The sequence below is a fragment of the Acromyrmex echinatior genome, unplaced genomic scaffold, assembly GCF_024713525.1.
Source record: "Acromyrmex echinatior isolate Ae372 unplaced genomic scaffold, ASM2471352v2 Scaffold25, whole genome shotgun sequence".
NCBI classification, from domain to species: domain Eukaryota; kingdom Metazoa; phylum Arthropoda; class Insecta; order Hymenoptera; family Formicidae; genus Acromyrmex; species Acromyrmex echinatior.
The window spans coordinates 1-250012 of NW_028259059.1; the positions used below are offsets into that span (position 1 = coordinate 1).

General features: G+C 33.6%; 4 protein-coding genes and 3 pseudogenes across 6 annotated transcripts; 3 read left to right on the forward strand and 4 right to left on the reverse strand.

Moving 5' to 3' along the window:
* The first annotated feature begins 21126 nt into the window (after window positions 1-21126).
* kek5 (leucine-rich repeat, immunoglobulin-like domain-containing kekkon 5 protein) lies at window positions 21127-137703 on the forward strand. 2 transcript variants are annotated; one of them, XM_011065069.2, is made up of 6 exons: window positions 21744-22168; window positions 76827-76899; window positions 115009-115081; window positions 126069-126970; window positions 127207-127726; window positions 128949-137703. In XM_011065069.2, the coding sequence occupies exons 4-6, from the start codon at window positions 126080-126082 to the stop codon at window positions 129887-129889; spliced, it is 2352 nt and encodes a 783-aa protein (XP_011063371.2). In that variant the 5' UTR covers window positions 21744-22168; window positions 76827-76899; window positions 115009-115081; window positions 126069-126079; the 3' UTR covers window positions 129890-137703. The 2 variants fall into 2 exon arrangements, with proteins under 2 accessions (XP_087272617.1, XP_011063371.2); XM_087416491.1 differs by lacking the exon at window positions 115009-115081 and having other exon boundaries at window positions 21127-22168.
* Window positions 137704-137780: 77 nt separating this feature from the next.
* LOC105151389 (xylosyl- and glucuronyltransferase LARGE2s) lies at window positions 137781-146107 on the reverse strand. 2 transcript variants are annotated; one of them, XM_011065065.2, is made up of 12 exons: window positions 145752-146106; window positions 142961-143113; window positions 142763-142893; window positions 142504-142687; window positions 141563-142107; window positions 141325-141474; window positions 140556-140858; window positions 139841-140037; window positions 139636-139777; window positions 138354-138484; window positions 138164-138256; window positions 137781-138028 (listed from the first exon to the last, which is right to left on the reverse strand). In XM_011065065.2, the coding sequence occupies exons 2-12, from the start codon at window positions 143037-143039 to the stop codon at window positions 137923-137925; spliced, it is 2061 nt and encodes a 686-aa protein (XP_011063367.1). In that variant the 5' UTR covers window positions 143040-143113; window positions 145752-146106; the 3' UTR covers window positions 137781-137922. The 2 variants fall into 2 exon arrangements, 1 of the variants encoding a protein (XP_011063367.1); XR_015548392.1 differs by lacking the exon at window positions 137781-138028 and having other exon boundaries at window positions 139592-139777; window positions 145752-146107.
* Window positions 146108-162099: 15992 nt separating this feature from the next.
* On the forward strand, window positions 162100-170479 carry LOC147906490 (uncharacterized). The gene is made up of 6 exons (XM_087416489.1): window positions 162100-162163; window positions 162446-162638; window positions 163256-163780; window positions 164377-164529; window positions 165441-165655; window positions 166433-170479. The coding sequence occupies exons 1-5, from the start codon at window positions 162100-162102 to the stop codon at window positions 165604-165606; spliced, it is 1101 nt and encodes a 366-aa protein (XP_087272615.1). The 3' UTR covers window positions 165607-165655; window positions 166433-170479.
* A 6650-nt stretch (window positions 170480-177129) lies between these two features.
* Window positions 177130-181722, forward strand: LOC105151422 (uncharacterized). The gene is made up of 3 exons (XM_087416490.1): window positions 177130-177551; window positions 178058-179344; window positions 180238-181722. Exons 2-3 carry the CDS (start codon window positions 179220-179222, stop codon window positions 180533-180535), a joined length of 423 nt encoding a protein of 140 aa, XP_087272616.1. The 5' UTR covers window positions 177130-177551; window positions 178058-179219; the 3' UTR covers window positions 180536-181722.
* Window positions 181723-184163: 2441 nt separating this feature from the next.
* On the reverse strand, window positions 184164-184995 carry LOC147906491 (uncharacterized; annotated as a pseudogene).
* Window positions 184996-221764: 36769 nt separating this feature from the next.
* Window positions 221765-231311, reverse strand: LOC147906492 (uncharacterized; annotated as a pseudogene).
* A 6233-nt stretch (window positions 231312-237544) lies between these two features.
* Window positions 237545-240885, reverse strand: LOC147906493 (uncharacterized; annotated as a pseudogene).
* Window positions 240886-250012: the final 9127 nt, after the last annotated feature.

Here is a 250012-nt window from a genome sequence, read left to right on the forward strand (position 1 = left end):
AGTAGATCTTGAAATTCTTACGATGGAAGCTCACAGAACCTTACGAAGGAAGCTTATAGGACCTTTGCCTTTATATCCAATTTTACGATATAATAACGTAACTAAGAATAAAATAAAATCACACATTTTTTTAAGCTTATCATCAACTCCATGTATTTTTCGAAAATGTAAATGTGAATTGATAAAACAATTTCCTAATCATGCATATGAATTAGAAAACATATAACATTTTTCCTTCAGTTTTCAAGTTAAGAATGATTCAAAAGTACGGATTCACAAGTCGATTTTGAAGTCGATTGATTTGGTTTTGATACCTACTAAATTTTCTATTGATCTTCGAAAGAAGCTCGATATTTTATCGATGAGCATTGATAAAACGTCGATTTTTTCGAAGATCAATAGAAAATGTAGTCAATATTAAATAAAACGATCCGAAATATCAATCGATATCGATTTGATTTCGATTTATGAACCAGCAATGTATTTCCTATTTTATTATTTCTTTCTAAATCTAAAAAAAATATTAGTTGTCTCTCGTTGTAAATTATAGATTTGTATTTGACAGAAATGTGTAATTTCGTTAGATTTTATCTTAAAGATTTTAGTTAAGATTTTAATTAAGCTGTCAATTAAAGTCTTAACTAAAATTTTTAATTAAGCTGTAAAAAGAAATATATTTAAGAAATATACAATTTATATATTTTTTATATATACATACAATATTTTTCTATTTTGTTTACGCCCTTTTTCTTTATTTGTGAAATTTTTAGAATTTTACACGAATTTGAATTTATCAACTCTATGAAACTATCTAACAATCCTCTTGTTAGGCAGACGAAGGCGCGAAATTTCTCACAGATTTCTGAAACACGTATGAACTTAAATTACCGAACGGGCTAATCCACTTACCGATTACAAACTTCGTCTACGTGTGACGCCTAGATAAGACCGCGGGTATTCAAAGCGTAACACCGGGGATTCGTGCGTGACACAGCTCTACCCCTCGCAAAAACGTTAGCTTCGAAGCGTGATACCATTAGCAAGGAAATGATCCTGTTACTTGCCGGACTTGGCTGGCAGAAACAGCCTCGGCTTACAATTGCGAAGCGGACATAACGTTAATGCGGTCTTAACACAAATCCTGTCGCCTTAAATTTCATTTTCTTTATCAATCTAGCATATAATATTCTTGCATTACACGGTGCATCTTTCAATAAATTCGATATATAGCGAACCTCTTTGATTATATAGTGAAGTTCCTCAAAAACAGAGGAAGAGGAAAGGATTGTTCTTCGATTCGTCGAGTAACTTGGCTGACGTCGTGTCGCTATACACAGCTCGAATCTGATTAAACGCGAGACAAGTGTGTTGCGCTTCTCGGCTCCCTCTTGAGAGAGAGATTGAACTACTGTCGAATCTAATTCCCAGTATCATTAATTACAATTAAGGCTCCTTGCTCGTGGGAATGCTCGACTGAAAAGAATCCGGTGATGGACGCGCTCACGCTCACGAAAGCTGTTAACTTGCGTTGTTATCATTACAATAAGAGGCTCTTAATCGAGAATTTAGCCGGTGCTTTCTTCAGAGTAGTGACAGTTAATCAGATACGAGACTTATCAACGGGGCGCACGTAATCTTGTTAACTGATTATCTCGCACGGAGTTTATCTTTACGGAATAATTTAAAATAAAAATAAAAATTAATTAATCCATTACATTTTGCTTACTCTGCAAACTATTTAATATTTATCGTCAAATATTGCAAATTTAATAATTTAATATTATACTTTTTCGGTTGATGCATAATTGAAAAATTGAAGATTAGAGCACATTGTATGCATGAAAGAACCTGTGTAGTGCCAAAAAAAAAAAACGTTTCTTGCATGCGACCGTGATAAGAATTCCAATAGAACATAATCAAAGTAGCCTCGGGAGGAATTGCTCACGAAATGAATTCACGAAATTCATTATGCGAACTATGAATACTAATTCGCTTTTTGCAATTATATTATATGTATTATATATAAAAGAAGAAAAATTTAATATATGTTATTTATGTTTTTAAATAAAAAACAGATGTATAATGTTTGTGAAAAATATTTATTAAATAATTAATTTTTATTTTTGTTATGTATTTTTTATCATTACTGCGTGTGGATAATAAATAATTAATTAATTTAAATATATTAAATTAATGAGATAAAGATTATATTATTTGAGAGATAGTAATAAGTACCAAAGAATTTTTAAATCTACCATATAATGCTTGTGTTGAACGGAGTGTATAATGATTAAAATATCTTGATAGACTTTCTTTTTAATTACATAGGTTTAGTTGTATTTATATCACAGCGTACAGTTTGTAGAAGCTTTATACATTTCACAAATATACCATTAACGTATTCTGCTAATCTTTTATGTTATATACGCTTCTTTAAAATGTTACAAATATTGTTACATGCTGTTTGCGATTTTCTTACAAAGTTTGAAAGACGGTAACAACATTGAAAACAAATGTAACTGACTTTCCGTAAATGACATAACATCATACATGCAACACGTTTGTGAGATACAAAGTGTAGAAAATTCACTAAACTGCTTTTGTTGCAGATACTGTCACTTCTTTCCTTTTTCTCTTTCTCTCTTTTTTTTTTTGATACAGTTGCTTCTGTACTTTACGATTAGCGATCACCATATTTGCATGAAAATTTCAAGACTAAATTTATTTCAAATCAATTAACGACGGAAATAAGTACGTAAGATTTAGATTACTTCGTATACACGCGAAATTTTCTATTCTTTCTTACAATAATATAAACAATTATATATTAAACACTAAGTACTTGAAACAAATTCAATTCCCTGCTCTACTTTGTACAATTTTGCCTAGAACACCATCCTCCTTCTGTGTAACTTCCGTATTTCCTAGACCGTCTTAAATTATGTAAGAAATAAACAGCACAGACGCGCGTTGCGTTGGTCGCTACCATGTATATGCGTTTGCTACGAAACTTATACGTACCTCTGCCGCGTGATTAAACTGTGCTCCAGGTGTTCCGAAAGATTTTCACCATTTTGCACTGTATATATACTCTGTATGCATGCTGTAGTCACGGAAAGAACAGTTTTGCTGAAATACATGTGTAGCTAAAAATTTAGCTAGCTACATATCTGAACATAATTTTCTTGGATCATCAAAATAATTACGTAGGACGTTCGAACTGTTATTAGAATGTCAAAATGTTTTTGTAGTACTGCAAAAAAATCTGATTAAAAATGGACGAACTAAAAGATTCTGATTATATCGATCATAATTACGATTATTTTAATTAGAATAATTTTATCAAAAAATTTTAATTTGTTTATTTTCAACTAGAATTCTAATTAATCTATAACCAGACATTTTTCTCAGTGTTATTAATTTGGATCGTTCAACAAAATTTATCTTTAGATTTATATCTAAATTTTTCGATTCTTCAGTAAAATTTTTTCTTGCGTGTATAGGTATTTAAAAAAAAAACAAGGTACAAAGTCACGGACTTACATCATACATTTAACTTTCAATCGATGACTGATACGACAAAGTTCTTTGTTGTGTTCGTATGATTCACGCGTGATAATTATATTGCTCGAAATTAATCATTGCTGTCATATATACATAAATAACGTATAGTCATAAATCACAAAACACGATTAATATTCTACTTATAATGTGCGCTTTTCATTTCTTCGCCGTCTCCTTTCTTCATAGTTGATCGAAAGAGAGAAGACGAAAGAAAGAAGAAATTTTCTTTCCCCTACCAACAAAAATCTTTATAATATTAATAATATATGCAACGATAAAAAGAGAGAGAGAAGACTTGATTTTATTCTTTTCTTGAAATAGTTTTCTATCTGCAGCTTTGATAGTATTCACTTGCGACTAGCGACTTTGTACACGATTACATGTGCGAAATCCATCCTGATTTACATTTGAAGAGATGCTTTTTCGACCGAGAAGTCTCATTGTCGTGGAAGGCTACTTTGCATTCGAATTGTGTGTCATTTTCAGTCTGTTCCGAGCTGGTCTTCCTTCTCGAGTTTTTTCGTTATGGTACAAAGTAAGACCGATGTTCTTATTTATTCTCTTTGTAATTATTCTGTCTTTGTTCGTGAAAACATTCCATGTGTCTTCCAGACGATAATATTTCCTCCAGAATAATCCGATATTATCGAGATAACATTTTACCACGGTCGTTACTCGTTACAATTACCCGTTTCGCTTGGCGGCAATTCATTATTGGAAATATCGAAGTGCTGGAACGATTTATGAATGATGGGTTTATGCACTTTACTGGCATACCTTTGCATATTCTAGCATGCGTAATCGACAAAATTGCGATTAATGTACGTTCCACAGCTGTTGAATAAATTTCCGAGCACGCATAACAATTAAATTTACTGAGCGATAATATTAAAATTAAGCCCTTTGACGTATTTATACACGTTGGCGCTTACAGGCTTTTATCGGGAATGACTTTCCAGAGCCTTTCATTTTACGCCTACGCAGCGACGTAATCCCCTTGGCGCTCTCGTTTGGAGAACAAAGAATTTAAAATGAAACAGTTTTTACTTGGCTTGATGACCGTTTTACCAGTATCCTTTAGCTCCTGAGAAAGCGTGTTACGCTTTACCTTAATGTCTAGGAATCAAGCGAAAACGTGCCCCCGTAATGCGTAACTCGGACAACGCTCGGCGTGCATAAGCTAGCTGGGAACTATTTTTCCGGGAATGGCACAACCGGCCGCGAGCGTGCGCGTCATTCCACAGCAGAAATTTCATTAGTACCGTGTTGTAGTATTCTCGGGTGATTTCCCGTTGCCGTTGGAGAAATATGAAAACACCGTGGACTCCTATTGTCAGTCTCCGGCGGCGAAAGGAAGACGGAAACGGCGATGGTGAAGGAAAATGCTTGGAGGTCGAGAGGATCCGCGTGGCTGTAAAGTAATATAAACGAGAGGATTATCGGCTAAGCTCTCTCCCTCCCGTGAGCATTAAATGCACTCTTTTTCCTTTACCTCTCCGTCCCTCGGCTATTCTCTGTCTTACGTTACCTGCCAGTTCTGTACCAAAGTTTCCGAGACTTTTCTCAGTTCACCCTTCCATCTCGTTCTCCCACCCTTAACGTCTGTCTTTCGTTCTTACGGCGCATCTGAGCCGGGCAATTTCGTAGGTTGGAGTTTTTGTCGGTAGTCTTTCAGCTGGACTTGAGTTATATTCCATGGATATATCATAATTGATACGCGCATTTTCTCACGAATACAATTTTAGTGCAATTTTTACTATTACTTCTACAATTTATCGGAAAAATAGGAGTGGACTTAATGTTAGCTTAAATTTCATTCAGTTTTTAATCAATTTAGATGCTTAACAAAAGTATTAATTTCAAAAAAAGAAAAATGATACTTTAAGTGTAAACTACTTAAGCATACTTTTTTCGCATTTTACATTTCGCAAGCTGCACAGAAAAGACGATTTTGTTGAAGTATCTAGAAAAGCTAAATACAGATTTTAAAATAATTTTTTCGGATCATCAAAATATGTAGGACGCTCAAGTTAGAATGTCAAAACTTTTTTCAGCATTGCTCATGTGATGCTCGAGATTTCTACGTAATTATTTGGATGGTCCAACAAAATTATTTTCAGATTTCTTTCTAGTTAAATCTTTAGATAAAATCGTTCTTTTCGTGTACTTCTCCTTTGAAAATGTTAGAGCGATTTTCTAATGTTAGAACTTTAATTAATATTGATAAAACGTCCGCATGGAATTCGGGAGATTTAAGTTCGAATCTCGGTTGAGAGGTAATATTTTTTACAATAAATTATTTACAGTGCTTTTAAAGGATGTTTATTAACATCAATAACATCAAATTACTTCTCTATTTAATTTGTGATATTACGTACTTCAATTTCGGTTTAAAACTGTTTTACGATCGAACAAATAATTGGCATGCAGTTTGAACTACAAGTTATAAAAATGTACACAATGTACTATTATATATAAGCACTAAGATCTTCTTTGACCGAATATGGCTCTTTTCATTCATTTAATTTGAATTTGCGATTTTCTCTCCATTTTCACTTAATATTAATATTAATCTGACTTTTCAATTTTTTTCACACAACGTACATCCTCTTTAATAGCCCGGCTGATTATTTCAATACGAGTAACGAGCTTTTAAAATAGCTGTAAGGGCGCTGAAAAGTTTTTAGCGTAAAGTTCACGGTAAAAGGGCACGCAGTAGATAAATCTCGCGGCCTTTAACGGCATCTGGCGTGGGATTAATTTTCATAGGCACTCGCCGCCCTTTAGCTGGCGTTCCTTAAATTCCGAGTGCGCGACCATAAATCTCTGCGGACGGTACGCGAGGCGGGGGTTGAAGTGAATTTTTCCCGGATGCTCATCGGTTGAGAGCCCTGTTTCCGTTTCACCATGTTATCGAGAATTGATTGGACGTAAAAGTTATGGCGGCTGCAGGTGTATAAGATTAGGAATCCGCCGGCTACGTACACGTCGAACTAAAACTTTCGTCAAGTATGTAACGTAACGACGTCGTATACGATCCGCTCTGATACTCCTCACGGAAAGTAAGATAAGAAAGTAGTTGAATACACAAGGCGATTTGTTACGACTTTTATTCTTCTGTGTGCACGTGTGCACATGCGAGTTTGCGTAACAGATAAATGCGTCTGCTGCAACATCCGCTGTATTTTAAACCTGTGTATTATAGAGGGTGTTAGAGCGATGTCACAGCGATATTAAATTAGAATCTCATATGGATTTAACGAGAGTTTATTGAATTCGAAAAGCTATTGGTACCGGTATCCTAAAGTTTGCATGAAATAAAAGTAATGTGATTTTCCGTTACTGCGCTGCTCTCGTAATCGAAAATTGAGCCAATATTAATTACGCTCTTCATAATGCTTGCAAATGAAAATTGACACGGCTAATAAATCTTCATAAAGGCAGGCCATGATTAATGTTTGCCAGGAGCATACGTCGCATTGTTTTTCGTGGTCACGACAAGTCGCAATGTGCGGCATTGCTTAAAACAACAATGGGAAAAGCACACGGTGCGCTCAGTTACCAGTATTTTTCTATGTTTTTTTTTCCCCGCAGAATACTGGAAACAGCCACAATTCTTTCCGCAAGCTTTAATTTATCTCGTGATAGCCTTAGTGGTCGTTGGTGCGTGTGGTGGCCAGAGTTCCGTAATTTTAGGCACCAACCGCCATGTGCGAATACGAGCCTGAGAAAAAGAAGGGCGTGATAACGCGGCTGCATGAGGTGTGCACTCTCGAGAAGCTTTCCACCCTAATTTTTCTTTTTTTCTTTTTTTTCTTTTTTTTTTTGGAAAGTCCATAGTTGCATGCTTGGCGCAACCACTATTTCCACGAACTTTCTGCGGAATTACTTGCTCGTGTGCTCCCGTTACCTCTGGTCGTTGCCTTGATTTGGAAATAATTATTGTAAAGTTTCGGTGAACAATTTTGCAACAGCATGTCAAGCTTGCTTCTTGTATAACCATCAAAGTACGCGATAGTCACGGGGTACTGCAGTAAAAAACGCAACCGATAAAAAGTTTGATAGCGATCTCAGCTTATAAACGGTATATGCAGCGGTATATGTCTGATTTTATACTAAATTATCCGATTCAACAAAACGCAGCTACGGACACGAGCCGCGGGATATAGCATTTTAGCCATGTGTCGTATCCGACAGGAAAGAAAAACAGAAAAAATTCAGTAATACTGCCGACTCTAAAAATGCGACTAAAAATTGTGTGTCCGCAACTATACGCATTTTTCCCTTCTTTTTTTTTTGTTATTTTCGTCTTTTTGTACCTCGGTGAATATCGAAATTTATCAGAGTCGCGATAACACGTCAATGCTTCAAGAATAACAATTTTAATGTTGCGCCTATTCGAACTGCATATTTTACAATTCGTGCGTGAAAGTATTGAAATATAGCCAATTTCACGTGTCGTTTCTTTGACTATTGATTCGATTTCACACACGTTATATATTGATCGCATCAATAGCACTTGAGCCGATTAAGAAATATAGAAATCAGTAATACGATAAATATGTATGTGTATCTTTTTGCAATTTAAATTCGTCGTGTTTGCAGGAAATCCTTAAAAATCAATATAAGCAGATAAGTATAATAATATAAATTTTGGATGAATGACATACTTTTTTTTGAAACTTAATTTTTTTAAAAACGATATGGGAGAAAGTGTAATTATTAATGAAATATTTAAATACTAAATAATACTTCTCTAGAAAAATATATATAGAAATCCCTATGTAAAAAATGGAAGAGCTGAATCAGGTCTTTAATTAGCATTTGGAATTAAATTTCATTAATTAAATTTTATTTAAAATTTGGAACTAAAATTTCCTGAAAAGCACACATACACACAATCTCTTTCTCTCTCTCTCTCTCTCCTTTGCAAAGTATTCTTTAACTAGGAACGTCTAATTTGAGCAAGATCTTGATTAAGATCTTAGTTTAAACTTCTGTCATTTAGAAGTAAGGCGGCGCTTTCCACCCACAATCTATTTTTCTCGTTTAAACTGTGATTTTTGTCTGAAATATCGTTGATTCTGCTCGTGATCGACCAAGTGAAGCCTAACAAGACATTATACGATTCGAGATAAGGCGGTCGGTTTGCTTATGCAAGAGGGGCCTAACCCAACAGCTTCATCACGAGAGGTGGTGATAAACGAGCCGGTCCGGGCCGGCTATACGTAACCCGACCGCGCTTCTATGCGTTCTATTCGAGCCGAGACGTGGCTCGTATCAGACCGACAGACGACGACGGTTAGTACGGCGGCAACGAGGGCCAAGCAACATCAGCAAAACCAACTAGCGACGAGCTAGAGAGGCCTCCTCGGGCTTCCACTCAATTCAGCTTCCCTGCCGCATTCGGCCGTGTGCACACCATTGCGCCCGAGGATTGCATGTTGCGACGCGCGCTTGAACGCGCCGAATGATGGATCATCGGACTGACTGAATATTCCAGAACAGGCATTTTATCGTTATCGGGAACAACATAGAACAGCGCGTGATAAAGCACGATCGCCCACTCACCTATTTTCTCCCGCGTTTTCTTCCAACTTTTTTTTCTGCTCTCTGGTCGTCTCTTGGATCGCACGGGTAAATGTTGAATCGCATTATTCTGGTTGCAAACTGTATTTTCGTCTTGAATAGAAATTCATATGTGAAATTTAATCGCATTTTGTGAACTTTTATGTTTAACCAGCTTTATTGCATAAGTTATTTAGGTAATCGAGAATTTTTTTATATTCGCAGAGGGCTGATTATTCAATTATTCAATTATTCAATTATTAAATTTGTAAGGATTTGTTGAAAATCCGAAAATTATTAAGTTCGGGAAAATTAAATTAGAAGGAAATTATATGAAGGAAATCACGAGAAATTTCGAAAATTTCGAAAATTTCGAAAATATTACGAGAAACGGTAGATATAATGTATATAAAGTTAGTATGGATCTTTCTATTATCTATATCTGTATGCTCTAAAAAATATCGATGTGGATTTAAAATTAACACTATGATAAATTTACATTTAAATATACGTAATTTATATTAATATCAATATCAATCGTATATTTTTCATGTAACGCTTAATATTACAATATAATTTAATATTACATGTAACGTAAATGATCGAGTATATTAACTAAATAACGTATAATATTAATTAGATAATATGCAATTTATGTCAAAGGATTCATGCAGAATAATTAGCGTTTTCGTGAAAATGTATAGACAGACGGCACTACGCGTCTTGTGGCTCAAAGTATGAAGCACGTATATATATATATATATATATATATATATATATATATATATATATATATATATATATATATATATATACGGGCATGTAGCACATCGCACGTGTCAGTTTAAATTCGTGAAACGTGTATGCTACTCATATTTAGAGGCGGAGAACATATATTCACAGTCTGTCCCGGAAAATTCTGCGGAATAAAATCGCTCTAAAATCGTATCATCTCACAAAAACAGACGTGATGTATGTAAATATGGCAGCAAATGAACATTTAAATCACAGATAGTCCTAACATTGAACATTTGTCATATAATCATTGTGTGTGCTTATGGATTTTATTTTTCTGATATTGGTCCAATAGTTTCTTCAATTTTTTCACACGATTTATTTTTTCATACGTAAAAGTATATCTTTTCTCTAATAAAATAAATTCAAATATTAATTATTTCCATGTTGATTTTCGTTCGTATTACAGCTATATAGTGATATTCTTTAGGCTAGTACATAAAGCCTTTTCTGTATCATCACGTCTCAATTAGAAAAGGCTTAGTGCATGATAATGAGAATCTGTTTCAACGTTATCCATGATAAAGCGTTCTTTTACAGACGATACGCTACTGAATGCTTTAGTTAATTCGTGCCTCGCAAAGCCTTACAACTTACTGTTGATGTATTTCATTGCGTACCGTGCGTAAATATCGACTTGTATATTAAAGAAAGTCGAGTTGCCCGTTGCTGACGCCCATGCGCGTCATTAGTAACTTAATATTAGTAGTTTCGGAGGACCTCTCCTTTTAAGCCTTCCTGTGTATACGTTCTGCCAACGCATGCATATTCCTGTCAACGCTGTGCATTACACTTACGTGAACGTAGAACAGGCGCTATCATGCCAGCACCTATAACACTCAAAGGAGCACTTGCACAACCATTCTCTTTGAAGCCGCCGCGAAACTTTTCGTATTACGACGTTACATAGTAAAACAGTAGATCGTATTGCGATTGATAATGGCCGACACTAATTACTGTAATTCATGAACTTTCGATTCCGCAACGAAAGAGAGAGAATGAAATAAGATACTTGCGTAAGATGATAACTCGTTCGTGTAATAAAATCGAGCGTTGATACCGCTACTAAATTACTACAATTAGTGGTTTACGCTTGTAGTTTAAAATCAAATTTAAAAAATCAAAGAGGCATACGGAAAAAAATGTTTAATTGAATTAACTGGAATTCTGATGGAAAGTGAACGATCCAGAATTTTTGTTAAATCTATTAAATTTCTGATTAAATCTACTAAATGTTAGTTATTTGAACTAGAATTTTAATAGATTTAATCAGAAATCTTGTAAATTAACTAGAATGCTGGATTGTTCATTTTCCACCAGAATTCTAGTTAATTCAACCAAACATTTTTTTCTGCGCATGTAAGAATAAATTGTATCAGCATTGCCTAGTAGTTAATATAAGTTTTAATACGGTCCTGCGGATTGTATTTGTACTTCAATACACGGAGAAAGAACGGTTTTTGCTGAAGTATTTAAAGTTAAAATAATTTTGTTGGACTACTTATCAAAAGAGTTATGTAAAACATTCAAGCTAGTTGATAGAATGTCAAAACCTTTTATAGCGTTGCTTATCATTTGAGAATTCTTATAACACATAATTCTTATAATGCAAAAGTGGTGGAAAAATTATTATATATATTATTATATATTATTATATATTATTCTAGATCGCATTTAAAAATAATACAAACAGTTTTTTACCACTTCAATCAAAAGTAAATATTATATAATGAAACTAAAATTATTTACTCACATTTGAATATATAAGAATATTATAAGACTTTGAATTTATGATTTTGAAGCTTATAGAAGAAATCAATAGAAAAATACGATCAGTGTGTATCAAACTTCATGTATGTATATATATATATATATATATATATATATATTCAGATCATATTTTTCTGTTTATTTCTCTTGCTTCGAAATCATAAAAGATCATAAATGATCTTTTAAAATATTCATATACATTATTCAAATGTGGATAGATACTTTTAGTCTTATTATACAAGGTGTTTGTCCAGTAAGTTTTAACTAAGAAAGTTTTCATATGCAGATGGAGCGAACTATACTGAATCGAAAAGTCGTGCATTATTTTACAATTTTTGCATTAGTAAATGAGATATTAATTTTTAAAGAAATTGTCGAATAAGCGGGTAAAATTGACGCATAATACAATCTTAAAATTTCTTTCAGAGTTCTTTATAAAATGTCTTAAAGATATTTCTTAAAGAATTTTTAAGAATATTTTGAAGCTGTTTTATATGTCAATTTTAGACATTTCGCTCATTGGATGACTAAAAAAAGTTACGAAAATTACAAAATGGTAAAGGACTTTTTCGACTCAGTTTAGTCTGTTCTATCTAGACACGAGCGCTTTGTTAAAACTTATCCTATATTTTTAAAATAGTTAAATCGTATGTGTTTAATCGGTAAAATAGACGATTTTGTTGGAATTCGGTAATTTGTTGAAATTCATCACTCCAGCATTTCTGTCTAAAATTATTTTTTAACAAAATTATTTTTAGATCTGTATTTAACTAAATTTTTACATATTTCAATAAAATTGTTTTTTTTTATGCAAGATAATATAATACATTTGAAAAATTCTGTAGAAGACGTAAAAAAGTCTCCGTGATTTAACGTTCGATGGCCATTGACGGGGCTATTGGTGCAGAAGTGAATATCGTCGTTTATCGCGTGCATTTCGACGCCAAATTCCAATCAAGTTAACTGCTTGCTCGAGTATCAAGTTTGCATGGAATATGGATTCGAGTCCTCAATCGTAAGCGAGCCTCGAACTTCAGGTGGTTTAGTGCTACCCCTTTGAGGGATACTTATGCCGCAACTTCCTTCTATCGCTCAAAGCGAGGCTGCTGCGATTTCAAGTATTCATCGAGAGTTCACCGACCTTCGAAATATCCCGCAGCAGCGGGTAATCAGCTTCTTTTATTTAGACTGTTCTGTAATCTACCTCTCCTTTCGTGCCACAAAAAGACATTACGGTCGTATTTCCTCCTCGGCTTCCGTTTTCATTCGTTTGTGTGCGCCGTCTATCCGCCCTCATTTCAGCTACTCTTATCCACCTAGAACTGGCACCCTACAGAAATCGTTGAAGCGAAGAGCGTAAAATTTGAATATCCTCTAATGATGTCTCGTAGGAAAATGTGAAAATACACCGAGACAATTTTTCCCAATTTTTGTTTTTTCTTAATTTTGTACACGTGTTTGAATTCATATATTGCTTTTTTAAGTAAATGATTTACGCGTGACTCGTGAAGCTTTAAATGCTCCATTTATCTTTTTCAATTATCTCATAAATCGTTAGTTACTTCAATTAATAAATGTAATATTTACGTACCGAATGAATTGTGAGATACAACGCGTCGACTACTATCTTGTAACAATCTAATATCACTGAGAGTGATAATATCAATAATTCTGTCTTTTCTCATTGCTGCCATTTTTCTTTTCTGATTCGCGTTTCCTTATTCCTTCTTTTCTCGCGCGAACAATAAAAATTACACATCAACCACCTATCATAAAAGAAAAACGGCTTGGCTTAACGCCAAATGCATCTTCGTTATTCTGGGGCAAATCAAATATTTTTCTTCCATTGCATCCTCTGGCTGTAATTTTATAAATACGCATCTAATAAGAAGATTGTACAGTAAGATCTTATAATATTTTCATTAGTACAAGAAAACTTGTAAAAAAAAGAATTAGCCTTTTGCGTTAATATTGTTCGAACAGAAAGTAATTATTGCATTTGAATAATAAAAAGTAGTTATAGAACTTTAGAGCACTGTCTGATCCGATTTCGATTTTCTGTTTCTCTACTTTATGTACATAGTGTGAAATCAAATGTTACTTTGCAAGTACATAAACTTCGAACAACTAAGTTAAATTTTGCAGAAAGTGCTTTATTGCCGGAGAATTAATTTCATTTAACACGTTGATGTAAATGATCTAAAGTATCCTAGAGATCATAATATATCTTCCTCCATGTTATAAAAGACGAAGATAAATCAACAATGAATGTCTCGCAAAACTTCGTAGAAATACTCGCAATGATTGGTGTAATCAAATAAATGCAGACGTTAGAAGTCGCTGGTCAGACTACTGCAGTTTGCGAATTGATGTTCTCTCCAAGGTTGGCGATCTCAGATAAATGCATAAATATTGATGCTCCACAACCGGGCCGAAGTTGGACGAAAGTTTTATATACACACGCCAAAGAAGCGGACAGAAAAGGTACATGGTCCCCGTCGAGGAAGAACTTTGGGTGAAATATCCTTCCATGCAAAGTGCAGAGACATAAATTGCATCGAGGCTCCTGCACTGCCGAAGATACGGCGAGCAAAGTCGGTTCCGACATTGGCGTACATACAGTGCCATCAGAGTGATTGCATTATGAGAAACTATTCGAAAGGGAATTTCTAAGGTGCTTGTTAGATTAGTACTGAGATAGAGAAAAGGTAACACGATTGCTTTGTGGAAAATTTCCGAATTAAATTTCATAGGAAATAAATCGAATTGTTTATTTATCTTTCTGTTGGATTGGCCTTTTATTATTTACATAATTTAATATTTATATAGCAGCGTTTATTCTCTCCAAGATTGATTTATTGCACCGGAAAATGTTATAATAGATGCGCGAAGATATATATATATATATATATATATATCTTCGTCGTAATTATATTTAAAACAAATTAGTTTGCATAATTAATGTTAATTCGTACATTTAAAAGCTATTTAATTTGCTGTTAACTTAGTGAATAAATTTCTTGGTATTAAGCAAAGCAGTTTTTCTTGATACCGTACTCTCTTACATATACATTATAGGTGAAAAGAAAAATTTCATCGTACAGGTTCCAATAATATAGTTTCGCGTAAAATGACAAATATCGTACTGTAGGTTGGTATTTCTGCGGAACAACCCCCTTGTGCAATATTACTGAAACAAACCTCACGAAATTGCTTCAAAAAATAGTACACAATGTATTTTGTACAAAATCACTACACATCCTTGCTATTTTTATTTTCAGAACATTGAAGTATTCAACATTTTTTTAACTGTGTTATTTTTATATACAATGGTCTACATTGTTAAAGAAGTTTACATAGTATCAGTCGCACAACGGAAATATTTAATTAACAGAATCTTATTGCGAAAATTGATTAACCATCTAATTAAGTTATCTTTTAATTAATGACGTTCTCTGTTATCCTGTATGTACGCCCCAATTATTTCAATCGGGGCAAAGTATTCTCGCGCTCGACTTATTTAATTTTCCACGCCGCCGTACAAAAAAAAAACGAGATACTTTTTGTATTAGCAATCTTGTTTGCTTTGCCTTTGAAAACATAACATAAAAAATTACGCGAAATATCTTTGCTGGTTTGTCGTGCACTTGTATCCAATGCGAAGCTACCGACATTTTTAATTCACGAGTTTAAAAGGTTACCACGTAGGCAATACGTAGTTTCGTGTCCGCAGTCTCGTGTACTCTGAAATAGAATTGTCGGCAAATCCGCTATTCGAGAAATTTCACGCTCGTTTCACACTTTTACACTTTCCACAGTACCGTATCGGCCGATCATTAACCAGAAGTGGTCGCGAGTGGCTACAGAAAATTACGTGTAGTTTTCTGTGAACTTTCACGTTTCGAAAAGATTAGATTTAATCCTGCTTCTTGACTTTAAAGGAAAGAAAAACGGAATTATTCGAAGATTTCATATCTTCGAATTTATTGTGTCTGAACATCTCCACTGTCAATTTTATTAATGAAATTTTTTTAATGAAAAATTATTCTTCTTGGTGAACTTTTATTCTATTTTAGAGCATCGTTAGAATTTATAAAACTCAAAAGCTTATGTAGGTAATTTGTGTATTTGAAGGCATTTGAATTTATTTTGGTGTTCAAACAGTGAATGAAGAAGAGACAGTGGAACAGCAAAGGGTGATAGAACGCGCGCGCAAAGAGCGCGAGAGAAACACACACAGAGAGAGAGAGAGAGAGAGAAACATACGGGTGAGAACCTGTACACACACAAGTTGGTCTGTGCAAAGGTCCAAACACGTACTCTACAGGGTAAATGTTTAATACAAGCCTGCAGAGCACGATGTAAAGTAGTACCTGGGGAATGCACCTGGACTTTAGAAGAGAATCCAGTGCGTTTCACACACGTGTAACCATCTCTCCATTATTTAGATTTGATAGTTACCTTTTCTTAGCAATGCAGTGATATCACAAAGAATTTTGGTGTCCACTTGTCATTGTAAACACTGGGAAAAACTCAGTAATAGAAGCAATAGAAACCGGAAGAGGGATATAATTATTTTTTTAAAAGGAAATAAAATTAATTAGTTGATTCATACGCTTGACGAATTAACCATTAAACGTAAGGGTAAAGTTGGCAGAGGTGTTAGAGCGTTTCTTTCTTTTGCTTGTGAAACTATTCACGTTTCTAACGTTCGCTTTTACACGTCACGAACGCGTCTCGTAGCCGTAACTCTTCAAGCGTTCCATCGGCGGAAACGACTAACTCATGAAAGTCCCGCGACGTACCATTAATTGGCGTTCAACCATCAGCGTAACATTCCCTTCGTAACGATCCCTCTTCTTCTGTCACAAAAGGCTCACGTTCTCCCTTAACGACGGAGTAAGTCCTGACCTCGTCACGCGGGAAGATGTTCACATCAGAGCATACAAAGTAGCGGCCCCGCATCACGCCCGTATTTATCTCGAAGGAGCATTACCGAGTTGCGGATCTAATGCGGTTTCAGCATTTTATTAAGGGATGGATGGAAGCCTGTAAGTATCTCTGCCACATTAAAGGAACGCGCTATTACGCAGGTCCCGCTCGAAGAACTGTGCGGTTCAGACATACATTCTGCAACAATTTTGTTCTATTAATAGCGGCAACGGGCGTGTGCTTCGTTTCATTATCCACCAATTGCTGCCTGGTGATATTCACGTTCTGTTTGCCTTCAAGTTCGACCTCTGTTCTCCTTTGATTAAGTATTTTGGTGCGAGATGTAGCGGAGTGAAGAATTGTCTGCGCGGCAAATTTTGGTAATGCGAATTCAGGAAAGAACCAAGAGTAATCCTGCGAGCACGCCTTGCTCGTTTTAGTCAGTTTCTTGTGTTGCGCGTGGCATATACGAAAAGATTGGATATTTCGCTGTTTTCTTGGACCCTAGGAATTGAAGGCTGAGCTGCTTGATTTCGCTAGCGACACGTATTTGCTCTTTAAAGCAACTATATATATTCCACCATCAGCATGTATATCCATTGCGCGAGATAATGGTAAATTGATAGTACGAATAAAACCGTGGTGTAAAAGTTCTTTCGCGAGGTTGCTTTTGTGCGATAGCGATTTATTCTTGGAGAAGAAGATAAATATCACGATAACAAATTGTATAATATTACGCCCCCCCCCCCCATTTCTCTCATTTCTTTTTTATTTCTTTCTATTTCCGTTTAATATGCAGGTCAGTGAGAGGCGAAGCTGATATGATGAAAAATAAACGGTATAAAATAAGTCGAATGCGAGGCACATGCAAATTGTTCTGTCAGTATTGCGCAGAGACAAACGATAATACTGCATTTGTTTGCGAGTTTTTCTTTGAAGTTCGCGTCACAATCGTGATTCCCGTTATTCCGATATTCAATGGGATCGAAATCAAATCGTACGTACGTTGAGATGTGATTAGAGTCTGTGTGTAACATAATTCAATTTAAGTGACTTCCGTTATACATATCCGGTTACTGATCTGGCTTCTCACCTCTTTACGCGCGTGCACGCATTTGCGCTGGTTACAGCTCAATTATTTCACCGCAACCTCTGACTGTTCGAGCGTTAAGCGAATTCACGCGTACCGACAGACAGAGGCGTAATGATGAAGTGGTACTGTGTGATCTCGAGAGCGTTATATATGACTTTATGAGCTATTCATACATAGCTCGATCGATTATCTAATACAGTCAGAATTATCGATGTCTTCTGTGCAATGCGTTAGATTTAACAATAAGTGCGCTGTACAAGCATAAATAGATTTTATCAAAGGAAATGAAGATGAGCATATCATGATAAACCGATAAACGTGTATCGTCACGGTAGAATTTTTAACGATATTAATGCTTCTACCTCGTGTCTTAGCAATAAAACCAAAGAAACCTCAACACACAGCCCGTTATATTCGCAACATGTTCATGAAAATTCAATGGGCTGTAACAACGTGGGCGTACAGTAATAAAGCTGGACTGTGTAACGACACTGCTATTAAATGGCATTGCGGTCGTGAATACTGTGCCGCGATATGAGACCAGGCCATTATTCGAATTAAATTAATGCAACCGGGCTTTCTCGATGTAAGAAAACGTATGATTATTTTCCCATAATTACGTCGTAAAAGATGACACCGCGCTGTGTCACGATAGATTCATACATGATCGCGAAACCGTAGCGGGGTTTTGCAAGTTAATGACATTCCGTGTAATCGATTACTCAGCATATCGTGGGACGTTTAATCAGGTGAGGTGACTCAACGATCCACGATGAAAATTATTAATCTCTTTATATAAAGGCTTCACCCGTCGTAGATCTCAGTTTTAAATACCACCGATCGTTATTAAAATTAATATAACAATCGTAATAGTTATCTAAATATTATATGTAAAACTCAACTCCAAATTGATGAGTTGATATTTGAGATTAATATTGGCATTTTGTGATTTCTAATTTAATTTCTAATGATTTTGCATTTAAAAATAAATCTCCGAATTAATATTTGTATTATATTTACTACTTTATAACTTTACGTAATAATATTTAATACTTTTTTCAATACATTACTTATTATTTCATATCTTTCACAATCATTGTTAAAAAAAATTGTTGAGAAATCACATTTCTCATGTCACATGAGTTAAGACGAGAGAATTCTGATTTTGTAGCGGAAATTTGTCGACTTAGTTCGACTAATAGAGAGGCGCACGAGATTTCCGTGTAACCGTTAATTAAGATATCAATCTGCGCGCTGCAAAATATAGGCCGGCAATAGGAGGGCGCCCGACAGATACGATCTGGAAACTCGGCCACCATCTTTTCAAAGACGTCGTGCTGTGGAGCAAAACGAAAGACATCGATTCGCCGTGGCAGCGCATACATGCACCACTGCAATTCCGGTAGCACGCCAGAGAGGCAGAGAGAGAGACGAGGATAATAAATATCGCTTTGCAATCCGTAGTTTCAGAGACTGCATTGTGCAAACTATTCGCGCAGGCGTGTCGGGCGAGCACCAACGTGATCGACATTCCAAGCCCGAAACGAAATTGGGCCCCCCGGCCCCATGCCGTTAGGCAGGTAGACAGTTCTCGGGTATTTCTGCAAATGCGTTTGCGATTACTGCATCTCGGTACTGCGAATCGCAGGATTCCTGCATCGTGACTCCTTATTACATTCGGCATTCTCGACATTACGGCAGCTGCCAACGTCGTGTCGCTGCAAGCGAGTTTGCGCATCGCCGTGCAGAGGTGACCGCGAGACTGGCACTTTTCCCGAAATAGCATACTTCCGGCAGAGAGTCCGGGAGTTCGCTCACAGAAGAAGCTTATCGCGCTGTAGAAGGTAGAAGTTACTTTTGCATATTCTTGCGCCGCGACAAGAGAGCTGCAGTAATGCACAGGAATAGAGAATGAGCATCATAAATCTTATGCCGGGTGACTTTTTCGGCTTTTATTTCTTAATCTAAAAGGAGAACATGTATGTATCTCGTATACATCACGTAATCTTCTTTTGTTTGATTTTATGATATCATATCGGTAAAATATTGACATACATTCTTTTTAAAGCACGTCTGTCAAACTATATTTTGCTTTTCTAGCTTGTTCTGATGTAACTTACTTTATTGCGATTATATCCGGAGTATTATTGGCGGGATCTAGATTGATTTATTCCAGACAACTTTGACAGAGTTTAGCATACAATCAGTTATGTAACGTGGAACATTTTTAATTATACGGATTATAGACATTTTTATTGTTGATCTGATTTTACATGTTTTTTTTTTCATGACACTTTCTCGTATCGGAAAAAAGATAATTTAAACCAATAATTTTGTGTAAGGAAAATCGAAATTCTGTCTCTGAATATGCATGCTCATCTTTGTTATAAAGATAATTAACTATTCTACTTGCGACGTCAGAGTATTTCGATCCCCTTCTTGACTATAAACTTCATTCCTTGTAATATATATATAATGACATTTGAGTTCTGAATATAATTATGTAACTTCCACGAGCTATCTGTAAGCCACCACGATTGACGATCAGAATGTGCTTTCGCAAACTCAGTCTGATTACGTAGACAATAGTTACTCGGTTCTGTCAAATGTGCTTATCGAATCGTAACTTTTCTATACGTCTAAGAGTATAATGGCGTAATCTTATATATGGTCAACGAAGGAAACGTACGTGCTAGATTATATGGTATCGAGCTTATGTTCTTTCTAGTTGGCGGAGACAGAGTGCCTTATACGAGAACACTAATCCTAAAATACACGTGTCATCGTTGTCTGTCATTTACGGAAAACGCACACGCAAGCGGACGGATTTGAAAATGCGAGGGAAGCACGCGATAGAGCACGTTTTCCGTATCGCGGCGTTGCTCTAAGCAACATTTCTCTCTCGAAACTGCCTAGAATCTCCACAAAATTCGCCGACACGGTTGTGAACTTCTGCCATAATGGATGGCGTCGCAATTTCTCACGACTATTGCCACGAAGGCGGATTAATTTACGTTTCTCGCGACCATTCGTTCCATTTGAGCGAATTATCAAGCGGAGCTACGAAAATTCTCATTACAAGCGCAATTATCCTCTTTTACCCACTTTGTTGTTTTTTTCTTCCCTCTCTCGTTTTTACGAAGTTGATGAAAACTAGTGCGTGCGGCACTCGGTCACTCGTTCACCGAATTAACGCTCCATTATGTAAAGCGGTTTCCACACGCCGTTGCTACACGGCTCTCGCAATTACGCAAAGTACACCGCGTATCAACTAGATATTCCTCGCTGTTATAAAACGCCATTTCGGGTGTTGGCACGTTCATTCTGAAATACAGATTTTAAAATTTGCATGGGCGTGCATGCAAAGCCACCGGGTAGGAAGCGAGAAACTTGCTATTTAAGTCCAACCTATTTTCCCGCACGCATACGATGAACGAATAATGTATACGAACAGCAGGTACTCCGAGATCCTTCTAGAACTCGATTATAACAGTGAAGAGAACTGCTTTTCTCACTTGCAATAGTATATCAGGCGCCAACAATAAGAATAAGTCAAAGAAGTAAAGAAGAGCAAATGCGATTGAGATTTTATCTTGGTGTCTAATAATGTTTTATGAAATAATAATTTAAAGTGTCAATTTAATAATTGAACTCGTTTTGCTGAAGTATTTAAAAATTTAGCTAGATCTAAAAATAATTTCCTTGATATTCTTTATTATGGAAACATTAGACCATTGAGGCAACGGATGAAGTAATTAAGGGAACCGTTAACTGCAAAATCCGATTTATCTACGACGATTGGCTTCGAAGTTTGGCAACGAGGTAAATGTTCCCGGAGTTTCAATCAGCCCTTCTTAGAATTGGTATTTTGCAGCCCTAAGACGTTCAGAATGCGATTATGATAAATTCTTGACTAAAAGTCACTGAAGTACCCAAATCCTCTTTCGATAATAATCGAAAGAAAGTGGGAAGACGGATAGTTTTTTACACTATGACAGTACACTATAGATTACTATGTCATGGTAGCTTGTATTTCAGAGGCATTGAAATTGCGATTTGCATGTAAAACGAAATGCGTTTTTTCTCATATTTACGAGAGGATGATACTTCAATATTCCTTGCTGAAATATCCGATATTCTGCTAATATTCACTTTTTTTCTATTCGACAATTATGAAAGCTTTATATATAAGTTTGATGAGAACGAGTCGGCAAAAGTATCATAATTAGAGTTTATTTATGAAGCATTTATATATGTAAATGCAAAAAGATGTACCATTTTTATATTATATGTAAATGCAAAATTGTTGTACCATTATATAATTTTTTGCGGATAATATTTAAATAATATATTTTAAGTATTTTTTAAATTTTCCTTTACTAATGTTACTTTTTTTCTGTATTGCAGGTAATTATTTGGACCATGTTTGGACGGAGCTGCGAACAGGTAACGTTGAAGTTTTATTCGAACTTATTAGAACGTTTCAAAAACGTATTCTCGTATGAAATTTATAACGATATGAAGCTTTGGTTGTAATGCAGTATTGGTGCACTACTGTATTACCATACAATAATACCGGAAGTATTGCCAACATATGCCGCAATATACACACGTCGCTTACTTTTCGATTTCCGTTGAAAAAAAAATTGAAATGCAATTCTCCTTTATGACGTTATATGCGCGTATTGTCGTCAATGTAGTAAACCGTTCAACGTGACGGGCCCTATTTGTCCCGGGAATATTTTCGTTGTTTGGCAAAATGTAATTTCCTTGCGGCAAGGGCCACGGCGCTTTGGAAAAGAAAAAAAAGCGAAATATCGAATGCGAATAATTCAAATGTCATTTCTCAGTCGTATTTGTCGGTCCAGTGCCCGCATACTGCCAGACAATATATTCGATAAAGTGCCGAAAGCAATCGCCGTCACCCATTTGGCGTAAAAAAAAAGCTTATTTATGGAGTACTCGTCGATATCCAGCCTAACTTTGATTGTCACCCCAGCACTCTTATATTGTCACAGTTCCCTATCGTGATGGACATAGACGATGATCCATATCGTTCAGATTGTTAACTAGTATTCCTCACGGATTTGGCACGTTCGCTTTCGTGAAAATATTTCCGCTTCGTGTAGAAGAATGCATCTGTCCATCCGAAATTATATCTTGCGATACATCGCGATGGTATCTCGCATCAGCAAAATAACTACGGTGCTGCTGGTGATTTAATTAAATTGTCTGTTTTCCGGTAACATGTAATTGAAATGCAACTTTTAGAACGTCAATATACAACAAATGTACATGTACATTTGTGCACATGTAGAAATATATTCTCCACAGCCGCGAGAGAGAAAATATCGTTGAAACACGCAGCTTCGTTTGAACAGAATAACTATTAGCTCCCGCTTTGGCTTTTCGCGTTTTATTTTATGATTTTTGTTTGTATTTAAAAATTTGCAATTCTGAAACTTGTGCACATATCTGCGCGGTTTAACATTAAATAATAAACAGGGCTTGCCGCACGATAGCATTCATTTAATTTTTTAACCGTAAGTTTATTTATGTAAGGATAAGGATTTGTATATGTAGTAAGTTTGAGTTCTGCATTAGGTATGTTTTATCTATTTAAATCTTTTATTTGACGATATTTGCCAATCGATAAAGCAGGCTAAATTTAGCTGAAAATTTCGGTTTGGATTCGTTAATCAATAAATGGTCAAATATCTCATTATTGCTGCGAATGGGGAATTAAATTACCTATATGATCGTTTATTGATTAACGAATCGAAAGCGGGTTACAACCCCGCATTTACGAGTGCTCTTATCTAGAGAAAGCTCATTTTATTTCAATGCAATTGCAATACAGTTGTGATAATTACTCAGCAATCTTAATTCCTTCGTAATAATATCCTTTTAAAAATACAATAATTTTAATTTATAATGTTACTTTGCGAAATGTTAAATATAAAAAAAGTATTATATATAATATTAAATATTACTATAATTTAATATTACTTTACATTTCGGTAATATAAAATTACATATGAAATTATATCACATCTCCAAAGTTCTCAGTAACTGTTAATGCATTTTTTATTGATACTTTTTTCATGTTTTTCTGATTATTCGTAAGTGCATATCCTTCGCAAGTGCATATAAATAATTAAAAAACTTGACGTATAAAAGACGTATTTACGCGGAAATATTTTTCATTATTTTCTAAAAACAAAAAAACCACAGTAATCCGCTGGTGGTCAAAAGGAACGAGTTTGCATGCTAATGGCGGCAATTATCGTGAAAGCGATGGCTTAACTGTTACGTTTCTTGCTTGAAAGAGTTGTTAATACTTTGCCCGATCTCACGGTGATAACCCAATTCACTGTTCGCTATACGACAGGTTGGGCTCGCAGAACTGTACAGTAAACAATGCCAAAACTGTTTTCGTGGGTCAAGAAGGTGCGAGTCAACTCGCCAGGCACGCACTCGAGAAAGTCACGTTTTTACAAATGGTAGAAGACACATACACATGAAGTTACTATAAATGGCTCGTTATGACGCCACTTGTTGTCACAGTCTTCCCTTGAACCCTATTATAACCTGAACCTTATTATAAGAAGAGTTCATCTCGTGGGCACTTCTTTCCGCTTGTGAAGCTGGGAAGAATATTACCTACAGGGTTGGTGGCGGCTTTTATCCTCGGTTAGAGAAAAACCTAAAATTGCATCCCTCTGACCGATATATATTCGCCGAGATATGGAATCAATGAAACCAGCCTTTATGTTTTGAGCTACAAAGATAAGCCCGAAACATTGCAAACACCAATAAGTCAATACAACATAAAATGCGTTTCCTTCTTTATATTTGATCTTTTCTTTCGCCTATATTATGTTAGCTCTCTTTTCAAAAATACTCGATTTATACGTTTGCTATATTATTTAGTGAAAACAGTGGGTATTTTGTGGTTTACAATTTGGCAAATGCAATGTAATATTAATAATTAAAATTAATAAATTATCATATATTATTACAGTACGAAATTGGAGATGTGTATATCGCGCTTTATACTCTTTCATTGGAATAAATTTGGTAACTGATCTGAAAACAGAATTACATTGTGCTCGTCTATTCGTTTCTATTGCATCAGGTATAAATTGGTATATATTTGAATCAATTCTGAACTTGGAATAATATGTGAACAAAAATGTTGTAAAATTAATAAATACTTCATTTAATTAAATTAAGTATTTGCAATCGTCCAACAGAAGCGATTTGTTAATAATTTTATTAGAAGCATTCTCCATTATTAGATGAAATAATAATGATATCTTATCCTTTAGAATATATCATAGCGATAGAATAAATATATATTCAATCTGGATTTCAAATATACCATTAATATTTGCGCACTTTCGTAAGATATACGAGCGAGAGAAGTTCCTCATTTATATTATTCTTATATTTACTTAGTAATGCAATCAGATTCCATATTTCTATAAACATACATTTTGTAAATGGAAAATAAAAATTACAGATTGAAAAAGAGGAAGAAGGAGAGAGAGAGAGAGAGAGAGAGAGAGAATTCACTGATATTAATTATCTAATTTATTCCAAATTAAATTAAAAAATTTATTTGAATTAATTCCACTTGTCAACTAATATATCGACCAGCGATATTTATTTCACTGTTTCTATATTTGTTTGCAAAATATAGCGTGTAAGCAATTGTGAAATTTTACAACACAAATCTGTAACATCGATATTGATCTAAAGTGTACTATATTCTGAATTTTCTCTTATTTTAATGCATGTACATGGAAATGATTTTGTTGAAGTATCTAAAAATTTGGCTAGATACAGATCTGAAAAAATTTTGTTGGGAATTTGTATATGAATATTATTTATCCGCTTTGACTGAAAAAAGAATTTTTTTTCTATTATCTGATTTATTTTTATTAGTCAATTTCCACTTGTAATTTTTTATTAGACCACCAAAATAATTATCTAGGACGCTCAAATTGATTATTATAGAATATCAAAACTTTTTAAAACATTACTCACCATGCTTAAGTTTCTTAAATAATTATTTTAATAATCCAATAAAATTATTTTTAAATTTGTATTCTTTAGATACTTTAGTTGTTCTTTTCGTATAAAAATTAAATGTGCAGAATGTTTGTTATTTCTATTATTTTCTGGACGCTTTTATTTGCGAATGATAGAAATAATTGACCATCCAATCAACATGAAGCACAACAAAAAATGGTACATACTTGTGAACATGATAAAATAATTATTAATATAATATATATTAATTAAGTGGATTAAATGACGAAGAGACAATTCGTGAATGTAAATTTTGAAGTGTGCATTATCTTGACAAGGTGAGATCTACTCAAATTACTGACATTGCGGTTCGCGTGACCACTAATTTCCTCACAATGCGTTAAGATTAACCATTACGATCGATTCGTATTAGCTGATATATACATAGATGATATTATCAACAGATGAATGTAGTTGCGAGATGATTGCCGGAAAAAAAGATAGCCCTCAGGATAGTGTATAGCTCTGTATGACGTCGATCCAATTATGGGCAGATTGCTATCACGTTTTTGAAATCGACACTTTGCGCAACGCTCATGGGAATCTCAAACGTCCCCATGCTCACGCGTTTTTTTTTTTATCATCGACTTTGACGGCCCGCCAACGTAGATAGTCAGCCTCCAATATTAAATTCTAGAGATGCGAAATGCCGCTGAAACGATTGCACCCGTCGCGGTACGTTCTATTTCGCGTGAATATCGAGTAGCAGCCGGCGAGAACAGTCGACTTCCCGAGTCGCGAGTTATTGTCTGTTACCGCCTTCGAGTTTCGTCGAAATTTCTTTGCGATCCTCTATCTAAGCATAATATGAGTTGTGCGCTCGGGACTCATCGACGATGTTCCACCAGCGTGCATGTCATTCGGGATATCAAGAAGAAAAGGGAGAAACGCACTTCTTCGCGACATCTTACAATCTCTCTCATGTGAACGTTACAATGCGTTCGTACAGATGAGTCTGTGTTAGTCAGCTCCCTTAAATCACCGACTGTGCTGTCCCTTTCAAGCTGTAGATTATATGTTAGGAGAATCAGGATTCAAGATAGTAGACAGCTTTGAAAGCTTTCCATAGCATTACTCTCCTTCTCATTTATCTGGGTTTCTACCAGTAGGATTTATATTAAAAGACTATCTAGTTTTGGCCATCTAATTGAAATACTCGAGCGTGACATATCTAGAATAAGAACTATATGTAGCCTACTATATGTAACAATAAATGTATACAGGAAAAATGATGTTATATTAATAGCATTATTTTAATCGAATGATGTTATATTAATAGCATTATTTTAATTGAAAATAATCTTGTTGATTTGCAATAACAGTATTAACGAAATAAAAAGTTTTATAAAAATAAGAGCATGACGTATTTATTTCATTAATACTGTTTGAATTAACAAAATTATTTCCAATTAAAGTAATGCTGTTGATATAACCATTTTTTTCAGTATCCGTACTATATAGGGATAACTAGATTCTTGTATTTTTTCTTTTTAATAATAAAAAAAAATTAATTAAAATATTTACGAGAAATAGATAGTATGAACAAAATTTGCTAATAATTATCGGTATTAACAAGTCATACATTTAGCAAAATACAAGCATTGTCCAATAAAATTGCAAATCCGGAATTCATGTTTTGGAAATCGATACAAATCGAATGCTATTATCAACCATGCTTAAATCCATTTATTTAACGATAATTGTAATTATGTTTTATCAACAAAATTAATGATAAAAGACGTCAATGTATTTTAAATTATCTATGTATACAATTTTTTTATGAGATTTTTCTTGTTACGTTGTTCCAGCAATATTTGAAAAGAAAAGATAAAATATTGCGCTAGAAAATTGACATTTTAGTGTTCCACTTGTTTCGATATTTCACTCGGACAAATTTTATTATTGTCAATTCCGCGACATGCTCGTACGTATGCGGCGGCATGCAAAACAACATTTCGCGTTCCGCGTGTAATAATTCTCTCATAAAAAGCGATTTCGGTGTCGTAGGCGTATAAACTTGGCTCGCGTGCCCTGCATTATTAATACGCTTGAATGTAACATCAACTGACAAAATCACGCGCAAAATGCAAAGTAGATATTACTCATTCCTGCGTGGCATGTAAATCCGTAAGCAGTGCTACGGGATGGCGTGCCGCGGAATCGAGGCGAATGAGCCGCAAAACGAGGGAAAGAAAGAGAGATGGATGGAGGATGCGATCTGCAAAAAATGCATGAAATTTATTAACATTCATCCTAAATAGATATTCAAGTGTTATCGAATTTGTCATACATGTATGACTTGTTATTCGTGACTGGTAATCTCATCAAGCGAATTAAAAAAAGAGGAAAGGAGGGTGAGAATGAGCGGGGGAGAGAGAGAGAGAGAGAGAGAGAGAGAGAGAGAGAGAGAGAGAGAGACAGAGATTAAAAGTCCAGATTGGATTATTCATTTCCTTTTCGGTGCACAAACGCGATGGAATATATTCTCAATGTAGAATATCTTTTGACCAGAGATTACATAACTATGATCGATCGACTGCGTCCTTACCGCCATTTCGCAAAGTGGAAAAGAAGCATCGCGTGCCTTTACGAGCCGATATTTCAAGAACAGTCTGTAATTCAGAGGTTGATAAAGGCAACGAGCATTAAAAAGCATTTAAGAGTCTCCGGATATTTCTCAATCTATTCATACGACTTTTTTCTGAAGCTTCTCTTCGATTCAACACCAAGGTACTATTCCACATCTTTTAATACGCATGGAAAAATATTTCGGAAAAAGAAGAATAGGAGTAGCGCGCATTCCGTCAAAATGGAAGTACTCTTGTTATAAAACATTAACGAATCCTGTAACATTCACAAAACGTTTCCACTTCGTCTGTTTATATTTTACATTTATTTTCCATATTTACATTTCTTTTTTACGTACAGTCTGTTTCGAAACGTGGTGGACACGTATCGTTAAATCTTTCTGGTTTACTGCGACACAAGGCAGTCTGCGCGGGTGGTAAACAAAAATTGTACCATCTCGGAGGGGTGGAGATACAGAGAGAGTACTTCTACACCGCGAGAACCAAGATGAGACACCGGTTACGTTTATCAGAGTTGTGGTGTTCCACTCCAACAGACTCCACCTTGGAAGATATTGCGCTTTTGCACTGCGGGGGCTGCTCTCTGAAAACATATGCGATGTGAGCGCGAAAATACGTCGTGCGTAAAGTAAAGACAGAAATTTATATCCGCCCACGTTTTATACAATGCCCCGGCGATAAAGCGCAGCATTAGTCATTGACCGAATAACCGTAGGTAATCTAGAGACGATAAGCCACGCTAACAATAGCTTGAACATTCACGTCTTAGACGCACTTGTACGATAATCTCGTAAAACTACAATACGATATTTCGTTACGATAGTGTCCGTATATGCGCGTAACGGATATCCTAACGGAAACCAGCATGTGCACGAAACGCAACACTTTTGGTCTAGCCGTCGGCGTATGAACGGCAATAATCGTATCCAGAGTTACGATAAGAGTGCACATTCGTATCCGCCGTGGCCTTCCACGCTTTTTGCTACCGTGTTCGTTCCATATTTCGTCGATATTTGCGCTCGGTTTTTTTCCGAATATCGTGTTCGTCAAAGGAACATTTCGCGGATTTCGCATGTGGATGTAACATCCCGCATAACGGACGATACAACCGAATATTGTTGGAACCGTGGACTCAAAATAGTTTTAGCCATTTTTTGTTATTAATCTACAATGCATATCGTAATATTTTTTTATATATTAAATTTTATGATGCAGCATTTATCTAATGTGGTAGATTTATTTAAAATATTGAGAATAGAATGTCCCCTTTACATACAAAAAAAATTATTTTTTTTTTCTAGAAACGCATTTCGCAAATATTCCAATATTTCCCCAGATAGCGATGTAGACGCATAACACTCTTTCATGATATATTACGTATCGACTTCGACATATCTCAACTTCCATCTTGTACCACCGTACGTATCTACCTCGCAATGCGTTTTCGATCTTTGATCGTGCACCAACAAAATATATTTGTCGGTTCGCCACACGTCTTCCGTTCGATCGAAAGCTGTAAAAGAATATTGCTGGAGCTCGCGATCGTACTGTAAATCTCTTTTCCAAGCAGCGCGCGGGCGAAAGGATATTTACAATCACGGTATGTAGTCCTTTTGCGAACATAACATGTCGCGATTGATTCTATACTAAATACGGCACAGTTTGCACGGTTGAAGACTTTTCGCGAACGTCCATCTAGTTTTCGTTATCCGGTTGCCGGAACGTGAGCAAGCCCAACGCAATGCCGACATTAATCCACGTCTGACCTATCGGGAACGTGAAATCCAACAAGGATACAACAGACCGTCGGTCTTACCAAGTCTTCACCGTATGCAAACATCGGTATATCATACCTGGCAGCTCAGTATGTCATACAGAACTGAAATGTCTCGAAAATTTGAGATTCCAAGTCCTACACGTTGTATTAACCGATACTAGCCGTCAGTTTTTTTTAGCCAATTATTCGGGTATTTATAATTTACGCGATTTGTTTCTATACATATATTAGTGTATACATATTAAAGGAGTCATACATATTAAAGGATGCAAAGGTCGGTTTAAAATGTTCAACTAAATAGATTTTCATGAACTTTTATCAAACATTTTAATGCATTGAAAGAACAATTTTGCTGGACTATCAAAACAATTAGATAAGACGATAAAATTGCTAGAATATCAAAACATTTTGCAACATTGCTTATACTTAAGATTTCTGCAAAATTATTTTGATGGTCCAATAAAATTATTTTTAGATCTGCATCTAGCCAAATTTTTATATTCTTCAGCAAACTTGCTTTTTCAATGTGGATCATAATCATGGAAAAAATGATTTTGTTGAAATATCTAAAAATTAGATATAGATTAGATAACTAGATACAGATCTGAAAATAATTTTATTGAAATATTAAAATAATTATGTGAGGGAACTCAAACATAATGGACAACGTTGTAAACAGCAATCAACTTGAACATCCTGCATAATTATAATAATTATTTTGATAATTATTTTGATAATCAGCAAAATTTTGTGATCTGTATTTAGCTAAATTTTTCGCTATATTAAATTTCATTATATTGACTTTTCTGGTGATTTCTACATAAAATCCTTTCACAATATGATTCTATGACTCAGTAGAACGTTTGGTAAAAATTTCATGAAAATTTATTTTATTGAACATTTTGGACCAATTTTTGTATCCTTTGATAAATTGCAATGTAGTAATAATAAAATATATACAACAAAATGGTGCACAAAATTTGCCGCGTGAAATAACTTTATGTATGTTGGTCGTTTATATTATGCGAAAATAATATTGCAGTTATATTGCGCTCGTTATGTTAATCCCAAATGTTGACTTTGCTGTTAGTAATGTACGAAGATCGAGTAACACGAAAATATCGGGTATGTATTGAATATTTTACAATAGTTGGGTTACCGAAAGGTTATCGATATTCATATCTAGAGTTCTCCGTGGTATAAAAATACACAGCCCACTGCATATTTACAAATACGCCAAATAATTAAAAATTATAACACCATATCATTATCCGAAAATTATAATAAATATTTACAAAATATAAAAAATCAATTCATGTTGGTACATATGTATGAATATATAGGGTGCTCCATCGAAAACGAAACAGACTGAATAATTCCTACAAAATAAATATATAATATATAATAATTTTCCGAAAAAAACGCAAAAACAGATCGATTTGTGTTGAAAGGGGAACATATAAAATTTTGACGTATAATTCTTATCCTTAACTTCAATTCCCTAAGCGAGGGTGTTAATCTCTAAAAAAACTTCGAAGGGTCAATAATACATCGTTAGAAAGATCTCTCAATTCCCTACATTCCTACATTTGAATTTTTAGATTCGATCAATTTGTTTAGAATATACAAAATGTTAAATTTAAAACAAAGATTTTCATATTTTCGAACTGTTTTTTTTATTATCGAATCAGTTCATTATTAGATTGCAAGGGATACATACAATAATACATACATTCTACTTGAAACGTTGTCGTATATTTTGGAGTGTTTGTGGGATGATTTGATGGCGATGATACGTAAATCTTCTAAAGAAGCTGATTGTGTTGGCATAAATTTTATTTTTTAAGTGACCCCACCGAAAGAAATTCAACGACGACAAATCTGGAGACTGAGGAGGTCATTCGATAGCGTTTCTTCTTTCAATTCAACGACGGAAAAGTTTTATCAAATATTCACGAACAAGCCGTGCATAATGCGAAGGAGCTCTGTCCTGTTGGAATATCAATTGATCTTGAGATAGTGCTTATCATTCTCGATAATATAAATTAACGTTGGATCAATGATAAAAATATCCAAATATATATCCCCATTCAAATTATGAGGTAGAAAAAAAGATCTAATGAGACAATTGCCAAAAATGCCAGCCCAAACATTTAATTTTGGTGGGTGTTGGACTTTATGAAATATTCTCGGATTAGAATCTGTTATAAATATACAATATATAATATATATATAATAATGACAATTATGGCGATTTATTGTATCATTTAAGAAAAAAAAAACATTTGTCGGAAAAACAGATATTAAAAAAAGGAAATTTGGATTATCCGGTCACTTATACTTCACAAAATTGCAAACGACGTCAAAGTCGTCTTAAGTTTCTGTAGTAACTTAATTTTATATGGCTGGAACGTGTGATGTTTCAAAATTCATTGAATACTACTTCGACTAACAGATACAGCAGCCAATTGCCTGGTACTCAATGTAGGATCGACAGCAACATGGTCCAAAACCGCCACTTCCACTTGATTTCGTACAGGTCTTTCGACATTTCGTTTTTTATTGACCACAGATCCAGTCTCTTTAAATTTTGCCACTAACTGCAAAACATATTTGCGATCGACATACAGTGAATGCAAAAAGTATTCGTACAGAGAAAATATTTTATAAAAAAACTTTATTTTTAAGAAGTAAATATTATACAGCGAGAAATGAGTCATCGAATTGATGTCAAAACGTCGAATTGTTAAAATCATCGTGTCAATATCGATACGATGATTTTAATATCAATTCGACGTCGATTCGACGTTTAATTGACGATCATTTCTTGGTAATTAACAATTTATTTATAAAGAATAAAATAGAATGTATGTTTCTTAAAATTATATGTACCAAAAAGATGTTAATTATAGAAAATATATCATCTAAAAAATAAGCGAAAATTAAAAATTTTATTGTTTGGATGCTCAAAAAATATTCGTACAGTCGAGAAATTTACTTTCTAAAATCAGGAATACATGCGAAGCTCGTTTATTTATGTTAGAACAGAATATATTTATTGTATAAAATTGTTCATTAATGTTTATTTTTTACAAATAAAACTTTTTTATAGAGAATTTCCTTGTACGAATATTTTTTGCTCTCACTGTACTTATTTGCATGTGCTTGATTAAATGGCTCATCTGTTCTGTTACCACATTCATTATTTCCAAAGAAAAGTACAATCATTTCAACCCTTTTTGCAATCGAGTAAACCATAATGAAATTTACTTGTCGTTCATACTAGGTAGATATTATATAGGTCTTGCTTAAAGAATACACTGAAGAAAGTCTTGTAGGTTGCTAATACTCGTAAGTACTTACTATTAAAAATATTAAAAATATAAAAAAATATAAAAAAATTGAAATATTTTGGAGCGCAGTAGAAGTAACGATCGAAATTCGCAACATTTTGTATGTCTTTAGACATATCTTGCTACTAAAAGTCGGAATCTCTATTATTGTATGAAAATCAATGATCAACATTTCGAACAATTACTACGCTAAATTATACGATGGTACGTATTTAGACATCCCTTGCAACTTACTAATGGACTGATTCGATAAATACAATAATAAAGAAAAAAGTTTGACGATACGAAGATTTATTTGTTTTAGATTTAACACTGTATCTTCTAAACAAATCGATCAAGTTTTAAAAATCAAACATAGGAATGTAGGGAATTGAAAAACTTTTTTAATGATGTATCATTTGACTCCCCCCCTCCTTCCCATTTGAAGATTTTGAAGGATTGGTACTCCGCTTAAAAGGTTGATGTTGAAGGTAAGAATTATACATCAAAGATGTCCTCTTCCTATAATACAAATCGACTTGTTTTCGCGTTTCTTCGAAAAATTATTTTTGTAGGAATTATTCAGTCTGTTTCATTTTCGATCTACCACCCTGTATGTATTTATGCAATGTTGGACGAAGGTATTGGCAATCGCACTGTGCCAATACTTTCGTTCAGAGCTTTATAGAGATGCGCGAGCGGAGCAGAGAAAGAATGAATAACAAAAGATTTTTCTTTTTCTTGTCTTCTTCTATTTGTAAAATTTTTCTATTTTTAATTCCTATCCTTACTTTTTATACTTTTATTATTATTTTTATACTTTATTTGTGTATAAAATATAAAAGAAGCACAATTGATCATAGATTTAGCACTTATTCGACGATGTAGGTACTTTCCTCGCTAATAAATTTATCGTGCATCGCAAGTACTTGTATTGAAAGGATGAAAGAAGTAATGACAGACATAAGGATCACTAACGCATTCAAGCGATTTACGATGAGCGCTAAAGGGGATTAAAACGGATTAAATAAGACGGTTAGATCCAACGAAATCGCCTTAAAACTCGTAAGTGACTGTAATGCTTAACGGTGTAAAGGGGTAATGCACGAGAGTAGCCGTGGCGATAATCAATAGATCACGAGACGAATCGTTTCAGGATATATATATATATAAAAGTGGGAACATCTGCCGCGGGCATTACAGCAACGAGCTGGACTTGTCAACGCTATTCTCATCGTCGTTTTGTCGCGTGCACTGAAGAATAATCGAGTTCGGTATCGCGCGTGCGAAACGTCCTCTATTGGTATATTTTATTTTTATTCAACGAATATGTGTATGTGCGTGTGTATGTATATGTGTGTCAGAACCATCAGTCTCCCTTGGTCGTCGCTCTCTACTAAACGAGAGTCGAATATTTATTTTTATAATGTAATAAAAGAGCGTGCTCAGAGTTATACACTGAACTACTATACTATCTCGTAAATCGATGATCGCGCATGAAGAAGAGAAGAGATCGGGAGGAAAGAGGGCAGTCGTACCCTAGAAGGAAGAGAGAACGTCGTATTTGGCGAATTTCCCGTATCATGCAGGTGTATTATGCAGGCGTCGTAAAAATACTACGGCGAAATAAGCGCGACTAGGCGTACACATCCTTAAAAGTCAAGACGTGCGGACTGACGTGAACGCGTGCAAAGAGCAGAGAAGAAGTAGAGACTCTCCTGCGGAAGTGCAGTGCCTTTAAGGCTGGACGAGGGGTCGACCGGATTATCGATTAAACGACAGGATGTCGTCCCCATATGTATACCTCGTATGTGTACGACGACGTACCAATGGCGTTCAGCCGGAGAATAAATATTGAGCAGCCACATCGAGAGTCGTATAGTGGCGACTGTCTCGCCTTTCGTCTTTTTTCGTCCTGTCCTTTCGATTCATTTCTTTTTAGTGCGTTAACCCTTTCCTGTTCATCGTGATGGAGACGGTTCCTCTTTGCTTATACGAAACGTACAGAATAAACATTTTAAGATACGACATAAATTATTTAGCGTGATCTGTGAAATGAAGACACAAGCAGGTAAACGAATTGTCCGAGTCGAAAAGTCGATGTAGAATTTCAGATTTTTTTCTTTTTTTTAAGTTAAGAAGTTGGGCTTCTTCAAATAGGAAAGTACAATAGGAGTCAAGGATTGTAACACCGAGTTCTATCGAAAGTATACTTGACGGTATCGCTAACAATTAAATTATTATACTTTCGTTAATATCGTTAGTGAAAGGCGCAAGTATTGCACGCGCATGAGATAATAGATTTCCTTTCTAGATTTTCTTTCGTATTTTGTTCATTACATTGTGGACTATTGCGAGACTTTGTGTCACATCTTTGTTGTGCGTTCGTACGATGCATCTTCCTCAATAGGAAAAAAAGTGGTCGTTATTGAAGAAAGCGCAGTGCTCGCCCGATTCATTGACCTCAGGATCTTCAGGAGAGAAGTAAGTAGAAGAACATTTACCGCGGTTCTCAACTACGCAGAATCCTTCTGACTTTTATACCTATTGTCTTAGCTATAAGTGGTTTGGTTCATGAGAAAAACGAGTTTTTAATCTTATTTTTCTGTTACTCGTACATCGCAAATTTTTTTTACATTTCCAGTATCAGAGTTGTTTTTGTAAATGCTTTTGAGAAAATTATATTTCATTTGTAAAAGTTTACACAGTTATTTTTATACCAGTCGGTGTATCTATCATACAAATATTATCCCGTCCGTATTATCCGGATACAACTCATGTTTTATACGACCGTTTGATTTTACCATTTATTATTGCTGCAACGTTTAAATATTATTATAAATTCCATTACATCAGCGTTATATAAAAGCCGAATTTCATCGAATACCTTTTTTTTAATAAAACATTCGCGTGAAATTCTCCCGAAAACGCGTGTTCGACAAATTAAAAAAAAATGAGAGAAAACTACGATTAACCGTTTCTCTAACGACAATTACAAGTCCAATTCTTAAAAAAAATTACAAAAACGAAAGATGCATTAGCTTCCTTACTTTGTTCCCCTCTTTACAGCGTTAATCCTGACTTTTCCAATTATATGTGACGCATTGTCCTTTCGGTATGACTCAACCCCACGGTGAGAACCTGGGCAAACGGACAAGATAAACGACTCGATGTACCATAAAAGAATCGACAGCGGTGTGGTCGATGCCGAAAGCCCGAGAGAGAGACTCGCGGAAGGGAATGGGTAAAGAAGTGGAAAGAAAGAAAGTAGCAGAGTAGAGAAAGAGAGAGAGAGAGAGAGAAAACGTGATTCCGGACTGTGCATCGTGAGATGCATCGAAGCGCGTCCGGAACCGATACTTACTCGCATCGATTTCACGCGGGCTTATCTCGTCGATAACGGAATCCAGACGTACCGGACTTTTCGTACTCGTCTGCACTGTGTACGCAGGGAGGAACGAAAAAAATACTGTGACCCAGTGTACCATATGTATACGCAGTTGTTGGTGAAACGTTTCGCCGTTCTATATGCGATGAAAATCACGGGATTGAGCGACAGCGGATCCTCTCGGTCGTTGACGAGTGACAGTGGTTTTGATCGATCACTATGCCGCACAATCGGCGCAACAGGCAATTAATAATTCATTGCTTTTCCTACAAATACGAATATCGCTCGTTATCCTGTCCGGCAGTCTTTGACAAAGTTACCGCGATTGTGTAGTTAAATGTGGCGCATTTCAAAAGCATTTGAAACGTGTAAATTCATTCTTTTTGGTATCGTGCTAATATCAATAGCACTGCCGAGTTTTTCTTTATACTGTTTAATGAATGTTTTTATTTATGAATGTGTTAGTATGAATATGTCGAGTATGCGAAAAAAATTAAACATTACCTATTCTCATTTTCTCTCTTACGAACAAATTGAAGATTAAATTAAAAAGATTGTAAAAAATATTTATTTTAGGATCAGAAAAAAAATATTTTTCTCTCATACAAGAAGATAATTTTATTTTCTATTATGATTGCAAAACAAATATAGATTGATATTATTTATTAAGGGGATCTAAAGCAACAGGAATTAGCAACCGGCAATTGCAGATTGTCAATTTTTCCGAATTGGCTTTATAGATCACCAAATCCTTTTATACAATAAAAGTACAAAAAAAAATACCAGTCACACTAAATTTGACGAGAAAGTCGAGGAAAAAATTAAAAGTTCATTTTATTTCAGCTCTCACAGCTGTCACCTCAGGTTATAATTCTCTTAGTGCAGAAATTCTGTAGGTCGTACGTACCGGAAGCGTATGACATAATTCTGACAAATAATCCTGAGTTTGCGAAATTTTTATTGAAGGCCTAACAAAAAAGATTTTCCAAAATTAAAATCGTATTTTTTGTATAACAATTACTTTTTTCCTTTTTTACAGATTCAAAACTCCTTTTCCACGATTAAAGTATACATAATTAATACGTGTCTGTGAAATGGAATTTATTCCGAGAACGACAAAAAATTTCGAAATTGAAATCTTAAGAAAAATTTTTTGTCGTTCTCGGCATAAACTCCATCTCACAGACACGTATTAATGCGTATTTAATCCTGGAAAAGGATTTTCGAATCTGTGAAAGAGGAAAAAAATAATTGTTAAGCAAAAATTATGATTAGTCGGTAATACAAACGGCTTTAAGATCCCTTTAAGCGTTCTATAAAATCAAATCTTCTCAAGTGCTGAAAATAATATATAAAATAAGAAAAATTAAGAATAAAGTATTATACATAAAATAAAAATAATAAGAAATTAAAATGAAAATAAATACACTGAGTATTTAACGGTATTTTTTACTAATTAAATTTATTATGAAATAAGTACTCTCTCTCTTGAATACAGGAAGAGTTTTCCAGGAAGAGTTTTATCTAACAGCGCTATAATAGCGAAATAGATGTGATTCGGACGAAGCAGAAATGGTTACGGGGCATGTAAGATGATTTTATTTGAGAGTCTCTGATCCGTATAAAAGAGCTCGCCTCTTCTAGCGGCCACTGACCTGCATAGACGGGACGTAGTCCGGTCTTCTTATCAATTGTGTCATTATAAAGTTAACGATCTTGCTTGTAACAACGGCCGATCCGTTTTGAGAGACTCTATAATCTTGCAGTGTCTTTGTCCGAGCGTACTCGCTTGTGACGTTCGATTTCCCGCGAGAGCCGGAAGTCGCTATTGCCATTCAAAGACCTTGCCCTCCGGGTGCGGTACTCCAAGGTGTAATCAATTTTAAATCGTCCGTAATCAGTGGCGCCCTTCACGAAGTTAAAGTTTGCCTCTATTCGTGAAACGGACCGAGTTTCTCGAAGAAAGCCATTCGCGACTTTTCAAATAATGGTGTTGCGAGTAAATGTGCCTTTATTCGTTACTATTACTGCTGTCGTTACTATTATAGGAAAATTCGCAAAATACTTAAAAGTCTTTTAGCATTTCCTTCGTGCGATAAAACTGTTATCTTTCAGCAAACTGTTAGTTAAGCAAAATATAATATCATTTATTTAACGAGATCAAATTGACTTAGCCATAACACTTATCGAAATGCATCCGTATAGTGTAAGTCGGGAATGAAATCGTGAACAGCGAGGTCGATTCTCGCCCACTCGACTGAATTCAAAGTCGTTCCCAGGATTTGCAAAATCTTTCCCACAGATTGTTACCGTAGTCACGTCGCTTTACAATAACAAGCTTTGCAAAAACGAAAACTGGCTTCTGCGGCTACGAGGGTGAGACGCGATCTTGCTCCAGTTCAGAGACAAACCCAACTGTTTTCGGAACTAAACGATCCGAGTCCAGACCTATCCTGATCAATCTGTTTCGCACTTTGCAAGTTCTCACAGTTAATTTGAACACTTCGCTCTCTTCGAATTAACGCCCACACAACGATAATTCATCGACAATTGTATTAACAATGGTCATCGAAGTTTTCGCATCAAATGTCGATTTTATCATTCCACTAGATAAGAATCAGTTTCAATTGTCTCTTGAAAATGGGAGCTGCGGAGAAAATTTCCACAAAGATAGATATTGAATTATTGACGGAAATATCTACTTGTAATAATCAGTTATGACGATCGATCTTAAGCGAAGAATCCAGGAATAGTTTTTAATCGTATAGATAATCTCGTTCATTGTGATATAATAATTGCTGTCGACAATTTTTAACTTGATTAAGTTAGAATTCTATAAAGTTTTCTTCAAGTTTTACAAAGAAATTATTTAATGTGTGTATTTTACAGAATAAAATGCATAAGATGGATGGCCACATCTTTTTAAAAAGATTTCCATCTATTTTATAAAAATGATAAAAGGATCAACACATCCTTCAATAGTGTATAAAGAGCAGAAGTTAAAAGCTAGAGGATAAAATATCAAAAGAAGAGGACACTATTAATATTGTATGAAGAGAGATTATTCATCTAGCCTCTTAATATTAATAAATATCCCTCCTATCTTTTCTCTTTAATCCTTTGTCCTTTAGATTATACCTTCTTTTTTTTACTCTTTAAACTTTATCCTTCATTCCTTAACGAACTTTCGACACGCGTTGCGTTGCGTTGCGTTGCGTTGCGTTGATCTGCCTAGAAAATCCAAGAATAAAGAACAAGCAGCGAATTTCATTTTCCCGAGAGTTCTCGTTTCTCGTTTCTCTGCCTCCAGCATGCGAGAGTCTTGCACTTGGGAATTTCAACAATCTGCTAGTGCATCTTCCGGAACACCGCCACACTGTGATGGTGTCTATTTGACGGCCGCGTTTTCACCATGTATCCGTAAATTACATTTTGCGATGGTACTGCGCGCGATTATGCGCACGTAGTCCGACGTTACAAAGGCATATTCGGCCAGTGCTATGTTGCTCTCGCAGGAATCGAGTACACGCGACGACAAAGCGTCGCATCGCGTCCTTGCTTACGTTTGCCTGTGTGCCTCCTGTTCGCTCAGGACACATGTCGGAACGATAACATTCCGTAGATTCACGCGACGGATGAATACACATGTCATCTCTTCGTGAGAAACGTCGAAACTATTCTACTCTCTGCGAGATTTGCATCTACTCGAATCTTGTAAGAAAATAGGTATAACGTCGCACATAATGGCGATAGTATACTGGACAAACAACCAATCAAAGAGTCCAAATATACTTTCTTATAAGTGTAATAACATTGCGCATACACATCTAAAAAGATGTGGGTTTAACTGCTCTATGCGATGTCTATATAATTATTTTAATCGTGTTGGTATTAATATTATCATAATATGGATTTATAACACCCCTGATGTTTATATCAGCAGCATCATAGTGTTGATATAATTATGGATTTAACATCATGGGTTAATATTAATACCAACACAGTGAGAATTATTATATAGACATCGCATAGTGTTAAATTCGCATACCTATACTTTTTTAGAGTGTATATTAGCGATAGCATACTGTAACAGCTAATCAAATTTGAACCCAAATTTACTCTCCTACTGCGCATCCTACGGGAATGTTGCACCTGTCTTATTACATCATGCTCGAATCTGCGAACTCGAGATTCGCTTTTCACGCTTTTGCACACACTATCGTGCGCCGTGCTGGGAAGAGAACGCATCGATCTTCAAAACTCATAATACGAGAGATGAATTTACGCTGTGAGAGAAGTCTCTTTAATCGATTTGACGAGCGAGATACGAATCTTTAATCTGAATTTACGATTCGCGCAGCGACTAATGAAAGTCTGACGGTAGTGTTCATGTTAAGTCAAGAGTTTTTCAACGAAAACGCGGTTCGTGATGCCAGGGATATGGTAAAAAGAAGTGCTCTGGTGCTAAGAGGACCAAAGTACCGAGATACTTATTTTGCATGCTAGAACTTGCGATGTAAAAAAAGAAGTTGGTTCGACTTGTTGATAGCGCATCAGGGTATTTGGTAAAACACGTTATGTCAGACCGGGAAACGCGCAAAGTGTCAATCAGCCAGACTTTAATAAACATTTTTTTGTTTCGAATTTTTATTTAAAATATTTAAATTAGTATTTATTTAAGAGCTCTTTATTTAGTAATTAACACTGAAACCGCCTATGATATCCGTTAGAATTGCTGAAGATGTCAATTTGTAATTTTCTTTTCTTATTTTTGTTCCCGTAAAAAATTGTTTTATTTGCAAATTGAAATGATTAGCGTAGCTAAAATGACAGCGATTTAGAACTAAACATTCTCAGTTTTCAAATGATTTTTGAGATAGGATATTTTGAAAATTGCACGTTTATTCATTCTTTAGATGTATATTTTCATCGCGTTATTCGAAATTCCTACATCGTCCCTCTTTAGAATATAGTAATGGTACTAAGTTATATATTTTGCAAGAGCACGTATCCACCGATATACTCTGTCGAATTAAATATTTAAGCGACCGGAGTGCTGAATGTCTGAGCGCTGCATCTTTTTGCTGAATAAAAATATAGAGACTGTAAACGCGTAGAGTGAATATCTCACTACCTTAGGACTTTAACTTGGTTCTATTGTAAGCATACGTCATGATCAACGAGAAATAAGGAGATATACAGTTTCCTATTTTTCAAATGCTATGTTTGTGTGTTAAACAAATCTGATCAATTCTTACTTGCTACGTAATGTTAAACGAATAAATTTTATATAGTTGAAGAAATGAAACGGTAATAGAAGATCGAAACGTGGTTTGAGAGTGTGTATCATATGTTTTATAATAGTGTACAGACGTGTTTGAGCTCATATTATGAGTTCTTTTATTTCTATTTTGGTTACTAGACTTTATGTAGCAGCAATTTGCTGGTACGTTTCATCATTTGCATATACTATTCTGTCACTCACAGTTCTTATTTTCAATCTTTACAGTATTATATATTTTGCATTAAAATATTATTATTGTTTGTCATTTGAAATCATACAAACTTATACCTACACAGTTTAGTTAGATTTTATTTATTTTGATAGCTATTATAAAGATTATGAAGATGAATAAATCATACGTAATAAAACTGTATTTAAATAATTGATTGCATGGAGACGAGTCTAGAGAAACGATCGCTCGTAAATAATATCAGAATTATCACTTGCCATAAAATATTAACGTAGACTATAAATATTATCGCGTAAAGCCTTAAAAGCACTCAAGGTGCTCGTTATGCAAATTTACGGGGTTAACGTTCGCCGATCTTCTTGCCGTACCATTTTCCACTTTGATCTCGAATTATTTGCGTCTACGATGCGCGCACGTGTGAACGCTAATGTAGCTAATTGCACGTGTGTGTGCCTGCGTGTATACATATTTGAAAGTCCGGAAGATTACAGGATTCTCGGAATTAGACGCCACTGGCACAGGATACGCACCGTTGTACCGCAGTCTCTCGCTGGCTTTGCGCACCGCATACTCAATCGAGCGACGAGGAGAGTTACAGGGCCCTCAGGAAAGTCCTCTTTCCGGAGAAAGAAATGACGATGGGAGATCCCACGGGGATAAGAGGGTTTCTCCACATGCGCCCCGAATATTATCCTCGAATCTTATCCGCTTCTGTGAGTGTGTGGTGTGACCACGATAAAGTACCGCCCCGTGCACTCTCTCAACATTATGAATTTATTCATAGCCGCGTGTGCGCGAATGCAAGCGTACACGTACATATCGTACGTATCGTACGGCTGACGCGACAGTCGCCGGGAAATGCGACCGACTGATCCACTTGCGGTATCAATCACGAGACGCATTTGCAATTGAAATTATTCCCTCGGCGCGATTGTCATCCGCACCCTCGGCAAAAACTCAAATTTTCATCGGTCATCGTGTGCCGATAAAAATTAAATAGTTCGGTATCGACATAGCGTGAAGCGCATTCCGACGAGAAATGTGAAATGCGCGGTGCAAAGTGCGAATTTTATCTGTTTCAATGAAGCCTACTGATTTAGTTGAATGAACATTGAATCCAATTCGCAAGGAACTATTCGCCAAAGACCTACCATCACGAACCGTGTACGGAGCAACTGGCGGAACTCGCGCGAGCTGCAAATTCGGCAAACGCTTCGTCTTTTTACGAAAATTCTTCCTCGTCGTGCTTTACCCGCAGATTTATAAAGCAAACGGTGCACTCCTTGCGCGCATCTGGCAAACCCGAGGTTTCGCGAGATTTCGTTTCGCGAGCGTGCGCGGCGACACATGGTTTCTGTAATTTTCGTACAACTTGTCTTATTTCAGACAATTTTTGCTGCTCCTCTCTGCTTGACCGGTAATACATTCCCAAAATTGAATTTTTGCACTGTTAAAAAATATATTAAAGAATTTATTAAATTTACATATCTTAAGTTAAATAATATTTTATTATTTTTAACTTCCATCTATGTCAAAATGTACTTAACTAAGTTAGAGAAGCGCCAATTACAGTTCAACTTAGATATTGTAATAATAATTTTACATATAATTTATTTTAAATAAATTTACTTTATGTATACATATATATATATGAGACTGCGCACCGATATTTAGTTGATTTATTCATATATTATATGTCTGTCTGTTTCTATATAACTTATTATTGTATTATTTTAGTACAAGAATAATTAAAAAAGCAACTATATCTAATCAATCCATTTCTGTGATCGAATTATTTAATGTCTAAATAAACAACATTCACATTAACGTATGCATTTAATAATTAATGCATTAATTTTTTAAATTAATTTAATACAGTTCTTGAGTTAAATTAAACTTTCTTATTTTAGTTAAATTGACGACATGTTGAATATACAGAAAGAATAGTTTTACTGAAATATCTAAAAATTCAACTATACTGAAAAAAATTTTTCATTGAAAATGAGCGAACAGTAAATTCTGATTATATCGATCAAAATTCCGATCATAATTGGACATCTAGTTATCTCGACTAGAATTCTGATTCATATGAGCTCTGCTGGCTCGTTCATTTTTAATTAGAATTTTTTTTCAGTGTAGGTGTGATTTGAAAAACCCTTTTTGCGTTTTTTTTTTAACCTGGCTAACTAGTATTCGATCATTTTTTATTCATGATAGTTTCTCGAAATTTCAAAGGTAATTACATTGTACCATACATTTTAGTTTTTTCCAAAACAAAAAAGTACAGAGATTTGTTCTAGAAACTTAAAAGTACGTTCATGAATTTTTAGAGATTTTTTTGAATCACTTTAAATGCATGAAAAAGCGATTGGACGTGAATTACCCAAGTTTATACAGATAAAATGTCAATTTTTATTATATTTTATTGTATTATAAAGAATAATTTTGTTGAATTATTTTGATAGTCTAAAATAATTATTTAGGATGCTCAAGCTGATTGATTGATGGAACTATGTCAAAACTTTTTGCTGCATCGCCTATTATCGGAGTCTGGCCTACATAATTATTTTGATAAGTTTAATAAAATCTATCTACCTGGATGTTTACGTACTTCAACAAAATTCCGTGTAAGAGGAGTGGCGAATCTATAGAAATAATTAAAAATTACTCAAATTAGACATAATCTGACATTACGAATTTAACAGTGCTTTCTCTTCATTGTGTTTTCATACGATAGGGAATATTATGAGTAATATTTATTACGGATTTGGAACAGGATAGTCTCGGGAAACCAAATATTTATCCGGCACGCAAATAGCATTTCGGTGACTTATACATGTTTCATTAATTTCTGAAAATACCTAACGTGGTGAGCTCTAATTAAATCAGTAAACCGCAACATTCCATTTATAAATAATGGACGAACTAACAGTGAAAATGTTTAGGAAACCGTGAATAATGTATTTTGCAAACTTATAAAAATGTTATCTGGCAGAACTGTATAAAAATTTAAAATATCAAACGATGAGAAAATTTTCGTTCGATTATTCGGTGATGATTACAGCCCACCGACTCTTCGGATCCGACAGTTTCCACTTCGGTGAAAACACTGTCGAGAGTCCTGTTGAAATGAAAAACGCGTTCGAAAGGAATATCTACTTATCGCTTAACTGGAACGAGAAAATCTGCGGCCGACAGTGACGAATTTCGTCGTCGAATATTAATCCCCTTCGACTTATCGGCGCGGCTATTTTCCGCACCGGGAGGCCGGGCAGTTTCGTTACCTCTGAAATATCGATACCAGACGCACGCCACCCATTGTAAACGAGGTTTTCCCTCAAGGAAACGAGCAAAAAAAAGGGAAGAAAATTTAAAATACCGGACAAGACGCGTAGAAGCGAGCACATTAATGGATGCTTTGAAGCATCACGACGTTCACGCTTGCAACGAGCACGTCGCGGATGAATAATAACTCGACTACCTAATCGACACTCGCCAGTCATTTTTCGTTTATTCACACGTACGTCACTTCGCGTAAACAGCTTCAGGTTTATATCCTTCAAGGCAGTCCAAATAGGTCTGTAGCTTCTATCGGCTATGCTTTACAATGCATGCTTTGCAATGCATGCTCGACAAATAACGTTTACCATATTTCGTAGTGTGTCGCGTTCTGCATCCCGTGATGTTTTTTCATGAATCTTTGGCGTCGTAAAATGATAGAAGCTGTATAAAAATAAATAACGAATTTAATCCCCAACTTTATTAAACTAATTCTATAATAGTGTAGGATAGACCGAAGCGAATCGAGTTAATATAAATTTTTAGATAATTAGTCGACATCTATCATTAATTTTGTTTTTCTTTTTGTTTCAAACGAGCCGTTTTATCATGCTAGCTACTTTTGCGCGTTTTCTCTGTACCAAAAAACAATAAACAACAGTTTTGTAATGCAACATGTGATGCAATATCAGTCGATACACGGAGAGTATCTTTTAAAATTTACTCTGAAAATATGGTAATTGTGATACAATATAATATTTTAAAGATTTTTACCATGCACTTTTAGTAAAATTAATCAAACTTATTTTATACTTTATTGTAGTTTTATTAATGAATGAAAGAGATTTTCATTAAAATTCTTCGAAGTACAATGTTGTTCCACGACTATCATATTTTTAGAGTAAATTCTAAGAAAAAATTCTCTCTGTGTTTAAATGCAGAGATTATGCGATTGAAACAAACAGAATATTTTTCTCTCACATAAAATTATAATTTCAAAAAAATCACGAACTTTGTAACTTTGTGACAAAAAAAGTATGTTGAAACTCATGTAAATGATTTTTATAGTGTATAGTTTACTGAATCAGTCTAGTAAACTAGTAATTTATATTTTACCTCTCAATTTTGGAGTAAATCGGATAATTTCCTCTTCTTGATTGTTTTGTTGTGCTAAGAAATACCATATTTTTTATTTTATTATACCTAAGCCAATATTGTAAAAATTGAGAATTTATAATAAAATTTAATATAAAAATTTGTTTTCGGCCCAATGAATACAAATTGATTTCGATTTGACTCGATCTACCTCAAGCTATTATAAGTGGTTGTAGTTGTAAAAATTGATCGATCATAGTCGAATATGAGGAGGAATATTTGATTGTGATCGATCAATTCTCACAACTACAACCATTTTCAGCTATTAGAGAATGAATTTTAAATACTTTGCAAAGTTTAAAAAACATTTCGTAAAATGTTAAAAGAAAACTAATTAAATCAGTGCCATGATACAGAGTACCTATTTTGCTTGGCCGTTGAAAGCTTAATTGATCATTTGCGAAGAGCAAGAACGCCGATTCTCTGTGTTAGGAAATTGCCTGTCTGCATGCTTGCTGCTTCTCTCGTCTATCCGATTGGCTGGTGGCGACTTCGTCACGCTTTAACACGTTCGGAATTATTCATGTCACGTAGCTCGTGCTATATATGGTATTGACTGCATGGTCCTCCGTCACATTGAATAAAAAAGAGAAACGGTAGGATCGAAAAAAAAAAAAAACAATACAAGCGCAAAGTCGTCTTTAAGCTCGCTGGAGCTCTGTAAGCCCACCGAGCCCAAAGCGTCATACTACATCACATCGATTATATATAAAACTTAGAGAGAAAAAGGACCATTTACACAATATAATTAGATATATTTAATTATGATATCGATATAATTATTACACTGAAATAGATTAAGAGAAACGCTGCAACAGACTCGATCCAATTGACAAAGACAGCCGTCAAATGACTAACAATTCGCGAAGCGCAAATATCGATACGAGCTCGTTACACGATATGTATTCGCCCCGAAATCCGTTGTTTAATCGTCGCGTTATTTATTGCGAACAGCAGATCCGATGATCATGTTGTCATAGCGACAAATCGTTCGCCTGATAGCCTTGAAATCGCCAGTTTATGCCGGATATTTCGTACCGAATCGCTTCGAACAATCGCGTCGTTTTAGAACGATTGTTTCAACGTCGATTTTTATCCGCCCGTTTCGTCGACGGGCTTTACTCGTCACTTGTATTACTGGGATGCCAACATTAGCCGACGTCCGCAATGAGTTATTTAATGTTAGGCATTGTAACGTTAATGCTGAACGCTACACAGCACGTAACAAGAAGCACAATAGCTTCCCTCGGGAACGAGATTGTTCCCGCTGACTATGAAAAGGGATTATACATTATATTTCGAAACTCTGGAATTCGCGTAGCACATCTTTCGCTTGCGTCGGCTAATTGCGACGTGCAAGATGTGCCAGAATCATCGCATTCTCTTTCGTAATTCTCTGTATAATTTAAATGTAATGTTAGCCGTTTTAGGATGAAGATAGTAACCGTCTCTTATTTGTGAGTGACTACGCTGAGATAATTTCTGATTGAGAATAAATCAGAAGATTCTAATTATATTAGTCAGAATTTTAGTTATTTCTCTCTCTCTCTCTCTCTCTGAACTAGAATTAATATATACTCAGATTCAATCAGAAAATTCTAATTTGTCCATTTTCAACCGGAATTCCAATTAATGCAACAAAACTTTTTCCAATGTACAATAAAAATTAAACAAAAAATTTTCATAGAATTGAGCGTCGACTGTTGCATTGGATAGCAAAACTTTCTCGCGCGATTAACGCCGAAGTGAACTTCGACTTAATAGAAAGTTATTACTTTCGCTTAACAGAGAAGTTTAATTATTATTTAATTACCGAGAACGTACTCCGACGTACGTAGAAAATTTTTATTTGCGAACGCTCGACAAATTCTATGTATTTGTCAAAGAATTCGTAACTGGAAGGAAGTGTGGTGCTCTTGGGGCAGTTTCTGTAGGTACAGAGTGAACAAGCGGTTCTAACAAAGTTTCCAAGGATGAACTCAGGAGTGTGAGAGATTCCAGAACGAAATACTGCCGTACGCGCTGTCGCGTTGACTCCTCCAGGCTCTTCAGTCCGCTTGATGCGACATTCACGGGACCGACATACCAATTGGGGAATACAAACTTTATTAGAAAAAAATGTGTATGAAAGAAACTATTTATATTCTCAATATGTATTCTTACAGAAAAAACACTATTTGTATTTTTAACATAGAATTACAATAATGTAAATATTTTAATATCTTCGATGTGCAATATCTTTAGTATATTTTTACTATAATTACAATATCTTCGGTAATAATAAATGTTCGCCATTAATAAATGTATCGTGAACATACTAATAATTGTGTTACGCAAACTCCATTTTAAAGGTAATATTTTGCTGACGAATTGGCGAATACAATCGAGAAAGAAGAGAGAAAGAAAGAGAGAAAAACAGAGAGAAACGTGATCCGAAATGAACGAGTTGATAAAACTTAATGACCATTTCAATAATGAATGATTTTCGCAATGCATGACTAGCTGTCATTATTTTCGTAAAAATACAAATTGTTCATTGAAAATTATCATATTGAATCGAAATCAGCAAGCGTAAGTACGATGCAAATGCGCGAAAAAGTGATTTTCGAATGTTTTTGTTCATCTGTAATACAGTAATTACTCTTGCTATGGTTATTGATACGTTTATTTGCTCGTTTTTTTTTACGCAATAATTAATTATCGATTTGGATTGTCGAGAGAAAAGATCACAAGCGCAACATCAAATTTCGCGCATGGGATATCTAAGGAAGCAGAAAAAAAAAATATTCTTTTCTATTCATTAGAATGTTGTCCCTCAGATTGAAGTTTTGTTTTTTCGCGCGGATCTCTTCTATTACTCAAATTATTGTTGACTTCGTGTTCTCTCGTGTTCTTTTCAGCTCAAGCATTTTTCTATCATAATAATGTCCCCCGTATCCGCGACTCTCTAACACCCCGTGAGAAACGTTACGCAATTCTTGCCGGCATTTAATTCCACCGCGACCTTCCGCTTTCCGTGTCTCTTAAAACTTTGGTTTTAATTAAAGTTTGTTCTATCTGGTACTCGCTTGTTTGAATCATTGCGGACTTACTTTCATTTCCGCTTCGTCGTCGGCTGCTAAAGTTTTTTTTACTGACACGCACATCTCTTTTTTGTCGCGTATAAACTAATCCTAACGTTTTTCGATGTTTTGTATTTTCCAAAATTATTTAGCACAAAAGCTAGCGTTTTATACAGTACATTCGTATATTTGTTGACCGGATTATAATTTCTGTCAGACATATTTTGGTATTGGCCATCACTTGATCGACAATAATCTCATTCGATATACGATCGTTAATCGATAGTCCGCCAAACGCGTATCTCTCAATATTTACCAAAAATATTTTTAATCATGTTTTGGAACAAGCTATTATTCGCGATTGTATTTGCCCATACGATTCTAACATTGGTTAAACATTGATTCAAATTCAATGATGATTCTTTTTAAAGAATTACATTACAGTACTACAGAAAAACAAAGTATTAGTTTGGAAAATCGTAGAACGAACTCGTAACGAATTCGACAGGTACAGAAATAAATTCGAAAGTGTATCTTTAAAGCAAAAGCGGAACATTAAGAGAAGACACGTAATTGTAATTTCATCATACAACATACTGCACAATAAAACTTGCACGCAACGCGGTGTATTTCTTCGTCGAATTAAGTAGCAGAACATTTCATTAATTTTTTCTTTTATGAAATGATACAATCTCGTATTTGAAAGGCGCTTTTAAAAGTATGCCAGTCGCTACAAATCTCGTAATTAGTATCAGCTCCACACGAATGTGGAGTTATAAATTGGAGTTATAAATAAATAAAAAAACACCACCTTTGCTTAATGTAACATATGCCGCGTGTAAAGATTTTCTCCATTTTTACAGGTGTATACCGGTACAAAATGACATTTATCGAAGCGATAGGGAGACAAAAAAAAAGAAAATATATGAGCGTGATAATCGTCGACAATTACCGTCAATGTGGCAGCTAGTACATACAGCAAGAATTACGTACGGCCGATAGGCCGTCGCATTTATAAACGTCGAGTGGTGTGTAATGAAAAAGGAGGATGGGGTAGTGTTCGTTCACGGAGAACAGGGAACGCAGTAAGCGGAAAAGAGCGCGTAAAATGAACCATGAAATTAACGAATGGGAGCCCGAACTCATATCCGCGCGTCCCATTTTGCCGGCCAATTAATTATTTAAAGCGCCGAGCCTGGAAACGCAACGCGGTCCTGTTGATACTCATATTAACGCTCGCAAGATGGATGACAAAATAACCCGCGCCTCTCACGTTCGACCTCCCTTTGCAAATGCGAGTTTCTCGCTCATTCAAAGGCACATGCACAGCCAAGGGATATTTGCAGGGATGCCCCAGGCTTTCTTTTACGATTTTCTGGTTCTGTAACCCGCAGATTCTATGACTTGGAATAGCTTTTAAATTCACAAAGAAAGGAAGATACACGTAAATCGGACATACTTATACATATATTTTTTACGTAAATATTATACGTAAATATTATACGTAAATATTAACTTTACTTTTGGTATCGAAGTATATTTGTGTCGATCTATGTCTATGAGAGCCTAAAAATCTTAGTCAAATAGCTCAAAGTTCCCTTTAACGATTTAAATTTAGTTTTTTTTTTTTTAAGAAATATTCATTAGCTACAGAAATACAAGAGGAAAGTTTTTGTTCATTTTCTTTGTATATTCCCAGCTGCTTTAGAAAGATATTTACTTGGGCACTCATAAGTGAAAGGAAATCCGTGGGAATGTGACACTGAATAGGCAGAATTAATGGAAATGACGGATTCGAGCGTAATAACCGAGAGCTTTTGACCACCATTAGGTTGCTACTCAGCTGCATTGAACGCGTAGCATTGAACACTGCTTGAATTATCGTGCTTTCGTACTTGTTATATATTAATAAGACCGACATTTCATAGAAATATTACATTTATTCTCAAATTATATAATATATGAATACTTAATATATCTAAGGGCCATGTAGCACTTATTCTAAAAGTTCTTTAGTTCCCTAAAAATTCTTTAAAATTTTAGAAAAAATTAGAAAATATATATATAAATATTGTAATAAAATAAATATAAATATAAATAAATATTATAATAAATATAATATAAATATATAATATAAACATTATTATATATAATATTATGATATATAATATTTATTCTTGCGTAATGAAATACTTGGCTATAATTATATTTATTTCATATCCGTTTTTGATTAAGAAGAATATATTCAATTTTTTATGCATTTGGCATATATTTTTTTCTTTTTTTAAAAAGGTTTTTTTAGGTTAAAATATTTTAGACAATATTTATGATGATAAATATATACGTGATCTTAGGATTTAACGGATAAATTATGAGAGTATATTCTATAAACAGAAATAAGAAAACAATGTCATAAATCATAAAGTTTAGCTTCTTCTTCTCAATCCGTCATCTCTTGTTAGAATAGGTCTTGGTGACCTTTTTTGTATGTATCCACTGATAAATAAGACCTGCAGTTTTTAAGGCTGGGTTTGAATCTAGCCATATCAAAAGAAGCTGTCAAAAATTTCAGTGGTTTGCCATTGGCTTTCGAGAGGTGACGATCAAATAAAATTTGATACATGTGTTTTGGGTAGATTTAAATTCGGATCTTTGACACAGAAAGCAGCAGCTTTCTACGCCACATTGTTTGATTAGAAATGCTTTATTGCAAAGTTATTACAAAATAAACAAATATTGCAACGAAATGTGAAATAGGAAACAGATTGCGTAGAATATGAAAGTGTATATTTACGGAAAGGTTAAATATGTTTATCTTGTATGCATGTCCCTCATATTTACTATGTTTAATCAATTTAATATCATTTTAACCTGTGTGAATAATATGATATCCGTCCTGCCTTGAGACAACGGATATGTTCGAAAAGAATAGATTTCTATTAATAAATTTTATCGTGAAATAGTAACTGCCATTAAAATGTCAATACTCTTCAAAATGTCACCAATATCCATTTCAATATTCATTTATATGCAATAAAACATTTCTAGCCAAAACTTTATACAACATTTTATTTCTTATTTTCATTTATAGAATATGCTTCTGCAGTTGGTTCGTTAAATCCTAAAATATTCTGTATAATTATGTTCAGATATAGATAATAGATATCTTGATTGATATAATTATTCCGGTAAAAATAATAATTCTAGTAGATTTTATTAGAAATATTGTATTAACCAGAATTCCGGTCATCTCAACTAGAATTCTAATAAAGTTAACCAGAAAATTTTGATTCGTCCAGTTTTAATAAGAATTTTTTTTAGTATATATGTATGTATGTATGTGCGTGCGTGTGTATGTGTGTGTGTATATGTATATGTATATATGTATACAGAGTCCGGTAATTATAATAACCGCATCATTGATCCGCTCTTATGAGCAGGATCAATAGATCAAATTAAATCTATTGTTAATTGAAAAGTCGTCTATCAATTTTCGCAATTAAAGAGATATTAATTTTTAAAGATTGATGAATAAGCACGTTTCGTCGGACAGTTAAGTTTCACACTCATCATTGCGGTTGCCAATTTTTAAAAATTAATATCTTGTTAACTGTTGCAAAATGATACAAAACTTTTCAAATTTGTTTAGTTCGTTCTATCTGCTCATAAGAAATGATGTGATTATTATCGAATATTTTGTATATCTATACAAAAAAATTTATACCAATTAAATGTATATGTACGCTCAAATATGTATATTTCTGGTTGAAAGTGGATGAACCAGAAAATTCTGATCAGTCAGAATTCTGGTTATTTTAATTAGAATTATAATAGATTCAAAGAACCATAAAATTCTGATTTGTCCATTTTCAGTCGGAATTTCAATTAAAACAATCAGACTCTTATTCTAGTGTGTACTAATTTTAAGGGAAGAATAGATTTAACATTTTGTTTGCTACAGCAAATAATAACACAACTAATTAATTAGGAAAATTGAAAATTATCACATGCATATGTGATTGGGAATGATATTCCATCGCGGGTTACAGTAAATCTAATACTATCACGTAATTGCAATATATAACATCTATGTTACTTGCAAATAGTAACATCTATGTTACTTGCAAATAGTATGTATGACTGTAGACTCAATGAACCACATCTACTAGGGATATCTCTGATTGAATGGGATATCAATTTGCTTTATTATGCGTACGTGGTTACAATTAAATTTCCAGACACGGATACATCATTATTAACGTTGGTCGAACGTCTCGCAAAATAGGTAAATTAGACAGCATTTGATGCCTAACTGTGCCTATTGCTTTCGGATTACGGTATTGCATATGTAGAAGCATAGTTTGAAAGGAGCAAATCAAATGCTATAGTTGCATCCTGCTTTATTGCAAAGTTATTACAAAGTAAATAAACAAATATTGCAACGAAATGTGAAATAGGAAACAGATTGCGTAGAATATGAAAGTGTATATTTACGGAAAGGTTAAATATGTTTATCTTGTATGCATGTCCATCATATTTACTATGTTTAATCAATTTAATATCATTTCAACCTGTGTGAATAATATCCGTCCTGTCTTAAGACAACGGGTATGTTCGAAAAGAATAGATTTTATTAATAAATTTTATCGTGAAATAGTAACTGCCATCAAAATGTCAACGTCCTTATCGGAAGACACATATCAGTATATAGAGCACTACTTTTGATCTGCTTTGAATCCTCTGTCCAAAGCCGTTAGACTTGCGTTAAACGTAAAGATTTCGATTGTTTAGAATAGATTAACACTGACTGCACAGTTATACGAATAAAGTCAAACGATAAATTACGAAATTTCTGCGAATTCCGCGTGCATGAACACATATATCCGTTCGCGCGAACAGCCATTGTTAACACAGGACAATAATAACTCAGAAAATAACGGGGGTTGTGAACTGAAACGTAACCGAGACTCCTTTTTGTGAGATCGCGGAAATGTATGCAAGCACGTGAAAAACACAGTGGCGCAGGGAAAAACCACGGCGAGGGAGTATAGACGCGAAAACGGAGCTCGCGCTGCAACGACATGCAGATATCGTCAGTAATCCAGTGGGAAATGAAATAGAGAGCCGGTAATTAGAATATTCAATATTCGCGAATGCACAGGAGTGACGTAGAGCGTGAGTGTGAGTGTGTGTAATATGTACTCCCTCGTGCTTGTTGTACTTACACGCGCCGCGCGTACACATGTCAATATAGATCATTTACCCGTGAAGGGAAATATGCTGTGAATATCGGAGGAATTGATCCAGGATTGGAAAGCTACTTCGTAAAAAAAGTAACTAGTTACAGTTACATTTTTTTTTCTCTAAAAAGATAACTAGTTACCGTTACAAGTTACTGATTCTGAAACACGTTATAGTTATAGCTATAAAAAGTTACGAGTCGTCACTTTTCTGTTAATCTCTTTGTAACTTTTTACTTTGTTAATTTAAAAAAAAGAATCTTGTACATTTCTAACATTTTTTTATTATTTTATTTCTTATATGCATTAAACATTCGCGATTACGCTACATTATTTATGATTAATATACACTTGGAATCAAAATTTTGATATCAATATTAAATGTGTTTATAAAATATCTTCCTATCTTAATTTATGATGAAAAATATATACTAAAATATTTTTCTATCTCTAAAATATTTTTCTATCTCAGTACTCAATTTATGATAAATTTAAAATATAAACTATTTATATATCAGTTACCAAAAGTATTTAATTAACGCTAAGTTAAATTGTAGAAAAATAATAAGTTAAATTATGGAAAAAAGAAACCTAATTAAATTACAGTTATTATTGTATAAAACTGTATATACAAGTAATGAATTATTTCTCGATCCTGAAATTGATTCACGTTAGATTCGAGGCTTTAAATACATAAAATTGACGAATTGTAAAGAAAAGTCAGTCGAATTCAGAAACATATTTTTGTACAATAAATGACACGATACTTTGACGGCATTGTTCACTGTTTAATTCGAGTATATGGACTGCAATCATCACAAAATAATAAACGAGAATTTATGTTTTATCTACGTAATATACATGCGATGAGAATAAAAAAAAATACAGAATAGCGCACGAAATATCATGCTATTTATCCAATTTTCAGGTATGGATAATTAATTCTATGCTGCTGTACGAATTTCATTAAAAATTAATGTGTTATATATATAATAAATCAAATGGTATTAATAAATATTTTGTGCGCCACTTTACATGCATATTGAAATATTGCAGAGAGTCAATCCATAAATATAAAAATATAATCGGGTCATTGTTTTGTTAAGAACTTTCGTTTCATTAAAAAATGATTATATCAATCAATAGTATCTTGAAATGTTCGAATGTTTAAATCTGCAATTCGTGGAGTAGTATTGACATGAGTAATTGACAATGCTATGGCGACGCACTTCGTTAACAATCCATTTGCGAATAGAAAGGTAACTCGGACTTTGAGTTAGTAGCTTGAACGGTACGATGACCTAAGCGTTATTCCCGTTTACGGAGCAGTCGTTAATTACATTTAACGTCCCCATCACCGAACCGTCGCATCACGTAACATCGTGATACGTTGGAACATAAATTAACTAATCGAGCGCGCTGGTCGTGATGTTCTCCAAGTTCTAATCTAGCGTCAAGCTTAAACGAGCAACTTGGAGATTTGCTATTACTCGTGATCGAAGTACCTATAACGAATTATCGTAAAATAAAGACGAAACTTTTCTATGACATAAACAGGTCTTGCTGCGTTCTTGAAATAACATTCCATAAATTATGAGAACTTACACGAAACAAAAGTCTGTCTAGTGTCATTTAACTTTTAATCGAAAATGCAAACAATTGCATTATTGGAACATGAAATTCTGATTAGTAAATTATCGGAAATCTCACTTCGTATCGAATTTTTTATCTGCTGCCTTTCCTTCCTCTTCTTTAGTATCATTATCTCTATATAGCGAGGAATCGCCTCTTTCAAATCATGAATTGTTTTTGTTAATGGATTGCAAGATTGGATAATGACGCTGTTTAATTAGGATTGAAATGGAAACTCGAGACAAATTCTAACAAATAAGGGGAAAAAAGTACTATAGTTACAGAACGCGGGCGGAAATGTAAGGTGATAAAAGAGGAACTGTAATTGGGGATCGTTTGGTTGGCCGACGAAGCCATTCCCACTGAAAACGCGAATCTTTTCGATTACCGGATTTTCGGCATTGTTCCGCTCGCCTTTGTTCGTACGAACGTTTTTCCGGAGTTTCACCAATTTAAAGTTTCTGCCGTCTCATCCACGATGCCTGCCATTTCTTGCCCTACAGTTTTCCACATTTTTTTCTTTCTTTCATCATTCACAACTATTTTTCATCCTCTCACTCGGCACCTTATTATCCTACGATATTCATCTCGCTCTTTCTTTCTTCGTCTTTTTCTTTATATTTTCCACGCTGCAAGCAATATATCTCTCAGTACTCTTTTGATCAAAACAGCAAAGTTTATCGCGCAACATCATCGCTCTTGTCATTCAATATCTCTTTAATGCAAATTCGACAATTTTGACATTGTTACTTCATTGAAAGATCATAATTCATATTAGTCATGTATACATTTTTCTATTTAATTAAATTATTGATATTCCCTTAACAAGGTTAAATGATATACATACCCAAGCATTTTAATAAATGTGGAGGACAATAATCGAATAAAAATGCAGCGCTTGTTCTTAGAAAGTTCGTTATATTTGATAATGGACAGTATAGTCCCATAATTACGTCAATTGTCGCTATTGAAAGTTCGGTGGATGTTGCCGTGATTTCTCGTCGACTAATGCCAAATCTCAGCGCTGAAACAGGTCGTTTCGCGGTTGTTACACGTTAGTTTAGTGAGTGAAGGTCGATTAGCCTGGCAGAAGTCAGAGCTAAGAGCATAAAGCACACTCTGGAGCCCTAGTTTGGCCGATTGCCCACGTCTTCATCCCTTCGGACACCCGTCGTCTGCTCAAATGTGTCCCTTTCCCTCCCTTTCTCCTCTCTCCTCTCTCTCTCTCTCGCTCTCTCTCTCTCGTTGTGGTACAATTCTCCAGAGAACCGAAAGCTACGGCGTCGCGTTTAAACGGAAGGGACGTGACGTTAAATGGGTACACCTAATACCCACGAGTCTGAATTATACGATAGTCCTTACCGCTCATTTGGTATTCCGCGAGGATAATTTCACCTGAATCCATTAGGCGCTCGCGGATGGACGGTCGAGTGGTGTTAGATCTCCTCGTATTTCTGGAACATGCAAACGCACGTTGTCGTCGAGCAGAGAAAACGGAAGAGAGATAAACTTATTACGCGTTCGGATTACATTCTTTAAGGTGGCTTTAACTCCGATGCATATATACAACTGCATTTGTCGACTCATCTTCGTCGGATCTCTCACATTTTCATCGCAGTGAGAATCTTGCTTCATCGCAATATTTTAATGTTTGACAGAAAAAAATTAACTGCGTCACGTTATCTTTTCTATAAAAAGAGTCTGATAATATCTATCAAATGAAATAATGCCAATTAAATTTAGTTACTTTATTTTCATATAAATATTTAGTATTATTAAGTATAATAATATGAAGAACCACATTTAGTAATATTTATAGGAAAATAAAATTATTTTTGGTTATATTAGTAGCTATTTCCAGATTCTTGTTTCAGTGCGCAAACTTGCATCAGAGATTTATCGATTATTTATTTAAAACTGGAGCGAATACTTAAGTTGGTTATAGTATTCAAAATAAACAACCTGTAAATAATCAGCACGAATTTTGAAAATATTTTTAAATGAAATAATAACACAGAAAAGTGGATCGTGCCTTGATAGAAAAGCCAAGAGAGAAGCGTTAAAATATTTTAACCGGCAGATGCTTCTGACAGAAGTACGCGCAAAAAAGCAAAATACCGCAAAAAATTTCAGATATACACACACATCTCGTTGAATAAAGTTGACGGATTGGATTATAACACAAGTTAAATGCAACATACCTATATTTAATCATTCACACGAAGCGAAGTAAAACAAGGTTAAACCTCACCATGAAATAAATTTCTTTTAATTTTTTTTCTTTTTGACGGCTACTATAATTAACTACTAAATGATATGTTTTAATATAACGACTTTGCGAAAAACGTACGATATCTCATTATATTTTACTGGTATCTATCCATGATATCTCATTATATTCTATCTATATTTTTTCAAAAAACATGACGATTATAATCTTGAAATTCTTTATTAAACGCAAAGTATGATATAATTCATTGGTACAGCGGAATTTATTAATATTTCTCACGCTTCCATCCCGCTTCGCGAAACAGCGCGATGAGAAACAAAGCATTCAATATCATTCTTTTGATATCCATAACGGATAGAAGTTCCACCGACACATATCGCATATCTCGGTGATCCAAGCGTCAAGCAACGTTGGCTTCTCTACGGAGAAAAAGTAATAAAGCCCGGAGCTTGTATCTCTTATAAACGCACTACCTCGGAGTATTTCGACATTGTTCGCTCGAGGAGGCAGTAATTCGTTTTCGTCCTTATCTCCACGCGATCGTCTCACCGGCGTCAACAGGTATCCAACGAGGGTTGCACACGCTTTTCACCGTGCGCTTCACGTGCGTGCAGTTCGCTGAACTTTATTGGGGGTGTAGGGGGAGGATGGGGGAGAGAGGCAGAGACTTGTTCGTTCATCGTGCAATTCGCCTGGTGTCCTGGCGACGTGGTGAGTGGCATTTTATTTGAGAACGAAGTGAATTCCCGGGCGCCGACGATGCCAAATAAGCTGTTTCCCGCGCTCGATACAGCTTAGCCTCCCCTTCTCCTTCCTATCTTCCGCCAAATACGGCTGTGTGCACGGCACCGACAGATAAACAGCAGAAAAGCCCGGCTTTCTATTGAAGAGCCGCCCAATTGAAACGGCGATGCCTGCAGGCTCTCGTCGGTCGAGAGACGCAAGTGGGAAGATAACTTTTCGCGATCTACTTCTGGTCTTCCGCTCCCACGAAGCTAAATGCGTATTAAATGAAAATTCGTAAGCGAATCCTCTCTGGTACAAAGAACAAACAAATGAACGCGGGCGTCAACTCTTATCTCTACAGAATGAAGTGGCGCAATTAAGGCTGTACTGAAAAACCCGCCGAGCAGAACCATAACACTTCTCTGTTTTTAGCATTAAACTGATAGAATACATTATCGTTTATAAGTTTACTGATATTTTTAAAAATAAAATATATTTTTTTGTGTAATTTTTTTATCTTGGCGACAATATAATTTTTTAAACGATAAAATAACAAAAATATATCTATCATGATTTGATATGTTTCTTGTCAAATTTACAATTTTTTTCATTAAAAATCTCTAAATTATAAACGCGTAAGAAATGGGTTTATGGATCGTTTGCTCTGATAGTGTTTCCAAAGTGCCTGTAAAAAAAAAAAAATTATTAAGTGCGCGGAAAAAATTAATTAACACAATGCCTAAAATACCTATGTAAGGTTGTAATAAAGAAGAATTTTTTTTATAAAGAAAGTTGTAAGTTTTCGAAGTAGTATAATAATCCGACAAATATTTTTATAATTTAAATCAAATTATTGTGTGTATATATATATATATATATATATATATATATATAAAATAAATTAAAGTTATATAATAAATTGAATTTTAAGATCAAATATCTCAAATTTTTTATAAATGCAGATAGATTTTGGGGACTGTGCAGTGTGCAAAGAATAAATATAGTATACGTACATTATATATAATAGAAAAAAAATCACAATAAAATAATAAAGCAAATTTTGATGGATCCATTCAGTCGATTGAATTTATAAAAATTAAATTAATTTTATGATCACAGTATTATTGAATGTATTCCATCTATTTGATTCCAAATTTGATTCCATCTATTAAATTGTTTCATCATGTTAATAATGCGAAATTTTTCGTGCAGCCTTATTTTTAACTTCATACTATGATCCGTTATTAACGCGAATAAACAACATTATCCGATGAACAGAGATTAATTCAACTGGTCAAGCATTCATACAGGATATCCCCGTTATGTTGTGCAGTCTCTTTAATAGCAGGCGAAATAGAGCTTTGTTGAAAACCATACTATTCGAAATGTGCGAGATTATATAAAACATTTTATATAAAATGTGTAACGTGGCTCCGCGTATTTTTAAAGAAATGTTGACATCCATGTTAAAAACCTATCGGTATAAATACTGACTGTATATCTAGATTGTACTTCAAAGTTAACATCTTTAAATTATAAAATTGATTAGGAATATTATACATAAAGTATAAGCAATTCAATTCTTCTATATCAGGGTGAATCACAGTTGTACAGAAATAATAATGACAGTTTCAGAAATACTAACTGCTTCTTATATTCCTTACAATAACAAGGATTTTGTTTACTCTGTAATATACCAACAGCGGTTATTACACTTTCGCGTTCTTCCAAGTTTGCATTGTACGTACCGTAACAATAATTTTATGTTAGAGCCTTAAAGCAGAGGATTGCAAGAGTATCACGAGTGGGTGCCTTGCAACGATAAAGAGAATTATACTGTAAGAGTTGAACGACGTATTTCTCTAACTTTACATCGAGGATTGCGTGGCGTTCTCGCATTCGTTTAAACGTACAGAAATAAAATCTTTGCTTTACGAAGTTATTCCTGTTTTCATCGTGTATTGTCAAATAATTTTTAATCACTTAGCGAAAAGAAAATATTGTACATATAATCTGCAACTATGAAAAATTTAGAACTTGGTTTTATTTGTAAATTTTAGCATGTAATAAAGTGTATCATTTTAAAATTAAAAAAATTAAGTCCTAAATATTTGTCACGATTGCAGAAGGCAATATATATTATTTTCTCATCAATATATTAGGTGTATAAATAATCCATAGTTTATAGAATTCAACATTGTCGAAACATATCTAATTATGAAAGTGATCCCCATTATTTTTCAACACTTTTCTTCATCCCTCAAGCAAATTACGGATTCCAATTCGATAAAAAGACTGTTCTTACTTGCAATGAATTCATCAAACCATTTTCTTATTTCTTTAAACGTTTCTAAATTTTTTGTTAGACAAGGCGTGCTACATTCGGAACAAATGATCATTTGAAGGCGTGATGTCCGGTGATCAGTACGCCGTGTGCGGCAAAATATCCCAGTCAAGTTGTAATAGTATATCTTTGACCAATTTCGCCACATGAGGCCAAAATGAGTATTTGTTCGGCCTCATGTGGTGAAATTGATCAAAGGTACACTATTGCAACTTGGCTGGGATATTTTACCGCACCTGGCGTACTTGCCGGACATAACGCCATTAGATTATCATTTCGACGCGCAGCATACTTCGTCCGACAAAAATTCAGAAATGTCGAAAAAATAAGAAAATAGTTTAATGAATCTTTCTTCAGTAAAGACCAGTCTTTCTATCGAGTTGGAATTTATAATTCGCTTGAAAGGTAGAGAAAAGTATTGAAGAATAATAATTACTTTCATGATTTCGACAATAAATATTAAATTTTGTAAAAAATAATGCATTATTTATTTATTTAATAGAATATAATTATTATTAAATTATTATAATAATAAACTTGCTTATTCAGCTTTATCAAATTTAAAATTATATATAAACGACAAAACGTTATCATCGTTCAATAAATGTTATAAAATACATTTTGCGATTATTGATTAACTTTCGCATCATAACGTAATTGAAACTGATTGAATTCGGGACGCAATCGTCTCCACCTTTAAAGTGTCGTGCACGTTATTGGCAATAGATTAATGAGACGTCCTCGGCAGTCGATCAATTTCTCCAATACGATGGGTAACCACGCCTCCATCGAACTGTCACTTCCCTCTCGATCATTTCAGATGTATGTATTTCTGTTCGTGTTGGAAACGCGGACAGATATCGAGAACGTTTCAGAAATCAAAGAAAATTGATCTATCCTGGCGAATAAAATAAGAATTATGGAGAGTGAGATGGTAGTAAGAGCGAGCTAGCGAGAGAGAGAGAGAGAGAGAGAGAGAGAGGGGGGGAGGAAAGGAGAGTGAATTGCGATATCGAAATCACTGCAAGAGATTGTGGCGAACCGCGGGAAATAGAGTACGCCAATGAAGAAGAATGGCTACCAAATTCCCGACAGGTTCTTTATTACTTCTTCGCTGTGGGTTCCTGCTTCGAGGTTAGTGGAAGGAAAAAACGAAAGCTAAGTCGCAAACGAATTTCTTCCGTCAAACGACGCGAAATCTCCTCCAGAAACTCTCTGTCGTTTGGAATGCGGCGAAATGAATGAGGGACCTGGACGGCACTGCTAAATGCTTTTTAAAAGCCTTCATCAGTCAGTTAGGTGTACGAGCACGCATTCCCAGACGAGCTGAAAACGTGCACGCGACAAAAAATTAATTAACTTACCCTCTCTTGATTCTATCATGAATGTATTTAATCATAAAACAAGAAAGTTGAGAAATTCTGTATTAAAAGATACGGTCAAATATATTTTTCTTATAATATATGTATGTATATGTCCTTGTTTTATTTATATTTTATTGATTTATGAAATCAATTGTTTTTAGAAACGTTTTGAATATTTTGGAAACATTAGAATGCGTAAATTTAAAGCATACAAATATTTCTTTTTAAATATTTTTCATACTGCTACTTGAAATAGATCGATAAATATTTGTCGAGCATTCCAATCGGGATATCGAAAAATTTGAAATTACTTCTATACAATTTCTATACATATTGTATACGCTCGTGTTTACACGAACGATTTTCTACATAGAATATAAACTGGGTCAACTGGATACGAAACAAACAGATCGTTTTTCTATTTTGATGCTTCGTATAAAAAAGATTCATGCTAATTTAAGTTTAAAATTTATATATTCAACGAAATAATTAATAGAAATTAATTATTTTTATTATTACATTTTTTAATATGATCAAATCGAAGATTTATTGCATGCGCTCATGTTTAGAAATTAAATCCAATTTCTTAGAGAAGAAATCAGTTTTTATAAGCAACGATTATTATGTGTCATATATGTATATTTATGTAAATCTACTAATATAATAACTGTAGAGCGGGGAGACTAAAATTCAAATAAATCGTTGTACGGAGGAAGAGTCAGAATTGCAAACTAAGAATTATCTTGGGAAAAGTTGTAAGGCGAACCGAGAGATATCTCGGGGATAAGTCAGGAAGAGCGGATAAAACAAAGAGGATATTGTAGAGATAGGTGTCAGGATTGCACTCACAATCAGTAAAATAACCAGATTGCACAAATACTCTTTCATTATACGTCGCGAATACATTCGGGATCACGGGACACGACATTGTACGACGGGTTTCTGGTGGGCAATTGCAGATTCTATATAAGTTACATATAGGTTTCGGAAATTATGGTATACCAGCAAGGGGGGAGGGGAAGTGATTTTACATGATATAATAAGTTGAAAACGTAGAATTAATTTTTTTACATGAGATTTTATTTTAGGAAAAATCAATTTTAATTAAATATTCACTGGATACTATTTCTCGATTTAATATTGTAAATTTCGTTACAGACTACTATCTCTGTTTCGTGTTTGTGTTTATTGTATTGGATAATTGAAAATACACAATAAAAATTCACGCACGATGGATTTTATTACTTTATAAACTGTTGGAAATATTATCTAAAAACAAACCTTTATATGAAAAGGTTCCTTACATTTTCAACTTATTTTTTATAAGATTTATTTTTTATCGCTCCTTTTCGTTTGATTTACAATTGTCAGAATATCCTAAATGAAAAAAATAACGCAATGCCTGCGTGAATGTTGTCTATTACGCTCAAGACCATTTTTGTGCCTCTTTGGCTTCTCCATTAATGTACATGCGACGACAGAGTACGAGTATTCTATTTCTTTTTCTCGATCGTATTACGTCTTCACCCTGCGGTGGGATCAGCCGGCATGAATCAATAGAAGCCAACACCGCGAAGTCGTATCTTGGAACAAGAATGTGGCAGCTAACTACCGTGCCGATTTTAACATAAAGCGAAGTCGCGTTTAATTATACTAAAATAGTATTATCTCTGTTAAGAACTCTTTAATTCTTTTTTTTATTGTCGTTGATATAGTTACCACCGATACGAATCACGCATCTGTCATATACAAGGTGTCTCGTAACAATGCTTAAGGGGAGATTCTTAAGATTCATTTTAAGACCCGAAAATCGTAACCAAAACGTCGAGGCTATAATCTTTTAATATAATAAATATCAATAATTTTATCTAAGATTACACATTCGCGTAATCTTTATATCAATATTAACAAAAGACTACAATTAGCTTTTGCGTTTAGCATTTTGCGCTGTACCACGCCCAAATTTTAACGCGCAAATTTTAGACGATGTGATTCCCTAACTTCAAATGCTTGTAATTAAAAAACTATTATAATCACATTTAAAACTATTATAACCAATATACATTTTGGTATTAGAATTTTCGCCTCAAAATGATCTCAGGAATCTATAACTCTTAGCGTTATTACAGTCGTTATGGGACACCCTATATATCTACATAGCGTGTTATGTTACCATTTTTCCACGCTAATTATTCATGTGTCATCTCGTATTTTTTGCATTTGCAGCCACGTTGACGGATATTTACTCGGATACATTTTGTAGCGTGAACACCATACGAATATAAAGCCTTGTATGTTGAGACAACGCACCTGACGATATCGATCCACGTAGTGCCTCATTTAAATGAAGTAAAACAAGCACGAAATCGAGAATTCATGAATTCAAAGGATAAAATATTTGTCGCATGATTTACTCTGTAAATCGACGAAGCGTTTTCAGCTTTAATTAATCTCCGCAGGCATTATTCTGAATAAAATACAATTCCATCGGCTCTTTTGCAATTTTTAGATTGACTTAAGTCAGATCCAGGCTGAGCAAACTAGTGTGAACAAATACGAAGGAACAATTTGCTTCAATGAGCAAGTTGTTTATTCGTGTTTGTTCACGCTCATTTCCTCAGCTTGGATCCGGCTTTAGATGGAAAGATATTTTCCGAAAAAAATCGATATTGTACTGTATGTATTTATGTTAGTTTTACAATTATGATCTACATTTATAAATATACGACAGATAATATTTAAATATAGATTATAATCGTAAAAATTTTTTACGATTATTCTATATTTATATATGTCATCATGTATAATATTATATATGTCATCATTCTGAACACATATATGAAATTGTTCGAAATGGATTCCGACCGGAATTATTTCGTTTTATCTAAAACACAATAGAAATATATAGGAAGTAATTGAACAATTTCGATCGGAATTCATTCTGAATAATTTCATAATACGTGTTTTGTATAAATGACAATTCTACATGGTCTCTTCGTGTTTATGTCGACATAATTTTACAAATGCATCTTTGCCTCGATGACATGCTACGTCATACTGATTTAAAAGTAAAAAATCTATTAATTTTTCGTATTTAGTTTAATAATAAACTTCTTTCTTTTCTTGTACATACAGTACAAGGTATTTTTATATTTTGATTCTGTGCTTATCTACGCGATTGTTATTTGAATAAAACAATCATGGATAACTATTTACGAATATTTATATAAATATAAGTAATTTACTTATATTTGATTTATTCTTGAAGCCACAAAACTATTTTTATCTTAATTTGCATAAATCTCATCCACTATAAAAATGAAAGAATTTTATTCTTTGTAATTGAAAAACTAGTGATATGATTATTATATTAGATAAAGTTGCGTGAGATTATCTTTTATAAATGATTTCTACCTTCGTACATTTTTAAAAATGTTATATTTTTCGTTCTAAAATAAAACAGAATACCAAGTTATTGATAATTTTTTTCTTGTTTTCTTGAGAGAAGCTAATTTCTATTGCTCTCCATATAGATAAATACTATTTCAAATCTTTCAATTAATAGTCAGTGATTAATAGTATTTATATATGAGTAATGTGCTGAACAGATTAGCAGAGAATATTTAAAGCGATACGTTATTTCATTTTAATGCAGGATTATTCAGTTAGTCAAATTATTCTATCAGATTTGCATATTATCGGTTTATATGCCAATTCATTACGCTTTACCTCTAACAAATGTAAAAATATTAAAATCTACTGAATTGCATTATTAATCATAGCACGATGTGAAAAAGATGAGCTCTTTTATGACGTGGTATTTCGTATATAAAGCATGGTACATACGTAATTAATTATTATAAATAAATAAACACTTCAGCTTTAACAATGCACAGGACTGAACCTATACATTTTGGCAGCTGTTTGTTTCTCTCTGACGTATTTGATGCACAATACACAAATAATAATCTTTAATGCCCCAATTCCATCAAATTAATGCCTGTGCAGTGAACTGTAGGAAATTAATCCCCAAAATTGTTTATTTGGAAACATTATATTTTGTTTTTGTTGAAATTAACATAAAACCAATATTGAAACTTGGATACTAGAAAAGAGCGGGAACAAAATATTTAATATTACATGCATATATAATATTGTTATATCTTTTGTGATATTTTAAGCGGTAACGATCTCTGACTCTTCCGTCTCTATATCTATTATAAAGTTACAATTAGTCATGTGTAAACGCAGATATATCCAAATCTACAAGTAACATTTTCTTGTTGCTATTCTGGTCTCTCTATTGTAACTCTATGCCAAGCCAGTTTACTAGCAATCTGATAATTACGTTTTCATTGAGGTGCATCGATCATTGCCTCCGGCATAGCGCAGTAAATTCAACTGGTACTTGCAAATTACTATTAACAACGACGCTATTTTGACATTAGTAACGCTGGAGACTAAATACACAAGACTAAAAATGCCATATTTAATCGAGATGATATTTTGTTTATCATTACAATGTATTATTGGCTGTGTGTTGTGTATTGAATAAAATTCAATAGAATACAAACATGAATCAGAGCTATTATAATCCAGCTATTATAGCTGGGTTATAATAGCTCTGATTGATGTTTGCCTGATATTTTGTGTCTAATAATTATTGTTCTTTGTCTTGAAACACAATTTTAAACCGAAAATGAAGCAATAATATTACAAATTAATTTTGACAAGCAATTTAATATTATTAATGTAAAAATCTTAAAAAGCTGTTAATAATATGAAAATAATGAATATTGTAAGTAATAAACACTAAATTTATTATTTTAAAAAATATAATATTTATCGCTGAGAGCTTCTCTCAGAAATGATGTAAATCATTTAAATTAGATTAGTTATGTTTTAATTTATCTACTTTGCACTTTAGAAACATTTTTAACAAATTATTACTATATGTAAAGAAAAAATACATTAGGATTATACTCGTTATTGAATCTAGGCGAATGATATTGTTTTACAAAACGTAGATATCGACAGGCGACGTTGATGCTTCCTTAAAATCAGCAGTGTAAACACTGCGATATTTTCTTTAAATTCCGCTCTAATGCAGCAACTCACAGCATCGCGATAGCATGTGATATGTACCGCCATCGATTCTTCACAACCATCTTTATCTTGTTCCTAGACCTGTTTAACAATGTTAATCATAAATATTAATTTTCAGTTTCTAGAACTCGTTGCTTGCGCTATTTATTCTTACTTATTAAGTTGCAGCATAGCAATCTACTTTATAATTTCAGTGTTGGTCCGACCATGTCCATTCTTTCCATTCCATTTATCCATCCTTTCGTCTATCCTTCCGTCTATCTATTTGTCCGCTTGTCCATTCGATTGTCTGTTTGCAAGATTTTGGCTTAATTTTTTCAAATTCTATTTCCAACAGAAGATGCTCAAGGACCTTAGGTCCTCCGAAGCAAAGTATGAATTACATTAATTGATCATAAGAGAGAAAGGTCAAGATGAATTTTAACGAAATTCTTCTAATAATTACAGGTTTTTCATTGCATCGCTTAATTATCTGTTGCAAACTTGTTTATTTTCTTGTCATTCTCTTAAACATCAGATACTTGAGTAATCATGTTTTAATATGGAATTACTGCAGTCATCAGTAGTCGTCAGTACTTGTCAACATCCATCTGTCCTCGGGACTGACATCAAGTGTGACAGGAAATGCGAACCTCCGAATAGTTACAATCGTGATCTAACGCAACGTCTTTCATAGATCATCGCAATCAAAGCGACCTTTCACGCAATTGGAGGTTCTCGATCTGATATCCAGGAGTGGTCGCTCAGCAGGGTGATTCCAGATGGCTGGTCCACCACTATTTATCCGGACGGGAAGCGTAATGGCGGACGTACAATCTTGTTACTGCGCGCGGTGATATGGGCTGGGCCATAGTGATTCAATAATTCAGCACCACGCTCCGCCGCCGGCACTATTTCGTATCTCGAGAGTACTGACCTATATGTGTACGAGGTGGCTACAAATGAGAGACTCAATGGGATACGGAGGTTCAGGGTAGACACCTCGTACGTTCGACCACTTCGTCGTCTACCAAGGTCCCCGTGTCACACGGGATCCCTAGAAGCGTTTACCTTCGTTCCGTTGAAAGCGCATAACCCCGGCCAGGGTTCGCTTGCACGAGAACAATGAGAGTCCATCCTCACTGTGAAACAATGACGGAACGCGCTTCGGTTAACCTCCGAATTGGAGATCGCGTCGAACCACACAGATCCTCTCTCTAGAGCCTTTTGTCCTATAATTGTTAGCCTGGCAGCGATAAGGTTGTATCAAATGACGGGAAAGGAACTCTGCTGCGTATCGGGCCGCGCGTCGCAATGAACGTTATATCTACACGTTACGGTCGTAATACGTTTTAATGGCCGTATCTGCAAGCCCGCGTGATTAGGAGATAATGGTCGCCAATGGCGGAGACACGGTTGTCTCGATGTATATATCACGACGATGGGATAAATGTGGCGGAAGAATCGTCGCGCGACGGAAGTCGTGTCGCTCTATAGGGCTCATTCATAAGATTTCATCTCCGGCAAACCGCCATTAAGTGTTCCGGTATTTAATGTAACTCGCAGCTTCTTATCCGGCATCCCGCTGATTTGTTCTTCGACAAGAGATTTCCTCTGAATCTCAATACTCCGAATGAAAGTTAATCTCAAGAGGCATTGCAATCAATCTTGAACGCATATCGTATATACGAGAAATCCATTCATATCCCGCGTCCACTTTTTATATTGATCCTAAGTTGGCCATCGAAATTGATTCACAAATTTTCAGACACTTGATATATGGAGAATTATTTCATTGTTATTGGAGGACCAAAAGATGCTAAGGTGTTTCGAGAGAGATTGCAGGAACCTCGTTGCAATCTTTGAAGGGCGCCTAGTCGACGTTGGTCCTCGAGAAATCCTTCTGCCTTCAAGGCAACAAAGGATTTAGGATAATCCTGAAATCCTCGAGGTGTATACCAGTATATGTATAGCGCTAAAATGGAATTGCACGACGAAGCCAAAAAAGAATCGATGCTAGAACGGTTCTCGCGACTGGTACTTGTACGTATAATCCAGAATGGCGAATCGATTAAACGCGCGTATTATATTGTTTTTCCACCGTATCGTAAAACCGTATCGGTCTGTCATGTTAGCACCTTTATAATATCTTATATAGGACGTGTTAGGAAGGAAGAATCTATCGAATATTGCATTATTCATGTAACTTTGTTATTTCAAACAGCTGACATTATGAATTTATGAGCGTCAGGTTTTATATCACTATAACCATAAAGTTATAATTTTTATGTATTATGTTAATATATTTTAGTCAAATTATCCGTTATTATGAGTGTTATTCATTATTATGGATATTATCAATTATTACATGGAAAGAAGGATTACTAATAAAAAGTTTTAGCCAAATGCAGATTTGAAAATGATTTTGTTAGACTATCTGAATAATTGTTTTGCAATACAATTATCAATGTTGTATTGATAAAAATTTTCATGTTCTAGTAAAGCATTTTTGAGCGTTCTACATAATTTATATAATATTTCGATAGTCCAACAAAATTATTTTTAAATCCACATCTAGTTAAACCTTTAGGTCCTTCCAAAACCATTCATTGTGTGTGTATTAATGTGTTTATTGCTATTTAAAGATGTAAGTACGTATAAATTAATACTATTTTTATCAAAATGACACAGTTTAAGCAGTCCATTCCGATTTGACTTTTTTTTTTAATTGACCTGTGTCGTGTTTCATCAGTTAGAAACTAACCGAATTCACGATATTATCTTTTGCAGAGTTTCGAGGTTATTCGCGTGCTCGATATTTTGAATCAAAATTGCAAATTACAATTGAAGTACTCATTCAATTCGATCAGTTCGACATTTTTCCAGCAACTGACTCTCTATGTAGCGTTTCGTTTTTCGCCAATTGGAACATAATCGAATTCGCGTTTTATCGATTATCTCTCGAAGTTTTGTGTTTACACGCTTTTGCGTTTGCAACATGTTTCGAAAACAGTGTAAAAGATCGAAATGCAATTATCGCGGATATAAAAAAACTTCTGTTGCGGTATGTCATGCAATAACCTCCTCCATCTCATCGATATAAGTAAAACACCAAAAGTAATACACCTGTGTACGCAAGTTTTCATAACATGTTTTCCACATTAGCGATCTACCGCATGGCATAAAAAAAATACCGTAAGTACGTGATGTCGACGGGTGAATTCATTTCCGGTAGTAGCTCTCGCGAATACTCCCGCAGAAGTGCGCGGGCGCCTCTTCCACGCTCAATTCCCGCGAGAACGTCCCTAAAATAATCCCGGGCGCAAAACGTGTCGTTATAAAAATTCCATCGTCTCTCCTTCGTGCCAACGACGGCACGAGGAGAATTTTGTGTTCCTCGTATGCCGACGTTTTTCTCTTCTTCAACCAGCACTCTCTTGCGCGCCACCGTCATCGTTCCCACCGTCACGCGTTAAGCGTGCGAGCCCGCCGCCTCTCGTAAATCCGACTCTTCATAAATTTTTCATCGAACTTCGAGGAGGCACGTAACCATCCACGGTGCATGGCCCCGACAGGAAACTGCTCGTTCCTATCGATTTCGTGCGACTCGCCTACATTCCGCGCGCGCAAGTCGACTAGCATGACACATCACCTACGCCGTATTCACAAATTAATTGATAAATATGAGATGATGGTATAACACACACACATGATGATTGTCGACGTTAATTGTAGCACAATTAAGAAGGTACCGACAGGTACTTGGATAAATGTTACCGTCACCAAGTCGCAAAGCCTGCGCCAACTAGCATGAAGGGAACTGACGGAAGAGTAATACTATAAGGTTTCCCACGTAGAGGAACCTTCCGCATCTCTCAAAGGACTGACTGACTGCAGCTCGCGAAGCCGGATAGTCGCGAATAATTAGTTACTTATAGTAGCAATTGTCCGCGATTCCTTACAAGAGGCAGCTTTGAACGAGCAAGCAGAGATAGGTTCATCTACTTCTTGTCTCTTCCTTGCCAATGTTTTTCCTTTATTTTGACTTTCGGCGAAAACGGATGTGACCTCGATTCGCGCAAATTATTACAACACGCGACGGATGAATTATAAAGGAATTTCGACGAATAATTTAGACGAATGTTGAGTAAATGTCGTGTGCTTAATTTAAGCGAAATGTTACGTATACGTCATTGTGGTATTTAAGTGGAAACATCAGTAAATCTTTGTGTTAAATTATCAGGTTTCAAATGTCAAATTAACCGTAACGTATATATATATCTTGCGATGTCAGTATGACAAAAAATATTTAATTAATGTATGAAATGTACCGTGAAATAATAACGAATGGAGAAATGATACTACACGTACATTAAAAAAACATGTCTTTTTTTTATTTTTTAACACTAGACAGATGCGCGCTTCGCGTGTTATTTAGCCTCTGATTTTTTATTTTTATTACATTTGAATATTTGAGGAGGTCCTAAAATGATGGAATTATTAACATTTATTTAGAAAGTTTTCCAATTTGGTTATAAAAATTGCAAAATTCTTTTACGCAATCAAAATAAGAATAAAAGAAGAGGTCGATTTAATGAGAAAAAAATCGAAAAAATTAAAATCGCATTGATATCTGTAATTTTTCAACTTTTTTCGATTTTATTTTTTCTCATTTTATACCTTTTTTTATGAATATCTTTATCTTTAAAGGAATTACTGACGTCATCTACTTTATCGAATGCAATAATTTCTATATCAATTTTTCGTATGCATTACTTTTACAGTTTGAAAATCCATCTCCAGAATTAAAATATAGACAATAGCGTAGTTCGAACTGCACGATTTTATATGAAAAATGAAAAAAATTGGAAAATTACAGTTTTGTTATCAATTTTTGGTTGACTCGTAACAACATATATGTATGCTTTATATAAAAGTTTTATGCTTTGTATGTATAAAAAAACAAACTTCGTCCGGATTAGGGATTATATGAAAGAACAATACTGTGTTTTTAGAAATAAATCTAGGAGCTTTAATATAAGATAAAAAAATGTGTGAAAATTTTGTGTTATATGTGCATGTAATATTAATGTAGTAGTAGATTTATATCGATGTTTCATAAATCGTATGTATTATAAATCACATGGTGGAAGAAAACAAGATGTATTATTGCGTATAATAGCAGTAACAGTGTGGAGGCAACCAATCAATAGTTGATCACAACTGCAAATTTAAAATGACAGCTGACTTAGCGTCAACTGTTAGCAGCCACATTGCTTTTTAGCATCTGCGATTAATTTCTGATTATTATAAACGAGTGCACATTCATTAGAATAATACGTCTTATTTTTTCTATCACATGATGTGTATAAGTTGTAATAAGTTCGAACGATGGTTCCGTCGAAGTTCAGTCACGCCAGTATCTCCTTAATTGTGTAAAAAGATTTGACAATTTGTATTAATTTGGAGAACTTTCTAACTTATGATGTCGATAATTCTGTCACATTAGAATCCCTTTAAATGCATAAAACCCTCCGTTGGTAAGGTGAACTTTTAGAATATATCCAGTATGGTGGGTCGATTCGATCTCATACTTATTTTTCATCTAATTAATTTACAAAATGAAAGAAAGAAATAAATAATAACATAAAACTTTATCTTATGTTTATTTATAGATAAAATTTATAGATAAAAATATAGTTTCGTACGTTTATACTTTATAAATTTATACTTTAAATTAAACAAAAAACGCTTTAACTAGTAGGGTCAATGAACCGTGGGATCATTTTTATTCTAACTTTACCAACGAAGGGTTAATATTACATTTATTATTAAAACTTCTCGGTACACAAAACTATCAAAATTTGTAATGACCTGACAGCCGTTCATGAAGTAAGCGCAGCGAGAGAATTAGCAACAATAATTGCTTTCCATTTACACACAAGTGAAACTGAGCTCAGTATTTTATACTCTGTCAGATTAACGTTACTTGCTTACTTTAGTAAAAAATTATCACATGTTAACAGAGGTTCATAGTCTCACTTTGAAGTTTATGAAACTCTAAAACACATAGTCTCGATCTTGTGCAGATTATAAGGTAAAAACTCAGTTGAATCTCAGTTAATGATGCATTTCGATACAAGAATCTCGGAATATCGTCTTAGAATTTGTCATTAAAAGAAACATTTCCGAGATTATCATGAATCATTTGTTTTTCTCATCTCGCCTTCTCTCGTCTCGTCTTTATAACAGTTATAATTATATAATATGCTGCCTGGTTATATAAATATTTCAAATAAATGAAACGAAATAGTCGATATTCTCGAATGTCTCGAAATAAAATTCGGGAATCTTGAGAAGCGAGAATATCGGTCCATCGAGACGAGAAAATTGTATCAACTATTTGTTTTTGTCAAGCCTAAATCTTGGTATTTTCTCGTCTCGTTTTTCTCGAATACATCACTAATTATCTCACTTATCAGAATGCAAAAGAAACGCGCATTCAACTGTGTTATGATGTCACAAATGAGAATTATCTGAGAATCGATGTAAATGGCAAGTAACTAATACTTCAAATATCGATTTAATGCATTTCTTAAAAATGGAATTTTATGAAATACCTGAAATATATCATCTGTGTGCACTTGTACGTATGTTATACATTATACAAGTTTACGGAGGAAACTGTGTGAAATAATATAACGGTATCTCGTATAATTTCAGCGTAAAGGAAACAGAATAGCTCTTTTATCTTACAAACGCGGTTCGCGGTGTAAGCATTTACAAGTTGAATCGCCCTGGGCACATCTTGACGGTGGATCCAACATCCAGTTGGGTTGAATGTACACGCGAAACTTCGGACATTTTCGCTTCCGGGGGTTCCGGCTGGCGGGCCGATTAAAATTGACCGGCACACGCTGATAGTAGGTTACCGGTATGCGGCGTGTAACGTGCAACTCGAACGGTCCTAGCACTCGCGCATATTAAATCCACGGTGGTACACGATTTAACTCCTCTCGCACAATAGATTCGTTCCGCGCGAGTTGCCGCGTCCCGTAAAATCGAACGCAATCGCTCTACGCCGCGGAAACAATATCTCCCGCGGCTTCTCTCATCCACGCTTTTTCCATTCCATTCCTTTCTCTCTCTCTCTCTCTCTCTCTCTCTCTCTCTCTCTCTCTCTCTCTCTCTCTCTCTCTCTCTCTCTCTTCTCGACCTCGGCGCGCCGCAGTTTCCCTTTTGCCGCCCCCAACCGCTCTTTCGTTCTCTTTAACATCGCGCCAGTGGCGACGACGAGCGCTTTGAACTTTTCCAATTTTCACGCGATGAGATTCAACTACGGAAGTGAATGAGACGTCAGTTGTAATGTATAGAAAACGATCCTTAGTGGCGTTTTATGGTGACGATGTTACATTTCCCTTATGTATTAACGAGGTGATCTCAAAGGAAAATGAGAGCAGATGTCCCGGGAATTTCAGATAACGCCAAAAAGCGCAAGCTTTTAATTTGATCATTTAAAAGGTACAGAGACTATGCATATATGTATATATGCGGAAATTAAAACATCGCGTAAAATGCGTATTGCTTCGACCATGACAACGTACAATTACCAACGAGAACTTATCTACTGTAATTATAGTAGTATGACCAGATATTTCCGGATGTAAAATGGGACAATTTTGTTGGGTAGGAGAGGAGTAATAAATGTTCGCAATAAATAAACACTTCCTTCGTGGAAGAATTTTAAACACGAATTATTTGTATTTTACTACATTTTCTATGCTCGTCCGATTAATAACCGTTTCCACCAGTAGATTAATCTCGATTCAATTTACTCTTCATTTTTTCTAATTTTTAAAATTAAAAAAAGTTGAAGGATAAGTTGAATCGAAATTAAAATTAACTTGTCAGAGAAATGGTAGAGAAAACTCTCTCGAAAATAATGTGCAAACATATCTGACCAGGGCCTAGTTTCATCAATGTAAGATTAACTCTAATCTCGGTTTAATGTATTTATCTTTTTTTTTTATATGAATTAAAGGCACCATCAATATTTTAATTGTGAATTTTGTTAGATAAATTAAAATCTATAAAAAAAAAATAAGTAATATAAATCTAACTTTTATGATGGCAAAAATTTGTTACAGTTTTGACAAGTATAGAACTTTTTCCGATTTTTATATAATCCGGAACAATAACAAATTTGTTCTGTTTTATGAAGATCACTATTATTGACGGAATAATTAAAATTCATATTGCCGGCAGAAGGTTAATATAATACGATACGAACGTGTATCAGTGATTAATGATCAATTCAACGTTTAATTTCAGAATGCCGACCGCTGAGAGACATGATCACACCATCCATGTAGCCCAGGAGAAGTTATCCCAGTTCGACACGTAGGTAAGCAGCACGATAAACTGACCCAGGCTCGGCGACTTCAAATTCAATTGCCGGCCTGCCACTTAACATGCCACGGGCAACGAACCGCAAATTCTTGCGCCGCGCAGCGCAAATGCGGTAATTCCATTAAGAACGTTCGTTAAGCACGCGGCACGAAAGAAAGATTTCCCGAGAGTACTTAATACTGTAACGAGTTTGTCGTAGCGGCGTGCGACATGCTGTTGACGATGTGAGCGTTCCCGTGAAATACTAGAAGAGAGGAGATGCACGGTGACGAAATTTCGGAATTTCAGTTTCGAAATTCGTATTCTTCTGTCGTGGATACGCACAAGAAGAATCCTATGTTTATACGCGGCAATGTACGCTGACAATTGTTAAAATATAATTGAATATGCATCATAAATAAGCTCGTTGCACTTTGATCTCCGCTCTGATGAACTCTAATCTAGGAGATGACGATACACATGAAAGTGGACCATCGAGCGCTCACTCGCTTATCCACCCTGCGGTAAGCTTCTCACGGTCCCAGATTTACATTTCGGGGACACGCATATACGCTTTTCGCAATTGAAATTCAATTTATCAGGGTTTTGCGAGCGAACCGCGGTTAACTTTACGCGGATGCGCGGCTAGTAGCGAAGAGGACGAATAAATCCGCGCGTGGTTTTACTCTCGGTGATTGACTCGATTGCCGGTGCTTCCGGTTTATCTATTGACGCATATACAGGTAAATACGCGGACGAGATGCTGCCATTTAGCCGAGCCAATTAATTAACACGCGCACTGCTGCCCCCTTTTTCATTTCAATACGTGTGCTCCCATTATACACGCTTCGTATATCGGATATCGAGGTCGAAATGTAGAACATTATCTGGTAGTCAAAGTTCGTACCTCAACCACTGCTTTTGTATTCTCGAGTTATGAATGAACGCTGTTTCTATAACGAGGTATCGGAAATACGAGTATAATATAGTCTTTATTTGTTTCTTTATCTCGTTTCATTTAAGATAATTGTAATTTTTATAAAGCAATTGCATTAATATAAATCTCTTATATAAAATATAACTAAATTTTGATCGCACGAGTTACATCTTTATACGCATACGTTTGTATAAATTTCCGACGTAAAAAAAAGTCGCGAATTAGTTAATGTGATTAAATATGTCGGTAATAATAATAATGATTACACGCTAATTGTGATTTAATAGTATGTATAGTAATTTATATAATATGCGCGGCAAATGTAATTAATTTGAAATAGCGCTATCGACTCTACGGTCCAGTAATCACGAAAATCGAGATTAGTTGAAATGACATACGGATTATCTCGCAAAGTAACTCTCAATTCATTATTGTGTATTTAATATCTCATGTTTAGTACGCATTGGCGAACTATTGTGCGGCACATCTATTCGACATCTAATTTTCATGAAATTTCCATTGTTATCACTACGTGATTCATAACTAAATACTTCGTTGATATCTGATGCAGAATATTATGCATATAGAATAATCGGAATGGAGGAATAATAGAAAAATTTTCAATTAGGTAGGCAATTTTAAAAATTCAAAATTACCGAGAGAAAGAGAGAAAGGAGGGAGAGACAAAAAAAGGAGAGTGAGTATAGAAATCGAAATGAATGAACCCACGCACCGCTTGCTGTAATAATTTGCTACGGGCGGTTACATGCATATCAATGCCAATATTAACTGATTTTAACCCTCCGGAGATAATGCTAAAATCAGTAACATAGTTACTGATGCTGGCTATGAGATCCATTTAATTTATATTAATTAACACTAGAGTGCTATATGGATACGTAAATTTTGCGTATAGCGAGATCATTGAGCACTAATCTATGCTTTCAATGATCATATTACAAGATCCAATCCTCTACTAAAAACTTGAATAAGCGGAGAATATCTTTTAAAAATTTTGTCCGTTTTTTTTTTATATATCAGTCTGGGAGTAAGTATTATAACAGAGAGCGTGATAAATGATTTCAATTTTTAAGCACTTTTCTTGTTTTGTGTCAATTTTTCTATTCTTGTTTTGTGTTATTATTTTATTTAAGTGTATGAAATACACACACACACACACACACAATTGAATTGAACTATATCATTTAAAGGTTAAGTTAATATTGTGCTTATTTTTTTCTTTCCTTTTAACTTAATTAGATTATTCGTGTTTATAAAAATTTAGATTATAAGTATTTTATTATTAACAATGTGTAAAATGTGTGAAACACTTGTGTTCTATTTATTAAAAGTAGCTTATTTTCATGTGCATATTTTTTACATATTGATAGCGATTGTACAATATCACAATAGTCTTCTATGGTTAAAAAAGACATAAATTAACTTCAAGGAATTAAAATGACATAATTCGTATAGAAAAGAATAAATATTAAAATATATTTTAATAAAAATAAACCCAGATATAATCCAGATTTAGAGATATAATAATATAACATAAAGAAAATTGGATTGTTTGACACTTTTGACAAATAGATTTATAATTGAATGGATCCAATAGCTCTGGAGAGTTGAATCTGGCGAAATTCGATGTACGTTTCGCCTGTGTCGAAATGGATCTGATGTCGCGTAAACATGGTTAAACAGCGAGAATAACCGGCTCTCTTGTGTGATTTCAATTATTCCCGGCGCGCGCCCGATTTCGGCGTTGCGCAATTAAGGGAGAAGGGCACGGTATTGGGATCTTGAATCAAGACCACTCTAGGTTTGCACGATGCCAATTACGTCTCTCGATCGTCTTGACTGGAACGGTCGCTTTCTCCATTTACTTGGGCATGTAGGTGTGCCTACCTATCTATTGCCGCCCGTCATGTACATCCCGGTCGATTTACGATCGGACGAGAGAAGCGGGAGAGCGGGAGAGCGAGAGCACGCCGACCAGAATTTCATTTCGTTGGAGGTACATTCGGTATCCTCGGGGAGTCGTCTGTGCCCGCCCCGCAGCTTTTCCGGCGAATTTAAAGGATGTCCGTCATCTTGACGGATCTCACGCACCGTCCCTCGACGCCATAAAAGTGGATTTAAAGGGATGTACGGCCGTCGTGGGGACACGACGGAAATGTAACCATATTGTATCGACACGACGGAGTTTCGTCGCGCCACTTGTCACGGTCGCTACTTCGGAGAAGATCTCTTCTTGTCGTGCTCGTGGGAGGTGCCGTAACTCTACGCGGCTCACTCGTTCTGCGGAATACCGCGGCTTTTCCTTTATCCTGTGAGAGATAACCGAGAAATTAGGTTGTCGAGAAATTACGAGGAGATGATACGAATGCATTTTTAAAGTCGATAAATGAAAATACTCCTCATGTTACCATGTACATCAATTATTTACATGCTTCCGATCGTATCGATAATTCAATTAACTTGAAATTGTAATATGAACATGGAAATAATAGGTATTTCATATTTTCAGACCGTTTTCAAATAATCCGGCAGTGGTATTAGTAACTCGGTTTATGTTCAAATACACAATTAAATTTCAAATTAATGGTTTGATATATTTCTGCATGTCGTTTGATTAATTTGAAATTTAACCTGTCCAGAAGTAAAAATATTTCGTTAAATTATTTAACTACAATTAACTGAAATTATTCGAAATGCATAAAAGTATGTATTTTTTTTTAACAGAATCTTTCAAACATTATAACGAAGCCCTAATGATTTTCCTGCGAGTTTGCTATTATCGTTGAATTTTTCTCTGTCTATATCTAAAAGATTTCTTTTCCTCGCAATCCGGTCCATTCCATATTATATTCAACATCACGAACAGCACACGGACTTTGTAATGATCATATAACTCGTTAATGGGAAGTTTGAGGAACGGGGAAAGACGCGGATATTCTCGAAAATTCGTGGGTACATCGGACAATCCGCGGCTCCGCGTTGCGGTAATATCATGCGAAATTATGCGGAAAATCGGTCCATCACTTCCTGTGTGATCGCTCGCGTTGACCTTAATATCCACAACGCCACCAAGGTGGAAAAGAGGCCGCTCTATCGTGGTTCGATGCTCGAACGGGCCGCCATCGACAATGGGAAGTGCATTGCCAATAGCGTAACGCGGCGCGGCACGGCATGCGATCGAGGGTATCGCATGGACATGATATGTGCACAGCTGTATGCCACCCCCGCGAGAATGTATGCGTCTTCGTGACCTGGCAGAATCGCACGGCGGATCCAGCTTATATTGCATTCGCAACCGCGAAAGTTTCGGAGCGGGAGAGGAAGGGAAGGAAAACCGGTGGCTCGCGACACGATATATGCGAAGCGTTATGGTCCAGATAAGGCCATGTGGTTTTGCTCGCGTACCAGTGCAGCAGTCCACTAGTATGGCGGTAGGAATACCTGCCTATCTACATGCTTTACCTGGTACGATTACCGAACGAAAAACGTGAAACGTGTCCGAGAAAGGATAGAACGTACAGTACGATTACTCACCTTGAAGAATACATAGAAGGGGGAATAAGGAGCTTTGAAAGGATCATGAGATGATTGACACGTGGGAGAAGACGTGCATGTACTTCAGGTCCATTTTCAGGAAGTAATTTACAATAGCTGTCATGGATGATTGGATCTCTCGGTTGGTCGCACTGTGCGATAGTGCGATAAGTCTATGATAGAAAGCAAGAATAAATATAATAGAATCATTCTATGCCATTTCAACTAGGTTGGTTGCTTAATGTATAACGTAAAAACTACTGTACGCTATTGATTTAAAATAATTACTGCGATCAAACAAAAATTTTGTTTTAATTTTAACTCGTAAGACGTATGTATGTAAGCGATAACATTATCAAATTTTTAAAAATTATGAAACGGTTAATTTGATTAAAATGGAATGATTCCTTAACGTGATGAGAATATAAATTGTTACTGATAGAGTTGTTGGTGGTCAGGAAAAACTGGGAAAAATCAGGGAATTTAATCTAAAATTAAATTACTGTAATATCAATTCTAGGTTTGAACTTTATTTATTTCTTTAAATATCATGAAATTATATAAAAGTTATAGAATTTTTAAAATTTTTCTAGAAAGCATTGTAACATCTTTACAATATTTCAGTAATCATACATTTTCTAAATTCGAATGGATTTATTATGAGAAATTATGTAGGATTAAGATAAAAAATGTCTACTTAAGACGATTAGAACATATGGTGTTTTAGTGAGAAGATTAAATTTTAATTAAAAAATGTGTGTGTGTGTGTGTGTGTGTTTTGTGTATGCAGAACAAAAATTTGATGAAATAAATAAATTAAAAATCAAGAAATTTAAATTTATATATGAAAAAAGATCGTTGAAATAAAACAAAAAGATAATTACTCTTTTTTCAGAAGTTAGTTTCAAGATTGAAGATTTTGTGTTAAAAATACTTTAAACGGTACGATACAAGTTTTGCTTTATTTTGTCATTTTTTTATTATATTCGTTTATTTTTTATTATATTTTTTGTTTCTATAATTTAAAAGTTTTTATATCTTTTGCTTTGCTTTTTATTCAGTGCTGTTTTCAGACTTCAGTCAGAGAATAGTTAGGGAAACCTTTTTTTCTATTTTGCTAACAAATGTAATAGGATGTACAAAAAATGCGTGCAAAGAATGCAAACTAATTTTTATTTTAATTTCTGTAAAAGACGCTCTCTATGTAAAAAGATGAATATTCGTGTCATTGTATAAATTATTCTACGTGTATAAGACAGACGTGCGAGGTAAACGCAATCGGGGAAAAATCCTGAAACGCGCAAGGCTACAGCTGGGCTTTTCGGTCGTGGCTGGTCGCAGTTGGTACATCGGTACGTATAAGTATTTGCATCGGTTTATGTCAGAACGACAATAAAACATTGCTCGATGCACGGTTTAAACAAGCCAAATGAGCCATTAATAGAAAATGCCGAAATTTGTGTGTCCCGGATTCGAATAGAAATTAATCTATTTAAATTAAAGCGGCTCTGCGAATGTACGACGTTCCGACGGTCTCTGGGCACTCATAAATTACTTAATTAGCTAACTGGTGTAGCTCGCGCGAAAAAGTTAGATAAATAATGCATAGTGGCAAAATTACTTTATTAACTTCTGCAAAATCATTATTTGTTATGTCACGGATTCCATGTGTGATGTACAAGCTCGCATTTCCTATTACAATATTCTGTTATTAGAAACAACTGATTAAAGACCTTTGAACATTCACGTAGGTGCCGCGTGAAAAATTGATAAATGTAACTACGATTCAACAACACGATAATTTATCGATCGTATACGTGAGAAACGATCGGGCTGCCCTTATAAAATATGATAAGGCCAGCAAAGCGCATTGAAAGTATTATTACGAGCTATATAATAGCGCGTTCCATGCTGTATCCGCGCCAATAATAAGTGACGTAAAGTGCCCAATTGATCGCGATCTTCGCCAGTTTCGCGCGAACGAGACCACTTTTCTGAGCCAACGAAGCTGAATTAATCGTCGCTCGGCGCCTCACTTGGCGTTTCCGTCAGCGTGAACACGACGAGCACCTCTTACGCTTTCCTTTCACGTCCGAAAGAGCAGCGATTTATCGTCCCTTATTTTCACATCAACCAGACAAAGCGAACAACGCACACATACAAACGAATCTCATGTTTTCGATTCATTTCTTAAAGAAGAGATTTCAAAAGCCACCCTATGTAATCAGACTTCTCAATAGCCGGTTCTTAATGCGTATTTAATTATTAATTCTTCAACGGTATCTATTGTTCGATAATTGCAACAGTGCTCTTTTATATCTCTCTCACCCATTTCAATGTATAAAGTATTAATGTGTAATGGTAATCAGTGTAGCGTATAAAGAATACAAAGAATCTGAATCATTTTAAACTTTTTTTATTATTTAATTTGTAAATTATTTTAACTTTTATTGATTGATTTTTTTAATACATCATTAATTTTATACAATTATAAATTTTCGATAAATACACTTTTGATTATCACATTAAGAGAAAAAAATGGTTGCGATTATACTTTATTATTTTCGGTACCAACCATATATTTTTTGATAGAACTAAATATTACTACTAACATTATAACAGTATAAAAGTGGAGCTCTTAACAATAACTATTTTACCATGCAATTTAATAGTCACAAATGCCCAAACATTTTTCTCTCAATACAGAAGCTAAGATTCGGGCATACCTCAGACCGCATGTTTGCAATTCTTCACCACTGCAGTCACATCACTGTGCATCTAAAAAGACAAGCGGCTACAAAACCATTGTCGATTCAATCTATGTCAAGCACGTCGTGTATCTTTGCCTCCCTTGAGACGTGTTTGCGGTGGGTTGCACTCGAGGGAAGGTGTTCCAAAATGTGTCTGACATTGTCGATCTCAATTTTCACGAATTTAGATCGACTAGCAATTCTTACCAATTTCTTTATTCTCTCTTCTACTTTTTATCTAGATCTATTAAATCTAGATTTTTAAAATAGATTTCGTAATAACCAGTTAAGTGACAGCGTTGAATAGTTGAACAATCAGTCAAATAATAATATTGAATAATTAAATCCTTATACTTCATAAAGTTATTTTCACTGTGCTTTTATCTTTTACGATAATAGTTAAAAGAAACATATTTTAGAACGCTATTATTTTTTTACGAAAATTATATTTTTGTCTATATAAAATGTAGAACATTCACCATTACTTATAGTGCAAAGTAGTCTCGAGATAAAACGAGAAAGATTTTAAAAAGCTTACTTCTCTCTTTTGGTCTATCTTTGTAAAGCCTTGCAAGGTGTCGAGCGAAACCCATCGAACGTTGTTGAACCAGGATCGCCGCTCGTTCGCCTGTTAATCGGCGGATGTACCGACAAGACATGTCGTCAGCGTGTCGGCACGTATGCCTGTATACGCTTCGTCGACGGCGTGGGTTCTTCGAGGGTGAACCACGAGGACGAAGGGTCGGTTGGGAGGGCCTATTGTACTCAACCGACGCGATCTCCATGGGTTGGAAAGTACACGACTGTAGGAACACATTCAGGGGAAGAGAATGGCCGGACGATGGGGGCGGAGGTGACGACGAGGGGGAGGCGATTCCGAGGGACACGAAAAGAGTATTAAAGAGAACGCGAGGTCGATGCAGGGACGTGGCGTAGTAGTACGTACAAGGGGATGTGATGCGAATTCTCGTGAATGCACCGCAGCATTAGGTTGTAGGGACGCTGAGCTTTGGTCCCATACATCCAACACCATGGAGTTGCACCCTCGCGTAAAGAGAAAGAAAGAGAAGGCTAGCTATATCGATGCAGTACACACTTCATATCCTCGGTTTTTATTATTTCACACGTACGATTGTGGGGAACGCGAGCACAAAGCGAGTGCAGCGTAAAAGATCTGCGGAGCTCTGCCTAAGTTAACTCGCCGTTTCAATTACTGAAAGTTCGCCGCCGTCGGGATTAATAGATGCACCGAAAGGAAACCGAACAATGCGGTTCTTCGATCTTCACTATTTGGATAATGAATTCACTGGCAAGCACGCGCGCGCACATTCTCATTAGACGTAGCCTTTATCGTTAGATACACGATAGATTCAACGATAGCCATTGCATTCATCCCATGGTTGGTTTCCATGGGCCCCTTCCACGATGAAACCGAACCCTTGAAGAACAAACAGACGCTGTTCTTCGATCATGGATTCGACGAATACTTCATTGAAACTTAAATAAACGTGAATAAAAAAAGAGAGAGCTTACAAGAGCTTGTAAATAGAATAGAATTATTTTACCAATTACAGTCACAAAAATACCAAAAACTTTTCTCTCAGTGTAACTTAAATAAACGTGAATAAAAAAAAAAAAGAAAACTTGCAAGAACTTTTGTTCACGTTTATTGAATTACTTGGAGAGAAAAGTTTTTGGTATTTGTAATTATAATTACGTGGTAAAATAATTATTGTTAGGAGCTCCAGTTTTATAGTTTTACTGCTATGATACGTTAAAAACGATTATATAGATAATATCATTTTCGGAACGATCATATCTTTTGATACATATATAGAACTATAAATACAATTATAAATTAAATTTAGACTAATATAATAAGAATAAATTAAATTAAAGGAAGAATCTTATTTTCGGAGTAGATCTTACAACTAGAGTTTAATAACATTCATATTTAATTTGCAAATACATTTCTCAGTTCTATAAACTGCACGCCGATTGTTTATTAGACTTGAAATACAATTATAAACTGAAGCTGAAAATAACATTTGATCGTTAATTTGATTTCAAAGAACTAATTACGAAAAATACAGTTTATATAGAATTGAAAAATATATTTATGATTTTACATATGAATATTATCGGACCTTTCAAGATCCACTGCGAAAATAAGGGAATTCTTTCTTTGATATAACTCATATAAATATAATATTATTATATTATATCATTAAATATAATATTATTATATTAACATAGCAGAAATCATTATAATGGAGCTCCTGACCATAATATTTTACCATGCAGTTATAGTCACAAATACCGAAAACTTTTTTTTCAGCATATTTTTACAGTGGCCGACGGCAAATCCAGAAAATACAGATCCTTTCGAAATTAACGATAATAGCGATAATACTATTGTTTATTTATCAAGTTGAAATTTAGCTCACCGTAACCATATTATATCTCGGATTTCATCTAGACTGGTGGTTATGGATTAATTTAACTTCATCACTCCTCTGTGTACCGCCAGAATTACTATTCTCGCGTCTGAAATACGGGAAATCGTATTTCATATGTCTCACGTACTTTACAGCTATAACCGAGAATATGCCGACATTACAACTGATAATATCCGTCCCATAGCGTGTATTTCCGCGATCCATGCTCTTTCGTGCATTTAATAATCGCGCTGTGAAAGGCTGCAGGATTCACATGAAGGACTCTAACATTCGAATGATAAGGCAAAGAGACGGAAACGATTGCTATGAGACGACGATGGTACCTATGGTGTGTGTACATCCGGCGACTTTTCCCGAATTACTGGGCCAACGCGGGGCTTCGCATTACATTCCCATTTGCACTCTCATTCTAGCTCCTATTCATAACTGCTGTAATAAAGAGGCACCCTGCGCTACGTGTATATCGAGGATAAATGCGTGTTATTTCGTATCGTGTACAGATAATGCTTTTCTCTACATTTGTGCGAGAGATGCGTCTCGCTTCAGGCGATTTTACTTAAGTTACTAACGAAAATTAGACGTTTCGTGTATATGGCGATGGTCGGATATAAGTAAATGATACCATATTTCTGTTACTGCATAATATCGTATTACACGCGTATTTGTTCTTTTTGTATTAATAAAAAAAAAACTAACATAATATTTTAAAAAATCATATTGTGTATTGTATTACTCCGTTATTTGATCGCTGCATCAACAGTTTATTAATTTTACTAACTCTTTTTCTCTATTTTATTCTCTTTATTTTCTTTGTTATTTTTTTAATTTATATTATTTTTCTTATATTCTATATTATTTTTCTCTGTTTTCTTTCGATTACCTGTTCTTAGAAGACTTGCCCTGGAACAGTAATAAACGCTTTATCTATCTAGCTCTGTCTTTTATTACCTCTATAATTTTTATCTTCAAGAGGAATAATGCGAATTTTGTCATTCGAAGATACCCACATAATAGGGTTGTAAACCACAGAAAATCCTATCGAACTAGCGCCAGTATTACGTGTGCGTGGTCACGTGTGGATTAACGCATATAGACATTTCACTCTGCATCGGCTACATCGAGCCCATGCGTCACCGCAAAGCAGGTGCAACACATGCACGTCAATCAGATTTTCCGACGGTCCGTGGACACACGTGGCGAACCGCATTTAGTTTGCCATTAGCATGTTTAAGATCCGCTAACGCGTTCGTTGCTATCGATTCACTTAGTTTGCAAACGATATCTCGCAAATGTAATCTTGCTCTCCCTCTCTCTCTCTCTCTCTCTGACGCATTTACATCCGACATCATTCCCGTCTACACCTCTGTTCCTAGACAGGAAAAGATGACGTTGAAGATAGAACAAGAGCGTTTTCCGCGAGGCGTATATTTTACGGCACAAAATTAGCGGCGCCGAGGTGGCGTCGTTATATCCGTGTCTGCAAACGAGACACGGAACGAAACCCAGAGTTTTCTATATCCGTCGTAGACGAATATGCTCGGCAATTTTCTCAAGTGGACGTTATTACGGCGGAAAGAACAAGGGGACGTACGAAGTGGGTTGAGGGTGATTATCGAAGATTGCGGCGTGTACGCGGGGTATCGTGAATGTTATACTGGGTCACGAGTCCCGATCTGTCGTGAGATTATGTCGCTACACTATAAGATCCGCCCGTTGTTGTACGGTTCCTTATTGTAAGCGTCCTTACAGCACGATTGCCGTATTCCGACGTTAGCAATAGGTTGCTAACGATGTTTGGTCAAACGTGGACCGCAACATAGTTTAATCGAAGGCAGCAAAATTGACCATAGTAGTATATCGGGTCACATTACATTATGCTCTTCATTATGCGTGATCATGCTTATGACCAATAATCTCGTCCGATCGTGAGTTTCACTATTTACTGTTCCTGTTACTTATTCCTTGCCTTTCTTAATTTGTAAAAAAATTAATAATAATAAATAGAAAATTGGAAATAAGAAATTAATTATTATGATAGATAAAATCTGTATTACTTTTTTCTCTCTTCTCACTGAGTTTTATATGTAATTGACATAATTTCGTATATATGCTACAAATATTCGTCAGAAAGTTTAGGACCAATGTGATATAATCTTAAAACATAATATATGATGAAATTATAAAATAAGTATACGTTAAATAGTAATTGTTTTTTTATTTAATTTTTGTGTGTGTGTGTGTGTGTCTTTCTTCATAAAAATGATTATTAAATGTGAAATGAATAATATATACGTATAACATACGTAACAAAATGTTACTTAGCTAGGCCATTGTCGTATCTATTCTAACTTCCAAGATAAATTATAACATGCTGTCTTTTTAGTGAAAATAAAACAAAAGCTATAACAGATTTTTTAACGAAATTATCATGATAAATGGCGACACGTGGCCAGAGCTGTAGTGTGCCAGTGTTGTCGATCAAAATGAATAAAAAATTACCGTTCGTTATGTTACACATACCTATTCCCAGAAGATATTTCAGTATTGATCAATCGCTTTTGTCCTAATGTATACGATTTACATCAATATGTAAATGATTTATAGCACGAAATCATATTTATATTTACATAAAACTAATTGATACACAGAAAATAATTATTTCGGTTATTATCAACCTTGGACAACATTAAATAAGTTTTAACGCTATAGATATTGGCTATTTCCGGGTTTTGAAAAACAATATTAAAATACATGTATTTATTAAACAAACGATTAAATACATAAAACAATCTTGGACCATGTTAAATAAATTTCAACACCATAAGCTTCGTTATAATTGGCTATGTCCAGCTTATGGAAAACATTTATATATTGTTAAAATATTTATTAAACATATGATAATTGATATAAAGCAATTTCGATCAACGTTAAATAAATTTTAACGCTATAGGTATTGGCTATTTCCAGCTTATGAAAAATAATATTAAAATATTTATTAAACGTATGATAATTGATACAAAGGCCACTTTAAACAATGTATAATTTACGACAGAATTAAAAATAGGATTTTAATAATTTTATTTGTAAAAAACTTTTGAAATATTAAAATATATACAAATATCAAAATATTCTTGTAAAACACGCATGGATATCAAAATATAAAATTGTAGACACAATTTTGCCTCGATTTTTATCGAGATATCAAATTATAAATCATATAAATAGGCTAACAATAGCGCAATAACTAGTGTTTTTTTTCTGTCTTCAACATACATATATAAATGTGTGGCAAACATAGGCAATCGATTTTACGCCATTTATAAAGATTTTGAAGTAGATATCGTCTGTTCAGAGCTGATAACTGGTTCTAAGTAATGATGGCTCGATGAGGGAAAATGTGAGTGCGTGTTCAGAAAGCAAACAGCGCCAAAAAAGGGAGCAGCGCGAGAAAAATGAGAGCGAACGAGTTTACAGAAAGGAAGATAAAATTGAAGAGCGGGCCGTGATCGGGATTAATAAGAAGATCAATGGAACGTTCATTTTTTTCAAGAAAGCTTTCGCGAGACATTATAATATCTTCGATGTACTTTGAGATTTTTTATTGCATTATTCATCTTATGTGCATAAGACTTTTATTATATAACATCTCATAGTTCTTAAAATTTTTTAGAGTCAAATTTCACTCAAAATAATTAAAAATCTACTTCAATCGATAACGGAAAATACTATCACTTGGAATGGAATGACATTCTATTTTTCATAAAGATGAATTAACTCCATAGTGAATGTTTTATTTGTTTGAAATGAAATAGTAGTCAAAATAGCTTAATATGAGATCAGGAATCTTATCCTAAAAAAATTGTCAATATACGTAGATTTGATCTTGTTAATATTTTATCTCTAAAAGAAGCATTGTCGATAAAACGCAACATTGACACGAGATAACGATCAGTGTAACTCGTTTACTTCGATTATCGAATTTCTTGCTTGGTGTATATTGTTTCCAATTGTAAATGATCATTTTTTAATTACGAGTGAAAATATTCATTTCACAAAAAAGAGAGGAAGAATTCATTTCATTTGACTGAAAAGTTACTCCGATTTGAGCGATATGGTAATCACTCTATTTTTTCGAGCGGAATTTTACTTCAAGAAATTTAGAGAGTATAACTTTTAAATTTATTATTATTATGTCATCAATTTGTCAAATTTTACGCCTGAGAGACGCAAAATACTTTTATCATGTTATTATATTACACGTGCTTGTATGTACCAAGCATATTGCTTCGTATCCATTCATAAATCGCGGACACTAATTATCGGTGTATGAATCTCTAATCGATGGACCAGAATCCATGGAACTGTAAAAATTAGAACGCTGACTGAGGTCTGTGAAATGATATTTTATTACAATATATTTTATTACAGTAGAGATACGTGTGATAAGTAGTAAGCCCGTGAATTTCACGATTTTATTTGCAGTCGTGCGCGCGATATCGACTGTCGGATTCGTGTGATACATTATCAATTGTAATCCTTGCTTAACATACACACACACACACACACACACACACACACACGCGCGCGCGCGCGCGCGCGCACGCACGCACGCACGCACGCACGCACGCACGCACGCACGCACGCACGCACGCACGCATGCACACGCAAACGAATGCACACGGACGCATGATGTGGACGTGCACAACGGAATAAACGTACGAACCTGCGGCAATGTTTTTCATCGGCTAACCAACTCGAGAATCCACAGATCCATCTCAATTAGTTGGTGTTATTATAACCCAACAAGCTTTGCCTCGCATTACCAGCTATGCCCAGCGACCGGAAATGACGGTAGGGCCAAGTTAGTTTCCGCGGGCGTTGGATGGAGGAACGAGAGTGCGTTTGACTACACATACCCGGCAAGATAGCGTCGAAATTTCGGGTGCCGTTAAATAGATTGAGCTGCGCGCGCGGTTACTCGCGTTACTCGCCCGACAATAATAACTTGGACAATAATAACGCGGCAGTGTGGGTGGGTGGCTAAATATCCGCCGTCCGGAAGATGCGGGGCGGTTTAATATAAGCCGACTAGCGATACCCAGTCCATTAATTATAATCAGAAAAAGATACACCGTGTAATTTCCGGCCTCTAACGCTCGTTGTGTTTCACTGGATTTCGGTCGGTGTGCTAGATGTTGCCGCGGTTACACCTACTTCACCTCGTATCTACGATAGATACGCCCGTAGGTACAATGTATTATCGTAATTCGTAGGTTTCACCATACGATATTTTAACGATACGTTTAATCTCACTAAATCATCCACTTTTCTGTTCACTGTTTGATTTTATGGCACAAAATATAAAACTTTCTTGATTGAATGTCACCTTGATAAAGGGAAAAAGAAGGATTTTCAGCAATATATTAGCTCACAAGTTATCTAGCTTTGAACGTCGATTTCGCCGTACATCTGTCAGAAAGTTTAACTCTTCAGAGCTGATGGTGGATCTATTGGACTCACTTGATTATAAGTCTCTGTCAAAAATGTCAAATTGATTTCCTTTATATTATACCTGTCAATTTAAAATATTCTTATTCTAAATATATAAAATATATTTAGTATTCGGTCTTTTTTTATATTGGTTATGTCATTTTGATTCCATTATAAAACAAATGGTTTCGTTGAAGTAAAAATTTAGCTAAAAATTTAGCTAGATGCAAATTTGAAAATAATTTTATCAAAATAATTAGATCAAAATACTTATGCAGAAATGTTAAGCATTATCTATTTTATGAAATTATTTTTATCGGTATTTAATTAAATTTTTAGATTCTTTAACCAAATTTCCATGATGAAATAACTAATTAGTGTCTTTTAATTAAATAGCTCCTACAGACGTAGCGTCAGTATTAATTGCGTTACAGATTTTAGCTCCGGGGGTTAAAAGACTTTACGTGTCGGAACTGCAGTCATTACGATACCTACCGCACAGCCATCTAGATCAATTTCCGAATTATTTGACGCGAGAAAATCGGGAAGGTCAAACGCGGAGGTGTTAATGTGCACGTGTGCAATACACCAGGCGCACTCGGTGACCGCTTTTTCGCACAGTCGTTGCTTTTATCCGTTCGCAGTTGAAGCGTGTCGGCCAACACCGAAAATTTGAAACGCGCCGCGAAACAACGCGTTGCTGTTACATCGCGCATGTGAAATGTGTCGGCAGTAATTGCCGTGGCAATTACGCCGCGTCACTCCGCCGCCGACCACTGTCTATGTAATGCGGCTCTAAATGCGCCTTCCCGCATGGAACACGTACCTATGCCACCTATGCCACGATATTATGCGGCGAAAGCCAGAGAACACTTCGCGCCAAGACCACGGTATGAGTCTAAATTGTCATAATAATCGTGCAAGTAAACTTTTACTTCCTTTTTATTCCTTCGCTCTTTAACGCTCAGATATTTCACGAGTATCATCATTTTCCTTACAGTGAACAAAAGTCCAGGCATCACAACGAAAGGATGTGATCCAGTAATATCACGTAGGATATTCAGAAATAGTTTCGTCATGTGCTTTTTTATTTAATCCTCTGGAGATAAAATCTGTAACACAGTGACTGATCTGTAAAATTCATTTAATTAACTTTATGATTTATGTTAATTAAAAAGTACTCATTAATTTCAAAGAATCAGATTGACGTTAAAAAGGAAAAAAAAATATTTTAAAATAAAATCCAGATTTGCAGATGTAGCATATAAAGACAATTAAATTGTTTGATATTCTTGTAAAAGAGGTTTAATAATCAAATAAATTAAAATGAATGTATAAAAATCATATGTATAAAATTTGTTGCGTAAAATAAAAAATTTAATATAACAAGACTTCAATTAGGTACATAACAATAAATATATTAAACTTTACAATTAGTATTACGTACATTAAGATTTCCAATTTCGATTACGTTTTCGATCTACCTTTAAAAGAAAATACATTACTAACGAAACAACGTAAACATATCCTTTTTTAATTCTTTTTAAACGCTTTACTCTTAACCAAGTTTTTATACTCTCATTTATTTAAACATACTCACTCTGACTTTCTGTTCTTGATCCCTTGTAATAATAATTTTTTACGTGGGCGTTAACTACTTCGTGCGAAACAAAGTAATGGGCCTATTTGATGAGTTCTTGTCGGAATAATGATGTGAATTACATTTACCTCTCATTCGCTTTGTTTAACTTAAAAGTTTTATTAACGTATGTAGAAGAAATCTCAGTTTTTCATTTGTAAACAGTTTCTGTTACTCTGGAACTGAATTAGCTTGGTCGATTTGCGAAGATATTGTCTCATTAATGCGTTTTTTTATACGTATAATTTATGAAATTAAGTTACATCGTAATGATGTAATTTTATAGGAAAGTACAATCTTATAATTTTAGTGATATATTATAACTGTTATAGAGTTACAGTATACATTCCTGCAGATGTAATTAAAATATATATTATATAATTTACATATTTTTTCATTATGGTTTTGTGCTGTAAATGTATTTTGTATTTGTTATGTCTCATTCATAGAATGATACATGGATATAATTTAATTACATTTAATTTACATAATTATGTTATGTGCTAAATATATAACAAAGCATGTAACAAAATTATCATATTTATATCAGAATATCTCATTTACGCCATAAAGCTGTCTTGTTATAAAACAGAGACATTTGATAATGACCAAAAAATTATAACAGTGTCAAGTCATGTTTGCTGGACCACGTCATCTCCGGAGAATTAATATATATTATTAATTATACATTTTAATATAAAATATATAATTGTATATATACATATATATATATATATATAATTATATATTTTATTATATATATATATTATATAAAATATAATAATTTTATTATTTATATATATATATATATATGTATACATACACAGTGTTTGGAAAGTAATGATAAATCTTTCGAAAGATTCATCTTTTAGGGGTAGAATGGACTAAACTGCGATTTTTTACTCAAATACTATCAACTTTACAGAAAAACTGCAAGCGATAAAAATTGTTTATTTTCTTCTATATATATATATATATATATATAATATATAAAAAGTTTCATTTGTACGTATATTCGATCGTAAGGGAATCTCAATCGTCCGGATAATCGAGCACCAGATAATCCGGATGCTTTACTATATCTTTACCGATACACGAATGTTGTCTCTCCTTCCGTTTCTTTTCAAACGAACGAGACAAATAAACTTGAAACGGACAAACCTCCGGAAATGGTTGTATTTGAAGTTCCACTAATTGCGAATGGTCTCGCTGCCGAAACTGACGCGGGAAAGGCAATCCGCTCTGCAACGACAAATGTAACCCTGTGTATCGCAACGGTAAATACATAGATGCAACGCGGGGAAAGTCCGCAGAGTTCAGAAGCCTGGAGTAGCTAACGCGCGCGTGTTGTAGGTACAAAGCTAATGAATTTTTGCGACGAGGTCCATGATGAAGCCAATACTCTCCAACCAGTACTCTGACGTGCGTGCATCGTGTCGGGAAATTTGCTAAAACTAATCACGAAACTATCGTGAAAGTGCTAGTGGTATGAATAATGTTCCTGTTTTCTACTCTCTAATCGCATATCGCGATCGGCAGCACAAAGTATCCAAAGCAGTTAAAGAATTAAGGGAATCCTAAAGTCGTCTACTTTGCCAACGATACGATATTTTTCCAGTAGAGAAATCTTTTTGTTGATTATACAGAATTGTAACGATTTCATATCGAAAATGGAAAAAAGTTGGAAAATTATAATTTTATTGTCGACTTCCGACGTCATTTCGTAACAATATTTGCTTTATATAAAGGTTTTATATTTTGTCGCGATCGACAACACAACGTGTTCAAAATATAGTTTGAGAAAGGGAATTTTAAAGTCGTCTGTTTTAATTGAACGCGATACCTTTTTAGTATGAAAATCCTTTTGTTGATTACACAGAATTATAAATCTTTTTTTAGAATTAAAATACAGACGCACACGAAGCCAAACGATTCTACATGAAAAGCGGAAAAAATGAACAATTTTATACGTACTTTATACGTATAAAACAAATTTAGCCCCGCAGTTCTTTTATCGTATCAACAATACTGTGCTTTTTAGAACTGAACCTAAGAACTTTAGTGTATAAAAGAATAGGATGCTTGAAAATTTGTGTATACGTCTGCGTACGGTATTGATGTAATAGCATGTAGTGACATGTCAATGTTACGTAAATTGTATGTGTTGTAAACGTTTCGTAAATCGTACGTGTTGTAAATTGTAGGTACATGTACAGGTTGATAAAATAGCGATTCCGTCGGAGTTCGATCTTCAGTTTAGGATTCCCTTAAGCCAGGGAAAAGATGTTCTTCGTCACGAAAATATATCGGGATTGAAATTCTGTTTGGTTTTGCTGACGTTAAACGTTCCTTTCTGGGTTTAAAATAATTTATGGGTTACGCTAAAAATGTAACGAATTACGCGATAACGGGATTTGCGCTCGCGCATAGAAATATTGAAATTGGCTTGGTATAATATAATATATTTGATGTAATTCCATAGCTCTCCCGAGCTATTGATTTATATCACTTGCCACCGGCAACCTGCATTTCAAAATGGGACGGCAACGTTATATGTACTGTGCGAAACAGCGCACTTTAGAACCGCGAAAGAACGATGCGGGAATTACGACCGCGTCCGCTAATTAATCACGCTTGGCAGTAATTCCGTGCAGCTCGCATCGCGCTCATTTCAGGGTATGGTGGGTTTGTTTATAGCACCGGCTAACCGTAACATTAAAATGTCCGATGCCCGAACGTATCCGAATGGCGGTATATCATCGATGCAGCTAATACTCGCGACTATACGATTCCATTCCTGTACATAATTACGAATTTTATTATCCGATAGACAATTCACTCGATACAACGAACACACGGTCGCACGATTCGGTACGCGAAAGCCGTTGCTCCAAAACGTGACCGTTTTGTTTTAACAGTTGAATTAATCTTTCGAACAAACAATTTTTTTTTGTAAATACAAATTTTGTAAATTGTAAATGCTCTCATCTAATATTGGATTTTCTATTTACACGCATTTTTTTTCTTTTTATTGTTTTCCAAACATAGCTGAATATTTATTACAAACATTTGCATCTTGCTTGCATTCTGTATATGTTGCACACAATATGCTCTTTTAGCTTACGTTTTATTGTGCATAAGCCCGTAATACTAACGTATGAGCACTTTCATACAACGGACCGGCAATTGCTAATCTTGGAAATTGCGCAGAAGGATGCACCTAGTTTAGATAAGTACGCAATCGGCACATTTGTAACAAACGGTCTAATAAAGCCAGCAGTAAAATGTCTGCTCTCCAGAAATTTTATCCTTTTATTTTTATAAAAAAAAGATACTGTGGATAATTATCATTTGCACTCTAATCTTACGGTTCTTGAACACAATGCAAAAATGTAAAATTACTGCGGACTGTCAACAGGCTCACATGCCTCGTATCTCGTCCACTCAGTTTTAATGTTATTTTCACGTTGAGTTCTCTGCAGCTCTTACTATTGAAACAATGTACTATGTAAACTCCACGACGAGCATAAAGGATCAACTAAACTCTATGACGAGCATAAAGGATAAATTCCACACAGTGACCACTAATTTATATGTTATTGTCGCAAGAAAGGTATTGATAGAATTGAATCGTGTTGTGCTCGATGTGTATACATAAGCGTGTAATAGAACTCGAGAGTTATTATTAAATGAGAGATAATTGCAATAATTTGTTGCTCGGCGAGACATTCTTTGCTCTGATTATGAAATTTTAGTCATATATATATATTTCATTACGACATTAGATATCGCATATTGTAACATCATATTGCTATATACATATAATTCATTTAATACATGTTCTGTTACTTCGAAAGTGATATAATTAAATAAATGTGATCTTCAATTATTATCATTTTTGAGTTAAATGAAAATTATTCCAATCAATCATCAAACTAACTTAATTTCACAATCTGTCTATTAAGTAGTACTTATGTCGTTCTTAAGATTTTTAAAAAGATTGTATAAATATTTTTTATAAGTAAAAATGCATTTTGAGTTGTGTTATATTTATAAATAAAAAGGAGAATCTTCTACAGAATATTAGAATTAAGATTTTTGATGATTACAGTTTGAAGAAGAAATTGTTTTATTTTGAATTTGGTTATTTTTAGCTAATCAAGATATATATATAATAATATAATAATATTTTGAGTTATGTCACCTTTATTTAATTATTTTGCATTTGTCATAATTTTATAAGATATCAAAATTGTCACAATTCAAAAAAGATAGGTTTTTAAGAGTTGAGAAACAAAAATGACATTTAATCATGTCAAAAATATTTTTTTTGCCGATATTAATATTTTTTCTTTTTTTTGGGGAAATTGATTTTTTTTTAAATGTGTCATTTTTTAAGTATGGAAATGATATGGTTCCCGAAAACAAATATAATCTTATAGCGATGCAAATTTGCCAGACAAATTTTATTAAATCTGAGCTGAAGAGAAAAATAGAAACTACACTGACAAAAATATCTGGTTCAAATGGATGAACCTAAAAATTCTAATTATATTAATCAGTCTTCTGGTTATTTCAATAGTAGATTTAACCAGAAAATAGATTTAACAAAGAGAAAAAAAAACCAAATCCGTTTCGACCAGAATTTAACTAGAATTTTAATTAATCCAATCAGACATTTTTTTCAGTGATATACAGATCTAAAAATAAAGTTCGTTGCAACGAGATAATTATGTAAAAAACACTTAAGCTAATTGAGACACTTAAACTAGAATGTCAAAATTTTTTGCACTATTGTTTATCACGTTTGAATTTTTTACGTAATTATTTTGTTGTGATAATCCAATAAAATTATTTTCAGATCCATACCTAAATTTTTAAATACTTTAGTAAAATAGTTTTTTTGATGCACGTATCGTATATAAGTTATTGAATTTCATTATTAAGTTCATCCATCAACCCGTCTAACTATTACCGTATAATCGTTCATTAAGCGAAAACAGATCTGTTCTCGTAGCGCCGTTTTAAGGATTAACGGACACCGCAACCGTTCATCAACCTCGCGCGCATAAATGGACGCTTCATCAACGTCTTTACATCCTTGCGGGCCAATATATTTGATTCACCCGATTCTGTCAGTGCCATTTTTGGTCTTTGTCTCTATAGAATCGCGCAGGTCATGATTTTCCGCCGTACTGGAAACGCAAAACTCTCATCTGGTACTCGCATACAGTTGTCACTCTCGCTTCCTGTCCTATTCTACCGTTTGCACCTAATGGCTCGTGTGTGAATCTTCCGTCGATGGGTGCAATGTGTCGAGCAAACACAGCGTACTGCAATTCCGCCCGACTGCATCGCCCTTTCTGTAGTTCGCGCAAAGTTGGAATTTTGCAGGAGATGCGAATTCCAGGCGTGTGCATATGAATTCTCCAAGGTTCCTTTCTGCAGTGGGAGCATGTTAATCGTGCAAGTCCCTCTTTGCAAACCGCCGCTTTCCTCTGCTTTCAAAAGCAAGCGATAACCGCGAGACTTCTCAGACGAGCGGCTTACCGCTCCCTGTTTTGAAATTTTAAACAGATCCCATTGAAGCCATCCTCGATATTGGTGGCACAAGCATACTTAAACATACCGAATTGATCGTTTTTAATTCATACAATCGAACTCGTGATTAAATCGCGCGCTTAATGGACTCTGTATTATATAGGAACTCCACTCATAATCGGCCAAAAAAAAATCTACCTATAATGCGGTACGGGAAAAGGGTAGTAACGTATTAACGTCAGGATTTGCATTAAATAACAACAGTTAGCTCGTAATAACCATCACGTTATACATGTTTGCGCGCTTTTTCCCATTTTGTATTCATTCTTCATGTACGCTGCACATCCGTTTTAATTCAGTCGACGTCAACGGGAAAGCACGGTGCTTCTCTACTGGAGATGTTCATTTCTCGAGCGGTTAAATCTGCTTTCAGAACGCGACGCGATAATCTCAATTTTGTCCTCCTATTCAGATCGCATTTCTAAAGGGAAACGAGAAAATCTGTGATGCTCAAAACTAAAAGCCACGAAGTCTTGCATTCGCGCTACTTCTAAATATCTTATTTTCAACGGCACAAAGTAATGACATGTTAAGCCCTGTGGGTTTTTTTTAACTATCTTTTTGAGCGGGAAGCTTGACCGTAAGTTTTCCGCAGACATCAAAAGAAGCAAATTGTCGCTTGTAAAATAATCATTTGTCTATTCTCCTTTAAAAATATCTTAGTGATAATCTATTTCTTTTTTATCTACTCCATTATTTCAATCTAAACGGCAATATTACGATTATTGTACCATGGAACGTAAACTGGTAAAAGAATAAGAAATAGATGTTCTCTGTTTTTATGAATATGCGAATATTTAAGTAATTTTTAACTTTAGAACATTATCGCTATCTGATACGTAAAATTTACGCACATATTCTAGAGTTTAACAGGATCAGTAACAAGTGATTCTTAACTGCGTTTGTAATTACTATGCATCTTATTCGTCTACCGCTTTGTCATCTTGCTAGCTCCTCATGCAATGCAAATTGAAACGTACCAGTACGATAGATGTGCAATAACATTTTGGTTTAGATCGACCATGGGCAGTTAACATGTGAACTGATCCCATGGCAGTGGAAGTCTCCGTTTGATGGCGACGCTTTGGAGTCTGGAACGATGCGTGTCTTCACGTGTGTTTATTTAATCAACGAATGCGCGTATATTCACCCACGCGTTAAAAGTCGCACGTGTTCCGTGCTCACGTTGATTAGTCTGCCAGTCGGATCTGTAAATACGATCCTCAAGTCGAATAACGCCTCACGGTGAAGCATGCATTTCTTTCCGCGAGTAGCCATTTCCTTTCTTTTACATTTCTCTTATTTACCGAGAAAGATATATAAATACGTAATGCGTTATTACATATACAGTAACGTTAAATTAGTAGCCATTAAATGTTTGCAGACGTTTAACCAAGCTTGCGATAGTCGGTTATCTCTGATTTCCTACCCTCATCGTTTCAGGCCGAGGAATCCGGTCAGCGAAGTCTCAGGAATACCTCGGGGCAGAAGATAATTTTCATGAAATTTACACGGCGAAGAGCTCGTGAGAACTCTCTTTGAATGAGAGTTTTAATAAGATAAAAAACGCCGTGTTAGTAGGTTTCTAGGGCAAAAATGATTTATTTCAATACTGATTTTTTTCTTTATAAAAAAAGAAATCTAATTTATAATTAGGAGTGATACATTAATAATAGGTACTGCAAAGATTTTCTAACATTAACATTACGTTTGTTTTAATCTTGTGATTGAGAAGAAATATTCATATCTGATTATAGGAAATTAATAAAAAAATAAAAATTAGAACTAATATCTTACATAATTGAGCAATTTTTCCTATGCATAAGGAATTAAAAACTGTTGAAAATGTAGAAAGGAAAATAATTCACACTTGAATTGACACATATAATTCCGCGCTTTATACTCGTATTACTTCAAATTAAATTGTTATAATTTATCTACATATAGATGAGCTAATTATCTCCTACAGAGTGCCGCGCGAAATGTCATAGTATGTCGTTCATATGTGTATATAACATTTATTTATGTGTATATAACATTTATTTTGAACAAAATTAGTACAGAACTGGTATAGAAAATTAATTAATAAAGTTGGAAAATTGGATAATTAAATGATTGACATTTCGTATGCCATCTTGTGTTTGATTGATTTTATTTATTTATTTTATTCATATATAATTTTTGTTTCATGCGCTTTTTGACAATGCATAATAACCTTCTCGAGTGGTTCCCCGTTTGCAGTCTCGATATTGTCTTTAACATTCGCCCGTCGTTATCGAAAAGAGACCAATGCTGACCGCAACCCCGCAAAAACGACCGCAGTCGCGTATTCGCTCCAATATCTAAAATAGCCAACGGTCGCCCTGGCGCAGATAACGCGACACGAATGATGCGATTCGTATTCAGCCGCAATCGCGCGATACCTCTTACACCCATCGGCAGCAGTCAGCGGGTTAGCTTTCAAAGAGAGCCGGGGGTGTACAACGGAGGTCGCGGCCGGCCACCGTAATTTCGCGAGAACTCGTGTGGCATAATAAAGGTATCCGCAAGCCCGATATCGGGCGAGGAAGTAGTCGAAGCTACTCCGTTACTCTGCTGTATATGCAGCAGCATGGAGAAAACAGGACAGCGAGGGTGGTTAGATCAACGACCCGCTCATCGTAACATCGTAACCTGGGTCACTACAATACAAAAGCGATCTACTCTCTCTCTTTCGCGCGCGCAAGGCGCGTTCTTCTTCTCGACTCGAGTTGTGTGTACTTGCTTCTTCCTTTATCTAGCTGTACCTATCTTGAAAAAGCTACAATTGGCTTTACGAAAAAGCTTTTACTGTACTCTCCACGGTAATTAGTAGAGATACTTCAATGTTCCGTTAGCGACGTATTTTATTTCATTGTTGTTATAATTATCGCAAATGATATTTTATTACATAAAATAAAATACGACGCTAACAGAATATGAAAATATCTATTAATCACAGCATGATAAAAGCTTTTCGTAAAGCCAATTGTAACTTTTTCGATGTAGATATAGATAGGTATAGGAAGAAGCAAATATACAAGCTTCTGTATATTAAGAATGCTTTGGTTGTGCAATATCAACTAAAAGTATCAATTAAGAAATAAAATAAAATAAAAAATCCAATATCAGTTATATCTATCAAAACATTTTTGTCAAAAATAAGTCCTAACTGCAAAAAACAAAACAATAAATAATTTGGCTTATGCAACGAAATGATTATATTTGCTGCAATTTTAGATAAATCTTTAAACAAGTAAAATTCAAATGAACTTTTATACGAATATTTATTAGAGTTCAATTAGTATATATATATTACAAATTTGATTTAACTCAATTTAGTGCTAAAACGATTTTATCAAATTTGCAAATAAGTACTACAAAATGATTTTACATAAGAATCAAGGCAAACGAAAAATTAAATAATTTTTAACCAATAAGAGAACTGTATAAGTGTTTAAATTTTATACTGATATTCAGAAATAATAATAGAACAATCTATATGAAATTTTTGTATATTTAGCAATAATTTCATTTTGAGATGTGACACATTAAGACGAAAGAGAAGTATTCTCTATCATCTTGTTGACTATTTGCAGCAATGTAACTCTCATTAAAAAATCATTAACACAGTCCAAAATATTGCACTGAAAATAAGTATGGTAACATACGTTGGTCTAATCGGAAATATCGGAAATCTATTTCGAACACTGCGCTACAACTTCTAAGATAGCATAAAACTGATAACAAAACATGTCACAGTCTTAAACGGTGCATAAAGTACAATAGATAGCTGACTGAAAAATATCGAAAAACGGACTTGATATCTCTATGATTCTACAGCTACCTTAATGATCGTTGCGTGTGGATCTATTTAGCTGCTAGTGACATATCAGATATCTAAAGGATCTATTGTTGCAACAGTGGATATCAGTAAATACACCCTTGACATAGATAAGATAAATCCGTTAGTTATATAACAAGTTACCTGTGGCAAATAAATCATGTGATTGAAGATAAGATAGTAATCATTTTATCTTCTTCTTAATTATTTGCTTTTCTGTATGCCAATAACTATCTCTCCTTCTTTTCTACACCATTAAATTCAAATTATATTTAATTTGGATTAATTTAATTATTTCTATAGGTCGCCATTGCTCCTATTCAATATATCTTTAATTAAATTAAAACAATAGAGTAAACAATTTAACTTGAACAATTTAACTCAAGAAAATATGTTAAATTTGACTCAAGTTTAATTTATTATTTACCAAGTACATAATACTTGTAAACATTATTTGCTTTGAAATTAATCATAAAAATGGATTGCTTTACATTTTGACAAACATGGAAGTTAAAAACACATTCAATTCAAAAGATTTGATTACCATTATTTCATTGATATCCAACAGTGTAGGATCAGAAGTGCTCGACACGAAGTGCACCTTTCACGTTGATTGTGCCTCCTCCACTTTTCGCGGTCGCCTTGAGAAAGGCCACGCGTTATTGAGCTTGCTTACGCTAGCGCACAGTAACAAGACAGGACTGGAACCTCGTAAACACTCGCCATGAAGGCTTGATGCAGCGGGTAGTCAATTTACGCGTACTATACATCGACGGAGGTGAATAGGTACACGTAAAATGGTGGGAAGGAAGGACGGAGGCAGAATGGTGAACATGACATTCGCATATCCGTCCTATAAGGAGAACAATTCGTCCGTGGCCTCTTTCTGAGGAAAAGTATATTTCTTTCCCAATCTGTCTGCTTGTTTTTGTGCCAAGGTGCGACCACACAATCGCGACTGTCAATTCAAGGAAATCGGTGATATACGAACGAATAGTTCCATCGAAATGTTCAAATTTCCTCTTGGGCACGTTTCTGAACATATTTTTGACATACGTTTGAAATTTATATCTCTGAATATTAGGATTATTATGACCGTCACCGTCAACGTTCCTTCCAAATTGCGGTACCACACTATATCTTTTCGAATAGAGAATCCAGTATATTCAAGGTATGCGCACTCACAAGAGAAGCTCGGCAAAGCACGAAAAAGATTTTGCTGAAATATCTAAAAATTTAGCTACATACATATCTAAAAATCATTTTATTGGATCATCAAAATAATTACGTAGAATACTCAAACTGGTTGCTAGAATATCAAATCTTTTTACTGCATAATTTTTTTATTTTTGCTCAACTTGAAATTCCTATGTAATTATTTTGATAGTCTAACAAGGTTATTTTCAGATCATTATCGTATGATAATACTTTTAAGCTTAAGAAGAATGAGAAAGTATACCATATATGTATAATTAAATGCTAAAATATATCTTAAAAACGTTTCAAAACTCGGTCGAAAGTGCGTTATAATAAATGCTGGTTATTTTATATTGGCATATTAGCGTCATATTATAGTGTACGGCGAGCTACTAAGCAAATAATTCCATAAATAATTATTAGAATTTACCACTTAATAGCGGAAAGAGATTAAGAGGGATTATATACACTACATAGCCATAATACCATCATCTCTTCTGTAGTTTCTGCCATTATGTTTTTTCTCTGAGTGCGCAACTTTATGTTTCCAAGACATGATGCATATGCGTTAATTTATAGGACATAGTATCATAAACAATAATTGTCCATTTCTAACGTGATTTCTTCAAAGACGGTGGCGATTCTCGAGTATTAGATGTCCGTGCAATGTCCTGCGATCGATAATGTCGTACGTGCATGGTGCACCGCATGTTTTCGCGATATCTACGTGAAGGTAAACCACGCGTGTGTGTCTTTCTCTCTTTTTAACGTCGTCGCTTGAGAAATGGTCGTACGCGAGGAGCGATCGTAAACGTCGTGTTTTCGGGAAAGGAGTCTCCCATGTGAAGCGGAGTAGTTTACTCTCTCACTTTACTTTCCAGGTGAAGACGATGCTGAGAAAATCTTGTACCGAATATCCACGTGACGCACGCCTCTCTCATTTCTCATATCTTCGCTTATCTAGCTCCTTCAAGAAACTGATAGAAGTCGCTTTTATCTTTCTAGCAATGCTCGGTTTTATACTAATATAAATACGAAAGTATTTTATGTAATTTCTAGCTCTCTTTTTTTTTGGTGATTTTTTTTTCAAAGTAATAATTGTAAATTTTCTCATATATAAACTAATTAAGCACCAAATTGCTCGAAGAAGTACCGTGACTCCTTCAAGTCATTCATGACGTATGCATATCCATAGAATGGAAAGGTCCTAACGTAGTTGGACCTGTCAAGGAGTCATTTCCGATTCCGTTAGAGGTAAACGAAGAAGGGAAAGGGGAGTCTATTCTCATCGCACCTTTCGTCGATGGATTCCGTGCGCATATTAATCGATCTCCACTTCGTTTCGAGAGGTCCTTTGGTGAGAAAGTTTGGCCGACGATGGCAACCCAATCTACGAAAGGTTGCAAAGGCAAGACGATCGACCAACCGACTGTTCTCACCGACCGCAAACTGTGATGGACATCGTCATTAAACTTGACTCCAAGCGCATATCGTAGGTGCTCACCTAGGCATTTCTCCCCTCACTTCTCTATACCTTCTCTCGATGGCAGGCCACCGTGTATGTGTCATGTGCATGATCTGTGGATGTTGGTAGGGCTGACTGAAGTTGGACCAAGAGGTAATCGAAGAGTATGTGTGAGTGAGAGAGAGGGGGAGAGAGAGAGAGAGGGGAGAAGAGAGAACGAGAGAAGGATAGGAGGGGGTAAATCTGAAGGGGTAAACCGAGGGGGTGTTCTCGATATGATTAATGCCCCCGCATGCGTGTTCATATGTGGAGGACAGCTGTGAGTGACTCGTGCCCCGCCCAACCACCACCGTCGACATTCGGCCGAACGCACACCTACAGGAGGAGAGTGAGGGAGAGAAAGAGCGAGTGATCCTCTCCTCTCACGTCCGGATATGCGTCCAAACTATCAGCTACCCTCACGTTGCAACACCGACGCGCGCGGTACTCTACCCCAGAATACATGACGCGTTCGACGCGTATTAACTGGCATTACGGCTATGATGTGGTATCACTCGCAACCGTGACCCGACTGCTGCCTCTCTCGACGACCCCGCGGCGCTTCGTGGTGTTTCTCACGGTTACGTGCCCGTTTCCAATTTTTAACACGACCATGCATAATGCGTTAGCAATTTTGCCCGCAGCAGGAAGAGAAAAAAAAAGGAGATTCGCAACCAAAGCGTCTATTTTTGATGAATAAAAAGTGTACATTAGACACGAAGGAAATTAAACGGAAGAGACTTCTTTTTAATGAAATGTATACGAAAGAAAGAATGATTTTACTGAAGTATTAAAACAAATTTAGTTATTGCTCATTTTATTTGAGCGTCTATAATTAGTTCGACAAAATTTCAGATCTGTGTCTAATTTTCAGTAAAATCATTCTTTCGATATAACTGTTAAACACGTTTAGACGTTTTATGTAAAACGAATTATTTTTTTATTATTATTTTAACATTATTAATATAATTGTTTGCACTGTCTGTAAAAATAATTATATGTATACCCGATAGCATTAAATTTTTTTGGCGGGATATACGTATATACTGTCTTTTCAGTCATTGAAACAAAAAACACGTCCTGTGATGTTGATGTTACTAAATACACGCTAGACCAAGCCGCGAATAGGGTGATTTATTCAACGGCGACTGGTGGCGACGTTTAATTAACCGTACGCGGCTCAAGTTCTCCCATTCTCACGAAAGTAAGCGTTACTTCAGGTAATGCGCGCGAAAAATTATGAGTGTACGAAACGAGATTAACCGTTTCCGCGCTTTTCGTGCACCGCCCGTGTCGTCACGTTCGCGTCTTTTCTCCTGTTTCCGCTGCGCATTTCTCGCGAAACTTTTCTCGGAGAATTGCACTGGAACCTTACTATACTAGATTATACGACGGTAAAAAAATTTATCGTGATCATCACGTACACATAAATAGATCTCTCTTACAAAGATTAGTTCATAAGACCAGATGTACTAGATGCGTAATCAGCGAAATGCATTCACTAATTACAATATTGATATGGTAATTTTATTATATTATTTTTAAAACAAAAATTTTTTTTCTTAGAATTTTTTTCATTTACTGAAGTTAATGTTCACCATAAATGTGAAGAAATGTAATAAGATTGACATTGCATTGTCCTAGAGAGTAAAAGAAGTATTATTTGATACTTGTAGAATTTTTATGTACATCGTTCTAAAAAGTGAACATATACTGCGCAAGTATGAACCTTCAACTGAGTCTTCAAAAGTCGTAAAGTTCCTTATTTTATCCCTCTTGTTATATTCCTAGTTTTTATAAGAGGTCGCTGGTATTCCGCGAAAATTGCAAATTAAAGACTGCAGTATTTTCAATTGTTTATATATTTTTTTGACAGGTTGTATTAACTAATGGAAAATGATATCTTTAAGAATTTTCTGCTCACGTATTGGTCTTGTTCATTTTTTTTTTTTTTTTTAAGAATTGCGTATATTTACAAAATATTAGGTAATATCTAATGTTAAATACACATTTAATGTAGTTAACAAGAATATGCACTAAAACAAGTAAAAATAATTTACATCTTTTGAATGGTTCACCAAATTATTTTCTATCATCAAATTGTCTTCTAAGGAATGATACGCGCGGTATCACAACGATGCTCCTAGCGATGCCCCTGTCGTATTTGCTAGGTTAATTAGGGGCTAATTACGTTCCTATGTATATCTACAGGTAGTCTTGTTATTCGCGTTAATACCTTGGCTTTCATCGCTTTTGCTCGGCATGTAGCTAGTTAAAACTTACGACGCCAACGCTAAGCTTAGCGTACTCCCTTAACTCTTCTCCTTCCATTACATCGGTTGCTCCCAGATTTCATTTCGTCGTCAACGCAGGGCCACCAATTCGCTTTACGACGAAGCTTTTATCTGTTGACATTTATCCTCTCTACATAAATTAAAAATCATGTGTTCTTTATTTTTCCTTTCGACATATAAATTTGGATATCGAGAAGTACGAAAAAAGGAACACATAAAAATTATGTTTAACGAGTTCATATTAATGAATTTTTTCAAAATTGGAAAAATATATACAAATACTCCTCATGAAGATACAAAGTGAAAATTTTTTTAATCCATTAAGACCGTATTTATTTCCCGAACATCGAACTTAGAGAACAGCATTTATTGTCGTCATTCATAAAATTAAAAAATTATAAAAGTTGAATATAATTTCGAAATGATTCTTTTTAAAAATGTAACTATGAAGATAAATCTACTTTAAAGAGCAGTTTTTTTATTGATCATTGATAAGAATGTATAAAATTTGTTAAAACATTCCGGAATACGTAGAATTATTAGTTTACATTTTCGCTTACATTTTCATTTCTTTTATTTTTTTATAACGTTTTTGAACCAATTTTATATGGTTTAATTGAATACGTTTCTTGCAGAAATATGTATTAAAAAGTGTATTCAGTTATTGCTTTTGTAATAAATATTGCTTTGACATTTGGAAAATATGACATTAGTGGATTAAATTAAAAATATCTAGAGCTTTTCATACGCGCACGTATAATAGTTTCTAAAAAAATATAAATATCATAAATATTATTAATTATTTTTTTTACTGAATTACTTTTAAAAATTATCGATTGCATCGCAAAAAGTTACAACAATATGTTGTTTTTATATTTAGATATAAGAATATACTTACTAGTCAGATTTATTATGTGATATTAATGGATTAACAATACAAATGTAACGCGATAAATAATTTAATGCTCTCGAAGGAAAGGAAGGAGAGAAGTAGGGACAAATATACAGATGATTCTTACCGAGGCGATCGATCTGCTTACGAGATCGAGAAATTCTTGCGATTTGTTGCCCAAAATAAATCGCGGCAGCGCATTCGACGTAGTTCACGATAAGACGTTAGATGCCAAGCAGGCGGGATTACGAGGGATATCGAGCACAGATCGAATTCGATTTGCAATATGCAGAAGAGATGGTGGGGGCTCGTTCGGGGTAAGGCGAGCAGAGAACCGGGCACTTCGATTGAAAATAGTTCGGTTTCAATCTCGCCCCATCTCGGTTCTCCGGAGCTCCTGAATAAACACTGACTTTCTCGCTTCACCTCATCCGGAATCAATTCTAGCGAATAACCGAGGTGTTAAGCTCACTCAAGCCGACGGCGGCATCCGTCGTCGCGGGCGAATACAAGGAGTATGAGGGACGATATTTAAGAGGGGTTTCCCAAAAGAGACATTTCTGGCTCCCCGAGAACTGACTACGCTCGAAAGAAAAAGCTGCAGGAAAGGAAAGCAACGGGAAAATCTGCAACCTGCGCGCGATGCGGCGTCGCGTAAACACATCCATCATACTATACGTTGCGAATTAGATCTTATCTGCAGGATAAAATCTCGTTACCATCTCGACGATGATAACATGCTCGTCATGACGTTTTTCCTTTTTCTTTTTTCTTCTTTTTTTCTTATTGGTACGAGATTCAGTATGATACGCGCAATGACGAAATATTTTCAAGCTACACTCCACCGTCGACCTACATAACTCTCTCATACTTGGGGGTTGAAATAGTGTTTGCCTTTGCGGAAACTCACATCAGTTCGCGGAACATGTTTTCCTTGCATCACGTTGAGTTGCGAGTACGCCGATTACATCGTCATAAGTGCTCTGACGCTCAACAATTTAGCACTGCGGGAATGTCATATATATATAATATATATATATACGCGCGCGCGCGCGTGTGGGTGTGTGTGTTCTTTCCTCTGAAAAATATATAATTTTTAACAAAGATAAATGTTATTTGATGAAATAATTAAAATTATTGCGTCATATTATATTTTATATAGACCTTCGTAATTTACTTTTTTCTCTTTCAAGTAATATATTTTTTTTTAGAAAATTGTAGTCTTAACTTTTTGTGCGAATATCATTCATGTAGAACAGAATAGCAATAGTACTTTTGAATAATTTATAACAATTTTCTTAAATATGTATATAAATTAAATCCTGTCTGTTATCTATTTCAAATTTTAATTTTTATAAATTGCGCGCTTTGTTAACATGATACATTGCATAGTGTATCGTAGCTATACTGTTCCATTACACGCAATATGTCATCTTTGTGATAAAAAATATCAAGCAATCGCAAACAAAATACGTATTCATGACAAGATATTACATTAACACGGACAAATTGTTGTATATGATGGAGGAGTTGTGTCCAGCTCGTAACAAACAGTTATAATTCACTTAAATATATTTTTATTTTTGCTTATATTTTAAAATGGGACCTCACGTTACACGTAAAGCAAGGTATCATATTTTTTAAACGGGAATATTATGAATTTCTAATATGCAATTTATGGGAAGCGAAAAAAGCAATAAGATGAGAAATTTTGAGTAGCCTATATATCTTTTTTTAAATAAATGACTGACATATAAATTATTTCAAAACTGTATTCTTTAAAATAATCAAAAACTTCGTCATAGATTAATATATAATCAGATTAGTTTTTGGAAATATATTGGATTGGCGTTCTTATCTTGGATTTTTGTTTCGGGGTTACCGAGATTGTCTAATGCTATAATAATTAATTTCTGTCGTTTACAGTGTTTCGCAAAGTTTTGAAAAATAGCATCTCGAAAGATTAATGATTCGGTAGGTTTGCTGATCTAATAATTTAATGATATAGCGGATTTAATAATCAATCCGAAGGGAAACGAAGCACTTGATCAATTGGACTCGCCGCAATCAGTGTGACTCTCTATATTTACTTCTAATTTAATCATTGCATGACCGTCGACGGTATATAGCTCACATCTGCATCCGACAGTGGTACAGGCACGTAGTAAATGTATAGCGATACTATGCGACGTACACAAATGGTTGCGCAACGTATAAATTCCGTCGCTGTCTGGGTCTCATATGGAGCGTGCCATTGAAACGTGTTTTTGCTATGAATTCGACAAATATTTGCCTGCGTGACATGGGAAGGTTGACACATGCCGTTATGGAAAAAACCGCGAACGATAAGAGATCAATCGCTCGTATGTACGTTATTTCGTGTGCAACATTGTATAACCGATCGAAGAAGAAAATGGAAGGGTTAAAATCAATTTTCGTTTAGCGATACACGGTAAAATAAATTTTAATCGTGCCGGTATATCGAGAAATTTTTGCAGCGACATATTAGATAGAGATCGCGTTTATTAATGGTAACTGTGAAAAATATATTGTTGCTGTTTACGGAAGATCAATTTCCCATTTATTTTTGATCGATTTTCGTCTCGTACGGAAAGTGTCTCGGTGAAATAGTTTCAGGGAACGTGACTAAAATTATCTTTATAATACGCGATTTACGAGTGAACGATTTACGAGTATTTCGTATTAATAAAATCCACTTTCAATGTTCCTTCTGTACTTGCAGGCTCACGCACTAGTCATTTTAAATATTTGAGATATTTACAACGCAAGATGATATTTTCAGCCATTTTCCGGGTGTATACACAAAATATATAACTCGGTGCAGCATTTCGTTTTGCTGATCTTCTCTGCTTGTTCTCCAATCCTCCGTTTTAGCCTACATCTTCCTTTCCTGCACCGTTTCCTTCATTCCCCTCGACTACTTCTGCACGCGTTTGCTTCGTTTTCTCTCCGCAATATTTCTTTGCTCTTCCGCGCGAAATCGCGCTTTCCCCGACAATTCTCCCTCTCTCGGTAATAATTGAATTCGCGTTACGTCTCTGCTACTGCGAAACCGAGCAAGAAGATGACGGCGCGCGCGATCGTGGACATTTCGCATTTGAAATTGAGAAGAGAAGAATATATAAAAGACAGCGGAAAAGACAGTGGCTGAAACGAGGAAAGTGGCCGTCCGTGTATTATGCCTCTCGTCGTCACGGCAATCAGATTAGATGGATCTGCGGTACGCAGCGCGGGCTGCTAAAAAGCTACCCTTTGATTTTGAAACTTAATTTGCTCATCGAGAGCGAGAGCAAAGAAAACTACGTCCATTCGCGTAACGAGGCTTCGCTTTCATCTTTAATGAGGAATTTCTTAAGCTTAAGACTCAAAGGCGCTGTCTTAGAAAATGCGATCCATACGTTAGTCACCGGTGATGAGAACATGTAGACTTAGACCCGTAGGTTCCACCAATGTATGATTAACTTTAATCTTGATTTAACTTATGCTGTTTATCTTCCTCTAATTTTTAGAATCTTGTCTAATTCTTATTAAAATTAGAAAAAGATAGAGAATAAATTGAATCAATATTATTAAAGTTTATTTTACGTTGGTGAAACTGAGTATTAATGCGATAAATTAAGCCTTTCTGCCAATGCACGGATACTCGAATACCCACTCTGAATTAAAAGCAGTAAAAATGTTTATATTTTTGTGTGAATTTCATTATGACGCTTTAAATCTCCTTTAGACACATTGAAAAAAATTGATTGAATTAACTTGAATACGATGTAATAATCTGTCTGATGAAATATAAATGATTCATGATTTTGGTTATAATAATTTGATTATTATAACCAGACATATATGGTTGCATGAATTCTGACGAAAACTCGGTTGAAATATCAGAATATTTAATTATGATAACTAGAAATTCTATTTAGTTCTAACAATATACTCTTCTAATCATACATGTTACATTAACCCAATCATGCTCTTATCTTCCTGTAGTCATAATAATCAGGTACTTAATTATACACGTAATTATATACGTATTAACTAAACTTTAACTAGCATCATACCTAAATGTTCTGTTTGCGTATCACAATATTTGATTCTAATAACCAGAAGTTCTGTTTACTTCCACCAAAATTTGCTATGTTAAGCATATCTTGTTAATTTAATTGTGATTGTTTTTCTGCTACGAAGAACAGTTTCATACAAACATACAGTTGTTGTTTTCACTTTTACATTTTTAAGGCGGCAACCTTATGAGACATGGTAGTAAAAAGAAAATTATACATTAGTAGAATGGTTAATGCAATACCGACATATGCATACGTTTATAATTTGTGATTTTAAATAATAAATATATATATATATGTAAAAACGAAGAAAACAAATTTTAATCACTTTGTTAATGGATTTACAAAACGCATATATTTGATTACTGTAATTAATTGAATTTGATATACGCAATCTATGAGTTTGTTATATGTTACAATTTTGATCAACGAATATAAAATTGCGTCAATGCGAAGTAGCAATAACATGCGGATATAATTAATATATTATTAATAATTGTTCTTTCGCACCGATAAAATTGGGGAATCAGTTGAAATGGATTAACCCGCTATTTTTCTATAGCCGTAACCGCGGAATAATAACGCGTTAATTAATTATCGACTTTCTGAATTTTATTGAGCATATTCTGTTACAAAACTTACTACACCTTAAATTAATATCCGACAACTAATTTGGCATTCAACCGAAACTTCATCTTCAGCGGCTCGAAATGCGAGTAAAAGCTATTTAATTTCTCGAATAAAGATAGCATGAGCGATTCTCGTTTATACAGAAGCACTCTCTCTTTATTAATTTCCAAACATTATATTAAACATTTAACAAACTCCTTTCAAGGAATATTGTTGAATTTTACAAAATTATCTTTCGTGCTTTTAATAATAGCGGGCGAGTAATAGAGTAATCAAAATCCTATATAAGAAGTATTAAAAAACTAAAATTGTTATTTGAATAAGGAGTGCAAATATCATCTATTCTAACGAATACAGAATCCATCGATATGATTAAATCTTTTCGCAATTATTTGCGAACTGTCCTACATACACATGCACTAAATCCTAGTTATCCTCAATCCGACAGTGTATCAGTCGTGTAACAGTCGTGCCATATGCTGCCCATCTTTTTTTTTAAACAAGCGCGGATAACGATTATTGTATTTTTTTTCTCAGCTATTTGGTATGCATTGTTAAACGAGGACTCCTGTGGCGAAAAAAAGCGGCTTACCGGACAACGATCGATTTGACGTCGTTTACTTTCCCTTAACAGAAAGTTTTTTTTTCGTTTCTCGTTGTTGCGCCATGTATGCGGAACCGGAGATTGCTTTCGCTGTTCTGTGGAATCCAAAGTGCGGAAAACACGCTGTTTGTTCTTCTAGAATTTTGCACAACATGCTCAAAACGAAAGACAGTAAATTTTCGCCAGCTTTCGCCTACTGCGCTAAATGATTTACGCTTGACGGTTAGCGTATTCCAAATATGCGATATGTGCACGAATTTCGTTATTTGCATAAAAGTTGCACGGCACGCAAATTCGTTTCTACGATGACTCGCGCTGTGCATTCTGTACATTAGCTAAAGCTGCGTTGTTTAAAATAATTTTAATGTTTTGGAATTAATTGTGTATGCGCTAATTATAAATAATGAATACACCGATTATCAAACTTTGTATCCACGATGCTAGGAATTGCTCCGAGAGAGCTCGAAAAAAGAATTAACGAATCACATTTAAACAATTAAGTTATTAGATATTGGTTAATTTTTTTCTCCATCCGAGATTTTGGATCTATTTCTAACATTGTGGATATAAGACAATTTACAATTGATTATCATCTTGTGATGTATGATAGAGAACATTTATTGTTCTAGCACCATCCTTGGTCGAAGTCCTTGGGATTTGGTGGAATCGTGAATATTACGCTACCGTGAGTTTAGAGCGAACGTAAGTTGAATTTTTTAATTAATAAAATAGCTTCATAATCCATAGCTGATATTAACCGCATTTATAACAGGAATTATAATAGAAATGTCATTCGCAAAGGGCAGATTCTAGTGCACGTATTCATAATCTACTTTTTATAATTGTAATCATTGAGTTATAATATAATCATAGATTAATGAAATTACAACGATATTAATATAATTACAATGAGATGTAATGTTATTACTTATTAGAATTATTCTGATAAAACCGTTACTAGTTCTCAAAATTATTATTTGATTTCATGGATATATTCTCTTAAGATTATTATTTAAATTTTTATATCTAATTATTTTTTCTTTTTATAATTAGTAATTGAAAATAAATTTCTAGTAATTCTTAATGTTATTAATTAACGCTCTTATTTTATAATGTTGATTTCTATATATCTACAGTAGAAAAGATTACGGTAACAAAAATCAACGTAAAAGATTAAATATGTCATTCAAACAATAGATATTATTATAATATTATTATAATAGAATTATATATATTATTACATCATACACAAACATTATTAATAAATATTAATTTCTCTGTTACTTAAATACTGAATTATTAGCTTTTTCCCATATTAGCAATTATTTAAATTTTATAATTTATTGTATATTCTTTTTATAAAAAATTAATTTATACCAACACGAAACTGATTATTCATCGAATAATTATCAATCATGAATACAAATCATATATTATATTATTATCTATTTGCTTCATTCATACCTTATTTGCTTTATTTAAAGAAGTACCTAATATACAACAAAACTGATTTAAAACAATCTTTATCTTTCGTAGACAATTGATACCTTTATTTATCGATAACAAACCGAATTCTCTTCCGTTTTGTGTTTGTCGCATTAACAAAGAGCACATTTGTTCTCAAAAGTCACATTTGTCGTATCAACTTCGAATGAAATGACAAAGCATTGTCATATTCCTCATAATTGACACAGACTATCACTACATAATGACAACGACACGACAATGAAAGTATTAATATTATAATATAATAATGTCAGCATTCGTCAGTTCTACCCTTCGGCAGTTAGAATTAATAGAAATGAATAGAAAGAAGGGAAAGTATAAAATAGTGCCGACAGCATGTTCTCGTTTTCTTAAAATTGTTATACTGTCGTGTATCATCAAAGAAAATTTCTTTTATCTAGCTCTCATAGCACGAAAAAGAAAGTAATCAAGATGAAATTCTGACTGCCTATGAGCAGGTAGAACGATATATGTATATGCGAATAAGACTGTATAAAAAGCTTTTTACTAGTCGGGCCGTTCGATACGACAAGATACTGATTACAACTAGAAGATTAAAAGTCCATGGGAATACAAAGAACTTCTTAGCTTTTAAAAACTGCATTTTTGCTTTGAAATATTTAATTGCGAATAATGAATTATCCGTATAAATTTTAAATATATGGAACAATGGGGGAATAATGCAGCACACCTAAGAAAAAGTGGATTCACTATAAAAAATGTTTCAATTGCAATAAAAGAAGAAGTAAAATTAAAGCTGAACTTCTCGTCTATGATAGATTTATTAATTATTTTCAATATAGTATAAATGAATTATTGTATTATAAAAAAAAGTTCATTTGCGTCGTATTACTCGGCGCATCGTGTACCTAATCTTGGAAACGTGTTTTATTAAAGAAAAAATGTGGGACGTATTTCACTGTTTTATCTTATTGTATTTTATCAATAAATATGATAACATTATACTGATGATAGAATTAGATTTCGTAATGGTTTCTCCCACATTTCTAACGTTTCCTCAAGAGCAATATATCTCTTGATTCCATTTAAATAGTCCATTAACATGATAGATACAATTTATACGACTCGGAACTTCTACATGTTGGCTGGAAAATAGCCAAAACTTAACATCCTTATTCGTTTTCGTGTCTAAAGAGTGCAAATGCTCTCTATTGTTATGTAGTTTCTATCAAATAATAATTATTAAATACTCATTCATAGTAGAATAAAAGGCTCTTTGACGATGTCCAAGCATGACAGTACTGTAATCCGATTGCACGGATTACAGTATAATTGGAGCGAAAACGGGACGTGAGTTTCGCGGACTAGTGTTCCGCATCAGCTTGCGGAAGTGTGGAAACGACTTTGACGATGCTCTGATAGTTTCGTGTGACCCAAAGTTAATAACCCCGCGGCGAGGCATGGAACTTTTGCGGACAATGTTCCTGGCCGCAAATTTATAAGATTCGGTCTTATTTGAAAAGTTTATGCAATTTCGCGGTCCCCGGCACACGGCCTGTAAATATTCGGCCGAACTTCGAACTTTTCGAATAATGCAGCCGAAGAGTTTATCCGAAGAGAGCGGTGAATGGATACTACTGAGAGATTAGATATCGAAAAGAAACGAAACGTGATATATGAACTGCAAGCTGGATTCGATTGACGATTTTGACGGAAATTTTTTTGAAATAAATTAACTATACATAAACTATAAATTAAATACGAACGCGTTACATCAATTATTTTAAATATTTAGTTATTCATGTAAATAACAAATATTACGTACTTTTATTGCAATAACTATCGAAATACGATTACATAGCATAATTTCTGCAGCGCGTATCGATTGTATCAAACAAGTGTTTATTTAAAAAAATACTGAACTTTTTAACATTATATATTTTTAACATTATATATTTTTAACATTATATATAATGATTTTAGTTTTCAAATATTCTTTGTTTTCAAACCCCCTCGTTGAGGGGTTGATACAAAATTGATTCTTTAGCACGTACGTGTGTGATCGAGTACAATAATATTGATTCAAGCTAAACGCATTTTATTTATCATGTTTATAGTTAGATATAAGAAGAATTTATTGCCGCATATTGTGAAATGGGTGTCATACGAGCGATGAACCTGAATGTAAATCTCAACTCTGTATGTCAAATAATCTTGTAGAAGCGAAATATCTCTTACCCACATTTCTTTTTCGTATTGTGACTTTATATTACTTAACATTTTCTTTACTATTTTTATCTTTGTCTGTCAAACGTTTTTGTTGTCGAAATTTAATTTTGGAAAATACTCTACTTCTTTCATTGTCATTACATTCAAAGTTAAGCACACATACTATGAAGATAAAGAATCTAGTAAGACTTCGAGAGAAATATTTAACAAAGAAAGGTGAAACCGTTTCCAGGAGAAGAATTTTTTCAATGATTTTCTTAACAAGCGCATCTCCAAAGAGAAGATTAATAAAGATTGCTTCGAGACGGGTATCGCATTACCTGTTTAGTACGATAATTTTTAATTCATCCAATCTCGGATGCGTTTCACGTACCTTGCAAGAAAAAGGATAAAATTTTTCAAGCCAAAATGAATTAAAGCAAAGCTTTCAGCGTTTCTATCTTTTTCTCTTAGCTCTGTTAAGTAGTATGTTCTGTAGATGATTACTAGACTGCGCAAGATATAATTTCAATCATATTCCACGTAGACGTAGCAGTTGTACTGTACGCGTATTATGTACATTATACATACAGGTAAGCAGATATTCGCAAGGATGCGGAATTCAGTTACACAAAGGCGCGTCATCGAGATCGTGAATGCGGCAGATGCATATCGACTTAGCGTCTGTGTAAATATGCTCTGCTTCGCATCTCCGACTTGCGTTACGTTTCGCCGCTTATAGAGAAAGTTACCTCGTTGCAAAGAACACGAGATATTACACTTGTAAACACGCGATCGTTTCAACGTGAATAACGTTACCTTTACGTAGTATTTATATAGTATATATATATGTATGCTGCATCTTCTGAGGAAGCGTGAGTAACTGTCGTTACGTTCCTCCGAATTGTGAGCTTGTATAAAGATTCAAGAATTCTTTAATTGTGGTACTACGAGATTTCGTATATCAAGATATAAGACAAAATAAATACACTAGCTGGATTGTATGTGCACAGTTGGAAAATTTGTGTTAAAATATTTAATGTTTCTCAAACAACTCTAGAGTTTACGTTTCAAAATACATTATTTTTATGTTATTTGTTCACTTATTCATAAATTGTATTATTTTGAGAAATAAGAAATGTTAAATAAATGTTAAATGTAGGTGACTTGGGACAGCATTTTTGTTAAATTTAATCGTGGCATTCACCCATGAGTCACTAAAGAAAACTTACATAAAATTTAAACTTCCTTTAAAAACTCATGTTATACACCACGATTAAATTTAAAAAATGTCAAAAATACATGCTCTCTCAAGTTACCTGCACTGTCCCAAGTCATCTACATTTACAGTATCAAACAAAATATACAGTATTGAACAAAATATTCAAACACAATTAGTTCACATTTAGTTAAATTGATACTTGGATATATTAAAAATTTAATACAGAATTTTAACAAGGATTTGAATGGTTATCGATTTTCTATAATCACAAATACATGTTTTTTTTACTGTGCAACTCTTTATTCCGTTTTATATACTTCCACAAAAATAGACTTTAATTGTTTTTGCTACTGATAAGTACGATCTATAATGAACTTTCTGATAAGTTTGTATAACGGACGTTATACAAACGATTTCAAAATACTAAGATTTTTATTCTTATTTTAGAAATGGAAGACAAATAATATCATCTTCCATTTTTTGAGCGAATGCTATGTAATAATTTGATGATTAAAATTATTTCCACATATCGAGTATTACATGATCTATTGGAATTTTTAATAGTGATGCGAAAAGAAAATACTGAGAATAAAGTAGAACTACTAATTCGTTTGCGCGATTCTGATGTCTACCCGGTAGTCCATGATGGAACGAGCTAACGACTCCGTCCTTATTCTCCGCTAATTAACTATTAACGACTTATCGGGAAAAAGTGACCTCGGTCGAGAGTTCACGCGCCCTATCCGAGAGCGCCAGCGAGCACCGCGTTTATAATTAGAAAGTCGATTACGATGGTGCCCCCGTCGCTGCGCGGTGACCCGATGTAATGAAAACAGCACCCCCTTCGATAATTCGCGAAAAACGCGCTTTCCGCCGGAACCAATCCAGCGGTACGATTGACTAAACTCGTTCGCTTCTTCTTGTGCAAATTGATTATAATAGCCGCTGTCAAAGCTGGCTGTCTCCAATAAAGCATTATTATATCGTGCGCGCTATTATATCCGTATGTTATTATATCATCGCATGCAATTACCGCGTCGTCGTATCGATACGCGTAGCATAATTCATACGACGCGACGTCTGGTCTCAACGTCTGGTCAATATTTATCGAACGCACTGATCTGCAGCCTGCTTAATGTAATTTCACGCGATGAAATTGAGATTAGTCGAATAAATGACAGAAGCTTATTGAAGGTAACATTATTTGCTGAACTGTAAAATCTTGATTCACTCCAGACGAGATCTAGTAATGTGTCACACGTCAACGCATGCGCTTTAAAAATGAATTTCCTGATGATACAAATAGCCATGTCTTCTTCAAATAACAGAAGATTGAGAAAAAAATTATGCATTTAAATTTTCATCTCGTAACTAGTGAGAAAAACTGGTTAAAAATGGACGAATCTGAATATTCTAATGATATCAATTAAAAATTCTAGTTATCTCAACTAAAATTATAATATGATATATGTAAAATAAGAAAAATTTATACATAACAAAAATTTTATATATATCTAACTAGTACATTCTCCTTTTGTCATTTTTGACATCAAATCTCATCATAAGGAATATCCAGAAATCCAAAATATCCAGAACATCCAGAACATAATCCAGCATAAAACGCGTTTGTGTAATAACGTGTAAACCGCGAGACAAGGATTCTTAGTTAGTTAGACAATGTTTCCGTAACTAAGTCAAGCCAGAGGTCACAATAATAACTTTAAACTCACTTTGTACGACGCGATTGCATCGAAAACGAGATTCTCCTTTTCGCCTTACGGCCATTTGTATCACGACCAGGTAATTTAACAAAAAGTTGCTTGCGATATTTCGTTATTACGTTTAAGCTCTTCCAACGACGAGAGACTGAATCTCTGAGAAGTTTCAATGGAGCACCCTATACATGAGGGTTTTTTTTCGTCGAAGTCTCGTTCCACGTTCAGTTCCTCGCTTCAAGCGTTATCTCAAAGTACATATAACACATATAAATCCGTTCGTCATAACTTCTTTGATATTCTTGGAAGATGGCCACGCGGCCGTCGTCGTCGTTCAATAATCCTTATTTCTACCGGGGGAAAAAGTTTCCGCAAGAAAGCTGGTAAGTATTGCGCGTGTTCTTCTTTCCTCACAAATTACAAATTAAATTACAGCACTTTCGTAGGAAGCGCAAACTTCCCTAAAACTCATGGCTGCGAATCACTTACAGTAATCTGTGTCTTACTTGCACGATCGCTTCGTGATGAAAAAAAAAAAAAAATCCTCTCGGCATAGTTCGCGCGACGCTTTTCCTCCCCGTTCCACGAGCGTTCATTTTACTTTCCTTCTTCTTAAATATTCTATATTTACGCGTAGCTTCCGCTGCAAAAGCTGCATCGTAACTACTGCTTTCGAAAGTCATTTATAAGCATCGCCCACCCACTCGTCGCACCGATCGTTACATCCGCCAATCATCGGTCGCTCGGTGTGTTTCGCGAGACCTTATTTCATACGCGAAAATATAGGGCGGGCAGAGAGATCCGGCAGGATAACCACCGCCTCCGGTATGTTGGCTCGCATGATTGATGAAATTTGTGTAGGAGCAACAGGGCATACTTGCCGTACCCTCCGGTAACGGAACGCTCTTGATTGATAGAGGGTGTTCGAATTTGAAATTCCGCCCTACGGAAAGTTGACCGCCCACACTCTCTCTTCCTCCCTCCCTCTCCCCCATTTCTCTCTCTCTCCTTTTTTTCTATCTCCCTTTCTCTTCTGCGTCTGATGTTTTTTTTTTCTGCGTGGCACGCGAACGTATATACTAGACACGCACACGTTCACGTTGAGCAACTTTACGTTTCCGCATCCCATGACACGACTGATGGGAGATTCCTTCCGGCACGGTACACGCGCCGGCCAAAGGACACTCGTCTCATTCGTCCATCGTTCATTCAGGCTAAAAGGCCGCTCCAGTCCGTATACAAGCTCCTCACTTTCCCCGTATCCTTGTTGACTTAGTTATTTACAAGTCAAATGCGGTCGATCGATATACTAGGATCGTCGTGAAGCCGCATCGGGCGCAGCGATACAGAACAGCGAGACGAATGTACGAATCGAAGCTCAATGCATACGCATACGATGTCACACGAGTATCATCTTTTAGCGTTTCTCTTGTCGTTTTGTCCCGTGTAATATTAACTCTCTGCGCGTACGTGCCTTTCCTCTGGAATATATTTCATGGAAGAGAAAACGCTCTTCGTATCTCTCTCATAAGCCGTACACACGCCGAGCAGCATGCCACGGTTCAAAGAGCACTGTTTTAGCTTCAGATCTAAAGCCACGTGGGCAAAGAGAAGGCTGAAACGTGCGTGGCGGTTTTAGAGGACAATACTTTTATTACGTATGTTTTGACCGCGTTGCAAGACCGATCGAGCTCGAAAGAACTACGCTGTCGCGGCCAAAACAATAAAATCTCGAGGCTATAGGAAAGTGTAGCAACCGCAGGCGTCCTTGCGGACGAAGACTTCAAAAAGTTTCGACGTCACGCGGAGCATGTGTACGTGAAAAGTTGGCGGAAATCTACTATGGCACGGTTCCCACCGGAATGGTTTTCCCGATGGAATCCGGCTGCGATCTTTGGCGAATTTCTCTTTGTTTTCCCACGACGTTAATCCGCAGTGACGCATAGTTTACTTTTGTACGCTTCGAAAAATACAAGTTACACGATTTCAATTATTATACACATTGTGATTCGCTGACGATCCTCGCTACGGTTCTCTAATATTGAATCATATTTAATTTTTAACCGTTTTTCGGTCCTTCGCGAATATTTCAATTTCGCTCGACTGCATATATATCGCTTTCTTGCTTCAAAAGTGACACAACTAAACAAATTGACTTTCTCAGAATAAGAGATAAAACTATTTTTCTACTTGACAGACAATTGATTTAAATTAATTAATACTAGCAAAAGTAGTACATCAGTCCAATTTGAGCTCCAGAGCCAAAACGCAAAGCCATTGACATAAAAAAATTCAATGTATGATTTCATAGACTTGTAAAGTATTGATAAGCGTCGCTCAGACGTGTCTTCGAAATCTTACCCATATTGATTTTTTGTGTTGATGATTTTGCATTTTGATTCGAGAGCTTAAATTGGATAGGCATGGATTATATAATTCTTAATATGATTAAATGTCATTTCCATTTCATCCTTTAAGAAATTACTTATGTCATGTTTTAAGTTATAGCAAGTTTGATATCCTACAAATCCTGAATAATTTTTCAAGAGCGACATAACTTGAAATGTCACCAACAGAATTTATTTATGTTTATCTTGATCGATTAAAATAACTAGATTTAAAATAAAATTTCTTCTTTAAACTTTGACCACAAAACTGTCTTAACTCTAAATGTTTTCTATAGACTTTTCCTTTTTTTATTTACAAAAACGAAGAGTGACACAACTCGAAGTGTGTCACTCTTGTAGAAAGTATTACGATCTCTTTGAAAACCTTAAGAACTACAAGTACTATTTGGCGGACGAACTGTGAAGTTAGTTCAATTTTGATGATTAGTAGAGTGATCGTTACCTAATTCTTTATAATAACTTGAAAATAATATTGAATTATCATTTTTGAAATAAAGAAATGATATTCTTAACGTAATCAAATGTTATTTTTATCGTATTCGTTTTACGACTTTTTGAAAAAAATTACTTTTTTTTAATTATAACGATTTTGATGATTTTTTTTATGAAGTTAGGTTATTAATTAAGTTTGGTTATAAAATACTTTCGTGAAATTTAATTATTAATCATTTTTTATTGGATAATATTTACTTAACTCATTCATGATTCTCTGAAATGATGATTTTGTTGAAGATCTAAAAAATCAGCTAAATCTAAACATAATTTTATTGGACTTTCAAAATAATTATGTAGGACGGATCAAGCTCATTGCAAGAATGTCGAAATTTTTTGCATGGCTCATCATACTTACGTTTTCTGCACAATTATTTTAATGATCCAAATTTATTTTGTAAATCTGTATTTACTTAAATTTTAGATACTTTAACAAAATTGTTCTTTCCGTACAATAATTCAAAAATCTCATTTTTTGTGCTATTTTTGAAATAAGAGGACGATATATAAAAAAAAATTTGAAATCTCTGTATAAAATTTATCATGAAATGAAATTTGAGGAACGAGATACATAAAATACTGGATAAATACACAAAATTAGAATTGTGTTTTAATAAATTAATAAATCATTTTGAGATATACTTATAAAACTTCTTTCATCGGGATGTTGTAGCTTAAATTCTTATCAAATTTCAACCGATAGAGAGATTCGGAATTGTACTTGTCGCCCGTCGGCGGAAAAACTAATATAATGCACAATCTCGAACTCCACGGCGATAATAACAGGGGTGAAGCTTGTTTTAGTTGTCGTGCTGTATTAATTTAACTTCGGCGACGCGTCGACACGACACGATGCGACGCCGGCGTCGCAGAACGCGATGCCGTAATGGTATTAAGCTAAATTGCCAACAGTTCTCAGCAGGGTATTCCGTCCTGCTTTGAGATTAGTGGCGTTGACTAACAAAAATAAAGAAAAGACAGGCTCGTGGGAATGTAAGGGGGAAGAAGACAGAGTGGCCGAGAAAACACGAAGAAAATCCTGGAAGTCTCCGATGGCACCAAACTGCCTTAGACATAGCAAGACTTGTTCGATAACATGGAAAGTCGAGTTTAGTCTCGTTGTGCGCCATAAAATAACTTTACTCTGTTCACGCAAGTGACATATACTGTTATAAGAAATAGCAGTAAATATATAAGACTGTCATAATATATGCAGTGATTCTTATTCAAATCTCTTATAGCGTTTTTCACTGGCAGAACTGATGCGCACTCAGTGCACATTAAAGCTGTTGTGCACAAATTTAATCTGAATGTCAGAGTGAGATATCTCAATTAATATAACCGAATGTTATAATATCCAATGTATATTTTATCAAATATCCCAATAAAATGTGTTGAGGATTTAATTCATTTCTATATTTTTATTAAACGTACTTCTTTACGTCGATTTGTGTACAACGGCTTTAAAGTGCACTAAGTGCGTACCAGCTCTACCAGTGAAAATCGCTATTAGATTCGAAATTTTCTAATAGTTCATTCAAATCATAGCAATTCAAATTCAAATCGAATGAAATTTTACCTGAATCGATTCGATTCGTATAGTTCGAATAGTTCGCACATCTTTAGCAGAAGGTTAAATAGAGTAAAGCTAAAGACGTGGAGAAGACGATAAACAAGTATATTTTATATACATATAATTACATGACGGCATTTATTATTGCAAAATCGTATATCGCGTAATTTGTTCCGTGACAATCATGCACAATTATCTCAATGTACATTAACTAAAAGTGTCAAATAGCGTATGGGATATTTGTATGATATATAAATTATTCAAAATTATTAAGCGCCGCGTATTATTTAGTAATAATTAATTCCGGCCGCGTATATGTAATATGATTAGTCGATCGTGTAATTAAACAATGATCCACATCCGCGTTCAACTATCAATAATGGTGGATGTAGGTAAAACGCATAGCTAGTTGCCCGCGTTGGTAAATATTAAATGGTAACTGGAATACATTAGTTACATGTTGCATATTTCTCTCCGACAGAATATCCCAAAAGACGAAACTCCGCTTTCACATGCATGCAACTACGCTCGGTTAAGTAAGTTCTGCGGTCATAGTACCACAGTCACGTTCTAACGTCATCGCGCACGTTTCTGCTGTTAACAGGATTCCTCGAGATGATACCGAGAACGGCGAGCCGGTGGCTGCTTTGTGTGGCGCTTACGGTCGCCCTGTGTCAAGGCCAGGAGGACTGGATGCAGTGCTTGTCGACATGCAAGTGCAAATGGGTGTCTGGTAAGAAGACCGCCGAGTGCATTAAGCAGGACCTCACGCAGGTGCCGGGGGACCTCTCGCCCGAGATCCAGAGTCTCGATTTGACTGGCAATCGCATAACTCACCTCGCACGCAATGCATTCAGCCGCGTCAATCTGGTTAATCTGCATAAGCTGTCGTTGCGCGATTGCGGCATCGAGTTGATTAACAAGGACGCTTTCAGCGACTTGAAGATCATCATTGAGATCGACCTGTCGGGCAATAATATCCACAGTCTGCATCCAAGTGTCTTTTACGAAACCCAAAAATTGCGAGTGTTGCTACTCAATCAGAACAAATTAAAAGTGCTGGATAACGGTCTGTTCTTCAATCTCACCTTCCTGCAGAAAGTCACGTTGTCAGACAATAGATTGGAGCGCATCGAGGAGCAGGCGTTTCGCAATTTGCCAAACTTGCATTCCCTCGCGTTGGACGGGAATAATTTCAGCACCCTACAACTGCAGAGCTTCGAGAGTCTGCCCAAGCTCGGCAGTCTCGAGCTCCAGAATAATCCATGGAACTGCAACTGCCACCTCAAAAAGTTCCGCGATTGGGCGATTCAGCGCAAGTTGTACACGCAGCCAACCACTTGCCAGCAACCGCTCCACATGATCGGCAAGATGTGGGACGAAGTTAGTAGTGACGATTTCGCGTGCAGACCGAAGATCACCAACATCGAGCCGTCGAACAAAATCGAGGCAGCCAAAGGAGATGTGACAATATCGTGCAGGGCAACGGGAATTCCACGTCCTGAGGTAAATGCATATTCAGGCACACTCGATAATAATATCTTATAAGTTAAAATCAAATAAGTTCCTGATCTAAATAAAATTTATAGTGAAAAGAAATGCAATTTAATATTAATCTTGCCATTTCATTAGAGAATTTTTGTATTCAATACATATTAAAATTTCTTTACTAATGCACTTTTCTCTACTGCCGCACTATGAAACCTGCCATTATGAAACCTCACATTACATATCTATTTCAGTTATCATGGACGTATCGTAATCGCCTTATAACCAACAGTTCCAAACACGGGAACGATAAAAATTACTTATTGTTGGAAAATCATGATTGGTTAAATCTCACTATCATCGATGCGCTGCCTGCCGATAAAGGTGACTACATTTGCCACGCGAAGAGTCCGGGCGGCGAAGCGGAGAAAAACGTGACTGTGTCCATAATGGGCGATGCTCTAAGCGGCAGAGAGAACTTCATCAGCCTGCCTCTCGCTATCGGACTAGGTGTCACGGCGTTGTGTCTGCTGATCGTCACAGTAGTGCTCTGCGTGTGCTACTGTCGTCGTCGCCACACCAGGCATGACGAGAAAGGTCTCGAAGCGGCGTCCCTGGAACACCACGGTCTCGGTGAACAGGAGAAATCCCTGATTACGACCATTAACCCGGTCGTGAAGCCCCCGAGGCGCTACGAGGCACCGTCGGTGACATCGCATAGTACGGAGATGACGGAGCTGAACCGCACGTTGCTCGACAACGACTCGGTTTTCGGTCAGTACACAGCCTATATTACTAAACAGTGCGCGGCTAGGTGCTAGCGAGAAACTATCTTGCATTAACTTCGACAAGCGATTTACCTCGAAACCGCGCATTCGCGGACATTAATTTAAGGTCGACAGAATTCATCGGCGAATATGGCCCGATATGATTCTTAACAAGTCGCGGAACATCGGTCATTTCGTTTGAATAGTATTCTCCCTCCAAGCAGAAATGGAAACGACCTCTATATATCGCTTATATAATAATGTACAAACAGCGTGTATGCATGTGTGTGCGTGTAATCGTAAATCGATTTGTTTCCGTGCCGAGCGCGGACTATCATGCGAGAATTGTCCGACCAGGTGCCATCGATCTTAAGGTAAGGAGAGTCCGCCAAGTGGCAGTTAGGAGACTAATGAAGATCCGTTAGGGACGCTTATAATACATCAGGCACCCCTTAATATAACATTTGCGCTGCGATAGCGCGAACACATTCGTCATCCGTGTTCGACCATTGATATATCATCCTTTTAGAAATAATATTTTCTGTAGATCAAAACAGAGAGCAGATTTTAATTTCTAGCTTCGAACGCGAAAATGTCGATTACGACTTGCATAATAAATCGCTGTAATTATATAATTGTACAAGTAATGACGACAATAAGGTACTCTAAGCAACATGTTGCGTGTGTAGACTTGCGTGTTATTATTTAATGAAATATTTTTCGACGAAAATACGCAGGGACTTGTATATGTGATAACACATAATCGAATTTTTATAAATTCGGAATATTGTAAAGAAAATATCAATATATGACTTTAAAGTGATTCGAGTCTTGTAACAAAATTCAGTCAACTTTACGAATTTTAAGGGAACTTCAAAGCGGCACTATGTAGTGCCAGCGTTCGCTTGACCGACGACGCTTAAGAAAATGCAGTTACATTTTCCAGTTCAATTCATAAAGCGCTCTTCCGACTATGATCATATCGCGACCAATCCGATTAAAAGCATTCGTTCATGCTCGTTGAAGATAATATCAGTATCGCGGAACGTATCAAAACAATATCCTGGTAATGCAGTCTTATTACTCGCACGTACGTCTCGCGCGTTCAGTCTTTTTGACTCGCTGATCTCCCTTGCGCGATCTTTTTTTCTTCCTGTTTTTTTTTTCTTAACCTTACTTAGATTTTCTTTTTTAACGTTCGTCCTTCTCTTTTGTTCATGTTCTCGCAGCTGACGGTGTCGGGAGCGGTGTCGTCGGCGGGGTAGGCGGCGGCGTAGGCGACGACGAGAAGGAGCACGAACGAGCTACACCGGAACTCGACGGGAGTGGCAACGGCGGCGTCGTCGGCGGCGGCGGTGGCACATTGCCGCGCGGGGGTGCCGGTTACCACCACCGACAATATCCGCCGGATCTGCTGGCCTTCTCCGGCGGTCGCGGCGCATCGCCAACTAGCCAGGCGTCAACAGCGCCTGACAGCACGCGTCTGCCTAGTCAGCAAATGATAGCACCGGCGGCGGCGGCGACAACGGCTGCGACGGCCTCATCATACGGCTCGCCGCCGTCAGGCCAGTACCATCCGGCTGCCTTCAAGACGTTGCCACACAGTCGCAGCGCGACACCGTATAGTCTCGGACCATCATCATCGTCGTCACCGTTAGCGCCGGTGCTACCTCGTCACGGTTATGTGACGATTCCGCGACGACCGCGAGCGCCTAGCTGGAGCAGTGCACCCCCGACGTCGCCCACCGACGCTCTCGAACCTGTATACGACAATTTGGGGCTACGCACTACGGCGGATGGCAGCTCGATGTTGTCGCTGAATAAGAGCCCAGAATCAGTGGCCTCGTCCATGAGAGGCCGGCCGCTTCCGGGCACGCCGGGGGGTTCGCACTACGGATCGATCCAACGTAGCACCCCGAATATCTTGACGAGTAATCCGTTGGACAGAGTGGCGCCGGAAGGTGCAGCTGAATGGCCGCTCAAGTTGACGGACGAGAGCATGGACGGCGGTCATCTGTTACTCACGCAGCAGCAACAGCAGCAACAGGCAGCCGCCAGCAACACTCTCGGTAGAAAGGTGCCGCCGAGACCGCCGCCAAAACCCAAGAAGAAATCCGCCAATGGGCCGACGTTATACGAGGATGAGGGTGAAGATGGCACGGAAGTATGATATCATGGGCATCGTCCGCGATGAGAGCGACTGGTCGTAGTACGTCACGATGGGACGTGCGTGACCACACTTACAATAAACCGGTAGTGCCTTTCGAGACGCGTGTCTCGCACGTGCGAGACTTCCACTCCGTTCAGCGAGTTGCAGTCTGGAGAATGAACAAAACGAGGAGACTCTTCTGGGAGACTTTAGGATCTATGGATGGACACGGGTGATTCGCCGAAATCGCTGACGATGACATTTTAGAGGAGGACACGCCAGTCGGACATTCGCGTCACCTATATTCCCCTTCCTCAACTTTCCTTTCCTGTAAGTTATCTTGTAAGTTATTTATTGAACGTTACAGAGCACCCGGAGTATCCGAAATCAGCAATTCGTGATCTACATGAATTATTTACCGAAACGATCCGATCGTTCAATGGATCCTTTCTTATCCCTCATCTCCTCCTATGTATCTTTCTCTTTTTTCCCCCTTTTTTTTAATCAGGTTCCTTTAGCGTTTTATTTGACGCTCGCCACGCGCCGTGAGGTGATAACGTGATAATGTGAATAAGGTTGCGGACATTGCTACCGGTATTAGTTGATAAGGCGAAACCTTTCGCGTTTTGTGTGAAATTTACGTGGAGCACGAAGCAACTGGAAGTGCTGAACGCGAGTCATTCCGCGAAGAGCGATACCAGTGAATTCATCTTCTATTCGTATTACCCCGCAGTGGGAAATCGCGATCATAACGGCGCGATTCGCGTGTATAGACGGAAGTGTTAAGGTTCAGGCAAGGCAACGTTTTGCACATGTTACATTTATGCGGTAAACATGATGAGAATTTAACATTGTTAAGAATTTATCTAGTTGTTATACGCCTATCGCGTTTTCTTTTTTGACATTGAAATTCTGACGCCTGTATCGAATCGTAGCAAGACTCGTTGCATTCGCAAGCAACACGAACTCTCGTGTTAAGCTTACGCCGAAAATGGCGTAATGATCTGTGTCCCTTCTCCTTCTGTAAGCGCATCGTTAGATCGTGTTCGTACCCGTAGGAGTACCCGTATTCTCGTCTCAGCGATGTTTGCATCTTAAATCATCGACAGATATATCACGTATGATCATTGCAATGATCGTAGCGGCAAATTGATTATCAGTATCTCGTAAATATCGTTGATGTCAGTCCCTTATAGCATGGGAGTAGCGTCTATCTCTTTCCCTAAGAGGGAAACGTAAAAAGTGTAAATTTTTATCATTAAAAGTAATGGAGAAATTGTTCACTTTTCACATTTCCGCTCTACAGAAAAAGTTACATGATCGCTACTCAGAACATTCCAACAGCATTGCAGCAATATTGAAATGACACTGCAATGTTGCTAGAATTCTCCCTGCTATATGGAATACGGAATGCCCTACTTATGTACGGTGCCACTTTGTATTACGTTAAATGGGTAATAATCTATTACAGCGATTGTAAATCTATATTAGATGTAAGTGCTGCGATGACACTCGACGTGTGTTTGAAGTTGTAAGAACAGATCGTATTGCAACGTACGATAAAATGGTGTACAGTATAAATATGTGACGATTATTTCTACCGATGTTAATTGCACGAATACCGTGACCTTTGAAATTCGTGTAATTCATTGTCGTCAGAATGACCGAATGGTCGAAAATAACAGCGTATTTTGTAAATGAGACCAATTTGATGTCACTGCCCGACTGGTCTCCGCTACCATCGTGCTAACCATGGATAACACCAAAAAGACCAGTTTATAATGTATATATACACTCCTCTACCGATCCAAATTCACTTCGGGACTTCAAATTAATTGAACGTTACGCGCGGTGCGTTCCAATTAGCAACAATTACAGCTCGATTGTTAACAACTGCGGCATATCGCGCATAATATCCGAATGCGCGCGTAAAAATTATTGACTAGCTCTCGTACGATTGCAAGTAATCAAAAGGACAGCGCCAATTGTAACGTGGACGAATTGTTAGATGAACATGATTTAAAAAGATGACGATATTACGACATGTCGTAAACGCGGAGTGAAGAACAGAATTCATCGCGTTCCCATTTTGAGATATGTTCGATCGCTACAATTCTACCGTCGACGACAATATATCGTAAAGTAGAACGTCCATGCGAGCTATATATCATCAACCAGCGAACGCGTACGGACTTATGGTCCCGAATACCTGATGGCCGATAAATCGTCTCTCCTTGAAACTGGAAAACATGTGACTCGTCGAAGCGCGGGGCTTGTCACGCGCACAGCCGGCAACGCGTTTTTCTTTCGCGTTGAAGTTAATATCTCTTCGAACTCATTCGAGCTCGCTTCTCTTTTTTTTCTCCTCTTATCGCGATGCGATTTCCGTGATACGAATACATACAAGTGGTCCCTCTTGGCGGTGCTCGCATTATCCTCAGCAGTGGTGGTTAACGCTGTCGATTCGCCAGTTCTGTTCTCGCGCGAAACATCTGGCTGCGATACATCGTGATAAGGAGTGCTTTATGTTCGCTTACCCCCCCCCCCCCCCACACACACACACACACACACACACACACACACACACACACACACACACACACACACACACACATGAGGAGCCGCCACGCCATGGCGATATTTCACCGCAAGTAAGGGTAGGTAGAGAACGTTCTTTAACTGCGAATTTATCGCCAGCGAACCATCCACTCTTTATGCTTTTGTTACCTTTTTTTATCTGGGAAGATTAACGTTTTCCTTTCTCTAGCTTTAGCAAGGATTTCGGACGCGATTGTATACAACTTGTTGCGATTGCGCGCGGCCGCGGTTTCCGTGGCGAAGCGCCGAGCGAGGAAACGTATTTCGAATGAGTCCCACGCGAACTTGCCTTATCATTGAACGACACTTGAATTCAAAGGGCTCTCGATCAATCCCATACCCTTGTCTCCCGAACTCGGCGGCGACCCGGATCAACGCTGTTCAAGTAAAACACGACGGATCTTGCTCCATAAATGCATCATGGGAAATCGCGATATATTGGGAAGACACTTTATGTCAACTGTAAACTCAGCGCTTCTTCTCTTATGCAATCGCATGAGAAGTTTCGATTTATTAAATTGGTATTTCACGCGCGAACACAGATTAAAATAAAGATTTCCTTAACCCTCCAGACGTGAGTCTCTACTGGATCTATTCAATTATATCCTTGTTGACGATAAGTCGGTCTATTGGAGAGAGCTATTCAATTGTAAATCTCTTTGTCAAAAATATTAAATAATTTAATTTTCTTTATGTTACATCTGCATATTTGAATTATTTTTATTAAAATATACTTACCCAGTAAACATCAATTAATGGTAATATAATATTAATGTTATATTCATATTCAACAATATAAATGTAATATGATACATAACAATTACATTGAGAGAATTTACTACAACAGTTGTTGAGTATGAAATTATAACTTTGTTTTTATTTAGTGTTTACTGGCTATTTATTTTTATGTCATTTTATTTCCTTGAAATTAATTAGTGCCTTTTATTTAACATAAGTGAGTTTCACAGACCCAGCAATAATTGTGATTTTGGCACCAGTTCTCGAGGGTTAAGATGAAACTTAGGTTCGATTGGAAAAAAAACTTTCGACGTCTGTTATCTTGCACCCTGATGATTTTGTCGATTGAAGTCTCCCCTTTTAGGACATTACATGTTATTCGGATCGCGATACGAATATATAATTTAATATTTTATTTTATTCCGCGATACGAATATATAATTTAATATTTTATTTTACTTAGAATAGATTATTTCAATTCTTTTTTCTTATCTTTTTTCTTTCTTTTAAAGCTATTCCCTTTATTTCGCATTCTGATGATTATCTGATTTTGAGATCGATTCGCGGGACGCGTAAAGTGCGACGGTCGCCAAGAACCATCCGGAAAGCCGAGCTTTTCGTGCCCGGATTACGCCAAACAGTATTAAGCGCTCGATGACTACGACTCGAGTGCAAACTTGACAGCCGTCCGGGTGAGACGCGGCGGAGAAAATAGCGGCGCGGTCGTGTCGCCTCGATTTTTCGCCGTGCCACCGCGATCGACGAGCTCGACAACTTATTGCGGAGTGTTACCGTCTAACTCTCGTGCGAGAAAAATGTTCAGTCGCGATGCGCTGCGACTGAGAAACGTTTCCGGTCTCTTGTAGGCCAGTGCCAATCGATTTTTCCAACCACGACGATTTTTCTATTTTCGTTTCTTCACGAATCGTCGAATCAATGCATGCGGAACGCGTCGTTCCATTGTGTTTGTCTCTTCTTACACGTAGATTTGTATCGCTCAGCAGCCCGAATATGTCGTGCAAGGTACAAATGAGAAGGAAATCGCGCTTTCGACGAGCGTATGTGAAAAATCGAGCTCGCACGATCGGAGAACAGTATTTTAAGCGGCCTAGTAAAGTCGCGGCTCGCCTAGATCGACCTCGTGCCGTGCTATGTACATACACCCCCCTCTCCCTCCCTCTCTCTCTCTCTCTCTCTCTCTCTCTCTCTCTCTCTCTGTCTCTCTCTCTCTCTCTTCCTTCTTCTCAATTGCACCCTATCCGTACATGCTGTTCATATCGTAAATGACACACAATGAAAACTCGCACGGCACGGGTCCGGTCGTTACCGGCGCCACGAGTATATTTTTGTAATTTTGTATTTTGCATTGCGTCTTTCTCCGTGATCCGTCGTCTCACTCGGCCGATTATTCCGGAGGATCGATTTCCGTTTGTCGATATCACTGTTCAACCCTCGGATACGTTTGATGGGGGCAACGTGAGATCGACGCACATTCCATGTAACACTGTGGGAAAGTGCTGCGCGCATCCGACAGTTAACGAAGCGAATGTACGTACGTCATACTCTGGCATCGGGGATAATTTATTGATTGTCACCGCGTGTATTCTGAATTGCAATTGCGAAACCACGTCACTTGTGCGTTCTGCTCCGCGAATGTTCGATACCGATCGATCATGAACCGAGTAACATCGATCTTGTCTTTTTACGATCGACCACACTTTTGTACGAAGCCCTCTCTTTCTCTCTCGTTCGTATAACGAGGCATTATTAATTCTTAACAACGAAGCAATCGAGATTTAAACAAGCTTTTATTTCTATTCGAGGAATAACCGAGATCTTCAAATAAAACTCTTAAATATCACCGAATCAATTGAACGTTCAATTTCTACCATTCTTTTTTATTTTTATACATAGTGTAGAATTTCAGTGGACTATTTCAAATCATTCTCGATCTGTTGAAGATATTCTCGTTTTCGTCTCTTGAAGATTTTTGTTCAATTATATAATTACGTTCCAAGATGCATAATTTTCTGTTCGTTGGTAGAGTAAAAAGAACATATTGCTAGAACTGACATTATCGGGGATAAAATTAAAAACGTAATTTCACACGAATGAGAACCAACGTCATTAAACACTTTCATATCGTGATGTTGTATCGGAAATGCTCAGCGCTCAATTATCTATCCAACTGCCAACTACAACGCAATGTCGTGTTTGCGTGATATTTCAAATATCGTGCACGCACATTCCTCGCTTCCAATATCCTTCGATTTGTACGTGCTCGTGAAGTGTTACAGTAATTTACATTAAAATAGGGTAATTTACGACTAGCACAAGCAAATTCATTTAGGCTGCTCCGATTTGTACGTTTTGTGCTACACAGAAGAGAGCTTGACACGGTCAAAATTTTTGTTGAAATTAATAGCGTTGGCGTCATTTCAACAATTTTAATATATTCGCAAATATCACGCATATCATTATCATTTACATGATTTTAATACCATTGGTTATTAAATTTTATTATGAATGCTTTTACAATTTAGATTTGTTGTATGATTTTAATGAAAACGTTGATTATTAAAATTATTAAATATTTTGAATAATTATAAAATTAATTTCGAATTTTTACTTTCTATTTCTTACGTACAAACGTTTAGGTACTTGTATGCAAAATGACAAATATGAACATATTAAATTTACGATATGACGCTTCACACTTTCTGCCAATGAGCAGTCAATCGAAGGTACCGTCCAACCAATAGATTGGTCCGACTTACAATCTTCCGAGAAATTATTTCTGGATCTAATTAGAATACTTTTTATAAGATGCGTGCATTTTATAGAGCATAGTTCAGTGAAAGTTCACACAGACCTAAAGCGGATCACACTAAATACTTAGCATTTTACATTTATTACAGTATTCTGTGAGATATAATTTTATACTTTGCAATTAGAGCATATAAAATAGTTACGTATATTCTAGCAAGTTCTAACTGCTTTTGTTTCTTTAAATAAAGATTTAAAGAAGATATTTAGAAAAGACATAAATTCTTTACATTATACGCATCTTTATAAATTGTATGCATTCTTGACAAAAATAGAAATCAAAACATATATTTCGCTTATTACTGCGAATTCTTTATGTCTATAAAGAATTCACTGGATTTTTGTCACATATAAACAAATTTACATTTATTTTTATAGCGTGTGAAGTATTCCGTAAATAACTTAATTATTCTCTCTCAAGACTGACAATCTTAGAGTTAGGGGTAATATCTTTTGGTTTTATGTACTTTATGAATGAATATTCTCGTTATTTCTCGATAGAATTACATTTATACGAAACAACGCCATCATGAATTTTGTTTAAGTTAATATGAAATATGTTATGCAAAATTGTTCTTTTTAAAGAGATATAATTTGTTATTTCACATATATTTATATAGTGAAACATACATATAAACATAAATAATTATCATTGATTAACATCGATCGAAGCCAACTGAGCTGTGTTCATTTGCTTCTATTATTACCTGTTACAGAACAATGTTGTTTAATTAATAAGCCCTTTGCCTAACGCATAAACAATTGTTAAAACTGCCTAATTGCCGCACCTAATGGCGCTAAATTTCAATGAAGGAAGAATGTAACGTGTACGAGTAAAATAATAAAGTATTGTAGGAAAACGTCAATACGTCGCTAAATATGCATAATAATTCTGTTGACACACATGTCGAACTTGACAACATGTCGTGTAAGGATTGCATCTGGATAACTCGTACTTAACGAGTATTTCTCTGAATCATCATGAATCGCAAATCAAAAAGAAAATTACCATTTCATTGACGCAATTTCGTATCACGGACGAAGAGTACTGTGAGATGGTGGCTAAGAAGATCGGAAACTGTTTTTATCGAGATATGTAAGCCGGAATGATAATATGAATGTAAATGATTTATATGTGCGTGTCATATGTTGTAGATAATAATCTTAATTCGAAATGTAACATCTGCGTTCTCGCCAGGTTCTACATGTGGTAAAAATATCAATGATCGAGGAAAAATTTCATTAATGAAATATTTTTACCGTTATTCCTACTAATGTATCCTTGCTATTTGTACGATTTATTACTTTTATATTAGTTTTCTATATATACTATGTTTTAATATTACTATATTTTTTAAGATATTACTATGATTATTATATTTACGCTATGTAGTTACTATTGTCGCTATTATTGTCGTCATTACTATAATTATTTATAAAAAAGATACCTTGCTTTGTAATGAATTCAATTTTCAATGGTTTAAATATAAATTTTCGGCCGAAATTATGATATGTACAATATATTAACATACTGGCGCTGTAAATATTATACATATTTTATAAATGAAATATTTAGTGTGATTGTAATATTACAATAATGTACTGAAAGCACCACTCTGTACACTCCACTAAATATATGGGTTAAATTTTAATAAATATTTCCCAATCCCAAATTTAATCCATTTTTATCTGTTTTTTAGATATTTTTATTACAATTATTTGGGACTAGTAAATAAATAAATAACGCATGTTTTATTTAAAAGAAGATATATTTTTGTTAAGAAAATAGCTGCAATACACAGATTTTCATAATATATCCACAAATTTTCAGTAAAAATATAATACTCTTACCAATATCATTATATTTTTTAATGTTAAAATTATATATTTTCTTAAATTTTCTCTTCTTTGATCTCTTTCTTTAGTTTCGATAGTGCAGTCTCGCCGTATTTTGCCATTAGCTCTTTAACAAATTCATCCTTCAACTTTTTAAGACATCTGTAAAGTAAGTAAAGATCCAAAAAAGATTATAGCAAATAGACAGCTTAACTTTTTCATAACGTAATATTAAAAAATTCTAACGAATTTTTTAAATAAAAGATCCTATATGATATGCTATATATGTTATATTACCTTCTATAAACAGAATCTGTTCTAAACTTGCCGATGTCTAAACTAGGCGCATGAGGTCGATGTATAATAAAAGTATCTGGCAAAACGATATATCTGTAATTTCAATTTTCGATTTTAATTGTGCGCTATATGTTAATTAAATTGGAGCAGATATTTCATTATTTAAATGAATAAAATTACTGTGTCTTACTTATAATCTAGCGCCGTTAAATGGGTCACATAGGAAACTTTATTCCAACCAAATCCAATAAATCGGGTATCATATCGCGGAGCAGATTTTGAAACTATTATGTAAGGCTCGAAATCTGGCTCCCATGAGACCTACAACAATTCCTTTATTATGCATTCATTGTTTTTCTTATATGGCATGTATACCGCAAAAAATTTTTTGGAAATTTTTTAACAAACTAAATAAATAAAAGTTTCTTATAGATTTTGGGTCTAAATCTGAATTCGGAAGGCGCTTTGCTCTATCATGTTCAATTTTTTAGATAATTAAGAAAAATGATGAAATGAGGAAATCTGTGTAAAGTCCCATTATTGTGCAATAATCAAGCTATTTACATAAGTGTCATGGAAAATTTTTTTAACTTCAGACATGATATTTTGGGCCCATTCTACAATTGCATAAACGTAATTGTATGTGATTGCAATTGTAAGAATTGATCAACGACGAATATTCTTTTCATATTCCACTATGATTGGCCAATTTTTACAATTGCAACCATTTTTTTTTACTTTTGGAAATAAAATAACAATTAAAATATCTAATTAGTAAGACTCATAAATTTTATAAAACAAAGAAAAAAGAGGGCTACGAGCCAAAAATTATTATATAAAATAAACATGAATGTAAAGAAATAAAAGAAACAGACATATTTTAAGTTAAAGATTTAATATAGAAAGCTAGCAGACGGATGTTTCGATCGCGATTATTTTCAATATTAAAAATATACATAATAGTTACAGTCGAAAAAGAAAACAAAAACATAATAAATTATCTATTTTGCTCTGATGCTGGTAACAAGAAAACGAATATTATAATGTACATATTTATAATATATAAAGGAAAAATACTTTACACAGATTTGTTTTATAACGTGTTAGGTTATATTTAACATTAGTAAAGCATAGTTATCTTCTAACACTTAGTGTTTTTACATAAATATATTTAAATCAGTTCTGCAACCACATTTTAATGTCATTTACTTTTGTTCTTTCTTTAAATGTTTCAATTTTCTATTATTTTTCTCAATTACTTCACCTCTAACAAACTGGACATGATGGAATAAAACGACTTATAAATTCAAATTCAATGACCCAAATTCTTAAGAAACATCTACTTTGGTTTGTGTCAAAACTTTTTTTGTGGCCGTGTATTATTTATCTTTAGCAATGTATCAAATAATATATAGAGTGCTCTCAAACCCGGTATCACTGGCAATTCTTGTAATTACAGATCTCGCACGCACTTGGTAAGGATCCGTACTGTTTCGCCAAAAGCTGTAATTTGTGGCAGCGTGTCCTTGTGTCCAAACATGATAGCGAAACGTGTACAAAATACCGCGTTTAAGAAACTTTAGTAGTTCATCTTTGTTGGCGGGGAACGTGAATCTGTAAGAGGCGACTTTTCTTGATAAAATAATTCATTTTGATATTACGAAAACGATGAATTACCTATAGCGTTCGGTTTCGAATGCTGGCACGATCAGAGCTACTTTATCCGATTCATTGATATTCAATCGGTTAATATAGTTCATGATATTTTCATATAACCCAAATTGCGGAAGAAAGTCGACATCTAGTTGGAAGACGAATGGAGTTGGTACGTATGATATCGCAGTGTTTCTTAAATAATTGATAGGATAAAGATCCTAAATGAAAAGAAATAATTTAAATAAAAAACAAATCGAATATATTAATTTCTTATCTAAAATAATGCAATGTAACATATATTTTATATTTAGCACTATCTTAAAAGATAGAATTTTAAGTAATATAATATCTTTAATTCTTCATATCCTGAAAATTGTACAGTTTTGATCAAAAGTCTAAAACACCCTCACAAATTGACGTAAACATTTTATATTTAACAAACGATAAATTGAAATTTTATTGAAAATAAAATAATATTTATTTTCGTAACAATAATTTTATAATTTTATAATAATTTTAATATTTTTTGGTTTAAAATTTTTTTTTAATTTTATTCTTTTGTTAGTTTTTCTTCGGATTTTATTATCAGCTTTCTTAAGAAAATGTAATAAGTATGTAATGCTTTATACTCTTACGGTCAAGGCTATAATTAAGAAATTGCATCTCTTTTATTCTGCGATGTTTTCTTTTAGAGAACAAATTTACTGTCACTTTTAGAAGCACAAAGACAACGCACCCCGTCTTTGTACACGACGTGATAAGCGATGTTCCTTCTCGTTCGCAAATCCAAGGAACCTCGCACAAAATTCAGGAAATTTTGGACCTCCGCATCGGTCAAATAAAGCGCGACGCTTATAGTCCCCGGCCAGTGTTTCGATAATGCTTCCAACAGTGGTATCCTTTCGATGCTACACTGAGTGACTAGAGCAACATCCATTGGCGAATACACGTTATATTCATATTCGAGAAGAAAAGGGTGCGTGCGATATAAAATATTAGCACCTTTTTCGAATTCCCGACACGGATTCGATTCGTTATACTAAAAAATAAAGAAATGCGCATACAATGAGAGTCGTTACAGTCGTATTAAATAGGGGAGAGTTACTAAATATTGTACCAATTAATTTATTTGTTTATTATATTTTTCACTTGATACTGATTTCTAATAAATATTGAAGATTGTAGCTTGATCTTTCAGGCATCTGTAATCATTATATTTATTTGTCAGCAATAACAAATTAATTTGTTGTTCTATCTAATATGTTGCAGGATTATTAATAGGATTATTAATCTTACGTTTTTAATTATTTTCATTCAATTATTAAATTCGATATTTTCAAAGGAAATAAGCGCGATTTAGAAGACCCACAGATATGACCTAGGCAATTGGTAAGCATTCAGCAACTTTCCCTTAAGATACCAAAGGACTTATAATAATAAGGATTCTCTCTCTCTCTCTCTCTCTCTCTCTCTCTCTCTCTCTCTCTCTCTCACTCTCAACTCACTGGAAGTGCGCTCTCATGCTTTTCACATCCGAACAAGCGCTTTCGTAACAGATTGCCATCCATTTCGAGGAAGACTCGGTGTAGTTTTCGAAACTCGTTAGCGTGCTTATTATGAACGTCTTGCTTTCGCGGGGAATTCCAATGGAGAATCTAAAAGTAATAGACGCGCTCGGTCAAAAATCGATCGATTCCCACTCTCGACAACGGTATTACCGAAATTACAATGTACGGGACGTACATTTATGCGATTCGTGTCGCGATAGCATATGTCACTTAACGTGTGATCGCTCAGCTGTATATTCCAGGTACATTCTATTTTGTATACGATACTCGGCTGCTCATTGATCACCGCGTTTATCACGTCCTGATCGGCCAGACTTGTTTCCGGTATGTGTCCCAGTACACGTTTTGTCACGTTCTCCCAGGATCTCGAAAACTTTCTGTCCCGTAAACGTCGCAGGTGCATCAACATTACACCGGTGTTGAAACCACGGCCTAGAGCCGGCCACGGCCGCTGACCGTACGACAATGCTTTCACATACCAATTACTCTGATTCTCGACCAATCCCAAGGCCTCGTCAACCGAGAATCTCTCAAACATCTTCCACAATGGATGCATGTCAGTCAGAACGGTTACGTCCGTGTCCAGCACGAGCACTTTGTCCTCTCGCATCGCATCCGGCAGTATCAACTTCAGGAGACCATACACCCCCGAATAGTGCTTGTTCGGTATCCACGAGACCCTTGGTACCCAAATTTCAGCCTCGTAGAACGTTACATTTGCTAAAATAATAATCCCTTCGAGCGATTAGAGGCAAAAAAAAATTTTTCGCGCGATTTCATTTGCCATGCATTTATCCAAAATATCTATAAAGGTATCCATATTATATGAAAAAAACTATTTTTTCCTCTATTTCTTTTAAAAATCTCAATTTTAATAAAACTTCAAGTACACACCTATATTAGAAAAGTTAATAAATTTAATTTAATTTAACAAATTTAAATTTAAATATAAATACATTTTATATTTATGTCAGAAAGGAAATTTTTCTCTATTTTTTTTCTATACATTGTACTTCGCACGCCATGTTAACACAGACGTGGATAAAAATTAGGTTTCTCTGCTACCATACGCATCACAAAGAGGTAGTGCGTGCTCTGTCGTAAAAGCATACAAACCATGTGGCAAATCCCACGTTCGGAACAGGGTCGAAAGCGTTTTCCTCGCAATTTCGTCGACGAGCAAATGAAAATGCAACGGATTCGTGCGATAAAACAGAATGGACTTCACTACGGTTACGAGAGCGAAGGTTGAATTGTATCCGGCGCACACCATGGCTACGTGTATCGTGTCGCATTTCACCTTGAAAATGTAGAACATCACTTGCCGGTATATACAGCGAGCACTGATGAAAGTATAAGGTTTACGAGCGTTTACCTCGAAATTGTTTTTTAACTGCGACTGTTCGGGAGAGCGATCTTCCGCCCGCAAATTCGATCTTTCCATTCCCGCCGATAACGATCGCCACTTCCCTCCGATGCTCGATTTGCCTATCTCCACGGTGGGAACTGAAAACAACATTCTCTGATGCTTTTCAGTGCTAAAGAGAAATCGATGTAACGATGTCGCAATTACCGTTCAACAGCAGGTACAAATAAAAGACCACGGATGGTACTAAGATGCCAAACAAACATCCTAGCCATGATCGAGCCATTGTAATATGCCGTACATGTTTCCCAATGCGTGATATGATGTCGCGAATCAATTAGGCTAGATGCACGTTGAAATCTATGGAAAAAGAGGGGAATTAATTTCGAAAGAGCGATCAACATTCTTGACGTTCTTTGCTTTTAGAATGTATCAAATGCATTAGTACTTTATACTTGAAGTATTAAAAATGATTTGTAGTTTCAAAATTTATTTATCTGTTTATTTACAAATCCAATCTTTGCATCACAATGAAACATTACATAAATGATGTAATGTTGAATACTTAAATACTTTCTATTAAACAATTGATTTTGATCATTATTTTATAATACATTTCCGTATTTCTTTCAATTAGAACATAGATTTCAAAAATACTAATTATTGAAATAATTTTTGATCCAGATTCTAAAGTGTTAAATTTTTCGTATTAATTTTATAAATGCAATTTAGAAGCTGAAATTTTTTCGAAATTTTTTTTATTTTGAAAGTATATAAAATGCTAATATATGTAATCCTCAAAAACGTATGTAATACATTCTTAAAGTCCTACTCACACTAGCGATTGAATTACGATTGTGATTTACGATTGCCGATTGCTTTTCAATCAATCAGAACAAAGTAGTCACCGAGTGCGCTAATTGATTGAAAAGTAATCGCCAATTTATTGTCTATTATATATAAAGACAGTTAAAAAAAGACTTATTTAAAAAATAATTGGTAAAACACACAGACGACTTCAGAATCTTTTCAAAAATACTCGATATAACTTTATACTTTTACCGAGAAACATTATTTCTAATGCCTGATAAGAAAGACTAGAGACAAGTTTCGTCTAATTATATTAGACGATTTCGAATATGCGCTAGACGAATGGCAGTCAGTTTTGCAAAAATAACACGATGTCGTTATAGTAAATTTGATTAATGCTTAATAATAACTTGGTAGTGCGGAGCGTTATTAATAGACGTGTACACTCTTCGTTCATCTAGTTTGCTCGATATCTGATGCGTGATGAAAGTCAATAGATCATGTTTAACATGCGGGTTTATGAATGCGTTATATCCAATTTCCTCACGTTGTACATACATAACAACAATATGAATGCGACGCAATCATAATGCATGCAAATTAGCGCCATAAATGAAAATGTTGTATTCCTTGCGCAGAAATTCGAGATAATTATACCGCGAATGCGAATGCATCAGTATTCGATGCATGTTAACAGGCAGTCATTAATATCAAACTGTGCCGATAAATAAATAAAGTCTAATATAAAATAATCGGGCCTAATATCTAACATGCCCTATTCACTGTTTATGAGTAACACGGTGAAATTAACAGAAGCATTATTTCGTTATCCAACCAGAAGCGATAACGGCTAAGGCTATCTTTGTCTTCAGGGATCAGAAGACGAAGATAGCTTAGCCGCGGTTGCTTTTGATTGCATAACGAAAAAATGCCCCAGATACAGCTTTATAAGGCTGTCCATCTAACTCAATTTATTCATTGTTACTGTCAGTAAAATAAAATGTAGACTTTTGTAATCATGATGTAATATTTCGTAGTAATTTTTTTTCTATATCAAATTGTAAGTATCAAAAGATGGTTATTAATTTCTGTAGTTCATTTTATTGTAGCTCTGTATTTATACTTTATAATAATATGTGTTTATTGTTAGTTTGTCGATAACATTTCGTTTATAACCAAACAGAGAGAAGAAACTCTTCTTAAGATAGAACCAATATTAATAAAATAAAATTTTAAGTGAAAAAGCTTCAAATTAGTTTCGTGCGAGATTAAAGCGAGGCTGAGTCTAGATAAATATTTACTTTGCTCTTTTTGGACTATCCTCTAATCACCTTCCGGCTGTTAATGGGACATATGCGACCCGGTTTACATTCTCGGACAGTGACGTGCTTGTAACGTACACTCGCATATTCGGTGACAAAAAAAACGACCAAAATTTCAGTTTATCTTTTTATTTCACATGCCAGCTTCGAGTACTATTCACAGTTACATTAAGTCGTAATCGCACTTTAGTGATTGCGCGGTTGTGATTACTTTTCAATTAATCACAGCAGAACAGATTTCATTTTTTGATTTCTTTGCCAATTTCATTCATTAATTCCTTTTCGTGATTGGTCGAAAAGCAATAACTAATCGCGCAATCGTTAGTAAGATTATGAAATTATACATGATCCATTGAACGAATCAATAGAGAGTTTTTGCAATACTGCAAATCTGTTTATCCAGATACAATGAATGCTAAGGTTATCTACTTCTTAACAACTAAAAGGATAATGTGATTTTAACCATACCTCGATTTACGTTATTGCAAAAACTTTCTAATTATTCACGATCGCCGGCGCTCAATGGAACGATATATTTTCGAATATTTTTCTTTATCCATACCTGCAGCAAAAAACAGAAAGTGCTAACAAATTATTTAAGAATTTATATGAGGCAGGAAGCGACGAGTTGCAACATTTGAGTTTAGTTTCTCTCATGATTTTATATCTCTATTGTTCGCGTTTATCTAATTTTTCGAGGAATTTATTTGAAAAAAAAAAAAAAAACATAATAGGTCGAAATTTCAAAAATAAAATAAACATCCAACAATATAAATTCTATTGCTAAGTCGAAGCACAATTCGCAGCCTGTGACCTTCGCGATGATATGCGAACGATAATAACTACCAGCGGCTACCAGTACGTACCCAGTGCCGGCTCGACTGTCATCACTCTCGTTCTGTGCATCCGGTGATGCCGGTCCGCCCTGTCCGGTCTCTGAGACAAGCGGAAGTAGCCGCGATTTCTCCGCGGAATAAAGTACCCTGGCGTGAAACGGATGTCGTTGTGCGCTCTTTCTTTCCTTCTTTCTCTTCCTCTCTTTCGAGACGATGTGCCTCGCTATTATTGTCGCTGGCGACAACGTAAATTGCCGCAATTAGCTCCGTCGCGACGATAACACGATACCACTCCCACCGGCCGAGCGAAAACACAAGAGCGCTCCTCACGATCAACTGAACGATGCAACGTTCGCCATACAATACAATGACGTATTTCAACTATCGTCGCACGACCAAAGCTCTTGCGCAATCCAAAAACGCCGTCGGTAATAAACGCGCCGACAATTCGTTCTCGACGCAAGATGGCAGCCGCGTCTCTGTCCGCGTAGAGAATCTGGATACCTTTTATCCGGTTTATTATTGGTCCGACATTTTTCATTTATTCATTTATTTTTATCTATTTTAGATGCGAAAATATATTACGCTTTTACTTAAATGCATAATATGTATGGCCATGGACTTAATGTCGCAATATTTATTAGAGATACTACTAAATTTTACGAATTTTAAATTTTAATCATAGTCACCAGCACCGAGATACTGAGATGCTGAAACCTGAGTGGAAGACATAAGGACTTTTTTCCTGTAAAATGCCCCCGCACATTACTGTTCTCTGAAGAAGGATGCAAATTGCACAATATTTTTTTTTTTTCACTTTTGCTTCTGATGAAAATAAATAAACGCTGAAATCGTTGAAATCCCTATTAATTTGATATATTTATTTTAATTTGATATATTTATTTACGCTAAAAAGTGGGTATTGTTGTTTATATTCAAATTCACAATGCAATATGTGAAATTTGTTGAATTCCAAGTACTATGTTAAAATATGATACCAAATTCATTGAGCGTTCAGCTTGTGTTGAATGGTTGTTATGAATATACCCAATAAGAATTCTTCTTTGCGCGCATCGTCACGTATGCAAAAAAGCAGAGCTTTCACGATTCAGAGCTGACACGTAGTATAATCTAATTTGAATATAAAAGTGAGATATCTCAATTGAAATGTATAATACATATTATCAAATAGCCTAATGTATATTTTATCAAATAAAATGTACTTGTACGTATGAGAATTTTGCGGTTTAATTTGTTTCGTATATAATTTGTTAAACATTATCGATTCCAATTCTGCTAATGAAAAGCGCTGGATTTTTTTTAGAGGTCCATTACTCCGTCGAATAATTATATCAATAGTTCTCTTTCTTTTTATAAATATATTCACCCTCACAAAAAATGGACTACTCTAAATTATAGTACATAGTGAACTTCTTATTGCGGGTATTTTTATATTTGTTTTTCTAAATTTATATTTTTATTTCTAAATATTTTACTTTATATTTCACTAATTATTTCGCATTAAAATACAAATTTTAATACTGTCTCAAATACCTATTATTGTAGTATTATAAAGACTGCTCTGTTTTTACCAAATATATTTGCAATTTGCAAATAGAATAAAGTTGTAATTTTTCCAATTGCAAATAAATTACATTTTATTTAACGTTAAGAAAATTTAAATGAATAAAAAGATAATATATTATATTACAATTATATTTTTGTATGATAAATTACAATGAAGAAATACGTATAACTGGAGGTTTGCAAGATTAGAAATTTCTTATGTATTACATAAAATTTAATATTTTTATGCAATATATTTGACACCATGAAACATGAAATATAAAGAAAGAATTTTAATAAATAAAGTAATCAGACACACAAACACAATATAATATAATAAAATATAATACAACACAAAAAATAGAATTAAATCTTTTTAATATTAAATATAAAATGCATAAATTGCTTATACATTTTTAAGATATCTCGTTTATATACATGTATAGAGGAAAGGCCCCTATTAAGAGATACTGAATTTATTTTGGGTAAATGCTAGAAGGCAAAAAAATAATTAAAAAAATAATAATTGATCATTTTGAAAGGAACTTAATAAGCTTTAAGATATAAAATTATATTCAAATTCCATTATTTTTGAAAATTAAAGAAATGTAAAAAGCAAATCGCAAAGTCAAAAAATTGTGCTCCTAATCTGAGATGCCCCGAGAAATCGATAGTAAAATGCAAAGGATATCAGTATTGCAATTAAAAAAAACATTATTTAATGTTTTTAAGATACAAACAAACGCAGCCAGCATGCGCGAAATATGAGCATACGATAGATTGTACCCAGAACTCGTCTTCAGGTAGTTGGAATCAAGCATCGCAGAAATAGGCACTTGACGTTCATTCCGGTTGTTTTTTTTATTATTGCACAATGAAATTTATACTTTAGCAACGATTTTCATTATGCCATAGAAGCATGGGTTATTTCATATTTAAAATATCCTGGATATCTTATATTACAAATTCTACATTTTATGATTTTTCGATTATTAAATCTAACTTTTGTAATTAAGCAATTCAACATATCCCGTATATTTCTATTAGTACGGCCTCTATTAGTACTCTTTCTTAGAGTACTCTATCACTACATGAAGAATTTGTTGCCAAATATCAATTTTTTTTTATAAAATAATAATAAACAAGGTTTAAAAGCTTATCTAAATGAAACTTAAAGACATCCAAATTCTAAAATCTTGTATTACAATGATTACAGATGATTACATGAGCGCGCGCGCGTGTGTGTGTGTGTAGGTATATATAAAATCGTATACAAAATGTATGCATATCACAATCAAAAATTTGCGTATAATTGAAGAAAACCCGAACTCTGATTCTGCAATAAAAACCATTACATTTTTATTTAATAGTTCTTTTAATACAATATTTATTAAACAAAGAAAAAAGAGGACTAAGAGCCAAAAATTATTATATAAAATAAACATGATAACACAGAATGTAAAAAAAAAGTAAAAGAAACAGAAATGTTTTAAGTTAAAGATTTAATATAGAAAGCTAGCAGACGTTTCGATCGCGATCGGATCATTTTCAATGTTAAAAACAAAATAGTTACAGTCGGAAAAGAAAACAAAAACATAATAAATTATCTATTTCGTTCTGACGCTGGTAACAAGAACACGAATATCATAATGTACATATTTATAATATATAACGGAAAAAGAACGTACACATAATAGAAGCTACTTGCAGTCAATCATTACAATGCTTATGATGTCAATTTTAGTAAATCGAATGAAAATCTTTTGATTAAAAGAGAACGGAGAACGCAAATATGAGTTTGATCCTTGAATCAAGAATTAAAAGAGTTTCGGGTGCAAATAGTACGTGAAAATGAGAGACAATGTGAAAAGAAATGAAACAAAATCTTGTCTCCTCAGTGTTCTGAGACATAATGCAACATGAATTCTTTTCAGACAATATTTATTAACGGGTTAAACAAAAATTTTAATTTCCTACAGTGGAAATAAAAGTTATTGAATTTTAAGAAACTCGAAATAGAATATCCAAACAATTTAATTTAGCAAATTTTGTCTTATAATATCTGCATAAAAATGGAATTACATAGTTATATTTCTTTATACAGACTTTCAGTCCGTTTTTAACCAAACATAATTATTAGTATGTAAGTATATTCCAAAGTCTTTATAATTACTAACAATTATAGAAACTTTGAATACACTTCAAACTTTTCCAATCGTATATCGTTAATTTAAAATTTAGCAAAAAACGAGATAGAAATTCTCCAAGCTCCACCCCCCCTTGTATCTTGTAATACACTGGTTACCCAGGTACCACAAAGAGTTGAACAAGAATTCAGTGATATGACATCAATTCTGAATTTATTTTCAGATGCAAAAAGAATTCTTCTTCTGAAATGTTCTGAAAAAAATTCATGTTGCATCCGAAAATAAGTTCAGAATTGATGACATATCATTGAAATTCTTTTTGCATCCTTTTGAACTCTCTGTGCTTTTTGATAGTTTAGTATCTGATACAAAGAAGAACAATCTTCGTAGTGGAGAATGAACTTAATGTATTCTGATTCAACATCAAATTCACAAGATTCATTCGCAAAGAAAAGTTAAGCAATCCGTCCAGCACAATGATCTTGTTACTGGAGGATATGAATCTTTCAGACCGCTTACGACAGTAATAATTTTAGTAGTACGTCAATTACAATTAACATTTTTATTGAATCTTTAATATAATTAAAATTCACAAGAAAATATGTTCTGCCGCACATTAATAAAAATCTTCGCTTATTAAAAATAAATGGATACAATGATTTCCTTATGGAATAGTGGTTACGAAGAAATATATTAAATAATAACAAAATACATGCGTCACAGTAATTTTTTATATAACATAAGTTTCTCGGGCATCAACTCTTCGAGATACACCAAACTTCATAATAACGGGATTTAGAAAAGTTTTATAAGAAATTTATTATATAAAATTTAACAATTCTTAATCTTCTGAATTTTCCAAAAATTTTGATTAATTAAAAATCGGTGTTGCGCGTTCAGCATGCATACCTCAGCTATTTTTATTAACTGCTACGAATATTATGTAAATATATTTCAAAATCTTTACATTAATAAATTGTTTCAAGAAGACAATATTTTGCAATATTAGAGAATGTATATATAGTATATATGCGTCGTCAATGTAATCATAAAAATAATAATTCGTGAATCGTCTCACGCGTTAATATTCAGTCTTGTTTTCATATTAATTACAATATTATGTGGTTTTGTCATAATCGTTGAGCAAGTAATGAAGGAGAAACAGTCTCGAATCTTTGATAAAATCGATCGTTATTTTACAAATATCTACTCATTAAATTTCGTTTATTCCAAGTGGAATCTTACTCTAATCTAAAGAGTGAAAATTGAGTCTTTCATAAGATAGTCTATTAAACAAATAATTAAATTCAATAGATAAAGTAAACTATTAAGTCTTGAAGATTTATTATAAGATTTGCTTTTCTCGTTACTTTAATCGATTCGTTCATAATATATGTATAATTTCGAATTTTTATGCGAACGACAGCTATAACGGGGATCTGGGCGTTTATTTATTACGCCCATTGTACATATTGAGATCACGTATGAGATGCACGCTTAATTTTAATAAAACAATTTCAAAATACACAGCTTGTTTCAAGGAAACGATACAATAAAACAAAAATTTAATTTCTATTTAAACCAATTCTGATTCTCAATTTGAAAATATTGTTTTCTACATGGTTTTTTCTCTCCAAAGTTATAATTATTATTATTGAATAACGAGAATATATTCTTCTTGGTTTAATTAAAATTTCTTCATGTAAGCAAGTTGATTTAACGCTATATAATCTCATTTCAAGATTTATATTTTAAAAATAAAGACATTACCAATATAAGAATATTTTTTCTTCCTTTACGTGTTTCAATAATTTAAAATTTTAGAATTTTATTAAATATTAAAATTGTATTAAATATGAAATGAGATGTAAAGCTACAAAATTTGTCAGTCCAACGGTATATTTAATACGCACAAGCAAACTATAGATATCGGTGTTTATATTTTTGGACAAGGAAACATGTATCTTCTTTCGACCTCTTAGCTATGATCAATTTTGAAATATTAAACAGTTCTCCGAGTAATAAGCAGTTAGTCGTAGGCAATCCATGATAGAGAACGGTGTTAACGAACATGGCTCAACAGCGACCAGAGGGTATAGTGCAGTTTTACAAAGAAGATAGATTAGATGCGAAGGGTAATCAGTTATTCAAATGTGAATACTGCAGACAAGATTCGAAGCCTAATTTTATCAATGATTACGTTAGAATGATATATCATTTAAATTATGTGCATAATAAATCAGAAATAATGGAAGACCCAAAATATCAGTCCGTAGCAGCAAGATTTAATCTTCATCGCCACAATGTAAACCAAATTGTTGGGGAATGTCTTGTTTCAAATTGTAACATGAAAATTAAAAGTATGTTTGGTAAAGCATTACCATTTGAAAACCACTCGATAACGCATCACACAGATGACAAAAAAAGTTTTTTTGCAAAAGCAGTAGAAATAAATTCTGGACGAAAAATACTGAATAATTACATAATAGAGGACACCGAATATGCGAAATGCTCAATTTGTCGGACGCAGTTACCCTTAGAAGGTTTGGATTCGCACACTGCTGAAGTATTTGTGGCCTTAAGCAGACACTTCATCCCACATATTGAGTATGTAAAATATATTGTTCATATTTATCATTCTCAAAAGTATGAATAGTTGATTTTATACATTTTGTTTATTTTGTTTTTACAATTTCGTTATTAATTCGAAAAACAGAAAAGATTTTGCAAATAGAATTGAAATTGAGTATTTCTTCATGAAATTAGTGTTATATAAATTATATAAATTAAAGTTATACAAATTCTCCTGATATGTATATATCTTGTATAAGAAAATAAGTATTCAGTACAGTTTCTGTAACCATTATTTTGTCATACATGTCAATATATGCCAAGTATATTTTACTATGTAACATTTTAGATATTTTGTAATACATTAAGTTCTGGGTAATGACCGTTATGGTAATCATATAATTTACATATATATATTAATACATAATAATTCCGTGCCATATGTTCGTATTGCAGTCACTGGTAATCTTCTAATCATTATAGACAATTAATTTAAAATTGACACGGAACGTAACGAATATAATACAAAAATTAATCAACTATATTTAATAATAATCTTATGGCTTCCACAGCAAATATTCGGACATACTACTAAAAGGAGAAGTACAAGAATTACGTTCCGTAGACGAAGCATTCATACAAAGTGAGCTAGAAAAAGAAGAAAATATGCAATTAGAAATGAACAAAAAAAAGCAAGATATTGATAAGGAAGTTTCAATGGAAGAGACTCTAAGTATTATAGAAACGGAAGATCTTAAAACGCTACTGCAACGATACAGAATGATATTAAATGAAGAAAAAAAAGAACTATGTTGTGAAATAAATGGAGCTCACCAGTTTACATATGATGCTAATAAGTTATATTGCATAAGAAGCCATTGGGAAATTCATCACAGGCCGAAAAGTATTATGTACAATGATATAAAGCAAAAATACAGAAGTTTAAATAATCTACTTCAACATTACGAAATAACGAATGGAACATTAGCAATCTTCTCTCATTGTGGATATTCAGAAAATTTGGAAAAAGACAATGAATTGAATTACATTTTCAAAATTATGAGAGATCACTGGAATCAAAACCATGGGTATAAAACGAATATTTTTTAGACATATCAAAACGAGCAAAAGTTAATTGCGTTTTATTTGATTTATTTCTATAACTTTATAATAATCCGAAGAGACAATAAATGATTTGACTTCGGTTTTGTTCCATCAAAATACATCTTATCAGTAACATTTTACAAATAGTAATATAATCACAAAGCAACTGAAGTTATGGTCAAAATCGGACACACGCATACGAACTTACTAAATTAAATCATCTCAAAAATGACTGCGGGATAATTACTTTCGGTCTTTCAATACATAATTAATGTGAAATATTATAATAATCCCAAATTTAGTTAGAACTTTAATTTCATGCTAGTATCTTAAAACCTGTAAAGAACTTATTGAGAATAATGTAACTTTTTATTATTTTTAAGATTATTTTATATAAAATACATACATATATATCCGAAGCTATAGACAATCGTAGGCAAACGAGACCCTTCTTTTACGTGTAGTAATTTAACGTTTAATTTTGATCATAATTGGTGTTACTTTGTAGTTCATCGATTTACTCAAATAAACGGTCTCATTTCTAATTTAAATATTTATACCGAAACATTTTTTTAGTAAAACTTTTACATATTCACAATCTTATAAACATGGACATCAAGCTCTACGAGAAATAGTGGAACAAATAAAGAAGAAAAGGCGAGAAGCTGCAACGCAGATATCACATCCAGCGGAGAGATATGAGATTCAAGAAGTACACAGTATTGAGTAATTATTCACTTTTCTTATATCAAATAACATTAACATGAAATGATTGAGGTATGCAAATTAAATATTAACTTCCAATAAAAGTATAATACATATTATGTTACAAAAAATGTAATAAATATTAAACTATGTTTCACGTTATTAACAAACTGATAAATTACAAAATATTTAAGCTTTTTTCAATTATATAAATATTAAAAATTTCTATATAATATGGCAGCATCATATTTCCTGTATGTGAAATATAAGCAAAAAGTATGATAAATACTTTTGTGCTTATATATTGCTTATATACGGAATTTGTGATGATAGATTCAATAATGAATGTATGTAAACGCAAAGAAGAGACCGCTACTAAACGTATCGCGACGATTGCGTTTACTTCGTTGGTAACGAAATATTAGAGCGTATTTAGCATGCATGTATAATGTGCAATACGTTTACTATCAGAATTGCCCCTAATAAACGGTCATTCATTTATCTTAATTAAATAATTTCTCATTAGTTAGAACGAAAATGGCAAAAAATTAACTTCTTTGTTCAATTTAAATTGCTTCAACCGTACTTTAAATTTATGATCGGACACTCTAGCAGTATATCTGTCAACATTTGCATATTACATTATGTGATTTAATTTCTGTATATATAGCATTATATTACAATATTCAATTTTAAAGACATTAATTTTATACAAAATGTATAACATAAATAAATTACAAATGTAAATGTTAACGAATTGATAATATTAATACTGAATCCAAAAAATGCAAATTTTGATTTGATTTCTCCACAGGACGTACACTTTGAATTTACATAATTATGTATTTCATGGCATTTTTCTGTTTTTTAAATGGTACAGTTTCTATCTTTTTATAATAATATGTAAATAGGCCTGGACAAGACATTCCGAGTGAGGGTGTACCAGAGACACAAGAGACACCAGAAACACTAGAGTCTAGCGAAATACGAAGTACTACGACGCAAAGTTCTGCAACTGTGGAAAACATGCCTAAACAAAGCAGTGACAGTGGGGATATATCAGTCTCCGGCGAAACGCAAAGTCCTTTGTCTGAGGAACCATCATCAAAACAGATAAGATTAGATTCTGGTAATTAATCTCGCTTTGTTTATGTCACGTAAAGATAAATCTTACATATTATACAATTTGTAATAAATATAACTTCTTCTGATCACATAAAACTGGTTAACAGAATAAAATTATACAGAAAATTATAGAGAATATCTTTTGTTGTGTTGTAATTTTTGTGATAACTTATGAAACAATGAAAATTACAGATGTTATAGATCGTATTGAATTCGAAAAAAATTCAATCTCGCCGCTGATACAAGATATCTTTCTACAAAGGATATTATGCCATCTGTTTTAATATATTATTAGTTCAAATTTACTAATCAATAAAATGAAATATTTTTAAAAATAATCTTTTCAAATGAGTTTAGGAAGAGGTCAATTTTTCATTTCATCAAAAGTATCGATTATATAACTTTTTTTCGTAAGCCAGAAAGATAAAAAATAAAAACCTTTTTCATTGAAATTATCAAATTTTTTTGGTTTTTAAATTCAGTAATACAGAAAAAGATACATGATGATAGAGGAATTTTTTAATTAATTTAACTCGTATTATATGACTAGGAGAAGTGTTGCTCCATTAAAATTGGAGAATATGGCACTGTACGCATTGAAACATTGTAGTAGTGCCGGGAGATGAACAATTTCCCAATGTAAACTAGATTTCAGTTTTTAAAATACAATTCCTCTAAATTATTGTTATGAATAAACTTTTGACAAAACCAATTGTGATAAGATACTCATTTTACATATTTACCATTTCTATAGATTCAGATGTTGATTAAATGTCACTGTGGCGGATTCTCATTTGACTACGAAAGAATTACGCAGACAAGTAGCATCCATATTTGGCTGGAAGACCAAAGAGTAAAACGTGCATTTCTGAATGTTCATCGTAATAGAATCAAATTACAAATTAAATAATGATAGTCTTAAATGTAAATATAATAATCTATATTATTTTACATAAATCATATTTTATCAAAGATTTTATTAACAACAATTTTGGACTGTTAAGCAGTTATTTAATTTGCATGTATGATTTATATAATATTAATACACATTATTGTATTTAAAAAACTCAAGAGTGTATGTATTGCAAAGAGTGTAAATTGGATGCTACGCTTTTTTCTCGAAAAATTGATACGCGTTCTATACACGGTAACTAAAAAAAATTTAGAATGGAAATATAAACGCGTCAAGTATATTATTAATTTAACAATATAAAATGTGCCAAATAAAAGATAAATAGAATCATTAAATTAAAAAACAACGTTTATCGAGGAATAATTATGTCTGCAGTAATTAATCGTATACTTCGAAAACAAAACTGATACAATTAAAAAAGTATGATTCATTTCGAATAAGCTAATAAAGCAGTTTATGTATGCATACATTATAATGCATGTTTAAAATTATACTGCCTTTTATACAGGAGTCTGGAAATCGCCGGCAATACTACAACAAGAAGAAATTCGGGACTTAAGAAGGAAGAAAAATGTATATAAAGATCGATCCGGAAGTAAGTCGCTTTCGAGTTATAACTATTTATATTTTTAAAAAATTGTAATTTATTTTTTATAATCAAAATTTAATTCATAGAGGTTTAAAATAAATAACTACATTTCAGATTAATTTGGTATTACTAAAAATGCACCATGCGAAGATGTACTCCGCTAAGCATCCCTCTTTTTTAATTTTTTATTTAAAAATTTTTTTATTTTACTGGAAGGTTACCAAGCAGAACATGCCTCCACGTGCATCTTGAGTAACGCCATAATATTCCAAAATGTAATGAAAAAAATAGTATGAAATAAGTTATTATTGTAAATTATAAAAATTCAATTACAATTCTTTTTAACATAAATGTAATTATAATTTGTAAACGATCTATTTTCGGACCTATGTTTATATAGCTCATGTTTCCTTATTTTGAGTCGCTAATCACTTCCCGAAGCATTGCGGACGATTTTCCAGTTACCCTGTATACCTACCGTGTTTTTTATTAATATTCTTGTTTTATTGCGACGCTTTTATATTCGGGTATTAATTATTATTTTTGTGCTTCAGAATTATAAGTAATTTGGTGCGTTTCTTTTTGAAAATAATTGTGCTTATTAAACGTATTATATTACATATTATTATTTTAGGATAAAAAATACAGTCAATCATGACATCGTTTATCCTACAGAATTTTCTTTCTTCTTAAGAAAATAAATTAATAAAAGATTATTTTCATTCATTTTCAGATCATAAATGAACAGGGAATGTATAGTCTAAATTTTACGGAAATTATGTATTATTACCACAGAAATTCCTGTAGAAATTACGTATTATTTAATTTTATAATGTGTTTATTTATACTTTGAATATAAAGGCAGCGAATATTAATATTTATTAATATTTAGATAAAAGAGAAATAAAATGCGTTTATATATTGATAAGAGAAAAATGTATTTTTTCTGTATGTGAATTGGCTTTGATGTATGTCGATTTTGAATTAATAAACGTTAAATCGTAACACGTAAATTGTCCACCAAAATTTTATATATTTATTTTTTATTAATATTTAATGAAAGATTAAGATACTTAATCAAAGTTCGGCATTAATGTACTATTCTGTTGTCAGATATTTTTATCAATAGCAATAATTATAATACGCTGGTTACGCCGTTGTTATTGAGAAGAATAAATAATTTGCCGAAATTGATGATCTAAATTTCCTGTCGAAAACAGAGATTTTCAAACTACATATGCATTCAGTATTCTTCTCTATTAGATTGCTCCTAAAATTAAACACAAATAAATACGTACGATTAACATAATATTATAAATATAATGATAGTTTAATGTATGTGTAATTAAAGACAATAGATAATATACGTATATAAGATAATATAAGATAATATACGTAAAATCCTTGTCCGTCTGCGCTACATATGTTTATTAAAAGAACAATATTTTCCTGAAATGTGTTTATTTATTATTTTAACTTATATTCAAATTAGAACATTCAAATGTCAGTATAGTTAACGATTTCTTTATTTTCAATTTTTAGTAGTGGAAAATAAATTTTACACATTATTCTGGAAAATCAATGCTTGAAGTACATCTCATAAATAGATCAAAATGAATTTTTGTTGATAAAATGTTCGATTCCAGGATCCCTTTAATTGTTTAAAGCTGTTAATATTTTCTTCCGTTTTTGTACATACACTGTTAAAAAATTCTAGAATACTACAATTTAGTTTAACAAGAAATGCGTATTAAGTACGAAATAAGTAGAAAATGACGAATAATTTACAAACATTACTTCTCTACTATTTCTAATATAAAATTTACGATATCATTAATTTCTAGAAAATATAAAATAATAGTTTTGTGCAATTAAAATTAAAATTTAATTTCGAATATTGCTTTATTAAAAATTTTTCTCCAGTTTTAATAATAACATTTAACTTTAATAATATATAAAAATTAAATACTACGTATATGTATATATATATATATATATATATATATATATAAAATAAAAACTATATATATTAAAAACTAAAAATCTATAAGCATTTATTAATAAATTATGTATACACCTACATAATTGAAATAAAATTTGATAAAAATTTATATTGACAAAAATTTATTTTAATTTTGTTTTTTATTAAATAATTGTTTCGGTTTTTGATGCAATATTTTTAACAGATATATTTGTTATCTTCTGCCTATACCACAATTAAAAATTAATGTTACAACTATATCTTTCATACAAATGTACAAATGATATTCTAAATGTTTCTATTAAAATGATCAAGTCATTCATATCTTTTTATGCTAGTGGAGATATATTTGTCACGAAACTCAGAGTAAATATTCTTAGATGATAATTTATGCTTCTTCGTCAGATATTTAATTTCAATAATTTAATTTAATTTATTTTTGCAGCAAGTTACATTTTAATACTATTATAGAAAAACACAAGAACGATGAGTGTATACATGCACAAAATGATGAGACACCAGCAAATCTGCTGTTCTAATGCCTACCAGTATATATCAATCGATAGATTCCATTTTCTTACAAGTCGATTTCCTACATCATTTGCTTACATCATTTTTGCCATTGACGAAATACTATCAAAAATTGTCAATTATGATGTTTACTCTTTTAGATAGAGCCTTAAGAGCCCGGAGACAATTAAAAAACGTTGACATCTCGATAATTAAGTAATATAAATTTGTAATTATTAACAGATATTATACAACTAATACATTATTAAATTAATGATTTTATATAATATAAATATTCTTATATAATATAATATAAATATTCTATAAATAACTATGTATACACTTGTAATGTTAAGATATATCTTATTTACTTTAAAAAAATTACAATTTTCTTCTCCACAATTTACATTTTCATTGATCAAACTTTGACGATAACATAAAAATCATAATTTTAAATCAATTTTGACATTAGTGTCTGTACACATGTATATGGCACTACTTATTTTATGCATTTTTATTGTCTAGTGTCAATTTTGATTATACATTTTATTTTAACTCTGTTAAGAAGATCCTAAAGTGGAATCTGAATTCCGATGAGATCACTGTTTTACCGATACAATGCGACAAGTCAACAAGTCGACAATATGTCTTTATACACACACTACTGCATCAACATCGCACTGAAACATACATACAAATTTTTTAACAAACTAATCTTTCGTATTAAGTGTCTAAACTTAATTTTAAATACTTAACATTGATTGTTCATGTAATCTCTAGTCCAAACCAAAATTGTTTTATACGTACGAAGTATAAAATTCGTATACAAAACAAACATTATTACGAGTAGACAAAAAAATCATTATTAAAAGTAACAAAACTATAATTATGCTAAAGTATACTAAATTAATTTCACGATTTGACTTTAAAATAGGCAGGAATTGTCATTAAATCATTGGTAAAATTATAATGTTACTTCCAGGAATTGACGAAAAAAAAACTCGGGTCATTTTCAATGTTAAAAACAAAATAGTTACAGTCGGAAAAGAAAACAAAAACATAATAAATTATCTATTTCGCTCTGACGCTGGTAACAAGAAAACACGAATATCATAATGTACATATTTGTAATATATAACGGAAAAAGAAGGTACACATAATAAAAGCTACTTGCAGTCAATCATTAAAATGCTTATAATGTCAATTTTAGTAAACCGAATGAAAATCTTTTGATTAAAAGAGAACGGAGAACGCAAATATGAGTTTGACCCTTGAGTCAAGAATTAAAAGAGTTTCGGATGCAAATAGTACGTGAAAATGAGAGACAATGCGAAAAGAAATGAAACAAAATCTTGTCTCCTCAGTGTTCTGAGACATAATGCAACATGAATTCTTTTCAGACAATATTTATTAACGGGTTAAACAAAAATTTTAATTTCCTACAGTGGAAATAAAAGTTATTGAATTTTAAGAAACTCGAAATTGAATATCCAAACAATTTAATTTAGCAAATTTTGTCTTATAATATCTGCATAAAAATGGAATTACATAGTTATATTTCTTTATACAGACTTTTAGTCCGTTTTTAACCATAATTACTTTTTAAACATAATTACTAGTATGTAAGTATATTCCAAAGTCTTTATATTTACTAACAATTATAGAAACTTTGAATACACTTCAAACTTTTCCGTATATCGTTAATTTAAAATTTAATTTAGCAAAAAACGAGATAGAAACTCTCCAAGCTCCACCCCCCCTTGTGCCTTGTAATACGCTGGTTACCCAGGTACCACAAAGAGTTCAACAAGAATTCAGTGATATGTCATCAATTCTGAATTTATTTTCAGATGCAAAAAGAATTCTTCTTCTGAAATGTTCTCAAAAAAATTCATGTTGCATCCGAAAATAAGTTCAGAATTGATGACATCATTGAAATTCTTTTTGCATTCTTTTGAACTCTCTGTATTTTTTGATAGTTTAGTATCTGATACAAAGAAGAACAATCATCATAGTGGAGAATGAACTTAATGTATTCTGATTCAACATCAAATTCACAAGATTCATTCGCAAAGAAAAGTTAAGCAATCCGTCAAACAGAAGCGATCTTGTTACTGGAGGATATGAATCTTTCAGACCGCTTATACAGTAACAATTTTAGTAGTACGTCAATTACAATTAACATTTTTATTGAATCTTTAATAAAATTAAAATTCACAAGAAAATATGTTCTACCACACATTACTAAAAATCTTCGCTTATTAAAAATAAATGGATACAATGATTTCCTTATGGAATAGGGGTTACGAAGAAATATATTAAAAAATAACAAAATACATGCGTATAGTAATTTTTTAAATAACGTTTCTCGGGCATCAATTCTTCGAGATAAACCAAACTTCATAATAACGGGATTTTAAAAAGTTTTATACCAAGAAATTTATTATATAAAATTTGACAATTTTTATTCTTCTGAATTTTCCAAAAATTTTGACTAATTAAAATCGGTGTTGCGCGTTCAGCATGCATACCTCAGCTATTTTTATTAACTGCTACGAGTATTATGTAAATATATTTCAAAATCTTTACATTAATAAATTGTTTCAAGAAGGCAATATTTTGCAATATTAGAGAATATATATATAGTATATATGCGTCGTCAATATAATCATAAAAATAATAATTCGTGAATCATCTAATGTCACGCGTTAATATTCAGTCTTGTTTTCATATTAATTACAATATTATGTGATTTTGTCATAATCGTTGAGCAAGTAACGAAGGCGAAACAGTCTCGAATCTTTGATAAAACCGCTCGTCATTTTACAAATATCTACTCATTAAATTCCTTTTATTCCGAGTGGAATCTCACTCTAATCTAAAGAGTGAAAATTGAGTCTTTAATAAAATAGTCTATTAAACAAATAATAAAATTCAATAGATAAAGTAAACTATTAAGTCTTGAAGATTTATTATAAAATTTGTCAGTCAAACGGTATATTTAATACGCACAAACAAACTAAAGATATGGGTATTTACATTTTCAGACAAGGAAACGTGTATCTTTCGACCTCTTAGCTATGATCAATTTTGAAATATTAAACAGTTCTCCGAGTAATAAGCAATTAGTTGTGAGTAATCCGTGATAGAGAACGGTGTTAACGAACATGGCTCAACAGCGACCAGAGGATACAGTGCAGTTTTACAAGGAATCTGAATTAGATGCGGAGGGTAATCAGTTATTTAGATGTGAATTTTGCAGACAAGATTCAAAGCCTGATTTTATCGATCATGTTTATCGAATGATATGTCATGTATACGAAGTGCATGGAAAAATAGAAATAATGGAAGACCCAAAATATCAGTCCATAGCAGCAAATTTTCATCTTGTACGCATCAAAAAAAGTAAAAGTATCAATGGGACATGCCGTGATTTTAATTGTAAAATGAAAATTAAAAGTAAATTTGGTAAAGCATTACCATTTAAAAACCACTCGATAACGCATCACACAGATGACAAAAAAAGTTTTTTTGCAAAAGCAGTAGAAATAGATTCTGGACGAAAAATACTGAATAATTACAAAATAGAGGACACCGAATATGCGAAATGCTCATTTTGTCGGACGCAGATACCCTTGGAAGGTTTGGATTCGCACACTGCTGAAGTACTTGCGGCCTTAAACAGACACTTCATCCCACATATTGAGTATGTAAAATATATTGTTCATATTTATCATTCTCAAAAGTATGAAAAGTTGATTTTATACATTTTGTTTATTTTGTTTTTACAATTTCGTTATTAATTCGAAAAACAGAAAAGATTTTGCAAATAGAATTGAAATTGAGCATTTCTTCATGAAATTAGTGTTATATAAATTAATGTTATATAAATTCCCCTGATATGTATATATCTTGTGTAAGAAAATAAGTATTCAGTATAGTTTCTGTAATCATTATTTTGTCATACATACCAATATATGCTAAGTATAATAACAACTTTGAATTCGAAGCGCCATATGCTAAGTATATTTTACTATATAACATTTAAGATGTTTTGTAATAAATTAAGTTCTTGGTAATGACCGTTATGGTAATCATATAATTTACATATATATATATATATATATATGTATATTAATAATATATATATATATATATATATATATATATATATTAATACATAATAATTCCGTGCCATATACTCGTATTGCAGTCACTGGTAATCTACTAATAGACAATTAATTTAAAATTGACACGGAACATAATTAATATAATACAAAAATTAATCAACTATATTTAATAATAATCTTATGGCTTCCATAGCAAATATTCGGACATACTACAAGAAGAAGTACAAGAATTATGTTCCGTAGACAAAGCATTCATACAAAGTGAGCTAGAAAAAGAAAAAAATATGCAATTAGAAGTAAACAAAAAAAAGCAAGATATTGATAAGGAAGTTTCGATGGAAGAGACTCTAAGAATTATAGAAACGGAACCTGATTCTCTGGAAGATCTTAATACGCTACTACAACAATATAAAATGAAATATAAAAACGAAAGACTATATTGTGATTTAAAACCTTGTTATTATAGATATAAATATAATGCTAATAAGTTACATTACATACAAAACCATTGGGAAATTCATCACGGGACCAAAAATATGATTTACAATGAAATAAAGCATTATTACAAAAGTATAAATACTCTACTTCTAAATTACAAAATAACGGATGGAACCTTAGCAACCTGCTCTATGTGTGAATATTCAGAAAATTTGGAAAAAGACAATAAATTGTATTTGGACATTTTGATAATTATGAGAGACCACTACCAAATCCATCGGTATAAAACGAATAATTTTTAGATATATCAAAATAAGCAAAAATAATTGCGTTTTACTTGATTTATTTCTATAACTTTATACTAATATGAAGAGACGATGATTGGTCTATAGTTTTGTTCTATCAAAATACATCTTATCAAAAACATTTTACAAATAGTAATATAATCATAAAGCAATTAAATACAAATAAGCGCCAGTTATGGTCAAAGTTAGTACACGTATACGTACGTACTTTAAATGAAATAATCTCAAAAATAACTGCCCGACAATTACTTTCGATCTTTCAACACATAATCAATATGAAATATTATAATAATCCCAAATTTAGAAACTTTAATTTCATGCTAGCATCTTAAAACCTGTAAAGAACTTCTTGAAAATAAGGTAACTTTTATTAATTTTACGATTATTTTATTTAAAATACATATATATGCGAAGCTATAGACAATCGTTTTGTAGGCAAACATGACCCTTCTTTTCGTGTAATTTAACGTTTAATTTTGATCATAATTGGTGTTATTTTGTACTTAATTGATTTACTCAAATAAACGATCTCATTTATAATTTTAATATTTATCCCGAAACAATTATTTAGTAATAGTATGATACCTATGTCGGGAGATATGATAAAGGCAGACGAAAATCTACAACGTGAGGTGGAAGAATTAAAGAAGAAAAGGCGAGAAGCTGCAACGCATATATCACATCCAGCGGAGAGATATGAGATTGAAGAAGTACACGTTGTTGAGTAATTATTCACTTTTCTTATATTAAATAACATTAACATGAAATGAACGAAGTATGAAAATTAAATATTAATTTCCAATAAAAGTATAATTCATATTATGTTACAAAAAATGTAATAAATTTTAAACTAATTATTATATTTTCACGTTATTAACAAACTGATAAATTACAAAATATTTAAGATTTTTTTAATTATACGAATATCAAAAATTTCTTACATAATATGGCCAACATTATATTTCCTGTATGTAGAATATAAGCAAAAAGTATGATAAATACTAACATTTTCTGCTTTATGTTGCTTATATAAGGAATTTGTGATGATTGATTCAATAATGAATGTATATAAACGCAAAGAAGAGTTCGCTAACAAACGTATCGCGACGATTGCGGTTACTTCGTATGTAATGAAATATTAGGGCGTATTTAACATGCATGTATAATGTGCAATAGATTTACTATCAGAATTGCTCCTAATAAACGTTCATTCATTTATTTTAATTAAATAATTTCTTATTAGTTAGTACGTAAATTGCAAAATGGAAAAAAATTAACTTCTTCGTTCAAATTGCTTCAACCGTTCTTTAAATTTATGATCGGACACTCAAGCAGTATATCTGTCAACATTTGCATATTACATTATGTGATTTAATTTCTGTATATATAGCATTATATTACAATATTCAATTTTAAAGACATTAATTTTATACAAAATGTATAACATAAATAAATTACAAATGTAAATGTTAACGAATTGATAATATTAATACTGAATCCAAAAAAATGCAAATTTTGATTTGATTTTTCAACAGGACATACACTTTGAATTTACATTGTTATGTATTTCATGGCATTTTTCTGTTTTTTAAATAATACGTAACAGTTTTCTATCTTTTTATTATGTAAATATAGGCCTGAACAAGACATTCCGAGTGAGGGTGTACCAGAGACACAAGAGACACCAGAGACAGAGTCCAGCGAAATACGAAGTACTCCGACGCAAAGTTCTGCAACTGTGGAAGACATGCCAACACAAAGCAGTGACGATGAGGCTATACCAGTCTCCGGCGAAACGTAAAGTCCTTTGACTGTGGAACCACTATCAAAACAAATAAGATTAGATCCTGGTAATTATTCGTTTCGTTTATATCACGTAACGATAAATCTTACATATTATACAATTTGTAATAAATATAACTTCTCCTGATCACATAAAACTGGTTAACAGAATAAAATTATATAGAATATTATTCAGAATATCTTTTGATTGTGTTGCAATTTTTGTAATAACTGATTAAATGAAATGTAAATAATATGTGCAAAAACAAAATTACAGATGTTATAGGTTTTATTGAATCTGAAAAGAATTCAAAACCGCCGCTGTACAAGGCATCTTTGTACAAAAGATATTATGCCATGTATTTTAATAGTTCAAATTTACTAATATTTATTATAAAATGAAATATTTTTTAAAATAACCTTTTCAAATGAGTTTAGGCAGAGGTCAATTTTTCATTTTATCAAAAATATCGGTTATGTAACTTTTTTTTGTAATCCAGAGACTATGTAAAAATAAAAAAAAACATTTTTATTAAAATTATCAAATTTTTTTGGTTTTTAAATTCAGTAATACAGAAAAAGATACATGATGATAGAGGAATTTTTTAATTAATTTAACTCGTATTATATGACTAGGAGAAGTGTTGCTCCATTAAAATTGGAGAATATGGCACTGTACGCATTGAAACATTGTAGTAGTGCCGGGAGATGAACAATTTCCCAATCTAAATTAGTTTTCAGTTTTTAAAATACAATTCCTCTAAATAATTGTTATGAATAAACTTTTGACAAAACCAATTGTGATTAGATATTTTACTCATTTTACATATTTACCATTTCTATAGATTGAAATGTAGTTGATTAAATGTTACTGTGACGGATTCTCATTTGATTACGAAAGAATTACACAAACAAGTAGCATCCATATTTGGCTGGAAGATCAAAGAGTAAAACATGCAATTCTGAATGTTCATCGTAATAGGATCAAATTACAAATTAAATAATAATAGTCTTGTAAATATAATAATCTACATTATTTTACATAGATCGTATTTTATCAATGATTTTATTAACAACAATTTTGAACTGTTAAGCAGTTATTTAATTTGCATATATGATTTATATAATATTAATACACATTATTGTATTTGAAAAACTCAAGAGTGTATGTATTGCAAAGAGTGTAAATTGAGTGCTACGCTTTTTTCTCGAAAAATTGACACGCGTTCTATACACGGTAACTAAAAAAAATTTAGAATGGAAATATAAACGCGTCAAGTATATTATTATATTTAACAATATAAATAAAATGTGTCAAATAAAAGATAAATAGAATCACTAAATTAAAAAACAACGTTTATCGAGGAATAATTATGTCTGCAGTAATTAATCGTATTCTTCGAAAACAAAACTTACAATTTAAAATGTATGGTTCATTTCGAATAATCGAATAATGCAGTTTACATAAGCATACATTATAATGCACATTCTCGATTTTATACAAGTGTCCGGAAATCGCCCGAAATACTACAAGAAGTAATTCGGGATTTAAGATGAAAGCAAAATCTATATAAAGAACGATCCGGAAGTAAGTCGCTTTTGAGTTATAACTACTTATATTTAAAAAAAATTGTATTTTATTTTTTATAATCATAATTTATTTCATAGGGTTTTAACATACATAACTACATTTCAGATTATTTTAGCGTTACCAAAAATGCACCACGCGGAGACATACTCCGCTAGGCATCCCTCTTTTTTAATCTTTTTTATTTAAAAATTTTTTTATTTTACTAGAGATATCTAGCAGACTATGTCTCCAAAATATTCCAAAACGTAGTTAAAAAATAGTATGAAATAGTTATTATTGTAATTATAAATAACCAATTACAATTTTTTTTAACATAAATGTAGTTATAATTTGGAAACGATCTATTTCCGGATCTATGTTTATATAGATCTTGTTCCTTCTTTTGAGTGCCGAATCATTTCCCGAAGTATTGCGGGCGATTTTCCAGATATCCTATAAATCTACGTGTTTTTTATTAATATTTTTGTTTTATTGGCACACTTTTATATTCGTATATTAATTATTATTTTTGTTCTTCCATATTATAAGTAATTTGGTGCGTTCCTTTTGGAAAATAATTGTGCTTATTAAACGTATTATACTACATATTAGCATTATAGAATAAAAATACTGTCAATGACATCGTTTATCCTATAGAATTTCCTTTCTTACTTTTTAATACAATAAATTAATAAAAGATTATTTTCATACATATTCGGAGCATAAATGAACAACAGGAAGCGTATAGTTTAAATTTCTACGGAAATTATGTATTATTGCTATAGAAATTCCTGTGGAAATTATGTATTATTTAATTTTAGAATGTGTTTATTTATACTTTGAATATAATGGCAGCGAATATTAACATTTATTAATATTTAGATAAAAGAGAAATAAAATCACGTTTATAAATTTGTAAGAAAAAAATGAATTTTTTCTGTATGTGAATTGGCTTTGATGTATGTCGATTTTGAATTAATAAACATAAGATGCATGATACATTGTTCACCAAAATTTTATATATTTATTTTTTATTAATATAATGAAAGATTAAGATACTTAATCAAAGTTCGGAATTAATCTACTATTCTGTTGTCAGATATTTTAATCAATAGCAATAATTATAATACGCTGGATATGCCGTTGTTATTGAGAAGAATATATAATTTGTCGAAATTGATGATCTAAATTTCCTGTCGAAAACAGAGATTTTCAAACTACATATGCATTCAATATTTTTTATTCCTCTCTATTAGATTGCTCCTAAAATTAAGCACAGAACAAATACGTGCAATTAACATAATGTTATTGATATATTAGCAATTTAATATATGTGTAATAAAAGACCTATAATATACGTAAAATCCTTATCCGTCTGCGCTACATATGTTTATTAAAAGGACAATATTTTCCTGAAAAGTGTTTATTTATTATTTTAATTATATTCAAATTAAAACATTCAAATTTCTTGCAGTAGTTAGCTACATCTTTATTCTTCAATTTTAGTGGTGAAAAATAAATTTTACACATTATTCTGGAAAATCAATATGAGTAAATCTTATGAATTGATCGAAATGAATTTTGATTGATAAAATGTTCGATTCCAGGATCCTTTTAATTGTTTAAATTAATATTTTCTGTTAATATTTTTTATCCGTTTTTATACTGTTAAAAAGTTCTAGAATATTAGTACAATTTAGTTTAACAAAAAATGCATATTAAATAAAAATAACGAATAATTTACAAGCACTATTTCTCTACTATTTTTAATATAAAATTTATTTAATATTCATTAATTTTTAGAAAATATAAAATAATAGTTTTGTGCAATTTAAACTTTAATATGGAATATTTCTTTATTCAAAATTTTTTTCTAGTTTCAGTAATATCATTCAACTTAAATAATCAAGTCTTTCTTATCTTTTTTATGTTAGTCGAAAAATATTTGTTACGAAACTTAGAATAAATATTCTTAGATAATAGTTCACTATTCTTCGATAAATATTTAATTTTAATAATTTAATTTAATTTATTTGTGCAACAAATTACATATTAATACTATTATAGAATAATAGAACGATGAGTGTATACTCAAAACGTTAAAGCACCATCGGATTTACTGTTCTAACGCGTATCAGTGTATATCAATCGACGGATTCTTGGGAGGACTCCATATACTTACAAACCGATTGCCTAAAGCATCATTTGCCTACATCGACGAGATACTATCAAAAACCGTCAACCATGACATTTATTTTTTTCGAAACAACCTCAAAAGCCCGGAGATAATTAAAGACATTAGCATTGTCAATAATTAAGTAATATAAATTTGTAAGTATTAACACAGATTGTATAGCTAATACATTATTATATTAATGATTTTATGTTATATAATATAAATATTCTATAAATAAATATGAATATTTGTAATGCTAAGATGTATCATATATACTTTCAAAAAATTACAATTTTCTTCTCTACAATTTACACTTTTATCGATCCATCTTTGACGAATATATAAATCAAAGTTTTAAATCAATTTTGATACTAGCGTCTCCACACATGTATATGGCACTATATATTTATTTCATGCATTTTTATTGTCTAGCATCAATTTTGATTATACATACTATTTTAACGCTGTTAACGGGATTCTAAAGTGAAGCCCGAATTCTAACGAGATCGCTGTTTCACCGATAAAATGCGACATGTCGATATATTTTTATATATTAACTAATCTGTGCTTCGCGGGTTTTCTCCATGTCTTGGTCCATTCTTGATGTGCCAACGTTTCGTGGGCCTTGCAGTCTGTATACTTGACTTACGTCAAAGGAACTACAGACCGGATCGGCAGGATATTGAACAAACACAATATCCGAACTATCTACAAACCACCCAAGAAGATAGGACAAATCTTAAAAAACCCCAAAGATCCAAGACCGCCACTCAGTTCCGCAGGAGTATACAGAATACCGTGTTCCTGCGGACAAGTATACATCGGGGAAACTGGGAGAATGGTAAACCTACGGATAAAAGAACACCAACGAGACGTTAGACTGAAACACGTCACACAGTCGGCACTATCAGAACATAACGTCGAAACAGGACATCAAATACTGTTTGACCAAGCAACCACGATAACCAACACCACATCATACTTCCCAAGAAAATACAGAGAAGCCATAGAAATACAAAAACACCCTAACAATCTAAACAGGGATAATGGCTATAACATAAGTAAGATATGGAAGACCATCCTCCCGACCAGCAAAGACCGACCAAGATTCCACTATCTGTCTCCCCCATCACTAACCCCCCCCCCTCCACCAAAATCTCCCACCTCAACAAGTAGCGTAACATAAAAAGGAAGGACCTGGAGGAACAGCTTAGTATCAGGCTGCTCCTCGCCCTGATGAAGTGGACTGCAAGGCCCACGAAACGTTGACACATCAAGAATGGACCAAGACATGGAGAAAATCCGCGAAGCACAGATTAGTTATATAGAAAGCACCCATGGAAGCATCAAGAAGATTTTTATATATTGTATATAGAAGAAAGCCCTCTATTATGAGATAAGCGCCTAATATTAAATAGCGACGTTTCTGCCAATCTTATTACGCTATATCTACCTTCCCCTTTATTTTTTTATATAACCACAAAGATAATTTTTTTTGGAAATAACTTTTTTATTATTTTTTTTTCGGTTAAATAAAAAATGATATCTATGTCTGTTTTGCAGCATCTAGCTTAGAAGTGTTTCATCAATACTTGTTCCAAAAATATTTTTTCGATGCATATAAAAATGTTTTATGCAAACCGTAAATAAAAAACTTTCGAAAAATCGTAAAAAACCGGAAAAAATTAATAAATTTTAAAATTTAAAACAAAATAATTCGAAATAAAATAAAATTGAAGAAAATATCTGACAATTTGCACTTATTGCTGTGTATAACTAGTGTAAATCCTTTTTCAAAAAATTAATTTTTGAACATTTATTCAAATTATTGAATTTAAAGTGACAAAGCAGTCCATTCGTTACTTACAGTACGCAATTAGTACAGTACGTATACCTACATACTCCATTTTGAATTGCACATTTTTTACTTCACATTTAAAATTAGTGACCAAAAAAGTCTACACAACATGCTCCTGTCTTCGGTGGCTATGTGTCAGACCCAAGAGGATATCGCATTATAGATAACGCCCGGACTGTTTTGGCACTTTAATTCAATAATATTTGAATAAATGGTTGGAAATTAGTTTTCCAAAAAAGCTTTTAAACTAGAAACGTACAGCTATAAATATAAATTATCAGATATCTTTTACGATTTTTTTCTTTCGAATTATTTGATTTTATATTTCAAAATTTGTCAATGTTTCCGGTTTTTTACGATTTTTACAAAATTTTTTTATTTGCGGTTTGCAAAACATTTTTGTAAGTATCGAATAAAAATTTTTGGAACAAGTATTGTTGGAACACTTCTCAGTTAAATGTTACAAAATAAACATTGATATCATTTTTTGTTTAACCGGAAAAGAATAATAAAAAATTTTATTCTCGAAAAAAATTATCCTTGTGGTTATTTAAAAGAAATATAGGGGAAGATAGATATAGCGTAATTAATTTGTCAGAAACGTTGCTATCTAATATTAGGCGCCTATCTCATAATAGGGGGCTTTCTTCTATATACAATATATAAAAATATATCGACGTGTCGCATTTTATCGGTAAAACAGCGATCTCATCGGAATTCGCACTTTAGGATACCCTTAACAGCATTAAAATAGGATATACCATCAAAATTGATACTAGACAATAAAAATGTATGAAATAAGTTTGTAGTACCATACATGTATAGAGACGCTAATGTCAAAATTGATTTAAAATAATGATTTTTATGTTCGTCAAAATTTGATCGATAAAAATGTAAATTGTAGAGAATAAAATTGTAATTTTTTGAAAGTATATAAGATATATCTCAGCATTACATTTTTTATGTAGATGTGTGATAACTGATAAAATTTTATTTTTAAATGGATTACATGGAAACGATAAACGTAATTAGCATGCTATTATTTTCGTATGCTTAACTTAAATAATTTCTTTCTATTAGAGGAAGTGGAAAGAGAGAGATTATCTTAAAATATAACATATTTAAGAATATTTAAACTAGTTTACCGTAAAATCTCACGAAATATTCCGCGCTACAAAGTATTATAATTTATAAATTTCTAATTGTAAATCAATTCTAAGTATCATTATTATTATTAAATGAATTTTTCGTAATAATACATTAAATAAAATAATCAAGTAATCGAAGGAGGATACAAAAAAATATATTGTGACAGAAAAAAAACTCAACTCTCTGATAGAAATTTACATTCCATTCGAATGCTGTTCTAATGCTGCGTTATATAATGTAAATCATGCTTTTTTAGGTAATTCAAACATTCTGTGCATGTAGAATAGAAATTTTCCATCATTTTGTTTAATGATGTATAAAATTTTGTTAAAATTTTTCCACAATACGTGAACACAGGTATGTGTGATTAAATTGTAATAAAATTCATAAATACTCATTGTGATTGTAAATATAAATCGATGATACAATTAAATAGTTGCTATTGCATTCAACCATTGCTTAGAACTACGTCATAATATAATCTTTTGTATTAACTAATTATCGCTATACATATACATACATATAGGTGAAATAATAAGTATGTTTTAAATACAGTTAATATTTCGATTCCACAGCAAGAACAATACAGATATGTGTAGTAACTCTGTTATTTATAAAACTACACATTAAATGGCATCGAACGATGAAACGATATGTTTGAAAAATATCACCTAAATCTTCTAAAGAGAAAGAAATTATCAATAGTTTTTATACTAGATTTTAATCAGACGCGTATCAATTTAATTTTTCGATCAATATATTGTATATCATATTTAGATCAATTATGTTGTTACAGATATATAAAGAACGAAAGTAGCTCGTATTAAATATATAAAATTAAAAGGTTAATATTAAACGAATAAAAATGGATATCAAATTAATAAAACATACGTATTTAATGAATCGGAACGTTTCGACTTAACAAAGCTCTTTTCAGCCGCAAGGAACATTTGACCAGTCGAATACAATTAAAATAGAACAAAGAAAGTTTTCATATAAAAGACGATGAAAATATGCAACACATAGATAAAAAAAATTTTTGTTTTAATTATAGTTTAATTATAGTTTTAATTATAATTTTAATTATAGATTGATTCAGCATTTGTAACGACTGAAGAGGGCTTTATCAAATTGAAACGTTCTACTTAATTAAATACATGTTTTAATTAAATTGACATATATTTTTGCTCGTTTAATTTTGGCCTTTTAACTTTTATGAATATATATATATATATTACTTTTTCACGTGTGTACAACAGTCATGCTTACGTCTGTGTGCGTGCAAAATGTATGTTATTTGAAATTGGAATCAAAATATACAATGTACTGTCATGGTCTGATATACACATATCAATTCACTCAAAATGATGCGAGGAAATAAAACAATTACTGAGCAGAATATATCATTTACACTGCAAATATATTTATGTACTACTAATACTTTCTGTCATTGTAGATTTAAATTTTATTCTTGGTTTAACTCACGTTTCATTTTTTTTTCAGATCGGAGAATTAGAAATAAAGAATAAATTAAACCGAGACTAAAATTAAGCAGATTTTGAAACTATTATGTAAGGCTCGAAATCTCCCATGAAATACTTTTATTATGCATTCATTGTTTTTCTTATATGGCATGTAAACCGCAAAAAAATATTTTAAGAAATTTTTTTAACAAATTAAATGAATAAGTGTCTTATAAATTTTGGTCTAAATTCGGAAGGCGTTTTGCTCTATCATGTCCAATTTTTTAGATAATTGAGAAAAATAATGGAAATCTATGTAAAGTCCCATTATTGTGCAATAATCAAGCGTGAGTCGTGGAAAGTTTTTTTAACTTCAGAAATGAATATTTTAAGCCCATTCTATAATTGCATAAGCGTAATTGTAAGTAACTGCAATTGTAAGAATTCATCAATCACAGACGAATATTCTTCTCATATTCGACTATAATTGGCCAATTCTTACAACTGCAATCATTTACGATTACACATTTTTCAATAAAATACGCTTACGCAATTGTAGAATGGGTTTTATTTTTGGAAATAAAATAACAATTAAAATATCTAATTAGTAATAAAGCTCATAAATTTTATAAAACAAAGAAAAAAGAGGGCTACGAGCCAAAAATTATTATATAAAATAAACATGAATGTAAAAAAATAAAATAATCAGACATGTTTTAAGATAAAGATTTAATAAAGAAAGCTAGCAGACGGACGTTTCGATCGTGATCGGATCATTTTCAATGTTAAAAATACATAATAGTTACAGTCGGAAAACAAAAAAAAACATAAATTATCTATTTCGCTCTGACGCTGGTAACAAGAAAACGAATCATAATGTACATATTTATAATATATAACGGAAAAAAATGTACGCATAATAAAAGCTACTTATAGTCATTAAAATGCTTATAATGTCAATTTTAATAAACCGAATGAAAGTCCTTTGATTAAAAGTGAACGGTAAACGCAAATATGAGTTTGATACTTGAGTCACAAATTAAAAGAGTTTCGGGTGCAAATAATATGTTAAAATTAGAGACAATGAGAAAAGAAATGAAAATCTTGTCTCCTCGGTGTTCTGAGACATAATGCAACATGAATTCTTTTCAGACAATAATTATTAATAGGTTAAACAAAAATTTTAACTTCGCATCTACTACTATGGAAATAAAAAGTTGTTGAATTTTAAGAAACTCAAAATTGAATATCCAAACAAGTTAATTTAATGAATTTTGTCTTATAATACCTGCATAAAAATGAAATTACAAAGTTATGTTACTTTATACAGACTTTCAGTTCGTTTTTAACCAAACATAATTATTAGTATGTAAGTATATTCCAAAGTCTTTATAATTACTAACAATTACAGAGATTTTGAATACACTTCAAACTTTTCCAATCGTATATCGCTAATTTAAGGTTTAATTTAGCAAAAAACGAGATAGAGACTCTCCAAGCTCCACCCCCCCTTATGCCTTGTAATACGCTGATTACCCAGGTACCACAAAGAGGTCAACAAGAATTCAGTGATATGTCATCAATTCTGAATTTATTTTCAGATGCAAAAAGAATTCTTCTTCTGAAATGTTTCTTCTTCTGAATTTCTCAAAAAAATTCATGTTGCATCCGAAAATAAGTTCAGAATTGATGACATCATTGAAATTCTTTTTGTACTCTTTTGAACTCTCTGTGCTTTTTGACAGTTCACAAGAAAATATGTTCTGCCACACATTATTAAAAATCTTCGATTATTAAAAATAAATAGATACAATGATTTCCTTATGGAATAGTGGTTACGAAGAAATATATTAAATAATAACAAAATACATGCGTTACAGTAATTTTTTATATAACAAAAGTTTCTCGGGCATCAACTCTCCGAGATACATCAAACTTCATAATAAGGGGATTTAAAAAAGTTTTATACTAAGAAATTTATCATATAAAATTTAACAATTCTTAATCTTCTGAATTTTCCAAAAATTTTGATTAATTAAAAATCGGTGTTGAGCGTTCAGCATGCATACCTCAGTTATTTTTATTAACTGCTGCGAATATTATGTAAATATATTTCGAAATCTTTACATTAATAAATTTTTTCAAGAAGACAATATTTTGCAATATTAGAGAATATATATATAGTATATATGCGTCGTCAATGTAATCATAAAAATAATAATTCGTGAATCGTCTAATGTCACGCGTTAATATTCAGTCTTGTTTTCATATTAATTACAATATTATGTGATTTTGTTATAATCGTTGAGCAAGTAACGAAGGCGAAACAGTCTCGAATCTTTGATAAAACCGCTCGTCATTTTACAAATCTACTCATTAAATTCCTTTTATTCCGAGTGAAATCTCATTCTAACCTAAAGAGTGAAAATTGAGTCTTTAATAAAATAGTCTATTAAACAAATAATTAAATTCAATAGATAAAGTAAACTATTAAATCTTGAAGATTTATTATAAGATTTGCTTTTCTCGTTACTTTAATCGATTCGTTCATAATATATCTATAATTTCGAATTTTTATGCGAACGACAGCTATAACGAGGATCTGGGCGTTTATTTATTACGTCTATTGTACATATTGAGATCACTTATGAGATGCACGCTTAATTTTAATAAAACAATTTCAAAATACGAACAGCCTATTTCAAGGAAACAGTACAATAAAACAAAAATTTAATTTCTATTTAAAGCAATTCTGATTCTCAATTTGAAAATATTATTTTCTACATGGTTTATTCTCTCCAAAATTATTATTATTATTATTAATAACGAGAATATATTCTTGGTTTAATTAAAATTTCTTCATGTAAGCAAGTTGGTTTAACGCTATATAATCTTATTTCAAGATTTATATTTTAAAAATAAAGACATTACCAATATAAGAATATTTTTTCTTCATTTACGTGTTTCAATAATTAAAAATTTTAGAATTTTATTAAATATTAAAATTGTATTAAATATGAAATGAGATGTAGATCTACAAAATTTGTCGGTTAAACGGTATATTTAATACGCACAACAAACTAAAGATATCAATATTTACATTTTTTGACAAGGAAACGTGTATCTTCTTTCGACCTCTTAGCTATGATCAATTTTGAAATATTAAACAGTTCTCCGAGTAATAAGCAGTTAGTCGTGAGTAATCCATGATAGAGAACGGTGTTAACGAACATGGCTCAACAGCGACCAGAGGATACAGTGCAGTTTTACAAGGAATCTGAATTAGATGCGGAGGGTAATCAGTTATTTAGATGTGAATTTTTTATCGATCATGTTTATCGAATGATATGTCATGTATACGAAGTGCATGAAAATTCAGAAATAATGGAAGACCCAAAATATCAGTCCGTAGCAACAAATTTTAATTTTCGACGTCACAAGACAAGTAAAAGTGACGTTGGGACATGTCGTGTTCTAAATTGTAAGGTGAAAATTAAAAGTAAATTTGGTAAAGCATTACCATTTGAAAACCATACGATAACGCATCATACAGACGACAAAAAACTGCTTTTTTTGCAAAAGCAGTAGAAATAGATTCTGGACGAAAAATACTGAATAATTACAAAATAGAGGACACCGAATATGCGAAATGCTCATTTTGTCGGACGCAGATACCCTTAGAAGGTTTGGATTCGCACACTACTGAAGTACTTGCGGCCTTAAACAGACACTTGATCCCACATATTGAGTATGTAAAATATATTGTTCATATTTATCATTCTTAAAAGTATGAATAGTTGATTTTATACATTTTGTTTATTTTGTTCGAAAAACAGAAAAGATTTTGCGAATAGAATTGAAATTGAGCATTTCTTCATGAAATTAGTGTTCTATAAATTAAAGTTATATAAATTCCCCTGATATGTATATATCTTGTGTAAGAAAATAAGTATTCAGTACAGTTTCTGTAATCATTATTTTGTCATACATACCAATATATGCTAAGTATACTTTACTATGTAACATTTAAGATGTTTTGTAATAAATTAAGTTCTTGGTAATGACCGTTATGGTAATCATATAATTTACATATATATATTAATACATAATAATTCCGTGCCATATGCTCGTATTGCAGTCACTGGTAATCTATTAATTATTATAGACAATTAACTTAAAATTGACACGGAACGTAACTAATATAATACAAAAATTAATCAACTATATTTAATAATAACCTTATGACTTCCACAGCAAATATTCGGACATACTAAAAGAAGATGTACAAGAATTACGTTCCGCAGACGAAGGATTCATACAAATTGAGTTAGAAAAAGAAGAAAATATGCAATTAGAAAATATGCAATTAGAACAAAAAAAAGCAAAATATTGATAAGGAAGTTGCAATGAAAGAGACTCTAAGAATTATAGAAACAGAACCTGCTTCTCCCATTCCGGAAAACTACAACAATACGAAATGAAATATAAAAACAAAATACTATATTGTGATTTAAAATCTTGTAAACATAAATATAAATATAATGCAAATAAGTTATATTGCATACAAAACCATTGGGAAATTCATCACGGGCTCAAAAATATGATTTACAATGAAATAAAGCATTATTACAAATGTATAAATATTCTACTTCAAAATTACAAAATAACGGATGGAACCTTAGCAACCTGCTCTGAGTGTGAATATTCAGAAAATTTGGAAAAAGACAATGAATTGTATTTGGACATTTTTATAATTATGAGAGACCACTACAACCAAATCCATCGGTATAAAACGAATATTTTTTAGATATACCAAAACAAGCAAAATTAATTGCGTTTTACTTGATATATTTCTATAACTTTATACTAATACGAAGAGACGATGATTGGTCCTTAGTTTTGTTCTATAAAAATACATCTTATCAGAAACATTTTACAAATAGTAATATAATCACAGAGCAATTAAATACAAATAAGCGCCAGTTATGGTCAAAGTTAGTACACGTATACGTACGTACTTTAAATGAAATCATCTCAAAAATAACTGCCCGATAATTACTTTCGATCTTTCAACGCATAATCAATGTGAAGTATTATAATAATCCTAAATTTCGATAGAACTTTAATTTAATGCTATATCTTAAAACCTGTAAAGAACTTCTTGAAAATAATATAACTTTTATTAAGATTTTATACAAAATACATACATATATATATATATGTGAAGTTATAAACAATCGTTTTGTAGGCAAACGGGACCCTTCTTTTACGTGTAGTAATTTAACGTTTAATTTTGATAATAATTGGTGTTACTTTGTGCTTCATCGATTTACTCAAATAAACGGTCTCATTTCTTACTTTAATATTTATCCCGAAACAATTTTTTAATAACAGTACGAAAAAACCTACACGACGTATGATAAAGTCAGATAAAAATCTACAACAGGAGGTGGAAGAATTAAAGAAGAAAAGGCGAGAAGGTGCAACGCAGATATCACATCCAGCGGAGAGATATGAGATTCAAGAAGTATACATTGTTGAGTAATTATTCACTTTTCTTATATTAAATAACATCAAATGAACGAGGTATGAAAATTAAATATTAACTTCCAATAAAAGTATAATTCATATTATGTTACAAAAAATGTAATAAATTTTAAACTATGTTTCACGTTATTAATAAACTGATAAATTATAAAATATTTAAGCTTTTTTCAATTATACAAATATTAAAAATTTCTTACATAATATGACCATCATATTTTCTGTATGTAGAATATAAGCAAAAAGTATGATAAATACTAACATTTTCTGCTTATATATTGCTTATATACGGAATTTGTGATGAGATAGATTCAATAATGAATATTTGTAAACGCAAAAAAGAGATCGCTAACAAATGTACTGCGACGATTGCAGTTACTTCGTATGTAATGAAATACTGGTGCGTATTTAGCATGCATGTATAATGATTACTATCAGAATTGCCCCTAATAAACGGTCATTCATTTATCTTAATTAAATAATTTCTCATTAGTTAGAACGAAGATTGCAAAAAAATTGGGAAAGAATTAACTTCTTCGTTTAATTTAAATTGCTTCAACCGTAATTTACATTTATGATCAGACACTCTAACAATATATCTGTCAACATATTATATTATGTGATTTAGTTTCTATATATATAGCATTATATTTCAATAATCAATTTTAAAGACATTAATTTTATACAAATGTAAAACATAAATAAATTACAAATGTAAATGTCAACGAATTGATAATAACAATACTGTATCCAAAAAATGCAAATTTTGATTTGATTTCTCAACAGGACGTACACTTTGAATTTACATTGTTATGTATTTCATGGCATTTTTCTGTTTTTTAAATAATACGTAACAGTTTCTATCTTTTTATAATAATATGTAAATATAGGCCTGGACAAGACATTCCGAGTGAGGGTGTACCAGAGACACAAGAGACACCAGAGGCAGAGTCCAGCGAAATACGAAGTACTGCGACGCAAAGTTCTGCAACTGTGGAAAACATGCCAAGACAAAGCAGTGACGATGAGGATATACCAGTCTCCGCAGATGAAACGCAAAGTCCTTTGACTGTGGAACCACTATCAAAACAAATAAGATTAAATCCTGGTAATTACTCGCTTTGTTTATGTCACGTAAAGATAAATCTTACATATTATACAATTTGTAATAAATATAACTTCTCCTGATCACATAAAACGTTAACAGAATAAAATTATACAGAAAATTATACAGAATATCTTTTGATGTGTTGCAATTTTTGTAATAACTTATTAAATGAAATATAAATAATACATATGTGCAAAAACAAAATTACAAATGTTATAAGTCATATTGAATCCGAAAAGAATTCAAAATCGCCGCTGATACGAGGCATCTTTGTACAAAGGATATTATGCCATGTGTTTTAGTAGTCCAAATTTACTAATATTTAAAATGAAATGTTTTTTAAAATAACCTTTTCAAATGAGTTTAGGCAGAGGTCAATTTTTCATTTTATCAAAAATATCAGTTATGTAACTTTTTTTCGTAAGCCAGAGACTGTGTAAAAAGAAAAAACTTTTTCATTGAAATTATCAAATTTTTTTGGTTTTTAAATTCAATAATACAGAAAAAGATACATTATGATAGAGGAATTTTTTGAATAATTTAACTCGTATTATACGACTAGGAGAAGTGTAGCTCTATTAAAATTGCTGAATATGGCACTGAACGCATTGAAACATTGTTGTAGTGCGGGTAGATGAACAATTTCCCAATTTATGTTACAATTTCAGTTTTTAAAATATCGATTTCTCTAAATTATTGTTATGAATAAACTTTTGACAAAACCAATTGTGATTAGATACTTATTTTACATATTTAACATTTTTATAGATACAGATAGTTGAATAATTGTCAACGTGGCGGATTTTCATTTGACTATGAAAGCATTACGAAGACAAGTAGTATCCATATTTGACTGAAAATCAAAGAGTAAAACATGCAATTCTGATGAATGTCGTAATAGGATCATACAAATTAAATAATAATTGTCTTGTAAATATACTAATCTATATTATTTTACATAAATCGTATTTCATCAAAAATTTTCTTAACAATTATTTCGAATTGTTAAAAAGTTATTTAATTTGCAAATATGATTTATATAATATTATTACACATTATTATATTTGAAAGATTAAATAATGTATGTATTGCAAAGTGTATAAATTGGATGCTATGCGTTTTTCTCGTAAAATTGACATGCGATCTATGCACGGTAACTAAAGAAAATTTAGAATGTAAATATAAACGCGTCAAGTATATTATCATGTTTAACAATATTAATAATTAAAGTATAAATATAAGGTGCCAAAAAAAAAAATAAATAGAATCATTAAACTAAAAAACAACGTTTATCGGGGAATAATTGTGTCTGCAGATATTAATCGTATTTTTCGAAAACAAAACTGATACAATTAGAAAAGTATGGTTCATTACGAATAATCCATTAATGCAGTTTACATAAGCATATATTATAATGCACATTTAAAGTTATTCTCTATTTTATACGGGTGTCTGGAAATCGCCTGCAATACTACAAGAAGTAATTCGGGAGTTAAGAAGAAAGTAAAATCTATATAAAGAACGATCCAGAAATAAATCGCTTTCGAGTTATAACTCCTAATATTTTAAGAAAATTGTATTTTATTTTTTATAATCATAATTTATTTCATAGGGTTTTAACATACATAACTACATTTCAGAATATTTTGGCATTACCAAAAATGCACCACGCACATATTCCGCTAGGCATCCCTCTTTTCTAATCTTTTTTATTTAAAAATTTTTTTATTTTACTAGAGAGATATCTAGCAGACTATGCCTCCAAAATATTCCAAAACGTAGTTAAAAAATATGAAATAGTTATTATTGTAATCATAAAAAACCAATTACAATTTTTTTTAACATATATGTAGTTATAATTTGGAAACGACCTATTTCCGGATCTATGTTTATATAGATCTTGTTCCTTCTTTTGAGTCCCGAATCACTTTCCGAACCATTGCGGGCGATTTTCCAGATTCCCTACGTGTTTTTGATTAATATTCTTGTTTTATTGGCACTCTTTTATATTCGTATATTAATTATTATTAGGTGTTGGAATTAATTCGTAGCGTTTTACAAGTGATGGGAAGTACTTTCATTAATGTATTTTTTAATGCTCATGTGAAATAAATAACATTCTTTCATTAAAAAACGCTACGAATTAATTCCAACACCTAATATTTTTGTTCTTCCATATTACAAGGTGCGTCTCAAAATTTTCCGAACTTTTAGCATCTAGACTAAAAGAAAAAAAAAGTTTTAATATATATTTTCGGAAAGTTCGTTCTCTCGAACGATACAAAGAAATTTTTATTCCTGTAGAAAAACTTTTTTTTTCTTTTAGTCTGGATGCTAAAAGTTCTGAGCTCTCTTTCGAGAGTCCTAAGTCTCTGCAAAGATCACTCACTTCATCTTGGTCCCATTTCTCAGCATCTGCCGTATTTTCCTCAAAATCTGACTCTTCTGTGCTAAAATTTTGACTCTCATCACATTCCAATGATCCATCTAACAAATCTTCATCATTTAAATCTTCCAGTTCCTCTTCATTTATTTCCTTGCTATCATTAGTATTCGTGTGAATAGGAACTGGAAAATTCACAGATCTGACTTGTGGATATGAAATTAAATTTTTATTCTTTCGGTTGTAACCTTTCACGTTTGTTAAACAGAAGAAACAGTCGGTAGCATGATTTGTTGGGGATCTCCATATCATTGGTTTAGAAAATACCTGCTTGTTAATTTCATTAAGAACACTACGGCATCTCGAACATATAGTTTTGGGAGTATATGAGTTGTCCAATGAACTTGTATCAATACTATAAAGTTGTTTATATTTTATTTTCAAAGCATCTGAAAATACAAATTTTTTCTTTTGTGGAATAAACTCCCCACAAACAATACAAAAATTATTCACGTCAATAGTACATGACAAATGTCTTGTAGCATTCGACTCTACAGAGGCCAAGTTTTCCACCACTGTAGAGCTACGGTCGCTTGATGACGACGCCTGCGGGCCCGCTTCCCCACCCTGACCAGCCGCCGATTCTGGGTATCCGAAACCCTGTCTCGTAAATTTTCTACGTTTAGTTGCCATGACGGCATAATCACCGTAACCCAGGGACTTCGCCGTATAGTGAGACAACTCCGTTGCACACCGTCACCACGGGGAGGTGCCCTAGTTGCAACCAAACCTAAATTCTGGAATCGAAAGCTAAACTCAAAAAAGATATGTATGAATACATTTTGTTTGTGCTTTATATTCAAATTACCTTAGAATGACCTTGTATGACCTCTAGGATAGGTCGCGGGTTTAAACAATTTATGGATTCGGATTCGGGGACCTCAAAAACATACTCATGCTTTTTTTCATATTTTTCAGACGGTTATTTCTCTACTTGACCTACAAATTTCCTACGAATAACCTCTAGGAGGGGTCGTGGGTTCAAACGAACTACGGATTCGGGGACCTCAAAAACATACCCACGATTTTTTTTTGGATTTTTTCGAAGGTTTTCTCTCCACTTGACCTTGAAATGACCTTGAACCTGATGTGATGAAGCTTAACCAACCCGCTCATCGTAATCAGCGACCCAAAAAACCTACTGGGACCAGTCCGCTTCCAGAGTATCCTTTTAGATCAAATGTTGACCTGTGTAATTCGTGCGATGGTAAGCGCGTGTCCTGCAATTTTTCAACACAATCAATGTACTAGTACGGAAAGACACCTTTTCGTGTGAGTAATTCAAATTCTTCATCCGATAATGTTGGAAATTCGGAACGTACAATTTTTAATTTATCTTTATCGAGATACGACGCCAATTTATCAAGACTTGCATTTAAAAATTTGAAAGAATCAATGAATCTTAATTTTATGCAATTTTTCTGAAAATTCTTTTCATTTGCGTCTTTGGTGCTATCGACATGTTTGGTGAATGAAATATATTTTTCTTTAGTTATCGGTAGTACCTATATCTACACGTCCATCGTACGCGGCAGCAATTTCCTTAATTATAAAATGTGCGTCGTAGCCCCATAAATTGTGAAAAACGATCGGAATATAAAATGAATTTTTATAATTTAAATTACAATTCGAATGCGCTGGACCACGATATCTACCGGTGAGATGACAATGATCGCGGATCGTCGTATCATCCGGCGCGAATGGTTTCTCACAAATATGACAACGCGTCGCGCTACGGTATGCCTCCAATTGTTCTTTCGATAACGTTTCCATGGGTACGTTGGCGGATACTATATTTTTCACTCGATGCGCCAAATCGTTGAGTTGTCGCGCGAATCACGCTATACAGTCTTCATCGCGATGGAAGTGATACGATGATAACGCGTCATCGTACGCACATCGCACGTAGTAGCCTATGCTAAACGCATTATGCTGTTGATACGCGTACGATGATGCGTCTTCCTTGTCAGATTTCGTCTTGCGTAAGACGCATTCCAGATCGGCGTAGACGATGAACGGCACTCGTTCTCGATTATTATAGTCGAATTCGAGCCACCTGTCGTGCTCGCTCGGCAGTCGGATAGTGGAGTCGTTCATCTTCTCGCAGTCCATTACGTGCGACTTCAATTTTTCGTTGGCACTGAAATAGTGCAAGCATCTGAAAAAAGAAAAAATTATAACTATTATCATTATTTTATTAGTAATGGAAAATTATAATAATTTTTTTTTTCATGTATACTTACCGATCGCAGAAAAATTTCCTGTTCTTTTTCCCACTAATCTGCGAGCTCACGAGACGAGATAGGTTTTTTATCCACGCAAAATGTCCAACACCGTTGCGTGGATCTTGCACGTACAACACGTTGACGTGTTTCTTCTTCTTTTCATTGGTGAGTCGCAGAGGAAGAATCTGTTTATTCTCGATGCCGTACACGTTGATCGACACCGCGTTTAACCGTTCAAATTTATAAATATCTTTTAAAGTCACTGGAAACTCAATGTTTGCGAGATTTAGTACTGTCGTATAATGCGGATATGACGATTCCCGATCCGTATTCTTTTCAGCCGGATACAGCGCGGCGATCACCGACCACGCGAAGCACGCATTGCCCGTTGAACGCACACTGATCACCGCTCGTTTCGTCGCTATTTCTCGTGGCACTTTGATGTGACATCCCGCGTGCATTGGATTATGCTTATTTACATTCACTATCAAATTGAGGATTCGCGACAATGCCCATCCGCTGTCAGGTTTCTGGAATTCTTCGAGCGATGCTAGGATAGGCTCGAAGACACGCTGCTCGTATCACTCGCGCAAATCGGTGTATCGGTATATCTCGTTGTTCTTTGTAATTATGCTCTTATGAGCACGTTTATCCTTCGTCGCGAACTTACCATTGAACGCGGTGTTCACTTTTACGCTACCGTGTCTTTCTACAGCGTCTCGCTCGTACACGCTCGAACACTATTTCTCTCGCGTCTTCCAAAAACCGCCGCGGCTCAATGTGATTAGAGTTTATCACAGCACCTGTTGATATACGGCTTTCAAAAGCGGCATCGATCTCTCGCCAGACGAGAAATCTTTCGTCGCGACTCGCGTACTCGCCTCTCGCGTACTCGCCACCAACGTGCACGAAACGTCGCTTCAATTCCAACTTTGCACCCGCGAGTGTGATCCTCGTCATCGCAGATTGTCTGTATCCAATGGTGACGCTTGGCACGACAAAATTCTTCGAGCTGCTCGATGCATTCGTCGCATCGTTGCAACCATGAGAAACACTCCACCAGAGTAGCGATCTGGCTGCACTGTTCCAACAGTTCGCGTTCTACTCGCACATAGTTTTCCATGTTTTTTTTTTAATGTGTGCAAAGTGGACACATGCTGCATGATAATATAATGTACAAAGGTAGTCTGCAATTGGCGCATGACCAACCGTCTAGCCTACCGAAAGAACCGGTCTCATGCACCCTGACGTGATATATTCCTCCGTAGTGGCGGTGATCTCGCAACGCATTTTTTTTTGTTTTTTTTGGGATAGACGCGGGGTCCGCGGCGACAGTTCGAAACGCACTTAGGGTGGACGCGGGGTCAGCGGCGGCGGTGGTGGCACTGATGCCTGCGGCGGGGTGGCGGCGGTGGCGGCAGCGTCTGCGGTGATGGGTGGCGACGGTCCCAATAATACGTGACACCACAACATAGCGATACGTATCATCATATCAGTAAACACTGATAGCGCCGGGACTTCCCGTGCCTCCCCCTCCCTTCCCCGCGCCTACCAGTACTCCCCGCGCCAACTCCTTTACGCGGATGCAATTAGTCTTGCGATACTCGCTTGTACGAACGGTTGAAAAATGTACTACGCTGAAGACAGCAACGCATCGTACGAAACGAAGAAGAACTGCAGTAACATGTAAGTTTTAACATTCTATATGCAAAAGAAACGTTTTTTAACATTATGTATATATACACAGCATGGAGCATCACAAGATGCGTTTATTGGGTAGACGTTACGATCTGACGACTACGGGCTATAAATTTTTGGAAATTGGAACCAACTTAAGTGAAGTGATAATTGTTTTATTGTGGAGTTATAATATGCAAAAAGAACAAAAAGTTGAGGAGACTGCCTCCTCCTCCTCTTTCTTAGAGGAGATTCAGAATAATATAGTTGATCTCACTCAATTAAATGTGGATCAGGTCCTCTGAGGGGAGCGCGGGGCGCGGGGGGTACTCGGTGGCGCGGGGAGTACTAGGGGAGGCGCGGGAAGTCCCGGCGCTATCAGTGTTACTGATATGATGATACGTATCGCTATGTGTAGTGTCACGTATTATTGGGACCGCAGCGATACGTATCATCATATTAGTAAACACTGATAGCGCCGGGACTTCCCGCGCCTCCCCCAGTACTCCCCGCGCCACCGAGTACCCCCCGCGCCCCGCGCTCCCCTCAGAGGACCTGAGTTAGAACCCGCCTATTATTCCTACTTATGGATGAATGGCATATAAAAAATTTAAATAGTTTGAAAAAAAAATTAATTTATGGGATTAAAGATATTCTATTGTTGTTTAATTTTTGAGTCTTGAATTATTATAAATGTTATTATAAATGTATTACTTTTTATAAATATTTTTTGATTATTTATAATTTTAGGAATAGTGAGGTTAAGATTTTATTATTTAGATTTAATATTTATTTTAGAATGATTAGTTTTTGAGTTTACTTCTGTAAATTTGAAATTTATTATATTAATTAATTGAATTTCTATATTATTTATTAGCTTTATTATATTGATTTCCTCAATAATTATATTGTATAAAATATTGTATAGTGTATATAAATTTAGAGAAGTATATAAATCAATTTAATTATCTATTGTTATTATTTATCTTATCAATAGTTTTAATAATAATTAGGCCTAATGTAATTAGAATTTTAATTGGGTGGGAGTTAGGAATAGTTTCTCATTGTTTATTATATTAGTTTATTGTTTATTGTTTATTATTATAGTTATTTATTATCATAATTATATATTTTATAATTATGATATAGTTACAATTTTATGTAATCGGATTGGTAATGTTGGGATTTTAATAACAATAAGGATAATAATAATAATCGGGAGATGAGATTCAATTATGTTTAAGAGGGGGGTACAGTTGAATTATTAATAATATTGGCAGCTATCACTAAAAGGGCTCAGATTCCTTTTTCTGTATGGTTTAACATGGGCCATTGACTGCTCCTACACCAGTGTCAGCGTTAGTGCATTCTTCAACATTGATTACTGCGGGAGTATACTTGATGATTCGTTTTAATAGATTTTTGATGGAGACAAGTATGAGGATGATTTTAGGTTTTTTTTCTATTGTTACTATATTTATATCTGGAATTATAGCTAATTTTGAGAATGATTTTTAAAAAATTATTGAATTTTCAACTTTAAGTCAATTGAAGTTAATAATAATAATTTTAAGTTTTGGATTTAGATTAATAGCATATTATCATTTATTAAGGCATGCAATTTTTAAGTCAATATTATTTGTGGCTGCAAGGGCTATTAATCATTCTACGAAAAATACTCAGATATTCGATTATTAGGAAATTTGAATGAAGTAAGTCCTTATGTAATAATAGGGTTATTAATTTCAAATATAGCATTAAGGGGTGTTCCTTTTATTTCTATTTAATTTCTTTCAGAAATTTTTTTATATCAGAATTGAAATGATATGATTATAGAAATTATTTATTGGAAAAAAGGTAAATATATTTATGTTTATTTAAATTATTAAATCTTTTTATCTTTATTAACAGTATCTTATTCAGTGCGGATATTTTATTATTTATTTTTTAACAGAAGATTAAAATTTTATAGATATGTGAATATTAAAGAAGATAGATTAATTAAAATATCTATAATTATTATGATATTTTTAAGAATTAGTGGGGTCATTGGTAAATTGGATTTTTTATTGTGATTATTATATAATTTATATATCTTTATTAATAAAATTAATTATTTTGAGGTACCATTTTATAGAAGTATTTTCAATAGGGGGTAGTTATTATTATAAGAAAATTTTTAAGAATGTATTATTATATATTTTTTTTTAGATATATGTGATTTTTAAGAAGATTATATAGGTGGATTTATAATCCGGTTAATGTTTGTGGATTAATAATTTCAAAATTGGAAAAAGTTGAGTAAAATTTATACGTAAAATTTTTATCACTAGATTTGTTGATAAACAATTTTATTATATTTATTATAAATTATACATATTTATTATTATAAATTATTAGGTGTTGGAATTAATTCGTAGCGTTTTACAAGTGATGGGAAGTACTTTCATTAATGTATTTTTTAATGCTCATGTGAAATAAATAACATTCTTTCATTAAAAAACGCTACGAATTAATTCCAACATCTAATATAAATATTTATATTTATTTTTGTTTATTTTAGAATTATAATATTTATATTTATATAATTTTTATAATTTATTTATATAACTTATAAGATAAAGCATAATATTGAAGATATTAGGATTTATTTAAAAAATTTATTTAAAAAATTTTTTTAATAAATATATAGTTAATAAATATAAATTTTATTTTTATAATGAAAATATAATGTTTTTTTAAAACTATATTTAACAAAAAATTTGGGAAAATTTCCATAAATAATGAATTAGGAATTTATTTTAAATTACTTCAACTAGAAAATTAAATTAAATATTTAATGATGTTAACAATAATATACCTCTTGTTTGGTTTTAGTTAAATAGAATATGAATTAAATTATAAATATTAAAATAAGTAAAAAGGAAAAAGGGCTACGAGCCTAAAACATAAATTGACAAACTGTGTAAATAGTTAAAATAGAAATAAAACTATGTCAAAATTAAAAACGTGAAATATAATTTGACAATCAGAAGGTGAACAAAACAAACGTTTCGATCCTAGTTGGATCATTTTCAATGTGACAAATAAATTAGTGTGACAAAATAAATTAACAACGGTAATTAACAATAGAGTTATAACGTAGATAAAAACATAAGAAATCAAGTAAAATTCGCATTCGGACGCAAAATTAACTATAAAACTCGCTCCAAATTGAGAGGAAATCAAACAAACGATTATAGTTGACAAAAATGTGCTCCTCCGAACCGTGTGTGTGTGTATAAGGACGAACATGTTTCTGTTAGCAAGTATAAATTGTAATAATAAATTAACGATAGAAGTAAATAAAAATAATAAGAAAAGTACAAATCGAGTCGCAAACAATAAAAAGAAAGGTACAAACAAGTCAAAATTAAATAATAAGTCAAAATTAAAAGAAAGAGGCAAAAATTATCTCTGACATTATAAGACAAGCACATAAGAAATAAAGAGTAAATTGCCGACATTCATTGTATATGTATGATGAGTTTAGAACAAATAAATTTATAATAAATATCTTATGTGTGTGTCGAAATGATGTATTATCGATTAGACAATGCAATTGGAATCGAAATTGATCGTCTCTCTAGGAAGCTAAAATATAAAGTACGACATATAAAGACAAGAAGGTTGAAATGGAAAACTAGAAAGGGAAGGGGGAAAAATAACAAGAAGGAAAGAATAAAGTGGAAGGGAGAGAAAGTAGGGAGAGAAGAGAAGGATAGGGAAGGGAAAGCAGTCAAGAAGGAGAAAGAGATTGAATGATCTGTGAATAAGTATCGGGTAAAGATTCGGTATCATTTTGTCTATTAAGACCTTGTTTCTGTCTTTTAATATGAATCATTTCAGACACCAATCTCTTATTGTATGAAGATTCACAGTCCAAAATTCTCACATCATTCCATTTTATTGAAATTATGATCAAAATTGATTCGATGATCAGTTATGACAGTAGGAGAACCTGTATTCTTTTTGATGTCAGAGATATGTTCGTGTAATCTCGTGCTCAATTTTCTCTTTGTCTGACCAACATAATTCGCCTCACAATCATCACATGAAATCTTGTAGACAACATTCTGATTGGATAGGAAATTAAGCTTGTCTTTTCCTCTCTTTATGAAGCTTTTTAAAGTGTTAGGAATAGAAAAGGCCAATTTACAATGAAACATACTAGAGATTGGAAGGAAACTTTCGGAAATAGATTTAACATAAGGAATCGTAAAATATTTGTCTTTATTGCGTGAATAGTGTGTAGTATCTTTGTTATATTTATGAAACTTTAATCTGCGTTCTATTGTAGAGAAAATAAAAGGAAGAGGATAACAGTTATTTAACCCTTATGTTACCACTCAAAAAATGCCACACTAATGACCACCCGGGGTACCCAGATAGTGCGGCTGCCTAAATCTTATACCTGCAGAGGATTATAAAGGTTACTGTATACGAATTTATTATTGTACTTTGCTCGAAATATCTCTATGAAATATTAATAAATCAATATTCATCCAATACATAAATTTATTTTCAAGTTTACGACAGTTTTACCTCGAAATTTCTGCATGGGTACCCGGGTACCCCGGGTGGTAACATAAGGGTTAAGAAAATATGAATAGCATCTATTAAATTTTCATCATTTTTACTTATTTTGATTTATTGAGTCTTATTATTGTTACAATATAAATATTAATTTTATATTATAATGATGATTAATAGTTTTGAGTAGAATATGAAAAAATTTTTTTTTAATTTGTTTGTAAATGTAGTACGTTATATTATTGGAATAATAAAAAATAAAATATCAAAAAGTGAGGGTAGAGGGGGGGGGGGTAGAAAGAGAGGTTAGTAATTAAATTTATGTATTTATTTTTTTAGATAGAATTCTTAGATTTTATAATTAAAAATCAATATTTTAATTCGAAGTTAAAATGTAAAATGTTTACTTTAAGTATTGAAAGGTTTAGTAATTAAATATTAGAGTGTTTATAGTAGTGTACGAAGGGAGGGGGGAGCTTTAGTTTAAATTGAATAAGATAGTTTAATTTATATTAATATTATTAATTACATTTTAATTATATAAAGTAGATAAATAAAATAATAAGGTATATATATTTAAAAATAATATTATTTTTTAATGCAATTAAAATGTTATAAATTAACTAATATCCTTAATTTTTATATGTAAAGTAAAAGTAGAGAGTGGATATATAATAAGGAGGGGGGAGTAAAAGATTTAAGAACTGGGGGAAGAAGGGGGTGTTAAATATACAATATATAAATATTATATTTTTCAATCAAGAGAGTGTTCATTGGATTCTGTAAAGAACAATAATTAAAATAAATAAAAATATAAATGAGTAGAAAATAGTAATGTTAAAATTTATGAATATATAAATTAGGGGTAAATAGAGAGCAATTTCAATATCGAAAATTAGAAAAATAAAACTAATAATAAAGAATTGAGTTCTGAGATAATCGAGAGCCTTAGATATTGAGTTGAATCCACATTTAAAGGAGAATATATTTTCTTGATTTAAATTAGTTTTTTTTAGAGATTATAAAGTTAGTTAAGAATGGAATAGAAGATAGAGCAAATAATATAATGAAGTGAATAAGATAATGTTTATAATTATTTACATTAATTTATTTATTCAAATTTTTTTATTGGAAGTTAAATATAATAATGATTTATACTTGATATATACTATATCAATATAAATATATAAATTGAATGAAAGTAAAGTTATTGTCTACAATTATAAATTATTAATTAAGATAGGAAAAATTTTCATAAAATAAGATAAGCTTAATAAAGGGGATAATTTTAAAGTATTTATAAATAATATAATAATAAATTAAAAAAAAATTATATTAAAATCTTCATCAATAAATAGAGATAATGAGAAATAGTCAAATAACATCTACAAAATGTCAATATCATGCTGCCTCAAATCCGAACTGGTAGTAGGGTGAGAAATGTATGTTATAAAGTCGGATTAATAAAACTGCTAGAAATAAATTTCCAATGATAACATAAATGTCTTGAAAGTCCGTGGCGATAAAGAAAGTTGAGCCATAAATAGAATCAGCTATAATAAAAGAAGAGTTAATATATTCAATTAATTGAAAAAGGGAAAAGTAGTAGAGGATAATTGTTAGAGTTTCTTCTTTTTCTATTTTTTTTTACTTTCGTTTTCTTCTTTTTTTACTTTCATTTATATCTTTATTAATTAAGGCATGATGGGTTCAAATTAAGCTGGAGGAAATCAAAATAATAGTGTTTATAAGAGGAATATTATAATAGAGGAATACATAATTGAGTGAAATCCTTGATGAAGTGGCTTCTCAAAGTACATCTCGTCATCATAGATATATGCAAATTAGGATGTTTGGAATTGATATGATTAGAAGGTGAAATTATGGCTGTAAAAATTATGGAATCAACTGATATAACAGATTAATTATTAAAAATTCTAAGAGAAATAATAAGAGGTCAGGGACTAAATGTAACTAAGTGGAAAGGATGATTATGATTTATCATAGTAATAATTGATAATTTAAGTTTTTCTTATATATAAAGTAGATAAAATTGAGAATACATAGGCTTGAATTATATTGTGACTTCAAGTATATAAAGATTTAGTGGAAATAAAAATTAGGAGGATTAAAAATATTCCTGATGAGGCAAAGAGGGTGAGTAATAAATGTCCTGCAATTATATTTGCTGTCAAACGAATAGCTAGAGTGAAAAGACGAATAATTAATCTAATTGATTCAATAATAACTATAAATGGTAATAATATAAAAGGAGTGCTCAGGGGAGTTAAATGGGCCAATAAATTATTTAAATAATTAGTGATTCTAAATAATATTAATCTTATTCAAAGTCTGAGGGAAAGGGCAAATCTTATGTGACTGGAAGTTGTGGAAATGTATGGAAAAAATCCTAAAAAATTATTGAAAACAATAAATAAAGTAAGTCTAGTGAAAATAATAATATTTGAAAAAGAATAATTGCTTAAAATTTTAAGTTCATTAAATATGTAATTAATAGATATATAATATATAATATTTCAGATATAAGTAATATGAGATGGTGTAAATCAGAATTGATATGGGAGTATAAATAAAAAAATAAATATACTTAAACAATTTAAAGATAAAGATGGGGATGAAATAGGATCAAAAATAGAAAACAGATTTATTATCATATTCAATTTCAAAAAATTTTTTTATTGGTTTATTTTAAGTGATAATGAACTTTATTATAATGTAAATTAGAGGGGAAAAAAGAAAAAATATAAAAGAAAAGTCAAAATTAACATTATTATTATGATAACTAGAAAAATTAATATATATGTTCACTTTAATATTATAATATTATTTGAGGAATAAAAGAATATTATTTAATTAATATTTTAAAAATAACAATCTAATGTTTTATATTTAATTAATTCTTTCCATTAAAAATAGAGTTGAATGTATTATCATAATTTGATTTAAAAGATCAATACTTTATTCAGTCATTTAATGGTTTATAAAAGTAAATTTGATTTTAAAATAAATAATGTAAATTGAATTAAGAAAAATATAATTTTTTTAAAAATTATATATGTTATAATAATATAAATTATTTATTGATAATTAATTAAATTATTATTATATATAGAAAAAATTTTTATTGCTAAAAAAATAAAAGAAATATAAAAATTATTAATTATTAATATAAAAAAATAAAAATATTAATTAATTAAAAAAAATATTAAAAATATGATAAGATGAATAAAAATATAATTAATAATTATGTAATAAATTATAATTGGAATTTAAGTAATAAGGTTAACTTAATTATATTAATTATATTAGTATAAAAATAAATAATTGGAACACGGAAGGGGGAAATACAAATAGAAGATAAATAAAAAAGTTAAAAAAGTTATTGTAAATAAAAATTAAATTTTAATATAGTGATGAAAATAAGATGAGTGGAGAATTAGTAAGAATATAGAGAATAGAGAATAAAATAATAAAATTAATTAATGATAAAATTCTGAATCATTTTTTAAAATTGGTTAAATTTCTAGGTTCAATAGCAATAGGTATAAAACTATGATTTAAGCCACAAATTTCTGAACATTGACCGAAGAATATTCCAGGTAATTAATAATAAGGTTTGATTTAGACCCAACCTGGAGTAGAGTCTATTTTGAGTCCTAAGGATGGGACTATTCAAGCATGAATTACATCTATAGAAGTAGTTAAGAATTCGAATGGGATAATTGAATGGTAAGATACAACGGTTGTCAACATCAAGGAGACGGAATTCATTTAGTAAAAGTTGGTTGGGAGTAATTATGAACGAATCGAAATCAATATTTAAAAGTATTCATATCTTCAATATCATTGATATCCTATAATTTTAATGGATAAATTATTATTGGAGATTTCATCAGTAAGATATAGAATTTTAATTGAGAGGATGGCAATAAAAATTAAAATAAATATAAGTAGTAATAGTTCAAATAATTTCAATTATTTGATGTTCTAATAAGAATTGGAAGAATTAATAAGTTTATTAAATAGAGATATAATAAATAAGATTAATGTTGTGATAAAAGTTAAGATAATTATTGTAGAATCGTAAAATAAAATTATTATATCATAAGGAGAATTTGAGTTTTGAAGGGAAACAGATCAAATATTAATTTTTAATAAAAGATATATAAAATAAAAATCTTTATGTTTGAGGTTTAAATTCACTGCACTTAAATCTACCATATATATATATATATATATATATATATATATATTTTTTTTTTTTAAATAATAGTATCAAAATACTAATATTAAAATAATTATTTTAAATTGTAGGAATTTCAGAGAAACTGTGATTTAAAAAGGGGAATTTATTTAATTATTCTAATGAAAAATTAAGAAGAAATATATTATTAATGATAAATTGTTTTTTTAGAGAGAGCTTCTCAAATAATAAATAATAAAATTGAAAGTCATAAAATAGAGATTAAAGATCGAATAGATAAAATAATATTATAAGATAAGAATGAATCAGGATAATCTGAGTACTCTCCTCTGAGCGTCTTAGAAAAAGTGGGGGACAAAAGGTTAAGTTAACTCCAATAAAAATGGAGATAAAATGAATATTTAAATAAAAATTATTTAAACTAAATCCAGAAATTAGAGGAAATCAGTAAATAAATCCTGCAACAAGAGAATACTGCTCTTATGGATAATACATAGTGAAAATGGGCTACTACATAGTAAGTATCGTGGAAAATATTATAATATTAATAGAAGAATTAGATAATATAATTCCTATAAATACTTCTATTGAGAATAGAAAAATAAATACTATGGAGCATCATAAGGTACAGTTGTAATTAATTTTTATACCGTGAAGAGTAGAGATTCATCTAAAAATTTTAATATCCGTGGGGATTACAATGATTATAGCAGCGGAAGTAAAATAGGTTCATTTATCTACATCAAGTCCGATGTAGTAAATATATGATGGGCTCAGGCAATGAAGCCTAAAAATCTAATAGTAATTATAGCATAAATTATTCCTAATGGACCAAAGATTTTAATCTCTTTCATTTATAATAATAAATATGAGAAATTAAGTCAATTTCAAGGAGGATTAAAATATAAAATTCAGGGTGTCCAAAACATCAGAATAAATGTTGTATAAAATAGGGTCTCCTTCACCAGAGGGGTCAAAAAAAGAGGTATTTAAATTTCGGTTAAAAGTGTAGCTCCGGCAGGAAAAGAATAATACGGCTGGTAAGAATTGATCAGATTAAGAGAAAAATTTTATCTATGAATAAAATTTTTTGATGTAAGTTTAAGATTATAAAAATAAAATTAATTTCGCCTAGGATAGAAGATATGCCTGCAATATGTAGAGAGAAAATAATTAGATCAAGTGATAATAATCTGTAGAACATATTAAATATTAGGGAGGGGGGGAAGGGATACATCCTGCGCCCGTACTAAAGTAAATAAATTTCTTAAAATAAGAAGAGTAAATGGATAGGGATAAAATTCACAATATTATATTATTTCTACATGCATAAGCATATCTGGTGAGCCAAGTATTAATGGAATAAGAAATTTCCGATCCTCTGCAATTATAAAAGGTATAAATATAAAAAAAATTATAATAAATGCATGATTAATAATTAAAGAATTATAAATTTGATCATTATTAATTAAATTTCTACAAGATCTTAATTCTAATCGGATAAGCATACTTATTATTAATCCAATTATACCGGATCAAATAGCTAATATAAAATAAAGAATTTTGATACCTTTATGATTAGTATAATAAAAAATAATCATTTATACATAATATGTTTATTTATATATAGGTAATAAGAAAATAATAGATCAAAATAAAAAAAATAAATGTAGTAATAATTAAATAATAAATAATAAGATAGGAAACAAGACCGTTTATATTAAATAACATTACAATCCGAAGCGCCATTACGGTCTAAGTATTAAGATGTTGAACTAATATATATATTTTTCAAACGAATGAATTAATTTCAGAAATAATAATTACGTGTCGATATCGTTGTCGACATTAACGCAATTGATCTGAAATGTTAATAATTCCCCCAAAATTCCCCAAATTAATCATAAACTTATTGCGAAAAAATATTGCCTCGGCCGGGAGTCGAACCCGGATCTCTTGCATTCCGTGCGAGCGTCCGGAGTCTTTAGACTACCGAGACCTTAGCAATAATTTTTCGCAATAACCGATATGTATCGAGAGTAACGCATCATTTCAGCGCGCGTTTATAAACAATAAGATAGGAAACAAGACCGTTTATATTAAATAACATTACAATCCGAAGCGCCACTACGGTCTAAGTATTAAGATGTTGAACTAATATATATATTTTTCAAACTAATGAATTAATTTCAGAAATAATAATTATGTGTCGATATGGTTGTCGACATTAATTGATCTGAAATGTTAATAATCCCCCCAAAATTCCCCAAATTAATCATAAACTTATTGCGAAAAAATATTGCCTCGGCCGGGAGTCGAACCCGATTATTAAGATTAATTTGGGGAATTTAGGGGATTATTAATATTTCAGATCAATTGCGTTAATGTCGACAATCGTATCGGCACGTAATTATCATTTCTGAAATTAATTCATTTGTTTGAAAATATATACAGGGTGGGCCATCTATTGGTACGTTTTTGAATTTCGTCATATGGCAACACCGAACGAGCTACAGACCCGAAATTTTGACAGTTTATTAGTCATACCGTCCGCGGCACGAAACAACATGTTTTCTCTTGAAGAGCGTTTTGAAATTTTAAAAACTTATTTTCAAAGTCAGTGCTGTGTCGCCGAAACTGTACGAATTTTGAAAAGAAATATGGGTCGTGATAGAGCACCCACCGAAGGAGCTATACGCAAATTGGTGAGGAAAGTTCGTGAGAAAGGGATGTTAGTGGATGACATTATATTACGACTGTTTTGAGTGAAATTGGCGCCGAGGTAGTCCAAAATGTCATTAATAATTGGGGTGACCGAATGGCATACTGTAAGGCCAGTAGAGGAAGCCACATGAACGAAATCGTTTTTCATTCTTGACGCGGATACTTTTAGCTTCACAACAAAAAAAAAATTAATAAAAAATATCAATGTATGCTCATTTGATCGCATTTTTAAAAACGTACCAATAGATGGCCCACCCTGTATATTAATTCAACATCTTAATACTTAGACCGTAGTGGCGCTTTGGATTTAAAGTAATGTTATTAAAGATATTATATAAAATTGTTTTTTAATAGCAATAAAATTTAATAGTATATTTAATGGTAAGAATTTAGAGCTTATGAGAAACCATAAATGGAAAATGTGGGACGCTAAGTTTAATTATTAGGAAAAAAAATAGAATATAATAAATATAATTATTGAATAAAATAATAATATTAGTTGTAATAGAAAAAATTATTAAGAATGGGATAATTTGAATAATGAAATATAAAAAATAATATTTTTTTATTATTTTTAAATATATTAAGCATAAAAATAAATAAAAAAGTAAAAATTTTTAAGAAAAATCAAATAATTATTAAATCAGGATAAATAAAGAAATATTATAAAATAATTATAATTATAAATAAAGAACAAATAAAATATTATACATATATATTTATATAATATAATATTATATGCACGATGTTTCCGAAATGCACTTTATATCAATGCCTTTATTCACTTTTAGGGCGTAATTTAATTTTTATACAATTTTGGTGGGATTTGATATATAATCATTTTTAGAGAAATGCACTTTAAACGAATGCGTTTATTCACTTTTAAACAATATTTTAATTTTTACACAGTTTTGGTGCGATTCGCTTTTAGGGCAGTTTTAAAGAGATGCACTTTTTTATGCAATTTTGAGTAAATATTTCGAAATGCACTTTAAACCAATGCATTTATTCACTTTCTAGTAGCATTATAATTTTTATAAAATTTTGGTTCGCTTTTAGTGCAGTTTTGAAGAGGTGCATTTTTTATGCAATTTTTGCTAGATGTTTCGAAATGTATTATACTTTAAATCAATGCATTTATTCACTTTCTAATAACATTATAATTTTTATAAAATTTTGGTGCGATTCGGTATAAAATCATTTTTGGTGAAATACTCATTTTATGCAATTTTGGCGCTATATTCTCGAAAAGCTCTTTAAATAAATGCGTTTATTCACTTTAAAGCTGCATTTTAATTTTTATACAGTTTCAATGCGATTGGCTCTAGAGGCGTCTTTGAGAGATTAACTTTTTCTACAATTTTAGTGTGATATTATCGAAATACTGTATACCAATAAATTTATTCACTTTTTAGCTGCAAAGTAATTTTTACACATTTTTGGTGCAATTCGTTTTTAAGGCAGTTTTGAAGAGAAACACTTTTTCTGCAATTTTGGCTAGATGTTTTCGAAATGCACTTTAAATCAATGCATTTATTCACTTTTTAGCTTGTAATTTTTCACACAATTTTGGTGCGATTCGTTTTTAAGGCAGTTTTGAAGAGAAACACTTTTATTGCAATTTTGACTAGATGTTTTCGAAATGCACTTTAAATCAATGCATTTATTTACTTTCTAGCAGCATTACTTTTTTGTTTGATATTTTGTTCAAATTAGTCCATTTTACCTGCTCTGGACGAGTGGGCACGTATTCAAGACACATTATATATATTAGATGCGCAACTAAGTTCTCGCTGTTATTTGCAATGCTATGTTATGCAACGCATGTTATGATGCAAATGCCATGAAAATAACAGCGAGAACTTAGTTGCGCACCTAATAATTATCTTAAAGATAATATCGGATTATTATCTTTAATTCATATCTTTTTTTATAAAATCTTCACATTGCAAATAAATTATGTTTTTTTTAAATTAAAGAAATTATTTTATTTACTTAAAATTTATTTAAAAAATTGTCCTCCCTCTCTGTCTTTCTGACTCTACTCCTCAAAATCATAGGAATGATTCAGAAGCAAGGAAATTGGGTGCGATACGAGTTGAAGCCGAGAAATGTTAAACGGCATTTGTTTGCTTGTGAACAGCTGCTTGAAAGGCAAAGACGGAAGGGATTTCTGCATCGCATTGTGACGAAAAATGGGTTCATTACGATAACCCTAAGCGCAGAAAATCATGAGGAATTCCCGGCCATGCTTCCACGTCGACGGCCAAACCGAATATTCACGGCTTCAAAGTCATGTTCTGTATTTGGTGGGACCAGCTCGGCGTAGTGTATTATGAGCTGTTAAAATCGACTGAAACAATCACAGACGAGCAATATCGAACGCAATTTGAGCCGAGCATTGAAAGACAAATGGCCGCAATACAGAGACACGATAAAATGATTTTGCAGCCTGACAATGCTCGACCCCATGTTGCGAAAGTGGTCAAGACATATTTGGAAACGTTGAAATGGGAAGTCCTATCCCACCCGCCGTATTCTCCAAACGTTGCTCCCTCTGACTATCACTTGTTTCAAACAATGGCACACGGCCTGGCTGACCAGCACTTCCAGTCTTATGAAGAAGTAAAAAATTGGATCGATTCGTACGCTGCCCGAAAGATTGGAGAAAGTAGTGGCCAGCGATAATACTTTGAATCATAAATGTATAACCAGTTTTTTACAATATAGTCTCGAATTTCGGAAAAAAAACGGCGGAAGCAAAGTTGTACACTTAATATTTTAAATTATATAATTTTTATTTTAATGTTTAAGTTTGAATTTGTATTGTTAGTAGAGTAATATTAGGAATAATATAATATTATTATATATAAAGTTATATTTTTAAATAGAAAGTGAATATGGTATTTAATTTTATTTGATTTTTGTTTTAATAGAATTAAAAAAATTTAAGTAAAAAAAAATAAGTTTTATGTAATATAATAATAGTAGAGGTTATATATAAATTTAAAAAATATGAGATGGATTATGATTGTATATATAAAAAAAGAAGGAAGGGGGGAGTAAGATGTAGAAAGTAAAAATGAGTATGATAAAAATTAATAGGAAATTTATATTCCTTTAGTATGATTTCAAAACATAGATTTATTCAAGATCATTAATTATTTATTATAATTATAAATATAAAAAAATATTAATGGGGTGGATAATATAATTGGAATAAGAGAGAAGAACATAGAGAAGAAAAGAAGAAAGATAGAGGAAGATTGAATTTTTATAATTTATATGAAAGGAAATAATTGTTTGTGTAATAATAAATAATACAATTATATTATAATTATAATGATTATAATGTTAAATTATAATGGTAAATTATATTGTATGAAATAAATTTTAATAAAATAGATAGAGAAGATAGGTTATTTGGGTAGTAATAAGAGATAATAATAAAATTAAATTGTAATATAATTTATTATATTAAAAAATGTTAATTTATTAATAAATTTTAATAATTTTTTTTATATTATTATTAATTAATGTTATTTATCATAATAAAATAAATAAATATTTATGATTGTGATATAAATAATAGATAAAAAATTTTAATTTATTTAATAATTTAAAGATTATTAATAATTTATTTAATAAATGAATGAATTGAGTAAAAAATGAATAAAATAAATTATATTGAATTTTTATATTAATTATAATAATTGTAAATAATAAATTTTTATGTTTTATGATTTAGAGATAACATAATATAAAAAAATTAAAAATAGATTAAGGTAAGAATTTGGCAAATTATAATGTATGTCATTTCAATCAATTGGATTCCGGCCCATAATAAAAAAGATATTAATAAAAAAAGATATTAATGAGTATTCAGTAGATTAGTTGGTTTGAGATTATAACTGAGGAGGAGATAAAATATTTAGATTTGATGCAAAGGAGAATATAAAGAATTAAAATTGATATTGTAAGGGCAACAACTCTCCCTAGTTTATTAGGGATGGATCGAAAGATAACATAAGCAAATAAAAAATATCTGATTGAGGGTGAGTAGGGGTTACTATGGGATTTGCGGGAGTGAAGTTATCAAGATCACTAAGTAGATATTGAAGAATGATAATAAGGAAAAAAGAGAGAGAGCAATGATAAATCCTAGGAGATCTTTGATGGTAAAATATGGTGAAAATTTTGTATAAATCTCTATTTATTCCTGTGGGATTTGAAGATTCAGTTGAATGTAAAAAACATAAATGAATAAAAATAAATAATATAATGATAAATGAAAAGAAAAGAAACAATTTAGGGTTGAGTTATTAATTGAGAATTCTCCTCAGCTTATATAACTAGTATATTTCCTATATATGAGATAGTTGATATAAGGTTAGTAATTACTGTTGCCCCTTAAAAGGATATTTTATTATTTGTCCTCAAGGAAGAACATAGCCTAGAAGGACTGTAGTCATAGATAATAAAAGAATTGAGACTCCTGAAATTCAAGTATGAATTAGATTAAAGGAATTATAGTAAATATTTCGTCTAATATGTAAGTATACAAATAAAGAAAAAAGAAGTTCCATTTATGTGAATATTATATATAATTCATCCATTAGAAACATTTTAACATCCATTTAGGAACATGGATAATATGAATAAATCAAAAGCATTGGAAAAGAAATGGAATATGGGGGCAATAATGAATAGAGAGAAATAATCTTCTAATAATTTGGATTATTAAGAAAATACCATGTAAAGAACCAAAGTTTCATCAGTAAAAGATATTTATAAGAGAGAGGAGGTTTAAGGAGTGTTTAATTATTTCATTAATTTTTTTCATATTATTTGATTATTATTGTATAAAATAATATGAAATTTATTTATGTATAATGTAATTATATATTAGGGGATGGTATGAAATAATTTTATATTTAAATTGATAGTAGAGTAGAATAATAAGACAGTTTAGTTTTTATTAGGTGATATATAAGGAGGTGGGGATTAAAATAGAGCGAGTGGGAGATTGACAATAAAATAAGTATTTGTTAAATGGGGCAGTAAGATAGGGGGAGTCGGGAGACTGTTAGGAGTAAGCAGTTTATATATTAAAAACATATTTTAAATTAATTTTTCATAATGAGGAAGATTTAATTGAGCAGATTTTAATGATTATAAATATGGATATAAGAAGGAATAATATACAAAGTAAAGTGATGTAAAGTGATTATAAGGATATATATAAATATTAAAAATATTTTCAAATATTCTTTTATTAATATTAATAAAAAAATTTATATTAAAGATATTAGAGTTTATAAAAGTTAAATAAAAATTGGGAATAAAAAAAAAGATTTGGATTCAATAGAGAGAGAGATTTTCATTATTATGCATGAGTATATTTATTAGAAAAGATATTATTAGAATGGATTTAAAATGATAATTATTTTTTATATTAGAAATTAATCTTGTAAAGAAATAATAAGTAATCCTCTAATTAATGTTAGGAATATAATAATAGAATATAAATAATTTTTTGATCAGAATGATATTATAGTAAAGATTAATAAAGAGTAAAATATTAGATAAAATAATAAATATTATATAGAATAATTATAGAACTGATATTAAAAGAATTAATTAATATAATAATTATAATTAAAAATGTTAATAATAAAAAAAAATAAAGAAAATTATGTTAGAGAATTTAGTCATCAAAGGTGGGTGGGAGTGTGGATAAAAATTTAAAAAAAAACAAAAATAGTTTATAAAATAAAGAATATTAATTTTGGAAATTAAAGATAGATATAAATAGAAGTATAGTGGATAGGGAAGCAATTCGTAGCGAAATTCGTTGAATTTGGCCATCGGTGCCGGGTACGTGTAAACCCGTGCGTTGTCTTGATGGAAGAGTATTTTCTTCTTCGCCAAATAGTGACGTTTTTTCTTTAAAATGTTGTTGAAACGGTCCAATATCGCCATTGATTGTTTGCTTCGACGGAAGGTAATCGATATGAATTATACCGCGTGCATCCCAAAAAACTGTGGCCACCTTTCCGGCCGACTTCACGGTCTTCGCCTTCTTTGGAGCTGATTTACTCGATGAAGTCCATTGTTTTGACTATTCCTTCGTCTCGGTATGAAGTAATGAATCCATGCAGAAATTCATCTGGATTGCGGAAACATCTCCAAACATTGTTTTGAAATCGTCACACGGTCGTGTTTATGATACAGTGAGCAAACGCGGCACCCATCTTGCTGATAGATTTTTCATACCCAATTATTCGTGCAAAATTGAAATCACTGTACAATGTGATATGCCTGTGGCATATCAACAAGCTCGCGCAGTTTCACTCGTCGATCAGTCAAAACAATATCGTGGACTTTATTAATGATTTCTGGCGTAACAGCGTTAATTGGACGTTCGGAACAAGTTGCATCACATGTGGATGTATAACTATGTTTAAATTCATTCACCCAATTCATTTACCCAATTGTACCGGGTGTCTCAGAGCACCCGTACCACTCTTTTAAAAGGTAGAGATGTGTTTGTACAAAAAAATGGTTCAGACAAAATTTGCAGGATTTCGAGAGATCTATCTGATAGTGACCTTGAATTTGACCTTGAGGTCGACCTTGGGCATAACTCAAGGTCAAAGTACCGTTTTACAAATGTAAATCCTTATTCATGACATCACAAATGAAGATAGCGGAAAATTTTACGTCCGAATACGTTATCAAGCCTAGGTCAAAATTACCCTTAGAGGTCATGTGGAGGTCAAATTACTTTTAGAGCACCCGTACCAACCTTTTAAAAGATATGGATGTGTTTGTACAAAAAATAGTTCAAACAATACTAGGTATTTACATAGCTATGATGCATCTATCTGCTAGTGAATTTGAATTCTACCTTTAGATTCATTTGTAGTCGTGTACATCGATTTTTAAAGATTCCTAATTATCAAGATCTTGAACAGTCGCATTTTTTTAATGTTATTTCATGCAATTTTCTAAGGATTACTCTAAAATGAATTAATGGTGCAATGCAGTGTTACATTTACATTGCACCAATAACTCCTTAACAAAAATGCATCCCTAACAAAAATTGCTTTAAAAAAAATTAATTTTAAATTGAAAAGAATTTCATTTTTACTATTAATTTAATACTGCATTGCACCAATAATGCGTTTAGTGTGAATTCCTGGAAAATTGCTTTAAAATTGCATTATAAAATATTAACGTTAAATTCAAGAAAATTCTTTTTAATATTAATGTAACACCGCATTGCACCAGTAATGCAATTAAACTGAATCCCTAGAAAATTGTATTAAAATTGCATTAAACAAAAATTTTTTTAGAATTCATAAAAGTTGCAATTTTACTATAAATCTGACCTGCATTGCACTAATAATGCACTTAAAGTGAATCGCTTGAAAATTGTATGAAAATTGCAATATAAAAAAATTTTTTTGGTATTCATAAAACCTGTCCTTTTACGATAAATCTACCACAGCATTGCCCGCATAAAGTATTAAAAGTAAATCCCTAGCAAATTTCAATAAAATTGCAATAATAAAAAATTTTTTAAATATTCATTAAAGTTTCTATTTTACTATAAATCTGACTCTGCATTGCACTAATAATGCATATACATTGAAACGCTTGAAAATTGCCTGAAAATTACAAATACAAAAATTTTTTTTAAATCATAAATGTTACAATTTTACGATAAATCTAACCTGCATTACACTAACAATGCATTATAAAGTAAATTCCTACAAAATTGCATAAAAATTGCGTTAAACAAAAATTTTTTGAATACATAAAAGTTGCACTTTTACGATAAATCTGACTTGCATTGCACTAATAATGCACTTAAAGTGAATCGCTTGAAAATTGCATAAAACTTGCAATATACAAAAATTTTTTTTAAATCATAAATGTTGCAATTTTATGATAAATCTAACACTGCATTGCCCCAATAATGTATTTATAGCGAATCCCTAGAAAATTGCATTAAAATTGCATTAAACAAAAATTTTTTTGGTATTCATAAAACCTGCCCTTTTACGATAAATCTAACACAGCATTGCACCAATAATGCATTTAAAGTGAATCCCTAGAAAATTGCATTATAATTGCAATAATAAAAAATTATTTAAATATTCATAATAGTTTCTATTTTACAATAAATCTAACTCTGCATTGCACTAATAATGCATATACATTGAAACGCTTGAAAATTAACTGAAAATTGCAATACACAAAAATATTTTTTAAATCGTAATTGTTGCAATTTTACCACAAATCTAACACTGCATTGCCACAATAATGTATTTAAAGTGAATCCCTAGAAAATTGCATTAAAATTGCAATATACAAAAATTTTTTTAAAATTCACGAAAGTTGCAATTTTACGGTAAATTTAATACTGCATTGCACCTATAATGCATTTAAAGTGAATCCCTAAAAAAATTGCATTAAAATTGTATTAAACAAAAATTTTTTTGGTTTTCATAAAACCTGACCTTTTACGATAAATCTAACACAGTATTGCACCAATAATTCCCTTAAAGTGAATTACTAGAAAATTGCATTAAAATTGCGTCAAAAAATTTTTTTAGGGTTTATAGAAGTTGCACTTTTACGATAAATCTGACCTGCATTGCACCAATACTGCACTTAAAGTGAATTGCTTCAAAATTGCATGAAAATTGCAAAATAAATAAATTTTATTTTAAATCATAAATGTAGCCATTTTACCTTAAATCTAACATTGCATTGCCCCAATAAAGTATTTAAAGTGAATCCCTAGAAAATTGCATTAAAATTGCAATAAGCAAAAATTTTTTAAAAATACATATAAGTGTCAATTTTACGATAAATCTAACTCTGCATTGCATCACTAATGCAATTAAAGTGAATCTCTAGAAAATTGCATTAAAATTTCATTAAACAAAAATTTTGTTAATATTCATTAAAGTTTCTATTTTACGATAAACCTAATTCTGCATTGCACTAATAATGCATTTACATTTAAACGCGTGAAAAATGCTTGAAAATTACAATATACAAAAATTATTTGTATATTCATAAATGTTGCAATTTTAAGATAAATCTAACTCTGCATTGCACTAATAATGCATATACATTGAAACGCTTGAAAATTGCCTGAAAATTGCAATACACAATAATTTTTTTAAATCATAATTGTTTACGATAAATCTAACCTGCATTGCACTAACAATACATTGTAAAGTGAATCCCTACAAAATTGCATTAAAATTGCGTTAAACAAAAATTTTTTTAGAATTCATAAAAGTTGCACTTTTATGATAATTCTGACCTGCATTGCACTAATAATGCACATAAAGTGAATCGCTTGAAAATTGCATGAAACTTGCAAGTGGTATTGAAAAGTTTTGTGGACTAATGGACTGATTGAGGCCTGTTTTCCAATCAATGTACGACAAAATTATGAATAACATTCATTGTGCAGTTGAGGCTATTTCTAAGTTATCCATGAAGAACCCTGTTGACGAAGAAAAAAAAACGAAATCTTGAAGAAATGGTCCAGGATTAACAGTTTCGGGCGATGGTACTTGGATGAAGCGGGGATCTTCGTCACTATTTGGTGTTTCGATTTTGATTGGCTATTATTGTGGTGTTACGTCCAAACCCTTGAAAATTTGGTCAAGGAGACAACGAGGGAGAATGGAGAAGGCGTAGAAGGACGATTAGACTCAATCTCACAGGTATACGCGCGGAAGCGAACACCTGTGAGTCGTATGCACCTTTTCAGTCCCGGAATATGGGTTAACGTTCGAAGGGACGCTATGACACCTGTTTCGCTGGACAGTGCGAACGTCGTCCTACTTTTTGGGTCAAGGAACTTAATTCTTTTGACCCGGGACTGGACCTCGTGCGATCTCAGATATTTGAGCGAAGTGAATGCGAGAGGTGATGTTGATAAAAGACAAGGGAATACCTTAAGTTACATTTATTAATAAAATGAAAAATAATAACAAAACAAAGAGTTTTATACATTATAAACTTCTCTTTACATAAAAAATATATACTAGCTTATGGATGTATGCGTGCGTGCGTACGCGCGCGCGCGCGCGTGTATGTGTGTGTGAGTGTGTGTGTGTGTGTGTGTGTGTGTGTGTGTGTGTGTGTGTGTATGTGTGTGTGTGTGTGGAGAGGAGAAAGGGTTAACGGCTATGGGAGGTGAGGAAGGTGTTGCAGGAGCACATCGGGATGAGGTGCTTGTAGAGGACGGTGTAAGGTGTGGAATTTCCGGAGATGTATACAGTGACTAATCTGTCCCCTTCGTAGGAAGGGGACATAAAAAACCGAAACATCCGATCCCAGTCGATCGGCTCGGAATTCAGTAAAAATGGGAGTTGATCCAAAGGAGGAGGAGGGTGTGGGAATCCTTCTTCATGAGAAGGAGGGAGAGGGAATCGTTCCTCGTGAGGAGGAGGGGGAGGGAATCATTCCTCGAGAGGAGGAGGGGAATAACTAAGGATTTCTTGGAGCGGGGTCGATAACAAGAGGAGAAGTGAGATCCAACGGTTGTGTTGGTGAGTAGGAGATTTCTATGAATTGTTCGCCAGTCGATTGTGGCGACGCGATTGTGGGTGGCCCTGGGGAATGGGGAATGGTTCCGCCTATTCCTCCGGTTATAGGTTGGTTGTCCACGTTTCTTGTTGGTACGCACTACAAACCGAAGGGTTAAATTTGACGTGTGTTCATTGGAAACGCGTGTAGATGTATTCATGCACAATGAATGTATTATTCCATGCGGGGAAACGCGGAGGTGGACTGGAAATAGTTGCGACTTACTATTAGCTGGTCCAAGATATCTGATATGTCTAGACGAGTGACCAAGGAGATCCGTTGTCAGCGAAGAGCGTCTGAAAGGCAGTCGCCGTGGAATATGGCTGGTAACTCCAGTTGCGATTTGATTACAAGTTCGCACTCGGATGGGATCGCGATCTGGCGTGATTAGCGCGGAAAATAATTTTCGGATTGCCCGAGACAATGAGTAACTGAGCGCGAACTTCATTGACGTGGACCAGGTGATTGAAAATTTCGTACTGACCGCAACAATAGTTTGGATCGCGAGCTTCACTGACGTGGACCGAATGGTTTAAAATTCTGTACTGACGCTCTGCGCTTCCGCGGGACCTCTATTTATATCTCGAAAAAAGGGCATTGTGCCCTTTGTCTAGGATGCAAAAGTTAATTGCAATGTCACGTGAGATTTACGATTTTTATAGCGTCCTATCGTTGTTGATCTAGAGTACATCGTTAGAGTAATTTCGAAGAAAAGAAGTGATTTACGGTTTTCCTTAAAGAGCCAAGATTGCTCCGAGACGGATGACGAATTCTGTTATTCTCGCGGAAAATACGGCTAGGTAAACAAATGGTTACCGTGCACAAATAGGTTTGCGTGCAGGGCTATCATTGTCAGTTGCGAGTTTGATTTTAGATAACGCTCCCGTGGGAAGTTATCCTATGCGTTTTGATTTTTTAAGTGTGATGTGGCGCCTGTTTTTCTAAGATGAAATTGTTAGTCAGTTTTGTATGACAAAGTCTAGATTTTTATTATTGCGTGACTTCGGTGCATTTATAATGTCTTTTGCAATCTTGTCTCTTTTCGGGCCTGCATTAAGGTTGTTATTCCTTCCAGGTTGATTGACATTTACGAATTTTTTCTCATTTACGAGTTCTTTCAAATTCTTGTACATTTCTTTAATAGTCAACAAGCTTGTAATCCGAAATTAAATTTAATGAAATCAAAAAATTCGTTAAATTGTAAATCTTCTTATGTTGGCCAAACAAGAAGGAAATTAAAAACACGTATTAAAGAACATAAGGCTGACACAAGAAAATCCACTTCCGAGATGTCCAGTTTCACGTCACCAGTTGAATGAGATGCATGAATTGAATTGGGATAATATAAGAATTTTAGACACAGAACAATCATTAATGAAAAGAAGAATTTCTGAAATGATATACATTAAAGGCCAATTAGTGATCATTAAGCAAAGTGACACTAAAGGTTTGCCTGATGTTTATCTGCCTCTTCTTAAGAAAGATCTCTCTCACACATAATGAATAATTCTAGAACTTTCTAAATTTTTGACTTATACATATAAATAGTGGTAATATATATGATATGACAAATAACAACACATAATGTCACGACAATTTTCCATCTGTGCAAAGAATGTACTTGAAATTCATCATTATTTTTTTGCTGTAAAACAGGTAACGATTCTATTCTCACACATTTCGATTAGAAGATATTAATGATACGTAAATTTATTAAATCAAAATCTGAAAATTCTCGTTCTACACATGATATGACTATTGGCGATGCAACATTATTGTACGAGGCACTTTCACTTATGAAAGAACAAGTTTATATATATAGTAATATCATACGACGATTAAATTTAATGTCAGTTACATGTAACTCTGCGTTTTAAGAATACTGTGAATTTACTGAGGATGGCCAGATTGTGGCCGAAACGTCTAATGTTTTTATTAATGTAATGATAATTAAATATCACAAACTATAACTTGTGCTGTGGTTTTTTATGCTCATCTTTTCATACGTTTTGAATTATAAACCACGTTCGTTTTTATGATGTATATATATATATATATATATATATTGTGTATATATATATATATATATATATACAAAACTGCGCATACATCTACCTATACATCAATTTCTACATTCAAATAATCTGTATCTTTATATAATAATCTATTTCACAACTTGTAGTAACATCCTTTGTTTTTACTTATATATATATCTTCCCACACTATACTTACGTCTACCCGATTTTTTATCCCTAATTAACCCCCACACACCCTACTCCAACCTGATTACTTCCACCTTTACCACTCACTTCCTAGCAAATGAGAATGGATTGAAATGAATTGAAATGGATTCAGATTTTCAGAAATATTTTCATGAATGTTAAAATAAATCCATTTCAATCGTGAATGCATTTTTATTCATTTATATATATAAAAATTGCATAGAGCACATCTCTATGTCTTTTAATCTAAAAATAATTAGCATTTTCTGTGCGCATCGTGAATACTACTCAATTCAGAATTGTGAATAGGAAGTTTTTTAATTCAGTTAAATTAAAAAATAATATCGTTAATTTCTGTGCAACGTGAATACTACTCAATTCAATATTACGAATATGAAATGCAGTTTTCAATCTAATTGTATAAAAAAATTTTTATTTAAAGATGGATCATAAATGCTACTTAAATTATTCAAAATTATAAGTAGACAATTTTTCGTTTTAAGTCCAAAAAAGTTGTAACATAAAAATAATTGAACTATGTTCTTTTGATTCTTTTTGATTAGAAATAAAATGAATGATCGATGTAAACACTTGCGAACACAGCCCGAATATTAGACTAATCACGGCGCGCGACATCGGCCAAGCGAGATTAGATTACACGACAATTACCCAATGTCGTCTCATAGTAATGTAAATTGTTTATATTTTATTATATCTGTTAAATGATGATATTTTTATTATATCCATATAATTTCGTTACTAGTTTAGCTGGTAATTGAAGTAAAGAATGAATAACACATTTATCAATTGAAGAAGTGTACCGGATAACGTAGAAAATTCCTAATCCAGAGATCCCAGGTCAAACCAAGATGTGTTTTTTAATATCAATTTAATTAGGTCTTTCGCACAATAGAAGGAATAAGGAATTAAAAATAAAGAATAAACTATTTCAATTTATCAGAAATTATGTATTCCGATACACATTTTCTGATAAATTGAAATCGTTTATTCTTTATTTTTAATTCCTTATTCCTTCTATTGTGCGCAGGGCCTTAATTTCAAATATAATTATTATAAATGTCTTAGGAATCAAATTTCTAACCTTAAAGTATGAATGTTTTTTTTTTCAAATATTAAACTAATGTTAACTGGGATCCAATCCATTTCAATCCAATCAATCCATTTTTATGGATTTAAAGTACGTATTAAAAAAATTTTAATCCATTTTAATCCATTCTCGTTTACTGGGTTATTCATCTGCCGAATTTGTCTTATCGCATCTTTATCCCTCCTTCTATTTTATTTCTAAGTAATTTCTTCCTTTCCTTCCATAATTTTCTTAACACCTCTCCCTTCACCTTATCCAAATTATCGTCCCATATCCTCTTCAAAATTTCCCTTTCCTCTTCTCTTAAATTAATCAAAGATTTATCCTTTACCTCTACACAGTCCTTGCCTCTACACGTAATGTTCTAAACTATTTTTATCCTCCCCACAGAATGTACACTTTCTCCTATTTTCCCCTATCCAATACTTATTTTCCACCTCCAAGTTCCCATACCTTTGTTTAACCAGAGCTCTTACCTCGTCCCCTCTTTTCCAGTTTTTAAAATTTTTCTGCCTCAAATAAGATAGTACATACTTTCGTTTTTGCTCCCCAATTTTTATATCTCTGATTATATTTGGCATTTCTAATTTTACCCTTTTTCCACTGCCTCTGTACATCCCTCTCCCTTTTAACCAATTCCTCCTCAAACCCTTCCCTTCCACTTATTACTTCCTTTGCCTCTATTCCCCATTCATTCCTGTTGTAATATCCTGTTGTCATTCCTTTTCCTTTCCTGTTCATATAAATCATTCCATCCATTTTCTTTCCTTCTCTTCCAAGCATTTCTTTACCAGTTTTCCTGCCATCCCTGACTTAATCCTCTGCTCATATCTCCTAACTCTGATTGCCTATTCTATCCTCAATTTTTCGTGGCCAACTCTCTCATAACTATATATCTTGGCGTACAAAAATCTAAACAAAATATTCATCTTACATAATCCATCATTATCTCTTTTCCAGTTCTTCCTTCTCCTCCCATCCCACTACTCTGTATGCCATTACTCTTTTTACTAAATGTCTAAATAATGTCCACCTCCTCTTAAAATTGTTCCTACATATCCTTTCTTTCAATCCCCATACCTTCCTCACCACCATCTCTCCTTTCCTATTTAGTTCTTTTATGTGGTCTCTGTAGTTTCCTTTCCTATTTAATATAAAATCAAGATATTTGAACCTGTACCTCTTCTATTTCCTTTCTGCTCCATTTCCATTTTTCTACCTTCTTATTACCTTTTTTATTGTTTATTAACACTTTAGACTTTTGTTTCTATACAACTCCATTCTTTTTTCCATTAAAGATTTATTGAACGTCGTCATATCTTGTAATACGCTTCCCTATTTTCTTGCTACTAACATTATATCATCTGCATACGCGAGACTTCACACCCTGAGCTCTCCTATCTTAATCCCCCCTATTCCTCTATTTTCTAATTTTCCAATTCCGATATAGATTAAATAGGAGTGGATTCATCCTTGTCTCATTCCTTTTCTTGTAGTAAAGCTCTCCGTGTATCCTTCCTTAGTTCTTATTGTTATCTCTGTTTCTTCATAACTTCTCTCAATCTTCTTCTCTAATCAATTTTCCTTCACTCCTCATCTTCTCAAGGTTCCATAAATTGCTTCTGTCCTTATCAAAGGCCACCTTTAAATCCGCAAGCAACATATATGCTTTCCCTGCTCCTCCCTCTTTCTCTCTTCATTTTTAATAACATGGTGCGGCACAAAGTCAGTCGTTGCCCTTTCTTTTCTAAATCGTGCTTGTGTAACCGGTATCATTTCTTTCATTTTTGCTTCCTTTTCTAACTTGTTCCTCAAAATTTCTGCATAAATTTTATAAGCCGTGCATAGTAGTGAGATGCCTCTATAATTCTTGACTAATTTCTTATCACCTTTCTTATATAGGAGTACTATTATGCTTTTTCTCCAGTCCTTTGGAATCCTACCTTCCTTCCAAATCTTCTTCATCAGAGAAACCACCACTTCCTTCCATAATCCTCCCTTTGTATATTTCCAGGCCTCCATTGATATATCATCGACTCCTGCGACCCTCTTCAATATTTCTCAATGCCTTCCTTATCTCTCCTTCCTCTAATTCTCCATCCTCCAAGTCAACTTGTTCTTCCATTCCCATCCTTTCATTTCCCACCTCTTCCGAACCATTCAACAATAAAGTGATGTCTCCTTATTTATACAGTTTTCTACATACAGTCTTTTACCTGTTTCATTTATAAATCTTCATATATTCGCTTCTCTTCTCAAATTCCTCAATTCCTCTTCTCCTTCCTCTCTTCTTTCCTTTCATTTTTTTTCCAAAAGTTTCTTAAAGCTTCTTTTCTTCTCAATGTACCGTTCCCTTACAATCTTTCCTATCTTCCATCTCCAAAAAAATTCTCTTTACCGCTCTCTTCTTCCTCGTGCAACTTTTGTCTCAACACTTCTTGTGCCCTAGTTTCTTCTTTCTTTTAAAGTGAGGAGCACAAATTCTTGCATAATGCATAACACATGAGGCATAAGAAAATGAAAAGAACCAATCAAAGTGTTTTATTTCCTTTCTTTCCGTGAAATAAAGGACTCTGATTGATTGATTTTCTTACGCCTTATATTTTATGCGTTATGTAAGAGTCTGTGCTCCCCGCTTAACTCTCTTTTTCTTTACCATACAAAGTGCATCGATTGAATATATTTTTATCAAAATTTGAAGGGATCTTCTTAACATATATGGCTCCTGCGCACAGAACGCGGCGGAAGTTGTCGCACTAGTCAATAATTCTATGTTCTTAAGTCCTTCACCTTGCAAAACTTCTAATGTAATACTGAAAGATGTATTAATATTACTTCTGTCGCGCGACAAAAGAAGAGAGAGAGAGAGAGAGAGAGAGAGAGAGAGAGAGAGAGAGAGGAAAGAGTAGGGAAAGTATATATGTTGCTTGTGAATCTAAAGGCGGCTTTTGATAAGGTAGATAGGAGTAATTTATGGAATACTTCGAGAAGATGAGGAGTGAAGGAAGAGTTGATTAAGAAGATTGAGAATTATAAAGAAGGTAACAATAAGACTAATAGAGAACATACGGAGAGTTTTACTAGAAGAGGAGTAAGGCAAGGATGTGTGATAAGGCAAGGATGTGTCTACTCCTATTTAATCTGTATATATCAGAATTGGATGAAAAATTAGAAAATAGTGGAATATGGGGGAATTAAAGTAGGAGAGGGAGTCTCGCGTATGCGGATGATATAGTGTTAGTAGCAAGAAATAGGGAAGCGTTACAGGACATGATGGTAACGTTCAATAGGTTTTTAAAAAAGAATGGAGTTGTGTACAAACAAATCTAAGGTAGTATGTGTTACATCCCGATAAAATACTCTTATTCTTTATCGTAGATATACGATTTATACCTTATTTTTTATCCTATCGCTAGGTTAATATTTCCCTATTTTATCTTTATTTCAAAACCGAAAATTCCTTTTCTCTTTTATAAGAGGGTATATTCAGTTTCTTTATTTAAATATTTCAAACCAACAGAAGATCACATTATATACTTTTATGAACCAAATTATTTACAGATTATTCTAAAGAATATCTAAGAATATCACACGATCTTTCTCAAAGAAAATAACCTCCTATAAAATAACAAATATAAAAGCATACATTAACATTAATAATAATGTATTATATATTATATTAACGTTTAACGATTAAGTAATTAGCAGTAAAATAGAAATCTTCCTGAATGCGAGAACGAATATCTTTTTTTCCCTTTTTCTTTTTCTAATAAAGTTAAATTAATTTTAAACATATGTAGTGGATTCACTTCGCATAAAGGATATTAAGGAAAACCGAATTTTTATTACTACAAATTGTTAAAACTTAACTATTACTTATTAAGAATAAACTTATAGAGTGGGGAGTAAGGCTTACGCGGAGCCTTGCTGTCTTATCTCAAGGGAAGCGCGAGTATAGGTTCTACCAAATTTTGAGGAGTGTTGATTGGTTCTGAAAGGACACTCCCACACTTATTTTCAGAATATAAAAGGAGCTGTCAAAGACAGAAACGTTCGTTTGGTCCGTCCATCAGTCAGTCGGCCAGTCAGTCAATCCATCAGTCAATCGGTCAGTTAGTCAATCAGTCAGCCAGTCAGTCTGTCAGTCAGTTAGTTACTTACAGTCAGTTGGTTACAGTTACAGCTACAGTTATAATTATACAATCAAGGTGAGAACTATCCTCGCGTTTCATCGGAACGTCATTTTCCTTTTTCGCATTGTTTTATAGCATTTACTTATTTTAATAAACGAAAATATTGAATCGAACTATCAACGGAATCTCTAAATCTCTAATCTTAGGTTACATACAAGTATATATATATATATATGAATATCTGAGGGGTTATTGCGACTGTCGCTGCCAATAGCGTGGCCCCCGTTTATTAACACTTCCTCGGAGAATTCATAATTTTCTCATATCCAGAGAGTATTATTACCACTGTCGCTGCCAATAGCTCCCGTTTATGACGGTTCTCCGGAACATTATTATTATAATTCTTTTTTTGCATTACCTCCATGCCTACCAAAAGCGGATGAAGACAAAGAGAAAAGAGATTAAGGTTCCAAATTAAATCGGCCTTTATTTCAAACTAAGATCCTTTCCTCTATTTCCAAAAAAACTTGCGCAATTGCAGATCAAGACAAATCGATATTTTGCAGTGAACTGCATTCTTAATCGCACAACTTAATCTCCGATCCCCGAGTAAATTGTTTAAATACATTGACTTAAAAACGAGGAGAAAATCTCAATAGCAACATTAGTCGTAACAAAGCAAACGCAGCTTTAATCTCGGTTTAACTCAGGCTGAAATCAGATTACGCATTGAAGAATAAGATTGAAGATTGAAAGATTTAAGTTTGATCAATCAGGACAAAAGGAACCAAAACTTCTTTATTCTCATTCATGAAATTTCAATCTTTAATCTTTAATCTTAATCTTTAATGCATAGTCTGATTCCGACCTTACTATTCGTCTTTTTCCAGTTCTAAAGATTAGAAAAAGACGAAGAGTAAGTTGAACCGAGATTAAAGTTAATCTACATTGGGTGCATTCCAATTGCAATATCCCTAGACACTTTCATGCACATGGCAACACAAGTTGTGTTCCAATTGTCTGTTATCGTCGATACATCTGCACTCAGTCACTGACTAATACTATTAGAGACCGACATCACGGGAATTCGCATCCTTGTGAATACTGAAGTGATTAAAAGTTAAAAACTTATAATACTATATTAATTTTATGTTTTATTAGTTTAGTAGACGTATTTATGTAAAATTTAGAACTCAATAATACTTGATTTTTCTTTAAAATTGTAATTTCAGTATTATCGTCAAAATGTGATTATCAACAGAAATGATAACTGCAGAGAAAAAATTATAACTTTTCTGCAGTATAAAGGATAGCTTTATAAATATGCATATTTATTTATAAAACATTTGTAATAAAAAATCATAAATTTAATAATGTATGAGAGCAGTTAAATATTTATGTTAATAATAGTAAATTTATATCAATTGTCGATAATATCAGCATTCTTCAATTACCACCGGATCCTTTTGAAGGCCCTTTTTATACCGCCGAAAATTTGCCCAAGGTTGACGGCCTTTAATAGTATCTCGTCCGTGATTTACTGGATTCACATCCATCCACATGCATCCGACGTGCGTCGTACGACGTTCTGTAACCAATCAGAAAGCAGAATTTTATTTCGATGAAACGAAGCAAAATTAAGTTTTTTGATTGATTGCAGATCAGATCCAATGTAAACCATCAATTCAATCGAGGGCTGTTGATTAATTTACATCATGCACTTGATACATGTAGAGAGAAATCTGAAAGAGGACATGACGGCCTAAAACCTATAACTGCAAAATGCTTGTGGCGTCTTTCGTGTGAGGATTTTTTCTCACGAGCCACAGTGCGAACTCACTACGGAAAATGCCGAAGAGGCAATAGTCACAACAAGGAAAAAGGCTCTTCGCGGCTTTCTGGTTAAAAGAATATTTATACTGTATTCATTACATATATAGTAGGTCTCCAACTGACTCTCTTACTCTCTTACGCCGCCAGCGTCATTCGATCAAACTACAAAGATAATTGGCGCTTACCGCCGGAGCCACCATAGGACTCCCCTCCGAGTAACTATATTACAGTTGCAAAAAAAAATAATATGTAAAGGAACATTAAGTATTTAATTATAAAATAAATAGTATTGCACTTGGTTTGATTGAGAGTCGTATGAACAAATATTAGAATTGCAAATGACATTATAAAAGTATGTGGTAAATCAATATATAAAAAAAAATGTTAGAGTGTGAAAGATACGGTTTTTCTTTTACTTTGAGGTCCTGGATAAGTTTTAAGGACTGGAAACCGTTTCTCTGAGATGGTTGTTAGGACCATGGATCGAGGCTGCCCTTTTGTTTGTTTTTCCTTGTTTTGCATGTTTGCCGCTTGTGAAGGATCTCCCGTTTGCGGTCATATGTGACTGGAAGGGGCTTCTTCTGTTGCAGCCTCGGTGAAAGTTAGTTTCAACATTCGACGTTCACTATTACTCTTTCGTTTTTGATAAGTAGCGCGAAGTCTCGGTCTGACAGACGTTCTAGGATCTGATAGAAAACTTTATAAGGATGTTGTAGCGGTTTCTTAACAGAGTCGACCCTTACAAAGACATGAGTGCAAGAGTATAACGTCTTGTGGATAAAAACTTTTCTTCGATCGTGATGTGCGGCCGATGATGAACGTACTTGACGCATGTGTTCGCGGAATTTTTGTACGAAAATTTTGGGATCGGGTAATAAATCTTCATCGATGACATACTCACCGGGTAGACGAAGCGTCATGCCATAAACTAACTCCACAACCGTGTATTGATGTCTTCTTTGAAATTCGAACGAAGTCCAAGAAGGACAGTAGGAAGGACATCGACCCATTGTTTGGAATTGTGGCACATGATCGACGTTTTGAAGGATCTATGCCAGAGTTCAATCATGCTGTTCGCTGATGGATGATAAGCGATAGTTCTTATCCTTTTGCCTCCAATTAAATGTGTTAATGCTTGGAACAGTCGAGCTTCAAATTGTGAACCTTGGTCTATGGTGGCTGGAGCTTCAAAACATGAACCCACTACGAATAGAATGCTTCTGCGATGATTTCAGCAGTAATGTCATTAAGAGGAACCGCCTCAAGCCAAATCGAATGAACCGATCGATCATTGTCAGAATGTATCGATATCCCTGAGACTGCTATGGAGACTGCAATGGCCCGACAATGTCCAAGTGAGTGAACCGTTGAGTACTTCGATGTGTTTTTGCGGTAATTTCGTATGTTTGCTTATTTTGCTTCGTTGACAGGCTAGACAGGTACGAACCCAATCCATAATATCTTTGGTCATGGATGGCCATATAAATTTTTTCTGAATGATCTTCTTTGTAGAACAACCACTAGGATGCAAGAGATGGTGCGCCATGTCAAATACACGTTTCCGTAAACTTTGAGGAACATAAGGTCGTATCTCCGGAGTGGATATGTCACAAAATAACGATTCTTCGGAATTATTGATTCTGATCCGGCGTAAATCTAACTTCTCCGGCGAACGGAGCAGATTCGGCAACTCATCGTCCCTCCGTTGAGCGGATGTCGTCTGTAGAGACGGTGACTGGCATGCTGATGATGTTAATGCCAGAAAGCGCGTCGGCGATGATATTGTCAGTATCTGAAACGTGAACTATGTGAGTAGTTAATTAACTGATAAAATTAAGCTGTCGGAGCTGATGAGGAGGAGCTTTTTCGGATTTCTGTCTGAATGCGAAGGTAATGGGTTTGTGATCCGTTTTGATTACTAGCTTTTTGCCTTCGACTAAATATTGGAAAAATTTTAATCCGTTATATATCGCTTGTAGCTCCCGATCGAATGTGCTGTAATTTTGCTGGGTTTTAGTGAATTTCTTAATAAAGAAACCCAGGGGCTCCCAATGATAATTGTTAAATTGCTCAAGAGTGGCTCCCATTGCATCTGAAGCGTCACATGACAGTGCGAGGATAGCGTCTTCCTTCGGGTGGTGAAGAAGTGTAAATTAAACAAAGCTGATTTGCAATCTTGAAAAGCTCCTTCAGCTTCTTGTGACTACTTGATATTGGTTTTACTGTTCTTTTTGAATCCTGTGAAGAGGGCGTGCAAGGATGCCTGCATCGCTGCTATATTTTTGAGGAACCGACGATAAAAATTGATGACGCCTAAAAATTGACGAAGCTCAGTAACGTTGTCGGCCTCTGGAATTATTGAATTGCTAAGGCCCAATCCGATAAAGATCGAGTGCCAAATTAGGAGATGAGGTAGCCTAGATAGCGAACTTCTGTGACTCCAAAAACACATTTGTTTAAGTTGATCGTGATGCCGAATTTCTGAAATCTTTCAAACCAGACACCAGTCTCAAATGTTTAAAATGTTCTTCTGCACTGCGGGAAGATATTAATATGTCATCGATGTATACATAAGTAAAGTCTAAGCTTCTCAGGACGGTGTCCATGAGCCTCTGAAACGATTGGGCTGCATTGCACAGGCCGAATGTTATCACTTTGAATTCAAATAAGCCGAATCGTGATCACGGTTGTTTTAGGAACGTCTTCTGGAATTTGGAAATACGCCCGCGTAAGATCTAACGTTGAAAATATGTGACATCCATGGAGTCTATAAGAGAAATCCTGAATATAGACGATTGGATCTGGCCAGAATCTGATCGCGTTAAGATGGCAGTAATCGCCGCATGGTCTCCATTGATCGTCTTTTTTAGGGATCATATATAATGGGCTCGCCCATTGACTTTCTGACGGTTGATAGATTCCCTGCGTCATCATGAACTCGAATTCCGCCTTTGCCTGTCATAGTTTCTCAGGCGACAATCGACATGCGCGTTGTGCAGCGGGTGGTCTGGTCATGAGGATGCGATGAAAAACGCCGTGCTCCGCTCCCCTCTTAAGATGCCGAGGCATCGTGATATCATTGAATTCTTTTAACAGTTCTCGATAACGATGTTGTTCGTTGATAGTTGAGATGCTAGGCGAACGAGAATGTGAATAATCTGCAGGCGAAAAGAGATTAGTGTGTTTATCAATAATTTTCTTCCTTTTAGATCAATGAGCAAATCAAAGTATAAGATTAAATCCGTTCCAATGATGGGTTGTGGCACGTCCGCTACCGTAAACATCCAGTTAATTAATTTGCGTAAACCCAAGTTTAGTGTATAAGTCTCTCTCCGAAGATGTCGATAACGGATTCATTCGCTATGAAAAGTTTAAATTTTGCTGGCGAGATTGTCTTATGCGCGAAAGATTTTGATAGAATGAAGAGTCTATGAGCAGGTATAGGCTATTGTTTCGGTCCGTGACGACGAGACGTTATGGTAGTGGATCCTCATCTCCTGCCGTCTCGGTGCGGGGCGAGGGTGTTAGTTTTCCAATGCTTTAGCCGTTGGTTGCTTCCAAGAACATGTTATGTACACTTCCGGTACCAAACTTGCGATGAAAGAAATATTTATCAGTTTTCGGTTGGCTATTTCTTGAACGCGAACGCGAACGTGATTCGCTGCGACTTTTAGTGTTTTTTTGTGTAAAACGTGCCTCGGTTTTGTCTAGACGTTTTATAATATCGGCGAGATTATCGTTAGTTGAGGAATCGGAACTTGCTTGACTAACTTGTTGCATGGTCAAACGCGACGGAAATTCGATTAGCTTGTCGGCTAAAACGGCCAGAACGTCCAAGTCTTGATCTAAGTTTGCGACTAGAATTTGTCGAAACTGATGTGGCATTTGCTCGAGAAATATTGATTTTTATTATTGAGTCGCTAACGTGAGTGGGAGCCAAATTTCTTATTTTTTGTAAGAAATGCATTGGTTTAGACTCACCGAGGTGTTGACCTTGCAATACTTAGTGAAGTTTTACCTTTTCTGATTCTGCGAAAGCTCCGAGGATTCATTACTTGAGGGTAACATATTTATTTTCCGCCGGAGGGTGACGAACAAGACTTATGATATGCGACAAGAACAACGGGTCCGCGATAACGTACTGAAATTTTGTTTCATCTCGAACGATACCGGCGATTCCAAAGCTGCTTCAACCTGCAGGAACCAAAGATCCGGTTCCTCTTTTCAGAAGGGTGGCGATTTGACAATTCGCCCTAAAAAGATGTGCGTGTTGTTTCTTTCGGTGTTGTCTGAATTTTACCCTGAAGAATCGTCCCCTCCGTTACCCGAAGCCATTTTGGTTAGGTGCGAAAAAGGTTTTTACACAAGGCGTAGAGTAGCGTGAATTAGAATCACGTCGAGGTCACCAATTGTGGCGTCTTTCGTGTGAGGATTTTTTTCTCACGAGCTACAGTGCAAACTCATTACGAAAAATGCCGGAGAGACAATAGTCATAACAAGGAAAAAGTCTTCGCGGCTTTCCGTTTAAAAGAATATTTATTTATACTGTGTTCGTTACATATATGGTAGTTCTCTAACCGACTCTCTTACTTACTCTTTTACACCAGCGTCATTCAATCAAACTACAAAGATAATTGGCGCTTACCGCCGGAACCACCATATGCTGCCGTGCACTACTGCCCTCTGAATAAGTGGATGTAAACTATGTACATAGCAACGTCCACTTTTCTCACATCATCTATTTTTCAAGGCTGGAGATTATAAATCGATATTTAAGTCATATAATCTTATTATGTAGCACGATATGAACCAAATATCTCCAGCCTTGAAAAGTGGACGTTGCTATGTAGTTTATATTCACTTATTCAGAGGGCAGACAGCATTTTGTGGTTACAGGTTTTAGGTCGTCATGTTCTCTCTCAGGTTTCTCTCTGTACGTACTAACTACAGTAACTTTCTATTAAATTATTTTAATTTCAATGATGTATTCGAAGAATGATGTACTAAATTGTACAATATGCATTAAAATAATTAATTAAATACACATATCGTATATATGTTTACAAGTATCGCCGAAATTAAGATCATTCAATAGAAAGTTACTAATTAGTAACCGTATCAAATGCACGATGTAAACTAGGCCTGTGTAAGCTTATGTTTTCTAGTGACACTTTACATGTTACTAACTGCAGCAGCTATAAATGAAGTTGAAAGACGTTGAGAGGCCGGCACTTTTACTTTATTTTGTTTAACACAGACGGAAAAAGCACCACTGACAAGATAGCAGACAAATTGAATATTTCTGATTTATTTTTACTATGGCCGATATTTATAGTCAGATCTTATATTCAAGACCATCTTGAGTACAGTCTTAAGAAATTAAAAAACCAATCAGAGGGCCTTATTAGCATTTTAAGATATTACCTAAGGCCGGAATCAGACTACGCATTGTAAAATGAGATTGAAGATTGAAAAATTGAAGTTTGATTAATCAGGACAAAAGGAGTCAAAATTTCTTTGTCTCATTGGTGAAATTTTAATCTTTAATCTTTAATTTCAATTGTCAATGCATAGTCTTTCGACCTAAGACAATCTTGAAATAAGAACGGACTATGAATACCATAAAATATCGTCTTGTAAAATTTAAGAATCGTTTGGGGAAATTTAGAAAAAGCATTTAAACATTTGGATAATAATATTTTTCTTGTTATTAATAAACTTTATCATAAAATTGTCAAATTAGTAGATAGCGATTTTATTTAAAGTGTTTTATGAATGGAATTGATTAGAAATTTGGTGAAAACGTTTTCATTATTATTTTCATTTAGGAAAAGTCACTATTTGGTAATTCAATAGATTTACACATTACAAAAATGAATTACGGGTGTAATAGATGTAATATAATGAATGTATTAGGTGTATAACTTTGCTTCCACTGTTTTCCTATAGATGGCTTTAGCGGTAAGTGATGGTCGAAATAAATAGATCATAGACGTCATACAATAAACTTGGGGATCTGTCAATATAACCCCATGGAAACATTAGTCGATTTGTGTCTGCATCATAAAGTTATTGTCGATTGAAAATGTCAGTTTACGAGCCAAATTCTCGTCATTTGCGAGAGTTTTAATTTTCTGCTTCAATATGAAGAAATCTGCGGCTGAGGCTCATCGAATGCTCTCAAATACTTATGGTGAGGCCGCTATTAGTGAAAGAACGTGTCGTGAGTGGTTTCAACGCTTCAAGAACGGTGATTTTGTTCGAATCGCAAAACTCTTCTCATATATGTACAACCGAACACACAGAACCTAAGAATAGAGACGTTATTTTTTAATATCATGCTCTGATAATAGAGAAAAGATCTGAGAAAGACGTAAATTGTCACTAAAACTGCATGAAGAATGAAGCATTCTTCATGTAAAATTGGTATGATCTACCAAGCAAACTGCATAGAAGAACAGTATGGTGAAACGAAAGCGACATCGATCAAACTAATTCAGATAAGCACTTTTAACCATGATTTTTTATGATCTCCTATTCTCTATACTCTACGATAAAAATATAAAATAAAGAAGAAAATTTGTTAGTACGTGTTATTTTCTTAATTTGTAAATATTATTATTTAAATACATTTCAAGAAAAAAAAGTTTTAATATTTATTTTTTATTTTGGTAAATGTTCAGAAGACCCCGTCCCCCTTAAATTTTGATAAAAATATACTAAATCGATGCATTTTTCCACGAAATAAAAAAATGTGACAGAAAAAAGTGTCGCTTCTGCAAACCGAGATATTAAGTGTTAAAGTTAACGACTATTTAGGTTAGGAAATATGTCACAGCCATGAAATACTGCACTGCGAGCATACGCTGTGGTAAAATAACCTTTATTTTGCGTGGAAAGTTGTAAATCCATGTCATTTCGTATTAAAAAACCTAACCCAATCTATTTTTTCGTCTAAGCTCCGCATGTATGGAGCTGAGGGGGTGGAACGCAATAGGAACCGAATTATTAGACCAATTTTTTCGGGTCCAGGCTCCGGATCGCAAGGGAACCGTGGGGAAGGACTGACACAAATCGGGAGGCACTTCGCTTCGTCCTGAAGCTCCTAACGAGCCAGGAGGTCGAATGGAGGACGTGCTCGGCTTTTCATTTAAAAGGCCCAAACTGGGTCAGTGTGCCGAGAGGGCGCACTTTACGCCAGATATGCCTGTACGTCCGTATGCCCTGGCTTTCGGTCATGGAACTTAATCCAAGTGACCGGGAAGAGAGCGAAGTGCAACCGCGGGAGAGCTTACAATAAATACAAGGAGAAGTTTTTCAAATTAACAAACGAGGGTTTAGTTTAATAATACTATAATAAAAGCAATATTTTTCTTAAGTATAAAAGTACAATTTATGTTCTTCGTTTTTTAATTTTTTAAAAGTACAATCCTTTGGTTTCTTTATTCTGAAATGTGTAGCGTACGGATTTATGTATGTGTGAGTGTGTATGTGTGGAAAGAGAGTTACGTGTAATACTGGTGTTATTTTGTGTGAGGAGGATTTGGAAGGAGGAGGAGGAAATTAAAGTTTTGTAGAGTCATATGTTTGGCGGGAAAGAGGGTCAATGGGAATGAGGGATGGGGGGACTGAAAATAGGCAAGTAGATCCTGCAATGCTGACTATCACTCGGTCATTAGTAGAAAGAATAAAGTAAGATATGTATTCCAACAACTGATGGGCGTTATGAAAGAGGAGAGGAAGGAAATTAACGGGGAATAAGCGTCAGATTGAACAGGAGGAATTGAGAGGGCGGTATGCGAGATGGGAAATTCCGCAATCGGGGGTGATATCGGATGTGAAACAGCGGAAGGACGGGAAGAGATCATCGAAGAAGTCTGGGGACAGATCGGAGACAGGGAAGTAAAAAATTTCTAATAGCGGTGATAAAATCGAAGGACTGAACGACTGAAGTCTGTTCTTAGGCCGATGTCTAATGTTGAATTAACGAAGATTGGTTCCGAGAGTTTTGTGTGATGTTAGAGCGGACACGGGCTGTAAGTCGGCGCGCGTTGTTAATCCCCACTAAGTGACGGTAACAAGGGGCGGAAAAACTGCGTGAACACACTAAAAATTTGGTCGTCTTTAAAGAGGAAAAGGGACGTAAAAGGAAAAGGGACTACCCAGTGCAGTGAAATCAAAACTTATTATTTGGCGATAACGATGATAACCCAAGAGACCGTCGGAGAGGATGCCGTCGATTGTCGGATGCTGGGCGCCAGGTCTGCTTCGTAAAATTTTCCGATCAGGCAGTGCCGTTGGTCTTAAGTTGATATGGTTTTGCACTAACTCTACTGAAGAAAAAGGACTTTGAGAATCGGATGAAGCCTTTTTCAAAAGTCTCGACAACTATAACTTTCCAAAACTCAGAGAAAAATCACACTGAGGGCCGTGGTTTTTATATTAATCGCCCCTGATTACTCCAATTTGGATTGATGGAATAGGTTTCATTAATTAGTAGTAGGATTTTTCTTTGCTCTCGGATTGGTCAAGATCTGTATAATAATTATAGTGTTCATGTCGTTTCGCGTTAAAAAAAACCTAAACCTAACTCAACGTTTTTGACGTGGCCCTCATTTAGCGTGGAAAATTGTAAATCTATGTCGTTAGGGTTAAAAAATCTAACCCTGCAGCCGGAGTCTGACTACATGCTTTGAACTAGCCTGGTATAAAGGTATGATGCGTAAGAGATAATTTCGGAGGGGACACCCCCGTATAGATGAAAAACCGAATAGGCAATAAGCGCGAGAAAGCGTATGAATAATTATTTTTTCTTTTTGTCATAATCATTAGTTCAGTAGTTACTTAGAAATTAGCATTGTAGTTACACAATATACCCAACACACTCCGATAGTACAGGAGCAGGGATAATGATTAAGAAATTGATCAGTCAAAATGGGAGACAATATCCATCTGAAGCAATCATTGTTAAATAAGTATTAATTTCCTTCGATTTTGGTTCGTTTTTCTTGATGTATTTTTGTTATTTTTTATTTGGATAGTTAGTACTGCGTCACTGCATATACTAGTGAAGATTACAAATATGGTTAGTTATTTGATCATTAGCGTTAACTGTAAGATAAAATGATTTACGTTGGCGCGAAAGTGCGTTCCAGTCACGTAGAACAGGCTAAGGAACTCGCCGTATCGATAGAAATAAGGATACAGGAAAGTAGAGTAATCCGGAAAAACGAGGTTATGGGCGAACTCGGAACCCAATCAGGGATCCGAAACCGTTAATCTCCATGGTATGGATTAACGGTTTCGGATAGAATAAAGAAAAGTAACGGGTTCGAATCCTGAAATATCATAGGTTAAATATCCCAAACATTCGTACATAAGGGCGCGTGATATTCCAAATATGCCGCAGTCATTCTTCAAGGCAAGAAATACTGTAAGAAATAACGAAGACTGATTGGTTATCATCCTTAACGGATCCGAAAACGCGTTTTCCATGGAAGGAATCACGGGAGCGGAAAATTGTAATATAATGTTTTCATATAAACTAAAATATAAAATTTAATTCTACATGGAAGATATATAAATACAAAAATATGCAAGTAAGTTAAGTAGATCTATGAGTATGATAACTTATGTAAATCGATTTATTCCTAACTTAGCGCAAAGAATGAAAAACATGCGACAATTAATGAAACAATTAATATAGAATGGTTATGGACTGATGATCATAAAAAAGAATTTAGTGACCTCAAAACAGTATTAATGGAAAGTCCAGATTGGAAAGTCTTACAATTTTTTGACAGAAATGCGGAAATACTGTCAGTTGACAGTTCAAAGGACGGCATGGGGGCAATGATCTTTGACAGAGCATAGCATATGCGTCAAAATCTTTGACAGAGTGTCAGCAAGGTTATGCTCAAATTGAAAAAGAATTCCTCGCGATCACCTTTGGATGTCTCTGAAAAATTTCATCAATACTTATATGGGAAAAGGTTTGTAGTTAAAACAGATCATAAATCATTGGAGACAATTTTCAAAAAACCTCTAAGTAAATGCCCGTTAAGATTACAAAGATTTAGAATAACATTGCAAAATTATGACATCGAAATCTGTTACAAACTAAGAAAGTACCTATATTTTGCTGATGCTCTCTCAAAAGTATATAATAATGATAAAGATTGCATAATCAATGAAAGTGATATTCAAACACAAATAGATCTAATATGATTAAGTGATGGAATTAGTCTTAAAAGAAATCATTATTGCAGAAACAAATGTTCAAAGTTGATAAAGTTAAAGAAAGTAATTAAAGAGAGTTGATATAATGAAAAATAGCTTAAATGATCAAGTTAAATCTTATTGGAGCATAAGAGATGAGTTGACAGAAATTAACGAGTTAATTTTAAAAGGTCATTCCAAAAGCTTTAAGGCAAGAAATACTGAATTGATTTCACTATGTACATTTAGGACTAGAAAAAACAATGTTGAAAACTAAAAAAATGTTTATTGGCCACTAATGCAGAGTCAGCTCAAAAATAAGATTGAAAAATGTGAATCTTGTCTAAAATACGCAAAAAATTGTCAGAAAGAAACAATGATTAACAAAGAGATCCCTGGCAGATGATCCTTGGCAGATTGTTTTATTTAAATGGTGAGAATTATTTGTTGTTAGTTGATGTATATTCCAAATTTCCTGATTTTACTGAAGAACGGAACAACTAGCCAAGCTATCATTAGGGAATTAAAAACATGTTTTTCGAGACATGGAATATCTGAGATTGTGGACAATGAATCTCAACTTGCAAGTAATGAATGCACTAAATTCTTGTAAAAATGGGAAATTAAACATAAAACGTCTTCATCAACATAGTCAAATGGATTTATTGAAAGGCAAGTTCAAATTATCAAAAAGATTCTGAAAAAAGCAGTACATGATAAAAAAGATATATCAATGACACTCTTGGAGTATAGAACAACTCCACTAGATAGAGAAGTACCTTTTCCAGCAGAACTGCTATATAATAAAAAGTTAAAAGGTCAATTGCCCATGACAAAAGAGTCTCAAGGATCAGAAAAGGTTGTTAATTAGTATAAATTCATATTTCATCAAAAGAAACAGAAAATCTATTATGATAAAGGCGTGAGAGATTTGACTGAACTTACGGAATATAATAAAAGCAATATATATTCATAACGTGTTAATTATTTATAAATACCACCATCACAATACACAATATTAGAATTTTATGTACACACATTGTATAATATATGTGTATTCACAACACACAAACATAACATTTATAATTCTAACATTGTTGTTACATATAAAAAAACATTATTAGTGAATATAAGTTATATTTTATATGTATTATGTACCCAAAATATAATTTTAATATTGCATATATCATTAATTCACTAATGTCTATATGCTTTAATAGAAAAATATTTTGTGTCATTGTATGTGTACACATACATTATAATACATAAAATGTAATAATTCGTATTCATGAATGTCTTTTAAATACAACATTAAATTTTATATATATCATTATACACATTATATATTATAATATAAAATTTTAATATTGCATAAAAGTGGACATAGAGAATTGTGTGTTTATTGACACATTATAATACACGTACAATTTAATATATTATACGTATAAATAGAGAGAGAAAGAGAAAGAGAGAGAGAGAGAGAGAGAGAGAGAGAGAGACTCTGAAGGATAGACTCGCTGTTTCGCTGGACGAGCCCTGCTCGGCGTGCGGAGCCTCACCGATTACAATCAGAGCTTCTATCTTTTTTGTTTTTTCTATATCTCACTCTGTCGTATTTATTTATTCGTATTCATTTTATTTCTGTTTCGATAATTCGTTCTACAATTCAGGAATGTATTCTATTAGTTCCGGTTTATCATCGCCGATGCAGCAAGGATGCACGACTCCTTTTCTAAGCAACGATTTTAATATATCTTTTTTTATATTGTATATAGAAAAATGTATGTTATTATTATGGCATTATGATAATAGCTTGATCAAAAAGTTTCCGGAATTCATTCAGAAAATTCAAAATACAAGTTTATTCATCAAAAGTGATATTGTCCCTTTCAAAGTACTCTCCAGCGACTGCAACGCACTTATGCCAGCGCTTGATCCAGCTCTCGAAACATTTCTGGAACTCTATTATTGGTATAGCCATCAGAACCGTCTTCGATTTTTCCATTACCTCCTTTCGGCTGTTAAAACGCGTTCCCCGCAGTGGTTTTTTGACTCGATCGAACAAAAAAAAATCGCAGGGAACCATATCGGGTGAATTCGATGGCTGTTGGATGGTATTCGTTTTGTTCTTGACCAAAAATTCACGGATAATGATGGCACTGTGCGACGGTGCGTTATCATGGTGCAAAATCCATGAGTTATTTACCCACAAATCCTTTCTTTTTTGGCGAATTGCTTCACGCAAACGTCTCATAACGCCCAAATAATACTCCTTATTAATTGTCTGACCGTCTGACAAAAATTCGTGATGTACAATACCGTTGTAATCCATGAAAACCGTGAGCATCGCTTTCTTTTTCGACTGAAAACGACGTGGTTTTTTTGCTCTTGGCTCATTTGGAGCTCTCCATTCACTCGCCTGATGTCTGGATTGCGTGTCGTACTCATAAATCCACGTCTCGTCTCCAGTAATGATGCGTTTGATGTTGGGTCGGATTCAGTCTTGGAAATCATGTCTTTGGCGATGTCAACGCGGTCCCTTTTTTGCATGAAATTCAGTTCCTTCGGGACCAACTTTACAGCAACACGGCGCAAACCCAAATCATTAACTACAATGTCCTGAACGGATCCATAAGCAATGTTTAAGTTCTCTGCCACCTCTCTGATAGTTAATTTGCGGTTATTAGCCAACATTTCTCTCACTTTATTGATGTTTTCGTCGGTTTTCGATGTCGACGGCCTGCCACTACGTTCGTTATCCTCGACGGATTCACGACCACTTCTGAAGCGTTCATGCCATTCGTAAACGGTTGTTTTCTTTAGAACATCACTGCCGAAACAGTTTCCCAACATTTCCAAGGTTTTCGCACCATTGAATCCATTTTTAACGTAAAATTTAATACAAACTCGTTGTTGCAAATTCAACTCCATTTTTAAAACTGTAAAAAATCGAAAACACGCGCAGAGATGTACTCAAGACGCGTAATTTTTACAAATGTCAAGCTATGGCGATAAAATTTGATGGAAATGTCAATGATAGATGTGGCAACCTAGCCAAAAAAAAGAACTCAAATCAGCTGACTCAGAGCATCACCTGGTGGTCTCTTCCGGAAACTTTTTGATCAAGCTGGTATATTGCTGGTTTACATAATGATTCAATCTATTTCTATATTTATGCGCGGGCGATAAGAGAAATGATAATACTAAGTGCCGTTTGACATTCGAGCCAAGTAAAAAATGTGCTGCATATAACAATTTCAGATTTTGTACGTTTGAAATAAGTAGCTGGCATTTTACAGAAAACCTCAAAGAACAATACTATGCTTATAGAAATAAATTAAGGGTTTTAGTATAAAAGAACGGAGTCTACGAAAATTTCATTTGTATGCTACGAGTGAAATTGCTGCTCAACGCTTCGGCATCCGAGCAGAGTTGAAAATAATATAATATATGTGAATAATATTGTATATTTCTTGTTTATAAAGACATTATTTGTACATAAAAATTGAAATAATTAATATCATATTTGTTTTATTATTATTTTTCCTCTTAAGAGAAAAAAATTGTGAAAGCTGTTACGGGCCTGAGTAAATCGATAATTCTGATCGTTTCTGTTGATCCAGCGAGGCACACTTGATGACAGCGCCGCTGTCGCAATATCGAAGAAATAGTACTCGGTGTCATGACTTCATGTCAATTTTATTCGTAGCATACGAACAAAATTTTTGACGACCCTGTTCTCTTAGAGCTCCTAGCTCATTTCTACAGGCATAGTATTGTTCTTCGAGGTTTTCTGTAGGCTGTTAGCTACTTATTTTAAACGGGTAAAATCTGAAACTCTTATATGAAGCACATACTGCGAGTCGACTGCAGGAGGCGGTGACAAAACTACAATTTTTAATTTTCTTTCGTTTTTAATTTTTTTTCGTATTAAATTGTAGCTGGTAGTGTTATTGTCGATATTTTAATTGTAGAGCAGAACTTTTCAATCCGTAAGTGCAAATAAGAGAAACGAGCCGGAGAAAATTAACCACACTTCGTTGGTAAAGTAGGGCACTCCAGCATCCTCTCAAGACAAAAGCCAGATCACGAGAGATGAATCATGAACCGAAACATAGAAAGACGCATGTCCACCATGTTATTGTGAAATGGGAAGAAAACGAAAGAAGAGGATATGATGAGCATCATTAGGCTCAGGAGTATCTTAGAAGATGTGGATGAAGAGATGAAAAAGGAGCAAATGGCCGCTGTGAGAAGACCAGCGATACCAATGATGCAATGAAGTTTCGTGCGATAACGATGAAGGCATTGATCGATAGATTTCCGCTGTGACAAAGGCATCATACAAGCTAGTACACGCGGGAATCGAAATGAAAGTGATTTCCATTAAAAGATTCAAGCTAATAGAAGCGTTTTCAGAAAAGGGCGCGAAATCGCCAAGAACAGGAGTAACGTTCCAATTCGAGAGATAATATTTCGATCAGAGTTTTACGTGGCAGAACGCATGGCGTATAAGGTGGTTCTAGGAACCGACTTTATGGCAAAGAATCATATGGTAAGTGCGGGAAGCATTATATAGTACCTACCAGTTTGACAAAAGGATTGGATAAAAGGAGAAATCAACCGACGATTAACATGCTATGCGTAAAGAGGAATCCCCCAAGTGCCATGTAAATGAAAACAATGAAGGCGAGAGAACCATAGGAACTATAAGGAATGGATTCACGGAACCAAATCAAAGAAATTCGTAAAAATGGCGAACAAGATTCGCAAAAATATCCGGATTCTGGATGTAGGGGATTTGAAGCCCCAGTAAAGAAGAAAGAGAACCATGGTAAAACCAGCTCGATACCTCAAAAGATGCCGGAGATATCGAAGATTGAAAAATGTAAACAAAAAAGTCAAAATGGCGGAAATAGGATGTGTCACCAAAATTTGGATTTTAATTTTCTATTATATTGTGCTTTCGCCAATGGTTGTTGTTGGCGTTCGAGAAAGATTGATGCTTCTAATAAACAGTCATATTCTCAAAATGGCTGTGATGTTAAAACCAAGTGCGGAGTATAATCGAAGAGCCGCGATCATCTAAGGTCTTCGCACGGGGCACTCAGTAACGGAAATAATTCGGTTTTTTAAATATTCGAGATCAATCATTTATGACGTTATGGCAAAATATATGGCTTTAGAACAGTCCAACGAAAGTATGCTAGTGAGGAAGAGTCACTCGAAAGAACGCACCGCGAAAACCCTCGCAGTCATTGAAAGGGCTCAAGCGCTGATTTCGAATGACCCAAGACAATCGTTACGCGTTCTGATGGATGTAGTGAAGTTGTGGATGGAAACTGTGGCGTCCGGAAGGCCATATATTTTTCAGCAGACCGGTGTAGCACCGACTCATACGAGTTATTTGATTCAAAATTGGTTCTCAGACAACGATATGTTTTGGTCCAAGGATTTCTGGCCTCCCAACTGTCCAGATTTAAATCCCTTGGACTACTACGTATTGAGCGTAGTTGAAAGGGCCACAAACAAGTCTCGGCATCTCAATGTGACGTCATTAAGGACCGCTATTGAGGCAGCATTCGTCGGCATGGATAGCACTACATTTCAATGTGCGTGTGAACGCTACAGATAATAGAGGCCGTCATTCAAGCTAATGGAAGATATATCGAATAATTGTGCTCTATAGGAATCCCCCAAGTGTCATGTAAAAGGACTTTTTGTAATACTTAATTTTTCATTAAAAATATTTTGTTTAAAGAAATTGTACGATTATCCGGATTTTGGTGATGCACCCTGTACATCTTTGAGGCAAACCAAAGTGAATGACGGAAATGGAATTTCGATATCTCAAATAGTTCAAGAGATACGGTCATTTACAAAAATCCACTATGGCGGACTAAGATTATGGCAAGGAGCCGAATTTGATACCCAAAACCAAATTTCGATAGCGCAAACCAATCAGAAGATACACGGAAGCGCAAAAACCACTACAATGGCAGAAACATCAAAAGAGGAAAATCTACATTTGATAAAAAGCTACAAAAGACCCGGAGAAGAGGAAACCAATGGGAGAGACTAATGAATCGCAGTGGAAATCGAAGGAGCTGGACCAAGACCGCCAATATTGAGCGCGAATCAGGCAACTACAGCAAGCATAGGCGGTACTGGTGAATCTTAAAGAGACAAATTGCCGCCGAAGGATGGAAGCGGAGACGTCGACGGCGTCAGCGGAGCGGCTGCAGAGGGCGATCGAGAGTACGCAGGAGCGGATTCTCGAACGGCCCGCGGTAACATTTAATGTGCATTATACTCGACGGCACAGAGGAAACGCTCGGAAACACAATCGTAAGCAGATGCATAATGAGCGTGAGAGCGGGGCGCGACTTGAGTCTCCGAATTGGAATATGTGAATGGAAAAGTTTTAAGAAGGGGCATCCGGAGATTCAGAGCCGAAAGAAGTTGATTCTCCTGTCCAGGATACGATGCCACAATCTGTCATCACGGAAGAAAAGAATCCCATGATTTCGGGTGGCGCTTCGGCGCTGAACGATGATCCCGGAAGAGGAGCGGCGGGAGCGGAATCATTGGAGGCGGACGACGGCGAGCCGCCAAACCAGCGCGACTTTGTCCCGGCCAAGATCCTGAACATCCTGATCGGAGAGGATACAACAGAGGGAGTCGCGGGACCGTTCGGATTGGGACGTGTCGATCGCGGACCGAACCTCCTCGGATTTGAGCAGGCAGGTATCGAATTTAAATCAGACTCGGACAATTCGTTGAATTGAGTCATCGCGCAAGAAAATAGCCGGCGTGCAACATTTAGAGAGGTGACTTTTTCACCCAGGCAAGCCCAGGCCAGAATGAGAGAGGTCGATGGAGCGCCCTGCGAGAGACTGCCCATGGGCCAATCCAGCATCAACCATGTCGGAGATGGTAGCAAAATGAAGGATAAATTTTGTGAGTGTCTCATCTGACAGAGAGAAGGACGAAGCCAGAGAAGTTACGAGAAGACCCATAGTATAGTAGTATAGTATTTACTATGGTACCGGAGGATCTGGAGAAGCAGATAGATTGGGAGGCTCAGAAGAGGAAGACCAAGGTCCAACGCCTCAAGCGCGAGAGTCCAAGGCAGCTAAATCGAGGAAGAAGCAGCCCAAACAAAAGCGAGGCCAAGAAGGTTCAGTGCCAAAGAGTGCAGCGACCAATAGGAGACCACCTGAGTCCGAAGCAGTGAGAGTAAATCTTGCCGGACATCTGGACCAGCGACTGCATGCTCCGAACTTGACTGGAGCACCTAAGTACTCATTGAAAGATACTCCTGCGCATATAATTTTAGTTAACGCTAAGATTTGCCAATCTTTGCTGGAGAATTTGTATAACTCTATACATATATGTGTATATTTTAATGTTAAATATATGTATTATTTTCTCCTTTTTTCTTTTCCCTTAGTATTGGCAAGTGAATGTTGGAATATTTGAAAGAATGAATACCTGAAATTCGCCAATCTCTCAAAAAAAAAGGTTTACTGCATCGACCTGTGCAATGATCGAAGGTACTTCCCATCTCCAGTCTAAAGTGTCTTATCGGTGCCGAAATCTTTTGATGCAGCTTCGACACTTATTCCTCCGCGGCTTGATATTTATTGTCGTTTTACTGCAAGTCGAATAGTTTTTTTGCAGTCGTCCACAGACTCTCTATGGATGAGGCAAGGGCCATGTAGCATCCTTTATTTGGGATTTCTGCGTGGCAACGGTCGCAGATTTTTATCAGGATACTTTGGCAGACCCTGTGTCCCTTCAGTGACATAATGCACTGACTTTTCGGTCAAATATCGAAACTGTCAACTAAATTTTCCCATTTAATTGGAGTACAAAGATCTTTATACGATCTAGTGATCTGGAGGTGGTGATAGTGCACTGGCAAATTATAGACTGTAATTGACGATTAGGTGGCTTTGCATACGGAAAATTCTTTTAAGAGGGAAGAGGAAAGCAGGACAATTTGCCTAAAAACAAAGGAAAATATTGTTCTTAATTAATCTTACTCCAGCAAGAATCAGTTATATAAATCTCTTGTTAGTTTTTCCTAGTGATTTAAAAAGAAATATTTATTATTATTATTATTATTATACTACCCCTGAACTTCCCTTATTATATTATATATATATATATATATATATATATATATATATATGTGCATATTTTAGTATATATATATATATATATTCTTATGCTTATTATTATATGGAAAGGTACATGCCCGCTCTCAACTTATCACTATGTTGGGCATAACCTAATGTAATCAATGTTTCCTTCATGTCGATTTGATGATACTCGCGAGCCTCACCTCCGCTACGAATTTTTAGCTTAATTAACGCAGCTTCATTTTTTATGGTCCCCAAAATGAACATCCATCCCTCCTGTTGATTTATGAGGAATCTGGTCAGGTCCCTTGTCTTCCTTGGCCAAGATGAGCCGGAGAAGGGAGCGGTGTGAGCCAATCTACAGGGAATCCCATGCCATTTTAATTAGCAGAACCTGTTCTTCAGAATGTGCACCTCGAATAATCGGCGTTCCACGTTATGGCCCCTCTCAGTCTCTCGTAAAGAGATTGCGACCGTTCCGTCTCCATTGACGTCTGTTATAATTCCGTGTTGCCATCCTCAGTTTTCGCTGGCCACGAGTTCTCCGACAACGACATGATCGGGACGATGACGCAGCATGTGCTCCCTTCGTATAATCCTTCGGGTTAATTTCTCGAGCAAGTCCTGGAAGTCTTCGCTCCCGGTCTTCAATTGAACCCAGAACATCGTAGGTGAGTCCACTTTTACGACTTTCACTGCCATCGAACACCGCGCCAATAGTTTACTGTTAATGCATTCGATTTCCATATCGTCTATAAAAAGGTTATCGTGATACTTAAAATGCCTGCATGGCACCACATGATATCTTATTTATCCATGTATATGTATGTATATATGAATTTTATTTATTTATTTATTTATTTTTATTATTATTAACAATTTTTTTTTCGAGAGAGGAAAAGAAAATTGTAAATCGTGCCGGATTTTCCCTTTAATTGCTCAGCCCTTCAATTCAAGAGTATAGGATTCTTCCCTCAGGGGAAGGAGGGGATAAATAGGTTCTAGTTTAGTCTCAGTTTCATTATACTCTTGTAATTCGAGATCTGGAGCGCTAGGATTTACATCTCTAGGTTTATCCCTTCCTAGATGTAATAAAAGTTGAGTAAGTGAATTCCATACGGCTCCCAGTAAGTACACCGACCAACCGTACAGTGTGTAGAGCGTATTCATGTACGAATGTGATTAACAGCAGTTTGATAAGCCTAACAATTAGGTATATTCCGATTAATCCAGCGCTGATATTGTCAAAGATTAAAAATTTATTCCAAAATTTTTCCCAAGCGGAGGTAGCGATTCTTTCTATTGATGCTTCGTTTATAAGATTAAAGAGTGATCCTCCATTTATCACGGTTGAGCACCCTAATAAGCCTCTTGCCATGGTATTGAGGATTGCAGGTCGCTCTGCGGGGAACATTATGTTATCCTTGAGTTCTTCTAGATCGCTTTGTGAATATATTCCACTGGTCGCTAGTGTTCCTGGACTGGTGTATTTCCATTACGGTTTAGTTGAAGACTTCATAATGGTGGGTGGTAATGTCTCCACTGATTTAGGCATAATTTTATACCATGAGTCTCCCAAGAGGTACATGGTGCAAAAGAATTACAGGTAATCTGAGTTCCGTGACGTATTAATACATGCGTTTGCGGGATCAGAAAATATGTCTCATTTCCTCGTATTATTGGAGCTAATTTTACTTCGACCGATACACATTTCACCATGTGAATTACTTCTCCTGTCAAAAGTGCCATATGTCCAGGTCCCTTCATAAAATGATACGCGAAAATGTCAGGCGGCTATGGATAACGCATTCTGCATCATACGATATTCAAGTTGGTATTGTTGCAATAATATATTTTTATATAGTTGATTAATGAGTGCGAACGTATCTTTCTACGTAAACGAATTTTGAATTTACATATATGAAGATATCCATGTTTACTGCTATAAAGCCAGAGCTTTTAAAAATTTCGGCACCAAACATCGTTTCGAAAATTATTAATTTCGAATGTTCGGTTCTGGTAAGTGTATGTCCACAAGTGGTATATGTTCCAGTTAAGTGCTAGTTAAAGAGAGAATCATATTGGTCGTGGTTATTGAATAGACCGTTTGAGATCGCTCATTGGTAGCATCAAGTATTTTATTAGCGTATCCATTGTATAGTACGTCATAATCGGAACCTCTGCAATGATCGATAGGTACGGGATCCCAAAAGATCCCCTCCCTCTATGTCAGTGCAATGAGTGAAACTCAGTTCACAGGTTACTCCTGATCTGAGATGTACACGATTTGTATTTATCCGAACGTCAGCGATGTAATCCTGTAAAGTAATTTTGATGCTGCTTAATACAATGACATTTCCCCAATTTCCATATGGATCGGAATAAGCACTGCCGTCATTGTCAACATGCCCGGCTAAAACTATTGGACGTGTAGTCTGATTAGATAGCAGACCTGTTATGTGATGTGAGTTCCGACTATTTCGAAGCTTTCATAGGTATGCATGCGTCGACATGCGTCTCGAGATACATCGGCTATGTATGAGAATTGCCTATTATATACATCCATCGTATGCAAAAACATTCCACATCTTTTTATTATACGACTTTACATTGTATTACTTTCACAGATTTAAAGTCGTTGAATTGAAATACTTTTATATAGATTTTGCTAGAGTTTACATTCTGTGGAGAATATCACATTCTTCGACGTTGAATATTGATAATGTAGTTAAATTTGCTGCTGCAGAGCCACAGTCGTATCCTATTATTCCGTAAGTTCCTTAAGTCCATATTATTAATATAAATATGACGGTTATTTGATACAGCAATCCATCATCTGTCATCAAATGTCGATTTGATTTGTTTAATTATTATGAATTGATTTAATGTGAGAAATTCGCAAGTGGTTAGGGTGAACGATGTGACTATTTTATTTTAATTTTGACATTATTTTTATTTATTATAAAATTTCCAAGACTTCATGAGGTCCGATATATTGATCTCCAAATTTTCCGGGTTTTGGTCCCTTTAATAAAAGTACATGATCTCCAGGCTTGAATGTCTGTGGATTAATTTTCTTGTCATAATGTTTTTTTGATTTAACTTTAGCTTCTATGACGTTTTCACGAGCATTTGTTTGGATTGCATGGAGTTGCATAACTAAATTTATTAGATAATCATCGTAATTAGCTAATTTGTCTTCAGGGTGGAAGAGCTCATTTGACGGTACTCTTGCTATTTTACCTACAACACTAATTCGTATGGAGTATGTTTTGTAGTCTCATGGACGTTAGTGTTGTAATTAAACATGGCTAAGCCAATCCATCTGTCCCATTGTTTCTGCTCGTTTGCGTATTATTTCAAGTATTCTCCTAATGCATGGTGTGATCGTTCTAAGAATCCATTTGATTGAGTGTGAAATGCAGTTGTACGGAATTTACGGATTCTGAATATTTTTGCTATTTTCTTCATTAATTCGCTGATAAAATTTCTTCCTTGATCGATTAATATAACTTTAGGTGCTCCTAATACGCAAATAAATCTGTCGACAAAGGCTTCTGCTATTGTCTCTGATGTTTGATCCGATAAGGGTATCCCCATGCAAAATTTAGTTAACTGATCTTGCAGAGTTAAGATATATTCGTTATTCCTCTTCCAGTTTTAGGTAAAGGTTCTACGATATTCATGGCTACTTTGTCAAAAGATGATCCTGGTGTGTCAGTGATTATCATAGGTTGTTTGGTTTTTACTCGAACGAGTTTTTTTAACTGACATTGTAAACATTGTTGTATATATCGTTGAACATCGGACTTTAGATTTTCCCAATGGTATTTGTGTTTTATTCTGTTGTAAGTTTTCGTGATACTTCAGTGTCCTCCTATAGGTTAAGCAATGCATTTCTCCGATTATCGTAGATCGAAGATCTTTAGGTATTTCACTAGTCCATTGCATATAATTAATTTGGTTGTTGAATCCATAAAAATTAATTGCAATGCGGTTTTGATATTGCTCCATGGCACGTTGTTAACATAATCGGTTTTAGCAATGCTAATAGTTTCTAATTTTAATTCTTCAGTGACAGATCGTAAATCTTTTATTACGGCGGAAATCTGGATGAAAGTTATCGTCGGTCCCTCACGTTGCCCTTCGCTAATAGGCAAGACTAAATGGTAGTATTTTTTGTATTTTATGACTTTGGCTTTTCCTAGAGCGAGATTTTCTAAGCTAGGGATCTCGCTTCTTTCACAGTTTTTATGAACCTGAGTCCAACGGTCTCCCATTGGTGTCAACAAAATGCAACGTTATCCTTCGGAAAAATAATATTATAAGAATAAAGACCGAGGTGGCGAAACGAAGCCAGCTGGAATTTTCATGCGAGGGAGCCATTCCCACATGGACATGGTTGGATACAAGAATCGAACGGAAGACGGAACGACGCACCGCGAGACGATAAATACAGAGCAGAAAACAATAGGATAACAGAGAAGCAGAGAGAGACGCAGTCAAAGAATGTGTCTCGAGAACATGGAAGAAATAAGTATCTTAAGAGGATGCTGGAGCGATGACAGAACTTAATCAAAATCGATATTACAAGTTTTTATTTCCAAGTATGTATAAGATGTTTACGCCCTCTGAGTAATATGATGCAGGAAATTCGATTGATTAATTATCGACATTTTTATTCCGTTTCCTATATAACCATCTGAGCTCAGGGACAAAAACATGTATTAGGCTCGATCCCACAAATGTAAGATTTATTTTATTTTGGAAAATTTTTCAATTTTAGAATTGAGAAAAAAATAAACCGGGATTGAAGTTAATCTTATATTTGTGGAATCGGGCCTTAGAAATACAATTGTATTATGTACAAGGTATTGCATCACCATACAGATCAGTATGACGGGTTGCCCGTTCGAGCAGGCGCGCAAAGTCGTTCACACTTGCATAGATTTCGGCATATAATCAATGGCACCTTCTTTTCCAATAAAGTTCATAGCACATCAAATTGTGATGTAATTATGACGAATTTCCGTAGAAATAGGTTAAAACAGAAGCCGAAGTGACAAGATATAGGTTATAAAAACGAATTTTATCGTGAAAACAAAGCATATTTTCCTTCTTATAAGAAAAACTCGATCATAATCGATCATAATCAATATGTAATATAATTTAATTATTTGAATTATTTTTACAGAGAACAAAAGTCAGAAATAAACATATCTTTGCAAATTATAAATCGACCAATAAATTTGATTCAATGCAAATTTAAGTAACAACAATTAACGGCAAATTTTGTAATATTTATTTTGAAAGAATAATAATTCATCAATAAATTAATAATTTAATAAACTGATTAATAAGCACATACAATTATTTATACAATATAAATGGCTACATATTACATCTTTATTTTATAATCTCTAAAATTATTATTAAAAAGCATACATTGAATATGATGCAAATTGGTAAGTTTTATAAGATGTAATTTAATATCACGTTTAATAAACATTTTGAATTAATAATTCTTTTGTAGTTACATGTGTTACTGTTTAGCATTATTTATATAAATATACTTATCATCACATATTAATTTACTGTTAATTTAATATCAAAATATTAACATTCCAAAATAAATTATGCAGATCTGCCGATAATTGTTTTTATCATTATTTATATTTACTATAGTATCCTTGTAAATTTTTAATTTCTGAATTTTATGTCCTTCCTCAAATTCTTCCTTTTCTTGATTTTCCTCTTCATTGTCGCTTTCTGCATCGCTTTCTCCGTTCAATGAGTCATTTCTGTCTTTTACTCTTTCCGTCTCATTCTCTTGTTGGGTAAATCTCTGGGTAACTTATCCTGCTGGGCATCTCTATTTTTTGCTGTTTGACTTCGGGTCTGCATTTTATTACTTTGAGGAATATTGCGTGTTACAGCCTTTTCCATAGTTTGTGGCCCTTGTGTTTTCTCTGTCTGCTTTCGTGTAGGAGATGCTGAATTCGTATCCTCTCCAGGTGGATGATCGTCTGGAAATAAATCTTCAAGTGGTTCGTCATCAGTCAGTTATAATTTAAAATCCTCGTCCTCTTCGTCCTCCTCATCTGATTCCTCTAGCATTTTAGAAATCGTTTCTGCATCTTTTGGATCGTTAAGATTCAAAGGCTTATGGTGATTAATTATATTACAGTTCGCTTCTTCAAGGTCTACCGGATTTCGTGACAATGCATTGGCATTTACGTTAGTTTTATCTGCTTTATATACCACGTCGTAATCGTATTCAGCTAATTTTAATCTCCATCGTAGTATTCGCATGTTTGCGTCCTGTGCATTTTTAAACCAGACAAGAGGTTTGAAATCCGTAACCAAGTAAATTTCCGTCCATATAGATAAGGTCTAAAATGCTTGACACAATACACTAATGCTAAAGCTTCCTTCTCATAAGTGTCGTATTTTATTTCGTTTTCAGTTAGAGTTTCGCAGTAGTTGATCTATGTATATATAAACCCGCGGAGTGAGGAGCCGGGGGGAAAACTGGGCGAGAGGGGTATCGTGGTGCGGGGAGGGGGGGGCAGCCAATGAGCGAACTGCTTTGTCCTCCCATCACCTCTCGTAGTTTTCCTCCCCAGCCCCCGTTCCCACGGGCGCATGTGTGTGAGCTCGTGATGTCACGATGTGACGCGACGCGACGACGATCCCGCGAGCTCGAGAGCAGACGAGAAACTGAGGGAGTTCGTGCGTTTTTCTTCCCGCTGTCGCTCTCGCTCGCAGAAGATTTGATCTCTCACGACGGATCCGCTTTCACTCACACTTATGTCGCGTATTTTTTTCACGATGACACTTTATTCGATTGTACAACCGTTCCTCACACACACACACACACACACACACACACACACACACTTTTACTGTCATGTTTTTTTAATTGTTAGTTTAATAAAAAAAGATAGCAAAATAAGAATCCAATGTTTTACCTCAATTTTCTTTTATGCAGTTATTTATGTATTCCTGTTAGATACCACATCCTTAAAGATACGATAAGAATCCATTGTCCCTTTTTCCGTTATGCAGTTTTGCGCAGTTTTGTCTCCTTGATAGATCCACAAAGATGTGATAAGACACTATTGCATTCTCTTTCGGATGCGTTCTCTCTCGCATGACGTTGTTTCAATTTTCATAAGGGTGTCTATTTTTATGCAGTTTTGTGTCCTCGATAGAAATCACATCCGTTAACATGTCCGATGGACAATATATAAATGCATATGAGCGAGGTTTTTTTTCGTCATATATACTTTTTGGTGATTTCGAACATATTATTTGTATACTATGATGGAGTCTCAAAATAAAGAGATCGAAGAGCTACCGACGAGGTCCACTGAGAAATCGTTTGAAGAACTATTAAATAAGGATGAGGAAGATGTGTTCGATGAACCGTTTATGGGTTCTATAATTGATTTAATATATCAGACGTGGATTACGAATACATTTATCAAAAATTTGCGAATGATGATTGGATTGCATACAGACTTATATGGTAAATCACCGAAAAATAGACCCGAATACGATACGTATGAGGGAGGCAAAGACAATGAAAGATGCATTAATATCATTTTTGGACGCGCTTGAAAACAAGAGGTTTGCTGAATTCTATATATTCCATGGAAGTGTTGAATCGTTTCTTCTCTATCTCCGAGAGCAAAGTGTTACGTCATTTGTTTATGGAAGATTTCATGATGAGAAATACATTCTTCGAATGGTTGCACGATCTGGAGGAGTTTGTTAGATGTCACATGATGACACTTATTGATGCACCGAACATCGGTAAGATTTTTACATCGTCAGCAGAATTGACATTTGGAAGTATGACGCGCTTTTTGCTTCAATAAACAGCAAACCGATGGAATATCCCAATATATTACAAAATTGGAAAATGATTATCTGTACCGTGGAAACTCCGAAAGGACAGACTGGTCATCAGTTGATTTGCGTAGATGTGTATGACATTCACGATATTAAAAATAAGGAAAAACGTCAATAGTGGAAATATGCAAAATTGAGAACACAATTTTTGACATCTTCCCCTAGAGATCGCAGCAAATGGTAAATCAGCTTTTGGATTATGTAGCTGACGATGTGAGGAAAGTACCATCACTAACGAAGGAAAGGAAAAATGTTTAGTAAAAAAATATAGGAGAGAGGAAAAGAAGTTCTGCATATGATATTCACACGTTATATTTTTATCACATATTATATCTATTAGATTGGTGCGTATGAAATGTCAGATTTTTAAGTGAATATATAAAACTGCATATCTTTTTTCAAAAGCTGTTTATTTAATCAAAATATGCTCCATTTGTTTCAATACACTTTTCCCAACGAGATTTTAATGCCTATTTTAAAGAAATTCTGATCTTTAGAATCAATAAACTCTGATATGGAATTTTTCAGTCTTCATTTTCTGTCTTCATTTTCATACTGTTTAGCCCGTAGAAACTGTTCTAAATGTTTAAAAAAATCGGTTGGCGAAAGATCCGGTGAATAAGCTGGGTGCTGCAAAATTTCATATTTTAATTCATTTAATTTCACAATTGTTTTGTATGACGTATGCGGCTGAGCGTTGTCGTGGAGAAGTATTGGGCCATGCCGATTAACAAGTGATAGGCGTATAATTTTCAATTTTTCATGCATTTCATCAATGTACTGGCAGTACTTTTCGGCTGTAATTGTCTCCCCAGTTCAAAAGAATGAGTAATGAATTACTCCAGTCACATTCCACTAAACTGTTATTAAAATTTTCCGTGGATGAAGTGATAGCCTTGGAATATGAGCACAAACTTCATTCCTATCAAGCCATCGAGCACACCCTTTCCTATTGTCGTAAAGAACCCATTTTTCATCACAAGTAATAATCCGATCGAAAAATGGTTCTCGATGAAATCGGGTTAGTAATGATAAGCATACGTTCAATCGATCCAACTTATTTCACTCGGTTAGTTCGTACGGTACCCATTTATTCATTTTTTTCACATTGCCAATTTCAGAAAGGTGTCGCAATATCGTTGTATGGTCAACTTTCATTCTGGTAGCAAGTTTCCTTGTGATACAGTTGGATTCGTTTCCACCAATGCTTTCAGAGCATTATTTTTCACAGATGTTTTGGATCTTCCACGCTGTTCATTTTGTAGGGAAAAATCATCAGACCGAAATTTTTCAAACCAACGCTGCACTTTTCGATCGTTAATAAGTATTCTCCCCAAATGCCTAATTTATATTGCGTGCAGTTTTTGCAGCATTATTACCAAGTTTATACTCACATAAAAACATTACATGAATATCGGTTGAATTCATATCCTTACGAAATTCAAAATAAATAACAAAATGGAACACTTTTGAGAAAAATCTTTTTTGTTGAAATGTGACTCTGGCAACGGACAATACGACTATAAATGAGGTTATGCCAAAAACAAAAGACGAAAACAGGGAGACAAACGTTCATATGTAAAGAAAATCCGACATTTCATATGCACCAACTTAATACTTACGCATATCCTATTTTATCACATATTATATAGCTATCTCACTTTTACATGCGATTGTTCCTTCACACCGAGAGAGCACACACATTCTCCGCAGGACATGATAAAAGAGAGACGCACGATTATCTTATTGGTTTGGTTTAATCGTTTGTGGTGACATATCTCGACGTTCAACGTTATGATGTCAACATTCGTTGATTTGCAAGGTGTAATTCTTATCTCTTGTTTATTTTTACAAAATAATGTGTATTATTTGTATGTTTTTTTGTTAAGGATTTGTCGTGGGTGAGCGATTCGTTGTGAAGGAGGTAGCAGTTTTGAAGAATGGGAGCGAGTTGACACACTACATCTTTACGTGCCTGATGCCATGGCGTTTCCTGACGAAAGCTGATCAGTCGCACGCCTCATGGTTGATGACACATCATCACGGATTGCGATGGAACGACGGGATGGTATCATATCATATGGCGCAGCGTCTGATCACTGAAGCTGTCAGTGGAGAAAGTGAGGCAATCATTTATGTGAACGAACTCGGAAAAACGAGGGTGATTAGTGGACATTCTGAACAATGACGACGTTATAGTCGAAACGATGTGTATTACAACGAGATTAAATCGCTTGAAAATTTAGACGCTACCAATAGGTTTCGTTGTGGAAGATACAGTAAATGTTGCGCGTTACAGAATGTATTAAAACTATTTAATCAGTGGACGCAATTTCAAAGCAAGTAATACGTGTTTATGTATATATATATATATAATATATGTGTGTGTGTGTGTGTGTGTGTATGTGTGTATATTTTTTTCATATAGTGTTTAGTATTTACAAAATGGAAAAAATATAGTAGCAGAAAATTGTCTGCTACTATATTTGATAAGAGAAGGTTACTTGGGTGCTTTGTAACAAGTGACTCAGTAATTATTTCACCCGTGTACATTGGCGAACAACAAGACTGATGTACCGTGTTCTACCGTGTTACACTGTGACTCTTGTTGGAAGGCATCTCATAAAACCAGAATAGGAAAGGTTAGTATTTATGTCATTCGTGAAATTATCACTTTTATTTATCATACAAGTGATGTGATAATAATAAATGTTATATATAACATTGTTATACATAACAATGTTATGTAAATAAATATTGTTATACATAACAATAAATTGTGCTTTGCTCAATTATTATCCAATGTCAGAGGCGTTCATCGTGGGCTAACTACAGGGTGGGCCATCTATTGGTACGTTTTTGAATTTCGTCGTATGGCAACACCGAACGAGCTACAGACCCGAAATTTTGACAGTTTATTAGTCATACCGTCCGCGGCACGAAACAACATGTTTTCTCTTGAAGAGCGTTTTGAAATTTTAAAAACTTATTTTCAAAGTCAGTGCTGTGTCGCCGAAACTGTACGAATTTTGAAAAGAAATATGGGTCGTGATAGAGCACCCACCGAAGGAGCTATACGCAAATTGGTGAGGAAAGTTCGTGAGAAAGGGATGTTAGTGGATGACATTATATTACGACTGTTTTGAGTGAAATTGGCGCCGAGGTAGTCCAAAATGTCATTAATAATTGGGGTGACCGAATGGCATACTGTAAGGCCAGTAGAGGGAGCCACATGAACGAAATCGTTTTTCATTCTTGACGCGGATACTTTTAGCTTCACAACAAAAAAAAAATTAATAAAAAATATCAATGTATGCTCATTTGATCGCATTTTTAAAAACGTACCAATAGATGGCCCACCCTGTATATTTAATTTACTACCAGAGGCGTTTAATCGTGGGCTGGCGAGCTATGACAAAATGTCACAGCCGTAAATCGTGCTTTTGTTAGTTATAGATAAATGTCAGAGGCGTTCGTCGTGGGCTGACTATTTTTAATTTATTGGCAGAAGCATTTCGATTATTAAATTTGGTGAAATATAATTACGGAACCAATTTATAGAATTTTGCGTCTGCAATTAAAGAAATGCAAATATCATTGCAGATGCATTGTCATGATGGAATCAAAAGCTAATTGCTTGACATAACCGAAACAAAGAAACTAATGAAGAAAAAAAACTGAATATCAGTAAACAGCTTCTTTGAAACCTTACAACTTTTGTCTGAAGCGTTTTTTCTAAAATCGTTCTGTAATAGCCTTAGCACAAGGGTGATCGTTATTGAATCGTAGAACGTGAATCATAGGGCAACGCATTATATTTTGGCGTACTATGCATGCCGATACAAGTTCACATTCCTTTACGATTAGTTATAGTCACCTTTATATTCAGCTCCTAAATCCGCGGTCTTTTTGGACACCCTATATAATATATATGTTATACATATATGTATATATATATATATATATATATATATATATACAACATACATTACACAGTCAATAGTCACATGCATAATTTTTGTATGATTTTTCTGTACGTTTATGAAATGTATGTAAGTATATCATATTCAAAGTGTTTTAGCAAATATATACACTTACAGGTCAATGTACGTTGACTAACAGCAAGTTGCAATAAATATATTTTTATTAAATGAACACTCTGACTGTGACTTAGATATATTTTCGGATGCAACCATGTATTTGAAATACATGTATACACGTGTAATGTAATAGCACTTTTTCCTTTATTCCCAATCATTTTAACTTAGGATGTAACATGTATTGTCAGTACGTAAATACATTTACATATATATGTAGCTCCATCTCTTTTTATTATGTTTAATGGACCTTTTACAATTATAAGCCATAAATCAGTCATAAATAAGAAGTCAAACGCTAAAAATTGGCTGTGATTGATCAATTTTTAGCTTCTGACTTCTGATTTGTAACTAATGTGTTATTGTAGAAGGCCCATAATAAAAAGATATAGAAGTTACTCATACTTAGCTTTTCATGCAGATATAATATAGACACAGTTTATTAGTGAATATTAGAATTATATTTTATATCCATTATGATGTGTACACACATTATAAAATATATTTCTAATTCATATTCACATACGTGTGTAGCTACTTCATTTCTTTTTGTTACGTATAACAAAAAGGTGTACTGATGTCCTCTTTTTTCTACGTTTAATAAAAAGAGATATGCTTTTTTATGATCAAATATTAGTGATATATACTTTTATATTTTCAATATCAGAATATACAACGAACATAAATCAAAGCTAACGATAGTCAAACGCAGGTGATCAGACGTAACATCTTAAAAAAAATAATCAAATTACGAATTCTCTGATAAATCCTCATTTTATGTATATATACAAGTATATATACAAGTATATATATATATATACACGTATTATATATATTTTATATATGTATACAATTTTAATATTACATTTAAACACAGAGAATGTATAAACAGCTTAGCATTGATAACTTCTATCTGCAACGTATGTATATTCACACATTATAGTACATATATGCAATATTGTACAATATTGCCTATGTATTATATTTAAGTACATTACTAATATTTTAACATGATTAACTTCTACATATTTTTATTAAACATAACAAAAAATGGTATAGCTATGTATATTATATGTGTAATATATCTATATATAGCTAATACATATCACATCCTGACCTAAAATGACATTGTACGACAGGAAAAATGCTATTATATAGGCCCATGTGTCAATGTACACTGTCAATACTGAAAATCTATAGTTACGTATTTTCAGTACTCGCAGTGAATATCGAAATACAGTTGTAGTATCACTTTTTCCTATGATCAATATCATTTAGAGTTTAGTCAAGATGTAACATATATTATTGTCAATATATGGGACGTGTTTCATATATATATATATATATATATATATATATATATATATAAATAAATGAATACGACATTGCACAT

Bases quoted from the DNA above. Each gene is read 5' to 3' on its own strand.
- kek5 (XM_087416491.1), top strand. From the start codon at position 126,080: ATGATACCGAGAACGGCGAGCCGGTGGCTGCTTTGTGTGGCGCTTACG. The intron at 126,971-127,206 runs GTAAATGCATAT...TATCTATTTCAG, and splicing joins CGGGAATTCCACGTCCTGAG to TTATCATGGACGTATCGTAA. The intron at 127,727-128,948 runs GTCAGTACACAG...ATGTTCTCGCAG, and splicing joins CGACAACGACTCGGTTTTCG to CTGACGGTGTCGGGAGCGGT.
- LOC105151389 (XM_011065065.2), bottom strand. From the start codon at position 143,039: ATGGCTCGATCATGGCTAGGATGTTTGTTTGGCATCTTAGTACCATCC. The intron at 140,038-140,555 runs GTGCGTTGTCTT...CTTTTCATTTAG, and splicing joins ACGTCGTGTACAAAGACGGG to GATCTTTATCCTATCAATTA. The intron at 139,778-139,840 runs GTAATTCATCGT...CGCCTCTTACAG, and splicing joins TTCGAAACCGAACGCTATAG to ATTCACGTTCCCCGCCAACA.
- LOC147906490 (XM_087416489.1), top strand. From the start codon at position 162,100: ATGGCTCAACAGCGACCAGAGGATACAGTGCAGTTTTACAAGGAATCT. The intron at 162,639-163,255 runs GTATGTAAAATA...TGGCTTCCATAG, and splicing joins CACTTCATCCCACATATTGA to CAAATATTCGGACATACTAC. The intron at 163,781-164,376 runs GTATAAAACGAA...ACAATTATTTAG, and splicing joins GACCACTACCAAATCCATCG to TAATAGTATGATACCTATGT.
- LOC105151422 (XM_087416490.1), top strand. From the start codon at position 179,220: ATGATAAAGTCAGATAAAAATCTACAACAGGAGGTGGAAGAATTAAAG. The intron at 179,345-180,237 runs GTAATTATTCAC...ATGTAAATATAG, and splicing joins CAAGAAGTATACATTGTTGA to GCCTGGACAAGACATTCCGA.